The sequence below is a fragment of the Anas acuta genome, chromosome 6 (assembly GCF_963932015.1).
Source record: "Anas acuta chromosome 6, bAnaAcu1.1, whole genome shotgun sequence".
Classification (NCBI taxonomy): domain Eukaryota; kingdom Metazoa; phylum Chordata; class Aves; order Anseriformes; family Anatidae; genus Anas; species Anas acuta.
The window spans coordinates 7,666,266-7,925,408 of record NC_088984.1 but is presented as its reverse complement, the minus strand read 5'-3'; the positions used below and the strand labels follow the sequence as shown (position 1 = coordinate 7,925,408).

Here is a 259,143-nt window from a genome sequence, read left to right as displayed (position 1 = left end):
GTTTAATTCAATGCACATGCTTCTTGGGAATTGGGGCATGGATTGGGGTGATGAACTCCATGGCCTCATGAGAGACCTGTGATGCTCAGGATATATTCCTTAGGAAAGCAGATTTCTCAGCATGTCACCTTTCAACTTAGGTGTCTCCTACTTTCTTGTGGGCAAGCTGGACTTCAGACTTAGACTAAAAAGCTGAAGGAAATAGAAAATGGCAAAGAAGGGTGAAAATAAAGGCACAAATTAGCTTGTCGTGTGCTAACTACATACTATCTCTTCTCACTTCAAAGGAATAGAAAACAAGTTTCTGCCAACTATGTAATTGCAAGAAACTGTCCAGAATGCAGGTTAGACATCTGTGGAGTTTCTCTAACTACAAACAACAGCTTAAATATTTATACACTGCATTTTTTTCTCCTGCAAATCCTGAGGAAAGCAGTTGATCTTTTAAGAGACCCACTAAGTCTTGAGCATGCTTCTTAACACAGCCATGACAAAAACTTTTTCACAGTTGACAGTCAAAGCATTCACAGTTTACAACTCCCATATAAAATCAATGATAGATGATGTTTAGGAACTGTCAAGCATCAGCTAAACTTTGATGCCTAATAAAGTTAAAGTGTTCAGAAACAATGGTGAGTGACTGGAGTTGATCTGTTTTTCTTACAGGAGTATCTCCTCCAGAATCTCCTCCAGAGTTTCATGGTCATCCCAATGGAAATAAGTCACGCTTCTCCATTCTCCACTGGTAGATGCCAGCCCTTCAAATAAATGAACTTCCTTTCTAGGTAAGTGATCCTCCTTTCTGTGCTTTAAGGCTTTTATGGGCCAGGCTTCAGTGTACACAGAAGCTAAGAAAAAGCTTTACGTTAATCTAAATTGTTCCTAAAGTCCCAAGGGACTATTTAAACTGCCAGTAATGCACAGATCTCTGTCCATGCTTCCTCTCAGGATACTTCATAACATGAGGATGACTTTCCTACTCGAGGTGATAATCTGAGGAAATCCAATGTGTCTAAGAACGTGAAATTTGGCTAGATATTTAGAAGCCTTAGATTTGCATACAGGAGGCCCCTTAGGCATTCTGGTTGATTACAGAACACTTTCAGAAATGGAAAATAAACTATAAGAATTATAACCTCCAGTTGATGGGTATTCACAGTTCAGTGCTGATTCAGTGCTTTGTGAAAAGGACTGAGAGATTACAGAAAATAAATTGAAAGAAAAAGGATTCATAAGAGGAATGAAGTAATAGAAGTGCTTTTGGTGTAACATTACTTAGAGCACTGGAATAATTTTGACATTTTTTTTTATCTAGATTATCATTTTTAATGGATTCAACTAGAGCACAAATTTTGGAGTGTATTTTTACATATAAAAGGTGTGTGTATGGTTGGCTGTAACAGACTGCTCATACCTGTTAATAAATGCTCAGATGCTTAATAGGGTCATTTTTGAGGATGAGCTAGCAGGATTCAATCACAATAGTGTGAAATGTCAACATTCATCATCAGTGCCATTTACAACAGCATGTGCACAAATGTCAGCCATAAGGCTATGCTTTTAAACATTATGGAAAATTCTTCATTGAGGCATCTTTTAATGCACTTTCTTATCCTGATATTAAAGATGCAAATAACTTTTGATGGAAATGTATCATTCTATTCTAGATTAATTACAAGAATGTTCAGATTGTGTTCAGTACTTCACATACAGACAAAGATTGCAAATTAAGATCAGTTAATATGCTTTATACATCCATATTCCCATATATTCTCATCATGGGTCACTTTATTTGGGGAATCAAAGGACTGCATTCTTACTGATTTAAGTGGTAATTTAAGTGTGTGTAAATTGATGTGCAGAACATGACAAGTTTATTTCCATCCGCAACAAACAAAATTGCTGCTTCTAACCTTGTTTGGAAAGGATTACTTGGCTAAATGACGATGCATCTGTTTTACCAATTAAGATATTATCCATCTTGACTCAAAAAGCCTGTCTTATTAGCAAGGTTAATAAACACTCACTCATGCTTTAGCTCCTCTCCTTTTATTATATAAACAACGAGCATTAACATCTAAATCAAATAAAAGGTGGATTTTAAAAATTAAAAAAAAAGTAATGATTTTATATGGAAATGATCTGTGAGCTTGAGTGCTCAGTAATTGGGTATCAATCTCACTGTTCCATGATGAGAGAAAACCCATCAAGGCCTTTAAAATGTAGATTAATTATATTTTATAAAATGGCTGGGAGAAAAACAGCAGTGTCTGTGTCTGGGTGAAATCATATTTTCAGTGCACAGGAACAGTTTCATAAACCTCAAACTACAGAAACCTTGTTACCTCTGGATTTGTAACACAAGGTTCAGTTATTCTAAGCTCCAGTTAAAGTTTTTCTTGTGGTTTGGGCATTTGTTTGGTCTTTCTCCCGCTCAGGGTTTCTTGTGTCTAATAAAAGTGACGCTCACAGGACAGCCTTTGCCTTATGGAGATACTTTAAAGGCTTCTCTCCAGCTGTATAACCACTGAGGATTTTAGTTCTCTAAGAGCTCCCTTGCTCCTTCTGTTTAGTTGGAAAGAGCCAGCAGGTTTAGAAGTCATCAGGTAAGATGTACACAGTCATTTCCTCAGAAAGTCAGACAAATGCAGAAAACCAGGACTTTTCTTTGTACTAGTGTGGGTAAATTTCTTTGTAAACGTTGTAATTGTGAAGTGCTGCCCTGCAGTTAGTAAGTGTGTAACTTGCACAGTTCTTGTAGGGACCTCAAACAGCTCACATTCTGAGGGCTCCTGTTACCTCTGAAAATCGGAGCTGTTGCTGATACACCTTGGCTCTTTGTAGAGATGATTTTAAGGCAGAATTGTTGTAAAAGTTGTTTTGTACTCCTATTCCCTGCTTCTCCTGCTGTCAGCCTCTGTGCTAGTTACCCACACTTGTTGCTCAAATGAGTCTTATTCTTCAGGCTAGCAGAATACAGTGATAAGAAAGCCCTCTCAAAAAGCCAGACACATCTGATAGGGCTATTTTGTGCCACTAGCACTTGCAGCAGCTAATTGTTTGTGAGGGACTCTCCAGATTTTGTCTGTGTGACCACAGCAGGGACTCGAAAATTAAATCAAGCAGCTCCTGAAAAACTCCAGGTGATTTCAGAACACCTGCAGGAAGTATTTTTCCAAAGCAATGGTACATCAAAAAAACATCTTCTGATGAGCTGCTCTCCTTGTGCCAGACAGTGTTTAGTTCCAGCACAATCATTTTTCCCATCCAAAGGTTAAGCTGTGTCTGAGTGAGGGCTCTCCGGGGTGAAGAGCCATAGCACTTCATTCTGTCTTTAAAGAAAACTTCCAGGACCCAACCCTACTGTTAGTTGAGCATATTTCTTAGATGCGTTTTTTTTTTTTTTTTCCTGCTGTTTAAGGCCTTTCCTACTACATCAGTCAGGTTTTATGAGTTTTTAATTGCACAAGGGACTGAGTTAACTGTGCTTTATTTTTAATCGGCTGATTTTATCTGGCTTCAGAATTGTGAAGCAAATTATCCCTTTCTCACCAGCTAATTACTGGTTTATAATCATTTCACAGTGTGGAGTCTCCAGTAATCCAATATGCGTTGCCTATAAATCAACAATGCACTTTGTCACCTCAGGGATACTGCTTGTATGTGTTGTTGGCTGAGTTTCAGAGCAGCAGATGAAGAAATGAAGGCTTATTTCCCTTGAGTTTGGATTTGCATGATTAGTTCTGTGTGTTACCCTGAAATGGACATCAAGTATCAAGAGAAAATTGCTTTCTTTTTTTTTTTTTTTCTTTGCTTCCCTGCCTCTGAAGCACCCTTCCCTGCAAATAGCATCCTGTTTCAGCAAACTTGCTGCTACGAATAACGCAGCAGGCACAGATGGCCCCATGCAGGTACCGTCGGCAACCCCAGGCAGTCACTTTATGCATTTGAGCAGGAAGGCCAGCTGCAGCTCAGGATGCTGAAAAGTGTTGATGAACACACAATGCCCACCACCAGGGGTAGTAGCCCAAAAGTTTCTGAGTTCCCTTGTAGCTAACAGACCAGGGACTCTCAAATTCGTGAAGTTTAGTTCCTTCTGCTAATAACCCCTCATGTCAGCACAAGGAATACTTCCATCCAGTGCTGAAACACAGTGCAATTTGTATTAGCTGTCTGGAAGCACTGTGGAACAGCTGGAAAGGAACACAGCAGCTACGAGTGCAAGAACAGTAACATCCACCTTAGTCACTCATTTATCCCTTCTGCAGTCAGCTCTCCAACTGTTTGTATATACTTTCTCAATGTGTCCTTCCACCTGGGAAGCACTGAAGACCCTGTTGATAAGTCCTCCTTCAAACCTGCCTTCCAGAAACACAGAGCTTGGGTCCCAGTCCAGCAAGGCTCTGCTTCCACATCTCTCCCTGCTGATCTGCACCACTGGAAATACCAGCATAGGGAGCCAGGGGCATTTTGGTGCTGGTTCCAGCACATCGCCCATCATTTTGCAGTCACTTGCTTACACATTCTTGCCTTTCCAAAAGCAGGTTGTGTAGAAGCTGTAGACTTGTATTCATGCTGCATTTATGCACACTCTTGCTGAGAAGCATGATTCAAGTTTAGTTAAAATTCTGCAGAAAAGGCAGGTTTCAGTTCAGACTCGTCACCGATGTCTGTGTTGAAGGTGGGCTCACAGTGTCCACATCCAAATTGACCTTGATTAAGACAGGCATGCACAGCTTTTTTTGTGTTGCAGACCTCCTGCCTTTGCAGAGACATGCGTAAGGACTCATGCATTTTAGAACTTTATTTATGCAAAGCAGAATTATCAGTGAATAAAAATGACAATTATATGTAATGAGTGTTCCTGATTACCTAATTAACCAGCAGAAAAAAACAAACAAACGACAGAATAGAGATCTGAAAGGGCACCCCTAGGTATCAGGGTGAAACTTCAGCTGATGTAAACTGATCCAGCCCTTTCTTGAACATGCACAGAATTTTAAACGTCTTGTTAGTAGTCTGCATTTAGGAACTGAGAGAAGAGCTTCATATGACTTCAGTGTTACAAACGAGTGCCAGAAGGCAAGACTGCTGGCCAGATATTCAGCCAGTGTGCTCAGTAATGCCAAATGCAGACATTTAAAGCTCATGAGCCAGATCTCCAGAATGTCTGAAATGTTTTAAAATCAATTTGCTATTCTTCCTCTTTTGTTTCTGGTTTCTGAGCTGCAGTTTATGCTCAGAGTACACGTTCAAGCTTTTTCTGAAATTATGAAAGCTTGAAACAATTTAAAATAAATTAAGAACTGTCACTTAATCATCAGCAAAAGGGTCATCTGTAACAGTGCTGGACGCTGTGAGACTCAGAAATGTTTGCGGGTGTCTTAAATCTTTCCTGGTATCAGTAAAGATCAACCAGCTTTGACATTATTTGATTTCTTCTGCCTTTCGGTGTAGTCTGAAGTTGCTGGCTGCCATCCTTGGTGCTTTGTGGTCTGAAGAAGTTGTAATAAGAGTAGCAGGTCTCAAAAAAACTTCAACAGTGTATCTATAAGAACGAAACTGTAAACAGCAGAGTCTGTGTTATCATTAAACTACTTTTATTGTATTTCCTTTGAAGATTCAAACACTGTTGGTCAGAAGAAATTCAGGCTCACAGCTAAACTGAGTGTACAGATTGTGGCTATGTCTAGACCTGTTGTTGGGTTCAGTATCTTGATGTATTTATTCAGACTCTTTTTATACCAGTAGGCAGATAAAAAGAAAGTTACTTTTGCAGAAATGGCATGCTGAATTTTCTTCAGAGGTTTGGAATTTTAGCTCTGATTTGCCTTGGCTGAAAACAACAGGCATTTTGTCACTGAAATCAGTATTAGCCCTTTTAGGCTAATCATTTCCATGCTACATTCAACATTTGCTCCAAAGACATGTATATTTAAGGTGATAGATAATTTGGAACTTGGTGCCTGGGAGGGCGCTTGATCCTCCTAGCCTGGGATTGCACAGGAGGAGCCTGACTGTAGCCTGCTTTCCTTGAAGAGCCTTTACTTTGGTCAGCTGTTAAATGCTGTTAAATGTTCTCTGTTAAATGCCGTTCATAATGGCATCAGATGCTGCTGGGAATCACTGAGGGACCAAATGGCAAGACATTCAAGTACCTACCTCCCTCTGGTGCCACGGGCAGTGAAGCATCCAAATATCTTCATAGATTTGAGCCAGAGAGCTTTGCCAGAATGCAAACAAAGGGATCTTTAACCTCAGACATTGCAGCAACTCGCTGATTGTGGACAGTCCTCTTTTCAGTCTTCCAGGCCCCACAGGTTGTTTATGCTTGTTGCTCTGGAGTGTGTTAGACTGCCAAAGGGAGAGAGTGACATTATTAATTTATAATGATCACTCTAAAAATAACCAAAAAGCTCTGGAAAAAATATCTGGGAGGAGGCAATGGAAAAGCACAACTGTTCTATCTGTTCTCTTAACCTCACAAACATGCCAGATCACAATGAAAATCTCCTCTTTAATGAAACAGGGCGACATGTCTTTCATTGCACTTACAAAATTATTGAAATTTCCCACCCTTTATAGTGATGACATCTCACACAGAAATAGAGCAATTCCTGTACCTTGGGGAAAGATGTGATGAATTATTACTGTGATTATGGCTGTAATTTAAGTAAGTGTTTAGAACACTTCTGGACACTCTTCCAGAAATTGGAAATTGATATACAATTGAATGTGACTGCTCAGGTGGATTGTATATATTAAAATAAATAAAATATTCAGGTAGAAGGAATAGATAAGGGAAGAAAGCACTTCCCAAAAGGATGAACTGAAACTAGATGGATCTGTCTTATAGAATCTAGTTGAAAAATATTTTCCAAAATGGGCTCTGCATCAAATCGGAACAATCCAACTCTCATAAAGTGTTGATAAAGAAAACCAAAGGGTGCACCTGTGATAGAATGTGCCTGTGTTTGGCTGCAGCCTTTTTTGGCTTTAAACAGAAGTTACTGGTTGAAACTGAACACATTGACCCTGTGAGAGGCCATGATAGTCTCTTATCGTTCAGACAAGTGAATATACCATTCTGTCTCTGTTAAAGTTTAAAAATGTGAGGAAGTGATGTTCACAGCTTGATTTCAGGACACTGAAAATAAAGAAATCCAGACAGTATAAAATGGTGTCAAATATTTTGACACAATATTTGTCTCAAAAAAATAACTATTTACAACAAATTATTTTTTTAACCTTCAGGGAGAATGAGACCAGTTTGAAGTCATTTATATACAGTTTAACACTGAAAAGTCTTACTTGTGTATGGACTCTTATTTGTTTTTCGTAATTTCTACGTTTGGCTGTCTTTATCTTGATACCATTTAGTAACTGTTGTACTGATATGTTTAACAGAAGCAGTGTCTGTAAACACCCAACAGAAGTCTAACAGCACAAAGCTTTCCACTGACAGCAATGGGATAACACCTTGTTGTGGAGCAGTTTTGGAAGGTCTGTTTACAGGTAATGTACCTGAGGCAAATTCTGAGACTAGATGTGAGTGGAGAAGACCCTGATAATGTTTTAACTTTATCACTCAATTTAATATTGGTGTTACTAGTTCTTTGTCTTCACTCATGGTAGCCAGATCTCAGAGACGTACTTGGCTCTGATGGACTTCCCTTCAGCTGGAAGGATCCTTGTGCCTTCGTAACATTTAAACCTCTGAATATGTTAAGGAGTGCTGGCTTTTACAAATACTCCCCTAACAAGTCTTTTTCAAATACATTCTTTCTGTGACTGACATATAACATGACAGTTTTGCATTTTCTTATCTTGTAGTAGATACTGCCAGGAGGATGTTTTGTTTCTTATAAATTTGTTTCTTTCTTTTCTCTTTCCTTAAAGATATGATTACACTTCTGGTTTTCTTCAGGAAGAAAGGCATGACCATTTCTCAGGCCCATTCTGTCAAGATAACGTGTTTCCAACTGCTTATTTGGAAGCTTTTTAGTATCTTTTCTTTGAGATTATCACCAACAGCTCAACTCTAAATGCATTGCTAGTCATTAGTAATATAAGTACCTGGGTCATCACCTTACTCACATTTCCAGGTAAGGCAGAAAACCAGATACTAATTTATTTAAAAAGTCTGCAGCTGTATAGTTGTCCTAATGGATGTAGTGTAGCTGATGTCTTAATGGGTGCTAGCACTGGCTATTTGGCCAATGGCTATTCTAATTTAGATCCTGGTTCTGATTTTAGACCAGCTGCTGAGAGAATTCCTACAGAACTGTGCTAGTTTCTACCTCCTGATAGCTGCATTGTTTATAGGCAAGATTTTCAGAAAAGCTACAGATGTTTTGTTTGACACTATGAGAAGGACATGAACTTACAGATTCCGTGCAATTGCAAGGTGTCTCCAGCCAAGCACCCAGAATTTCTAGTCAATTTTAGAATTATGGCTTATTTCATTAAAAGGCAGTAAGTTGTATCATAAAACTAATTTATTAAAAACTTACTATTTTTGAGTTATGTACCTTAAGCATTTTGAAATCTTTTGACTTAATGTATTTTTCTGCAGCTACTTGAGTAACGTAAGAGGGAACAGCTTGTTTCCTTTGGAAGGGAGATACTATTTGTGAAATAGCCTTTCAAGGAGTGAGTCACTGGTGAAAGGAGGAAGTTCATTAAATATACACTCATGAAAACTGTGAGGAGAAATTGAGTTTACAGTTTGTCAGAAAGAAAACTGGGCATTTTAAAAATCTGGTAATATTAAATATGGGATCTTCAGCTGTAATGTGAAATAAATTCCTTCATTTTGCTATGATATAGGTGGCATTCAATCCAAAAGATATCTAGATTGTCTGAAGTTCAGCATCTCAAACTGCTCAGCCAAACTCAGTCCCTGCTAGAAATAAGTGTAGTATGAAGTATTTGATCAAGTGGCATGTAATTAACTCCAGGGCAGAGCCATCTCCGCAGTGGTAGGGGACCTGGCAGTAGAGTGTGCACAGATTGCAAGTGCAGGCAGTGGGACATCAGGTGCACACCCAGAACCATCCCTTCCTGCGTGTGCCCAGGGTCTGGTCTGGCTGTGAGGCTGAGGTGGAGCCAGACGCCACCTCTCCTTGTGCACATCAAATATGCCTCTGGACTGCAGCCACAGGAAGGGCCCTCTGTGAGGTACCTCTCACTCCAGGGAGCTCAGAGCATGAGTCCTGCGTGCCCATGCTGGAAGGCAGTGCTGCAGTGAGAACACACAAATCCTGTGGGCCAAGTTCAGGCCTGGATCTCAGCGCCTCTGAATTCAGCTGGTGATTGTCAGAGCAGCTGAAAGTCCTCTGGAGGTTTGCTGACTTCAACTAACAATGTCACAACTTTAATTAGAGCCAAGCTCAGAGATTCATTTAGGACTCTTATTAGACGTGAACAGTGAGAACCTCTATTTCTGGACGTTGTGTCTGAAACACAGGACTACTCATTCAGAAAAAAAACCTGCTCTTAACTAATGAGTCTTGAATGACTCATGACAGCTTCCATGCAGCAGACCATAACATTTTAATCTTTCCTTCAAGGCATTTTCAGCATCTTCTGCCAGATTCAGGCCTGCCCTCCAGTGGATGCATTTTTCTACACTTTGATCTGACTTTAGTTTGCTATGAGAAGGAAAAGCATTACTTAAACAAAACAAACAAACAGGAAATAATTAATTCTTGTGAGCCTTTACTTTGCTCCCCTGAACAAAGGATTTTGTGGTAACAAACATTAGAATCAAATGCAGCAGCTGGAAAGGAGAGGTTTTTCACCTATAAGCTAATTTTCAGGAATAAAACAAACGGAAGAGAGTTTGGACAGACAGAATAGACAGAGTTACTACTGTGTTTCCAGCTTGAGATCTGCATGACTTTATTGAACTTGGAGCTCAGAAGAGGAACACTTTCTCAGTAGACAGAACTGTTGGCTTTTTCACACTCAGTAATGAATGAGGCATCCCATCTCACCAGATTTTGTTGGTAAATGAGGTAAATAGATAGCTTAGATAACTTTAGCCAATCTAGATATCTTTTTTTTTCTTTATAATATGTGAACCCCAAATTTTGTAGGAACTCCTTTGAGAGGAAGAGGAGGTAGGATTTTTGTTTTGTTTTCTCACAGAATAAAATAATCAACCTTTCTCTTGTTTGTATCAGTAGGCTTTTCTGTAAGCAACTACTGGAATCAAGAAGCCATAAAAGATTGGGAACTGATAGAAAGGTAAGGAAAAGAACATGGAGCAATTGTATCTCAAACAGAATTCCTGCAGTGGAAGACCGCCAACTCCCACAGAGTACCAAACGGAAGAATATCAGTTTATAAGGACAGGGTAATTTAAGATTCTTCCAGCAGCAGAGAGTTTATGCTCTCTAGTATTGGGAGAGTATGAAGAAAAACCTGATAAGCTGGAAAGCTGAATTGACACAAAGTCAGGGAGAACACTAGGAAAGCAGTCCTATTTTTCTGATGGTTGGAAAATAGCGGGCATATGCTTTTTGCAATCTTTTTGGCAAGATCTCTTAGCTGAAGTGCTGAGTAATCAAAATGATATTTTCTATTTCCTTGGGCGCACTTCTGTTCACACCTTTGTCATAAAACTGCTGTTCTTGGAAGAGCAGATTGCTCCCAGCTATGCACACTCCCAGTCAGTGCCTTCTTTTATGGTATTCCTACAGCACCATGTAAAGCTGAAGGTTTTATAGGCCTGATTTTCCATCCTTTATCTTTACCAATAATGCTTTTCCTGTTTATTCCTAGCTTACATTGCCATCTTGCACATACAGTCCACCAGTGGTACAAGCCTCCACGGCTTGTTTGTCCACTTCACTGAGCAGTGTCTTAGAGTTGGAGCCTTAGGGTGTTCTGAGTCCTCTCTCCTGCTGAAATGGGGAAATGAGCCTGGTGAAAAAATGGCATCTTATTCGTTGTGCCAAAAAAATAAAGGGGGGGAGGTGAACAAAGCTAGCTCCAAGCCACAGAACTGAGGACACCAAGACCAAGGGACACAAAGTGCCTTCCCCCAATTGTTCCACCCTTACACAGTGTACTGTGACACAGAGATACAAATTGTCACTTCCCAGACAGCAGGTAGGTGACTTCTTCACTTTTTTTTTCCCTTTTTCAAGCCCTTCTAGAGTCTACTAAAATTCACAAAAGGATTGCACTGTGCAAAAAGTAAAAAGTGCAAAAATTAGTACAGCCCTCCTACTACTAATGTTCCCTAATATTCCCTTAACATCTGGTTGAAGGAAACTGTTTCAGCCTGTGACACTGCCCCTCTTTCCTTCCTCACTTATGCCTTCTCCTTGCAGGGGGATAATTTAATCTCTCACTGACAAATACTTCCTCAGAAAAAAAAAAAAAAAACAAAAAAAAACATGTTTTATTCCTTAAATTTCATGTGTGTTAAATTTAACCTACCTGGTAAAGAATGGTTATAATGAATATCATGAGTCTGAAGTTTTAGAAACAGAGTGGCAGAAGCTAGCAGTTGATGTGATGTAATTTTCCAGACAAAAGGTTTCTCTAGTGCAAGTACACAGTGAAAACCCATGAATTTGATTTCCGGGCCTCCAAGTGGTCACATTCAAATGCTGCTCCCTAAACACCCATTTGTTTGCGTTTCATGTGCAGCAACTGAATGCACTCTGAGAATGAACAGTGTTGGCCATCTGAAATCAAACTCATAACAGAACAAGATTACATCAACAGCTACCTCTTCCTAAAGCAGAAAATACTGCTTTTATTTGACAGTGTAATTTTTTGTTGTTTTTTTGTTTGTTTAACATTTGAAGCGTAGGCACCAGAGCAGGAAACGATAATTCCAGTTAGTGCAACCCCAGAGGTAGTGCTAGCTTCCCTGATTGAATAACACTCTCTCCTGCTGCCTGAATAAGACTGAGACCACAAACACACTGCAAACATTGTCTTGGAAACCAGAGACCAGCTAGGATTCCTCATTGTATTAGTGAGCCAGTCGTTTAACTTCTCTACCCTAGTTTCCGCTCTTGGAAATGGGCTTTAATAGCATTAGTGCTGTGTATCTTGAACTGCAGGTCAGACAATCAACTCCTCCGTATTAATTTGTCTCCACTAAATGCAATGGAGCCAAAATAATTTGCAACAGCTGATGAACTTACTCTGATATCCCTCAGTGCTAAGCATTTACTTACTTTTCTATTTACTTCTCTTCTTATGCATAACAGGGGACATCTACCCAGGAGTACTGATCTCGATATACCCCTTATGCCCATTACACACCTTAAGAAGTAATACTTATGGAAGGTTTGGGTGATGAAAATTGTCTTTGGGAAGAGTTTTATCTAGGACATAGCTTAGCAGCCTCCAACAAGGATACAAGCACCTACTTGCAATGGTCTGGTAGAAAAGACTCGGAGAACCTGAGCTATTTTGCAAGGCTCCTGCTATTCTATTGCTGTCAGTGACTGACATGAGCCACACGCTTAGCATGAGGTGGGGTGCTTGCAGATCGATGCAGAGCTGTAGTGGTGTCTCTGCTGTTGTAACCAGTAACCTACCTACGTAACTCTTGGCTGGGTGCAGGACTGCTGACATTTAACCAGTTGCCAGTCTCTCGGTCCTGGCCAGCAGAGGCCACTAAATGATTATAGGAAGAGCTGTTGTAAAACACCCTGGAGGCCTCACTCAGCATGCCACCTTGCTGGAGAAATAGCATCTGGGCTGGGGGTTTTGCTAAAAAGAAAGAATCTTGCAGAGACTGTCGAACTTTCCAAGATCTTGAAAGTAATCTTGAGATGAATATTCCTTTTGCCATGGGTCTGTGCTCTGAGTGGGCTGGTACTTGCAAGCAGTGAGCTGGAGCAGATGCACAGGGAAATCTATTTATAAAATGAGATCCGGGATACCCTTCTCTGTATGCACAGTGCTAGGGAGGGCTTTATAACTACAGCATGCAGTTCAGTACAGTTGGATGAAGACAGCCTGTCAGCATGCTTATGTCAGGGTTTCAGGGTAAAGAGGAGATGTCACCTACCATCCCTTTTGGATGGACAGTAATAAAAGCCCAGATGTAGCCCACAGCACTCAGCTGTCCGTGCCACAGGGATGAGGTGAAGTGGTTGAGGTGGGCTTCGTATCTGCTAAGCTCACAGCAATCTGGAGTCCTTTTGGTAAGGATTTTGTGTTTGTGAGCTGCAGTGTAAGCTTACTCCAAAGTTATCTTTCCTCAAATTTTTCTCAGTCCCTTTGCATTTATAAAACACACTAAATGCCATCACGTGCCTTTCCTGAGTCCAAACAAATAATCATTCTGTGCCTAAGCTCTTTCAGGTTTAGGGTACGTGTTGCTGCACACAGAGACATGCTGGGTAAAGAGATTTTCCCTAGTAGGCAACTCCTTTAAGTCTCAAGTTTGTGTGCTGCACATACTTGTGATGAGCTAAGAAAATTCATCTGAAGATTCACCCAGTGCATGTCCTGAAGTCCAAAACCCTAGCACAGAATAGAACTGCCTGCATGAGGAGGTTTCAGGACCCTATTGGATTCAGCACTGGTTCTGCTATGCACAAGCTTTTCACTGACCTTTCTAGAGCTTTGAAGGCAGCACCTCCCAAAATCCAGACCTTCATCTTAGAGCATCGTCTCTTTCCTGAAAGTACACCCTGAAAACAGGTGGTAGGAGCTCTTCAGAGGGAGGCAGGCAGGCTGTGCACATTTCCCTTCCTCAGAAAAGGCTAAACACGCTAAGCAGAAACGCAGCAGGAGCTGGGAGGCAAGATGTTGTCGTTGCTCCTCGGCAATAACTTGGCTCTAGGAAAGTGGCTTCTGAGCAACTGAGTTCCCAGCACTGCGCCAGCCTGGCTGTGCCGCTGCAAACTGTGCCTGTGCCAGCTTTGGCAGCCACGCTCCAAGTGGGAGACGACGGGCAGGTGCTCCTGTGTCAGGATCCATTACGATGAAGGGATGGCTGGGCAGGCAAAAATGCAAACGGCGTTCCTCGTGGTTTCACATGTGTTGCTCCTGTTGTTGCTCTGCAGGCCCCAATCTGATCAGTGTCCTGTGCTGTCAAATGCAGACCAAAGGCATGAATAGTGCTCTGGGAGATCTTCACTTTAAATGGATTTGTGGAAAGTGTCAGCTGTACAAAAAAGCCCTCCAAGAAACTTAATCAAGAAGTTTCTCTTCCCTGGCTTTACCATTGACGGGGAGGTACCACCTGGGACAGCAGTTCTGGGGTTTGTACATTTGCTTCCTCTGCTGCTTGATGCTTTTAATGTGTTTTGCAAAGGTTGAGCACTAATTCCTTAAAGAAGAGGTTTCTGTGAGCTCAGTCAAGGTCTTTAAGCATTTAAAATATAGCAAAACGTAAGCTGTAGAGATTACAGGCTAAACTATAAATTATTAATAAGGTTGTTCTGTAACTTTGTCATGCACTTGAAAGGCAATTTTTACAGTGTCAGTAGCCTGTGCTAGTGTGTTCTTTCACACAGCAAATTAGAAAAGGATTTAAGGATGTGGAGACATATTTTTCCCAGGGGTATTTTGCTTGCTTTTCACCAACTGACATAACAAAATCTATAAAATATTTTATCCTCCAAGAAATGTGTCAAACTATTTTTAGTCTGTAGACATTGTATCTTGTGCTCACGGATCCTATTGCAGATACAATTGTTCAAACAACAACAACAAAAAAAAAAAGGAATAAATCTAAGATATGACAAGAGAAAACATGAAAAGAAACAATATATTTAACTGACTGTGCTGAGATTAAAGTGTATAGTGCAATACTAGAAGTCGTACTTCTGTGAAGACTTTTAAAAATAAACTGAAGCTCCCCTGGCTTATTTCAGCTCTCTGCTGATTCCGTTATATGTGAAACACAGTCAAATTTCAGCAAGATTTGACTTTTCAGATGATAAATTATTTTTATCCAATTCAGATTGTAAATTACCTGCCAAATTGGGTTTGTATACTAACATTAATGATGGGATGCAAAGCTACCTTGTGATAACATCCAGGGATAAGTCATAGGCAGAGAGGTCATAACTACTTTCAAATAATTTCTGCTCTAGCTCTATTTGTTGTAACCTTTCTTCCTGACGTAAAAGTTTTTCTGTTCAGCAGGTGGCAGCAACTGCTTATGGGTCAGTGCAGGCTCCAAGATGACACAGAAGTGTTTTGATGTCACTTGTGAGGAAATCTGAGTCATCACCAGAGCCAGGAAAGTGACAGCTCCAACTCACAGGACATCTCTGGAAGCAGTGGAAAATGCTCTCTTTGCTTTAAGGGAAATCTGTTTTTTTGTTCCAACCCTACAGTTGTAGATTGTGGTTTATATTCTTTCACTTTCTTGTGCCATATCTGCTGTTATATAATTTGTGTATAAAGGATGTAGCTTTTCTCAGCATTCTGCTAACCCAGACTGCAAATCCCAGTGTCAGAGCAGTGTGGGATCTGCTGGCAGGAGGACTGAGGCTGGACAAAGGATGCTGTGCCACGCCACTTTTTTCCTCCTGGGGTACGTACTCTGCATCCCACTGCACTGCCCTCACACTAGTGGCCCCTCTGTAGCAACAGCAAGTGGATGTGTGAAATAAATTGTTCTTACTGCTTTCACTACTATATTGCCAAAAGTACCAGCAGATCAGTGCCTCTCTGTACTGCCCCTTATACAGAAGCAGAGAGAGAAGCCATGAGCCAGGCAGACACAAAGCACGGTATGGGGGAGGCAGCACAGTGAAGCAGTCTTTAAAAATAAGCATCATTTAATCCCAGCACCACTTTTCACATATTCCCAAATAATGATGTCTTCCAGCCTTCTGCATGTGATTATTTCCCCCATGAGAAGTCCCTGTCTCCAGCCAGAATAACATACTTGACCAAACAGTGTAGCACAGGTTCATTTGAGTTGTATAGCTCAGATTTTATTTCTGAACAGAACCTAACATAATGGAGAAGCCACAGCTTTCCCTGGGAAGATATTCTCAGATGTTTGCTCAAGAGTGGACAGGAGTAGCAGCCGCAAGGGTTTTGCCCTGTGAGGGGTAGAGTCCAGGTATGGCTTTGCTTGACAGGATGAACAGTGCCTGGACAGAGTATGAAGCCAGGGGAAACTAAACAATAAGGGAGTAACTGCTTTAATCAGGTCTTGGTACAGATGTCATTCTGTTAATGCAAGGAATAAGTTTTTATCCTTACATAAGTGTTTTCTGTTTTGCTGCGGATACATAGAGAAAAGACATAGTGCACCTTTAGTATTCAGTTGCATTAATGTGGGACTTTCCACACTGGTCACAAGCCTTGCAGCTACAAGAAAGTTAAAAAGTTAGAAAGTCATCATCAGTAAACCCTCTGATATCAAACCAGTATGCAGTATGGATTTTTCAGATTAATTCCTTTGCATATTCTCTCTAGTTAAAAGAAAAAGCGTTGGCAGTGGTTTTTCATAACTCCCCACCTTTAAAATGGGTTGCCTTAGTTACCATGGCCAGCTTGAGAGACAGCAAATTTAGTACTAATACATTTTTAAAGCCTTGCAATTTTCTGTAAAAGCCCTGTGTCATAATCAGCTACAACGTATGCATCTATCATAGTGCTAATAAACTATGATGGTGATAGCTAGTCAGATTAAATCAGAGGTCAAGCTGGACAAGCTTGGGTGACAACCTTAATGACTGTCCTGCATACATGGGGAGAAATATTGTGAAATTTCCTTGTATTAGAGAATAAGACTAGCTTCAAGTGGCTCAGAAATCTGGTGCTTGAAAGCAGTCTGCTCACAGTCAAGATCATACTTTCCCCAACAGGAAAGGTCTTAAGTTGTCCTCTTGATTGGTGATTCAGTATTTCCTTTGACATTTAATAAAACAGCAGGAAACGATTATTCTTTAAAAGGTAACTACTATCCATCATATACAGAGTTAACAGAGGTCTCAGAGTATTGATTTATCTCATTCTCATGAGCACAGTAGTTAGTCTGAGCTTTCTGTGAAACCTGTTTTGATAAAAGCAATTTTTCATCTCTTACTCCTCTTTCTCTTTTGTTCAGTTAAAATTTTTAGTAGTATGAGCTTAAAGAAGTATTGTTTTTTTGTGTGTGTGTGTAATTTTTGTTAAAGTTCCTAGAACCTCTTTAGATATAGAAAGGAATTGTCTCTTCACAAGGTAAGAGGCAGCAGCAAAGGAACACACAGTGCCCACTAAAGCGTGGTTATTTCTGGGCTTGGGGTCCTGGGGGACAGCACATGATGGAACATGGAGTTCTGCCTCTGTAGAAGCATCTCCTTCACTAAACAGCAGCTGCTGGATGTCTTGCAGGACTGAAAGTGCTCTTTTCATTTCTACAGAGAGCTCTCTTATTCTGCTTTAACTAGAACCTATTTTTTTTTGTGATCAGCTGAGTGAAGAATAAGAAAAACAACAAAGAAGTAATTTATTCATGAAATTAGCCACTATGTATTTCACTGCGGCCCCACTGTTTTAGTACTCAAAAAGCTGCCACCTGTCGGTGCTTCTAAACTGCATGTAGTTCTGAGTTTGAGCTAAATATCTCGAACTCTACAAGAGTAGTAACTTGAAGGAGGAAAACAATGGATTTACCTTTTATTACAGCTTCTCCTGGTAGCAAAAGCAACTTTTAAGTCTTCAAAGCCCCCATTTAATTTAGATGATTCTATTTTTCTGAAAGGTCAGACTTCAGGGCTCGGGGTTAACTGTGAGAAGGCTCACTCCATGACTGAAATGTCACACTGAAAATGTTTTACAATGCTCTAAATGGCAGTGGGGAAAAGTAAATGACAAGTCAGCCCCAGTTTTTGGTCAGGGGTAGAACAAAAACAGGTGTATTTTTGCATGTGAACATACCTCCTGATAGATGTAATTGTGCAAACTCAGCACTGCATGTTTCTTAATGTATGATATCAGAGAAGGCAGATACTCCTTCAGCTGTTAGACCTGTTGGTTTTTGGTGTCTCCTCTGTTTTATGAAGAGAAATGCCCTCTGTGGTCAGACCACTGGTCTGCTTGCTCTCGGTGGCAATAGAAATTGCTGTTTTGGGAGAGAGTACGAGCCTGGTCGTTTTCAGAAGTCCTTTTCCTTCAAGCCTCCCCCACATCCACAGCTGTGGGGAGTACATTTGTTGGCTTTGTTGTTTGAGAATTTGTCTAATCCTATTTTGAACCTGCTGATACTGTCTGCCTTGCAGCCTCCAGCTTCTGGAGAGTTACTGCCCACTACACAAAATCCATATCCATGCTCTAGGCTGATTTATCTTTGCAACACCCCCAGGAAGATGAACATAGTCATCCTCCTTTTGCAGAAGGGGAAGATTCGGGGCTTGTTTCCCAAAGTACCTGTTAATAGATGTCTCACGCATGAGTTTGCCTAATGTGAGGCATTTGAGTCCCAATGTTTTCAGATGCCTGAACTGATTTCTATCTGAGATCAGTCATGTGTGATGAGTAACGTACAAACGAGGATCACTTGCAGAACTGTTTGATTTTTTTGACTGACCCATTATTAAACACCAATTCCATGGCAAAATTGGGGTCCAAACCCTGTTATCCAGCAACAGGGCCTCTTTTTCTTGGAGCCTGGCCCACCATTTGCTATGAAAAGGGGCTGTGGTGAAAAGCTGGCACCATTCACAGATGTTCTCGACTCATCCACCACACAAAGCGTAGCCTCTGCCCGATGCAGGGGAAATTGCAGAGGAAAGCAAAGCGTTGGACCAGTCTGTAGGATCGCAGCGTGTCTCCTAAGGCATATGTAGAGTGGTATGGGATTCATCTGCTGAGAGGATCTCATCTCTAAGCGCGCCTCATGATTCCCAAATATCTCTGCACCCCCTAACGCATAATTCCCCATCTTCCAAAGGGTGAACACCCCGGGTGCCCCCCTCAAACCGAGAGGAACCGGGACCGAGGAGCACCCCGACTCGGGAGCAGCAGCAGGCGCCCCGCACCGACAGGCGGCTCCTGCCGCCCATCCCTCCCCCGCAGCGGGCTCCAGGCTGCCCGCAGCCGGCTCCCTGAGCACCGAGCTGCGGGGCGGGGACGGAGGGGTTCCCTCCCTTCTCTTCTCTTCCCTTTTTTTCCCTTCCCCTCCTCTCGCCGCCGGCTGGAGGCAGCGCACTCTGCCGGGGCGACCCCTGGCAGCCGGGGCGCGCCATGGAGCCCGCCTCAGCTCCCTCAGCCGCCTCAGCGCCCTCAGCCGCCGCCTCCCCGCCGCGGGCGCTGCTGTCGGCCGCCGGCCGGGCGCTGCTGTGGCTCGGTCCCGTCTACCTGGCCGGGTACCTGGGGCTGAGCGGCAGCTGGGTGCTGCTGGGGCTGGCCCTTTGCTTCTGCTGGGGCCACAACCGGCGGGGGAAGCGCCAGCGGCTGGAGGCAGCCGCGGCGCTGCTGGAGGATGAGAGGCAGGCGGTGTGCAGGGGGCTGGCGGCCAGGCACCTGCCGGCATGGGTGAGTGGGGGTCGTGGGGGTGCCTCTGGGGGTTCTTGTGGGGGATGTGGTGGTTCTTGTGGTGGTTTTGGGGGTGGTGGTGGGTGCCGGGGGCTGTCCGGGGTGCCCCGTGAGGGGAGTAGCTGAGGGGAGCGCCTGGGACCCTGCAGCATCCTCCCGTGTTTTCGGGTCTTGGCTGGCAGAGCAGGGACCAAAATCAAAGTTAGTTTTGGTCAGGAAAGCTGTGTGTGGTTCTGAGAGCGTCTGTAGAATGGGCTGCTGTGCCTCAGAGAAACCTATCGAATGCGTGCTGCTGCTTTGTGGCTGTTCTCATCTGGGGAGATGCTTATTCGAGACCTCATCCGAAAAGTTTCCTCCTCCTCTCCCTGCCGTCATTTAAAATAAATAATAATAAACGCATCTATAGCATGATGCACTCTGCTTGCTAAAACGATAATAGTAATAAATCTATAACATAATTCTGTGATTCTGTGATAACATAATATACTCTGCTCACTAAAAGCCACAGGTGCTTACCTTCGAAGAGACATCTCTTGGTGGTGCGGACAGCCACCCTCCACTTGTTTGCATTTATTCCTAGCCATCCCTGGCTTTAAAGCGAGGAAACTTGTAAATCCAGCTGTGCTGCTGCTTCTGGATCCGGGGCTATTTGCTCCATGCCCTCAGTTGGCTAATGGGGAAGGATTAGTGGCTTGGGTTTGTTTCTAACCATCGTATGCTTAGCATTAAAAAACGTGCCAGGAACTGGACGGGAAGTGCTTTTCCTGGCAGGGAGAGACCATCAAAGAGCTCTGTTTGCGAGGCAGCGATGGACAGGCAGCGTTGTTCTCTGCAGCCCTTGGTGCTCCTTGGTACAGTGTGAAAGGCAGGCAGCGCTCCCAGCAGCTCCCGGCAGAGCTCACACAGCTCCCCGCTCCTCTTCCCCCTGCCAAACGCAGAAGTTTTTCTGCTTGTTTGTTTTCACAGCATGTTTAATACCCCTCAGAGCAGCAAGGAGCAGCGTGGTGCTGTCGGCTCTCGGGCAGGTGCTGCGGGAGCCGTGCTGTGACATCCTCCAGCACCCTGGGTGTTGGGAGCAAGAAACTGGATCCCTTACTTGTCACCGAAAAACCAGGGTCAGCCCCAACACACAAACACAATCTCAAGCCTTTAGTTGTGGTTGGAAATGCCCATACCCGTGCGTGTGCTTTTAGTTCTGACCTTTATCAGTACTGCCACATCTCCTCTCCTATGCTGATAACTTCTGTTCAGCATCAGCTGGCATTTGCTTACACAGTATACTTGACGTTTTGTTTTGTGGTTTGTTTTTTTTTTTTAACTTCCTTTCTAATTTTCTTTCTATTCCCTTCATCAGCTTGATCTTCTGCTTCTTTTTCCCCTGTGCCAGTCCTCGAGGCTGCTTCTCACCTGCTGCCTGTTCGGTTTATTGTCTCCGGTGTCATCTTTTTTTATCTTTCTTTTTTGACTCCCAGTGTTCACGAGCCTTCAATTGAAACAGCTCTAAAAAAGTCCCTTCTGTTCTTCTCTCCTGACGTGCAGGGGTGGGAGTAGGAATAAAATTCAGGTGGGAGCATGGGTTGGAGCTGCAGTGCAACGCTAGGAAAGGCGCTGGAGGTGTGGAGCGATAGCTTTGTCTTAGGGGCTCGGTAAATTGTTGTCTCCTCAGGTGCCCTGGAGTGAAATGAGGAGGATCCCTTCAGCGAAGAGTTAAGGCCAGTGGCTGATTGCACTGCTTGGTTAAACGCTGTGCCCGTAGGAGCAGCAGGACAGGGGCTCCTTCAGCTGTGGCTCAGGCTCTGCACAGTCCTGGTACCAGATCTGAGAAGATGCATTTGTGTCGCTGCGTTTCCTTCAGTGGGGACACCAGGAGGGTTTCCCTTGTCTACCCGTCCAGCTGCTTTAGGGAATCTGCAGGGCAGTGCTCCAGCAGCAGCCTCTTGGCCAAAACCTGCCAGTGAGTTTGGAGGAGAGGCATTCCTGTGCCATCTTAGGTGGCTGGAAATCCGCTGGGGTCAGGCAGAGTCAGATCTATGTCTTGGAGAGGTGAGGCTGTCTGACTTCAGCCCAGGCAGCATTTACCTTGGGTTTTGTAAAAACCACTCGGTGCCTGGAGCAGAGGCAGCACTGCTTCCACCTCCGTTCTGGCTCCGTGGTGGTGGTGGCAGCGGCTTCTCTGTGCTGCTTCTGCAGCTGCAGCAGCTTGCAGGTGAGAACATCGCGGTGTGCTGGGTTTCTTCCTGCTGCCAAATGCCTCATGCCAGGAGAATTTGGTATTGGAGGTACAGAGCAGGCCTTTTAAAACTTGGGGTGCCAGTTTCTTGCTCAGGCTTCTTTAGACTTCAGACACACTTTTTTGTCCCTGCACAGGGAGCTAAGAAACCCATCTCCTTTTTTTTTTAAAAAAAAACAACAAAACAAACAGTGATGCTGAAGGATACATTCCTATGTTGTATTTGAATGGATTGGCGCTGTCGTGTCTCACATGGTTTTTGCTGTTGCTGGGATCATTGGTGTGGCCTCCTCCGGGGCAGGGTGGAGCCTTGCAGAAACTTACACTTCTTTACTTGCTAGTAATTGCCCCTTACCTGGGGTTTTTGATCTTCAAAGCTCTTTTCAGATGCTAAGTAATTTCTGCAGCATTCCTGAAATATTGGCAAGACGTATGCCTGCTTCTGTAGATGATTTTTGATAGTGAGATTTGCCCAAGGGCACGGACTATGCCTTATTTTGGGACAGTGCAAACTTTGGCAGCTCTTGGTGGCTGGTTCTGGGCTTAGTAGGAAATATTTTGTGCTTCTCCTGTCTGTGCTGTACTGATGGCAAGCTTGGGAACAAAACCCTGCTACCAGGGCTCCTACCAGCAACAGGGGTGAGCATTGGGTCTGAACTCCCAATGGAACTGGAGATGGTTTGGGTTATGTTTTTGTCTTTTGTGCTTTTTCCAAAAAAATATTAGTACATTTAGGTTCCTTGAGTAAGCAACTGGGTCAGGAGGAGAGCTTGGTGATGCCACCGAGCTGACCTAGTGCAGAACTCGTCTTCTGGTAGACCCTAGCAGGACGTGCACGTTGTTGTAACACCCTATGGACAGGCTGTGCTCAGAGCTCCTGTCTGGGTAACCTGAGGTGTGCCACAGCGATCTGTGATTCACTGTGGTTGCTTTGGGGGTTGCCCTCGGCAGCCCTGTTGGGCATCTGTGGCTCAAGCAGTGGGTTTTGTTTCACTTTTTGTTATGGTGGGTCTGGCTGCCACCTCCATCTCAGGGGTTTTGCCTGTTTCCTCATGCTCCAGCTCCTATCCACTGGTTTTGCTTCTTGGATACTTCTTGTGGCTACATCTCCAGCAGCTGTGGCCCTAGTGAACAATCCTGGCAAAGTTCAGGGGTTTATATGGTGCTACACTTCTCTTTTTAATGTTGGTGGGTCTCACAAATGGGCTGTGAGTTTGTTTTTGGGATCCAGTGCCCTGAGTGGTGCCCTGGGTCCCGGTCTGTCCTCCTGGGCCACATCCTGTACCTCTGCACCTCTCCTTCACTGAACCACTTCCATCCCTGCTCTGCCCTGCCTGGGACTGATGCAGAACCATCCTGCGGGCACTGTGGAGTGCTGCGGGGCTCGCCAGTCACATTGGAGCTGGGGAGCAGCTGCCCCCAGGGCACCCAGGACTTATGCACGCTGGCACAGGGCCCTCTGGGGAAAGATGAAAGGCTGGCAGGTGAATTGGAGGTCCCCCGATTCACATAACCCTCCTTCATGTGAGATGTCAGCTGTGTTTTGGCAGTGCTGATCATCCCTTCTGGTGCTGTGTTCCCGCTCTATCATGCGGATAGAGCCAGGTAGGAAGGCATTTCAGGGAACCTGCATCTTCCCGTTCAATGGAAAAGCTGCTAGTTAAAGTATCAAAAGAAAATGCTTATAAAAAATGTGGTAACATCATTTTGGTTTTTAATGTAGTAATTGGAGATCATTTGAAGCATTGTTTGAGCAAGGGGAATGGGCTCTGAAATCATACGTCAGGCTAGAGGAAAAAAACAAGCTACTGTCGGATTATCCGAATGTCTCTGAGCACCTCTCCGAATGCTGCTAAATAAAGCAGCAAACCTCTGCCTGAAGGGTGCAATTCACAGCTCTCACGTACAGAGGTAGTGCATTGTCCTACCCCGTTCCTGCATCAGGCTAGATGCTGGGATAAGGAGTCCCTGTGCATCCGAGTGCTTTTGGAGAGCTGAGCAGTGCCTGTCTCGAGAAGCTCGAAAAGTCCTTCCTTGTGCAATACCTTCTGCCAGCCTGGAGCACCGGCTGAAAATACCACGCCCAGAAGACTTTAATGGGGGATTGCAGTCAGAAGACCGTGGCTCTTTGCTCAGCAGCCCCTTGGTTGGGGCGAGCCAGCACATGGGGTGAGCCAGCACAGGAAACAGGTCCTGTATACCTCGTGGTCTTGAAGGGAAGCAGGTTCTTCCCACTGCATGACCAAGAGGGATTAGGAATCTAACGCTGCTGTTCAGCAGGAGCAGGATGTGACTCTTGCTTTAATCACATAAATGTGCCCAGAGGCAGGCTGCTGCATCAGCACACCTCTCTTCTTTTACCTTTTATTATTTTCGCAGTTTTTCAAGGCCGCAATAAATTATAAACGATGTGTGTATGAGGGCAGAGAGATCTCAGCTTCCTCTAAATCCTGTTCTGTGCTCTGTGGTATCTTTTGCATACGATGCAGTATACTGAAACGGATTGCATGTGGCACTCACTTTATTTTTCTCCACCTCCAGGTCCATTTCCCTGACGTTGAGCGAGTGGAGTGGCTGAACAAGGTGAGGAGCTCTGAACTCCAGTTTCTGAGGCCCTCTGCTCTGAGCTGAATCCCAGCACAAACTCCACTGGCCAAGCCTGACAAAATTATCACATCACCACAAGAAGTTACAACCATATCAGTGTCTGTGTTCAAGTCTTGGAGCAGGCAGAGTTGTCACAGGCTTTGGTGAAAGCCAAGTGGGTGCCTGGCTGATGTAGGTTTGATAAATTTAACCACAGCACTTGTGAGATTTAAAAACAAAACAAAATTGCATGTGTGTACGTATGCATATCTATGTGAATATATTATTACTTTAGCAAAAGTAGTGGTATTTCCTCTTCCTAGAGAGGTTCCCGGAAAGCTCTGTGCTAGGTGCTCCTATTAGGAGTAATCAAACTCACTTCAACTGACTCTGGACTTAAAAGCAAGACAACTGAACATGTAACTCAGTATCTAGTAACAATCCTGTTTTTCTTTAGCAAACTTTCTTGTGGATGTGAAAGCTCACCTCTTTCCTCTCTAAATAAACCTAACTGCAGGGAACTCTGTGACACTTCCGAGTAATTAGAGACTACTGCGCTTCAGAAACTTTAACCCTGGGCTTTGCTGGCTCAGCCACTGTGGTTAGAAGCAGTCAACAAGCGCCGTGCTGTTGAAAACTCACCCTTCAGTTCCTAAAACATATTCCTTTTCTGAGGAACTGAGATGAATCTTTCCCTAACGATGACTTAAGAGCACAAACGTTACTTGGTATTTTAAAAGGGCAGACATTGGTAGCCAGGTGTTCTTTCTTTGCCTGTTTCTCAACTAAGAGTATCTTACACAAAGAATCTTCAGTGTGTTTTTGCTTTTGCTGTACTTTAGGTCCTCATACAGGCCTGGCCGTACTTTGGGACAATCATGGAAAAAACGTTTAAAGAAGTTCTTGAACCCAAAATCAGAGCAAAGAGCGTACATCTGAAAACATGCACCTTTACCAAGATCCACTTCGGCGAGAAGGTAGTGTGACTGCTTTGCAACACTGTAGGACTCTCCTCTTAGACTTAAGAGGTATTAACCATGCCCTGTCGTGTCTGTCTTTATTTCAGTGCCCTAGAATCAATGGAATAAAAGCCTACACCAAAGAAATTGATAGAAGACAAATTGTCCTAGACCTGCAGATATGGTAACATTCCGTCCTTGCCTATGTCAGTGGTTCTTAATTCACTGCCTACCTGCGCGTGAGTTGTCATGCTGGACTGGACACATGGTCCGCTAAGGTCAGCATGAGATGGAGCTGCTTATCTTGTATCAGCCCAGAGTGATATGAGATAATCTGTCCCCCAGCTGGATGTCCCCATGTGGTTCCTCTTCAGTCCAACATCTATAGTTCTTCTGGAACTACTTGCACTATTTTTTTTAAAATTCCTTAAGATTAATCCTCTTATTTTACTCGCTATGTGTTCCTTGTGCCACCCAGCATTTTATTTTATTTTTTATTACAGCTGTTCTTTTAGCAGAAAACTGCCTCTAGCTCTATTAACAATAACAACAACAAAACCAGATAAAACATTTGATACATTCCAGGCTGTTTTGAATGAACTTTTGTGTTTTGTTAACACTGAAGCCACCATAGAGCTAAACTTTCTTCTGGTTTTGCCTGGAGAATGGAATTACTGGGGGATTTACCACTTGCGTGCTGCTGTAGTTCTGCAGTGGGATTTTGGGCCACCTAGTTGAAATGGTTTTGCTTCATGGTAGTGCCAGGAAAAAGCAGTGTGAAACTATGGGCTGTCTTGGCAACAGCACAGAGCTGCTCAGGACCGTGCCTGCTGCTTCATGTGGCAGCATCCCCAGCCCTGGCAGGGCACTGGTGCTCCCTGCAAGACAATGTGCTCGGTTTTCAACAATGTTGTGCTTCAGCACAGTCAGTGAAATGCTCTTTGTAATAGCCAGACCAGTTTTAGGGCCTGTGGCAAATCATTTGTGTTTTCCACATTGAGATCGAGGGTTTCGATACCTTTAAGGCTCTGTGGGAGGTTGCTGCTGTTCTCTGTTAAACTACTTCTGCAGGCTGCTTCTCCCACATACTCATTTTCACTGTCTTTTAACAACGGTAATCTGCAGAGGGATTCCCCCACCTCCTCATCCCTGTCCTTTTGGCAGACCCAGCAGCATCTCCAAACTGGCCACTCACTTCTTTTCCTCCTCCTGACAATAACTTAACCTGATTTATTATCAGATAACCCAAGTGTTTTCTGTATTCACATAGGAGTCTTCAGCCTACCTTGTCTCTCTGATAGGGAAAGCTTCTGGGCTGTGTTAAAGGCCCAGCTTCTCTTACATTAACAAATTAACATCGGTTTCTGCAAGTGTGCATTGTACAGTTGCTGCAGAAGGTCGTGTACTACTTGCAGGAATGGTGAGAAGCAAATCTGTGAGCAGTGGTGGTTATTGACCTGCTTTTTTCCAGGTTGCCAAAGGAACTTTTTTCCCCCCTATTTCTTTAATCAAAGAAATTGGCAACCTCTACTTTTCTGGAGCCAGGCAATCTCCTATCACAAAGCAGTTGCCCTTAGCTACATGAATGGTTGTGAGTGTCTGCGTTAACGCAGCTGGTGTTGGGAGAAGAGCTGGTTAGGGGAGATGGACTTGAGCTGCCCCAACGGGAGGCTGCAGCCCTTTGCACCACCTCTGTCATCACGTGCCAGTGAGTCAGGTTTGGGCGGCTGCTCACCAATGTGAGTCCTCTGTTTTTTTCCCACTTAGCAGAGAGGGAAGATGAGCCTTTCAGTCAGACCTGTGCTGATGATGCTGAGAGGGACTGGCTCCATCTGGCTCTTCTGGAGCCAGAATCTCAGCCAAGCTCGAGCTTGTTCTGCTGCCTGAGTGCAGGATGTGACCCTCTGCCTGACCAACTCACTGGATTTGTTGCACATCAGCTGCCTCATTTTTATGTACAGAGTCCTTCTGAGCAGTACAAATGGCAGAGCTTTCTACTCTCACCTGGCCCCTCATCCTTCCTCGTGTTCCCTCTAAGGACAAAGGTGAGATTTAAATGGCTGGGCTCATCCAGAGAGCTGAGCCCCAGCGTACCAGCTCTGGAGGCTGGAGTAACGTGCTGTGGGTGCCAGTGTAGCACTCTTGGCAATGCTGAGGGCACGTGGACTGACTTCCCTCTTGGGTTAGGTTTTGGAGAAATGGAGCTGTGGCGCAGTGGACATTAAAGAGCTGACACGTCTGCATGTTATTAACGTGACTCCGTGGTGCTTGCAGGCATAATTTGGTGGGAGTTTCCCCTCTGCTGAGCCCACGTGAGCTTGGCCTGTTGGCTGGATCATCGCTGCGTGCAGCCCCGCTCAAAAACTCCTCCTGTGCTGTTGCTGCAGCGGGGAAGGCTGAGCTGCTGTGTCACATGGAGGTTGTTATCCAAGCTCCTGCTCTGCCCCGCTCCAGCACTGAGTAACCCTCTGCGTTAGGCAGCATCCTGCCTCCAGAGATCTCATCACACTCAGTAAACGCAGCAGAACAGGAGGAGGTCCCTGATTTGTATGGGCAAGACCCGTCAGCAGGGCCAGTGATGCAGTACATCACATGGAGTTACCAAAAGGAACTCGAGAAGCTGCTTTAATTAAATCTGTTAATAACAGCTTACGTATCTCTGGCATCAGAGCACTGGGAATGATTTTGTCATTACAGTCTTGGCTGCCCCAGATGAGAAGACTGCACCTGAGTTTTTGACAGGCAAACCAAGGCTCAGTGGTGAGTGCGTGTGAGCAGCACAGAAGGAGCACTTAAGCTGTCTTGCAAAATCTTTCGCTTGCTCTCTGAAATAATGATCCCAATTGGTGTAAATTAAGTGGTTTACATTTTGTCATGGCTCATGGGACCGAGCGGAAATGTTGAGATAATTGCTGCTTACTCTGGGATCTTCTGTACAGATAAAATTTGTCATTTATCTGTCTGAAAGTCCTGGTGTCTGTCTGTTCTGTCTGTGTATCCACTTGCTGCACAAACAGAGCTGATCTACAGCTCTCACATGGCACGTCAGGGATCTTGCAGTGGTTAAATGCAGTATAAGATCCAGACAAACTGGGATCTGAAATCCTAGGTAGAAAAAAACTTTCCTGTGCTCTTGGTTCTCCAAATAATTTGCCCTAGATCGAAGTCATGAATCTGTCTCCTGAGCATGGGGAGCTGACAGTTGTGTTCTCCAGATGAATCAGTGTCAAAGCTTTCCAGAAATCCTCTCCAGAAGTGCCTTGTTCAAAATAGGGACTTCTCAAGTGCAGCCACTTGACCTCCCGCAATCATTTTTCTTCCCACTAATCCTGCAATTCCCCGAGCTACTGTGAACCCATGTAATTGTTTGGCTCTAGTCATCAGAGATTTGAAGTATCTGAAGGCACCATTAGCTCCTGGAAGAGTGTCTTGCAATCCAACTGCTATGTGTTTTGTTACTCTGATTTACTACTCTTATAATAACTTTTATTGCAGATGTTTTGAGCTTTCATTTCCTTGCTCTTCCATGGCTTTTACAGTGCGTGAGATGTGATAGAAAAATGACTATTTATTTATAAAATAAATACAAATATGCCTTGAAGCTTACTCTTCAAAAAGAGTATCTGAATTTCGTAACTGGCAAGTTTGCAACTCTATCCAGATGGTCTCTGTCATCTGGTGCAGGACTGGATAAAGTAGTCAAAAGAAGCACGCAACAACGCTTGGAGCTTTGGTGGGGTTTGGGCTAACTGAGCTTGTGGGATTTTTCGAGAAACAAAGCATTTTGGAAACCTCTCAGTTTTGAGCAGAAAAGGAACGGTTGCTGTCAGGAGCCTGACTTCAAAGACAGAAGGGGAAAGGCAGACACGGGCTGTTTTTTCTCATATCTTGTGGTACTTGGTCACACTTTCTTGTCTCTTATTTGCCCATTACTGCTTCGTTGTTGTCCTAGGTCCACAAACTCGTCAGTATGTGCTCCTGTAGCATCCCTGCCTTCAGCCGAGGGCTGTCCTCGTATCACAAACACCATGGGCCCAGCTTATCCAGCTGGGCACAGAAGAGATGCAGATAAGGGCACTTCTGCAAGCTTCCCCGCTCCTCATCCGTGGCGTAGGTGTGCTTATCTACATCTCCGTGCGCAATGCAGGACTTAGGAGAGAAACAGGTTCATCTTCCAACCCCCAACAGGCAGGCAAAGCGTGCTCCTGGGGATACCAGCACAAGGGCTCAGCCCTACACGCCTGAGTGCCGAGGCTTGAAGCCCAGCAGGACTTGGGCTGCTCTGTCTGGGGGAGCCCAGCGAGGTTATGCCAAGCAGAGGGGACAAAGGAAAGCAGGAGCAACGTGGACTGGAAATAAGGAGTAAAAGTGAAGAGCAGAAGGCATCCTTCCAGGCACCCCATTTTGGGAGTGGTGCTGGTATGAAGCAGACTTAAGGGTGATTAAAGGCTCAGGCTCTGATAAAAGGGGTGAAGGCTGCTCTGACATCCAGGCTTGCAAACCTGATTGCATGCATTGATGTGTTACTAGGGAAGGAAGATGTCTAGGGCTGGGTGGGAAGAGTTTTTGGCTGTGGAGAAGCATAGAAATTGTAAATTGAAACACCACACGCATTATTTGTTGCGTTGGACACTGGCAATTAATCCTCTTCACTTAATTAATGCAAATTGAGGGACTCGTTTTGGCTTCTCATTTAGATGTTTTATTGTGACAAAGCTCTATTAGCGCTCAGCGTAATGAACTGTAAGATAATATCAAAATGGTGTAAATGTTAAAATAAGTGTGTTTAATTATCTGACTAGCTTATAAGGAAGATTGTGTTAAAGTTGGCATAGCCTGTGAGGTTGGCTACTGGGAAAAAAAATGAGAACGCTCCAACATTAAAGGCTTTAATTTGAGCATTTTGAACTTCTTAGGTTCTGCTAAGTGGCTCTCTAAACAGAAATTCAGGAACTTTGCTTGCAGAAATGGAGACAAATTTACAGAGCTGCACGTTCTTGGCAAGGGTTTTTTTTTGGTGGTGGGGAATCTGTCTGTGCAAATTACCGTGTGAATTAGCAGCAACTACTGCACTATTTGCCCATATACCTGTGGTCAGAGCAGAAAAAAAAAAAAAGGCCTTTTCCTTTGATTGTGGGGTGAAAGTATGCACCCAGGCAGCAAGCACAGCACATTCATTGTGCTGTGGTATTTTCACCTCTCTTTACCTGCGGGGTGTTTGTGTTTGCACCCAAAAAGAGCTATTTCTCTGAGGACTGGAAGGGAACTTGGTAGCTCCCTTCAATTGTTTTCTGCCAGAGGCATCAACAAATCTGCTGGGTTCTGCTCCTAGGGGAGTGGCTATTGTTTTGTTTTTTTTCTTGCATAAGATGATGTTTGCACTTTTGTTAAAGTCTAAGGTGGTTTCCAAATTGCTACAGTGCCACACTTGGCATTCATTTTATTTAAGGTCTGATGTTCTCCATGGCAACTGACCAAGATCTCATCTTAAACCATTGTCTTTTAATTCAGCTTCAAGGAAACCAGGTTATTTTTAGCGATGTGTTTGTCCTTCAGATGGGCTTTTTGGCTGTGGCAGGGGTGAGCTATAATGTACAGGGCCCCGTCTGTGATGACAGCGTGGTTCTGCATCAGCTCAGGAGTTGGGTCACCAGGTTGTAACCCAGCTGGGATCGGGCCTTTGGCAGAAAGGGGAGCAAGAGGGCAATTGCCCTGACTCTGAATTTCCAATGAGCCAGTTGTTCCCCTCCTAGGGAGCAAGAGCAACCTTGCCCCAGCCAACTGCCAGTCTTCAGAATGGGAAGGTAACCTAGAAAAATGTTGCTTTGACATTTTGCGGATAATCAATGTCCCAGCTGACTGCAGGGTTTCTGTTGTGAAGATCTTACTCTTGTTCAACATGCTCAACTTTCCCTTTTCAGATGCTTAAAAATTAATCCCTGCCTGTGATGTCAAGTTGCCAATCATGTAACTCATTTCCTTTACACTCTGTACAGCCCAAATTTGCTCATCGAACTACTGCAAACTGTGGAGTAACGTGATAACTTTCTTTCAGTTATGCAGGAGACTGTGAGATTCACATGGACATATCGAAATTTAATCTTGGAGTGAAAGGCGTACAGGTGCGTGCCGTGCTGATGCTCGTTTCAAGGCCACGTGCAGCAGGAGGTGGCGTGTCCCGGTGGGCAGGACTCTTGACTGGAAAACCAAAGACTAGTAGACATGGGATGAAAAGCTTTTTCTGTTTTGGCTGGGGAAATGGTGTCTTGGAAAACACCTTAAAAATAATATTTAGGTTCTTAGTGTGACTCTTAAACAGGTTCATTGCTAGAGCATTGAAATCACAAGGGCCAGTTTCTGCCATGGGAGTTCAAGGAAATTGCATGTTGGTAGAGAACTTCAAAAGAAACAATTCTGTTAGGGTGTTCATAACCTGTTTTAGATTAGACCAACAACCTGGCCTTGCAATACTGAAAGCTATGTATCAGTATCAATCAGTAGCAATGGTTTGAGAGAGAAGGAGGTTATTGTTAGTAAATTCCAAGTAAAATGATTTCAAGCAGGGTTTTTAAAATTATTTCCATCACTGAAAAGCTCAGTTTTGAAACTGTATTCTGAGAATATCTTCAAACTTGATTCTCCTTGATCTATTGTATTTGCAGCTGTACGGGACACTGCGAGTGATACTGGAACCTCTTCTAACCGATGCCCCTTTTATTGGAGCAGTGACCTTGTTTTTTATGCAGAAACCGGTGAGTCACTAGTGAACTGTACTCTGCAGCCTCCTTGATTCAAGGGCTGTCTTAGTGCATAGTTTGGTCTTCAGTGAGCGACACAAATTGTCCATCGCTAGCAAGCCAAACTGCATACCTGTGAATACCCAGCAGCGTGGGTACTTGAACAGCAGATTCCTGGTTGCTAAATGCTCGTCTTAGACCCCTAGAGGATGGGAATGAATTTGCCCTACTCTCTTGCAGTAGTGCCTATAGAATTATTTCTATTCTTTGGTCTAAGAAGGGGAGGAATTTCTGATGTTGACAGCACAGCAGCCATTTCATAGACCTTTGCTGGAAGGATCCTGGCAGATGAAATTAAAGTCTTCCCAGACATGGATTTTAAATGAAGCCATCTTGGGAACCATTTGGTCATGGCCATGCTTTGAAAGCTTGCCTATTTAAGGTCACAAGTGCTTTGTAGTTGAATTGTGGTTAAATAAAATATGATAAACCTTCTAGCCTTGCTTAAAATAATAATAATAATAATAAAAAAAAAAACAGTTATGGCACACAACTCTGCTTGATTCTGGGTTATGCTCTGCTTGAGTTCCTGGCTGTCATCTGCTTTTGATATTGAATGAGGTAGTTTTGAGTTTGTATGTTGCAGCATTATGTAAACAGATGAAAAACTCCTTTGTTTATTATGCGGACAGAAATACAGATTCCAGTGGTGTTTGTAAATTTCCCTGCCTCAGGGCACAGGCCAACCTCTAAGTGAAAGGTGAGGAAACAACTTCACAGTCTAGGTAAAGCTGCCGGATTTACTGCGCATGACCCTGGGGCATCTGCCAACAGGCATTGCTAGGGGCTGAGTGCTGTGTTTTCCCGTGCTTGCAGGATAAGTCCCAGTGATACCTTAATTTCAGGTATGGCAGGCAAAATAGATAAGGGAATTGCTATCAGCTGCTGATTTTAATATATAAATATAGTCATTTGCTGGCGCAGGTTTGGCTTTCTTTAAACAGCCAGATTTGTTTCAGAAGCATTTGCTTCTGCTTTAAATTCATTTGTCCTGAGATAAATTTTAATGGTCCTGTATCATTTCTCTCCCTGTCCTTGTTGTAGCACTTGGAAATCAACTGGGCAGGCATGAGCAACCTCCTGGATGTCCCAGGAATTAAGTAAGTGTCTGTTTTGTTTCACTTTATTCCTTTTTAAAAAATCTTTAGGAACTGGGAAGGCTTTCTCCAGTAATCTTCAAAGTTATTCTCGAGAGTGATGTGTGGAAGGAGTTGTGCTGATACTCATGCCATTACATCTGTCTGTGGAGTTCGCAAACACTTGAGTAAGGTGCTCATACACTATGTCAAAATTCCTTTTTCACTTCACTGCATTTGGGATTTAGGGTGGAATTAGACCACTGTAGTTTTGGGGATTTACTATAAACTGAAAAACAAGCCCTTCTGTTTCTCATGTGCTGGTTACTTATAAAGGTAGTTGAGCAGATCTAGGTAATTGGCAGTCTGTGCTTATGTTTACTTACCTTGAAGTGAAAAGAAAGGTTAAGTATTACAGGGTTGCAGTCCTCCGATGAACTGAAATCCAATCCGTGATAAAGAAAACTGCAACATATTCAAAAGGAGAAATGTTCCTCCCATTCTAAGTAATCTGCTCATCCATTAGGTTCTTCAGAAAACCTAGCTGCTCCCCAGGGCCTCTTAGGTTGATCTTGTACATAAACTTGCACAGCAAGGATGAAAATCTCATGGGTTTTCACTGCTGTAAGTTTCAATCTGCTCCTCCAGGCTGGAGATTGACGTTTTCCTTTTTTTCTCGGTATAATGAGAAAATTCTGTCACACAAGAACAAAATATACATTGGTTACTCAGCCACTGCCTTTCTCCTTTAGAAGTGAACACAGACACCAATGCTCCCCTCCCTTCCACTGCAGCTCTTGCTTTGCAGATACATAGGAAATGGCTGGCTACTTTAGGTGTCAGTTTATGCAGTAAAGGGCCTCTGAAGACCTTTGATGTCAAGCGAGAGGAAGCTTTCTTTTTTTTTGGTTTTGTTTTTTACTTAATTCAAGACCTGAAGTTTGCCCTGAGAGCTCCAGTTTTTATCAGGCAAATTAATCTGTTCTTTTCTGATGCAGCTTTCCTTAATCCTCGCAGGGAGAAGGTATGTAGGTGTTCCAGCCTACAGCCTCTCATATAATTAAGTGCAAATTTGGTGCCCTAAATGTTCACTCTCTGGTTCTCTCACAGGGATTTGAGCATAGAAACCTTTGCTTGTTCATCAACACAGCACATGAAAGCCATGAGCAAATCATGTGTGCTGTGAACAGGCTGAAATACAGGTTGAGTAAGAGCTCTCCTTTTCTTTATTCACCTACTTAAGAGTAAAGATACTGGATGCAGATATCTGTCCTCATGTGCAAGCTGCGTGTAGCTGAGTACATCATAAGACTGAAGAGAAGGGACAGTTTGTGATATTCCTGCAGAGGAATTTGTCAGGAAAGCCAATAGTTTGAACGAGGGTTTTCAGACTCCTGGTTTGACAGTGGGAGTAGGAGATTCACAAAAATTCCTCCTTTGTGAATCGGTCTTCATCCATGAACTGGGACAATTTCATTGCATGGCCTTCCCTGAGAAATGCCTTACAAGCACTAGATCTACCAAGAGGATGAAAAAAAATCTGATGTTTGATGTGCTCAGGTCTCCCTCTTAATATTGTCTGCTGCTCATTCTGAATTGTAGTAGCATGTTGAATTCCTCTCATTAATCACCCAGAGAATATTGGAGGTCTGTGGTAGCCATACACTTCTTGCACGGGAAGAACAGATCAAATTAGTTTTCCCTGCCAAACAAATATGGCAATTCCAAATAAAAGATTTAAAACTAGAAAGCTAAAAATGAGTAAGTATTAGATCGGACTGGAAAGTCCATGCTCATCTTCTCCTCTGCAGCAGCTCTGTTGAACTGGAATTATTGTTAGGAGATGGCCAAGCTTTCCACAGTGATGCGTATCGATCCTTGGTGATCAATTCTGGTGCTAAACTGCTGTCTCCCATCCTTTTGGTCTAAGCTAAACATCACAAACCTGAGTTTCTTCCCCTACTCTTTGGGGGAAGGTGGTCTGTATTGCTCATTTTGCAGTGCCTCCTGTTTCTTGTGCTGTGCCATGTTCTTTCATTCTAACTGAAATGGTGATTTGATTGTAGAGATCAAATCAATTTAGGTTGTTTGTTTGTTTTCCTCACCTGCAGTGTAATGTCAGACACGCTGATTCAAGATTACATTGCTTCACGGCTGGTTCTACCAAACAGGATCACGGTGCCTCTGAAGAAGAACATGAACATTGCCCAACTGAGGTTCCCTATCCCACGTGTGAGGGTTTTTTGGTTTTGTTTCTTCTTCAGTGAGATTGATAATCTACCTGAGTGTGCATTTGCTGCAATGCAGATGCATGCAAACTTAGAGTGTTGTGTTCCTGCACATCCATTTCTCATCAGCTGTTTCAGCCTGGACTGTAGGCTTTCTGTAGGCAATATTTCAGGAATACAAAAGCAAATATTGGGTAGTTCTTAATTTGGTGGGGGTTCAGGGAGGCACTTAGCTCCCTGTATATGGCATAAGAAGTCCGTTAAGACACAGATATTTACCAGTTTAAGCTGTTAGTCTCATTTGAGAATACCACAGGTCTTCAATTAGAGAAAGTAAATGCATGAGCACTAAATGTCAGGCTACTTAATGTCTTTACTAATGCAGTGAAGGGGTGTAAATGGGAAGCTCAGAGTATGACATCTCTTCATGAAAGAAAAAAAAAGTTCTGAATGACAAACAAATCCAAACAAGCCCCAACCTCCTAAATGTTTGATGCATCCAGATCTCTGGTCTCCTTCTGTCAAATACCTAATGTATTCATGAATGAGAGTAATGATAAATGAATGATGAAGGGCTGCTTCCTATTGAAGACTTCCATCACTGAACTGAAATTGAATGGCCCCTCTGCAATAAAATATGAATCTGGCAATGAATACTTGGTTCCTTCTTCAGTCAGTATGAATTGCTCTTGACTTTACACTCAATTTAACTGCAGTGTATGATCCTGAGTGTATATGTATGTTTCTGGTTTCAAAATAAGTTGAAGGCTATTTCCTACCCAACTGTCTAGATTGAATTGTGTATCTGTTTAAGGTTTTTTCTAGGTAAATGATGAGAAAAGTGATTGTTTTATCACAGCTGTCATTTGGAATGTCTCAAAATACATGTCTTTGAAAACCTGTCATGCTGACTACCCTTGTTGCCTGAAATAACTAGCTTTAGGAGGTAGCATATTATAATTATCCAAAGATCACATTTTCACAACCAATTTAATCTCTTTTTTTTTTTTTTTTTTTTTTTTTAATCCAGGGAGTAATAAGAGTTCATCTGCTAGAAGCTGAAAACCTTGTCCAGAAAGACAATTTTCTTGGTGCCATCAGGGGGAAATCTGACCCGTATGCTCTTCTTCGAGTTGGCGTGCTGCAGTATCGAAGCAAGACAGTTTCCCGAGATCTTAATCCCGTTTGGAATGAGACATTTGAGGTACTGAATCTTTTGTTGTTTCCATCTATAGGATGCACAGCTGTTTACATCCTTGTGTTTGGAGGACCTACTCTTAGCTGACTGCACTGGAGCAAGTGGAATTCCTTGTTACTTGATTGATGAGGCATTTCTGTCTCTTAAACAAATCAAATCTAAATTGCAAACCTGAAATGGAATTCAGGTTGATCTGATTTACATATGTGGGTTTTTGGAGGACATGCAAAGCATTTCTTTAAATATCAATCAGTGCAGCAGTCTGATTGTGCAACTGAATTCTGCTCTAGCGTTGGTATTCTTCGTGTATAGGATGTCTTTAGCTCTTTTTGTTTTTGTGAACAGTGCTTATTAGGGATATCAGTTTGACAGGTTTAAGTTTTAATTCAAAGCCAAGAAAACTGTTTTTAAAATATTTTTGTCTATAACGAGTTGTATTTGTAACAAGATCAGCCACAAAACAGCAGGGAATGTCCTTAATGTATTATACAGCTGTAAAGTGTCATGTTCTTGTCAACAGCCTGAGTAGTGAACCCATGTGAGTGCTTTTTATTTTTAATAAATACATCTTTCTCCTCCAGTTTGTTGTTCATGAATTGCCTGGTCAGGACTTAGAAGTTGAATTATATGATGAAGATCCAGATAAAGATGACTTCATGGGCAGGTAAATCAATGAAACTTCCTTTTTGTTGCTCTTCAAAAGGATCTAGTGTTCTGAAAAGTCTGCTCAATAGATTTGAGAAAACAATTCTGGAGGTTATATCCTTTCTCTTTCATATCTTTAGCCATAATCAAGTGCAGTCTAATTGGAATAAGGTATTGCTGCTGTTTTGTCATGGAGAAATATCCTTATAGTGACATTTGGCATCCATTTTTAATGCAGAAAATGCAAACGACCTGAAATGACTGGTGGCCAGAAAACAGCACTCTTCATATCAGATGACAGATAAGAGAAGGGCATTTATGAATAAGCTGTGGATTTCTCAAGTGGGACATTTCTGATGTTCTCAGTAACAGCACTTGGGAAAGGCAGAGATGGTCATGATCACCTCCAGAGAGAGTATGTCAGGTCTTGCTTCTTAGGACGAGTTATCTTCTTACTTGTTTGATTTAAAATAAATAAAAACCCAAAGAGAGAAACAAAACAATCCAGTCCTTGCTCAGATCCAGTGATCTCTGAAACGGAACACCAAGATTGTTTATACAGGAAGTTTGAAGTTGAAGGAAGCTATTCCCTTTGTCCAAGTATTGTCATCAAGTTATTAGTTCCTAGTGCAACTAGCTTTGAATGAGTTAGAGAATGGGCCCTGACTCTTGCAGGGAATCTTAACCACCATTAGAGGTGGTGGTCACTACATGACTTAAGATTTATTTAGAATATATTTCAGTTTTGGAAGCATTTCAAGAGGGAGAAGGTACTGTGTGTGGAATTATGTGCTCCACCACACATGCACACAGGTAATATCTAGAAGTTGCTATTTGGAACATCATGTGAGCTTTTTTTCTCAGTAGCCATGGTTTCTGTTTTGTTTTTTTTTCCTCTTCCCTTTGTCCACTAATCAGCAACACACCGTCTGTGTAAACATATGCTGAAATGTTTGCTTTGTGTCTTCCAGCTTGCTTATAAGCCTTGTGGATATAATGAATGACAGAACTGTTGATGAGGTAAAGATTGCAGTTTATTTTTAAATGTGGTTGTGGTGTATGCTTATATGTACTCATTCATGGTCTCCATATGCTACTACATTGTTTCTGTGTGCTTGAAGCTTCCTTGCATACTCGCACTGTGGTATTTTCTTTTTGTGACGCTTTCTTTGCTCAGAAAAATTGAAGTAGCCATCACAATGATTTTAACAATCAGGCTGGCAACCTCAGATAGCCCTGAGGTTATGCTGAGCCAGCAGTGGGTTGATATCATGTATCCTGTGTGTACCAAATATTTCTGTGAGGCTACAGATAAAGTTTGGTGAAGCAGTCTGATTGTTGAGGGAAGAAATAATCAGATTGTATCATGGTTCATCCTACAACCCAACACTGCAAACTATGCCAGAGTGCCTGTCTGATGCTGCTGCTGGTTGCAGATACCCATTTGCACTGCGTGTGTGTGTGTATCTTACTTTCAGTGTATCTGGGTTGTGTTCCCAAGTAGATGGCCATGCTGCAATCTAAGTCTCAAAAATTGAAGTTAAGAAGCTCAAGGTACAATTTGTATTGTCTACTGTACTTAAGTCCCAGAGTCTGCAACATGTACAAATTATTCTGCCTCACAGTTCTGAAGTTATGCTTTGTTGTCTCCGTTTAGTGGTTTCCCTTGAGCAAGACAACAAGTGGGCACTTGCATTTAAAGCTGGAGTGGCTTTCACTAGTAAATGACCAAGAAAAGCTACATGAGGTGAGTATATTTGCCTAAAGGATTCAGATGCTTTGATCCCTGGCCAGTGATCAATAAAGGAGCATGTAAAATTAGGATCCACGGGCAAACTCACAGGAGTTTATTTTTGTTTGACAAAGTTGATGTATTTTTTTTCCTGTTTCTCCTGGAGAAGAAGGGTGTTTGTTTGCCCCACATGCCTTGGTAACACAGGAGCCACTAAAATCTGGCAGATCTTTTTACTTAAACCAGCAAAACTTTGTTTGGCCAACTGCAAAGTGGCCTCTCATTCCCTTCTTTGATCCTTTTTCCCTTTCCTCTTCATCTAGGATCTGTGCAGGACTCACAGCATCTGTATACCTGTACTAGTCGTAGGCAAATAGCCAGCACCTGGGAATCTGACCAGTTCTGCACTAAATAAATTGAAGGGCATTAAAGTGAGCAAATAGCAGAGACTTGTGCCTTTTCTTACTGGTCTGCTTGAAACCATCATGCTGTAGGGTATTGGCTCCTCTAAATTGCAAGTTTAAGGAGAAAGGTGAAGAGCTGCTTAGCTTAGGGAAACTTTGAATTTGTCTTGTGCTGTATGTTGTCCTTGATGAGTGATCATGCCTACCTTGTTTTTGTTTTGTTTTATTTTCCTGGCCTTCACAGGATAAGAAGGGTCTGTCTACAGCAATTCTGATAGTCTACTTGGACAGTGCTTTCAACCTTCCAGTAAGTACGAACAACACGCAGACAGCCTTCACTCTTAACCCTTTTTTTTTCTGAAGTCCACAAATTAATTGGTTTTAAACTCTCTTTTTCTAATTCAGAAAAACCACTTTGAGTATTCGAATGGTGAATGTGGAGCAAAGAAGATCAAAAATAACAAGTACCTCAAGGTAAAAATTCATATTCTTCCCCCATGCCTGCAAAAACACCTTCTGGTTTATGCTGTATCATAGCAACTGAAAATAGCTGTTGTTAAAAAGAAATATTTTCTCCGCTGTCAAAAATCTGTGACCGCTGGTTCAAGATAGTTATTGAAAGCTCCTGCCCCCAGTGCAAGTCTAGGAGGACCAAGGAGGGATGCAGCACAGGAATATTTGATTGTGTGTGTGGGTTGTCTTTTTTTTATGCTTTGGAGAGTAAGAGGCTCCAAACATCAGAGCAAGTCATGCTGTCCTTCCTGCTGCTGCAGGGCTCTTCCAGATGGGAGAGGAGGGAGCAGAGGGCTGTGCTCGTTCGTGGTACCCTTCCTGCCCATTGGAGACCTGACCCACCAGATTCTTTCCCCCTGATTTTTAATTCAGAAGCAACTCTGTCATTCATGCTTCCTCTCCCTTTGCTCATGGTTACGTTTTACACCTCAAATACTGGATTTTACTGCCATGATGCAAATTGTGAATGTAGGAAAGAACGTCTTTCACCCTGTTCTCTTGAACAGGCTACACACAGTCATGGCTCTGAGCAGTGGGTAAAGCTTGCCTGTCTTCAATGAGTAGCTCCCCTCCTAAATGTGATCTTTACAATTCAGATGAGTTACCAGCACTGTTACGCCACACACATGGCATTCAATAATCCTTAATTCTGGACTTCAATGTATGCACTTGTTTTCTCAAGACTAACTCCTCAGTGTTAACATCTGTAACGTTAGTGCAAAGGAGCACAGTACGAGGGGTTCCGTATTACTACTTCTGAAAAGGAGTTGTTACTTGGTACCAAAGGTTCACTTGTAGCTGCTTTGCAGCATGTTCTGAGCCTAGGAAACCAATTCTGAGAGTCCTGTTTCACCAGGGAATGATGAAGAGTCCCCCACGGTGTCTTCAACACCTTTCTCTATCTGTTTTCTCACAGCTTCTGACAAATATTTACCTATTGAGACCTAAACATGTAGAGCTTTAGCTTAAGTGTGATCTCTCGATGCTAGACGGTAAGGCTGTGTTGTGTTACGGCTGGAGTCTGCCCTGCATGCTGCACTCTTCAGATGTCTCTCATCTGAAAACTATTGCCAGCCTTCCAGCAATGTATTTCAAGTAAGAGTAGTGGTTTGATTTTGCTTCCTGCGAACTATAAATCGTCTTTTTTTTTCCTTGTATTATACGACAGAAGACAGAAAGAGAACCTTCCTCCTTTGTCCTGCTCACAGTAGGAAGCAAGACTCATAAAAGCAAGGTGAGGTTGTTTGGCTCTTCTGCTTGCTTTAAATACCACCTATTTCATGGGTGACCACCTCCAAGTAGCCCCTAGAAGGGGACAGGACCACTGTAGCTCTGTGAACAGCTGAGGTTGTGGTGATGACTGCAGAGGCCAGGAGGCAGGAAACAACCCACAAGTGGAAGCACACGCTTCAGCTTTCCTTTTCCCTTGCTGCCAGTACCTGTCACCTGGCAGAAGAAGGAACTGTTTCATGGAGCAGCCTCAGCCGGAGCCCCCTGGGTGGTTTCTGTGCTCTTTCATCCTTTAAGTGGATGGCACTGAAGCTGTTCCCTCCCACTCTTCCCACAAGCTCTGCACCCCTCAAACTGCCCCTCTAGCTTTCTTACCCTTCCCTGCCAGCTTGCTGCAGTTTTGGGAGCTGGCTCTGGGTGTCTGCGGGCTGGAAGCTGACTCTCTGGGCGGAGAAGTGGGAGGAAGGGAGCAGTGCCTTGCTGCAGGTGGGGCAGGCTGCTGGTCCAGGCAACACCGGTTGGGGCCAACTGCAGCTCGCCTGACTCGTTCGTCAGCGTTTCCACACCTCACAGAGCTTGTTCTGGTTTTGCCAGAGACTTGGCTTCTGCACACTTCTGACCTGGAAATTTCACTCTCTTTTTACAGCTCGGGTATAGCATCACTGAATAAAACAAGGAGGTCACTGTGCCCCTCTCTGGTGATCAGTGTGACAGTATTCTTTGCTGCTTACAGAATAAGCTAATACAAATGCCACAATCTTCTTGTTGCAGACCTGCAATTTCAGCAAAGATCCCACGTGGGGCCAGGCTTTCACCTTCTTTGTCCACAGTGCTGATTCCCAGTCACTGCATGTTGAGGTAAGAGAAAAGCCTTTCCTTTGGAAACCCAGTGTACATTCACAGGGAGACACCTCCTTCAGAGTGGATGTGATCTCACTGCAGGTTGTTTCTGTCTGCACATACCGGCGTCCTCCTACTTAAAAATTGGAAGGAGCAGCTGGTTTTGCACAGGCAATTCCATTGGGTGATGCTGTTATCTACCTTTACTCTAGGATCAGATAATATTTAATATCTTGGTACAAAATATGAGACATTTGTGGCTGAAAATTGCAAAGGAGGTTTTAGACAGATCTGCATGCAGCAAGGCCGTGAATATTTTGCTGTCAGAAATCAGAGTGCTCATAATTCTCAGCCAGAGTGTATCTCTGCACCTAGGCATTTAGGCTCCTTATGAAGTCCTGTATCTCACTGCCTTACATTCAAGTCACAGCCAGTTCTGTGGCTGTTCTCTGGGCTGCAGAAGTGGATTTAAACTTAGAAGGCATATTGAGGCTAGAAAGGCTGAACTATTACTATCAGAAAAACGACTTGTGAGGGTGTAGACCAGTTGTCATCCTAGCTGCCTAGAACATTTTCTTCAGGGCAAGTAAGGAAAGTCAAGTAAATTCTATGGCCTATGTTTTCTGCTAGGGGAGTGTCTTCTCTGTGTAGTTAGAGGTGGAATTTTTACTTCAAACGTAGTAATTTGTTATACTTCTGAAATATTGGCGTCACCTATTCAGAAGTAACTACTCTTGATAATACGTCCTGAAGTAAATGAGCTTATTTTGGTCTGTCTGAAATACCTTCTTTGCTGTTCCCAGCTTTCCAGCTTGTCTTCTAATAAAAACAACTTTTTTTTTTTTTTTTTCCCTAGGTAAAAGACAAAGATCGGGATAGTGCCCTGGGAACTTCAGTGGTATGTCTCTCCCACTTGCTTAAGGACCCAAACATGACTCTGGATCAGAGATTTCAGCTGGATCATTCCAGCTCAGACAGCTTCATTAAGATGAAACTTGTGTTGCGGGTAAGTTGTTCTTTCCTGTATTCACCTGACTTCCCCAGCGGAAGTCTTCAATTCTAACCAGGCAAAAGAGATAAAACGTGGGAGAGGAGAAATGCAGCCTTGCTTCACAGATGGGTAGAAGTGTGACAAGATCCTTAACTGCAGTTAAAAGTGCAGGTTGGAACTGAGAGCTCTCCCCTGAGGCTTCCTAAAACTTAGTGCAGTGGCATTGCCACAAGCCTTTTCATGATGTTAAGGAGTGGAACTGAGAAAATCTAAGCTGGGAAATCAAACCAGCAAAGTAGTGAGAAGCACTAATGCTTAGGAACTGTTTTCTCACGGTGTTCTGGTTCAGTGTTCAGACACTTAAATATATACACAGGAGCAAAAAGGAACACAGTGTCATAGCCAGTCCTGTAGGCCTTCTTCATCTCTACTGGCATTTCCTGCTTTCTAACACCAGTAATGTTGTGGTGAAATTTCATCCTAGCTGGTAATGCTGGTGTGAACACCAGTGTTTTGGGAGCAGTGCTCATTTCTCTCCCTCATGATTTTTAGGCCTTGAATGTTGAGGAACCCGATCCACAGAGCATCAAGGCTGGTGGCAATGCCTCGAAGCAAGGTCCGGTGCATGTCACGGAGAAGGGTGGAAACCAGCAGAAGTTTGTCTCCCCACCGAAACCAGAAGTCTCAAAAGTACCTCCTGTGAGCAAAGACACTGCCGTGCTTGAATCCCCGCCAAAAAAAGACAGCAGTGAAGACCTGGACACAAATGACAGTTCAGCAGTGCCTGTAGCAAGTGAAACTATTGCTGGCCTTAATGAGACGGAGAGCGAGCAAAAGCCTGAGCATCACCTGTCATCAGCACTGCATACCAGAGCTGTGGTAGTGCCTACCTTGCCGATTGTAGAGGAACTGAGGCTTGCACCCAGCGTTACTTCCCTGGGTTCTCTGCCTTCTTCTTGCTTTGAACTAAGTAGCAGCAATCTGGACCTTCATAAGTAGGTGGTTCTCCCAGCTGAACTGTTCTCTTGAGAAGGTTTCGTTTTTATAGGTTGCTGTTGCATAAGTTGAGTTCAAGTCATTTGGAGTCTTGAGTCTCACATCACTTTACAAAGAACTGGCCTAAGTCAACAGCAAACAATTACAGGGGTGCTGTCAGATCGAGTGTGAAGTGAATGTGTGTCCTCCTCTGGCTGTCCTAAGGGGTGCTGCATGTGTTGGTTTTGTTTTGTTTAAGAGGCTGTCATACAGAATATCGTAGATCCCATAACACTCATGAGTTTAGTACCGAAGGTGTCTTTCAACAGGAGATTGGAAGTCTGCATTGTCCCACTGCTGCACAAACACAAACTTGTGATAAGCATATCTGGCTGCTTCAAGTTTTGGATGCTTAAAGTTTTGAGACTCACAATGCTGTGAACAAACTTTTCCTAGGTAGATTTGCTTGTGTGCACCCTTCCTGTAGTGTTAGGTATCAGGCTGCAGGTATTCTGCTCTGCAGAGGGGGTTGGAGAGCTTGGTCTGTCCCTCCAAGGGTGCAGACTGGAGCTAGTAGAATTCTTAATGAATGGAAGCAGCAAGGAAGGTCTGTCTCGTTTAGGAGAGCATCAGAGCAGTTATCAGCTTGAACATCAAACCCAGCTACAGCTGTTCAATTTAATCCTTATATACTGGCATGTAAGTGAGGTCCTGTTCAGAGCTAGAGAATAAGCCATTGTTAAAACATTTTTAAACAATGTCTTGGATTTGAAACCACTTTGGTAACATGCAGATTGAGATATAAAAAGGGTCCATTTTACATAAACAAGCATCCTTGAAGGAGTTGTGTACAAAAACATGCAAAACGTGCTCATCTGTACTTTATTTCTCCATCTACAACAGGCCAATTAGCTGTTTTTTTGGCTATATGGTCTTAGGGCAGGTACCTGTGCAGAAGTAGGGCTGGGCAATGCTGGCACTAACAAGAGTGTTGTTTCTGGGGTCCAGCTGCTTTCTGGAAAGTAAACCATAAGTTACCAGAAAGAGGAACAGTGCCCTGAAAGCTGCTTCTAGTGGAAAATGCATCACCAGCTTCTGGAGCTCAAGTGCTGTTTCGTGCTGCTAGGTCTGTGCATGTGGCCTGTTAAATAGCTGTGTTTAAAAGCTTTTCCTGTGCAACTGTCTTACAGCGGGACTGAAATGCCTCTGGGAGAGATTCAGCTGACGGTGCGCTATGCTTCAATACGGCAGAGTCTCGTTGTGCTGGTGAATGGCTGCAGGTAATGCCAGCAATTGCTCACCTCTATCTGTAAAGGGAAGGGGAAGGGCTCCCTGAGCTTGCATCAGGCATTCAGCGAAGCTGAACACTGTATTTCTTTTAACAGAAACTTAGTACCCAATTCCAATCGTGGGGTAGATCCGTATGTCCGAATATACCTGCTTCCAGATAGAAGATGGACGAGCAGGAAGAAGACTTCCGTTAAGAAAAAAACTCTGAACCCCCAATATGATGAAAAGTAAGAAAATGTTAATTATGATTGTGGCTGAAATAGTTACTATCTCTGTATAAAAAGGAAGGGCTCACATACGGTACGCACCTGCTGCACCTGAATGATTTTCTCATGAATATTTTCAGGTCTTCTGAAAAAAATGGCATTTTAACTGTGATTTGCAAGTCCTTAGGGCTGGCTTTGCTCCACATACAGTATTGTCACATCCTCCCACCCCCTTCCCTGATCCTAGCGGATGCAGGCTGCTCTTGCTTCTGTGCTCACAGACATTCCCCTAACCATGCCCTCTCACTGCAGAGACAGTTCTGAGTGCTGGTGGAAGCAACTTAAAACGTTGCCACCTCTTTGCCAGTTGCCACATCCATATCTCTGCCCTGGTAAAGGAATGTGTTTTGTACAAAGCCAGTCACAGTAGAGCTGGTCTGAGAAGCGGTGCTCGTCCAGTATTTAAAGGTACAAATACTTCATGCAAATACATAAATATTGGGTGATCCTGGATAATTAACTTCTTGTTTCATTGTTAGGTCCTTTCTATGCATGTCTGTAGGTCAGAAATGGAGAAAAAAACTTTTAAATATTTCCTATTAGCACTGCAAACGCCAGTCTCTCCAGTTGTGGGGTTTGCTTCAGCCTATCCTCATGAGCTCCCCTGGCAGGTACTCCACTTAGTGCCAGCGCAGCTGTTGGGAGCAGCATCCTTCTCATCCCCGTTGGCATGTCCTGCACATCCTCAATTACCTATAACAGGTTGAGCAATACTTAGCTCCAAAACACATTACCTGTTTTACAACTCTGACTTGAGGAAAAACTATTCGGGTGGGCAGAACCTAAACGATTTAGCATGGACAAAACTGACCTGGCATTTGATGGTGTGTGCCAGAGCCGTGAGTCAGCCCCATTAAGAATTTAATTGCCACAGGTTTCTTTCTTTGTCTTCTCTTAATGTGGTATAAACCTACTTTGTAAACTTGGGGGGGTGGCTCAGCTATTTCCTCTGAGTAATAAAGGTTGCATGGAAAATATGCTGATCTTCCATGAAGGGGAAAACCGATTGGACATGGCATTTCATTATGGATGCACATTTTCCTTCATCCCACTGGCACGGTGAACAGTCTGACCAGCACAGTGTCATAGTCTTTTGTAAGGCTTGGAAGAAATATATATATATGTGTGTGTGTGTGTGTGTGTGTGTGTGTGTGTGTGTGTATTTTTTTTTAAATATTGATAAAACTAACTATAGAATTACCTTTTCTGTTCCATGGAGAGTAACCTGTGTTCACACGTGGATTGTAGTCAGCCCTCCAAAATTGTGTTCAAATATGCAGTGGTTGGGCAACAATGTTCTCAAGGCTTACAATGAGCTGTAATGCCTTCTCAAACTTTGGGAGTGATTCGCTTCCTGTAAAGGTCATTGTCTGAAGCTACAGTCCTTCTCCGTTGGAATTGTATTTTGGCCACTGATGCTTACAGGATTTCAAGTTTTGACTTAAAACATTCCTTTCCAATTTTTTTCTTTTAGGTTTGAATTTTTTGAATCTTTGGAAGATGTCAAGAAAAGGACACTAGACGTTGCAGTGAAAAACAGCAGGCCATTCATTTCACAAGAAAAAAAGGAGCTGGGGAAGGTGAGATTAAACCAGCAGCATGACTTGTTTACGAGATCAAGAGTTTGAGACATTCCTGTAATCTTGAACTGCAGTTCTGGTGACTTACTATGAATAACAGAGCTAGCAACCTGGAAACAACTTCCTGCCAAATTTTTCTCTGATATCAGGCCATATCCCTTTGGAAGCTGACGTGGTTTCATGTGATTGATCTGCCACCCTGCTTCCTTTGGGAGTGTTCCTGAAATACGTTTCCTGGGATCCCCTGCTGCCTGCTGGGGAATAGCTCCAGGAGTTCAAACATGAAGCTGAGAAAGATGAGATTAAAACAGAGAAGTTGCCAACAGCACTTGAAGTTCTCTGTGAACAGCTTTGCTTCTGTGAACAGTAAACATGAATCCTTTCTTCAGTGATAGATACGTTTCCAAAAAATGCTATTAGGAAACTGAGCTTTAGAGGTGAGGCTGGCTGATGCCTGTCTTGGGAATGCAGGAAGCTCGTCTCCCTTGAGCCTGGGCTGCAGCCCTAGACCTTAACAGTGGAACTGAGTTGGAGTGCTAGATTAGCTATCCAACTTGTATTAAATATATATATATAAAATTTTTAAAAAATAAATATTTTTTAAAGGTGCGGATTGACTTGTCACAGGAGGACTTAATCAAAGGGTTTGCACAATGGTAAGTTTGTTCAACTTCACACTTTACACCCTTGCTAATGGCTTTGCTCAGAGTTGGTGTGGTGGTGGAAGGGCTGCGTGTTTTGGTGAGCAACAATTATAGCTTACCTGCAAACGCAGGACTAACTTGAACTAATCTGATAGTTTTATCTAAAGTTTATGTTAATCTGGTTAGCAGTGTGATCCCTACCCTGTGAAACGGTTTTAATAAGAGGTCTGTATGTCAATTATTCTCAGAGTCTTCAGCATATTTTAAATTACATAAAAGCCACCGGGACACATAAGAATTATGTTTATTAAAGTAAACCTGCACCAAATAACTTGGATAAAGATCTTAACTAAATTAACACTCTGATCAGCAATATGTATGTATGATAAAACGTTAATTACAAAGCGCTTATATAAGCTGTTTTAATAAGCCACTTGCAGTTCTGCTTATATGGTCATTGTGGTTCAGACGTCAACCTTAAGTATTGGTCTGAGGCAAAGATTGAGAACCAGTGCTTCTTCCTTCTAAGTCTCTAGTTAGTACCAGTCACATTTCCTCCTCTGTCCGTCAGTGAAAGAGACCAAGGAATGCGGTGTGTGTAGTCTAGTAGCCTGCCACTAGTGTGGGCAGCAGAATAGGAAAACCAAGTTCCCCATGCCCAGCTTGTGTGCATCTTACAGAAGCATATGGTAATAAGAGAAAACTGACTCATCCAACCTTCCCAGTAAAGAGCTGAAGTTTGAGGCCATCTCTGAAGCCTCCTTCACCATGCCGCCTATGAAGTGCAAGCAATAAAGCAGCCACATTCTCTCACTGCCACTTAAAATAGCAAGCAGTTTAAGGCTTTGACTTTTTTTGTCTGTTTTGCAGGTATGAGCTGACAAGAAGTAGACGCAAGAAAAATTGATTTCTTCTCATGTATATAAGTTACTAATTTTTAAAATTTATATAGACTGTATATATATATTTTGTAATTAAAGTGTTTTAAAACAGTCACTGCAAACTTGAAGCCAGCTGCTGTTTAAGACATGTAAATTTAATGATCCTACTCAGACTAGTTCTTAGTGATGTTAAAAAAAAAAAAAAAAAGAGTTGTGGAAATAACTTCTCTCTAAATAACAAATTATTTATTTTTGCTGTTTCTGGTGTATCCCCCTAAAGAACTGGTAAATATGAATATGCTCTTAAGGAAACACTGTACCTAGAGCAGATTGCCAGCTATCTGTGATTACTTTGTTCACAGCTTCATTTCCACAAGAGCCTATTCATGTTTTTTAACAATATCTGAAATCATTATACTTTTAGAAGAATAATTTTTTAAACAGCATCCTTCATCTGACCCCTTCAAATAAATTGTTTAAGACTACTGAGAAGTTGTTTTTGAGAAACTAAAAAATTGATGTTCCACTTCTGAAAAGTATCTTATGCAAAACCACAGCCACAACCTGCTATGAGCTTCCAAAAGCAGGGCGATTAGGTTACCAAAATATCATTAAGGTTTTAGTTTGTGATGCCTTAACATGTTTTGTTCTTTGTTATCTCTCTCTTACATTTCAACATCTCATAAGCCTTGATAGTAAAGCATTCTGCCTGCGGAACAGCAGAGTTTTGTAAAACTAGGCTTTATTAATATTGGAGCAAAATATACCAAAATATTTTTGGAAGCTTGGTGTATTTGTTTGTTTACAATAAACTTTGAAATGTCTTGCTTAAGGAAATTTAACTATGCCCTTCTATAGAATATGAACATGGTAACTTCAATTGCATGCTAGGCAAAAAAAAAACAACGTAAGTCAGCACCTGAAGTAGGTTTAAAATATTTTCAGTGTAGATTACATGAATTCAGCCTTAATCCATAACCAGAAACAACACTCACTGAACAGCGGTTTGCAACACAGTGCAGGAAACCTGAACTCATGGAAGTACTTCAAAAGAGGATAGTCATTACCTCTTCAGATAGGTTTGGGATTTGAGTTAAGCAGTATTTTAAAATAAGCTTTCCAGCCAACCAAGGTAATGATGGAAGTGTCACTGCTAAGACAGTTAGAGCACCTGTACCTCATATTTACCCTTTTGATTGCAGCTGGTGTAGTTAGTGATTTTGTTTGTTTTCTGGTTTTGTGCTGTGTTCAGTTTCCTAGATCAATAGTGTCTGTTGGTTCTCCCTCTGGGACCGCGCAGACCAGTTGTTTGTTGTTATTTAAATTTCTCTTAAATTGACCATGAAACAAGAATTCAGAGAAATGAAGGAATGCAGTAGCAAAGCCAAGTTTTTATTTATGTCAAAAAGCGTGAAACTTTATTAGGATAACAGAGATTAGAGGTAGCTGTAATGGTATTTGTCAACAGGCTGCTTCACAGGTTACATAAGTCTTCCTAGAATAGACCAGACTAACTCAACTAGCTGCCAATTTCAAGTTTTGTACAGTAGGTAAAATATCATCCAGGTTACTGATCTCTGGAACAGAATGAAAAAGCAAAATGGTAAGACACGTACACAGAACACCTTCAAGTTCAGCCAAAATTTTAGCTTAAATGTTAGATATACAGCTAGTGAGCAAAAAGAATAAGCTCCTCAAACCTTTTAATGTTTTTAGGAAAAAAAAAATAGTTTGTGAGTAATGCAATTGAATGTAAATCAACCCCATTTTCAATGAAAACAAACATGTTGGCCACTTTCTCAGGAAAGAGTGAGAGTGAGGCAAAAGTTAGCACCTTTTGTCATACTTTGTGTTTTGCTGCACACCAGGAGCAAACAAAATAGGTGTTAGCTATTTAAAGTCTTAAGAGGAAGCTTTGGCATGAAGATAATTACAGCTGCTACAAATATTACTCACCTAGAAGACGGAGCAAATCTTGAATGAGAGCTTGAAAGGGTGGAAAGAAGCACTCATGTTCTTCTAGCTTATTAATTATACTGAAATTTGTAAATAAAAATATCAGATCAAAGATGTAAGACCATTTTAAGCTCACTCTGTTGGCTGTCTTGCCACACTGTGTCATTGCTTTCTGCAAACACTGCTGCTTTGTAGGATATAAATGCATCTACACCAAAATCGCATTCTCAAGTTCTGAAAACTGCAGGCAGCAACTGTTAATTGTCAAAAGATTCTCTCTAATTTCACTATTTCTGCCCTATATACATCCTTCCTTTCCTCCTTACATAGCACCATGTAATTTTTGGATGGGAACAGTAGCCCCTGTATGCTAAATATACTGCTTGGGGGTGGCTGATGTAACTGCTTCAGAGGTGGAGGCAAGGAATATTTTACAAGCAGCTCATATCTAGTCAGAATTGTGAGAAGCATAGAGAGGTTGAGGGAGTTAGTACTGTCACATTAGTAACTGTGTCAAATTTACTGCTGCAATTAATCTTTTTGAACATTTGTATAGCATGTTCTCAGTGCAAGCTCTCACAATTTGCTACCACGTGTATGTTCTCAGCTGTTGACGGTGAGAGTAAGATTTGTCCAGTTCCCAAAATACACATGTAGGAAGTTTGAGGCATACATTCTCTCAGCAACTAATACATGTCAGTATTACACCTGAAGCCTTGAAACACTTTCAGCTCCCCACCAACATGCAGTAGTTGCTGTGTCTCCTCCTGAAACAGTTCCATGTAGGATAGTAGTGAGTCCTGAACTGTCACAGCTCACTGATTTTGAAGCAAGTGATTCAAGTCACTTGCAGTATCAGACTTAGACAGGTCTCTCAATTAGCAAGTTTGAGGTTTGAAGAATTGTTGCAGATGGAACAGCCCTAAATACCTGTGAATGTCTTGGGTCCCCAGAAGCTGCTGTACCTGCTCATTCACATTCTCGTTAATGATGTCACACAGTTTCCCAACAGTATCCACTACCACAGTGGGTGGAACTGAACTATCTGGAAAACAAACATTCATGTTTCTGGTAACAGTAAAAACAGGAAAATAAGCCATAATTCAACTCTTAAAAGTACCCAGAGTTTATTCAGCTTTCACACATCTTGGCCTATGAGTTTCATCATTAACAGAAAGCAAAGTGCCTACGTTCAGAAATAAACTGATGTTACTGGGATGAGGGAATCTCTCATTAATCCTTTAGTAGCTAAACCCTTGTCAGAGCCGTACATTCTCACAATTTAAATAGTCCTAAAGTCGTCCCTACACTGTCAGTGGAAAGCAGCCAACTGAAATTATATATAACGAGGTTATTCATTAGGTTCCTGTAACATGACAGAAGTGCACTGTAGGGGGCTAGGCCAACAAGGAACCTGCTCATCCACACTTTGTGAATAGCCAGAACTTGCTTGGGTGTTGTTTTTAACCTGCCTTGACTACTGTGATGAAAGGTAAGGGGCTCTTTTTCCTTCTATCACTCAGTTTCAGAACTATTTGCGGAGGAGATTTCTGCTGAGCTCCATTGCTTTGTGACTTTTAGGGAGATGAGAAGCCTCCTCAGTTCTGTGCTGGTGGCAGGCAGGAAGCTCGCTGCTCTCTTTGACTGAAGCTCTGAAGACCTTAGTCCAGGAGCCTTGCCCTCTGGTTGTACACCCTGCAGCACAGCCAAGCCTTTAAACCCATGAGCTCACGGAAAATTAACAGCTGCTGCTCTTCAGAAGTACAAAACCAGAAAAGAATGGGCACCTGGAGGTAACTACTGCAGGCTTCTGAGTACTGGCACTTAGGTCTCAACATTCAATACCACAAGGGTTTTTTTTTTGTTTGTTTTTTAAACAAACAAACAAACAAAAAAACTTTAGGAGCATTAGAGGTAAGTTCCCGATGACTGGACATACTTACCCTTGAATGAGTTACTGAGGAGAAATACATAGCAAAGGTTATATAGATAACAGCTGTTCCAAAAGTATTGAAAAAAACAACACACCATTCTTAACTTATTTTTCAAGTAGAGAGTGAAAGATGATGAAGGAGAATTACTAAGTGAGTGCAAATGAAACAAAACTACAGCAAAAAAAATAAAATAAATAAGACATCTCATGTTGTTCCTTTATCCTTCCTCTCTGGTATTTCTCAGTAGCTCCTAAAGGCTTACAGGTTTTTTCCAACTCCCAATAACTGACAGCCTGTTTTTATGTTTCAGTAAAGAATATACCTAGTGTTCTCATTACTCAGCAGCTCAACATATCCTCTGTACGGAGCTGGCCTTTCACGTATCATCTTTTTCCTTTGGAAATAGTCTGAAGGAAAGCCAGGCAGTAAGCCTTTACCTAGTTCCAGGAGCTCGTGGAGATTTCTCATAGCGTTGGTCAGTTCCCCCAGTTTTGTGTAAACCTCATTCATTCGTGGATAAATGCCGTTCAGAGAATTCACATCAAACAGCTTCTGGAAGTGCGAGATTATTGCATACAGTGTCGGTAAGGATGGTGTCTGGCTGTTCTGTAGTAAGCAGAAAGAGTAAATTGGCAGTGCTGTTGCTTAGCAAGGATTCGTCTAAACCACGAAACATTCTTAAAAGTAGTCTGTGAAGAAAACCAGGTGTTAACTTCCCTTATTAAACCAAGGCATTTCAAATATTCTTAAAGCCGAAGAGGTATTTTGAAGAGGGTTTTCAGACAGATATCCAGCAAACCAAAAATATTCTTTAAAAATACTCTTTTGAAAGTTTTCTGTTGCTTATTATGTCTGTTTATATATTCTCAATGCTGACAGAGAGAAACAGACATAACAGGATAATACCCAAGACTACAGGGCAATGCAAATTCATCATTGGCCAAATGACTTTGATTAAAGCAGTCTTCCCCAGGGTGAATTTATCCATTATGTTAAAATAGTCTCTGACTATTGAACATCTTCACACACCTATTTCTTAAACTCCACAGGGCTTTCAGATGCACAGGTCTAATCAACATGCAGAGAACACATTTTAGTACGTAACTTTTGTTTATAGGACTCTGGTAAGAATTACCTTTTCCTTGTTTTCAATTTCTTCCAAAACTGTATCTACAATGAACTGAAGGTCTTGAACTCGTATGGATTCTCTGTTTTCCTGTGGATCTGTGGTGTGCCAGGGCACCAGTTCCAGAGTCAGTTTTCTCAATGACCTGTGTAAATCCTTTTAAAAGAGAGGGAGATAGGGAGGGAGGACAGCTTATTATAGTAACTGCCTAGAGTTGCTTTTACTACAGAGATAGACTGATCCTCTGTTTCTCATACGCAGAAGTATTTCAGTTTTAGAAACAGCAAGGTCTTAGTTTTCATGGAATTTAAGCATTTCCTTGTTTACATTCTCTGAATTCAAACAAACACTGATATTCTGAAAGTGAAAAATACTTCATATATTACTGCCTCAGTGAAATAAGAAGTGTTGGTCACAGAAAGCTTGGTTTTAAACAAGATTACTTCAATTGTATTTAAATCAAAAAGTTACTGTTCTGGTAAGGCAAAAGGGAGAGAGAATGTGTCAGCATTTACGTGCTGAATACAAAAACTCCAAAGCCTACACGTGGTCCTAAGGACTCAGCCAGTGAACAAAAACATTTATGTAATATACACAGAAGAATACATCTGGCCTGCATGTTTTTCACTTTACTATGCTTTACAGTGGTATGAACATTTTAAAAATTTTCTGCTGTCCGTTTAATACCAAGTCAGACAACAACAAAGGTTACACACACACAAAAAAAAAAAAAAAAAGAGGAAAGAGCTACATACAGGGAAGCACTGAGGGGTTGTCAGCAGATGAAAGGAAGACTATAAAGCCAAGCGTGATGGTTCCTTACCTTTAGGGCCATTAGCTGATCTGCCCACATTTCTATAGTGAGTGGAAGGTGCTCAAATCCACATTCCTGTCCGTTCTCTTTGACATAATTTTGCACTGGCCCTTTACTGCGCCTATATATTAATGGAGGAGCTCTTGGACTTCGTATAATAGAATCAATATTGGACAACACCTTCAATAAAAAAAAAAAGTTATTGCTCAAATACAACATTTTATAATAAAATCTCTCATCATTAGAATAGTGATCATCTAAACATTAAATCATAAACATCTCCAAAAAGTTACTATCGATGAATTTTATAGATGCATTCAATATATAACAAAGGTTTTAAAATGTGGTAGCTAAAAGATATGTGAAAATAATGCAAATAAGATTTCCCACTGAGAGATACTTGATGTTCATCTTCTTGCAACATTGTTACTTCCACTTTACATTTTGCTAAGTTTTACTAGATTTGCTCTTTCTTTACTCAAGGAGAAATAAAGGCTACCATCTCCTCAGTCATTTTTAGAACCATAACATCAGGATGTGATTTACACAGGATCTTGATCAGATACCCTCTCCTAAAAGGACTTGGGACTAAATCATCGATTTGGTGTTTACCAAGCTAGTCTCTGCTTTTTTGGTGTATTTTCAGGTAGTTTACACTAAGCCCACATAAACTGCCATATGCAGAACATTCCACATGTTATGGACAGGGCTTTATGTAAACTCTTCGATTCGAAATAGCAAAATTCAGTTTACATAGCTAAACAAAACTAATTTATTATATTTCATTATGAAAGTGCTAGATACACACAGTACAACGAAGTTTGCATACCTGTAAGTACTGCTGGCTCACTGCCTGCAGCTGGTCTGCTCCTGCAGTACTCTCAGGCTCTTTCTTTTCTTCTGTTCCTTCTCTGATACCGCTCCCTGAAGACCTGCATGCCAAATGCATACAGTAGGTTACACAAATAGCCTTAGCAGAGATACAATATTCAAATGGATTAAAGAACCAGGAATGAAGCACAAACTTACACCTACAAAGTGAAGTCTCCATTTTATAATGCCTGCCAATACCATTCATTCAAACTGAGCTAGCTTAAGAATGTAATAGCTAATGTAAACATCAGAAATTTATCTAAAGTCTCCAGGCTGATGTTATTCCAGACTGCATGCTAATGTAGAGGGGACAATACTAGATGTGCAGTTATTACTAGAAGTTCTACAGTGGCTTTAGAGGTGAAACCCAGAAATTTACTCAAAATAGTCAAATTCTATGCACAGTCTTTATCTACTTCTGCATGAATATCTTTCCTGCCTTACTATATGTAACTCACTACCCTTCTTGTCAATTCTAAGGTGACTTTCAGTCTAAAACTACCGTCTAAATCACACCCAACGCATGAGAGAAATGATCATTTAGACATACACAATGTAAATTGAAGAACCAAACATTTTTAAAGTAGCATCTTCTTCAGGTTACGTACGGTGCTACAAAATATGTAGCATTTAGTATGCATGTGCACGAATGCTTAAGTGAAATTCCAGATCAAGACACTTTGTCAACACTAGATGTCTAATACCTTTAATGTACTTTCTTGAAACGTTCAAGAAAAAGAGAAAAAATTCTAAGGGCAATATGGACATAACCTCACATAGCTGCAACCGTTTGCCAACTCTCATAATACTCCCTCATTCACAACACACAACACAACCAGTAACTTGCTTTGGAGCTCACAGAGGCAGCAAACCACTGTTTGGTCCTGCCCATACTGCCTATGGGCGTGTTCAAATCCCAAAAGACAAAATGAAATTACAAGGACACACTGCTGTGCCCCCACCTGGGCACCATGCCATCACTTCCTGAATCCACAGGGTGTCTTCAGAGATGCACAAGTGTTTGTTGCCCATAAACCTGGCTCTAGGGAATGGTGATAAGGTACATGCTTTACAAAGTATTTTCAACATTACAGATAGCAGAGTATCTTTGCCTTTAGAAATTCAGAGGATTCATGGAAGTTACTGAAGAAAAACACTTACTGGATAGTTTTCTTTAAAATTTTCTCTAGTTTCTTCACTCGCTGCTTGTAAAGTTTTAATTCCTGTGCAGTAGGTCTGTTGGAAAGAAATAGGTCCGTATTATTTGTGTGTCTTGCACTTGAAGGCATCCATAAAACTCAGCCAAGTGAAGAAGTAAGAAAGCTCTGCCAGTGCCTTATCATTCTGGAAAGGAAATTCTGCATTTCTGTGTGGCAGTAACTGTAATGCAGATAGAGTACACCACCAAAAAACACTTTTGCTGGCTTAGGCTTTCTTAATAAAGGAGTCTGCATCTCTATGTTGACCAGCAGGTTTTAAAGTGGAAATCAGGCTTAGCAGTAATGCTATTAGTGGAAAGACTATGCTTTTGTGAATGTTCTGGGTCAGCCAGCTCACCAACCCGGGCTGTACTCGTGCACATTTTTACTGCTTTTGCTAAATAAAGTGCAAATATTGATGCAATTGTCCAACACAATGCACTGCACAATAACAACTGATACTATTATTAGCGTAAGGAGGGCAGGTTGATTGTTGCTGGCCTACTAGAATATGACTTCTTTTACAAACCGCTTTTAAAGGCGGATTTCACACTACGCTTTTACAATTGCTGGTGCGTTCAATTTCTGTCTTTGTAAAGCAAAGTCTACTGAAGTGCCTTTACAAAGGATGATATTTATCCTTTCTCACCTTGTTTCCAAATCTTTCTTGAGATTTGCATTTTCAAGCACAAGCTGTTCATTCCTGACTTTTGCTTCAAGAAGCTGATTCTGGAAAGACTGCAACACAGACTGCATTATTTCTTTTATTTCACTCGTTCCATAATAACAAGCTCGAGCACTTTAAAGTATGTATGTGTTAAGAGAGGTTCCCATTTGTCTTAAATAGCAAGGCAGCACAGATGAGGAAATAGCCAACTAAGATCAAGAGCTTGCTGGAGGAGACCACAGGTGGAGAACCTGTGATTAAAGAGGTCTTTGCAGTGCTCAGCAAAGACTCACAATATAGCACTGAATCTTTGCATAAATAGACAGTGAACCCTGCCCAGAGAGTTTACAAACTATGAAGACAAGAACAAGCAGATAGAAATCAAAGACACATGTATTTCTGTGTGGATCTTCAGGGGTTACCATTTAGAGATCTGCATGGACTTATTCTTAGCAGTTCCATACCGTCAGCAGTGCTCTATAATTAGGAGTAGCATCCAGATTTAAAAACTCTTCCTTGCTTTTTACTTCTCTCTGTACATGATCTTCATCTTTTTTATATTGCCTATTAGGAAGAATAAACTCTCACAGTTTATTGCAATTCAATTACCTCAAAGCTCTAAGTTGGTTTAGTTAGCAGTTATGTATGATAATGTTTCCATAAATTGAAAAATAATCAGAATAGAAATTTTGCCCTAAGAGCCACTGCTCTCCTCCTCTCTTACTCTGTGAAGCTGTTTCATCTACTAATTGAGTACACGTATTCCTCCAGAGAAATTCCAGTACAAGCAAATCCCATTTCAGCTTTCAAGATAATAATCTCAAATTACAGCAACGTCTCTCAGGTATCTGCTGGTTGCTCTGTATCACGTAGGCACCATGATGGAGCTAAGAAGCTGGAACTTTTTTTTTTTTTCCCAGTTGAGGGAGCACAGCGAATGCAGTAGTTCTTCCTGTAAACCACTGCAAGAAGGGAAGAGGAAAACCAACCAAAGGCTTGTAGCTCAAGTGGCTAAATACACCTGCGTTCCTAGCTGCACTGGCCTCCTGACCTAGCAGCTGCTTAGACTAACTGACAGTTATTCCCGGGATGAATCCAAACTTCCAAGACCATTAGAGTCCCTTGCTGTTTCTTACATGCTAGCGACATCTGGAACACAGAACGTTTACCTATACAAGTTTTCAGAGCAGTAAGCAGAAAGAAAAAACTTTGAGCAGTTGGACCACGAGGCATTATGTGAGACCTACCTTAGCTCCTTTTTCATTTGATTAATTTGAGATTCATAGTAATCAATCAGACAAAGAAACCTGAAAAAAAAAAAGGAAAAAATGCTATCATAATTTTCAGATCTTTTAAAAATAATCGCGTCCTAAAGATACTATAACCAGCTCATTGGAAGAGGACATCTTGCACAACTGCACTGTTTCAGAAGTGACTGCATCAAACAGTAGGTTCTCCCTCATATCGAAAAAAGAAATGCAGAGACATTAACCCTATATTAGACTCAAAGTGTTAAAATTACTCAAGACAAGACAAAAGCTAAATCCTTCTGATAGCTTCCTTGCCTTCTGCCTGTTTTCCCAGCACACTTATCAGCATGGCACACTCAGTTCTAGGGCTACAGTGACCAGAATGAAGGGTCCCACATAGCCTGAGAACAGGGATCTCCAAAAAACTGCAAGTGCTTTCCAAGAAGTGGTTGCAAGAAAATAAAGCCACAGAAAACTGGACAGCTGAGAAACTGCCTTTCCTCTTGAGCCACTCTGTGATTTTCTGTTTAGATACAGGTGAGAAGACCCAGGGAACCAAATTCAGTGATCCTTTTTCTCATTTAGTGAGGGCAGAGCAAGAAACTGTCAGAAGCACACAGACAAACCCTTTGAAATTCTTCCTAGTTAACGTTACTAGTCAGACTTGGATGACCCAGCCACACCAGCACAACTAAGTGACAGGTACACGAGGCCCAAAAACTGTCTAATCTCTGATTATAGTAGACATGTAGAAGTTTTATTCCATGAAACATATGCTTAGAATATTTTTATAACTTGCACAAAAGTACCTGGGAAAACTTACAGCATGCCTACAGTTAGCAGGTGCAAAGACTGCTTTCCCAGACTGTTTCTTAAATTTACATTTTAAAACGTTAAATCCCAGAATGAAATCACCCTAGCAGATGCTGAATGTCCACAGTGAATCATTCTTCTCTCTTTGCTGACACCTAGTGTATGCAGTGGCTGAGAAGTTTTACTTTTTGCCATGGATTTATCCAGCTCACATTTATCACGCAACAACAAATTATTGCATTAATGTACCTTTACAAGGCTTCATATTTCAGCTTGCACTCCTAAGGTATCCAACTTTCTTTGTATTAAGTATCAAGAACAATTATTCTAAAATCTGTTTCTTCGTTTAATGCTACAGATCATTTGCCAATACAAGAAAATTTCTTACTGCTGGTCCAGAAGCGACTTGGGAGCTCTTTTGCAAAACCGGCAAAACATTTTGGTTTGAGTGGCAACACGCTGCTGCTCCTCCATCCCAGCTTTGCACAGCTCCTTCTGCAAACGGGCAATAATTTCTTCCTGTTCTTGCAGCTTTTCCTGTTGCTGTTGATATTTTGACTGTGAAGAGATTATAGGAGCATTCTGAAATTATTCTAATTTGCACACAGGAGACAGTGCTCTACTAGCCCAAGTAGCACTTAGTCCTAAGGAAGCTTAGCACTTGCTTTTTAGACATACTGAAGAGGCAGTGGAAGAAGGGTTCATGTTTTTTCCAATTTATTATAAGAAAATGCTTCAAAAAATGTAAAATCTTACCAATGAATAATGTACTAACTCTGACACAAGACTCGTGTTTATCTTGACCTATGTAAATATTTCTAGTGCTTTCGAAAGAAGTCAAAAGTTTGAGTCCTCAGACAGCACTGTGTGAATTACCTGTGAGACCTGCTGATCTTTTTGAAGTTCTTTGACTTGATTCTGTTGCTGGCAAACTTTAGCTATCGTCTCATCTTCCAGCTGACAAATTTTTGATTTAATGTTTTTCACCACGTTTTCCAACTCATTAGCCCGTTGTTCTTGTCGAGATGCCCGACCTCGTTCCTGTCGTATCTCATCTCTAAAAAGATAAATCCTTGATTCAAATTAAACTCATTTCACTAAATACAGTGAAGGATGCGCAGGCCCGACAAACATTATCTGATAACACCCAGTAATAGCCTACGGCAGCAGATATAGTAAATATGCTGCTGTGAGACAAAGCAGCAGATTAATTAAGACAAAAGCTCAAGCAGATCTAGGCCAGCATTGCTGCATGCTGGACAAAAATCTCAGGGAAAAGGTCTCAGGCCTCGGGTGTGACAAGCTCCACCCGGCAGAGCTTTTGCTCTGCATTAGCAAGTAAATTCCTTCTGCCACATCTCACCTCAGATTACGATTAGCCTCCATGAGGCCTTGCATCATCCGCTGGTGGCGGTCAGTGTCTTCCACCAATGTTGTTAATGCAAGCCTTATTCCCAGAGAAGACTGAGTATCTATGACGATCATATCTGGAAAAATACAGAATAAGCAAATTCTTAGCAAAAGGCTTTTAATAACTGAAGAAGACTGATCACCGCTACCAAATGGAAGTGATGGCTTTAGAAATACCTTATGAATTCTGGCTTAGTATGCAAGAACTTGTAAAATTGGCTTGTCCTTACCTGATACATTTCTGCTGTTTTGGGGGGCAGCAAGACTCACTGGTCTCAACCCATGCCGCATTAACAGCTTGTTTAAGTTTTCCCATTCAGCTTTCTCCTGCTACAGTGGGGAGAAGAGGCAGAAACATGAATCCTGAAGACAAGCTGGTGGCCTCCTATTCCTCTAGTTGTGCATACAGTGGAAGACACCCAATGCCCCCAAATAAAAACCCAAACCAACACAACGAGAAAAGCACAAGAAGTAACGGACACACAGTCACACCTAGCCACAAAATCCACAGTCGCTCCAGGTGGACTTGTAATATCCGTAAAAAATATTGGGGAAATAAAAACACTAAACTTAACACACAGACCATCCAGGTTATTTTGATCACTGTTATAAGAGAAAAATTCAAGATCAGGCCCCAAGCTCGGGCTCTCCCCTGGCGGCAGCGCCTCAGGGCCAGCCCTGCCTCACCCCCTACCTCCCGGCCGGGCACAGCTTCTCGGCGGCCGTGCACCCGTTTTGCTCCGTGTTTTATTTTTATTTTTTATTTGGTTTTCACCGCCCGGCAGCCGGGCCAGCCCGCGCTCACCCCGGTACCTCAGCCATGGCGAGGAGCGGCCGCTCCTTGTGCGGGGAGCGGGGCGACGGCGGAGAAAAAGGGAAGAGAAGGAAGGGATCGAGCAGCTGGGAGGGATGGCGGCGAGATGGAGGGCGGGCTCCGGAGGCTCCTGAGGCGATGGGGCCGGGGCTGGGGCTGGGGATGAGGCCGGGGATAACGTCCCGCCCGTTCTCCCGCCCGGTGGTTGTGAGGGGAGGGCAGGGGGGCGGGCGGCCGCCATTTTGAGGCGCGGGGCGGAGCAGGGAGCCGAGCCCCGCTGAGGTAGGAGCGGGGCCGGGCCGGGCACGGGCACGGGCACTGGTTCTGGTCCTGGTCCTGGTTCTGGTCCTGGTCCTGGTTCTGGTCCGGGTCCGCTTTTCTCTCCCTCAGGCACCGCCGTGGAGGGGGTGGGCAACAGCCGGGGGTGGGGTAGGGCGGCTGCGGAGCCCGGGCTGCTGCCGTGTTGCGTTATCCGGCTGCCAGGAGGCGGCACCGCGGGTTTAAGTGCAAAAGAATGATGTTTTGTGATAAATTCTTGTTTTTGTCCTTCTGCACGGCACGTTACAGGACGAGGCAGGCTCTCGGGATGGTGTGGGAGGTGCTGCGAGAGGATTTGTGTCTGTGTGTGTGGCTGGTGGGGGAGCCCTGTGCCCTGGGCTCAGTACCTCCTGCTGTACCCACACACCTCACAGCAGCAGTTTGGGTGGGTTCCTCGCAGAGACCCTATTTCTGCTTTATTTATAAATAATAAACAAGCCCCTGCCTGTACAGGACTGCATCCCGTGGGGGGCTGCTCACCTGGGCAACGGGAAATGCCGTGCAATGATGCAGCCTTTGCTTAGGGCACTTTCATCTCATCAGAGACAATAAATGATCTCTGAAACAATCTATTTTTTTTTCCGTTTTCAAACAGAAACATTTGTCACTACTGCCAAAAACACAAACAGTCCTGCAGCAGTGTTACGCACTTTTTAAAATAGATGCTTCAGTCAGACTGAAGGAGATTTAATTTTAAGTGCATGCTTACCATTGTGCTGAAAAGAGACCCTAAAGCTTACAACCTTAATTCATTTTTTCACTAGAAAGTACAGTTATCAAAAAATCAGTTGTCACTTTAATTATAGCTGTTGGTAACTAATAACTCCATTGGGTTAGAGCGAAAGAGCTTGCTTTAGAAGTGCCTTACGGTATTCTTCTGACAACCCATGGGAGTTTCGTTATGGCTTGTGTAATTAGCAGCATAGCTGAGTCCTTTCCTTAACACGGATAGCTCTAGCACAAACTGATTTGGTTAGTCAAAGCAACGTATTAGAAGTAAGCCAGCAGTGTTGTAAAACCACAGTCATTGTCAAAACAAAACCCTTAAGCGAGAAGCAAGTGATTTATTTGTGATGAACGTAGCTGTTACCATAGAATTGCCAGGTTGGATTGCTACCAATGATTGTTGAAAACTTCGGCAATGATTTAGAAAAAACAGCAGGTGGAAGTTGTTCTCCTCTGCTATTTCACGTCCCAAGGTGGCAGTAGCCTCTGGTTACCGTTTGTGACTGAGGTGTGGAGGCCTGGCTTTAGTTCCTGCTTTGGTCAAGCTGTTTCCTTCCAAGCTTTTGTCAGGCAAACCATTTTTCCATCAGAGAAGTGACAAAATTGTGATGTGCTACCAAAGGCAGAGTTAATTGCACATACTGATTTTGTAAATTAATACTTTTATCTGCCTTTTAGTCCAAAAGTGTATTACCGCTTATATTTCTGGTAGTGCATGACAGTTCTTGACACTTTAAAAAATAACCATGACCTTACCTGGAGAAACAAGGAAAATGTAGCTGTCAGCACTTTCCTGCTGCTATTCTGCTTTTCTTTTTTTCTTGCTGCTAGTTGGATTAAAAGCCGTTTTGGTTACTATGGCATCCCGCGAGGAGATTACTGTCTATGAAGATGAAGTAAGGTAAAATACCAGAACTGAGTATGAACAGCTTTTGGAAAGATATCCACCATTCCAGCAGTCGCTTATGACAGTATCTAAACTCTAAAATTATTTAAATGGAAGGATATCTTTCCCAATCTTCTCCCCTGTGTGTGTTTGCGTGTGCAGAGTTGTATCTATGAATGATGTAGGTAAAACTTATGAGAGATTACAGACAAATTCGTTAAAACAGAGTAAATTATAATAGCTAAACCGGTCATCCCAACTATTTTTCAAGCTTAGAAGCTAAAACAGTTTCTCAGAGACCAAATAAAATACTGCGTTTTAGTGCCTGCCAAGAAATAATTGTCAAGGAACATCTGAGCTCTGAGTACAACTTTTTAGCTATGCTGTCACCTGAAATGGATGTTTTAGAGGTTAGACGGATATATGTCTTTGTACGGCGTTTGTCAAAGTGAGTTTATTTACCAGTATTTTGTGATATTTTTGTAAAACATGAAATTGTAAGTAATTGTGTAAGCTTCGTCTTTCAAGTCTCATTTCACAGCTGTAAAAGGCGACTTGCCTGAAGCAGTGAAGCTTTGAACTGTAGTCATCAGAACTCTTTCAGTGACAACTAATTTACTTTGTTGTGTTTCCGTAGGTCTCGGTACAGCCACTTGGAGAAGATGACAGACCTGGTGGCTGTTTGGGAAGTAGCTTTAAGCGATGGTGTCCACAAGATTGAATTCGAACACGGGACCACTTCAGGAAAACGTGTCGTCTATGTTGATGGCAAGGTGAGCTTGCTCTGTGCTCAAAATTCGCTGAGATACAGATCATATAAGTGCACTTCCATTCAAAAGCCATCAGAACAAACAAAAAAAGACTAATACATGCAAGTGAGGTATATTCAGTTGGCTAACTGCGCCTAATTTAATGAACTACATCATTTCAGTTAGTGTTAGGGTGTGAGTACTGAGCTATTTCCTCAGTTCTAGTTCGTTTTGTGTTAATACTAAAACATGTTTCCAGGTTTGTCCATGAATACCCATGGTCTTTATTTTCTTTTCCCCAGGAGGAAATACGAAAAGAATGGATGTTTAAATTAGTGGGTAAAGAAACATTTACTGTCGGAGTAGCCAAAACCAAAGCTACTATTAACATTGATGCAGTTGGTGGTTTTGCATATGAATATACTTTGGAGATCAATGGAAAAAGCCTCAAGAAATATATGGAGAACAGGTCAAAAACAACAAATACTTGGTTACTGAGCTTGGGTGGTACAGACTATAGGATTGTTCTAGGTAAGTAAATACTGAATAACTTCATGTTGCTGCCTTCCAATAAACTTGTGTGCACTAAATAACTGAAAATTAAGAGAACGCATAGTTCAGTGGCTGACACTATTAGAGAGAAAAATCCTGGGTGGTCTGGAACTTCAGAATTAGATGCCAATGACAGTCAAAAATAGCAGTCTTGTTAGGTCTGAGGGAGCCTGCTGTTAGTTTTCTGTTCTGCAGCACCGTTGTTAACTAGGTAACCAGTAAACAATGCTTTCCTTTCAGAAACCATAAGCCAAAGTCAAGGAGTCTTTAACTGAAGGAGTATGAAGGTGTTACCCTTCATTTTTTGATAAATTAATTGGCTTGGTATTTTCTGCAGCACTTTTTAAATGCAAATTCAATCTAGAATTTCCAGATAATGGTTTTTCACTTTCTCAGCAGCAGGGCAATACATCTGTTTTCCTCCACCCCCCTTTCCAAAATACATTATAAGAAGATGTGTGGGAGGGAATCCACTGAGGAATTTGTCCATGGCATCTATCAGGAGAACTTCCTCTTGGGTATTGCTGTATGGTTAAACCTGGATGCAAGAGATACTGGGCTCTGATTTCTTCCTAAGCCTAAGGACAGAATGAACTGCCCCAAGGTGACGATGTTGAGGGGGAGAAAGGCAGTTTTAATGACAGAGATAACCTGGTCTCCTCAAAGACTTTTTAATTTCCCTGTACTTACTTAAAAGGCAAGCAATATTCAACTCTCTGTTGACGGTCTGTGAACAACAGTGTCAGTAATGTAATTTAGGAGGTTCTAGAGCAACGTAATTTAGGAGGTTCTGCTGGGAAAAGTAAAAATGTACTGTTTCAAATGAAAATAAGAATCATATTTAAAGTGATACTTCGGTTTTCAAAGGGATTTTAAGAATACAAACAGTACAAATAGATGTTAAATAATGCTGCTTTTGAATTAAGCCTATCTGGAAAAAAATGTTAGCTTCATCAAATAAGCAGTACTCAAATAATTAGCACAAATGGCTTCATTTTTGTTTTCAAATTTTTCTGTTTAAGAATGTCAGAACATCACTTACAATATTGAGAGCAATGCAGTGTTAACCGCCAGGGCTAGGGAAAGGTAAAAATGTGTATTCACAGCAAAAATAGTTTGCCCATTGATGGCAGAGCCTCCCATCTTTTAGAACAAACTTGTAGCTCAGGTACTGCGGTTAATTAGGAACTTTTCTGAGGAATTAAAAGTAACGTACAGTAAATTTTAAAAATTCTCAGATCTCACTGTCTGCAGGGGGAGGAGAGAGAGTCTTGTTCTTTTTACTTTTTGTTCTCCTTTCCTTCACAGAAAAGGACACAATGGACGTGTGGTGCAACGGTAAAAAAATGGAAACAGCGGTACGTGATCATTCCCAAAGGCTTTTCCTAGGCTATGGCTGTGTGACCAAAGCTGACCAAAATCAGCCACAGCACGTACCTGTAACGGGCTAGCTAAGCCCCAGCGAGGAGCACGGCACTTCAGCAGGGAGTATGAGCATACATTGAGATAGGCAGTGTGCTATTGCCTGTCCTGAACTTCCTTCGCTGTATTTTATAACCAAGAACATTTTATATCCTGACTTAACTGTTAAGATGCCAAAAGTCTAGCCCTATAAGGATAAACAATGCTTTACACTTTTTAGACAAATCTTCTGGGCCAGTTGTCCAAGGTTTTTAGGGAGAACACTTAGAGGGGAGTGGGAGGGACTCAAGTTTGTCACAGACTCTAGAACCACCTCATCCAGACCCGCTCACGGTAGCGGTGACTGGGAGCTGAACACCTGTATTCTTTTATGGGTGCTGATTTTGGTCAATCTAGAGATGGTCCCTAACACTTTGGGCTTAGGTAATTTTGTTGGAACAAATAAAATCTTCTTGCCACACCAGCATTAATGTGTAGAGCAGATGGGCTGTTAAAAGGCTTCACATATTTGGTGCCTTTATTTTCTGATGGTTCTATGTAGACTTCCCCATCCTCAAAGGATGTGCTTTCTCACCAGAGCTCACAAACTCAAACATTGCCATTTCTGCTTACGTGAAATCTTGATTGTCATTTTCACAAATCTTTAACTGGCAAAGCTGCATCTGCAATTCTGCAGCGTTCTTCAGCAACCACCCACGGCTACTCTAATTACAGGAGCTACAAGTGGTCGTGACCTTGGTAACAGTCTGATGCACTGAGCTTTTATTCTTACCGAAATACCGCGTCTGTTTTTATTCTTGTCTCCTTTCTCCCAGGGTGAATTTGTAGAAGATGGGACTGAAACGCACTTCAGTGTTGGTGACCACAGCTGTTACATTAAGGCTGTCAGTAGTGGAAAACGAAAGGAAGGAATTATTCATACTCTTATTGTGGATGACAGAGAAATCCCAGAGGCTTTGGAGTAGCCTCTGCTTAACCGCTGGCTGTAGGACTAAGATCAGAAATTTCCAATTACTGTGGTAATTATTTGAATAAGAGGCATTTGGATAATGCCCTCTCTAATATGCTTTACTTTTTGATTAGCCCTGAAGTGGTCAGGCAGTTGGACTTGCTGATCGTTGTAGGTCCCTTCCAACTGAACTGTTCTGTGCATAGTACTTGGCACACCTAGTTGGTGCTGAGTTTAGTTTCTAGGTTCTGTACCTGAAATTAATCTTTTTGAGGACCAGAGGAACACAACTGTATACAAGCTCTTATATTACCATTTTTTTTAAAAAGCTATATAAAGAAAATATGTGACACTAAGTGCAGAGAGGGCAGGTAAAGTTATGCAAATATACATACTAGGAAAAAAAACCTTGCTATAATAAATTGCTATAATAAAAAGCAAGCTTAATATTCAGTAAGATGCAATCCTTTAAACACGTGTATTTGGAGGGAGAAAGCACATACTGAACATCAGAATGAGCTGTTAAAGTTCTCTCAGTAATTACTTTTTTTCCTGTTAAACTGACTTCAAGTGTTTTCCGGATGCTGTTAGGAAAATAGTTACATAAATCAATAAAAAGGTTATTAAAGGTTGGTACGAGTTCTTGCGTAACTGTATTCAAGTTGTATTGTGCTATGAAAACTGTTGTTTATCTAGAGCAAGAGGAAAGATGATACATTATGAAAAAAAAAAACCCTAGTTTTTTTTTTTTAAAACTGATGCTTGTTAAGAAATTTTTGCAGTAGTTCAGAAGCTCTGCCCTGAGCTTCTCAAAAAAAACAAAACAAAACACACCACCACCAACAACAAAAAAAAACAAAACACAAAAACCCAATAGCAATAAAATTTCTCCCATGAAACATTTTAAAACTGAAACCTCTTGAAGGAAGCTGAAATAAGAGTCTATTCTGCGCTGTCTAATCTTAAATCTACAGTGCTCTATTTTTCTGGCAGTAAGGTGTGACTAAGGAAACATAAGGAACATGTCTCCAACTGCAGCAGCCTTAAGAGTTCAGAATTAGGTTTTTAGAACTTATTTTGTTTGGGGCTTTTCACCTGTTCCTAGCATTGGAAATACGTTGGGAATTCCAGGTACAGATAGGAAATCATTAAAGCATTTGAAAATAATTGTTAAACACCGATTACATTTGTATTTAGGGTTCAGCCTACTCAGTGAGCACAGTGCTTCACAGGCAGATGAAACACTTTTTGTATGATAATTTCCCTGTTTTTTTTTTTGGTTTGGTTCGGTTTTTTAATAGTTTTGTGCAAGCCCTTCTCCCCAGGTAATTACAGTTTTTAACCACAGGTAACTCCTCAGTCTAAAAGCAGACCTGACATTGACAGCTGAGCTCTTATTTATGTATTGCATCACTGTTACAACCTGTTAAAATGTTCAATTGTGGATGTAAATGGTGGTTCTAAATGCTTTGGATTGTACAAACCTGCTAGTAGCTTTTACTTTTGGATAATGGATTTGTCTGATATCAGGATGGTTTAAAACAATTTCAGGCTTTACTACAGAAGGTTTTAGAGTACCTGAGAGCTGGACAAAATCCGTTTTTAAATTGAAATGAGTCTCATAGTTCTTAGGTTTTACCACTTACTGTCTTCAGGTCCCTGCAGCAGCAGTATGGACATGGCTAGCTACAATGTTGACGCTGTAATCTCTAAAAGATATCGGTAAAGGCAGATTATTAAAGAGCAATTCCAACTGTAATTTGAACCAGTTCTCTACTTTCATTGTAGCCTTGCAAAGAGATTGAATGCCACTGAGAAATCTGTACCATAAGGAAAAAAAAGTATTAGCTGATAGTATCATTCAGAATTTTTATTTTGAATACAAGAATCTACAATGATTGGAATTTTTATTTTGAATACAAGAATCTACAATGATTGGAATTTCTTAACCAAAACTGTAATAGCAACTACTGTTAGAAATCCTGAAGCGTTGCTTCATGTTTGTCGTGTGTATGTAACAGCACAGCCCGAGGTGGATAACAGCATTCACCTGATACATTGTCCATTTCAGTCAAAAGAAGATTTAAGAATCAAATCAACCTCAGTGTTTTGGGTTTCACTATTACATGAAATATCTCAGATTAATAAAGTACAGTAGAAAAAAAGACAACTTATGCAAACATGTCATGTGTAGTCACGTGCTAAGAATATTAAGATAAATGTTGAACTATTTTATGATGCTTTCCATTCTATTTTCATACACAGATGAACTCAGATTGTTCTGATCTCCTTAAGGTACCAGCTTACTTGTCCTCATAGATAGTTCAGAGCTGTCAAGAGGTTCTTTGGTCACAAGGCATTACTAGGAAGGGCACCCTCTTGAGGTCTAAGTAGCAGACTTTGTTCTAAGGGGTACTTCACCATAGCTAGCATTCTGCCTAATGCTTACTCAGGATGCTGCTGGTTTCTGCGGGGGTCCACATGCCTCTACTTCATTTGGGAGCAAGTCAACAAGTAATGTGGAAGGGCCTGAACACTGTTGCAAATGACAAAAATGCCAGGATTGCTTTCATCATCTACTAAGCTGTCATACATCTTAGTGGCATCTCCCTCCACTGCTGGTGGGATAATGTAAGACTGCCTGCCTCCAGTGTATAAGCCTGTTAACACATCAGCCTCAAACACATACATTTTTGCGTCGTTTTCCCAATCCCCTCCATCCTCAATTAGGCTTTTTGGGTTCCTTTTAAAGTAAATGCCAGCTCCGTATCTTTGATCTGGAAAAGAAAAATATTTTGAGAAAAAGGTCATTAACAATAGGTTCTTTTGGGGCAGTAGTGCTAAAAGACTGCTTTTTTATTCAATATTACATTTAATGTTTTTGCTCAGTATGTCAGCCTCTTGGAAGTAAATTTATGTTAAGTGACTTTTGAGGCTAGCACTGAATTCCCATTGAAATTACAAGCAATGACAGCTGGTGGCCATTCTGATTTACTATTACTCCAGTGATGACTATTCTGATTTAACTGGTAAGCCGGTAATAGAAACATGAAGGGATAATGTATTTGTATCAAAACTTATGTCACCATGTAGTGGGATTCAGATATGCACCAAAGAAGGTAAGACTTTAATAATGTAAGCTGCAAAAAAGCTTTGGGATTTATATGGGGAGTACTGCATAAAAATGCTACTATGTTGTTGTGAAAAAATGCAGAGAAATAAATGAGACCTTCATATTTATTACTTCGAAACTGTGACTATGTGCTATTTTTGTTGCATAGACAGGGAAAAGCAAATACACATTTATTTAGTTAGTTTATTGCCTGAAATTCCAGTTCTGCATTTGACAAGCAACATATCACGTGCTACTGCCCTCCATCTATTGCAGGGCGAGGCACTAAAAGCTTACTCTTTCTGTTTCTGAAGTCATCTTGAACACCATCTATTAGACCATTTCATACAAACTGTGACAACGAGCTTTCTGGTTGAGTGTTTTTACCTACTTTCTTCCTAAGTGTCCTCTGCTCTAGTTTGCCTGGTACTCCACTCAGTCACTGCTTCCTCCGATCGCACCTGCCTTGGGCAGGGCATCAGACGAGGCCTTCAGCAGTACCTCCCAGCCTCAATTCTGTGATACTTTTGAATGGGTTTTAAAGCATCGAACTGGTAACTGCCTGTTTGCAGCAAGTCAACATGGACTTGGACCTTTACAGAGTGATACAACAAAACAAAACTTGGACATGGTGTTACATGTAAATTAACAATTCTGTCAGCAGCAGCTGGGCTAGACAAGAATCCAGGTTTATCCTCCCAGAGCTTTACTGACTACAGTATCAGGAAGGGAAAACACTAAAATCTTGGTTGTGTGTATAAAAAAATAATCTCATAAGACCCTGGTAAGAAGCACTTCTTGTGTAAGACAGCACCATTCTTTCTGATTTCAATCCAAATTCAACAGCAAGTCACTGTTCATTTTGATCAAAGGTACAAGTTACATTACCTGTTGGTGGCGAATACATTCTATGAAATCCTGTCTGGCATACCGAGGTACAGAACTCCACAGGAACACGTTGGTACAACTTGTGGGATACGTTGGAGGAACCTCCTTTTTCTTCTATATTTTTTTTCATTTGTTGGAAGGCAGCAGACAGGAGAGGATTGCGGATTTTTTCAATCTGTAACATAAGTCTAGCGTAAGCAAACAGAGCGGTATCAATGACATGCACAAGAGCTCTTGTTCAGGCTACGTTCTTCAATGTAAGAACTTTAGATTTAAGTTACATGCATTGACCACGTAGGAGCCATGCTGTTATCCAATGCCTCTCACTGAAATCAGCAGGAACGTATCTTACTGTACCGATTTCCTGCAGTTACATTGTGCTGAGCAGACTGAGTATCAACCATACGTGAGAATAAGCTTTGTGGGTGCTTACAGCCTAATCTTGTAGGCAACTGGAAGTGTCCTGGCAGACACAGAGAACCTCAGCTCTCAGTGATCAGAACTTTACAGCTAATGTACATTGGACTCTCAGGGCAAGAGGTCCATTGATAAGACAGCCTTTCTGTTAGCTCGTGTCTTGAATGCACAGCTGCATGCATGCAGCATGAGGAGCACCACAAAGAACTCCAGGAAGGTTGCTATGATTTCAATGCTGAATATTTTCCTCATGTGAAAGGCAGTTAGGCTTGTGGCAGTCTGCTTTCCAGTTACCTGCTGTTATCATTAGATATCTCTTCACAAATTTACCTATTTCCCTGTGTTGCACAACCTCATGCTCCTTCCATTAAGTAAAGCAGTGATAACCAAGCAAGATCCCAATTTCAGCAAACTACTCACTGAATCATAACTCTGACAAATTCAATTGATGATTTTGGAGGTCAAGATCACAGGAAGAAAACAGAGATAGTGCATTAAGGTGTCCTGGAATACTGTACTTATGTAACATTCCAATCTCATATTTCTCTACAGTCCTTTTGAGGAACATCTGAAGCATGAAAGATGAGACAGAACATACAGAACAGCTAAAAGGACTTCTCAGAACTTAACCATGCCTTTTTTCAGTGATTATTTGCAGTATGTTCAAAAATCTTTTTATAGGGAATAAAACTACATCTATTTTAAGGATTAGGACAAGCTGATCTTAATTTTAAAGGCAATATATTGAAATAGTTCAAGTTTTTAAAGCACATATTAAAGAAGTTACTTCAAATATATCAGTTGAGATTTAATTTTGCCATGAATACCCTCTTTACCTTATGAACGTGAAGCCCAGCCTTTTCAAATTGTTTCTGTCTGTCCCTAAACTCCTGAAGGTGCGATTCTACTTGTGAAATCTGGAAGCATTTAGCATCATTTGTCTTGTGAAGGGGTCCTTCTGAAAGCTTATCTGCTTTTGGTTGGCCTGGAAACAAATAAGGAAGTAAAATTTGTATATATCGTAATATCTGAAGCAAAGGAAAGGAAGAAGGATCCAATGCATTATTTTGGTAGTTTAGTTAAGAACAAAGAATGTTGGATAGTCTCCAAAGTAATGCCAGAGGCTTATCGAGAGGAAATTATATATATATTCATATTACTGCTGTGTTTATTAGAAAAAAAGAAACAGAAAAAGAGAATCAAAATAAAATAATGTATCTTTTCCATTACATCTCTCTACAGCCAAACTTTCATACAGTGGTGTCTCTATTAAATTACCATACAAACACAAGGAACAATGGATCACTCGGTAGCATTTTGTAATTCCACTAATTCTGTCGACTGTTAATGGAAGTCAAGGATGCAGCCCAGTGGTACAGCTGTAGCTAGCAAAGAGCTCAGCAAAAAGTACGTGTTAATTAAGTGTGAATTTTGTAAGTCTCCCGTGGTCAGGCTTTAAAGTTAAGCTGTTCTGAAGGAAGCCAGCTTGACGGCTGGCTGTGCAGCAATGGCCAGCCCCTGGATAAACGGTGCCCTGCTGGGAACACTGCCAAGCAAGTGACTGAAGGCAGTAAGCTAACAAATGGTCTTTCAAGGGCTTGTACGATAGCAGGACAGAAATACCAGTAATTAAAGCAATGCTCAGTCTATGTGTGCACTGAATGCACATCTCAGCAATACCCAGGTGCTTCATACTTGACCCTATTTATGTGCTTATTTACTTAATCACTAATTTACTTTACGCACCTATTAGCTGCAGTAGCTCCTCTTGTTTGGCTGTAGTCTTATCTTGCACACGAAGCAGCAATTTCTCAGCTGTAAGCACTGCATCAATGACAGCATCAGGGGGGCCGTGAAATTCCAGGCTTGCTTTCCCACCTCTCACTTTTTCTAATACACGTACACCAGAATGCTGCTCTCGAGATAGTTCTGCAAACTCCTCTTTACCAAGGCTAAAGATGAAGTTGTTTTCAATACAAGCACAGGAACTTTCCTGAGCTTTTATTATGCGTTGGACCCACGATTCTGCCGCTTTCAGTGCAATGTGTGTGCTCCCCTTAAGTTCAATAGCCAGTTTGTTATTGGGAGTCTTCGTCATGCTTTGACTGTCTGACTCTGAACCTGGAACACAAATTGTTTATGTAAGTGCATTGGAAGAGTGAGGAACTTTCAAGTACTGTTACACAATTCCCATACATAATCCAAGACATTCAGTGCAAAAAACATTCTACTACTCTGATACACTTCAAAAAAAATATTAGATACCAGAGGTTCTACTGGAAGAAAAAAAAAAAAAAAGTAGATTTATTGTGTCTTCCTCTAAAGGATTTCCAGTAAGTTTAGCACTGGCTGTCATTTTTCGTTGTCTGCACATTTTCTACGGGCGCATCTAGTTTCGTTCCTATCAATGTCAAAATGGCAAATCTTGTAAGTGAAACGGCCAAGTAATGTCAAAAGTAACAACGACAACATATCCTTCTGAAATTTTGCTCTGGAAAACAAAGTTACCTGGTACGTTTTAGATTTTTTTTCTAAGCAGGAAGTAAATCAGTGCCATTATATATTTTATTCATGCATATCCTACATGGTTACGTTGCAAGTGACAGCATGTTTTCAAACTTTTCAAACTTTTCCTACAGTGGGTATAATCACTTTAGTTATTATTCAAGGCTTCTCTGCATAGGCTTGGCACATTGGTGACTTGTACCCTGAACATATATAACTATTCCCAAGCCTAAGGGAACAACTCCACTCCCCTGAACTGAAAATATAGCCATAAGCTCCATCATGTGTAATCCTCAACTCCCCTGCCTTCCCAGCAAGGTCCCAGCCAAAAGTTAAACTACGATGGAACCCAGCAGCAGTAACACAAAGGACGAGCTTCTTGGCACTAAATCTTATCACATTTGCTTAATGCAATGAAGTTGTGAAATGCAGTTATACGTGCAACCTAAAATGTAGTCAACAAGGGCCAGCCTAAATTTTATTGCATTTCTTTTTAAATTTAGCCAGAAGTAAATATCTGGAAAAAAAAAATCTGGAAAATAATCTATAGAAACAAACGGTTTCCAATGCTAAAACCCCAAAAGAAGGAGACAGGTAAAAAGGCATAGAAAACCTTCCATTTAGAGCTGTCTTAGCAATACCATTTTGGCTATGTTTGCTCTCAAAATAACTAAAAAAAAAAAAAGAGTATGTGTAACAAACAGATCCCAAGCAAATCCATGAAACGCAGTCAGACTCAGCAGACCTGACAATCACTACTTTGAGGTATCCACATCAGATACTTTCACATCCTCTACATGAATCCCTGCAAACACGGAGAGGAGACACTGAATGGAGCCTGCCCACAGGTATCTGAAAGCATCTGTCAGAGCAGGAAGGAGCGGCAGTCATCGCTTAGAGATGCAGCTTGAGGAGCAGGCTGATGGAAGCAATCTACAAATTTGTGTCTAGCTTGGTAAATGAATTTGAAACAATCCTCCTTCAATTTTTATGATACACACTGGTTCCTGGCATGGTGGAAATTGTGATGAAAAATGACTACTTTGAAGAAAATATGTAACTATCACAGATAGGTTCTTCAAATTTAAGGAAACTTCAAATCTAAGGAAACATTATTTTGGACATAATTATCTCCCATCTTGAATCTAACCTCAGAAGACAAAACACTGCAGTTTGAGGAGTTTACAAAGGAACTACAAGTTCCAAGTTTAGTAACCTAATAATAGTAAAAAGCAGACTAAATTATTAATCTAGTAAGTCTTCACATAACTTTTACAAAATACAGTTTCAGAGTAAATGTAACCTTCTCCCTTGATCATTACACCCCTTTTAGTGTTTACCAAACACTAGAACTATCAACATGCAAAGTTCTCCTGCATTTTTGCCTTTGCCCATGACACATACACAAAGTGAAGTTTAAAGAAATGTGATTTCAGATCCTCAAACCAGGACCGCTCATTCTCTCGCAACACCCCTTCTGTTCATGACTTACTTGGATGACTGCTTCCATAGTTATACTGCTTTTCTTGCTTTTTTCTTGCTACCGAATTAAGTTTTCTCTGGAAAGCCTTGAAAGAGAAAAGTTTAGCTCTTAAGCTCTGTTACCGAACATGCAATTAGTCTCTTCAAAACTTTGCTTGGTAAGCAGTTTACAGTTCTAATTACACAACAAATTCTGATAGCATGTTAACAGTTCGTATTTATCAGCTTTTGCCAAAATTTTATTCCTGGCTATCAAATGCATTTCTGCTCTTCTAAGTCTTCTAAGGTAAGACACCTTGCACATCGAATGGCACCTTTCCCAATATCACATGTGCCATAGCCACAAGGAATTCAGCAGATGAAGGTGTCCACTACTTGCAATTTAATGTTGATGAATCTTTACTAAGTTTTAAAACTATCTCCCTACCTTTACCCTTCCTGATCTTACTTGGAAAGCCCCAGAAGCACTGCTCTGCTAGGCAGTGGATTTGGCATCTGGTAAATTGCTATCAGATCACAGGGTGAAGACTTTTGGATTAGTGAAGAAAAAAATAAAGATTTGTAAAGATTAATACCTGTTGATGAACGACAAATAGTTTGATAGGGAAACTGCCACTCACGAATACTGTAAGTAGTATGGAATTCAAATTATTTTAACTTGTAGTCATCTATTGAAGTATTTTTTACAGTTGTTTTGGGGTCACCAAATTTAACAGTTGGGCAGTTAACAAATGTATTACCTGATAGGAAGCACTGTCATCTGGGCAAAGGACAAACTGCACATCTAACATATCGGGGAATTTCCTGGCAAAATTTGAAACCTCTTCAATCATGATCTCCGCCACTGTTTCCTCCGATAGCATTGCTGACCAAATCCCCTTTGCCGGAAAAGAAACTGAGGGGGATTTCAGATTCTGAATGCAACACAAGCATTTGGTAACTGCTTCTTTTAATTGCTGCAGGAAAAAGAAGTGTTTTAGTCCTCGCATCACTCAACATGAAAATCTTCAATTAAAACCCAGTTTAACTGATCATCACCTCACACTGTAACACCACGTATTTGTATGGTTGCCACACAACGTGCAGTACATGCTTGCAGGGTAGGTTATACCCTTTTGTTATTATGAGCTCCTTGTAAGAAGTAGAATGCCTAAGCTGAGACATAATTTCCTCTTGAAGAGCTGGACCCGCTTTTTGCATCATTGGCAATGAAAATGGAGAGTAAAGCATGCCGTCTGAAGACACGGAGCTAACAATGGCTCCAGTCTGCAAGAAAAGAGTTCAAAGTTTCAGTATACCTTGAGTTTTATACTTGCAAGTTTTGCTACAACAGTGAGCATTCTTTCCAGGAACAGTTCCTTTAAGAAATCCCAGCTGCAGCAGATCAGCTTTTTGATAGTTTCTCTCACTACTGCTAAGCACAGTGCTGGAATACATCAAAGGATACACCTACTAGTGGCAGTAAAGGTATATATTTTTATTCAGAAGTTTTAATGATTTTAATCATTTAATTGATCAATTAATCATTTAATGATGCACCATTGAAAGGTAAGGTTCACGCCAACTGTTTAAGTTATTTTCAGCTGACAGCTATGACAACATAAATTATAGGAAAAAAAGACAAGGCAAAGCGTAGACTTCTAGAGAATGCATGATAAAATGTGAACTCCTATGATATTACAATAGAAAGAGAAAACATATGGATATATTATTATTTATTACTTATTATATTATCATCCAATATTTAGCTACTTACTATTATCCCACAGTAGCATGTATACAAAAAAAAAAAAAAAAAAGCTTTCTAACCCATTTAAAAATCTAGCTCCTTGCAGATATAGCTTATTTATCTTTCATAAATTTTCATCAAGATGAGATGGCAATTTCATGGACCAGTAAAACGTGTTCCGTACTCTTGGCCCCCAAAGCCCGTAGGGACTCGGAGGCAACCTCACATTTAATATATTGCAGGATGGACTTACCTCTTGCTCTTCAATGTGTCCTTTTAAGACATGCAAGCGACATTTTCCAACTATGACAGATACAGGATCGCTTGGTGAAGCTGGAGCAGTTTCCTGAAGCGAATTGCTATCGCCCAGAAACTTTTCACAGGCCTTTTTCATTTCTGCTACTGTTTTGTCACAAATGTTCACCAGACGGACTTCCTTGAGACTTCCTGGTGGGTTCCTCTCAAAAAATCCCTTTATAGCCATTACAATCACTTGAGCACACAAATTGAGTGGGAAGCCAAAAATACCTGAACTCACTGCTGGGATAGCCACAGACTTTATACCATTTTCTGGGGCATTAGCGTATTTCAGGACATTCACAATAGCTTCCTCAAGCAGGACACAACATTCTCTCTTTTGATGCATGTACCACCTTGGGCCAACTGCATGAATAATTTTCTTACATGGAAGCTTCCCTCCACCTGTCACTGCTATATTGCCAGTTGCGAGTTTTCCGTATTTATTAATATAAATACTGCTTTCCTCTTTTATTTCTGGCCCTCCAGCACTTGCAAGAGCAAAAGCAAGGCCTCCTTCATGTGCTAGGTGTTCATTGGCTGCATTCACCAAAGCATCGGCTTTGTGTTTTGTAAGATCATCTTTACAAACCAATATCTGAATTCCCTGCTTTAGTATTGTTCTGTACACTTCAGCAGTGGATTTTACACTTCCAAAGGTGAATGTACAAGCAAACTTTTTGTCAATGAGATTACTTAGACGCTGCTCTCTTTTCTTAAGAACTTCATAAGCATCTTTGTTGATTGGGATGATCAAGCTGTCCTTGTCCATTCTTGGCTCTAGGATACAGAATAATATAAAGTGAAATCCAAGAAACCACTGAAAAAACTTTTATATACACACACACACACACACATATATATAATACATATTATATATATAATATATACACATATATATAATGTGTGTGTTTGTTTTAGAGCTCTGAATTTCATTTTAGTCTCACTGCTTACTAATATTTTTGTTATAGTCTGATCTTTTCTCTCCCTTTTTCAGAGGCTGAGTAAGCACAACTAAGCAAAGAAATCAAGGCTTTGTGTGAAAATTGTCTTACGGGAGGGACTGCATTAATATGCTATGGAGAAAACTATTATGTAAACTCCAGTTGGGCACTAACTCCTTTCCTTTCCTGGGAGTAGTTTTGCTTTTTTGTTCAGCCCCCTGAGTCCTCTCAGTGGAGGGATTACCAGTAATGGTAACGCCTGCACAAGCAGGAAACACTTCTCCCCTCTGAGCTTGTTTTGAAGGCTGGCCCTTCTCTGCCATCTTCAGGGCGTTCGTGGCATTTTGTTAGTGATTTCCAATAATGTCCAAGGGTCTGTACAGCACCTCAGGCCCTTGCAGAGTCTGACCCACAGCCACGCTGCCAGAGGAAGGCTTGTCAGCCCATTCATTCTGTCATCAAGCGGTCTGCACTTACATCCTGAGAGCGAGTTCTTTCTTTGGAAGGAGCTTAGGAATTCAGAAGGGCTTTTAAAACCACTTTTTTTTAGGAAACAAATTAATGTAACAGAGTAGGTGTTTATGTTGTTCCTAGGGCTATATAGTCTCCTGATTGCAGGTGTCAACAGAACTAAGTTCAGTAGCAATTTTAATTAATGTAAATCAATTTGTATGAGTTTAATTAAACTTTCATTGGAGTATGCTACTTATAAAAAGAGTCTAACAGCATGCACACCAATTCATCAAGGCACTTCTGAGCTCTGCTTGATAAAAGAGATGCAAGCAAATCCTGCTGAAGTAACGAAGAGTAACGTTGACTCACAGCTACGACCTACTTATACGTTTAGGGTTGTTTTTAGCTGTCCCATGCCAAAGTTTTCCAGCTTGCTGGTTGTAGCTGCAGTTTGCAAACGAAATGCAGGAATTTGCTTTCCAGACAGCGAAGCGCAAGGCTTACCTGAGCTCCGAGAGTCTTCTGGGGTCGGCAATTGATGACTTTATCAGGAAAACAGGAAAGAGAAAGCACACGTTACTATTGAATGCACTGGGTTCTTGCAGAAACAGTTCTGTTTCAAGCCAAACCAGCACCCCCAGCTTTATAAAAAATACGTAGGAAGCCTCCTAACACCTAAAACACCACTCAGAGAGGAACTTACAAGGGATGAACTTACAACGAGCGGCCCGCTGCAGCTGAAGCATCCACACCTTCGCCTAGCACTAACCGAGAGCAGTGGGCGATGAAAGGCCAACTCCAGCTCATCCCGAGCCCAGAGGACAGCGGCACTCGCCCAGCACTCACTTGGTGACCCCGGGTGACAAACGGGGCTGGGGCTGCTGCCGGCCACCCTTTAGACCCGGGATGGGAGAAGGCGGCCAGAAGGCGGCTGCTGCCCCAAGTTTTTACCTCACGCCACCGCTGTGCTGGCTGTGCTCCAGAGCCTTTCCCTCAGCTCCAGTCCCGGCCTCACGGGCGGCGGCTCCTCAGCACCTCAGAGCTGGGGGAAGGACGGCCCCGAGCGGCGGAGCGGGAAGCGAAAGCGAAAGCCAGCGGCGGGCACCATGGCGGCGCCGCTGCTGGTGAAGCTGAGCCCAGCGCCTGATGACGGCGAGAAGGCGAAGCTGAAGCTCCAGAGCTACTTCCAGTCAGGGAAGCGCTCAGGGGGAGGCGAGTGTGAGCTGCAGGCGGGCCCCGAGCCCGGCACCTACCTGGTGTACTTCCACCAGGAGCAAGGTAGGGGTGGGGGGCGTGAAATGGCCGCCCCCGGGCACCATCTTGTGCCCGCTGTGGTGGGGCGGGTGGGTGAGGGGTGGCTGTGGCTGCATGGGGTTCATGGCCCAAATGTCCCTCTGCCCGCAGATAAGAAGAATGTGGAGTCCCGCACTGACCATGTCTTGGAAATGGGTGCCAAGTGCCTGAAGGTCAGCATCCAGCCCGAGAAAGGGGGCTTGAGTGGGGACCAGTCGACGTCGCAAGCCGCCGCCAGCTGCTCCCAGCCATACCACATCTCCCCACTGCCTCGGGGGTCCAGGGAAAAGCAGGCTGCTGAAGGACAGCGAGACACCGCAGCTGAAACCGTGACCAAAAAGGTAGGCTAGGAAGAGGGGTATAAAGCAGCATCACAGCCTGCCCTGCTTGTGGTCCCGTGAGTCCTTTGGGAAAGGCCAAACAGCGCTGCTTCCTGTCACACTGCAGTGTTTCATACCACACAGATGTTAATCCTGCTGCCTTAGTCAATAAAACTGGGGTAGGGAACAGCTTTTGATGGTTTTGGCACTGCTGCTCCATAAGCGGTGCCCTGGTGAGTTTCAGGGGGTAGCATGCACCAAGGACCGTTGCCAAAAGGTGGAAGAATTGCATGAGGTTTGGATCTCTTCCTGGTACACAGACCTCCAACACTACTTCAGCATGGTTTGCTTCCCTCAAACAGCTCTAATTACTTCCATCCCATACCTCAGTCTTACAAAAATTTGCTCTGATGAGGCATAGCATAACGAATGTTTCTAACATTTGAACTAAAAGTCATATGGAAAAGGTCAACCGTGTTTTAGGGCCATGGTGTAAACTGTAGGGCCAGTCTATAACTTACATGATGCCTTAACCCTGAGTTACTGAATCACTGAGTCATTTCTTCTGTTTTTTTTTTTTTGTTTTTTTTTAAGGAGTGAAAATGACTGGGAAGTCTAATGTAATAAAAAAGAACAATGTAATGTAATGTCTGTGCTGTTGAAATGTGTAGCCTATCACGCTAAGTAGCAAAGTTCCTTGTTCTTTGTTCCCGTAAAACTGATGACATTAACAAACTTCAGTTTTGCTGCTGATTTAGAAGCAGATTGCTTTACTCTGATGTAGTGTCTGTATACATGGCATAAAAGAAACACTGTGCAAATTTCTCTATGTTAATCTGGCCCTACAGAATTGTGTCAAGGTTTTCATTACTCAAACTATAGAAGCACCAAGTTGAGAACCTTAGGGAAAAAAAAAATTAATGTCTTCTTGTCTTTAGATTTTTCTTACAGTATCTGCGATATTGAACACCAGTATGTTCACTAAACAGCAAAGGGAGAAAGTTGCTCTTATATGTCCAAACCTAAAAAGAGAAGGAAATCCTGATGTTGACGGCTATGAGAAATTAACAGGAGACTATACAGATATTGAAAAAGCTTATCATTACTTTAAAGATGTCCTTGCGGGCTACGACCAACACCATGATTTTTCACATACTGGGAGTAAGAATGGTTTAGAAGATGGGAATGGTCTGAAAAATGAAGAAAGCGATGAGCTTACAGTTCCATCAGCTCTCTATGAATATTTCTGTCATACCTGCAAAGATCAAATTAAGGAACTGAATGAATGTTTTGGGGTGCATTTAAGAAATAAAGATTGTAACAATGGGTACACATCAGTATGCTTCAATTCTAATAAAAGTTCTAAAAGTTCTGCATCAATGCAAAAAGCTAAGGATTTTTTTACCAGTGCTTTTCAGAAAAATATCAAAGATGTGCAACAGGAAAAAATTTCCCTAACGAACGGTTACCAGTTAAATGAGACAATAATGAAATTAAATAATAGGTTCAGTAATCTTCTTGCCAAACAGGAAGAGAATCAACTACTCCTCCGTGGTCCAAAAAAAGAAATTTCGAATGCCAAAAAATTTCTAGCAGAGGAAATGCAGAACAGCCAAACTGAAAAGAATGTGGATATACCATGTGAATTGTATACTTACAGGAACGAAATTGCAGTTGATGCTTCTGTGTTCAATCTGTTGGAAACAGCATTACAAAAAGAAATTGAGGACATTAAAGAAAATTTTGATACTGTAATGGAAAAGAAACACAGTTCAGACAGCCAGAAGATGCTCATAATATTTAAGCCAAGGTCCAAAATTTCTGATAGGTTTTCCCATGCTATTGAAGCTTTCATCAATGCATTTCAGAATGCCTTTGCAATGTTAAGAGAAAAACTTATCAGCTGTAAACTTTCAGAGTATCAGGAACAACGATTAAATATGCTTGATGGAAAACAATTGGAAGACCTGCACGTAAAATTTAAGAAGAAGGAAGACAAAATAATTTTATATGGTTTACCAAACCATCTCGACGCTGCTGAAAAGCACATCATGAAACTTCTTAATGCTGGAGGCTCTGCAGAAACTAAAACCAGGACACCACTTGGCAACAAAGAAGCTACAGGAGTGTCTGAGAAGAAATACGGTGACAGGCAAAAGAGTAGTTTTTGTTCCAAAGAGGAGGCTAAGGCAAAGACAGAAGAAGACACCGATAGCACATGTCCTATTTGCATGGAGGGAATGAATGATAAAGTAATACTGACAAAGTGCAAGCATGCGTTTTGCAGAGTTTGCATCACAAAGGCCATGACTTACAAGAAAACTTGTCCTGTTTGTAATACCGTCTATGGGCCCATGCAAGGAAATCAACCCGAGGGCGAAATGTCATTTCAATTTACTCCTGCATGTCTTCCTGGATATCCCAACTGTGGTACTATTGTGATTTGCTATGATATGAAAGGCGGGATTCAAACTGTAAGTATATTTAAAGGTCCATACAATACACTGTCCCCCCAGCAAAGCCAATGTTGAGTGTAAAATTCTGTAGTTCTCCATCTTTTCTATTTATTCGCTACAAATCTATGGAGTGGTAACATGTAAGTAGAATCTGGTATGTTTAATGAGGCTTTTCTGAGACATTCTCTTAGCAAATGACAACAATTGACAAAACTGAAGAGCAGGTTGGCTTCTAAATTTTCCAGCTGAGAAACCAGCTTATGTTCCATGTTTGGAGTCATGACTAGGAATGAAAATGGGGTGAATGAAGAAGTCAGGGGTGGGTGACGAGTATTTGGGAAATCAAAGAGGAGAAAAATAACAACAATAGCAATAGGATGGATGTATGAGTGACGAAAAGAAAATGTGAATGAAATGTATATAAAAGAAGTTGTATAGTGAGAAAAAAACATTTAAAATCAGTCATGCTGTGTCCTTCTGAATGGATCAAAGAGAGATAAAATGTACTGCGAAAGCTGGGATGTGTGATTTCTACACTTCGAAAGAATTTATGGTAACACGATGCATTTTTGTTCTGTTTTTCTACAAAACAGAAAGACCATCCAAACCCAGGGGCACCTTATCAAGCGGTTTTTCGGACAGCGTATTTACCTAATAATAAGGAAGGGCAAGAAATTCTGCAGCTCCTCAAAAGAGCCTTTCAACAAAAATTGATTTTCACAGTGGGGCAATCACGCACTACCGGCTTACAAGGTGTTATCACATGGAACGATATTCACCACAAAACCTCCATATATGGTGGACCTACAAAGTAAGTAGTCTTTCAGTAATTATAATGCTAGTCAGATGCGGCGGGATGGCTACCCTGTACGCTTTCCACATTAGAGCTTTCAGATTTTTCATTGTGCTGCAAGCCACGGGCAAATCTGATGTATCTGACCTGGCTTGTTGCTAAAAAAAAGTGATAGTGGAAGGTTCTGTGAATTCAGACTTGAACCACCTTTGTGGCCTTTGAGTGCTGCTAGTGCAACTGGTGATAGGAAAAGCACAGGCAGCACTGCGTGCAGCAACAATAAGCATCACAGAGACAATTTTGACAGTTGGAACAAGGATGAGTTTAGTTTTCTGTTGCCCCTTAGGCCACTCATTCACCAGTCAGTTGTGTGAGGTACTTAATCAGCTAATGCCTGCCTGATTAGAAACTATCTGTGGTACAGGACAGGATGGCACTCTGTTGAGAGCAGCTAAGGCCTGGCTCCTGATCTCAGCCTCTTCTACTACCAGCTGTTACCAGGAGGTGCTGGTCCAGTACGACAGCAGAAAGAAAGGCACTCAGACTCTGTAAAGGATCATATGAAATTCTACTTGGAATTAAAGGTGTAAAGAAAGAGCCAGTAGTATCGATAAGGTCATGCCCCTCTAAATACTTGAAACCCTGAGATGTGCAGCATCGAGGAGGCTTTTGATCAGGGCACAGCACACCACGCGGGCTGTCTCTAGAAAGGGTTTCCCCATTTTAGCCATTTGAGCTATAATGGGGTTTTCTTAGAGGAAAACAACTCTCTTCAGCATTTCTTGAGAACGTCTTGCTGCGCTGCTGGATAAAAGCAAGGCCACGCAGGTGGTGTAATCGCTGGCTCTGCGTGGGAGCTGCCCTCAGGCTCCTCTGTTATGGTTTGCTGGCTGAGGTTATCCTGTGGCCGAGGGATGTGCATGACACAACAGAAACTGAAGGCTGTGCTGTACGTGCAGCACTGGTACATGGATCACTAATTCCTCAATCTGTAACGGCCTTCTGGTCAGGATCACGACCTTCCACCCCTTGAGGCACATACAGTTGTCCCTTCTTAAAGATGTGCCTAATTAGAGATTATATCAGGAAGCTGTTTGGTGCTACTTGGAAAACTGTTAGTTTTCAAAATATTTATAGGCAGTTGCTGTAAATAACACTACGAGAAAGATGACAAGTAAAACAAATACTGACTGCAAGAATAAGTGGAGGGTAGCAGTGATGGGAGGGCTGGGACCGACCAAGAAGTTTTGCCATCAGGCCGTACCCCTCATTCCATGTCCACTTTAACAATTGTGATGCAAATTTCACCAAATTTCACAACTCTGAGTTGTGCAGCACTGACTGGGCCTCTAGTCAGGGCACGGCATGCCACGCAGACCCCATCCAGCGATGGGATGGCATTTTGATCTTTTAAGCCATTGCAGGATTTTCTTACAAGAAGGCAACTCTGTTGAGCGCTTCTGCTTTAAAATAGAAAGAATGTTCACATGAAATCTTGCTGCACTTCTAGATAAAGGCAAGGACACGCAGGTGGTGTAGCTGCTGGTAACAAGGGGGAGTTGCCTGCAGGCTCCTCTGTTAAATTAGCTGGCTAAGTTAATTCTGTGGCCAAGGTTTGTGCACAGCACTGCCTGGTCAGGGTTGCTGTACCTACAAATCAGCCTCCAATGCATTCTCAGTCATGCAGGCAGTTACAGCCCCCCAGGGTGTTCTCTTGTGTTCCCAGGAAATTTTGAATCTTCCCAAGAGAATCACTCTGTAAATAAAAATATGATGCTTCCGGGTTATTTTAATGCTGTTGCCTATGAAAACAGACATTGGAGCACAGCTGTCTGTTGAATGTGGCAGTTGTCGTGGTGAGTAATATGAAAGCCCAGGATTGAATTGTCTCTAGAATGAAATAAAGTAGATTAAACAATCCTGCACCCCTCATGCATGTCTCAGGAAGAACCCATTTTTTGATGACACTTTCTGCCTTTAAGTCCTCCTGTCTTTAACCTTTTCTTGGTGACCAATGTTGAAGGAATCAGTCATCAGTGAGAGGCTTTGGTGTTTTGAATATGTGTACAGGGGCACCTTGATTAGAAAACTAGCAACTGAAGCAAAATGCTTCTAACTAGATAAACAAAAATAATGTTGTCAAAGCTCAGAATATAGAATTGGATGCTGGGTTTATTTTTTTTATTTTTTTTTTCTGTTCTGAACACGCACAGCTTATGTGTACAATAGTAAACATCTTGGTTAAATACTGGTTAATTCTGTAGTAACATGCAAACTTGCTTGACAAAGCTCTAATCATGTTGTAATACAGATAACAAAAGTATTTTGCTTTCACTTCTCAGGCTCTATCTGAGAGTTTAGAAGGAAGCTGGGAACACTCATTTTAAGCTTGTTGAAGCCTCTCAGGGTCAGGCGTCTTCTAACAAGCTCTAAAGATCTGTGCCTAGAGTTACGTACTCCCTCCTGGACTAGGATCATAAAAGAGCAAAAATTATTAATTTTGGTTTATCCTCCACTTTGCTGAATGCCCCCTTCTTATCACTTGCTGTGTATATCCTTTCAGTGACATGCTACTTGAAATTCAGAGGTGCTGTTATATTTGTGTTTTGAATGCTCACTTGGAGACACTTCTGGTCTGTTTTTTATAAAGATACATATCTCAGTGCCCTATAATTTGCAAGGCCTGCCTTCTCAGTAGGGTGAGAAGTGTGTGCATTAAATTTGTAAAGTATTTTAAGAGAGTTTGATGTGAAGGTTCTGTAAAACTGTCAAGTGCTTCTTTGCACAAGTATCCCAAACAAGTCTTTTCTTCTTCTAGTTTTGGCTACCCTGATCCTAATTATCTGAAGCGGGTTCGATCAGAATTGAAAGCAAGAGGAATTGAATAGAGAAACATACCAGCTGGCATCTTTTAAGTGGAGTAACTGAACATGCAGCAGTTAATTCACCAGTCAGGTTCTAAGAAGAAAGTTAATTTGTTCAACTGCTATACGTAAATCGCTTGTATTTCACAGTCAGCTAAGAAAAGTAATCTTTTCTGATCAAAAGATAGATGTTGTTTTCATGCAGTATTTGCTTCTATGAACAATGCTTCCCTATATGCTTCCCTCTTTGCAGAATTTGGATCTCTTGAGTGCAGCATCTGTACTAGCATTTGTCAAATAGCAGTTTGTGTATCTTACTCTCATTTTACCAATAAATCTTGTCTGTACTTGTTCCTACAAGTCTTCAGTCTGACCTCCAAAGTGGCAAATCCATTACTAGCTTTTCTTTGACCAAATACTTCTGCTTCATGTTTTTATACCAGTCGTCATGGATAGCATCATGTAATCTGTGCTGGAGGATTTGTATGCAGCTGTTACATTATCAGCTGTATATGGCCATGATCTTTTGTTTCTTTTCCTTTTCAAGGTAGATACAGCATTAATGGTTTGGGTTTTAAACGTGAAATTGGCATGGATAATGTTGTGTGATAAGTTTTGTGGATGCTGCTATTTTTTCACCTGTGTCCAGAAATGCTGAATGCTGAAAGTCTGGCTGGGACAAACAGAAACTGTTTGTGGTCATCTCTGGTAATGAGTTCCTGGCTCCACGCCTTTCATTGTATTTAAACTTAAATACTGCTTTTAAGTCAGTTTTGCATGCAACACTATACTTCCCATTGCTTCCAATGTGATTTAAATATTAGCATGAAGATAATTTTGTCACACTTCTTTGAGCTGTCCAAATAGCTGGCCAATTACCTCTGTGGTGGTAGAAAACAAATAGGTTTCACTTGATGTACCCTAATTTTAATGAGTTAAACTATTTGTGTAAGACATTACATATAATAAATAAAATATATAGTTATCACCTGATCAGTTTTGCATTCTTCTGTACAAGTTTTTCTTCCTGTTTTAGAGACATACAGTTCTGTATTTTTTTTTTTTTTTGAGTTGGGAGTTTCTCAGCAACTTCTCCAAAGTGATTTGGACCCCACACATCCTCTTTTTAAAAGTAAGTAAATTCCTTCCGTGGTTAATAGGCAGCACTACCTTACCACAATGAATTTCAGATTTCCTAACAGTGGGGACAGTTTGGTTCCCATGTGAGCTGAGATGACTTTCCCACTGTGTTTTGTTTTACTGTATTTAGTTTCACATTTAATGCTGTTGCAAGCTTTCTCCATTTTCTATGCCCTAAGATACCAATATACCAGTTGCTTCTAAATGACCATGTTTGCATGTGGATCTGCACACTGAAACCAGCTGTGAAGTTCAAATCTCCTTGGTTTTGTCGTTAGGACAGTCTTTTCACTTTTGAGCCCAATAAGCCATTTCATCAGCGTTAGACCCATGTCTGAAAATTCACCTGCCTCCATTTTATCTATGGCAAAGTGTTACGGGCTGAGAGCCAACAGAGGAGTAAGAGCCCTGCCAGCTGTCAGGGAAAGTTGCCAAGCCTTTATCCTGTAATTAGAGCTGCACAAGACCTTTATCTTTGAATCATACCTGTGCAGCTGAGGAATAAATGTGTCTGATTTAGTCAAATATTTTGTCTGGGCTCTGGCAAGGGAGGAGAGCATGTACCCAGGCTACCTGTTGAGAGACCAGCATGATAGGAAACAAAAGATTATTCGCCCACCGAGAGACAAGGGAATTCCCATGGGGTCCGCTCGGCGGTGTGTCTCACAATACCTGTATGTATCTGACATCCATCTGTGTTTGTCATATTTAAGGACATTTTGTTTTTTAGCCACTTCCTAGATGTGCCCTCACTGATGTTAGGGGAACGTGTTTCCATTCCCTACCCGCTGTTTCAGTGCCTCATATTTGGGCACAACAGTAAAATACACAGCGAGAAGCTTCCTTTAACTGTATGCTCTGTGACTGGGTGCCGCAGCTTGAGTGCTGTGTTCAGTTTTGGGCCCCTTAATACAAGAAGGACATCGAGGCTTTGGAGTGTGTCCAGAGAAGGGCTACGGAGCTGGGGAAGGGCCTGGAGCACAAGTCCTCTGAGGGGCAGCTGAGGGAGCTGGGGGTGTTTGGTCTGGAGAAGAGGAGGCTCTGGGCAGACTTTATTTCTTCCTACAGCTGCCTGAAAGGAAAGCGTGGGGAGCTGGGGTCAGCCTCTTCTCACAAGTAACTAGTGGTAGGACTAGAGGAAATGGCCCCAAATTGTGCCAGGGGAGGTTCAGTCTGGAAACAAGGAGACATTTCCTCTCAGAAAGTGCAGCCAGGCATTGGGATGGGTTGCCCAGGGAGGTGGTGGTGTCACTATCCCTCAGGGTGTTCAAGGAGAGGTTGGACGTGGTGCTTAGGGACATGGTTCAGTGGGTGGCATTGGTGGTAGGGGGGTGGCTCCTGGAGGTCTCCTCCAACCCTAATGGTTCCCTGAATCTGTGGGTGTCGTGTGTGGGTCAGGAGAAGGAGAGGCTGCTGCCTAGCATGGGGTTAGCAGGGGATTTTACTTCACAGGAGGAGGAAGAGCTGCGGTACCCCATGGCCACTACAAGCTCAGCCACCGATCGCAGCGGCTCTGGAGCTCCCCGCACCCCTCCGCGCGGCGAGGAAGGGCCGGGAGCCGCCTTTCTCCTCAGGGCCGCCCCGTCCCGTCCCTTCGCCCCGGTGGCGGGGCGGAGCCGTGCTCGGTGGCGTTTTCCTCGCCGGGGAAATGAAAGCGAAAGCGGCGGGGCTGAGGGACGGGACGGGGCTGCGGGGCGGCCATGGCGGGGCCGCGGGCGGCCGCCTTCCCGCTGCTGGTGCGCGGCGACTGGGGAGCGGGCGAGCCGCCGGCCGCCCTGCGCAAGAAGCTGCTCCTCTATTTCCAGAGCCACAAACGCTCGGGAGGCGGCGAGTGCGAGCTGCAGGGGGGGCCCGGCCACCTCCTGGTCTGCTTCGCCCACCCCGACGGTGAGGGTTTGCTCTGAGGGGCGGTGGGGACGCGATGGCGGCTGCCCCCCCCCCCCCCTCACCCTCACTGTGTGCTGTGTGTTGGCAGTGAGGCAGCGGGTGCTCGACCGGCCGGGCCATGAGCTGGACCTCGGGGCTCGGGGGAGGCTGTCGCTGCTCGTCACCGAGCCCCCGGTGGACGGGGACCTGCAGCAGGTGAGGAGGGACCGAGGGGGACACACACGGGGGGCTGCAGCCGCTGCCTCCCCCCCTTAACCTCTCGTTCCGCCTGCAGGAGCCCGGCCCGGCTGAGGAGCCAGCGAGGAGGGCTGCGGGAGGAGGTAAGAGCCCCCCCGTGCTTTGTGTGGCGTTTGGAAGGGATTTTCGGTTACAAAGCGCTGCCACGAACCAGGAACTCCCCATCAGGCATAGCTGGAAGGAGCTGGTGAGGTTCTGGCAAAGATCAGCTCCTCCAGGATGGAGTTTATTCGGCTACACACCCATCTCTGGGACATGCTCCTCTGTGGGGCAATGCGCAGGGCGGGGGTGAGGGTCTGATGTCTGTTGCCATCTCTGTCTTCTCCTTTGGCTGCATCCCTTGCTGTTTTAAAGCAAACAGCAGGCAGGGAGCTCACCAGGAAAACCTTACCGAAGCGCCTGGGTTTTCAAGGCGCTTCCCTCCAGAGGAGGGAGGTCTTGCAGGCCCCACGTTCAGCAGCACCGTAGCCGAGTGTTGTCATTTATCTCTGTTTATCTCTAGTTAATGAGCCCTGCACTTCTCTTCCCACTGGCAAGAATGAAAATGCTTCTGTGCGCCTTCATCAGGAGAAAACAGGTAAGGATGCCACCTATCAAAAGACCAGCGTGTTCTTACCTCAGGGGTTTTCATCGACCTTTACGCCGCAGCACTGCCTCGGTCACCTCAATGGCTTCTGGTGTTTGTCTAATCTAGTGTAGAAATCATTATCTTAGGCTAAAAGATAAAGATACATAGATCTTCTTCTCCCAAGGTGATGACTTCCTAAAGGGACTCACACAAATCAAAAAAAAAAAAAAAATATATACATATACTCAAGTCTCTTTAAGAAACTCTCCTACTTCACTGAGTGTCTCAGAAAGTTCAGCTCCTCGGGAAGCACGCAGTGGATGCTGACCCTTTCAGGGTAAGGATGTTGCTGCCCAGGGAGGGGAAGCCGTTTCTCCTTCTATGTTGGTAGGAAAACTCACAGTACTGATACGCTGGGTTTGTTTGGGCTTTAAAGGATGTTGTGTAACAAAACTGAATTACTGGTTATTTGTTCTCTTAATTTTTGCCTAAAGGCATCAGGGTGTGATCTTTCATTTTAGAAACACGTGAGAATCTGGAAGCAGAAACAGACTCCAGGAATTCTGTCATAGTAGTAACCACTGCCCTTGGGGAAGAAATAGAAGATGAAGTTGTGGAAATGTACTTTGAAAATAAAAAGAAGTCTGGTGGGGGGGCCATCAAGTCCTTGGTCAGAAAGGATCGGCTAATTTTCATCACTTTTCATGATAAAGAAGGTATTATTGTATCTTATGGCTGTTATATTAATAATGCTCCCTTTTAAAAACAGACCTCTGCTGGTGGTGGATTTCTTTGTGGGCATTGCTATGATAGAAATTTCATGTTATTCTGGAGAGTGACAGGATGTAAAAGCAGTAGGTGTACCTGCCTGTCCAATTTAGATATGGTTTCTGGCAGTGTTTGTAATGGTTATTACAAGGAAAGAAGTGGTTCTCTAGACCTGTCCCAAATGCTTGATGAAGGCTGACAGAGAATAATACAGGAAAGCTCATGTCAGGAGCACTGCAGAACAAGTCAGCTTTAGTTCTTGCTCAGGAGACAGGATAAAGCATAGTGCATAAGTTAACTGCAGATCGTAAGAAAGAGAAGAAAAAGTATTTACTTATTAATTTCAGTTGCCAGGGTTTGGGAGACTGAAGAAAAGAGGCAGTAAATTCCAGGTATTTGTAAGACAGAGGTGAATGCTCACCTCTGTTTTTAAAAGTAAAAAAATAAAAAAAAAAATTAAAGTAGCCTCAGTTTATTTGTATTTTTCCTGTGTTTTGCTCCAGGCTAAAGTAGTGTTGACTACTTGTTAGCAAGTGAAGGACGTGTACAAAAAGATGAAACTGTTTCTGCAGAAACAATAGTCATATCTGTTAAATGCACAGATGAGCAGGATGAAAACCCCTTTCTTTATTTGCTATTATATCTAAAACAGATATCTAGAAAACAGTTTTTTTGCACTTGAGGACAGTAGTAGAAAGGAGGTAGTGCTCAAAAATTATCCCCCCCCCCTTTCTTTTTTTTTTTTTTTTTGGCCTTATATCTGTTTCTTCCTTTTTTATTTTCTTCATATGAGGAAAATATGGCTGGCCACACTTGAGAGTATAGCTTTACAGTATTATCTGCTCTCGGGAGAAAGGAGGGAGATGAAAATCACATCTTTCTTGTTTGTTTCCATGTGGAACTAGATGCCCAAGAAGTCTTGCAAAGGGAACATCACTCAGTGAAGAAGATCAATCTGTTCGTGAAGCCTTGGCAAGTGGAGACTACCCAGGAGCCGTTCCAAGTGGGAAACTCTGAAGCACCCCTGCATTCCCCCTTAGTTGTGCTTGAAAATGTGCAGGAGACAACAAAAGATTATATGTTAATTATGCTGGTAGAGAACATCAGTGGCTTGTCAGAGGAAGATGGGCACTTCAGTGTGGAAATGATACCTGAAATAAAGGCTGCTGTAGTTGCTTTTACTGGAAGTACAGGTAAGGAGAAGTCTGGGTTGCAGATTTCTCTCACGAGCTACTTTTCTGTTTGTGGGAGGGAGACTAAGTGGGAAATGAAGAATATTTTGTCACTGGCTTGAGAAAAAATCTGAATCTGCGTCATTTTAAATGAGTAGTGGCTCTAGGAATGTCAATGATACCCTTTATCTGTAAGGTATAAAGGCCTGTGTAAATGAGGAGAGTGAACAGAAAGGGTAGGGCTAAAAATAAACTATATGAAAGCAACAGAAGGATATGGTGTGTCGTAAAATAGATCAATGGTAAAGGTTCTGCTTGTCAAAAGGTGCTACGTGTAATAAGTTTGCATGGGTTTAAGGGCAAACCAAACAACTGCTTAGAAGAGATCCTTTTGTGGTAATTAAATAGACTGCATCATGCTTGGGAAATTTCTGTGCTAAGAAATAGTTGGAGGTTGGTCGAGGATTAAGGAAGCAGCAGCATCTTACAGCTGTTGAGATACCTGCTGTGGCTGTTGCAGGAGACAGGATACTGGGCTGCATGGACTGGTCCCTGCCAAGATTTCTGGGTGACACCGTTAACAAATCCCATCCCAGGACAGGGGCAACAGCAAGGGATGTAAGCCAGTGCCATAACTGATGTTCAGAAAACAAAGCTTCGTTTCCTGGGGAAATTAATTAAACGGACAGCAGGAAACTGGCTGCAGCCTTCTGTCAGTGCTGCTGTGCTTCAGCACACTTAAGCGCATGTGAAATCACCTTGTCCCTGAGTTTGGCTGAGGAGAGGGGACAGGAAAGAAGAGAGAACTGTTTCTTCTGTGGAGGAAAAGCTGGAAGTCTCTTTAGAAGGCAGAACATGATGAAAAGAAGTTACATGCCAGTTTAAATCAAGCTCGTGGGAGCGGTTGTAGTACTGGTAATACATAAGAATGAAGTTGCTCAGAAATCTTAAAGTTGTGAAGGGATTAGTCAATGGTGTAACTAAACCAAATAAGCTTTTAAGTTTTGACAAGGCATGGAGTTTTCTACTGTAGAAGTTGGATAGAATTCACCTCTCGTTGTGGTCTGGTCTCAGATTTCTGGTGTAGCCTGGAGGGAATAAGTAGATCATTAAAATACAGGTCTGTCAGGCAAACACACACCTAAAAGTGACTTGTTTGTCTCTTACCATGGTGATATCAGGGTGGAGAAGGGCCAAAATAATAGGATGTATTTATCGTAAAAGTTTAAATTTGGATTCTTTCAGTTTTGACTTCTGTCTGATTCATTGTGTATAAATGAACCTGATCTTATTTTCTTTTGGGGTTAAAGAGACCAAGTGCTACTCACTAGGAGAACTAATGATGAATTCTGTCTGCAATCATTGTACCTCAGTTGTGATCAACCTTCTGGTGAGGAATAGGTGACAGAAGCTGAGTGTGTGCAAGCAAGTTAGCTTTGTGGGCACCACCATTTTGACAGATGCTTCATTATTCAGTGCTCTGGCCAGTGCATACAGTGATAGTCTGCTCACATCAGAGCAGAGAATGAGCTACGGGTTTGAACTTGTTTCTTTCCTCTCTTCTCTTTCCAGATACAGAGGAAATTGTTAAGAAGCTAAACCAAAACCAAAGAGTAAAGAAACAAAATATTACTGCACGTTGCCTTGAGTTAACAAAAAGTGTTAGGGCAGAAAATATACCCCCTAACACACCCAGTGACTACATAAGTATCTACTTTGAAAGCAAAAAGAGTGGAGGTGCACAAGTGGTGGATGTTCAGCAACTGCACGACGAAGGAGCAGCTGTCATTACGTTCAGCGATCATACAGGTAATGCAGAAATGCAAAAAAACCTTATTTCTTGTAGTCCTCTCACTTAGCAATCAAAATGCGGATTTGCTGAAGAAATAGCGACTTTGCCCTCATAAAACGGCAGATCTGCTGCTTTGTAAGCAGATCTCTGCCAACCAGAAGTGCTGACTAAAGTTTTGGACCAGCTGGGCGTGATGTATAGAACTCTTCTTATGCAGTTTGTTTTTCACCCAGATCTCTCCCCTTACAGAGTTTAGGTTACATTTTAAATTCATTTGGGGAAAGCACAGCCCACACAGTGCAGAGCCTTCATCACTAGCTGCCCAATGGCAGTCTGCCTCATCTGAGGACAATGTATTGGACATTTTTTTGGCTAGACAACAAGTTACAAGCTTCTTTGAAAGGTGGAGAAAGGGATAGGTGGAGGAGCGGCAGAGAAGAGGAGAACTAAGGGAAGTGGAAAAAAAGAAGATAGCTTCTCCATATTTCCCCCCCAAAAACTATCTGTGATTTGATACTGCTGAGTAATAGCCCAGAAAACTGTTGAGTTAGCCACTTTGAGTAGAGCATAACAGAGATGGGGACAAAAACAGCCCTGTGCTGTATTTGTTTCCTCCTGGAGATGGACAGTGTTGGTTCTTAACTGGCTCTCCCTAGTTTAGTTTTTGGCATTTAACACTAGTAACTCTTCAATAATTTGGAATTATTTTTATCTGGGAAGGTAGGAAAACTCATGTAAGACTCTTCTTATGCATAAACATTAATACATATTAAACTTTTTTTTATCTGTTTCTTTACTATTTTTCAAAGATCCTTGGTTTTAGGTACCAATGTTATTTTTTTGTCTGTTTTGCTTGTTTTAGATGTAAACAATGTCTTGGAAAAGCAGCATTTACTCGACAAAACACCCATCTCTGTCTATCCTTACTACGTGTCACTGGGAACAGCTCTATATGGAAAGGAAGGGCCACCAATAAAGATGCCAGATCCAATTTCAGTGCCACTGGATCCCTACATCTGTCAGTTCTTATGGAGAAAAAAGGGCCTAACTGAGGCGATAAGTTCCAAACTGGCAAATTATAACTGTGAGATAACATGGCCTAAACCCAGTTGTGCAGAACCAGAAGTTATCTTGAAGTTGTCTTCAGCTGCTTTGTCTGAACCAAAGAGATCAGTGGCTCGACTGATCAGGACATGGAATGAAACGGTTTCCACAGCGTTTTCACATAGCATATCAAAGTATGTAGCCATTAAATACCAAGTAAGTGCAGAGGTGTGGGAAGCCATTAAAAAAAGCTTTGTCCACGATGAACTTTTGTTAATCCCATGTGTTTCCAAGGATATCCTTGTCCTAGTAGGTGACAAAGATGTTCTAAAGGATGTTGAACAGGAACTGAAGTTTCTCATAGAAAAAAACACCAGAGAAATCGAACGACAAAAGCAAAGAACTGAAGACATAGTGGTGATAAATCCAGGGGATTTTGCAATTTTACAGAGTACTGGTCTTGAAGAAAAAATTCACACGGAATTCCCAGCTCTGCAGGTAACTTACGATAGTATGCAGAAGATAATTAACCTGTGTGGAATGCCCGAGGAAGTTTATAAAGTCAAAGGGGAAATACTGGTTAACATGCACAACATAGCAAAGAAAACCATTAGTATCCATCCTTACATTTTCCAGTTTTTACAAAGTGTTGATAATGAAATCCTGTCACAGAGCCTGTTCATGTCAAAACAAATTAGTGCCTTTTATGAGCTTGGCACAGATGCTGTCATCTTGAAAGGGAATGGTGCTGAAACTCTCTTAAAAGCAGAGGAAGAAATGAAAAAGGAACTGGACTATAAAAGCATTGCTTTGGAGGATGAGTCAGTCCTTGAGAAGAAGGAATGGAAAATGCTCACCCAGCAGAACTACTCCAATGAAGCTGTAGTGGTCACTCAGATAGGGAGTGAGATCATTGTTGCTGGTTGTTCTCAAGCAGTAGGAAAAGCCTTTGAGGAACTCTTTGACTTCATAGATGAAAACACACAAATAGAAAAGGTCATCGGAGGGAAGCCCACCGTAGTCATAATGTACTTTGAGAAAGAGAAGACCTCTGTTCGGGATGACTTAAAGAATAAAGGTGTGAAAGTGGACTTTGGCACGCAGGGAAAACGCAGAGTTATATCCTTGAGTGGGTCAAGAAGGGAAGTGCAGAAGGGAGCAACTGTAGTTGAGCAAATCCTGTCCAGCCTACATTATAAGCGTGTGGTAATTAACGAGCCAGGAGCCAAGTCATGCTTCAGAGAAAGAGAACACTTCTTTGTTGCCTGTTCGAAGCAAGATTTTAACTGTCTAATCAAGCTGGAAGAAGAGCCAGAAGAACAGCTGGAAGAACAACAAGGACACAGTAACGTAGGCAAGCCCCTTATGCAGGTGACCATGCGTGGAGTTTCAATAGGGGTTTATCAAGCTAACCTGTGCACTCATCATGTTGATGTTGTGGTGAACGCATCAAACGAGGACCTGAAACACATTGGTGGCCTTGCTGAGGCGCTGTTAAAAGCGGCTGGTCCAGAGCTGCAAATGAGGTGTGATGAGCTGGTGAAGAATTACGGCCGACCGCAGCCCGGCTCTGCGGTTATCACAGGTGCTGGGAAACTCCCCTGCAAAAACATCATTCATGCTGTTGGGCCCCGGTGGAAAGGGGATGAAGCAGGAAAGTGCGTGTTTTTGTTGAAAGAGGCAGTTAAAAAGAGCCTACAACTAGCTGAAACGTACAACCATCGTTCTATAGCGTTCCCTTCTGTAAGCGGAGGGATCTTCGGCTTCCCGCTGCAGAAGTGTGCAGAGACAATCGTGTCATCCATCAAGGAAACCTTGGAAGAATTCAGGGGGGAAAACAGCTTGAAGGAGATTCATCTTGTGGATGTCACAGCGGATAAGGTTCAGGCTTTCACCGAGGCACTGAAAAAAGTGTTTTTGTATTCTGAACCTTCTTCCAGATCATTCCGTGAGACCAAGGTAGTTCGTCAGCCCACCAAAAGGAAAGCTCAGACCAACACGAGCTTCTCATCGGTAACAACTGAGGAGGGGCTTAACATCAAGCTGGAAAAAGGAAGCATTGAAGATGCTACAGTAAGTATTTTAAGTAGTAGGCTGTTTGTCCAGCTTGAAGTAAAGCACTTTTTAAAATATGGGAGGGAGGGGAGAATAAAACAGAAACAAACAAACGAAAAAAATTGCAGTAAAAAGATGGTGCTCGCACAGAAACAAAACGGGGTGCTCAATGCTGGTTAACACAAATGCCCTGCCAAGTGGCTTGGCTGCTCTCAGATCCATCGGATCCATCGTGTCCCCGAGGCAGCGCAGCCAGGCACATCTCATCCTGTGCCTGTACTGAGCCCTCTGCCCAGAGCCAGCCAGGCTTGCCCGGTGTCTGTAGGATATTGATCTGGGGAACTGCTGCCCACTATGTCACTGGTGAAGGCTGGTATGCTGTGTGGCTGCTTTTTCCCCGTGAAGAACCAGCTTTGCTATTCATTCATGTTACTTTCAGCATTGATGTGCTGTTAAGTGGCCTGGGAGCTACTCTACTGCCATCAAAATACAGATACAGAATCCTCTCTGCAGCGGTCAGCTGATCCTTTCAGGAGCAGATGCGTCCCACAGCTTGTGCATACAGCTCCTCCAGTTGTCCAGAGCAGAATAAATATTTTAAAATGCATAGAGAGGTCTTTTCCAGAAGAGCTGAATACAGTGCTTGACACGATGCCTTTTCTATTTCTCTCCCTTCTAAATGAGTGCTTTTCTCACTTCTCTTTCTCCTTACATTTCCTCCAGTCTAGTTCTTTCTCAGCTTCTCCTTCTTTGCACTGACCAGGCATGTCAGCTGTGCTCCAGGCTCAGCAGACACAGGGGCTGAGCTGGAGCTTTGTCCTGCATTACCTCTGTGATGCTGGGAGGAGGGCAACTTGAATGTAGTCTTCTGGTCTGTGAGTCTCTTAGGGACTAAACCTGCATGAATGTCTTTCGAATGGAGGTAGAGTTCTGCATTCCTGGTCTACTGATTCTAATTTTTCCTTGTCCAGTTGAAACAAATTTCACTGTTAACTCATCTGTTATGCTGTTCCAGGCACGCTCATGGGATCAGAACTGAGCACAACTCTTCTGTTTTATTCCAAAGCTTTGTTCATTCCAATTGCTGCCCCAAAACTTTTCCTTGTAAATCAGCAGGCAGGCTGTGTTTAATTAATCAACGTACAACTTTTTAACTTGACTCTTAAGAGCTGGAGATTTTGCTTGTGTGTCTTTCAGACGGATGCTGTCGTCGTTACTGTTGCCAAAGATCTACAGCTTAATAACGGGCCACTTGGCAAAGCTTTGCTAAGCAAGGCAGGGACAGTGCTTCAGGAGCGCTTACATGAAGAGGGCCTACAAAAAACAGCTGATGATGGATCTGTGTTCACAACAAAAGGTTACAATCTAGATTGCAAATTCGTGTTTCACGCTGTCGCACCTGGATGGTCACAGAAAACTGTATCTCCAAAGAAGGTATAAGAGTCTTTATTTGCCGAAACTCTTAATTGACTGGGCTTTGTAGTGGATTTAATGCAACCTCTCCTTTGAAATGAGGGAGATAAGTGAGTTTGGGTTATACTTTTTTTCTAGCTGTGTAGCTTATCCCTTGTTGTCTCATACATTCCTTTTGATGTATATAATCACTGCAGTTTAATACCAAGAGGTAGCAAAAAGGTAAAGTGCTAAATTGCATATTCTGGAAAAAATGTCTTTAAGTAACTGAAAAAACTAATTGTGCTTTGCAGGTTTTGGGCAACATCATCACAGAATGCCTGCAGACTGCTGAGGAACTGTATTTAAAGTCAATTACTTTCCCAGCAATTGGGACAGGGAACTTGGGATTCCCAAGGTCTGTTGTTGCTAAATTGCTGTTTGACAAAGTGTTTGAATTCAGTAATAGAAAAAAAGTAAATTCTCTTAAGGAGGTTCACTTTCTGTTGCATCCAAAAGACAAAGAAAATATTCAGGTGAGTTACCATGTTTTTCTCTCTCTATTACATGATGTTTTATTTGGGTCTATCTCACGACACGTGGCTATCTGATGTTCTCCAAAGAATCTTCAGGCTGCTTGTTCTCATACTCACAGAATAAAGAAGAGCACAGTTTGCTGACGGTCTCTCTACCCTACAGTGAAAGTTCTCCTCATGGTGCTTCTCCTGATAGTCACCTGCTTGTCCTGAACAGCCCTGCTTGTTTGCTGTCCTTTTCCATTCCTTGGCAGTAATACAGATGAAAGAGTAATTACTCTTTATCTTGTGAAGTCACATAGGGCTCACCTAGAGGCAAATTTGCTGCAGCTTCTGCATAGATGTCTTCACTCTGGGGGGAAAAAGGAGTGATTTCTGTGGGTTTAACTAATGTCTTTCAGGAAGAATAATTATGCTAGGACTGTATGCAGGTAAACTTCTCTGGTAGAAAACATAAGAGTGTTCTGCATCCCTCTTTCTCCAGTATCACGTTAGTATAGATTTTTGATGTCTGTGCTCAGGTTGCCCATTTAACACATCAGTCTTTCAGAAGAGAGCAGTCACACTGTGAGGTAACATCCAAGTAAATGTTTTGGTATCTGATGAGTTCTGCCACTTAGTGCAGTATCTAACGCTTTTTCAAAGGCTGAACTTCAAGGCTACTGTGCCAAAGCCTGAGCTATTGTGCACAGAGAAGAATGGAATTAGCTGCAGGACTTGAGTTAGAGTGTAAATTAGTCCCTCAATGTAAGGATGATATTTGGAGTTAGAGTGTAAATTAGTCCCTCAATGTAAGGATGATATTTGTTGATGTATTGCTTTGACTTAGTTGTCTATCAATTCTGTCTGTTGCTCATGCAGAATAACCGTGCTCTCTGAGAGCAACAGTGTGTCCAGACTTGCCATTAGCATTGTGGCAGATGATATGAAGTAATTTGCATTAAGTTCTTTCTACGTGTCTCTTTAACTTTACTTTTCAAGCCCTTGTTTCTACTGTGTAACTTAAACTTCTACAGCAGTTGATCGTAATTTCCTTCTCTAGGAATTTTCAAACGAATTTGAGAACCGATACGGGAATGGTGTAGACAAGACTGCTCCAGATGAGACTAGTCAAGGCACAGGTAATGTTTGTTTGTTTGTTTTTGTTTGTTTGTTTGTTTTTAAAGAAATTGTGTCCATGGTGGCTTGTTTCATTTATTTATTTTGCTCTTGAATATTCCAGAGAGCCAAACTGTGGTCTGTAGGGATTGTACCCATGAACAAGTCCCTATCGCTTACCTTGTTGCTCCCTTCTGCTCAGTGTCTGTGTCTCTTTCTCTTTTCTGCAGCTTTCTTTGGTCCCATTTCAACCCCAGCACAGGATGTATATGAAATGACAATTGGCTCCATCACGTTCCAGGTGGCTGCTGGTGATATTACCAAGGAAAAGGGAGACGTCATTGTAAACATAACAAACCAAAATTTCAGCCTCAAAGCAGGTATCACACGTGGAAACAGTACTTGTGGTTGGAAGGGCTGAATAAGGAGAGCAGGGAGCGTGGTTTCTTTTTATTTATTTATTTTGTCAATGTTTCAAAACCTCTTGTTTCACAGTGTGGTTTCAGTTTTGCTTCTTAGGGTCCAAAAGTCCTATTAGGAAGTGTCTGAAACTTTGTTGTCCTGTGCTACAGGATAACATAATAAAGACTTGCAGGAAATTGAAACTAATAACATTAGAATTTCAATAGAATCTTTTTATGGAATATCTCTTGCACTAAGGAAGACTAACCTCACTGAGGTTTTGATCACAGTGAAGCTTTTTGGTGCTCTAGACATTTTGAATTGAAAAGCATAAGCCTAACTTTTAGACAAAAATGCTTCTCAGTTATAACCTGTACTGTTACCAGAAATGAGAGAGTAAGTGGTACCCAGTTCTGCCTTAGATAGGGCTTTAACAGGAGTAACAGAAGAATCACGTGCCTCTTCTCATTTAAGGTGTTTCTAAAGCAATTCTGGAAGGTGCTGGGAAAACGGTTGAAGACGAATGTGCTCAACTAGGTATGGTGCAATGTTTCTGACCTTTCTGGAGGGGTTCAAGCATGGCAGGGAGTTTGTTGGAAAGCATTAGTAAAGAACTAGATCTATTGTCACATCCTCTTATTCCAGTAAAGCTTTGAGTGACGTAGGCAAATCTAGCCTACAGAGAGCAGAGCCATGAGCAGGGGATGATGCTGGCAGAATTGCTGATAGAGGGAGTCATACCTCACTGGGAGCAACTCTCTACCTGCAGCTTCTTTCCTCTTCCCTGAGTGAGAAAATAAATGTTTACTGTTGTCTTCACTAGCAACCCACTGCCATATCCTCTGTGTGACCAAGAGGGAAAAATAGTGAATTAGGATTCTTGCCTCAGAAGGGGCATTTATTTGTAGACCAAATTCAGCTAGTGAATGGCGAACCCGGTGAATGGGGAGTAAGGATGAAAAATTATGTGGTTTGAAAGCCTGGTTTGAGATGGGAGTTAAATCCCTGTTGTGCAGACAATTCAGGCTAGGCAGCCTGAAGGTAGGTGGCATGCTCCTTTGTGTAAATACTGAGTATAATACCTAGTCTGTGTGAATACCTTCGCATCTGCAGAGCAAGTTTGACAAATAAAGGCACACGAAACTTATTTGCCTAACAAGGCAAGCGTTTCTTAAATATAAAGTGAATCCTAGAAAGTAGAAATAAAGAGAGGGGGCTTGATCGTGTGTGGAAGGAGACTTGAAGCTTATCCTGGGTCTTTGTCATCATTTATTTTCTCCTAATGAGGATTGGTACACATCTACATTGTAGATAATTGTTGATTGTTTCCTTTCACCTCCTTGTTTCAGCCTTGCAACCTAACAATGGTTATATAACCACCCAAGCAGGAGGCCTGCCATGCAAAAAAATTATTCATGTTGTTAGCCAAGATAACATCAAGGTGTCAGTCTCCAAAGTGCTTCGGGAGTGTGAACTCCAGCAGTATGCCTCTGTCACCTTCCCAGCGATTGGAACAGGTTTGTGTCTCCCTTTTAGAACAGGTTCAGTGCGTGCGATTCTGTTGATCTCATGACTCAAGCGATGAGTTTGATTTTTCTGGAAGGGTTGTTGTTTGTTTTTAAAAACAAAAAGCCAAGAACGAGAGCATTCAGACATTAAAACTGTCACTGGAATGTTATGAACTCTTAAAGCTTCACTCTGCAGTCTGCTCATACATGAAAACTAGAGCTGATGCTTCCTTAGCTGATCCCTTGCTAACAGGGGTTCAAAGGTACGTCCATCCTTTTATGGAGAGCCATAAATATTTGTCACAGCAGCCTGATATGTGTGGGCAGCTCATCAGAGAACATCCAGGGAACTAATTCTCCATTGGTGAAACCCATAGACGATAGAATTCCTTCTAGCTGATACAAAAGTGGGACTGATACAGATGGAATGTGAACCTATCAAAAAAGGCAGATTGTCCTTTTTTGTTTCGTGTTGTTTTCAGTTAGTTCAGTAAAAATCCCCATTCTGCATTCTTTTACTGTAGGGACTCATGCATGAGTGGACCTCCTGCATGAATGAAAATAGACCTGTTCTTGGAGCAAAGAGTTGCCAGCTGGCCCTCTGGCCTTTCAGTTAGCCAAGCCACATAATCTGCATCATAACCTTATCAGTTGCCATGTCAATAGTAGTAAAATTCCATTTTTTCCCTTGCTGGAAAGATGGTCTTGAACTTCCTCTTCCTGATAGACTGAAACCTTTTTTAAATTGCCAGCCCAAAGTTACTTGTGAGTCATTTGTGACATAAATGATTGTGGGTATGAACATAACTCTTCTTTCAAAGATCTTTTAGTCTGCTGTAAGTTATTGTTTTTAAAGGGAAAATATTTATATCTTGTTCCAGGTCAGGCAGGCTGTATTCCAGATGTAGCAGCTGATCAGATGATGAATGCAATAATTGACTTTGCAAAGAGTAACACCACTCCATCTGTGAAAACTATTAAAGTTGTCATCTTTCAGCCACACCTGCTGAGTGTGTTCCATACAAGCATGAAGAAAAGAGGAAGTCCTGGTAAAACTAAATCCAAATCGTTGCTTTCCAAGTTAACATGTAAGTAGATGTCGCTCCTAAATAGAGGTTATAGATCAATCTTTAATGTTTACCATTCCCAGCTGGTACTAATTACAGTATTTGTGTATTTCATTGTAGCACTCCTGAGCTCTGAGAAAGAGTCCCCAAACGGAAAACCCAAAGCAGTTTTGGAAAAGAAAATTGATCAGGCTGTTGTTCAGATTTGTGGTGAAAACAAAAAACAGGTGGAAGAAACAGAAGCCTGGTTGAAAAGTGCAATTTTAAAGGAACAGTTTCACAGAGAAATCAAAAATGACTCTATCTTGGATTTTGGTGAAGCAGAGTATAAGGAACTGTGTGAGCTACAGGAAAGCCTAAATATTGCTCTTTTATTGACAAACAACATCATTAAAATTTCAGGAGTTAGTACAGACGTCTGGTTTGCTTATTCAAGTATCCAAAACATGATCCACAGGGTAGAAGCTGCTAAATCTGAAGAGGTCAAAGCAGAACTTTTAAAAAACTTAATTGAGTGGAAATACTTAGAAAAAGATTCCTATGTGCCATTTGACAGGCTGACAAATATGCACTTGGAAAATGCTTTGGAAGCAAAGAAGAAACAGATTTCAGTCACGATTCAAAACAAAAAATACATAGTGAACATAGCTGATAAATATGCTATTGATGACCAAGGACAACGTAAATCCATTATACGTATTGATAAATCTGAAGGTAAGTAAAAGCAGATTGACAGGTTGATACTCAAACATGAAACCAGGTTGCGTCTAGCCTAGTAAGAAATAAGAATATGTGAAATACTGCTAGGAGCTTTGTGCGGGTCAATTTCTGGAGAATGTAGATAGGAAATAGTGGGAAACAAAAATAAAAGAATCATGCAGATATTTAAAACTGTTAAAAATACAGTTAATATCTTCAGAGGTTCATCCTGCTGTCACTCAGTTTTCCAGGGGCACATTTTTATTCTTGACAGGAACAATTTATTTTCCATTCAACACTGGAAAATGAAAGTTGACAGGTTTAAGTAGCCATCCAATTCCCAGTGCCTTAATAATTCAGCCTGCATGTTCTTTCAAATATCTATTTATTTTTGTTTTATTACCAAAAAATGTCACTCTTGAAAGGATAAAGCCCTCTTCATTTGATGGAACCTAATGTGCAGGATGTTCTTAGCGTATGCATCAACGTTAGTGTTTGACAACAGAGCTCAGTACCAGGCCTCTCATGAAATGAGAGAGGGGAAGAATTCTGCCTTACAGACAGTATTTTCTTGGAGTTTTTAAACTTAAAATCTCCCTTGTTCAGATGCTTTGTTCCTAGTTGAGAATTAACAGTACCAGTTTCCTTCCTAATGTGGGCAGAAAGCAACTAAAGAATGGATTGATGTGTTGTGCCCATTCCCAAACCCTTTAAGTACTCCGTATTTTTGAATTTGATCCATGTCCTTGAAAACTTGTTTTGCATGGAAGGCTACTGACAAAAGGTGTACTGCAAATGGTTCCTCTTCAGTTGTGAAGGAGAACAGGTTCATCTAGGAGCTCCCTGTTTGGGCACATCAACTGCCAATGCAATGACAGCCTGGGAACTGAAACGTCCCACTCCTTTGGTTGGTTTTAAAAGAAATATTCTTGGGTGACAAAAGCCAACAGGCACTAGTGATAAGCTAGGTGTACAAGTTTTCAGAAGGGGTTGTAGCAGAGCATATTTCTCATTAAGTAGGGGATTTGGGTAATTGATTGTGTTTCTCCTGCAGATCAAGAAACCACAGTGCTCCCTGAAACGTGGGATGATATGCAAAACCTGCAAGTCAGGGTAGTGGAACTAAAACCAGAAACAAAGGAATACAAAGAGGTGGCAGAAAGGTTTATGAAGACCAGTCAGCATCTAAAAATTGAAAAGGTAAAAGCATGTCATAATTTCTAAGCATAAATACTTTGATAACAACTCATGAATAGTGACTAGTAAACAGTGGAAAAATAAATTCTGTTAGGACTTGTGGGACGAAATTCTATGGAAAAAGAAACAGGCACAGTTTCATCTGCTTTCCTAATTGACTTAAAATATGTTTTTAATTAATTGTCTGAAGAGAATGCACAAAAAAAGTACCTGCACAGGTATTGAATATGATGTTTATGACCTTCAAGCCTGTTGCAAAGTATCTCCACTCTCGAGAAGCTGCTGCTTCTGACACCAAGACTTATGGTGCTTGAAAACATGTCAGGTAGGGTGATTTTAATGGAAGTGTGTATGGTCTTTGGTCATGTAGCTACTATGCATTTCACTCTTCTGCTTATTCAAGTGTCAAAACTCAGCAAGCAGAGGGGATTCCCTCTCCAGAAACAAGTGAAAAGCAATTTGTTAATGAAAGCTGTTACTGCTTAGGTCTACACGAATACTCTTCCTAAAATCTTCCTGTTTCAGCACTACTGACTGTTTGCTTCTGGTAGCATAGGAGCATGCGCCAGACTGGTTGCCAGTGTGTTAATCCTCAAGAGGGTAACCCTGACTTGAGCTGGCTTGATTATATGAAGCCAGTTTTGACATTATGTTGGTAGCCAGTGAATTTTCTGCAGTCAAACTGTTAGCTTCAAGCATTAGCTACTCCTAATTACATACATCTGTATATAAGTGTCACTTACATACATCTGTATATGTGTCACTTACATAGGCATCTACTACTCAGCAGTAAAGTTGCACAAGAGGTTATTCGGGACATTTCCCTGAAGAATAAGAAATTAGTGGCAATAATACAATTTGTTTTACCAACTTTAATCAGCATCAATTTGATGTTGCATCAAGTTAAAGTATTTGGAGAGAGTCTTAAGCAATTGCTTCTAAAGTTTCATTAGATCACTTTTGCTATAGTAGAGCAGAGCATTTTCTGCCTTGACCCATATGTGCTTGGCAGGTAGGTGTGTTGCAAGTTTCTGGGTCATACACAAAACTATCCCATATTATTTCCCTGTTGCATTTTGGGTTGGGTTCTGCTGTCTGTTGTGCTGAAATCTGGAGTGATGTGCCTAAATTATTTTATAACGTAGCTTACATGTGTTGTAGCTAGGAGTAGAATCTTGGAACACTGAATCGTTGATACATTGATGCTTTTTATGATGACAAGCTAAAAAAAATAAATGTCTTATTTTCAAAACGTCTTATTTTCAAACTTTGCAGATTGAAAGGATACAGAACCGATATTTGTGGAAGACCTACCAAGTGAAAAAGCGTCAAATGGCTGACAAAAATATCAATGGAGATAATGAGAAGCTTTTGTTTCATGGGACAAGTAAGGAGTCGTTACCCTTAATTAACAGAACTGGATTTAATCGGAGCTATGCTGGAATGCACGGTAATGTGAATTTCAAAACTGCTTATTTCCCTGAATAGGGCTAGGAATAACTCGTGTAGTCCTGCCTTGCATGCAAAGTGTTTTGTTTTGTTAAATCTCCCTATTGCCATCATTAGAACCTGTGAATCTCTTGGCGGATAAGTGTTATTAATGAAATACAATTTATTTTTCCGACTATAGCTGCAAACTATGGAAATGGAACTTACTTTGCTGTTCATGCCAGCTATTCTGCCCACGACGCCTATTCTAGACCAGATGTGGATGGAAAGAAGTACATGTACGTGGCCCGAGTACTTGTTGGAGAATATTCTCAAGGGTACAAAGGATCAGTTACTCCAGCAGCAAAAAGTGCTGGCAACTCTGTGGAACTGTATGATAGTTCAACTGATAACGTAAACAACCCATCCATGTTTATCATATTTAATGACATTCAGGCTTACCCAGAATACCTTATCACTTTCACTAGATGAGCAGTTTGATAGCAGCAAAGTTTGTATGTCTCTTCATTTTATAAATCTGTCCTGCACATTAAATACATATATATAGATCAGTGAAAACAAATAGTTTTATCAAACTAATTTCTTAAAGCTTGTTTATATTTAAGCAACCTTTGGCAATTTTTGATAGCACTGCCATAGACTACTTTTTTCCACTTGGAGCCATTTAACCTATCTAACAGGAGTTCAATTTGACATGTAACCTAACTGTAGTTTTCAGTAGAAATCCTACACCTGTCCACCCCCTTCATGCTATCTTGGCCTTTCCATGCAGCCTTCTGGCCATCCTAGTTGCAATAACGAGTGGGCAGTGCTGCTGGGGGATTGAAAGAGACATTCTCTCAACCACTGGCTGCATGGTGTTGCATTTCTGGTAGCTTCTCATACTCTATCAGAAATTATAATGCTGACTGTCATTTACTGTGGATTTCAATAAAGGAACTAATTGTAGTTAATGGCTTGTGTTTGCCTAAAACAATCTCTCGAGATATTTAGCGTTGTTTTTCAAAAGTTCACTTTCAGGCAGCTACTTGGGGATTGAATTCTCTAATACGGTGTTGCTTGATTTTAATATGATAGCCCTCCTGGGCACATCAGTAAGAGGTTCTGTAAACCTCACCCAACCTCTTCAGAAATTGGTTAATACCCTAATTAATTAGGTATAGCCTAAAAGAGCCATGAAAATAAACATAAGGAGGGTGTTCCTGCTCTTGTACACTGCCTGTAGTGCCCTTCCTGTGATCTTAAGGAGAAAAGAACAGGGCAAAGAAAGTCAAGGGGTGTGTGGGTTGGAAGAGGGGAGGTTTGTTTGTGTGTTTGTTTGTTTGGTTTAAGGCCTTTTTGATAAGGCTTGAGGAAATAGGTTATTTCAAAGAGGTAATCATTAACCAAGCCAAAGTTCAGAGTTTCACTGGGGGCAGGGATGAATCAGAGCAATATAATCTCTGTAGCGTGGTGATAGAATGAAAACATACTTCTAACAGCATCGGGTGGTGTGAGATCTACTGAGAAAGCGGTGTGCTGCAGCACCTCCAACTTTTTAACAGTTCTTGGCTCTGCTGAATTTATCAGGTAACCTGCACAGGACAGACTGAGAGCCCCACCGAGCCCCTGAGGAGCACCCCTTTGTGTCCCTTTGGGGGCCGCAGGCAGCTCTTGGGGGGAGAAGGCAGCAGGATGCTGTGCTGGCAGCATTTAGGGTGTTGGGATTGGGGTGCAGGCAGGCAGTGCTGACCCTGTGGCTGCAGGAGTAGCAGGGGACGCTGGAGCAGGACAGGCAGACCCCACTGCGTGTGACTGGAAGGATGGGGACATGCTGGACGTGCTCCTGGAGAACATGGGCAGCCACAGCCCAGAGCACCTCGCCCTCTGAGGGTCTGCACTGGGGAGGAAGGAGCCCAGACTCACAGCATTTTGCATTAATCCCCCAACACAACCCAAACAGCTTCCCTCACACACACACGCAGGGTTCAAGGCACCTCTTTATTGACAACGCAGGCAGAAGAGGTAGTTACTAACGCCATGATGCAGCTGAGGTCCAGCGGCGTTTAGGAGAGGGAAGGCTAAAGCACAGCCTCGAGGGGGCCTGCAGGCACGAGGGCTCAGGACCCCATCCATCCTCCGGCCACAGGCAGCAGCTGCAAGGTAGCCATGAAGAGCAGCAGGCCGGGTCCAGGTCCCAAAAAAGCCCTGGCAATGCGCACCAACCCAGCCCGGCCTCCCTGCTGTAGCGTCCTCCCTTGAGCAACACTCACACCCACTCCTGCTGTAGCTGCTGCAGCGTGATGTGCACCTCGGTCCCTTCCCAGCGCTGCTCCCTGGCTCTCCCGCAGTGCTCGGCTGTGTTTCCACTGCCTTGGTCCTTGGAAGATGGCCCCAGGCTTACGTGTGGGCAGCCCGGGCCCGCCGGTGGGTTTGCAGGCAGGCGGTGGAACAGAAGGAGAAGTCGAGGTAGTGGAAGGGAATCCGGCCCAGCAGGGACTCCCCGCAGTGCCAGCAGCGACTGTAGGAAACAGAGAGGTGGCCCTGAGCGAAGGGGATGCTTGCAAGAACAGCAGGGGGACAGACGAGGGACATTTAGGGGCTGAGCTAGGGACTGGGAGGTGAAGAAGCAGTCCCACAGCACCAGTGTGCTCAGGCGCGGGGTTCACCTAGCACAAGGCACCTCGAGGCAGGCTGAACACGGTGGATTTGGGCCCCTTATGGGGTTGTTAAACCCCCTCCAAGATCAGCACATGCAAAGGGAAGGGACTTTGCAGTGGGGTGAGAGAGGGGCAGAAGGGAGGCTGGGGGCCTGGCTGCAAGTAGAGCCAGCTGTCTCCCGTAAAATATTTTAGGGGGGCAGGGGACAGCAACCACCCTCCTCTTGACATCCAAGCTGCCTGGGCTGGTACCTGATGTTGGAAATTGTTGTGGCCCCGTCCTGCTTCTGTTCAGCCAGCCTCCGCTCAGCAGCCAGGGCCCTCTGGGGAGCAGAAGATAGGTCAGCACCCCAAGAGCCGCTGTGCTGGATCCCACAGCATCAGCACTGCCCCAGCCAGGCTGGATCCCGTTCCCTGTGCCAGGCATCACCTTCTCCCTGTCGGACAGGGCTGCGAAGCGCTGCTTCTCCCCTTCCTCCTGCTCCCAGCGCTGCCGCTCCTCCCGCTGTGCCTGCTCCCTCTGCTTCCGCTGGGCTTTCTGCGCCCGCTTTTTCTCCAGCTTTTTGGCCTCCATCTCCAGGGTCAGGGGCCCCGGCACCTGAGGGCAGCACGGGTTGGGGCTAGGCAGCAGCTCCCAGGAGCAAAAGGACGAGTGGGTAAGGAACAGGACGCTTTGCTCTGGGTCCCCCAGAGGGCGAGGGCAGGCACGCACCTTAGCCCGACCGTAGTCGTACTTGTCCGGATGGTCCACCATGAATTTGCGGAAGGTGTTGCGGGTGGGTTTGTCAGCAGAGACGCAGTAGGGGGTCCTCTCCTGGCGGTCTCTGTGCAAAAGCAGGGGGAGCAGCTCAGCCCTGCCATCTCCTTGCCTCGTGGCCCACCGGGCTGTGAGCACAGAGACCCCCTGAAGGTGTCCAATGGGTACAGCGGGCTGGCGGAGGGGAAAGGCTGCAAATCCCCACCCCGCTGTGCCCTGCAGCCTTACCTGAGCGCAGGGTCAGCCCCAGCTTCCAGCAGCAGGCGCACAGCCTCAGCCTTTCCAGCACGTGCAGCCACGTGAAGCAGGGTGAAACCATCCTCGTCCAAGGGCTGGTTGAGCAGGGAGCGGGGCAGATCCAGGTGCTGTGCGTCCTCCCCGTCCTCGCTGTCCTCCAGGGGCCCCCTGCCCTCCGGCACGCCCAGGAGGTGCTGCAGTGTCCCCACGTCCCCCGTCTTGCAGGCTGTGAACAGGGTATCACGGAGCTGGGTCCGAGGGTCTCCTGTGAGGGAGGAACAGCAGAAGAATCTGATGCTACAGGGCCGTTTGGCTGCCAGGGCAGAGCAGTGCTCGGGGCTGAGCAGAAAACCAACACGGTGCTGTTTAAGGCATCATCCTGACGGCTGGATTTGGGCCCTGCAGGACCTCCACACCTTCAGCATCCGTGACAGGGCACCATGGCAGGGCTGAGAGCAGCCACGCTCTCTGCTGAGATGAAACCCACCCCGACCCCATGCCCATGCCTTAGCCAGGTGCTGCCTGCCTCACAAAGCAGGAGCCAAGGGAACGGACCTGGTGTCCCTGGGTACTTTCACTCGAAGGCACGTGGCTGCACTGCAGCCTCTCTGGCACCCAGAGTTACAACTTTTTCCTCCTGCTGCCACAAAGACCCCAGCACACAGTGCCCAGCTCCAGACCCCGCTCACCTCCAGCCCAGGGAAGGGGCTCAGCCCCAGCCTCTTCCTGCAGCTCTGCCACCAGCTCCGGGCCTGGCTGCCCACCCTGGCTATCGGAGCATCCCGTCTCTTCGGCGTGGAGCCCTGCACAGGGAGAGAGGGGTGAGGGAAAGGGCCACAGCCCAGCCTGCACCCCAGGCACAGTTCTCCCCCCTCACCATTCTCCACTTTCTTGTTCCTCTTCTTCCTCCGCTTGCGGTTTCGCTTGGGCATCACTTCGAACTCCCGGAGGTCTAAGGTCCCCAGAGTCACTTCCACAGTCTCCAGTTCCCCTGTGGGGCTCTCTTCCTCCTCCTCTTCCTCATCCTCTGGGGCTGAGGGAGGTGAAAGGACACGGGCTGAAGCCCCACACAGAGCATGAATCCTTTGGGGCTCCCAGCCAGGCACACCTCCCCCTTCTGCCCAGCACGAGGCCACTCTCCACAGAGGACCCGTTGCAGGGATGCAAACCTGCTGGCCCTAACACCAGCCTCCTCCTCTTGCTCAGAGCCACACCACCCTTCGCAGCTCAACTCACCACTTGTGTCCTTTTGCAGGGGATCCGCTCCAGCTGCCCGCTGCTGCTTCTGCCACCCTTTCCGGGGGGACCCGAGGATGTCCTCCAGTGGCTTTGTCCTTCCCTAGGCAGTACGGGTGCTCCTGTCATTGCCCGGGGACAGGGAGCACCCCGTGTCCCCGGGGATGGATGGATGGAGGGCAGGAGAGCTGGCACCTCCACCCCGTAACGCACACGGGGTCACGAGAGGGACCGTGGCACCCCAGCTGCTCTGAGCACCAGGGCTGGGCCGACTCACCGTACACCTGCAGGGTGGCCAGCGCGGCGTGAACCCGCAGCACCTCCCGCAGCGTGGCCCTGCGGGTGCTGAGGGGGATGTGGCAGATGCGGGGGTCGCCCCGGCTGAGCGGGGGGCTCCTGCCGCCAAAGAGCAGCGCCCGGTTGTGACGGGGGGCCCGGAGAAAGATGCGCTGAGCCTCCTCCAGGTGCTGCGCCCAGGCTGTCAGCAGGTCCTGAATGTCCTGTGTAGGAAGGGGAGGCACAGGCAGCTCTGGAACAGGCACAGACCCAGGACGGAGCTCCCTTGTGGAGCTCACAGCCCGCACACGACCTCTGGCAGCAGCACAGCACCCTCACAAAGTGCTGGCCACGAGCACCTCTCCCTGCCAAAAGCTCAGGGCTGCAGTCCTTCCTCACCTTGAGCAGCGCAGCCTCGTTGTAACGCCGCAGGGAGGCTCCAGCAGACCTGGGTGCTGACCCTGGGGTCTGGGCGTCCCGGAGGCTCTGGGCTGTGCCCCGCCGGGCTCGCACCGTGTAGCGGTGGAAGGTCTTGTGTTCCTGCACCTGGGGGCTGCGGAGAGGGGCAGAGGTAAGCAATGGGAGCTGTGCACAGAGAGGAGGTGAGCCGATGCTCCCTGGGACCCCAAAGGTTAACATTTCTCCCGCAGTGCAAGTGGGGTTAGCCAGCCCTCCAGAGAAGAGGAGCTGCTGGTGCCCAGGCTGCGGTAAGCACTGCGATGGAGGAGGAAGGAGGTGCTGGCCTTCAGGGAGAGAAGAAGAGCTCCTTCAACACCTGGACCCACTTGTCTCTGCCCAGAGGGGCAACCCCAGCCCCGTTCCCCCGTACTCACCCCCGGAACACAGCTCCTGCGAAGTGCCCGCCACCCATCATCAGCACAACCCAGCAGGTGTTTGTGCTGAGGCTCTGCAGTGACGCTGTCAGCTCCTCCGGCTCCTCGCTGCCACCCTGAGACAGACACCGCTGCTAGCACCTACGGGATCCCCTTGCTGTCCCCCAGGACAGAGCACACCCCCCTGCTGGCACATGCATCACCCCAGTCACACTCCTGGGAGCGTCTCATCGCCTGGGGCTCTGACCTGGTGAGCACAACCCACCCTTCCCATAAAGGGCCACCAGGGATTTTCGGGCAGGTGAAAGCTACACCCCAGTGCTTCCCCTTTTCTCTGCGTCCCCTCTCCCAGCCCGCAGGGCCGTGACTTGCCTTCCCCGTGCTCAGCACGCAGCGGTAGGCGGAGAGGAGCTGCCCGCTGGCGTTGCGCAGCAGCACCTTGTGGGAACGGGGCAGCTGTGGGGGCCCGGGGCTGCTGCTGGCTGGGGGCTGTGGTTCGGACTCGCTGCTTGCATCCGAGCTCTCCGAATCAGACCCCGAGATGCTGGAAATATCACCTGCAGGGAAGACGAGATAGGACAGCGGGGCAGGACAAAGATCAACAAACAGCCTCCCCAAAAGTTTGGCCCTACGGACCTGCCCACAGCCCTAATATGTCTTGTGCAATACCCTACGTATCACAAGGAGGCTGTGGGCAGGGGAGATACGGGGTCTGGGGCTCTGCACCCCCAGCTATGCACCAGCAGGGGCTCAGGCAGACCATGACAGGCCAGCAGGGCTCAGGAGCAGCGATGAGGCCTCCAGAAGCCCTCAGCAGAGCTGTGAACCAGCCCAGGCAGCTGAAAGCTGAAAAAACAACCCCAGAGAGGCCCCTGATGGGCTCTGGGCCCTGCTGAGGCATCCCCATTCCTCACCTGCGCTGGTTTTCTCCTCAAACACCTCCATGGGCAGCGTCCGGCGCCCCAGGAGCCGCTGCTTCAGGTTGAAGCGGTGCCAGTCGAGGCGGTAGTGCTCGACCTGTGGGGATAAGAGGGGTCAGCCGGCGGGGTCCCGGAGCCCCACAGCACCCACCCCAAGAGACCCCACACGGCCCAGCAGCCCTGCGGGGCGCTCGGACCCCTCCTCACCTGCTCCTCCCGGCTGTTGAAACGCTGGGCGCAGGCTGAGCACCACAGCCCCTCGGGGACCTCGGGGACATCAGGGACATGGGGGACATCGGGGACATGGGGGACATCGGGGACATGGGGCACCTCGGGGACCCCGCCGCCCTTCTCCTGGCCGGGGCTGGCAGCAGCTTGCCCTGAAAGAAGCACAAAGCAGCTGTGTAGGGGGGGCTCGGGGACCCTTTATGGGGCTTGCCAGGCAGCAGCAAGCCCCCCAGGGGGTCCCCACTCACCGTCCCCTGCCAAGGCGAAGCGGGTGACAAGGGACAGCCCGTGCAGCAGCGCGGCGTCCTGGGCGGCGAGGAACACCGAGAGGCTGCGGGGCGCCGCCATCCCCCCCCGGGACCCCCACGGGGACCCTCCAGGGACCCCCCCCGGGGCTCTTTGGGGTCCCCCCCGGCGGTGATGGCAGCCCTAAGCCCCGTCCCCCGCTCCGCCCCGCTCCGTCACATCCTTCTCCTCCCCTACCGGCCGCCGCCATCCACTGGTCGGAGCTGTGGGGCGGCCCCCGAAGGGGGGGGACACCGCTGGTGGTGGTGGTGGTGGTGGCCGGGGGGGGGGGTGTCCTCGGGGGTCCCGGCCATGGCTCATCTGGAGACGCAGTACCAGAGGCTGGAGAGCTCCTCCACGGAGTCCCCACCCGGCGGTGGAGACCTCCTGGTGCACGTCCCCGAGGGAGCCAAGTGTGAGCCGGGGGGAATGGGGGCACCGGGGGGAATGGGGGGGAACGGAAAAAAGGGGCTGGTGTAGGGCCCGAGGGAACGGGGGTGGGGGGTTGGGGTCATGGGGAGCATGGGTGGGCGGCTGTGGGGTCAAGGGGACTGCAATGGGAGGCTGGGGGGCTGCAGGGGGAGCAGGGGTAGGGGGTTGGGGTCGGGGGGCACAGGGGGTGTGGGGTTGTGGGGCTGGGGGCAGCGGGGTGGTGTTGGTTTGCTTGTTCACCCTGTCTCTCTCCCTTCAGCTCCGTGGCACCATATAGAGAACCTGGACCTCTTCTTCTCTCGGATATCCTTTCCTAGCTGGGCATGGCTTGGAGCTGGGGTGGGGGCTGCCCCCATCCCCCATAGCTCCAGAGGGGCTGTGGGGTGGCAGACCCTCTGTCTGTGGTTGTCCCACACCTGAGAGCTTTCCTCAGTTTGTGCCCTGTGCTGGGACATAACCCGTCTCTGAGGGCTGGGTGGGGGAAGAATGGGGTTGGAGGGAAGGGGTCTCCAGATTCTTCTCCTTGACTGTAGCGTTCACGTCTATAACCTGCACCAGAAGAATGGCTTCACCTGCATGCTCATCGGGGAGATCTTTGAGCTCATGTAAGTGCGGGCTGCCCCTCCGCTGGGACCGTGACAGCTGCTGGGGAATGGTTACTGCACTTGGGTGGGCAGGAGGATGCCCTTTACAGTCATCTTGTCCACCCCTCGATAGAGTTACCCGTGCCGAAACCTTCGGTTCATTTTGGGGAACTGTTGCCGTGGCAGTGCGTGACCCTGCGTCTTCGTGACGTGTCACCCTGTGTCCTGCCTGCGTCACGTTTTGCGGGGGCAGAAGCGTGATTCCCTCACGGCTTCTCCCTTTCTTCACAGGCAGTTCATCTTCGTGGTGGCCTTCACCACCTTTCTTATCAGCTGCGTGGATTATGACATCCTCTTCGCCAACAAGGCAGTAAATCACAGCCAGCATCCCACGGAGCCCATTAAGGTGACTCTACCTGATGCCTTCCTGCCTCCAAATGTCTGCAGTGCGAGGTAGGCACTACCAGGGGCACGTGAGCCACTGCTCTTGCTTCTTCGGGTGCTAAGATCTCCTTCCCTGAGCTCGATTCCCACTCTGTGCCCTTCCTGCTTGCAGAATCCAGGCAAACAGCTTCCTCATCTGCATCCTGGTGATAGCTGGAGTTTTCTGGATCCACCGGCTTGTCAAATTTATTTACAATATCTGCTGCTACTGGGAGATCCACTCTTTCTACATCAACGCCCTCCGCATCCCCATGGTGAGTAGCTGGGCCGAGGGCTGCACGTGGTGCTGCTGAGGGAAGCGGGAGGCGTGTGGTGAGAAGCAGCTCACCTCCACTCCTCTCCGTGCTCAGCTTCTCCGGGAGGCTCGTGCTGAGCTCGTGTCCCCCTGCTTCAGCTCATCCCAGCCTGTGTGAGTGCATGGCAATCCCTCCAGCAGCCAACGCACTGCCTGTGAACCCCTCTGCCCAGCTCTCTGTGTTGGCACGAGCTTCTGCCATCTGCCACCCAGAATGTTTATTCTCCTGCGATGGCCTTTTCTGCGGTGCCTTTCAGCAGCAGGGACATCAGTGAGGGCATTCTCAGGCCTCCCTGGGAAGCAGAGAGCTGCAGCTTCCTCGTTTACTGGAACTGTGATGGGGAAACTGGGGCGTGGAGCTACCTAGCTGCTGAAGGCAGGCTGATCAGTGTGTCAGAGCTGGGCTTTGAGGCTTGCACGTACATCCTCGTCCAGAGTCCTTGCTCTGACAGACAACGCTGAGGGGTGTGTGCGTGTTTTGAGGAGAGATTGTGTCTTGAGAAAGATGGGGTGGAGCCACGAGGCCTGGGTTGTCCCCAGTTTTTTCACAGGCTCCCTCTGGGGTGCTGGTTGAGTCCCTTCCCCTGTCTGTGCCTTGCTGCTGACTCCAAACACAGGACTGTGAGCTCTGGGAGGATCCACATGAGGCTGGGCCTGTGCTCCTGCCTCCCCGGCAGCTGGAAAACAGCCACCGCCATAAAGTGAGGGGGAAAGGGCACTGGGGCAAGGCGTGGGGTTTGCGCGCTGCTGCAGGCTGAGGCAGTGCAGGAAGAGGTGCCTGATGGCAGGATTTTGGCTCATCCATGCCCTGAGGGGTGCACTGGGACCCACTGTTTGGGTGGGCCCAGCCTGCCCCTAATCTCGCTGCTTTCCCCTACAGTCCAACCTGCCCTACTACACCTGGCAGGAGGTGCAGGCCCGCATCGTGCAGATCCAGAAGGAGCACCAGATCTGCATCCACAAGAAGGAGCTGACAGAGCTGGACATCTACCACCGCATCCTCCGCTTCAAGAACTACATGGTGGCCATGGTGAACAAGTCGCTGCTGCCCATCCGCTTCCGCCTGCCCCTGCTGGGGGACACCGTCTTCTACACGCGGGGGCTCAAGTACAACTTCGAGCTCATCTTCTTCTGGGGGCCTGGCTCCCTCTTCGAGAACGAGTGGAGCCTGAAGGCCGAGTACAAGCGGGCTGGGAACCGCCTGGAGCTGGCCGAGAAGCTCAGCACTCGCATCCTCTGGATTGGCATCGCCAACTTCCTCCTCTGCCCTCTCATCCTCATCTGGCAGATCCTCTACGCCTTCTTCAGCTACACGGAGATCCTGAAGCGGGAGCCGGGCAGCCTGGGGGCCCGCTGCTGGTCTCTCTATGGCCGCTGTTACCTGCGTCACTTCAACGAGCTGGACCACGAACTGCACTCGCGCCTCAGCAAAGGCTACAAGCCAGCTTCCAAGTACATGAACTGCTTCATCTCCCCGCTCCTCACCATCGTGGCCAAGAACGTGGCCTTCTTTGCTGGCTCCATCCTGGCGGTGCTCATCGCTCTCACCATCTACGACGAAGACGTGCTGGCTGTCGAGCACGTCCTGACCACGGTCACCCTGCTGGGGGTGGGCATCACGGTGTGCAGGTGAGCTGGGTCCGGGCTGCCCTGGTGCTGAGGGACTCCTAGGTTACAGGTGGACGCGAACCTGTGTGAGTGAAGGGCACGGCCTGGGGGCTCAGAGTGGGGCAGGCAGGAGAAGGGGGAGCTTGGACGCTGTGGAGATGCCTTCAGGGATGATGTGATGGTGTGGGGGTGTTGCTGGAGCTGGACAGTGACATCCCGGGGCTGGGCAGGCAGGAAGGGTTGGGTTGGAGTGAAGGCCACAGGTGAAGCTACGATGTGGGCCAGTCGCCCTGCCACCCCAGGACGAGGTCTTCCAGGAACGCTGACGTTTTCCTGCCCTGCAGGTCCTTCATCCCCGACCAGCACCTGGTGTTTTGCCCAGAGCAGCTGCTGCGAGTCATCCTGGCGCACATCCACTACATGCCTGACCACTGGCAGGGCAATGCCCACCGCTACGAGACCAGGGACGAGTTTGCCCAGCTCTTCCAGTACAAAGCGGTGAGCCTGGCATGCAAGGGGCTGGGATGGAAACTCTCTCCCATCCCTGGGCTGGCAGGGGATTGAGGCAGCTTTCTCAGAGACCCCCAGCCCCAGAAAATGGGCTGGAGCTGGCTTTGGGGGCTGGCAGGTTTCTTGACCTCCTCAACCTCGCGCTGAGCCTGCCGTCTTTGTGCTCAGGTCTTCATCCTGGAGGAGCTCCTGAGCCCCATCATTACCCCCCTGATCCTCATCGTCTGCCTGCGGCCCAAGTCCTTGGACATCGTTGACTTCTTCCGCAACTTCACGGTGGAGGTGGTGGGTGTGGGCGACACCTGCTCCTTCGCCCAGATGGATGTGCGCCAGCACGGCCACCCGGCGGTAGGTCCTGCAGGAGGGCAGCGTGGGCCCCACACATCGTATCTGCTCCTTCAGGCACAGAAAAGGCTGTAAAGCACCGCTCCTGGCAGCTGGGCTGCTTTTGCCCGGGAGACAAGGAGCCTAGGGGAGATGGGAGATCCTTTCCCTTCGGATAAAACCTGGAGTGACAGAGGATCGGTCTGTGTGCTATGCCTGGGAATGCAGGTTGCTCATCGGGAAGGACTCCCTAGTGAAAGGGACAGGAGCTAGGGAGGGGTGGTCTCGCTGTGGCAGCTTTTAAGAAGTTATTTGTTGGCTGTAGCTGCTCTTGCTGCGGGTTTCAGCTCCGTTCTTTGTGACCGGCCCTCATCTCTCTAGTTCCCTTGGATATTTTGGGATGGAGGTGGAAGGCGGGCTGCAAGGGCTGTACTAATACAGGGCTTTTGGCACAGCGCTCGCCTTCTGCGCGGAGCCGTGGCCCAGCTTGTGCTGGTTGCTTTCCCCAAACCAGCTGTGGGATTCCTGGGCTCAGCAGAGGCATAAAGCACATCCTGACCCTCTTCATCTCTCTGTGCTCCGCAGTGGATGTCAGCAGGAAAGACGGAGGCCTCCATTTACCAGCAGGCGGAGGATGGCAAGACGGAGCTGTCCCTCATGCACTTCGCCATCACCAACCCCAAGTGGCAGCCGCCCCGCGAGAGCACGGCCTTCATCGGCTTCCTCAAGGAGCGGGTGCACCGCGACAGCAGCGTGGCGCTGGCCCAGCAGGCTGTGCTCCCCGAAAATGCCCTCTTCAGCTCCATCCAGTCCCTGCAGTCGGAGTCGGAGGTGCCTGGGAATGGGGGGGGGACGTGGGGTGTTCCTAGGGTGCCAACAAGCTGTAATAATCAGAGCTTCTGGGCAAATTTTGCCCTTGTCTGTGCTGGGATGTGAAACGTGGTGGATCAGCACTCGTTGGGACTGCTTCTGGCTCTCTAGGGAAGGGCCTCCAGGTCTGCGCAGGGCAGTGATTCTCTCTCCGTTTTGACTCTGCAGCCTCACAGCCTGATTGCCAATGTGATAGCGGGCTCCTCAGCGCTGGGCTTCCACGTGGGCCGTGATGGGCAGGCTTCTCGCCACCTCTCCGAAGTGGCCTCGGCCCTGCGCTCCTTTTCCCCTCTCCAGTCTGCCCAGCAGCCCCCCAGTGGCTTCCAGACGACAGGAAGGGTCGGAGAGGGCACCCAGCCTCGGGGTGCCAGTGCCATGACGGCTTCTGGGTAAGGGCATGCAGCAGCCTTGGCCGCCAGCTGCTGGAGATGCTGCAGAGCTCCTGTTCCTACCCAGCATGGGAGTCTGTGAGCCTGGTGTTAGAGCAGAGAGGGGTCTGGAGGGGTGATGGGGGCCCCCTGGGCAGCAAACCTCACTCGTGTTTCCCGTGGCAGTGCCGATGCGAGGACGGTGAGCTCAGGGAGCAGTGCCTGGGAGGGTCAGCTGCAGAGCATGATTCTCTCAGAGTATGCCTCCACCGAGATGAGTCTCCACGCGCTCTACATGCACGAGGTGAGCAGCCTAAAGCTGGGCTAAAGCCAGAGGGGTGGCAGGACCAGGGTGTCCTTCCTTGGGGGTTGGAGTGAGCTGCGGAGGGGGCCCATGGGGGAATTTGGGCTCTCCCCACATGGTTGACCTGCTCGTGTCTTGGCCCCACAGCTGCACAAGCAGCACGCGCAGCTGGAGCCCGAGCGGCACACTTGGCACCGGCGGGAGAGCGACGAGAGCGGGGAGAGCGCCCACGAGGAGCTGGACGCTCAGCGGGGTGCCCCCGTCCCCATCCCTCGCTCTGCCAGCTACCCCTTCTCCTCGCCGCGGCAGCCTGCCGAGGAGACGGCCACGCTGCAGACTGGCTTCCAGCGGCGCTACGGTGGCATCACAGGTACGAGAGCCAGAGCAGGGGACAGAGCTCCAGGCCCAAATCCCACAACCGATGCCCTGTGCGGGTTGGCACGAGCGACCTGATTGCCCCAGAAGACTGACGGCCCCCCCCTCAGCTAACTAATCTCCCTCCTCGCCTCTCCTGCAGATCCCGGCACAGTGCACAGAGCCCCGTCGCACTTCTCCCGCCTCCCCTTGGGAGGCTGGGCTGAGGACGGGCAGGCAGCGAGACACCCAGAGCCCGTGCCAGAGGAGAGCTCGGAGGATGAGCTTCCACCGCAGATCCACAAGGTAGGGGTGAAGGCTGCTGGCTCCGGATACGGGGTGAGGGTGCCGGTGCCAGGAAGGGCCACATCCCTTCTCTGTCTTGCAGGTATAGCCTTGCAGACTGGGGATCTCTTGGGGGACGCAGACTGGGGGTCGCCTGGGCAGCAGGATGCGGCGTCAGCCTGGTTCTTCTCCCATCCCGAGGGGACCGGGTGGTCGCGGGCTCCGTTTTCTTGCCATCCTTTTGCCGGAGAGAGACAAAGCTGCCGGGCCGGCGGCTCTGCGGCGGCGGCGCCTTGTGTTCAGCCAGCGCCACTCTGACTCTCGTGGGGTGGACGCGTGTGTGAGTACATAACCTGTGTCTGTGTTCACGTCTGTGTCGTCTGTGCCGGAGGATCGCTGCGGAGCCTGGGACAGCGGACGGGACGGGACTGGCAGCGACGGGCGAGGAGGTGGCGGCTGCTGGTGGCAGAGACGGGGAGAAGGCACCAGCTCCAGCCGGCCACGGGGAGCTGGGAGCTGCCTCCCAAATGAAGGCAGGGAGCTGGAGCCCCCTGGGGCTGTCGAAGAGGGCACTGCCTGCAGCCCTGGGGGTGCCCAGCACCGCGTTCCCCCTCCCAGAGAGGACCAATGTTGCGCCCCTCTGACTGGAGCAGGACAGCAGTGGGGCAGTCGCCCACCCGTTTGCCCCAGCGCCCTGCAGCAGGATGCCCCCAGCTGCTGCTCTGCGTGTCGGGCTGGGACCTAGAGCTGCTGGCAACAGCTCCGGGCTGCGGGGATGCTGCAGCTCCTCCCCGGCTCCCATGACGGCTGCCCTGGTGCAGGCACACAAGGAGGGAACCTTGGGGTGGCAGTCCTGGCTCTCTGCTGTCCTTCCCTGCCCTGTCCTGGGGCTGAGGTGGCACTTTCTGCCCTGCACGGTGCCCGTGGGGTATGCTCGCAGTGCCAAGGAGCCCCTGGCGTGGTGCAGCCCGGTGTTAGCCGGGAGTGCACGCAGCCTGCTCGGAGCCCACGGTGGAGGTCTTGTGCTGTGTGTATCGATTCCCTGCCCCCTGTGCCCAGTCTGTGATGGGTCTGTTTTCCTCTCGTGGCCATTTCTGTGGTATCCGGCCTTCCCTCCTGCCCAGACAAAGGCTTCAGTGTGTCTCGCATCTTCCCCCCATGGGCTCCTGGCTCCGTCCTTCCTTCCCGAGGCCATCCTTCTGCTTGCAGCGTGGCTTCAGCCGCTGTGGAGGCCACATGCAAAGCAGCTGGCTGGAGCCTCGCGTGGGAAGAAGGGGTGCCCTGAACCAAAAAGGGAGAGGCAAACCCCTTGGGGGGGGATGGAGGAAGGCATCAGGATCCTGGCTGTGCAGCGTGACCTTGGCCAAGGCCTTCCCGAGATCATTCTGCTTTCCCTCTGCTCTCTCCCAGTGGCATCCTTTGAGGCTCTGCATTTTGGCTCCCCAATGCCAGGCTTTGCTTCCACCTCCCTCCCCTGGCCTCCGGCAGGGATGCCTTGCTTTTGCCGTGCCCAGCAGCGCTCTGGGCCCTCCTCTCCCATTCCTGGAGCGCAGAGGGTGCCCTTGCTTCCCCTGCCAGGTTATTGCCCCCTGCCCTTTGAACCCGGGCCAGGCGCAGGGTGCTGAGCCAGCTGCTGCTCCTGCGGCACCGGGGCACCGAGGACAGGGTGGAGGCGGCGAGCAGGGCTCCTTCTCCAACCCTGGGCTTCCCTGCACCCCTGGCACCTGCGAGTGGTGGCGATCTCCACCGAGCTAGGGAGCAAAGAGGGAGGAAAAGCTTCCCAGCCTGTGCCACCCGGGCTCCCTCTGGGCAGGGAGGTGACCGAGGTGACGCTCCCTGCCCCGGCAGGGATTGCACAGGCTGAGCACGGATGGCCTTGAAGGCAAGCTCAGCCCCATGGGCTATGGGATGCTGTGTCTGGGCATCCTGGCATCGCTGCTGCCGCTTCCCAAGCCGGGCAGCTGGAGGCTGGTTGTGTTTTTGGGGCTGGGGGGGGAAAGCCCTATGCCTTTCCCTGGGCTGGAGGGAGGGAGAGGCCGGCCAGGAGCCCCTCGCCGCATGTCGTGCTTGTGTGGTCGGTGTCCCGTGTGCATGGCGAGCCGCGTTTCCTCGGCCCCGTGGGCATGGGGGTGCCCGGGGAGCCCTCACGACGAATAAAAGCCGGGGTGTTATCAGCCGTGTCCGTGTGTCTGTCCGCACCGGGGGGGATGCTGCGGTGCCAGCAGCACCAGGGCTTGTGCTGCCCAGGGACCTGGGGGGGGGGGGGGGGATGCTGCTTTTGGGGTGCTTTTGGGGTGCCGGGGGGGGCGCACAGGGAGCCTGGAGGTGCGCAGGGCCTGCCATGGTTGCCAAGAGCGGCTGGAAGGAGCTAAATATAAATTCATTTATTTATATCCCGCCCCATCTGTGCCAGGGAGGGGAGGGAGGGGGGCGCACCCCGTCCTGCCCGACCTCTCCCCGGGGGCTATCAGCAGCCCCAGGGCCCGGCTGCCCCAGGAGATAAGAGGGTGGAAAGGGGGGGGAGGAACGGGAACGGGGCGAGGGGAGGGGAAGAAGGGAGGGAAGGAGAGGGGAGGGCCGGGCCCGGCGGGGCGGGGAGCGGCGGAGAGGCGGTGCCAGGGCCTGGAGGAGGCAGCGAGCCCGGGAGGGACACCGGGAGGCGGCGGGGCCGGGGGCAGGTGAACGGGGACGGGACGGGAGGGGACGGGAGGGGACAGGGAGCGGCTGCCCGGGGGGTTGGGGAGGGGTCTTGGGGTTGGGGAGGGCGCACGGCGTGGGCGCACCCCGGGGTTCGTCCCCTAAGGGCACCCCAACATCGCCCCCGTGTCACCCCCACCCACCCACGGGTCCCTGGTGGCACCCACCCCACACACTGAGCCCCCTTTTCCTCCCCAATTTCTCTCCCCGCAGCCCCCCGCCCGGTGAGGATGGCGCTGCTTTGGGGCTACTGCGAGGGCAATGGCTCGGTGGCGCAGGCGTGGGTGCAGGGGGGCTTCCAGCCCTGCTTCTTCTTCACCCTGGTGCCCACCGTGCTGCTCAGCGTCTGCCTGCTGCTGGGCGCCCTGCAGTACGCCTGCTACCTCCGTTTCGGCCGCGCCATGGAGCCCAAATACATCCCTCGCTCGCCCCTCTACCGTGCCCAAGTCCTGCTGTCCCTGCTGCTGGCCCTGCAGCCCTTCGGGGGGCTGCTGTGGCAAGTAGCGGGGGGCAGGAGGCTGTACGGGTACATGGTGCTGCACGCCTGCCTCTGGGCTCTCAGCTGGGGCTGCGCCGTGGCCCTCCTGCAGCTGGAGCGCAGGCGGGTGCTGGCGCACGACCGCACGCGGGGCCACGGCACCGTCCTCCTCCTCTTCTGGGCGCTGGCCTTCGCCGCCGAGAACCTGGCGCTGGTGTGCTGGAGGAGCCCGCTGTGGTGGTGGGCGCTGGGGGACACCAACCAGAAGGTAAGAGGGCAGGGAAGGGGGTCGCTGGGTGCCCGCCCACCCCCCTGGGCCAAACCTCTCCCGTCTCGTGCCTGTCTCGAACCCTTCTCCCCCCAGGTGCAGTTTGGCTTCTGGCTGCTGCGGTACGGCTGCACCTTCCTGCTCTTCGTCCTGGGCATGAAGGCGCCGGGGCTGCCCCACAAGCCCTACATGCTGCTGGTCAACGAGGAGGAGCGGGACGTGGAGAACAGCCAGGTGAGTCCCGGGACCCCGGGATATCGGGGCTGGTTTTCTTGCTTGACCCCTCTTTGCGCTCCCCCAGCCGCTGCTGCAGGACGCGGGCAGGAGTGGCTCCACCTGGAAGGATTTTCGGAGGAAGCTGCGGCTGCTGGCGCAGTACATGTGGCCGAAAGGCAACCGCCTGCTGCAGGGGCTGGTGCTCTTCTGCATGGCTCTCATGGGGCTGGAGCGGGCCATCAACGTCTTCGTCCCCATCTACTACAAGAACATCGGTGAGGTGCCCGGGGATGGTTGTCCTGGCTCTGGGACACCCTGTCCCCGCTGTCAGGAGGCTTGGGGGAGTCCCCAATTCAGCCATCACAGAGCAAATCTGGCACACCCCAAGGGATGCTGCATTTTGGGGTGGCTGCCCTGTGCTTCACCAAATGCTGGGGGGGGACACGAGTGACCCGGGAGGGTGCTGGGACCTGGCAGGAGCTGGGTGCTGGGGCTGGAGCTGGGTGCTGGGGCTGGTTCCCATGGGGCACCCAGCGGTGCTCCCTGCCCCGACACGTGCCAAATTGTCCCCAGTGAATGAGCTGACTGAGGGTGCCCCCTGGCACACCCTGGCCTGGACCGTCTGCATCTACGTGGGGCTGAAGTTCCTGCAGGGCGGCGGCGCCGGTAAGAACCGGAGAGACAGCACGGGGACAGCGCGGGTTGGGGACCCCATCCTCACCAATTGCCCCGGTGTCCCCCCCCGCAGGCTCCACCGGCTTCGTGAGCAACCTGCGCACCTTCCTGTGGGTGTGGGTGCAGCAGTTCACCAACCGGCAGGTGCAGGTGCAGCTCTTCGCCCACCTCCACGGCTTGTCCCTGCGCTGGCACCTGGGTCGCCGCACCGGCGAGGTGCTGCGCAGCGTGGACCGGGGCACCAGCAGCATCAACAGCCTGCTCAGGTCAGAGCCAGCCCGTAACGGTGGCCGGGCTCACCCCTCCGATCGGCCTCGCCTGATGTCCCCTCTGTGTCCCCCCCCGCAGCTACATCGTCTTCAGCATCGTCCCCACCGTCGCCGACATCGTCATCGGCATCGTTTATTTCACCTCCGTCTTCAGCGCCTGGTTCGGCCTCATCATCTTCGTGTGCATGAGCCTCTACCTGAGTGAGTGCGATGGGGAAAATTGGGGGGTGCCAGGATGCTGCCGGGGCTGCGGGCACCCCCCAGCAACACGGCCCCTTCCCACCGCAGCTCTGACCATCTTCATCACCGAGTGGAGGACCAAGTACCGGCGGGACATGAACACGCGGGACAACGAGGCCAAGTCCCGGGCCGTGGATTCGCTGCTCAACTTCGAGACGGTGACAACGGAGGGGCGAGGGTGGGTGCTGAGCATCACCCCCTGGCGCTGGGGAGGGTGCTGAGCCCTGCATCCCGCAGGTGAAGTATTACAACGCCGAGAGCTACGAGGTGAACCGCTTCAACGAGGCCATCGTCAAGTACCAGGTATGGGGTGGAGGGGAAGGAGCTGGGATTTTTGGGCGGTGACGGGGCTTTGCCGTGGTTCGGGGGGGCTCACGGAGCACCTCGCCTCTTGCAGCTCTCCGAGTGGAAGGTGAGCGCCTCGCTGGGCCTCCTCAACCAGACCCAGAACCTGGTCATCGGCATGGGGCTGCTGGCGGGGTCGCTGCTCTGCGCCTACTTCGTCACCGAGAACAAGCTGCAGGTGAGGCCGGGGCCAGCCCTGCCCTGGGGAGGGGGTCCTGCCGCCGGGGGTGACGGCCACGTCTCCTCCCGGCCCTTCCAGGTGGGGGATTTTGTCCTCTTCGGCACCTACATCATCCAGCTCTACACACCGCTCAACTGGTTCGGGACGTACTACAGGTAGTGCTACCCCCTCCCCGGGAGCGCACGGCGCACGGCGAGCTCCCCAAACCTCCCCTCCGCTCTTTGCCCCTTTTCCAGGATGATCCAGAACTCCTTCGTGGACATGGAGAACATGTTCGAGCTCTTCCACGAGGAGCAGGAGGTGAGGGGGCTGCATCCCGAACCCGCTCCCCGGCACGGCCCCGGGGCATGGGGCTGGTGCTGAGGCCGGGGGGCTCTGCCCGGCAGGTGAAGGACGCGGTGAACGCCGGAGACCTGCGGCTGGAGGCCGGGCGCATCGAGTTTGAGAACGTGCACTTCAGCTACGTGGACGGGTACGGGGCGCTGGGCAGGGCGGGGGTGAAGCCAGCAATGGGATCTGGCACGGGGACAGGGGGGACGGGAGGTGGCCCTGAGCTCTGCTCCCTCTCCCAGGAAGGAAATCCTGCAGGACGTCTCCTTCTCCGTGATGCCTGGGCAGACCCTGGCCCTGGTGAGAGCAGGGCCGTGGGATTTGGGGCGAGGAGGTGGCGGGGACAGGGGGGTGAAGGACTGGCCCTAAAGCGGGACAGTCCTTCCTCGCTCAGCCCCCTGCATCCAGCAAATGGGGGGGGGGGTCCTCTGGTGTCCCCCAAATCCTTTGAGCGCAGGTGGGACCCTCGGGCTCGGGGAAGAGCACCATCATCCGCCTGCTCTTCCGCTTCTACGACGTGCGGGGCGGCTGCATCCGCATCGACGGGCAGGACATCTCCCAGGTGAGCTCTGCAGGGTGGGAAGGGGGCGGCGGGGCACCGGGAATAGGGTCTGAACGAGCCCTCCCCTCCCACCCCACAACCTCCCCAGGTGAAGCAGGCGTCGCTGCGCACCCACATCGGGGTGGTGCCCCAGGACACGGTGCTCTTCAACGACACCATCGCCAACAACATCCGCTACGGCCGCGTCCTGGCCACCGACGAGGAGGTGCAGGAGGCAGCCCGCGCCGCCGACATCCACGACCGCATCCTTTCCTTCCCCGACGGTGAGACCCCGCGGCCCCCCTTCCCCGCCCTCGTGGCTCGCGGGGTGGGCGCTGCTGGCCGTGCTCTGCCTCTCCCTGTAATCCTTTTGGGTCCTGCCCCCGTCTCGGAGGAGCAGCACGGTTTATTTTTGCCCTTGTGCCCGCAGGGTACAGCACCCAGGTGGGGGAGCGGGGGCTGAAGCTGAGCGGGGGGGAGAAGCAGCGCGTGGCCATCGCGCGCACCATCCTGAAGGGCCCCCGCATCATCCTGCTGGACGAGGTAAGGGCAAAGCCTCCCTCCCCCCCCACTCCTTTTTTTTTTGTCCCAGCCGTGCCCTGCAGCAGCCCCCTTTTTGGCAAGCTGCCTCCCGTGGCCACGTCCCTCTCCCCCAGGCCACCTCCGCGCTGGACACGGAGACGGAGAGGAACATCCAGGCCTCCCTGGCCAAGGTGTGCGCCCACCGCACCAGCATCGTCGTGGCGCACAGGTAGGGATGGGGGGAAGGGGCTGATCCAGCTCACAAAGCCCTCCTGCAGCGGGGTGGCAGGATTTCGGAGGGCATGGGGAAGGGCAAGCCCCACAGATGTGCCAAAACATCCTCCGGAGCAGCGCATCCTGGCGCTCAGACACCTTTCCTGGCCAGCTTGGGGCATCACCAAGGGTTCCTTGGGCTGGCTGAGGAGGAGCAGGGATTTTCCTCGCCCCCCTCCTCCCTGGGACAGCAGCTCCTGGCGCTGTGCAAGCCCCTTTTTACCCCCCCGCAGGCTCTCCACCGTGGTGGGTGCAGACCAGATCCTGGTGCTCAAGGACGGGCGCATTGCAGAGCGTGGGAGGTGAGCGAGGGAGCCAGGGGGGCCTTGGTGCTGCCTACCCACGGGGACCCCAGCTCTGGGGCTGGCTCAGGAGCCTGCAGCCCCCCCCGTTGTCCCTGCAGGCACGAGGAGCTGCTGCAGAAGGGCGGCGTGTACGCCAGCATGTGGCTGCAGCAGCAGCAGGCTGGAGACGAGGGCGAGAGCAAGGAGCGGCGCACCGAGAAGCCCCCCGGTAGCAAGAAGGGGCCGTGAGCAGGGCCAGGGGCTCCGCTGTGACTCCAAAGCAAGGCTCGGGGTCCCCATGGTGCCAGGGGACCCCCGCCGGCGGCTGCGGCTCCGTGTGTGCGCCAGGAGCGGCAGGGACTGGCTTGGACACTCCGCTGCGTTTGTACCCGTTTGGTTTGCTGGTGTGCAGCTCCTTAAAATCTGGTCCCTCCCAGCTCCGTGCCTGCGTGCTCTGGGCAAGGTGCCTGCAAGGCTCCCCGGGGCTGGGGGCTGCGCTGTGGGCAGGGATGGGGACAAGGGGGGGGCACCACATGTGCCAGGGGGTCCCCGCCAGCACCGAGGGCTGCAGGGAGCAGGGAGCAGTGCAGCCGGTGCCCGCTTTGTGTCCCCGTGCTGCCACCCCCACCGTTGTGCCCCCATCCGCCCCCCTCCAGCTCGCAGCTCTGAGCCTGCTGCTCCCGCACAGCCACTCTGCGCCTCGTGCTATGCCTTTTATTTTCTCCCGAGCAGCACTTGGAAGCCTTTTCAGCGCTCCTGCAGCACCGGGCACAGCCCCACGGGCAGGAGCAGGTCCAGCAGGGAAAGCTGGCGAGGAAGCAGCACCGGGCGGCACCGACCTCCCCCAGGGGGCTGCCAGGACGCGACCCCAACCCGGGGATCAGCTCCTGCCTGCGGGGCCAGAGGGTGCTGCTGCTCCCGAGGGGATGCCCTGCAGCACGGCTGGGGCTAGAGGAGGGGATGAAGCCCCCCCAAGGCCAGCCCTGCCCTCTCCCCACCTCCCCAGCGGTGCCAGGGCACCAGCTGCGGGCTCAGCACCCTCCGTGCGCCGCCGCTCGCTTCGGCCAGCGTGCGCCTGGGCTCTCCCCAAGCCTGCCCCTCCAGGGGGTTTGCTGCACCCCCTGCACGCGGGGCTGAGCTGTCCGTGTGCGTTTGGGGAGAGGAGATGGTGCCGGGCTCCGGTCAGCATCCAGGGTGTCCTCACGGCGTCCCCGTGGGAGGCCACGGCTGCCCCCGGTGCCACCACCTCCGCGGGCGCACCTCCTACGACATGCTGCAGTTGGAGGGCTTCGAGCCGTGCGCCTGCGAGGGGAAGGAGCACGGGTGAGGAAGGCAGGACCGGAGTCTTCCTCCAGCCTGCAAGGGGCACGGGCAGAGCTCGAGCCCCCCGCCCTGGAGCAGAACCTGGAGGGTTTGAGGAAGGGGGGGGGATCCCAGGATGAACCCCGCTCACCTGCCGCTGCAGCTGCTGGTACTCGGCTTCGCTTGCCGACAGCGCCTGTGCCAGCGCCAGGTCCTCCTCCTCCTGCGTGCTGGGGGGGCAGAGGCGCAGCGTGGGCCTCGTGCCCCCCCCCCGGGGCAGCAGCAGGCGGCGTGCCCCAGCACTCGCCGTGCTCATCGCCGACCGGCAGTCACGAGCGCGTCCCCCCCCCCCAGCACCCGTGGCACAGAGCTCAGCTCAGCGACAGCTCTGGACTCGTCCCTGTGTCCCCCCCCAGGCCACGCAGGGCCATTGTCACCCCCCAGCCCCATTGTCACCCCCCCAGCCCCGTGACTCGGGCCCAGCACCGCGTGTCCCCGGCCGTACCTGGGTGGCTGCGCCGTGCCCCGCGCTGACTCCGCCAGGGACAGCTCCAGAGCGCGCTGCAGCGCTTCCTCCTCGCTCTGAAACAAAACCCAGTCCATCAGCAGGAACCTCCCCCCGAAAAAAAAACACCCCAAAACACCCCAAAAACCCAGCCAGCCCACTCACCAGGCCATTCTGCAGCACGGCAGCCGGCGGGGAGGTGCTGGGGGCCTGGGACGTGGCCGCTCTGCCCCTGTAGATGGGGGAGAAGCTGGGTCAGCGCCGGCACGAGCGGGTACAGGGAGCGGGGAGCTGGCACCGAGCGGGGTTGCCACCAAACCTACCTGGCCGAGGGGCTGTCTGCGGGCCGGGCAGCTCCACTGCTCGCTGTGCTCGCTGCTTTGGAGGAGGATGCCTGAGCCCTAGCGAGCGCGGCGTGCCTAGGACAGACGGCGGGTCCGTGAGCGAGCGCCCCGGCACCGCGGGGCACCCCTGCGTGCTGAGCGCCCAGGGCGAGGATGCCGGGTGGGTGATACCCCCTCCCCGGCATCCCCTTCCTCCCAGCCACCCCTGGAGGGGATTTTTTAGCTCCGGGACGTGCAGCAGTCCCAGAGAAGGGCCCAGGGGCAGGAGGACCTTGGTTTCTCCCCCGTCACCCCGCCGTCCCCGCGCCCTCACCCAGCTTTGGAGAGCGAGTGGCCGGCCCCGCTGCAGTCGTGGTCCAGGGGGTGCCGGTGCTTCAGGCAGTAGTTCTTGTGGCACTGCTCGCAGATCACCTTCATCATCTCCTTCTGCTTGCAGCCGGGCTTCAAGCACTTGTTGGTGAAGATCTGCGAGCGGCGGTGGCGGCGCTGAGGGGGGCTGCCCCTCGGTGCCGCTTTTTGGGGTCTGTGGGGCCCGTCTCCCGCTAGGAGCTTTCCTCAGAGGCTTTTTTAGGGTGCACCAACGCTTCGGTCCTCAAGGACAAGGCTTGCACCAGGGCTGCTCCCACACCCACCCTGCCCTTCCTCCGGCCCCGCGTTGCCCCCTAAGAGCTCCCCCAGCCCCGAATTCACCCCACGAAGCCCTCGGGGTGGGGATTCTCCTGCCCTGGCGCTCCCACCTTGCGCTGGCGCTGCGCGGGGTCGGCCTTGCAGTGGCGGTCGATGTGCTCGCCCACCAGCACGTCGGGCATCTCCCCGCGCCTCACGGGCACCGGCGTGTTGCAGAGCGGGCACACGGGGACCTGAACATCCTGCGGGCGGGGCGAGAAAGGCGTCGGGGGCACGAAGCTTTGGGCGGGCGGGTGGCCACGTCCCAGGAGGGTGCCGGGCACGGCCCCACGCAACCCTCTCCGGGTGTCCCTCTGGTTGTTTTTGGGGGGGGGGGTCAGGGAATGAAGGTCGCCCCCTCCTTTTTGCGCTCACCTTCTTGTAGGCGGAGGTGCAGGCGTGCTGGGCGTAGGCGACGTGGTCGGTGCAGAAGATTTGCTGGCAGGCGTCGCACTTGAGGGGCAGGAAATCTGGGGCGGGGGGCGAGGGACGGGGACGCTCAGCTGGCACCGCGCCCCCCCCCCCCCCCCACCGCGGCTCCGCTGCGCGCCCCCCCACCCCCAGCCCCGTGTCCCCCCCCTTTTCCCACCCCCTCCATCCTTTCCCATCCCCTCCATCCTCACCCAGGCGCTGGCAGGGGGGCCACGAGCAGTGCTCCCCCAGCTCCGGGAACTCCATGGCGGCCCCGAGTCGTTTCCGTGCCGGCGTCACTCGGGGCGGGGACGCGCCCGGCACCACCCCCGCGCGGTCACGGGGCGGCCCCACGGGGTCCCTGCCTCCTGCCAGCGGTCACCCTACACCCACCCCACCGGGATGCCGCAGGGGGCACCCCCCTACAACCTCCTGTACCCCCCCAGACCCCGCCGGGGGGGTCCTGCCCAGGCTGGGGGGCGCGGTGCCGGGTATCCCCAACCCATCCCCAACCCGCAGCCGGAGGGGGTTTGCGCCACGGGGAGGGCTTCTTCTTGCTTTAAATATTGTGGGGTTCCCCCTTTTCCCCTTCTCATCCCCCTCCCCTGTCTCTGCACCCCTCCAAATCATCCCACCCAGCTCCCGGCTCTCTTCGAGGCGCTTCTGAGCCTGCAGGTGCGGTGCCGAGGTGGCCGAGGAAGAGTTGGGGAGGGAAAAGAGGAGCTTGGGCAGCCCGCAGGGCCGGGGGTCTGGGCCAGGGGGGACGCACGAGAAGAGGGACGGCGGCTGGAAGAAACTGCAGCACGGAACGGGGCCAGGAGCGAATTTCATTGATTGCCAAAAAAAAAGAAGAAAAAAAACAACCAACCAAACTCCACAGCCACCCACCCGGTAACACAACTCCGATCCGACGGGGAAAAACAGCGATCGCCCGACGCCGTGCTCCAGCAGCGATGTGAAAGGTGCCAGCGGGGTGCAGGAGGGGGTTTCTGCTTCACAGCGCCCAGCTGCTTCTGGCCCCTGGCCCCCGAGAGCCGTGTCCGACGGTGCTCCCCCTCCCTACCTCCCTCCCCCCCCCAAAACTGAACCAACGGGAGTTAAAATTATTTACACTTTCAGCCATTTAAAAACCCAATAAAATAAAAGATTGCATATGTCCTACGGGGGAATCTGGGTGTTAGCAGCAGCTACAGCTAGCTCGGTACTCTGCGTGCAAAAACGAAAAGACAAAACAGAAGACAGACCAAAATACTGCACCATTACTAGGAAGCGTTGGCTGGGGTTGGTGTTTCCATCGTGGCGTAAGGCTTCTAGGAGCCGGCTCCCCCCCTGGCAGCGGGGCAGGGGCGGCTCCCGCTCAGCCAGCGCAGAGGCCGGGCTCTAGAAGGATGGGAAGGATTCGTTATTCCAGACACAGCACATTAACACTGACGCGTTTCCAGCCCGGTCAACACAAAACACCGAAAACCCGCTGCGCGTTGGCCACGTGAGCTCTTCCTTCTTTCCAGTGACGACGGAGATAAAGGGGACGCGTGAAGGAGACCTAAGACGTAGACGCTGCTGGCATCGCTGCCTCCTCCTCGTCTCCTTGCTTTGGCAGCTCAGCGGGTGCGGGAGAGGGGGAAGCCGGAGCCGGAGCAGCAGGAGACTCTTCAGCTTCCTGCTCCTCCCCAAGCCCCAGCTCCACATCCATTTGCTCCAGCTCCCTCTGATCCAGCAGCTCAAAGTCTTCCGCTTCCTCCTCCTCCTCCGGTGAAGCTGCGGTCTCTGTCTCCACCGCTTCGCTCTCCGACAGCTGCGCTTGGAAGCTCAGTTTCTCTTCGGGCTCAGTGGGGAGGAACTCAGAGAGGGAGGGCCCCTCGCTGGCCTCCGAGGAGCGCAGCAGGGCGGAGAGGGTGTTCTGCACCGCCGTGGTAATGGCAGTGGTGACGATCTCCTCGCTCAGCGTGTCGATGCAGATGCCCAGGCCCGGCGCAGGGACAGTCTCGGGCTCCCCGTCGCCTCCTGCCACTTGCCCGCTCCCGTTGAAGTGCGTATTTACAAAATGGAGAGGAGACGCGAGGCGAAGGATGGAGAGGTCAGAGTCCGCAGCCTCCTTCTCTGCCGAGTCCAGCTCACGGGCAGCGTGGGCAAGCTCGGGACCCAGAGGCACACCGAATGCATCTTCATCGCTCTGTGGTCCCAGATCTCTGGAATGATATTCTTCCACGGAGGGAAACTCTGCCAGGTCCTTGGAAAACGACTCCTCTGGCTCGCTGTGCAGACTCTGCTGATCCAGGTCTGGAAGGCAGCGGCATTAAGATCAGCATTAAGGCACGGGTCACCTTGCCTTGACCCAGAGCACTGACATTGCCCAGCTACCTTCTCCCTGCTGACACGCCAGGGCTTGCTTTTGAGCCTTCTCCCAGCTCTGGGAGCGCAGCAGGAAGGCGCCTGCAGTTATTCCCTGCTCCTAGTGGCACAACTCACCTGCAGCCTTCTCTTTTTTTTCCATCTATGTGCTCTGTGCCCAGAGAAGACCAGCTTCCCCAGCTCACGCTCTGCACCCAGAGCACTCCACTAAAACCCGTGGGCTCAGGGAAATCCCCCTGCAAACAGCTGGGTTCTCTCCCTGTCCTCCCATTCAGAGCAGTTGTTGTGGGACAGGACACCCAGGGGAAGGGAGGCAGCAAAATGTCCCATCATATACCTTCGGAAACATCCGTCAGCTGTGGGGTGGTAGCCCTTGAGACAGAAAAGCCCCCGCTCTCCAGGATGGAAGCCTCCTCATCAGAGAGCTCAGAATCTGTGATCGACAGTGCCAGGGCAGTTTTCTTCACATCCACCTGCATGGGATGAAAGAGGAAGAAGTTCCTGGATGTCTGACTCCACACAGAGCTTCCAGGGAGGTTTTTTTTTTTGGCTTTTGCTGGAGAGAGACTGTGCAGGGACAGGATGATAGCAGGAGGGATCTGGGCAAAGTGCTCACTGCATTGCCAGCAAAGGTTAGCCTTAAATCACCGGCTTTCCTGCAATAATTCATTGCCTGAAGCTTTGCTGGCTCTCAGTGAAGAGCCTGAAAGAGCCAGAGCAAGATGGGATCACCCTGCAGGAGTATCAGAAGGCTCGAATCCTTCTCATGCCAATGCCAAAGAGCAAAATCCCCCTTCCCTCTTACTTTCACACTAGACCCAAAGAAATCTTCCACATGTAGCAGTGGCTCAAGTATCTGCATCATTTTGGAAGCCAGTTTCCCACCTCACAGCCCCAGCTCCAAGCCCAGAACTCCTGCAAAGGCAGACACTGGGCCCATCGCTGTGGTGCACGCATAGAAGGGTCTCCCTTGGGATTCTTCAAGGTGATTTCTTGCTCTGCTCTTTAGCAGTGTGGCTGCAGTCACACCACACCCTGGTCCTCAAGCTACGACAGCCCTGAGAGGAGGGGCTGGTTCCCGCATAGCTCTGCTGTGCTCTTACCACTGGGGAGAAGCCTGAGAGCTCTGCCTCACTCTCGCTCTCCGTCTCTGCCGTTGGCTCATCACCTGCTGCAGGCTCACTCTTCCCTTGGCGCTCTACGAGGAAAAGAAGAAAGGCTTGCCAGGAGACTGAAAGAATTTTCTGTACATCACTCATCCACTACTCCTCTGTAAAACCACGCAGGTTTCCCAGAATCTAAGAGTTCCCAGAAACAATTACGATCTGCTGCTCTACTCTGCTGTTCCCAGGACAACAGGCACTTACCCGCCCAGCTACTCTCCCCCAGACCCTCAGGTTTCAGCCTGTTTTCCCCTGCTCTGTCGCAGCCTTTTGACACAAACTGTAGTCAAACACACTCGCCCCTTGGCCCTCTGCTCAGGCTCCACCCCGGGAGCACAGGGCCAGCAGGAGTTGAGGGAAGGTGAGTCCTTACTCTTCTTCTCGTGCTTGTGGTGCAGCGTCTCTGCCTTCATACTGTAGTCCAGTTTCATCAGGACAGGCTCCAATCGCGTGTACATCCTCTGGATCAGCTCGTGATAGACCACCAACGGCCAGAGAAGAATGCTGAGCACTGCAAACACAGGAGGCAGGGAGTGGGAAACAGACCGAGCGCAACGCAGCAAATTCACAGGGCGCCAGCAACTCTGCATCGAGGGACGGGCAGTCGAAAGGGATCTGCTCTCCATCTGACTGCCTAAAATCCTCACCCTTGGCTGTTCTTACTCATTCCAAAGCAGCTTAATTAGACAGGTTTTCTTAACCAATCAATTTTGTTGAGGTGAAGCACAAGCCCTGGACTTCAGCCACTGTGTTGCAGCCCAAACGTGCAACAAAGGCCCAGAAATTGGGCGTTTACAACTAAAAATCACCGAAACCTTTAGAAGGGGAGCAGCACAGAGCTCAAATCTAGATGCGCTAGCAGCAGAGCACCTGAGCCATCTTCACAGTTAGCAGGGAATGATAATGCAGGTTAAAAAGCCCTAATTGCTAACAATGCAGTTTCTTTAATCACTCAATCTGGATTTGCCCACTCTAGGAAATGAGAGACTGCAGCTCTCTGCTCCTCTGGGACCTCAGCAGCACAGCCCCATGGATAGAAGAGGAAAGCAATGTTTTAATGGTGCTCCCTCTCCTGCCTTTGCAGCTGTACTGCACGCACACACCTACAGGGAGACTTCCCAGAGCTCCCTGCTCGTATTGATTTGTCATCTAGCGCAGATGCCCCCAGGAAAACCACATGAGTGTTTCTACCGGTGAATCAACAGCACGGCTGGGTCACGTTTCAGCTTAAGTCACAAGGGAGAGCTGCTTATACTCACAAATGATGTAGGAGATCATGATGCCTGGAACATAGTGTCCAACGACAGCCAGAATCAGGCAGCCCGAACAGACGCTCATGCAGAACTGAAGGAAGAGAGGAACAAAGAGAAGTGACAAGAGGCAGAGATACATCCAGGCAACCAGCGCAGGAAACCCAGCTGGAGCAAAGAGAGGGATGCTCCTCACAAAGCAATAAGGAGGTTTGTTTATAACGGAGCGGCCCTACAAAAGCTAGGGCCCTCTAAGGGCTTTGCTCCCTATGGTCGTAGTCCCCTGCCAGCTGTTGCAGGGACGGCGTTTTAACAACAGAGCAATCAGCAGAGACAAAAACCCACTCCTGGCGCACCGGACCCCAGTAAGCTCGACATAATCCTCATGGCTCATCCGTCCTATTTCTGTGCTAAGGTAACTCGTCTACAAACCTGTTCCAAACAACACGTCACAGCCACCAGAGCTCATGACGAGTTTCCATGCACTCAGGAGCAGTGCTGCACGTGGGCTTGGCTAGCTACAACCTGCCAAATAGGTAGGAGCAGCCTAAAGGGTCGAGTGGAGCCTACGAGAGAGGCAGAGCCTGGAGAAGGAGCCCCTTTCTTCTTCCTACTCCCAATCTAAGAGCTTTCTCTGCACGCTAAGGAATAAAAACACCTATAGTTAGCCATTCACAGAAGGCACCGAGTTCTGCTCCAGTTTACAAACACTGGGAGCCAATTACTCAGTATTTAAGCTTCCCGTGACACAGAGTCTGAAAGGAAGGAACAGCAAACGTTAAGCGGGGATAGCAACGGTAAAAACATTGATCTGACATTCCTCCACCTCCTAGGCAATGGAAAGAATAGCCCCTGCACAGAAGAGTAGGTATCTCCAGCTTACCTTGGCAGGATTTTGCCTCTTGTACTGTAGCAGTTCCTGCAGGTACAGCCTGAAGGTGACCCAGCTCTCTGCCAGGCAGTGGCACAGCTCAGGGACACTGAGCAGGTGAGGCTGTGCCCCTGAAGTCACCCCCTCGCTAGAGACAGACAAGAGCAAGAAGACAACCTTTGAACACGGTCTGCTTGGTTCGGGGGTACAGCTGCACGGGGAAGTGGAGATCCCTGCCCCAGGCTTGGCCACACTGACTGCATCTGCAGCTGAACTCTGGAGGACGCTGGATTTGTAGACGTGTTTTGCTTTTTAACCAGGAAGGGAGCCAAGGGGCAGCTGAGCCAAGCAGCAGACACCGTGCCACAGCATTGCCATGCCACAGGCCCAAGATGCACGGCAGGTTTTGCTCTGAGCCACACAGACAGAAGCGCTGGAGGTGGCACCGGTTACGTGGCTTTCTCTGGCACCACTTGGAGGGGAGGGAAGTGCAGTGCTCAGACCTGTAACCACGGCCAAGCATGGGCTGCAAGCTCCGCTGCCACAGGCAGCGCTTAAAGCCTGCAAAAGTCAGCCTCAGGGATCTCCTCCGCTCTGGAGGATTCTTAAAATAGCCCAGGATAGATCCAGGAAAGAAACCCGAGAGGTCCTAACATCAGCAGCACCTGAGTTTTATTGCTGCTTCAACAGCATTAACTTTCCCCTGAGTCTCCAACTGTGGCTCCGGAGCTGCTGAACAGTTTAGGAGAAACCACTACCAGGGTTTCACAGGAGCCATGCAGTCTCCTGACAAGAGCAAAGAGGGCAGGTGAGATCACCATGCTGAGTTAAGGCATCTCCACTCTCCCCTTTCACCAAGGGAGCACGTTGCTGAGCTTACCTGTCCCCTCCTGGCTCCTCCGATGGCTGTGCTGTAGGGAGAACAGAGATCGGTCAGCCAAGTGAGAAATAAAACCTGACATTTTTACCACTCGAGCAGAGCACAGCTGGAAACACATCGCCTTCAGCCAGGGTCGCACCCTGGGGACCTTCTCCGTACTCTCAAGCAAGCAGGAATCGCTGGCTTGGAGTCTGCACCGCCCAGGCTTCGCTCAAGTCTGAAGCCCCACACGTTTGGGCGTCCCCTTGGGATGCGGAGCCATCCCTGAAGACAATTGCAGCTGCCCAGCCCCTGTTATTCCCCCAGGACTGCCGGCACCGTCCCTGAGCTGGGCAGCGTGTCAGCTCCCTCCCCGGAGCTCCATGTGGAGCTGCGTTCCCCTCTGCCCAGCCCACAGTCCCTGGCAGGATGCTGCGTACAAATGCCAGAGATCTCCCTGCTGCCTCTGCCCTTTCCCGTGGAATTAAGCGCCGAATAGCAGCCTCATGCATAATTAGCTAATTTTAGGGCTCTTTTGTCTCCTGACAGCCCTCCGTGCCAGCAAGGCACGGATATAACTACCCTGCTAAGCCTGGATAAGAAAGCTTCTCCCATTTCCCTCTGCACCCAACCCAGCGATGATCAAGCAGAGCTGAAGGGAGGAGCGGTGCTTTAGTGGCACGGGCCACACGCAATCATGCTCTGCTTTTAGATGTACAGGGGGAAAAAAATATCCCAAATATTTCTATGACAGCTGGGACTCCCAGCCTGGCTGCCCACAGATGCGGGTGTCCTGCTGAGTGGTGCCTGAGGATGTACAGGGCCCGGAGTTCTTCCAGCAGCAGAATCTTTGTGAGGATGCCCACAGCAAGGCCTCGGTGATGTCGTCAAGGCTTCTCAAGGTCTACACAACAAGGGCTTAAAAACGCCACATGAGTAAAAAGGGGTTTGGAGCCTCCCTGGAGCCATCAGAGGGTGAGAACAGCAGCGACTTCCCCAAGGAAAGCGGCCCCGTCACCATTTTCCCAAGGCAGGGGACGCCGGGCCAAGTATGTCAGCCTCCTCCGAGCGCCGCAGGCTCTGCACCAGAGCAGTGGAGCGGGAGGCCATCCGCAGAGGGGAGGAGGCAGTTCTTTGAGAGCGTGACCCAGATTTCCAGTAATCGGGCCTGACAAGAGGAGCCAAGCGCTCCCAGCCGCTCCCCTGCCCACTGGGCTCATCAGGACCTCAGGCTCACGCGAGAAAAGGGCGTCAGGGATGCAGCTGCACCCCCCTGGGGCACTCAGTTCCCTCTCACAACCGCCGCTGTTGTGGGAATCTAAAGCTGCTTACTGGCAGCGCGCAGCAATCCGGCCGTATCTCAAAGCCTCGTCTTTTAGATGTGATAAAGCACCAAAGAAATCACTTTTGGCCTCGGCCCAGCTGGGGCTGCTGGCCACGCTGGTTGTACCAGCTCCCCGCTGGAGAGGCAGGGTGCCACAGAGCTCCTCTCCTCTCCTCCGCCTGCCTGCTTTAGTCCGAGCCATCCAAAATATGCCAGCAGAGGGAGCGAAACGGTTCTCGACCGCTTCCGAGAGACTTTTGGGAGCTGCAGAGCGTTTCAGCGGGCCGCAGTGCTCACGTGATTCCACCTCCCTGGCAAAACGCAGCCTGTCATTAAAGCCAGCAGCATCCTCCTTCCTGCAAGAGCATGACCTGCCCGGCTCAGCGCACCGGGGCCTTGCACCAGCTGGAGGAACGCTCCAACCACCGTAAAGCCAGAGCCGAAACCTCGCTGGCAGCGCTTCGCACCGGGCTGTGGATTAATGCAAACCGCTTGACACACTCCAGACCCTGCTGGGAGAGAGCAGCCAGCCACGCAGGAGTCGCAGCCACACGGTGGTACTGACAAATCCTCGCTGATGGATGGATTCCTTGGCCCTTACAGGTTTCCAACGCTTCCCCAGGCAGCATTCTTCATGTGTACGCTTCAGCGAGAAGGCAGGGGCCCTTTTTAAGGAGTGCCAGCGTTCAGCTGCAACGCGGCCATCGCCGGAGCTTTCCTGCACTAAACTCTCCCTGAACCACGGCTGCTGAACAAGGCTGTGAGAGCCAGCCCTGCTTGGTAGCTATCCCAGGAGAAAACAGGAGGTGCTTCCCAAGTCCCTGAACAGTATTTAGGAAATCTTGTGACTACGTACGGAGAAAACACCCTGCATTCAAGCTGGAAACACGCAGTCCTGTCCGGCAGGACCTGTAAAGGTTGTGCCTCTCAGTGCCATTAGCGTGCCCCCGCTCACAAAGCGTGAGTAAGTGCCAAATAAATGCTGAGGTTTTAGCATTCCTTCAGGAGCGATGCTATAAGCAGTCACCCGAGACACGCAGACCTGCCACAAGCTGAGGTTTGTGTATATACGTGCCAGTTCTCCAAGGTGTGGTGCTGACCTACTTCCAAAATGCTCCTGGAAAGGCTTTCAGGAAGCACCGAGGAGGAAAGCCACAACGCTACAGCCCTGCTGCAGCGGGCGGCGCACAAAAACCCCTAAGTATTTAGCGGGGTCAGTTCCTGAGGCCCCTCAGGAACGCAGAGCACTGCTCCTTCCTTGTGGAGGCTGGGGAAACGGGCTCAAATCTGGGGACTGTCAAATCTGGGGCTGTGAGCTCACCAGGTACACCAGAAAATGTCCCCGGTCTTTGCTTCCAGCAGCTGGGAAGCAGCAAGGAGCCAGAAGGGAGTGAAACGCAGGGAAGAGCACCGAGTGCGTTCAGCAGGATGTGCGCTGCCTTCTTACAGAGCCGGTGTCACAGGAACTGCTGGTGGAACCCCCGGCTTTGTGCGTTGCTTTTGTTTTTGTGCCTTTGATGTTTTTGTTTTGTTGTTGTTTCCACTCCTCGCTGCTCTGTATCACACAAACGGATTTCAGTGCGGATTTCCTATTCCCTCTGTGACAGCACAACTTTCACAGGCCTGGTGCTTTCTGGAGTGCTTCTACCCCTTACCTGCCTCAATAACACCATTCTCTACCGGACACCAAGCCTTTGCATTTCTGGCCACGTTTCAAGCGAGATGTTTTGGGTTGGCTTTAAACTATTCCCTTAAAAAAACAATGTGAATAAGCAGGAAATTAAATTGGCCATTCCAGTTTGGCTGCCTGGTTACCTCAACCGCACAAAGCAAACAGTATTGAGACGACAGCTGAAACGTATCTAATCTTATCAGGGCTTCTGTGAAAGCACCCTTTAAGTCAGTACCCCTCTAGGTCAAATAAAGGGCACCTTACAAACACGCGTATAGAGGGGCTTTCATTCAGAAACCCTCCCCAGAGCAGAGGGCTGAGGATGGAGGGCCCCAAGCTGCCTTTGAACAGCAGCAGTAGGCAGGTCTGAGTCCAGTTGTTGAAAAAGAAACTCCGGGGAAGGAGGCACTCGAAGCAGACAGCGGCCTGCCATGCCTGTCATCGCTGTGAGACCGCTCCTCTCGTTGCTTTTGTGCCCGATGTTGGCAAAGAGCCTTGGATAAAAGGGGGAGATAAGCCCGAGAGGGGCTGCCCTGACCTCACCGCCCGCTCTGCTACCTGCCGCCAGGGCTCTCAGCTGCTCTGCCTCTTTCAGGGCGCGAGCCCACGCTGCACTCAGCCAGCACCGGCGTAATTCAACCCCCCGTTTCCTTCCCCCAGCTCAGGGCTGAAACGCTCGCGCTCCGTGCCACCTGCGGGAGAGGAAGGATGCAGCAGAAACACCGCATCATCCCTGCCAGCAGCCTGGGCACCCTTAGTCACGCTCACCAGGAACTGCGAGCAATTTTCTCCATCCTCAAGGACTCGGCACGCTGCTTCCCACAGGCAAAGACTTGCCCAGGGGGTGCCTGCTGGGACTTCGACACAAACAGGCAAGAGGCAGCAGTGCCAAAGCCTGCGGGTGCAGCAGGATCGGGGCTCTAGGAGAGGCGGCTGTGGCCACGAGCACCGTGTCGCTAGCTCCAGCGCTACCCACCTGAGAAGTCAAACAGGAACCTGGGCTTCCACCTCTCCAGCAAGAGGACGCCGAGGAGCGACATGCTGAGGAGAAAGAGGGGTCTCAGGGAGGTGGAGGAAAACAACCTGGAAATCAAAGGAGAAATGGTTAGCGGGGAGGGGGAAGCGAGCAGATCCGGCAGAGCAGACGCATGCGACGGCCACGGAGCGACGCAGCAAGCGCTGCAGGCACCCCCCCGCCCCCGGGCGCTGTCAAATGGCGCCTTTGCCCACGAGCAGACAGCCGCCTGCCTGCCTGCCAGCCCCCAGCGCTCTCCTCCCCTGCTGCCGAGCTCCTCCTCCGGTTGTAAAACACGGCCGAGGCTCCGTAGTACGAGTGCCTCCCAAATCCTCAAGGTGGAGGCTGCAGATAACAGCAGCACGAAGCGTCGGGGCAGGCCCCGAGGCTGAGAATCGGCCTCTCCTCTGCAAATTCGTGGCCTGCTTCTCCTCGCCAGGCCCAGCACCACCCAAACAGCACCCAAACAGCACCCAAACAGCCCCTGCACCTGCTCTTTCCTCACGAGCCTCTCGCTGTTTATTCGGAGCCCAGCACTTAGCAGGCTTAGCCGCTCACTTGACTCTATCATAAAACCTCTCATGGCCCTCAGCAACACGTTGGCTCGAGCCAAGCGCACAGAGCACTCGCACAGCCGCACGATCCCATCACCCAGGAGCTAATCTCCCCAATTTATGATATGTCCAGGACATCTAACTTCATAAACTCAGCGGTGGAGGTCCCAGGTGGCCGTCAGCATTCCCCCTTTTCTCCAAGGGGAACGCCTTCGCCCTCTGCCCAGCGCCAAGAGCCCCTCTTTGGGAAGGAAGGGCAGCTCCACTGCTTCACCTTCCCCCTCTCCAACCAGCACACGTCCGAAAACAACACCACAAACACCCAGAACTGGAGAGCACGGGGGTGCAGGGCTGTGCTCCACAAGGCACAGCCAGCTGCAGGGGGCTCCGGGCCACCGAGGACACCCACACGCCGTGACCCAAACGACAAAGGTTTCATCCTTTCTCATGGGACAGCAGCTCCGGGAGAATTTCCTCCTGGTTCCTCTGTTTATGGGTTTCAGATGAAGGATACTGGCCGAATCCTCCGTGGGACTGAAAATAATTCCTCCCCAGCCACGATTTTCAAACCTCTGTCCTCCGACAATTATTCTGGGCGCTCTGAATTTCTCTCCCAAACCCTTTAGCCACCGCTGTTCGCATCATCTCCCCCTCCTGACAACTTCAAAGCCTCCGCTCCCTTCCAGCCTCCTGGTTCAGCACCAGAAAATCGCAGGGAGGAGGGGGCAGAGCAGAAGCAGCCCCTTCCTCACAGCCCTCCAGCTCCTTCCCGGGCCCATTTCCACGGGGGGGTCCCCGTCCTCCCCCCTCCGCAGCCTCCATCCGACAGGGTGGACGGACAACACCGACCAAAGCCCCGTTTGGGGGCGAAACGAAGCTAAAAGCAAGGATTCATTTTTAAAAATAAAGAGTGAATTGAAGCAGAAACAGGCCCCTGGGGGTATCCAGTGATGCTTTGGGGGTACCAGGGGTGCACCGTGGGTGGCGAGGGGAGTCCTGGGGGTAACTGGGGGGGGTCTCGGGGGGTCCTGGAGATATCTGGGGGTTCCCCAGGGGTATTGGGGGAGTCCTAGGGGGTCCTGGGGGTATCCAGGGCTCCCCCGGGGGGTATTGGGGGGGTCCTGGAGATATCTGGGGGTGCCCCAGAGGTATTGGGTGTGGGTCCCAGGGGGTCCTGGGGATATCTGGGGGTTCCCCAGGGGTATTGGGGTGGGTCCTAGGCTGTCCTGGGGGGGATCTCGGGGGGGGGTTTGGAGATATCCGGGGTGCCCCGAGGGGGGGTCCTGGAGATATCTGGGGGCTCCCTGGGGGTATTGGGGGGAATCTCAGGGGGTCCTGGGGGTGTCCTGGAGATGCCCCGGGGGGCACTGGGGGGGTCCTGGGGATATCCGGGGGCTCCCCAGGGATATTGGGGGGGGCCTCAGGGGGTCTTGGGGATATCCAGGGGTATCGGGGGGGGGGTCCCGGGGGTATCCGGGGGGTGCCTTGGGGCTACCTGGGGGTGTCTGGGGGCGACCTGGGGGGGGGTCCCGGCGGTAACCATGGGAGCCCCGGGGGTGCCCTGAGGATTCCCGGGGGTGTCGCGGTGCCCCCCCCATCTCACCAGAGGCCCCCTCCGAGCGCGGCGGCGCTGAGCAGGCTGTGCAGGGGCCTCTCCCACACCAGCAGCCGCTGCGCCGCCGCCAGCGCCGCCTCCCAGCCCCGCAGCCGCTGCCGCAGCGCCGCCGCCAAGCGCTCCACGGCCGCTTCCTCCTCCTCCTCTTCCTCCTCCTCTTCCTCTTCTTCCTCCTCAGCCACCGCCGCTGCCGCTGCCGCCGCCGCCTCCTGCCCTTCGTCAGCCCGGGCGCTCGCCATGGCGGCGGGCGGCGGGAGCGGGCGGCGCCGCCTCAGCGGGACCGGCGGCCGCGGGCGCCGCGCGCATGCGCAGCCCCCGCTGAGGCGCTGAGGCGGGCGGTGGGGGGGGGGGGGGGTGTGCGCATGCGCAGTGAGGGCGGCGCCGCTGAGGCGTTTGCGCAGGCGCAGTGAGGGGGGGGGCGGAAGGGGAAGGGAGGAGGAGGAGGAGGAGGAGGAGGAGGAGGAGGAGGAAGGTGGCGGCGCTGGGATGGAGCTGGGCGGGCTGCTGCTGGATGAGGAGGGCGCCTTCTCGCTCAGCGGCTTCCAGGAGTTCACGGTGAGGGCTGGCGGTGAGGGATTGGGGCTCAGCGGGGGTCTCGCGGGGGTGGGGGCGGCCCCACGGCGGTGTAGGCCTCATGGGGGGGGGGGGGGCTGGGCCTCAGGGGGTGCTCGCCTCACGCCTCTCCCCTACCCCCCCCTTGTCCCCCTTGTTTCTCTTCTCGAGGCTTTCCTCATCGTTCTCATCTCTTATTTATTTATTTATTTATTTATTTATTTATTTCCAGTTCCTGCCCCGGCACCAGCAGCTGAGCGAGAGGGTGCGCAAGCGGCTCTACTATGGCTGGGAGAAGGACTGCAGCCTGGACAACCTCTCCAGCCCCGTGGCGGGTGAGCGCCAGGCACCCGCTGCCTCCCCCCCCTGTGCCAAATCCCCTCCCCCCCCTCCCCCGGCTGCAGGCAGCACAGCAGGAAGGGTGCCAGGGCCTCACGGCCCTCGTTCTCTGTTTTATTGCTCTGTCTGGCCCGCTGCTGCGTGTTTGGCAGCTCGCTGGTGTGCAGAGTCCTTCGGGTCGCTTGGCAATGAAGGCTGTGTCCCTGCCCCTAATCCCTGTCCCTTCAACAAGTGCTCGTGCTCCCAAAATATTGGGGCAGCAGAGGGATGAGGGGCGCTTGCTGCGTGGTTGGCTTTTCTCCTGTTGCTCCGGCAGTGCTTGAGGGAGTGGAAGGAGGCTGCTGGGTTGAGGCTCAGGTGATGGGGGAGAGGGGCCACCAAGGGGTGTTGCTGTTTCTGTCAGCTGCCTGGGCACTGCTGGGAGGCACAGTGGCTGACACAGGCGCTGTCACAAGGGCACGAGGCCTTCCCCCGGGGCTGACTTCATGCCCCGGTGCAGGACGGGACCGCTCCAGGGACGCTGCCGGTGTTGGGAGTTCAAAGGGCACATTCCCGGCAGGCTGTGTTAAGGGCTGTTAGCTCTCAAGATTGCCTCTAGCCCAGGAAATGCCTCAGCTGCAGCAGCTGGGGGGTGGGGAAGGCGTGCAGGGAACATCAATATGGGCTTTCAGGCATCATCTGCTAGCTGCTGTCAAAAAATAGGATGTAGGGGTACCAGGTCTGCTGTGCTGCTGCTGCATGGGGAGTTTAGGGCACAGCTCAATCTCCCTCAGCATGCTATGGCTGTGGGATGGGGCAGCGATCAGCTGCTCTCTGTGGCGTGATGCTTCAAAGGCAGGAAGCTGCTGATGTTGGGGTCAGAGCTGTGTCTGCTCGGTGGTGGCTGCCAGCAATTGTGGGGCTTGACTGCCCCGGGAAGGCCCCTTTCAGCCCCGTGCTTTTGTGCTCGGTGATCACTGCGGGCCTGCAGCCATCCCCTCAACTGCCGGAGCGATGCAGAAAGGAGAGGTGCGGTGCGGTGCTTCCCTTAGGAGCTGGAAACGCCGGGCTGCTGGAAGGAGCTCTGTTCCCAGCAGCAAAACGGAGCTGGAGCTGCCTGTCAGGAGCGCTCCCTGCCAAGCAGCAGCCCCGTGGTGCTGTTGGGGCTGCTCCCAGCTGGTCCTGTCGCAGCGGGAAGCCAGACAGGAGTTGCTGACGCCGTCTGCCAGCAGCTGTCAATCTCCAGCCTGTTCGGTGCCGGAGTGCTGAGGCGCATCCACAGGCAGTGCAAAAACAGGCTGAGAGGAGGAGCTGCGGCGAGGGGAGTCCCTTTTGTGGAGAACACGATGGGTTGAGGCACAAAAATGTGCCTCAAAACCTACCCTCCGTGGTTCCTTGTCACAGAGGGGAGCCAGCTCCTGCAGCAGCCTGTTTGCCGTCACGGGCTTGACTGATTGGTACCTGGGAAGCCGCACGGGAAATGAGGTGTGCCCAAACCACGCCGTCCTGCCTGGAGCGAGCTCTGACGTGGCAAAAGGAGGCAGCGAGGTGTGCAGGCACCCCACATCCCTGCCTCCGTGCCCTGGGAGTCCCGTTGCACTCACGGATAAATTGTTCCTCATAGAGGGAAGCACTGAGACACGATGGGCGTGTGGGGGAAACGGGGAGGGGTGCGGGTGGGCTGAGCCACGCGGGGCTAACCCTCTGTGCTCTTCCTCCGTCCTAGATATCGCGGTGGAGCTGCTGCAGAAAGTGGCTCCCAGCCCTATCCGCAGACTCCAGAAGAAATACGTGTCCCACGTGTCTCGGTAAGAAGCAGAACCTGGCCCTTGCTGTCCCGTGGCAGCTTTGGTTTCACCGCGACTTGCTTCTGTCCCCTGGGCTGGCGCTGGCTCTGTGCTTACACCCTCTTGCTGCAGCTGAGGACAGCTGGCATGGAGCAGGCAAGGCTGGGACGTGCCGCAGCCACGTGGGCTTAACTGTGTGTTTGGTGTAGCTCCGTGGGGAGGGAGCAGTCAGGTTGTGCCGCGGTGGCTGGGACCTTTGCAGCCTGGAAATAACTTTGGGGATGGGGCCTGCCTTGTCCCCGCAGGGAAGCTTGCATCTCGCCCTGCTCCATGATGCTGGCCCTGGTTTATATCGAGAGACTCCGGCACCGGAACCCCGAATACCTCCAGCAGATCTCGTCTTCAGACCTCTTCCTGATCTCCATGGTGAGCAGCGTGGGCCGGGGTGTCGGTGGGTTGGGGGGGGGCCTGCGGGAGTGCAGGGGAGGCTAAAATCCTCTCTGTTTTTAGATGGTTGCCAGCAAGTACCTGTACGACGAGGGGGAGGAGGAGGAGGTGTTCAACGACGAGTGGGGAGCAGCGGGGAAGGTGGACGTCCAGACCATGAACACGCTGGAGATGAACTTCCTGAGCGCCATCGTAAGTGGGGCCGTCACTGCGTCCCCTCGGTGTCGCGGGGAGGGGGCAGGATTTCTGCTTCTCCCTCAGCCCCGCGAGGGGCTGGAGAAGGCTGCGGCTGGGTGCTGACCGTGCTGACCTGTCGCTGCTGTCCCCGCAGGACTGGAGCCTCTACACAGACCCCCGGGAGCTGTTTGAAGTGCTGAGCTGGCTGGAAGGACGGTAGGTGTAGCCCTGAGCCCCTGGCTGCGTGGAGCTATCCCTGCTGCAGCAAAATAAGAAGAGCTCAGGGTGCCCACGAGCCTGCGCTGGGCTCTGCAGCCTCCCACAGCTGTGCTGCCTCGAGCGGGGTTTTCTCCAAGCCCAGCTCCTTCAGGAAGGGAGCTCCGTGCCGCATCCAGCGTTCCCTTTTTCCCTGCAGCGTGGCGGAGAAGCAGGGCACGTGGCGCGGCTGGTTCACCTACACGGATCTCTGCGTCCTCATGGAGCAGTCGGCGTGGCAGCAAGCCTTGGGCCAGTTCTACCAGCAAGTGCTGAAGGTAATAGGGGCGTAGGGCCCAGGAAGCACTGGGTTCGGGGCAGGACTCTCTTTTTTCAACTTTTTAGTTTGGTTTTAGCCTGCTGGGGGGCTGCGGGGCTAACCCTGGGCCTCTCTGCAGCTGGCCTGCCTGCTGGGCGTGCTGTACCTCACCGGCTTCGCCTCCCTCTTCGCCTCCGTCGCCATCGTGCACCGCGCTGTCTGCACCAGGAGCTCCAGCCCTGCAGCCCTCCGCCCTGCACCGTTCCCCGTGGGGGCTGGCTGCCAGCTGGGCGCTCGGCCGGCCCCAAACCCCGAACGGGAGCAGCTCCAGCTGCCCGCCGACGTCCCCCCGGGTGGCGGTGGCAGCAGCAGCCGCTGCTTGGGGGACAACGAGACGGCTGAGGAGCAGTGGCGCCGCGGCGGCGTCACGGCCACCGCTCTCTACCTGTGGGGCAGCGTGATGACGGCTCTGTCCTACCCCAAAGCCCCCGACCTCGCCCCGCAGCGGAGCCCTCCGCACGCCCCTCTTCGGAAAGTGCCCAACGCCTGCGAGAGATCCAACCGGACCGCCCCCGCCGCTGCCCCCCGCCAGCACGACCCCTTCGGACTCAACGTGCTGCCAGCCCCTCCGGCCCTACACTGCCGCTCCTGCTCTGGCCCCGCGGGCCCTGCGTGGGCCAAATCCCCCAACCGTGAGGACTGGCTGGACCCCCTGGGGCTGAGGCAGTGCTCCTTGCACACAGCCCTGGATCTCGGCAGAATCAAGAGCTTTATTTTTCCCAGCTAGGAGCGCGGGGCGGCCCCGTTCCCCTCCCCTCCTAGCGTGGCACAACTCTCACTTTCTTGCACTTCTGGGATCCCCGATCCCCGGGGGCTGTGCGGGGCTCGCTGTCCCTGCGTTAATTCCAAACCAGCAATTCGTGTGTCCCCCCCCTCCCGTCCAGGGCAGGGGGCGTCCTTCACTTGGGGTGCTGCGGAGCTTTGGGGTTGTTGGGATGGGATGGAGCAGAGTTGGGGTGCTGGAGGGTAGGAGCGGGGTGCCCTGGGGCTGGGATGTGGTTATAGGGGCGCCGGACCTCTTCCTATAGCAGGGGGGCGGCCCTCGGTGGTGGCACGGGGCAGAGGTTGGTGTGTGGCATGTAGGATGCTGGGGCTGTGTGTGTGGGGTGGAGGGGTCGGGGTGGGGACCCCGGTGAGGGCTCTGGGAGGAGGTGAGGGGAGAGGAGGCAGGAAGAGGGGGAGCTGAGCAGCCCTACAGCTGCTTGGGGCTGCCAGGCAAATTCTCAGGGGTCCCAGTGAGAGGCAGCCCCCAAAAAGCTGAGCCCCAGGTTTAGGATGTGCCCCGCTGGGCTCGGAGCTGTGGGGCTGGGCTTTGTCCTGTCCCAGGGGCCGCTTGGAAAGCGGGGTGCGCCGCGACCCCATCCCAAATCCCAGCTGGCTGCGAGCAGCAGTGCCTGACCGCTCCTCGGGGCGGGGAGACGGCGCCCGCTCGCTGAGCAGCCCCTTCTTTTTACTGGGGGTTTTACACCTGTTTTTCACTCTTTTTGTAGGTGCGAATCTCTTCCAATAAAAGTAGTTCTTGCTGTGCACCGGTCGCGTCCCAAACCCCTCTGCCTCCTTCTGTGTCGCACCAGGCGGGTCTGAACTGCTTGGAGAGCCGAGCCCTGTCCTGCGGGGCCCCACAGGGCCTGGGTTTTTGTGAGGGAGGCCAGGAGGGATCTTGGGGAGGTGGCAGAGGAGGTTCCCTGTCCGTGGGAGCGCATGGGCTGCGCTGCTCTTTGCTCTCCGCCAGCCCTGCGGTTAATGAGTGAGCCACGAGCAGCGAGGGCTTCGTGTTTTGTCACTGCCGTGGTCGCTGCCCTGTGACAAAACACGGGCATCCCTGGGGAGCCCTCTCGTCCCCGCGATTCGGTGCCCTCCTGGGAGCTCCTGCCAGCACGGGACACGTGCTGGACGCGCTTCGGAGCTTTCCTGGGGCCCCACAGAGGGGAATGGTGGAAGCTGGGGGTGCCCGTGAGGATTTTAACAGCCCCCCAGGGCGTGATGGCAAGGAAAGGGCAGAGCAGGAGGGCTGGGAACGCTGTGCTGGGAGGGACAGCGCAGGCTGGAGCTGGAGGATGGTTTTGGGGATGCTGCGAGCAGGGATGGATGTAGAGGGGCAGTGTCCGGTGTGGCTGTCACCTGGTCCCATCCCAGTGTGACACTCGCATTCCTGGCCACCAGGGCAGGTTACTCACCAACTCAGGTTAATGGCTAAGCCCGGGGCAGCTCCCGCAGGAGGTGGAAGTTCAGCCCCGTACGGGCTGCGTGGAGTCCTCAGGGGGGTGGGCCCCTGCCCCACAAGGTGGGGGAGGCAGCAGGGGGGTGGCAGCAGCATGAATGGGGGCGGCCAGCGAGCGCCTGGGGCCGGCAGCCCCGCTCTCCCGGCGTGCTCCCCGCTGAAGATGTGCTCCTGGGTGCTGAGCTGCTGCCTGGCCCTGCAGGTGAGGGGGCTGCAGCGAGGAGACGGGGCGAGGGGAGAGGGTTGGGGGCAGGATGAGGATCCAAGATCGCTTGGGGGATCTGGTCCTGATGTCCTGGGTGGAAAAAGGGACGGCGGGGTGGGCTGTGCACCCGCACGGTGCTGTGGCACGGGGTGGCACGGCCGCCCATCCTCTTCCCCATGCAGCACCTCGCCGTGCAGGCCTCCCTGCTCTGCACCTTCCACCTGCTCCTGCTGCCTGCCCTGCCCGAGGGGCAGCCCCACAGCCCGGCTGCTGGCGAGCTGCTGGCACGCAGCCTCTTCGCCTGCGGCGTCTCCGCGCTGCTGCAGACCTCCCTGGGGAGCCGGTGAGAAAATGGGGTGATGGGGACGCAGCCCTCAATGCCAGGGTGGGGCACGGAGATCCTCCAGCACCCAGAGTTTGGGGAGACCCCGAAGTCCCCCTTCCCTCCCTGACGTGTCCTTGCTGTCCCCCTCCCCAGCCTGCCGCTGGTTCAAATCCCATCGTTCGAGTACCTGGTCCCGGCCGTGGTGCTGAGCTCCCACCTGTCCCGCACGGATGGGGACGGGAACGGTGAGTGCAGCCCCGGGGCCTTCTCCCCGCACCATGCAGGGCCCTGGGCCGTGTCCGTGCCACCAGCCGGGCAAGCACCCTGGGCTACTCCCCCCTAATCACATCCACAACCTGTTTGGGGCCAGAAATGCAAGATTAGGGGCCTGGAGACACCCTCCCGGGGTATGGGCTTGCAGGGATGGGGATGCTGTGCTGCAATCCCCATCCTGCCGTGCTGCGTGCTCTGCAGGCTTCGTGCCAGGCGTGCTCCCAGTACCCACACACCTCGCAACCATCCCAAATTCCCTTCCAGGCACGGCTGCGGCCTCGCTGCGAGAGGTGGGTGCTGCTGGGAACCCATCCCGCTCCCCCTGCACCCCAATTCCCCCCTGTCCAACCCCTGCCACGGGGTTGCTGCGAATAGCGAGGCAAATCCACCCCATCCCGGGTCTCATCCTTTTCCCCCTGCAGGTCTCCGGAGCCGTGGTGGTGTCGGGGCTGATCCAGGTGGCTCTGGGGATGTCGGGCGTGTGCGGCTGGGCGGCGCGGCGCTGCGGGCCCATGGTGCTGGCCCCCAGCCTCTCCATCATCGGGCTGAGCGCCTACAAGGACGCCGCCTCCCTCTGCTCCGCCAGCTGGGGGGTAGCCCTGCTGTAGGTCACCCCGGGGGCGCATCCTTTCTCCGTGGGAATGGTGCAAAGGCACGAATTTGGGGCCCTGTCTCTGTGGCACCGCTCTTCTTCTCCTCCTCCTAGGCTCATGCTCCTCACCATCACCTTCTCGCAGCACCTGGGGTCCTGCCGCCTGCCCTTCTGCGCCTGGCCCCGTGCCCCGGGGGGCTCCGTGGAGCCGCCCGTCCCCACCCTGCGCACGCTCTCGGTATGGCTGCCTGGAGCCCTGCTTCTCTCTCTGGCCGCAGGCTCCTTTCTGATCAGCTTCTCCTTGCTGCCTCCAGGTCCTGCTCCCCTTCGCTGCCGTCTGCATCATCTGTGCCATCCTCCAGCACCTCCGCGTCCCCTGGGACTCGCCGGACCCGGCCGCAGCACGCTTCCCCTGGGCCAACAGCACCTTCCAGCCCCCTTGGCTCCAGCTGCCCTATTCAGGTGGGGTGGAGGCCGGGCCAGGCGAGGCTGTTTCACCTTGGCAATGTCACCTGTCCCCTCTCCTCCGCCGCAGGCGAGTGGCCGCTGCTCACCCCCCGGGCGCTGGCGGTGGGCATCGCCATGGCCGTGGGCTGCAGCGTGAACTCGGCGGGCTGCTACGTGCTCTGCGGGAGGCTGCTGCGGGCTCCCCGGCCGCCCCGGGACGCCTGCAACCGGGGGCTGTGCGCCGAGGGGCTGGGCAGCCTCCTGGCCGGGCTGCTGGGTGCCGCGGGGGGCACGGCCTCCAGCGTCGCCAACACCTGCGCCGGCGGCCTCACGCAGGTAGAGGGGCCGGGGGGGGACAGAGAAGGGGATGGAGGGGGTTCAGTCACTGCTGCACCCCCCAGGATGGACGGGGAGGTGTAGGGCAGGGTGTGCTCCCCATCCTCACCCTTTTTCCTTGGTGCCAGGACGGCTCTCGGCTCTCGGTGCGGGTCAGCGCGCTGGCGTGCGTGGCGCTGGGCACGTCCCCGAGGCTGGCGGCGCTCCTCACCCGCATCCCGCTGGCGGTGCACGGTGCGTGTCCCCTCCTCCTGCCGCCCTACAGAGCGGAACCGGGGTGTTCCCGCATCCCCATCCCTCCTGACCCCTGCCCCCGCGCAGGTGGGGTGCTCTGCGTCACCTACGCAGTGGCCGTGGGCACGGGGATCTCCTACTTCCAGTACGCCGACATCGACTCCGGGAGGAACATCTTCATCGTCGGCTTTGCCATGTTCATGGCGCTGCTGGTGCCGCGGTGGCTCGGCGCGGCTCCGGCACACTTGGCCACAGGTATCGGGGGCGTTCCCCAGGGATGGCAAAGCCTCAGCCCCCCGGGGATGGCAGCCACGCGTTCCCAGTGTGCGTTGAGCCCCTGACCTCTCCTGTCCCTTCCCCGCTGGCTGTGTCCCTGCAGGCTGGGTGCCCCTGGACCTCCTCTTCCTCTCCCTGCTCATGGTTCCCGTCTTTTTAACCGGCTTCTTGTCCTTCTTCCTGGAGAACACGGTCTCAGGTGAGGGGGTGCTCTGGGTGCCCCTGCCTCTGACGAGGATGGGCAGGGAGGGCGCAGCGGGGAAGGGCTCCCATGGCCCTGCTTGCAGGAACCCCGGAGGAGCGAGGGCTGCTGCAGAAAACCGGGGCTGGCGACGGAGAGAGGGGCAAAGCCAGCTCCGTCTACGGGCTGCCCGCTGGGCTGAGGAGGCTGCTGCCCTCCTGCAAAGCCTTCCCCTGCTGCTTCCTCTGCCCGGAGCGTGAGGAGGAGGAAGAGGAGAAGGAGGAGGAAGATGAAGAGGATGGCTGCCGTGCGGCCGAGGAGGGGACTGCTGCCGCAGGGGAAGGGACACGGCTGCTCCTGAAGCCCGGCAGCGGGGAGGCGCAGGACAGGCAGCCAGGCCAGGAGGAGATGCTTGCATGGCACACGGGGGCCTGATTTGTGGGGGGGGGGCAACACACCTCGTGGGGGGACCCCTGGAGGGTTGTCCCTCCAAGGCAGCTCGAAAACCTCTCCGCTCGATTTCGGAAGCCTCAGGAGAGCCCTGCACTTTCACACTCCCGTCACGGACCTCATTTCCCTGCTTCAGAGGGGAGCTATAAAAAAAAAAACACCTTCAACCAGCTTTGCCCTGGGGCTTTCCTTTCCAGCCAGGGATCCGTCCTCACCCCGTGGATGCTGTCACCCTCCGGACGCTGCTGGGGAAGGGCTCGGTGCTTTGGGCAGCCCCAAAAGGCCACGGGTCCCAGCCTCTGCCTTCCTGCTGGCACCCCGTAAGGCAGGGAGAAACACCCAGGGCGAGGCATTGCCCCTCCAAAACCCGTGCCAGGGTGCTGGGATCTGGCGTGGGGCGGGCACAGGGTTTTGCTACTCATCCCCCACACCCCCCAGCCTGCTCCCAAATTTGGCCACTCAGCCAGGAGCACCGTGTCCACCCCACGAGGGATGGAGCTCCCCGTGCACCCCCCAAGTCCTTCCTTAATAGCAGCAGAGCAAGCCAAAGCGGGGCAGGGCTGCTCCCCACATGTTTTTTGGGCAGCTTTAGAGCTGCCGAGCTGCCACAGGCCCCTCTCCTGCCCCATGGCCACGCATCCAGGCCCTGACCGTCCCGGGGAGCCGTTCCCATTTCCCCGTGCCGGTGAGCAGCGTGGCGCTGTGCGTCCTGGCGTGCCCTGGCCGCTCTCGGCGCGGAAGAGAGCAGCCTGCTGGGAGCTGTAGTCTGCCCCTTGCCTCCGGCACGGCCTCGCTCAGCTCTGCAAAGCTGTCTCCCCACGGCTCCGGGCTGCCCGCTCCTCTTCTCCTCGGGTAACGGCACCCGCGGAGCCCCAGTGCCCAAAAACCCCTCCGGGGAACCTGCTCCCCCCAGGCAGAGCAGGGTGCTGCGGGCTGCAGGGGGGCTTGTGCTGAGCTGGGCTGGGAGCTGCCTGCACCCTGCTCCCCGAAACGCCTGTCCCAGCAGAGCTGCGTGGCCCCGGGCTGCGGGGAGGGGGGATGGCATGACAAAGGGGGCAGTGGGGACCCTGTGAGGCCACCCCACAGAGGGGGCGGGGGGTGAGGCAGAGACCTGTTTGATCTCTTGCAGATGGAGGGCTCCGAGGAGCTGGAGAGCAGGCTCCTGACCCAGCCCTGGGCTTCTGTTTGCTTTGGCGAGTCCGCTTTGATTGCCAAAGCTTGCTTCGGGGACACTGGCTACGTCCTGCTGCTCTCCGACCTCAGCAGTGTCTGGTACGAGAGTGCCGACGCGGAGGCCGTGGGGCAAAGGTCCAAGGTGAGTGTCTGGGATGTACAGGGACCTCTTTTCCTCCTCACACCAGCTGGCGGCCCGGCTCAAACTGCTTGCTGGCGCAGCAACCCTCGGGTCCTGTCGGATTGGGGTGCGCACACCCCTCACGGGCAGGCCCCGTGTGGCTGCGCCCCAGCACCGTCCCCCTGTGCCCTCCTCCTTGCAGCACGGCCGGGCTGTTGTGCGTGCCCTGCAGGCTCGTTTCAGTTGTGGGCTGGATGGGAAGCAGCTTTCCCAGCTCCAGCAGGAGGTCACAACAAAGCTGCCTCAGCTCCCAGCTCACCATGTGGCATGTGGTGGGGAGCTGTGCCAGCGGGGACCTCCACACCCTGCCCACCACCCAGACCTCAGGGTTTTCCAGGGTTCAGCTCTCCAGGGCCCCACTAAATGCCTCGCTTTGCCTTTCCCCAGGAGCTGAACAAGCGGCTGACGGCCCACGTCTCCTCCTTCCTGCACCGCTTGGCCAACCTCATGTCCCCCTTGCTGGCCGGGCAGCCCGACCCCGCCACCTCCTTCTCCTGCCAGCGCACCGCCGGCGGGCTCAGCCTGAGGTTGAAGAGCGAGCTCTCGGGCCTGCCCTTCTACTGGGACTTCCACTGCTGCCCTGCGCCCGTGGAGATGGTGAGATGAGGGCACGTTCCCCTGCGGGGGCTTGGGGAAGGTGCCCGGTGCCAGCTCCGCTCGCTGGTGCCCCAGCAGGAGAGCCGCCCCCCAAAGGAGCACCCCTAGGAGCACCCCACCGGGCTGCAGCCCAGGGTGGCCAGGACCGAGCCTGCAGACCCGGGGCCCATCCCCGGGAGGGCTCCCGGCCCCCCGAGACCCTCCCCGTGAGGGCTCCGGGCCCCCCGGGGCCGTGCGCCCTGCGCGCACCAGAGGGCGCCCGGCACCCGCCGTAACGCGCCGGGCCCCGGCCCCGCAGCCAAAACCAGGGCTCCGCGGGGCTCCCGGGCCGGGGGGAGTGGGCAGGGGGCGGCTGTAGGGCTGTGGGGTCTGGGAGGAGGTGGGCTGCAATGGAGGGCTGCAGCTTGCCTGAGCCCTAGCGGGGGACCCCCTTCTGCTTTTGGTTTCACCTCCTTGGGAGGGTTTCTCCTCTCCCTCCAGCTGCAGTGGGGCGTCTCGGGTCCTGGTTTTTCCCCCGGCCTTGCCTGTTCCCTGTGTGGGAACGTGGCTTGGGGTGCACAGAGCCGTGGGGAGGATTTTGGGGACGTATAGAGGGGCTTTCTGCCTCCTGCTGCATCCCAAGGGGTCTGTGGGGCATTGCCACCGCACCCTGTCCCTGCTGGGCTCTTCCCCTTTTGCTTTGAAGCTGGGGACAGAGGGATGTGTCCCGCAGCCTCCTGCCTCCCTCCTCACACTTTTGGACCCCCCCTAGGTGTCCCGCCACCTCGTGCGGCCCCTGATTCGGATGAGCCTGGCGCTGCAGCACCAGGTGCAGGAGCTGAGCTCCCTGCTGCTCCAGAAGGATGCTGAGATCGAGGACTACCGGGAGAGCGGGGCCGCTCTGAGCAGAGGTGAGGAAGGACGCCCGGGCCAAGCGCGGAGCGAGCAGCGAGCTGGCATGCGCTGCTCCCCCTGGCTATCACCCAGCCGGGCTTGTGTTTCATCTCCAGCTGCTCCGGTAGCCAGGAGGCTGGGGAGCAGCCCCTGGGGGGAGAGCACGGGGAGGAGCGGCCCTTGACCGGTAGCCGGAGGATTTGGGGAGTCGCCAAGGGGCTCTCCGCTTTGCTGAGAGCACCTGGCTGCTCCCCAGGAGCCTGCGCCGATGCCAGCGGGGGCTGGCCCTGGAGCCGAGTCAGGCTCCTTCCCGCAGGCAGCAGCTCCTGGAGAGCAACCAGAGGCTCCCGGCTCCGCGCTGCGGGAAGCACAGCTGTGTGCGCGGGCCCCCGGCCAGCACACAGCCCCGTGCTGCCAGCAGGGATGGGCAGGCAGAAGCCCCCGTGCTGTAGGACGTGGGTCAGGTCCTGCCGTCCCCCAGGTGCCCCCCGTCCCCAAGGGTGGCCAGAGGCACTGGAGCTGCCCCAGTGATGCCAGTGGGCAGGTGGCCTCTCGCGTTTCTCTCATCCCTTTGCTGGCCAGGTGCTTCTCCAGACAGCATCTTTGCAGTGACGGGGTCAAAGTGATGCTCTGAATGAGGCAGAGCGAGGGGTAGCAGCGGTTGGGCCTTGTCCTGCTCCAGAAGCTGGGAGAAGGCACCAAAATATGATCACCACCCTCTGCCAGGGCAGAAACCAGGCTCTGGGGACGCAGGGCTGCGCTGGAGGAGCAGCTTGAAGGGAGTCCCCGTGGGCTGGGGAAGGTGAAGGTGGGCTGGGGGGTCTGGCCAGCCCTGCCCGGGCTGATCCCCGCTCTCCCTTGCAGACCGCCTGAGGACAGAGCCCTTCCAGGAGGAGTTGTTTCTGCAGAGCTTCATGGCCAGGGTAAGGAGAGCCGGCACCAGTAGCCCCAGTGCGTGCCGTGCCGGGCTGGATGGGGAGCACTGGGGGGTGGCTGGAGAGGGGCAATGCTCAGTGGTCGTGCACAGCCAGCTGCCTGCAGGGCTTCTGCAAACCAGAGATGGTCCCACTCTTCCAGGAGAGGCATCCAGCACAGGCAGCTTTCGCTCCCCCCTTGGTTATGATGGATAGAGATGAATTCATTGCTGGGCTGAAACTGGGAGGTTGCCTAGGGACCGATGATCACGACCAGATTACATTCACCCTGGGCAAAGAAAGGACATTCCTAAACAGTAATTTATATCCTCCGTGCTTTGAAAGGGCTAATTTCCCAAAGCAGGGGGAAATTATGAGTGAAATCAGCTCGGAGGAAACGTTTAGATAGAAAAATGTGAATGAAAATTGTGAGCTCTTTGAGAAGAATCTCAGAAGCCACAAAAAGCCACAATTCCACAATCAAGAAAGAGGGCAGCGCTGGCCGAAAGCCCGTTCTGGTTCAGCGGCGAAGTGAAGGTAGCAATTAGAAATAAAAGAGCAGTTTATAACAAATGGGAGAGCGGGAGCAGATAGCAATCAATATAAATTAGAAATTATGAAGTGTAGAAAATGGATAACAGAAGCTAAAGGCGTCGGGGAAACATCACGGCGAAGGCCGGGAGGAAAGGGTTTCATCTGGTGCGTTAGGAGAAAACCCCAAAGCGCGGGGAAGGGCTAAGCCTATTAGCAGCTGGGGGTGGTGAGAGGATGGATACTGAGGGTGGCTCATCCTGGGGAACGTGGAGCTCCCGTGGAAGATTTGATGAGATGATCTGATTAGCTCTCCAAACGGGCAGGTGTTTTGGGGCCGCTGGGAAGGCTGCCACCCCCTCCTGTGCCTGGGTCCTCAAAAAGACGCCGGGCAACGAGCGCGGAGTCGCAGGAATGAGCTGAAAGCCCGGCAGCGGGGAGGGCTTGGAAGGGAAGAGCTGCGTCTGGCTTATCAGAAAACCGAGAGGCGCCCCGCTTGCGGTGCGTGAGGGGCTGTGCGAGGAGAAAACACGAAGAGGGGAGCGAAGGGCTGCCTTTCATCTGGCGGAGAGCGGCAGGAGGCGAGCCAGGCGCTGCGAGCCGGAGCCAGGCAATTTCCAGCGAGGTCGCAGGCACATGGTTCTGCTTCCGAGGGCGATTAGCGACTGGGACGCGCTCCCAAGGGCAGCGGTTTTGCCTCTCCATCCCTTGATGTCTCCGAAAGCGGGCCGGGAGCCCGCTGGGAAGAGAACCAAGATATTGGGGTGCGTGTGGTTAGACAGCCGTGGCCGGGAGGTCAGAGGAGAGCTCGGCTCGTCCTCCCAGCCCTTCCCTCCTCGCCATGCAAGCTGCAGATGTTTGATGACAGGAGCAGCGAGCACGAGGCTGGCAGGATGCAGGATCGGGCTCTGCTGCTTCGCTCCCAGCTCGGGAAGGCTCCGCTTCCCAAACCGAGCTCTCATCCCCCTGTGGAGAGAGGAAAGGCCGTGCGCCGTGCGCCCTCCCGCTCGCCTTCCACATGCCCTTTTGCAGGGCCTGCCGTCGCTCTCCCGTCCAGGGAGTTTTAACTAATCGCGGGGAGTTTTCCAGCAAAGCCCTGGGAATATTTATATGTTTAGGAAACGGCGCTTTCACACACGCCGTTTTTTTGGCAAGGCTTCACTTCTGAGCAGCTGCCTGGGCTCGGGCAGCGCTGGAGGGAGAGCGGCGGCCGCGCGCGAGGCGAGGCGAAGCCGGCAGCTTTTATTGGCAAGCCCGGGGGCTCGTGCGGGAGGGGAAGAGCAGGCAGCCAGAGAGGGCTCAATGCCTCCCAGCACCTCCAGGCCAATTTGTCCCTGGATATCCCTGTGAGCTGTGACCCTCGGGGCAGTGCAGGGTGCCCAGGAGCAGCACAGGTTCCCCAGCACCTCTCCAGGCTCCAGGATTTAGCAGGGGAATTTTCCTCCCGTAGGAGTTTTGGGACCCAGGCGATGCCTGCCCGTGGTCCAGCTCTGAGAGGGGTCAGGGCAGAGGGTCTGCCACCACCAGCGAGGTGGCACATGGGGGACTGTGCCCGTGGTGACGAGGGTTGTGTCGGCCGCTTTGGCCCGGCCGTGCGGCAATCGAAACCTCTGGGATAAACTCGCAGATACGATCGGTTCAAATATAGCCCCCTCGCCCCAGGATGCTTCACCCCGTGTATTTTTATCTCCCGTGGCCTGTGCGCGCTGGGGTGGATGCTCCCCGCACCTCCGGCCGCCCCGTGCACTTGGCTTGCAGCGCGGGGCCCCGGCAAACAGGACGTGGAAGGTTCACGGGTCGGCCTGGCCCGGCGAGGAGGAGGATGTGCCATCAAAACAAGCCACGCTGGAGAGGAAGACAAACAAACACCGGCTTCCAGCACGCCCGAGGGCGAGCAAGGAGCCCCGGGGTTGGGGCTGGCGGGGCGGCGGGGCTGACGTCAGGGAGCGGGGGGTCAGCGCCCCCGGCTCATTGTTCCCTCCCGGAGCTGGGGTGAGCCGGGCGCCCGTCCCCATCCCGCAGGGGACAGGGGCGCAGGTGGGTGCCCAAAGGGGCCGCCGGCTCCCTCCTGCCCGGTGCTGCTGGGTGCAGCCGGGCACCTGCCTGCGCTCTGCCTGCCCGCACCGCGCTGCCTCTCCCTTTTAACGGGAGCTAAAAATAAGCCCGGGGAGAGGAGCAGCCGCCGTCTGCCCGCGGGTGACGGCAGCGGTGGGCCGCGCGCGGTGGGCAGGGCGGGGACGGCATCCATCCCGCAAACCCACGCCAGCCCCGTGCGGTGGGGCGGCGGCGGGGGAAGCGGCCTTTTGGCTCCTTCCAGCCAGGGATGGTTTTAATTAGCGCAAGGTAGCTGCGGCTCCGCAGCTGCCACCGGGCGAGAGCAAAGCTGGCGGCACGGGCGCGATGTGGGGCGCGGGGACGGGGCTCGCGCATGTGGTGCAGGGCATGGGGTGCTGTGTGGGGCTGGGAAGGGGCTGGTGGTGGCCACGGCTCTGCAAAAGCCGGGCAGGCTGGGCTGGGAGCAGAGCTGGGAACACGGGGCTGGCTCTTGGGATGATGCTTGGAAGCCCACGGGTGCAGCCAAACCTCGGCACCGCGCTCGTCATCGTGCAAAAACCGGCACCGAGGGGTGCACGGGGACAGAGCGCAGCATCCCACTGCCCAGGCGGTGGGCAGGGCAGCTTTTTGGGGTGATTGCGGGCACCCAGTGCCACCTGGGGGCCGGCCGCTGTGTGGGCACCGGGCCCTCCCCACGTGTTTGCCGCGGAGGCACGTGGCGGGCGGCGGTGTGGCTTTATTTATTTCTTTGCTTAGGCACAAGCAGGTGAGGGGGGCTGCGGCCAGGGCGCGCTTTCTGGGCTGCCGCCGGCAACCACAGCCCGCTTACACAAGCAGTGAGTCAGTGGAGCTGCACGCTGCTAAAACCAGCCTGGCAACGGGCGCCCCGGGGCAGCGGGCTGCCCGAAATAGCGCCCAGACCGTGGGCAAGGAACAAACCCCCCCCCTGCAGCGGGGCCGATTGCTCCATCTGCCCGTCCTGCCCCCTCCTTGGCGTGATGGGGGCTTCCTCATCTGCTCTGCGCCGTGTTATGGCACGCTGTGACGTGCCGTACGATGCTCCGCCGTGCGGTGCCGTGCCTCACCATGCCACGCAGTGCCACCGCGTGCCATCGTGCCGTGCCGTGTGTCACCGCAACCAGGCGGAGGGGCCCAAAAGCCCCTCCGGTGCGGCAGCGGCCCCAGCCCGTGCGTGGGCACCGAGCGCGCGGGGGATGATTGATCTCGTGTCAGACAGCGGTGGTTTGAGCCCGTGCCAGGCCCCAGCTCAAACGGCGGCATTGAAGGGGGAGAGCCCCTTCCCCCTCCGGAAAGCGGAGCGACTGCAGCGCCTTGTGAGGGGCGAGCCCCCCGCCCCGGCGGCCCCCGGCCCCGCTGCCACGTGCTGGGGCTCTCGGCCCCGTGGTTGCTCCTGGCCCCGCATCCCGACCGAGCTCACCACAGCCGAATTAAGGGCAGATTTGGGGAAAGAAGGGGGCTGCTGGTGGGGGGATGCTGCGTGGGCATCGCCTGCCCTGGAGCTCAGTCGTGGCAGCTCCGTTCCCAGCCCCGCAGCTCAGGAGGTGGCAGCGGCACCAAGGAGCAAAGGACCATCTGGGGAGGAGAACAAGGTGGACTTTCATTTTGGCATTTGGGGAGCTGCTCCTTGCCTATCCCATGCCCCTGTGCTCTGTGCCAGTGGTGCCAGCGGCACCTGGGGCCGTTGTGCACCTAGGGGCACATCCTGCCCCCAAGGGCGCACGCCCCGGCAAAGCCAGAGCATTCCTGAGGCTGCCTGCTCCCTCTCAGCTCGGACCTTTGTGTACTATTTATCTGCGTGAGGAAACAGGGCCATTCATGTATTTCTCTGCCTATTTATACCTCTCCCTTTCCGTATTTAGTGTGTGCGCAGGCAGAGGGGGCAGCGTGCGCCGGGGCGACTGATGTTCTTGGCTCCAGCGCCGGCTGGAATTTCGTCCTGGAATGTCTCCTGAACCGCTCTGAAAACACGAATAAATCTCTGTGTGTTGTGTGTGTGTGTGTGTGTACACAAATATATAGACAACTTATAGACACCGGGCCCTGTGGGGCGTTTGTGAGCTTTGCTATTTAAAGGCACGAGGAGTTATAGGGCTCTCGGCGAGCCCAACACCTCTGTATCAAAGGGCTGCGGGGCGTTTTGCTAGCGGCCAGGTATTTGGGAGATATATGGCCCTTGCCCTGCCCTCTCCGGGGAGCTGGAGCTGCCCTGCTGGCAGCACACCCATTGCTCTGATCGCAGCCCGGGGCTGTTTCCTGGAGGTTTCCATCCCATGATTTCCCAGTGACAGCCCCAGGGGGTTGGTTCCAGTTCCCCCAGTACCCCAGTGGGGTGCCCGGGGTGCAGCCGGGTGAGTTAGGGCACGGATTTGGGCTCTTTGGAAGCACTGCGTGGTCCAGGGCTCCTGGAGGGGCCGGGGTTGCCCCCTGAGCATCACCTGGTGCTCATGGTGCTCTGGGAAAGATGAGGATGAGCAAAGGGGACAATAGGCAGCGGGTTTTTGGGGTGCTCATCCGGGCATCTCCTTGGGAAGCGCTGGAGCAGCTGGTGCTCGAGATGAGGAGAAGCAGGAAAGGAGAAAATAGCAGCCGGGTGCCAAAACTGGGTACCAAACAGGACGCACGCAGCCCGGGAGGGCATCTCCTTGGAAAGCACCGGGGATGCTGGATGAGGCCCTGGCCAAAAGTCAGAACCCGGAGGGCTTCCCACCCTGGGGGTGACAACGGGAAGGGCGCAGAGGCTGGCGCGGGCTGGTGGGGCAGGATCAGGCCCCGTGTGGCACGGCAAAGCCCGGCAGTGCCGGGGGCGGCAGGGAGCAGGAGCGCTGTTTGGCCCTGCTCAGGCTAACGCCAGCTCCTTGCGTCCTGGGTGCTGAAAAAAAGGGCTATTTTTGGGCTCAGAATGCCCACGTTTGGTCTCCGGCCAAAGGAGATGTGTTTGTGGGTGGGGGAAATTTGAGCAAATTCCTGCCGTGAGCTCTGCACGTGTGCGCGCGCGTGCGGGTGTGCGTAGAGGGGAAATAGAGTTTTCCTTTTTAAAAAAGCACCACTTATTTTTATACAGAACTCCAGAAGGGCTGAACGTGGAAACTTGGCCTGTCAGCAGCTGTCACAGGGGAGCGGGTCCCTGCCTGAGTTTGGGGGGAAACCACAGCTGGGTGTTAATGGGACTGTTAATGAATTAATGTTGGCTGCCGTGTGCGGGGAGGGGGGAGCGCGGAGCCCTTCCCGGCACACGTGCTCCAGCTCGGTGCAGCTCCGCGCTCGGCACGGCTGCGCTTTGCCAGAAAGAGCCCCGGCTCTGGGAGCCATGTGCTCGGGCAGGTGGGACTCTCCCCGTGTGTCTTGGCTCTTCCAGTGCTCCGGATCGTGGAGAAATTTGGGGACGTGGCCCCGTGGGGCGGAGAGGACCCCAAAGCGCGCAGCCGGTGTGGCTCTGTTATGGTTCGGCTGCCGGGCTCGGCTGTGCTTGGTGGTGTTGGCAATGCCTCGACTGAATCTTTAAGTCAATCTGAAGGAAAAGAAGGGGAAAGTGGAATTGCAGCTGGTTTATTTCTGGGCTGGGCAGCGGGTGCTGCGCCATCGGCACGGTGCCTGCAGCGATGCCGGCCGCTGCCCGGCGCTGCTCTCCGCAGCCCTCCGGGGGTTGTTCCTCTTGCTAATCTCCCCCAAAATATGGAGGAGCACCCATGGGGAGGTGAGAGCCCAGCTGTGGGGCTCAAAGCTGTGTTTGCACAGCTTGCACACCTGGTCTGACCCCGTTAAGTAGAGGTGCCCATGCCCGGGTAGAGTCGACGACACCCAAGGGGCAGTGGGGTGCACAGGACCACCAGCTGAGGATGCTGCTATGGATGGAGGCTCGGATTAATTAATTAAGATCGAGGCTGTGTGTGCTGGGAGGAAGGCTGGAAGAGCCCGAGCTCTTGGGGACTCTGCTTGCTGCAACATCTACAGCCCGCTGCTAGACCCAGCCCATGGGCTGGGGACCTGGGCTCCGCTGGGACCGGCCCCCTGGGCACGTAAAGGGCCCCCAAAGGTGCCCAGAGCCCAACCTGGAGGGGCTCTGAGGCTCCCCTGTGCCTGGCCACGGGCTCCCAGGGCCCAGCTCAACCTCTGCCTTCCCAGCCCCATCCCAGACAGACGGATATCCCAAAACCCACTGGCCGCAGAGCCTGCCCCAGGGGCCCCCGCTTTCGGTCCCTCTGTCTGAATGGGGTGGTGTGCGTGTGCCCAGACTGTCCCCTTCTGTGACTGTAGGGTACACATGGCTAAATATACGTCTGTGCAGATACAGGAACTCAGAGGGGCTGAGGGATGCTCCCTTTCTATACCTCTTTTCATGGGGAGAGCTAATGAGATTCATGTCATTAAAGGGGCTGATGTTTTGTGGGATGGGAGCCTTTTAAACGGGATGTGTCCTGGCTTAGTCATGGCAAATATTTACCAAAAAGAAAAAAAAAAAGGGAAAGAAAAAAAAAAAAAAAAGGGACTTGCCATATAAAATTAGAGTTCTGAAAATAGTATTCAGAGCAAGTGAGAGAGAGGAACCTAAAACAGAAAATACAGCCCAGTCTGTTCAGGAGTCAGGGGAAAAAGAGAGAGAGAAGGGAAAAAAAAAAAAAAAAAAAAAGCCAGAGATAAAACGAGAGAAACCTCGGCAGTAAAAACAGCATCTTGGTAAATAGACTATTAAAAAAAGTTCTGACCTGCTTTATGGCTTTCTTGGCCGCCGTTCAGCTGTGCTGCCCTGGCCGGCACGGAGGGAAGGTAGCGGGAGCCGGCGTCTGTGTGGATGCTCAGAGCCCTGGGACGCGGGGCGTTAAATTTAGCCACATAATGATGGCCCTGAGGAGGCAGCCTTTTGTAGCCACGCTGTAATTACCGCCTGGCTTATAAATTTTATTTTGCTTATTATGTTTCCTCCTCCTCCGCTGGGGAAGGGGTGTGTGGGGGGGCTCCCACAGCCCCATGGAGCTGTCTGGGGAGCGAGGGGGACGGAGAGGGTCCCCGTGCCCTGTCCTGCTCCTGGTTCTGGTAACGGGCTCGCCCTGCATTTGGGATTTTGGGGAGATAACCCCATGCTGGTAGGGTCCCCCGTGGCCATCCCGGCCTCCCCGAGCCTCAGTGCGGGCAGTGGGAAAGGTGGAAAGGGCGAAGATTGGCCCCGGCCCCCTCCTCCTCCGGCCACCGCGCTGGGATGGGAGCCGGTGCAAGTGGGGGGCAGCTTCAGGCCGGGCAAGAACGTGCCAGAGAAGGTCTGGCCCCCCTCTTGTTTTCCCAAAACAAAGGAAGCAGCCTTGCATTGCTGGAAGTCGCGTGCTCGGGCTGTGCTGCCTTGTTATCATCCGATAACCCGGCGACCCAGGGGCTGCCCTGCTCCTCACCCGCCGGGCTCGCGCTACGGGATGCGAACAGCTTCCGCACGAGCTGCCCTTCGCCGGGGGGACGTTTTCCTCTCTCCGGGTGGGGAGGCAGCAGGGGGGGTGCCGTGATGGCCCCGGCTGCCCCGGGCTTGCCCTGCGATAGCCCCGGCCCCATGCACCGCCGTCGGTGCAGGTGAAGGCGGAGGGCGGCAGAAGAAACCCAAGGGTGGCAGGTGCCTTGGTGTGCACGGTGGGTGCCACCCCATAGGAGATGTGGGGCTCTGCTGCCTCCTGCTTCGCCCCGTGGAGCTTCCCCGCTGTCCCTGTCAACCCCACAGGGTTGGGATCAGGCTCCATCCCATCTCCCTGGGGATTTTGGGGCGGCTGGTGTCGTGAGGAGGGGGCTGGCTGGAGGCACTCCGAGCCCCGTGGCCGAGCCGTGCTGCTGGGCAGGGTGTGGGGCTGGGGTCCCTGAGGAACCCGTGATGCTTCTGGGGAGGGGAGCCTCGCAAACCACCAAAGAGCCGGGAGCAGTGCCTGCTTTCCCTGCCAGCTCTGCCTTTTCTCCCAAACTCACGCCCTGGGGCCAAGGCACCGTGGGGAGCTTGGTGCTTGGGGTGCCCAGCGGAGCCGCCTCATCCCAAAGCAGCCCCGTTCTCCTTCCCCGTCCTATAAGGGCTCTGTTCAGCGCCAGGGTGACCCCAGGCAACCTCCATCCCTGGCTCAAGCGCCCGTTTCAGGGCAGGTGGAACAATACTAAATCAGCTCCTTTGAAGCCTCCCGGCCCGCAGCCCCACGGGCGTGCTGCTCCCCGTCCCTCCCTCGGCAGCTGTGGGCACGCCGGGGGCTTGGCGCCGGGCGCCAGGGCTTCAGCACCGAGGTGGTCGCGGGGGTGGCTTGGGAGCCCGGGTGGGGAGACAAAGCGCCCTTTGAGCCTTGGGAAGAGGTGTGCGTGTGGAGGTTAGTGCCCTCGGCCCCGGGGGGAAAAGAGGAGAGCAGAGGCGAGTGGGGCTGGCAGCATCCATCCCCGCCGAGCAGCGGTGCGCAGGAGGCTCCCGCCTTTCCGTCCCGGGGTGTCTGCGTACGTCACGCGTGCGTCTTACTCATCAGGGTGTTTTTCTTTCCTTCTTCTTGGGTCTTTCCCCCTCCGCCGCCCCCGTGATGGATCTATAATGCTTACGGCTTTTTTTTTCTTTTTTTTGCTTTTTTTTTTTTTTCAATCGCCAATTTTGGATGTCGCAGGCTCCCTCGGAAAATAAGCTGTATTTTTAGTGCCTGCCCGCCAGGCCGCCGAGCCCGCCTGCCCCTGCTCATCGCTTACTCACTATTTGTTTAAACTTTGCTGCTTCTCCCCCGCTGCCGCGTCCACTGCGCCCTGCCACTGCCAGCGGGCCCCGGGGGCGGCCGGCGGCGCGCAAGGAGCTGAGCGGCACGGGCGGGAGCGCACCGAGCTTGAAAAGGGGCAAAAAGGCAGCTCCAATCTGGCCTTTATTGAGGTCTGGGCTCGGGGAGCGCTGGAGCAGCCTGCCCTGTAATCAGCCAGCCACCAGAGCTGGCCAGCCTTGTAATAAAGCAGCTCTATATTTATTTGTTCTGTTTATACCCTGCTCTGTAATAAGTTGGGAGCCCTCCCCAGCCCCCTTTTTTTTATTTTATTTTATTTTTTTTTTTCCTTCGGGAAGCTCCTCTGGGTCTCCAAAGGGATCAGCCACCCCGCTCGCAGAGGATGCTCCAACCCCGTGCCCACCACCCCGTCCTGTCCCCAGCATCCCAGCCCCGTCCCCTCATCCCCCCTCTCTCCCCGTGCCTCTTCCAGAGCCCCGCGTCCCCCCCCCATCCCCGCAGCCCCCCTGCCCACCTCCCCCCGCCGCTATTTCAACCCTGGGCCTTTTAAAAATGCGTCCATTAAAGGCAGCTCAGTCGCCCTTTTGCCGGCGAGGCTGGAACACTGACAGCCTGTTCGCCCGCGTGTCTGTAATTAAGCTCAATCTCGGGGTGAATACAACAATGTGACTGCACAGAATAATTCCTGGAGATCCTGACGCCGAGGAGGAGTGTGGCCTGTGAGCGGCCCATTCACGCCTGGATTTCTATAAATACTTTACTATGTGGCACTAAGAAAAACTTCAAGCCCTCCCCCTACCCCCCCCTTCTTCTTTTTTTTTTAATTTTTTTTTTATTTTTATTAGTGCTACATAATATAGGAATTGTGTGACTAGAAGGTTCCCCCTGTGCCTGCCCGGGGTTCACAGGCCTGGGTGTGACCTCGCGCTGCACCGGCTGGGTGCAGGAGCCGTGCCCAGGGACCGCTGCGTCGTGGCCACAGTGGCCACCGACCTCACCAGGGGGCCACAAGTGGCCCGGGGCACCCCCAGCTTGGAGCTGGGGGCTTGGAGCCCAAAGGAGGCAGGCTGGTGGCATTCGTGTCCTCATCACGCTGCTGGGAAGCGGGCGCCTGGGTGCCAGCGAGCTGCGGGGAGGTGGCTGATGGTAAATCCACCCATGCTGCATGTCCCCTGTGCGATGCAGCCGGGCTCAGCCTGGTCCCCTCCGGGTTCTGCCGCTGGCTCTGGGGACGCAGGGTGCACGGCGTGTGACAGGGACGCGGCAGATGGCGCCCTGCCATCGCCTAGCACGAGGCTGGTGGCCTGCAGAGCTGCTTGCGTGGGGCTGCAGCGTGGCTTCTGGGCTGCATCTGCATCCCCGTGCTGCATTTACATCCCCGTGCTGCATTTGCATCCCTGTGTTGCCCCTTGGCATCCGTGCGCTGCGTCTCCGCATCCGTGCGCCGCGTCTCCGCATCCATGTGCTGCGCCTGCATGCACATGCTGCATTTCTGCACCTGTGCGCTGCATCCCTGCATCCCAGGCACTGCAGCCCTGCTGCCCCTGCCCCTGCTTCGCCCCAGCTGCAGCCTCCGTGGCGGGGATGCTCCCGAGCAGCAGGGCAGATGCCAGCGCCGTGCCGTGCGGAGGTGCTTTGTGCCCATCAGCAGCGCAGCCAGAGGCACGTTGCAGCTGTCACGCAGTAGGGGTGTGGGGTGAAAGGGGAGCTTTCCCCCATTGCTGAGCATCAGCCCTTGTCCCCTGAGACGCTGCCTGTCCCCTGCTGGTGTGGGTTTGGAGCAGGGACGTGCCTGGGGCAAGGGACGAAGGAGCAGAGCCAGCGCGGTGCTGCCCGGTGCTGCGCAGGGAGCAAACATCAGCGGTGACAGCAACCTGCCACGGCTCAGCTGCTCCCGTGATTTATTGCTTAATCCCTGGCAAGGCTCGCTGGTTGCCTATTTATTTATCATCTTGCTGCGAAGCCTGTTGATATTTGGTGTTTTTGTATCCCCACCGCGGAGCCCGTTGTGCATCTCCCCTCTCCAGCCTGCCCCGCACCCTTCAGCGAGGCTCTGGGGTGCTGGGGAGTCCTGGCGAGGGGCTGTGTCCCCGCAGCGAGGTCCCCGTGTCCCGGTGGCACCCCGAGGTGCAGGTGGCCGTGCCCCACGGAGCTGTGCCCCAGCCGGAGCCGTGGGACCCTTCCCCTGGCTCCGGGCAGCGCCGGCCCGTCTGCAGGCTCCTGGGGGCTGCTGCCCTCTCTGCCTCTCACCGGGGCGTGTTTACGGCTCGCAGGGAGCCGGCCTGCCCCGATTCCCCCCCCCCGTGCCCCTCATTTCATACATCCACATATATCCATACAGCATTTGATACCGGTTTTTATGGGCATTTCCATACGTTTTACAGACACAGCCATTACAGAGCCCGGTTTCACCCGAGAAACCTCAGGGGAGCAGCGCACTGAATCGCCTTAGTCTTGGCCCCAGAACAAGGCTCTCTTCTCTCCCTCACCGGGGCTGCCGCTATCAGCGCGGGGAAGTGTGGCAGCGCCGGGCCCTGCTTTTGGTTCCCCGAGCCCCCCAGCTTCACGCTGTGCCGAGGAATTTTCCACCAGCTGGGTGAAGCCCTCTTCGCTCTCCCTGCCTGGTGCTGCGGGGACCTGTCCTCGCCGCGCGCCCGTCCTCGGCACAGCCGTGGCATCGTCCTGCCCGGCTCTGCCCGCGAGCAGCGCCCTGCCTCTCCTATTAATAGCAGCTCCCCTCGCCCCTTCCCAAATCTGCCGGGAGCCCGGGGTCCGTCCCACTCTGTTTTCCTCAGCAGGTCCCGAAAGCAGGAACCATTTGTGGCTTCCCCGGCCGGCGCGTCTCAGCTTGGCCTCCAGCGGGTGTTATTTTCTCTGCTGTTTACTGTTCTTCTGTGGGCTGTCAGGTTTCCGCACCGGGGGAAGGCTTGTAAATGGGGTTGGGGGGGCGGCGAGTCCGCACGGAGGGGCTACGGGCATGGGGGGGGGGCCCGAGGAGCACAGACATGGCCTTTATCGCAGCCTAGGGGCTGTGTGGCTCATAAATCCGCCCCAGGCAGATAGGGGATAAATCATCCCCGCTCGGGCATCGGTGGTTACCCATGGTTAGAAATTAACTTTGTGTTGGATGGGTCCCAGGCTGTGGGATGGGAAGGGGAGGCTGCTCCGGGCACTGTGCCTCCTGCCCGGCCCCCGGGGCCAGGCTGCAGCCACGGGGGGCAATTAGAGCCCCAGCTGATGAAGCCAGAGGATGCTGCGGCCGAACCTGTGCTGCAGGCACCCACGCCGAGTGGCACCAAAGCCCCCAGACCCTATTTCCCATCCCCTCTCCAGCTCCCTGTTCTCCCATCCTGGTGGCTCCACGAGCATCCCCAAATCTCCCCGCGGCACCAGGACGTCCCGGGGGGCTCCGGCGAGCGCGCCCACCTCTGGTCCTTCTGCTCAGCCCCCTGGGGTCCTGCTGTGCCCACCGAGGGGGACGAGGGGCAGGGCTGCGCGTGGGGACAGCCCTCCCACTCCAGGAGCAGCCAGCTCGGCTGGGCTCGCCCCTGGCCCGCTCCCTAATAGCTCCCCAGCTTTCCTTTCTAACGAGGCTCTAATTGGAAGCCGCTTGCGCTTCCCTTCCCCTCTCCTCAGAGCTCTCCAGTCCCAGCGCTGCAGGGCGATTAGGCTGAGGTTTGGGTTTTTTGTGTGTGTTTTTTTTTTTTTTTTTTTAATATGGCAGAATTATTTTGGAAGGGCCAGGATCGTTACATGACGGGCTTCTTGAAAAACCCCAGGCTTCGCCTTTCAGACGGGGCCTTTTCAAGTGGTTTTGCACAGTACACGTCTCTGGGCAGCGACCGTCTCGAACAGTTACTGTTAATTATAGATGCCTCTTTCCCGCTCGCCCATTACTCAAAGGATTTTTGTGTGTTTTAACAGTGTTTTACATCAGCCTGAATAAGACTCTATTCACTGTTTCCGAGAGCTGGAGCTCGGGCATCCCCTGCTGCATGTGCCGGGCTCTCCCCTCCCTCTCGTCCTGCCCCCCTCATTTCTCAGCTCCCCGGCTTCCTTCCCAGGGGCTCAAAACCCAACTCTGCTTCCCAGGGGCAGCTCTGCTCCAGCGCCCCGCTGGCCCCATAGCTGTGGGGCCACCGAGCTGGCTCCCTTGGGCACCTCGATACCTGGTGCCAACGTCACCGTGGCAGGGAGGGCTCTGCCACCCGGCACAGCGCACTGGGAGAGGGGGCAGCACCCGGGCAGAGCCCCCAAATGGGGGGGGGACACACGGTCTGGGTACCTCGGCAGCCCTCGTCTCCTCCAGCTCGGCATATAGGGCGCTGTGGTCAGGCCCATTTATAAAGCTGGTAAATATATCGGCAGAGTTTGTGTCCCCTCCAAAGGTCAATATTTGTGCAGAGTTTAATTTTAACTTAACAAGCAGTTGTTTGCAGAGGCTGCCCTGTTTGTGTGTGCGTGTGTGTGTGTGCGTGTGTGTGTGTTTTCCTTGTGTGCTTCCCCGCGGATCGATGCTTGGCGGGGAGGCGTGCAAGGGGCGTGCGTGCACCCGCGCACGGTGCACGGGGAGGCTCCGGGCTGGGGGAGAGCAGCTCACGGGCACTCTGTGGGGACAGGGGCTGTGGCCAGGGCTATAAATGCAACCCACAGACCTCTGCTGGAGGTGGCGGCGGGCAAAAATGTGCCCCGTGTGGCTCTCGGCACGGCAGCAGATGGGGACGGTGGCTTCCCAGCCCGTCCTGCCCGGTGCCGCAGGCTCGGTGCAGCTGGGCAGCCGCACGGCCCCTGGCCTTCCCCTCGCCGTCCCCTCGTGAGCCCCTGTGGCTTTTGTGGCTCTCGCCCATTTTTCTGGCAGCCCTGAGCTGAGCGCCTTGGTCAGGCCGGCACTGGCTTCGCGCAGGGCTCGGGGTCCCAGCACTGCTCCCATGCTCCAAAAAAAAAAGGCAGGGAGCTTGTGTTCCTGCCCTTCTAGCCAAAATCTGGTGCCACGAAGCTGTCTGCGTGTCCCCAGCTGGGACCAGCAGGGCTTGGGGAAAGGCTGTGCGTCTCCCCGTCTCGCCTCTCAGCCCCTCGGCACCCACGATTTTGGGGCAGGAAAGGGGGGGACATGGCCAGGAGAGGCAGCAGGGCCGGGAGGGAGCTGCTGGGGCTCCGTGTTTTGCAGCCCGCCTTGTGGGCGCTGAGGTTTGGTTTCCTCCTTTCTGCTCTTTTCCTCTTCCTCGCCAGGCCCCGGGGCTGCCAACCTCGAAGGGAGAGCGGGCTGCGAGGGACAGGGCAGGGGTAAACACGGGGCTGGGGCCGGCCAGGCGGTGGGTGACGGAGGTGAGCTCATGCCCTGACGTCAGCCCTGTGGCTTTGGGGACAGCCGTGGTTAGGCTGCCCAAGGAGGGGCGGCTGTTTTCCTGCAGCTCCGCCGCGCGCTCCCGGTGCCCGTCCCTAACTTATAAACCTTAATGGCCGGTTTAAGAGGTTCCTGCCATGGGCACCTTGTTGCCACTTTTAGGTTGTTAATTTGGAAACTTTCCCTTCTGTGGTCGGGGGAGGAAGGACTCGGGTCCTCTTTGGGGCCGGTCGTCAGGACTCGCGGGTGCCGAGGAGACGGTCCGGGAGGGCTCTGTTCCTGGCACCGGTGCCGGGTGCTGGGATGAGCACCGGGGTGGGCTGCTGGACCCCCGTGTCCCCGTGCAAGCTGCTGTGGCCGTGCCGCGGGCCCCCGGCTGCGTCCCAGGTGCAGCAGGGTGAGCCCTCCTGAGAGCATCCTAGCTCCTAGGTGGCACTTTGCAGGCCTTGCGGTGGCTCCTGGGAGCCGCAAGGCAGAGAGGACAGCTGGCTTGGCAGAATTTGCACCCCGGGGATTGAACTCCCCCGGGGTGGGCACCCGGAGCGCTATAAATAACGCACGGAGCCGGAGGAGCAGGGCCGGAGGAGCAGAGGAGTGGCCCTGGTTTACCAGGGCGTTCATAGCAGGGCTTTCAAGTGGTTCCCATGCATCTTCCCCGCCAGCCATTTGCACATCTGCTCTCCTGGGGGGGCCGCAGGGCGTGCCGGCGGGGAGGTGGGCAGCACTCAGCCCGCGGGCAGCCCCCGGTGCGGTGCCACGTGCGCGCCGGCATCGTGCCGCTCGCCAGCCCCAAAGCAGCCCTGCCTCTGCCAGCCCTGTAATTGATTCCTGCTCTCCTGCTCGGGCTGGGGCCGTGGATGTGCAGGCATCCGCTTTTGGAGCCGTGTTTTGAGTTTCGAGGCGTTCGGAGAGGTTCTTCTCCCAGCCTTGGCTCATGGGATCTGGGGGGGACCTTTGCCTTGCCCAGCTGGCAAAGATCAGGGCCATGGGGAAGGTGGGGTTTGGAGCTGTGGAGGAGGACTTCCTAGCCTGGCACTTGGTAGGAGATAGTGAATGCCGTGGCACGTTAAGGATAAGGTTAAAGATAAACCAGTTATTAGGCTGGAAGGTGGGGATGGCGGGGAGAGGCACCCAAGCACGGGGAGCTGCGAGCAGGCGCCCTGGATGCTCCCCACGGCCCTGTTCTGCAGCGCTGCTGCTGACAAATAACGCTGCACGGAATGAAAATCAGGGGAGAAAACCAACTGAAAATGGCAAGGCTTTTAAAAAATAGAGATATTTGGGCAACCAGCACGGTTTTGCTGTCCGGAGATGGTGGGGGCAAGGCAATGCGGAGCGCAGAGAGCGCAGAGCGGGCAGGGGCCGGAGGGCAGGGATGGGAATGGGGTCGAGAACAGAAAGCACGGAGCCTCGGCAGCCCCGGGCACCGGGACGAGCCGGGAGAGAGGAGCAGGGAGGAAACGTCCGCGCGGCAGGAGGAAGAAAGGCTGGCAGCGCTCCAGGCCTGATGCCGGGGTGGGTGTGATTTCCTCCGCGCTCCTTTCATGCGTCGCGAGCATTGCGCAGCAGAAGGATGCTGCTGGCCCGGGGCTGAAAGTCTGGGTCCCCTGGTCGCTAAGAGGAGTGGGGACACGCTCGGGGACCCAGCTCACATCTCCCCAAACCCCATTGTGCCCCTCGACAGCCCCGCCGGGTCCCCATCCCTCTCCCGGAGGGCGAAGGTGCCCTGACAGGCTGTTTTATTAGCAGCAGGTGCCTGAAACCCAAGCCGCGGCCCCGCGCTCCCTCCTCTCACCTGGGGATGAACCCGGGCGGGGGGCACGGCTGCACGGGGCCAGCTCCCCCCGGCCGGGAAGGGTTCCCCCCAGGAAGCAGAGCGGTGCCGGCAGCCTGACGGGCTGCTCCTGCCGCGGGCGACAGGCGCGTAATGCGTGATTTCACAGCAGCACCGTGCCGGGCTCGCCTGGGGCCACGATCTCCCCCGCTCCCGGCTCTGTCAGCTGGGATTAGGGGCACGATTTAGGCTGAGAGCCCTTTGCTGCCGGCTGGAGCGATGCCGGGGATGGGAAAGCCCAGCCCAGCACCTGCGGCGCGCGGCAGGACCAGCACAGCCCCGTCCTCTCCCAGCGTCGCTTCCTGCTCGTCTCCCTGGACCCTGGCTCTCTTGGCTGGGCTCCTGCAGCTTTGCCTGAGTTTACGGCGGGCTGGAATGCAGGGCTGCTGCTGGCCTCCCTCCAGCCTAAACATCCCCACCCCGTTGTGCGACACGAGCTGATAAGGGCGAGCGCTGCGAGCGGGCAGGTATCTCGTGCCCAGCCCGCGACCTTACAGCCACCCGGCCTTGGAGGCTGGCATTTATCTCCCGCGTGCGCGCCGTCTCCTGGCCCCAAGAAATGTTCTCAGCATCCCCAGAGCTTTCGCTCCGGGCCAAACCCACACACACGTTGCCCGAGCCCGACTCCGAACAGGCTCCTTTGATGAGCGGGGCTTAAATATATATTTGGCATTCCAGCGGCAGCGTGCCGAGCGCGGCCCAGGGTGTGAAAGTGTTTGCTTGACAAACTCCGGGGGCTCTCGCCTCTCTGCTGGCCCCGGGGACTCGCCGGAGAGAAATGTCAAGGAATTTTTCACCTCGCTGCTTCGTTTGGTGTTTTTATTTTGTTTTCCTGCCGGGAGTGCATTTTTAGCTCCGGCGAGCGGTGCCTGATTGGCAGCCCCGGAGCCTGAGCCCCTCCTTCACCCGGACAGGTACAGAGGGGGGCAAACAGCACCCCTTGGTCCTGCTGGGGACAGGGGACGGCCCCACAAGCCTGCTGCTGACCGGGGGCTGCTGTCACCTCCCTGCTGGCCCTGGCACATCCACGGGCACCGTGCTGGACGTGGGCACCGGCAGGAGGTGCCCCACAGCCTTCTCCAAGGTCCACGGTGCTGGAGGAGGGGGCTGAGATGTCCCACATGGGGAGGAGGAGGAGGAGGAGGAGGAAGGCAGAGCCTCCCCTGCCCATCCGGGGCCCTGCAGCTCTGGGAAATGGGGAGGGGGCTGGCAGCAGATTCGGTTTCAGAGCCCGTGGCTGCGGTGCCCACCGCAGCGGGTCGGGATCCTGGGTGGCTCTCGGGGAGTCTGTGTCTGTGTGTTCCCAGCTGTCCCTGGCGTAATCCCTCCCGAAAGAGAATCCCCTGCCCTGCTGCATCCCCCTGGTCTGCCAGCAGCGCTGCCTGGCCCTAAATCACCCGCTGCTCCCAGCCTGAGGGATGCTCCCGCCAGGGAAATGGGGGTGCTGTCCCCCAGGACAGAGCAGAGGGAGGGTCTGGCCTCTGTGGGGCAGGGCTCGGGGCCCCCAGGGACTGTGTGTGAGAGATTGGGATGCCAGGAGGCTATGGGGTGAGTTTTGGTGCTCTGGGGACTGCAGAACAGGGATCGGTACCCAGAGGGATTTGGGAGCAGGGCTTGGGATGCTGGGGTCTGTGGGGCTGAGATTTGGGTACGGGGGGACTGCAGAGCCCCCGAGGGCTGTGGGGCAGGGGGCAGGCTCTGTCCCTGGGGGAAAATCGGGCTTCGCTCGGGCTCCCCGAGGTTTCCTTCCCGGCCCAGTGAAGAATTGCTGGCTTGTCTGGAGGAGCGCGGGCCCGTGGATTTCCTGGGCAGCGAGTCCCTTTCATGTGGCCGCTCGCAAACTCTCATGACATCACCGGGGGCTGCTCCTCCCGGAGACAAACCCCGTGCTTTTTAGGGGTTTGCCGCCCCCTCTACCCACCCCCCTGGCCCCGGCCTGTGTGTTTTGGCCAGGGGGGGACCCGGGGAACCGCGTCCAAGAACGGCCGCTCTGGCACGGAGACGGCACGCGGGGCCGGCGGGCAGGGGGAGGGCAGCGCGTCCCCCTCGCTGAATAAACATGGGCTGGCCGGGGCTGGAGGGGGCTTTTCCAGGCTGGACCACACCCCGGGGGGCTATTTTTTGCCATGAATGAAGGGGCTGTGTGCTGGCCGGGCAGCCTGGCCTCCTGCCGCTGCGCCGAGAGCGAGCCCGACACTCAATCCTGCTGCCTGGCCGGGGACCAACATCTGCGCTGAGCAGCTGGGCACCGCGGGGACACCTGGGCACCACGGGGACACCTGGGCACCACGGGGACACCTGGGCACCTGCACGGCTCAGCGCTGCCCCTGGGGACACACGGGCACTGTCCCCACCTGTAGGGGCATCGCCTTCCAGCCCCAGGTGGTCACCATGCAGAAGGGGCACCTTCCTCACCAGGGCACTGTCTGGAGGGGACACCTGTCCCCTTGTCCCACCCCGGGTCCCGTGGTGCCGTGCCGGGCACGCTGCTGGCTGCACAGAAGGGAAATTGAGGCTGCCACCAGGCAGGGGGAGGTGGCAGTGACTCAGTGGCGGTGCCAGCGGCGGTGCCAGGGCTGCCGGGGCGCGCCAGACCCAGTCCTGCCGGCCCTGTGTGCCCGGTGAGCCGCCTGAGTCAGCCCGGGGGATTTGCCCTGCTGCTTCCCCTGCGTTTCCTGCTGCGGTTTCGGGTGAGGACGGGGCAGCGTCCCCAGGGGGTGCCCCTCCGGCCGGGTGCGCCCGCACCTGGGAGGAACTGCGAAGCCACCGGGGCAGGGCGGCCCCTGCCTGCAGCTCAGCCCGGTCCCGAACGCGCCCAGATTCCCCCCAAAGCCCCTAATCTCGCTTGGCTCAGCCCCAGGCTGCTTCCTCTCCGAGCCCTGCTATCACACCTAATCCCCTGCGTGCCGAGTTCGGGGCCACGCTGGGTGCAAGGTCCCCTTGGGTCCCCCTCGCCACCCCCAGGTTTGGCTTTCCAAGGGGTCCGGGGGCTGCTGTGCCCGTCCCCCTGCTGCTAGCACCGAGCTGTGGCTGTGCTCCCCCTGCCCCGTGCTCGCAGCTCCTTGGCCAGCCTCGCAGCCCCCGGGGGAGCGGTGAGTGTTTGTTGCCTGTCTTTGCCGGGTGGAGCTGGGGTGCAGGATCCCACCCGTGGCCGTCCCTTATCGCCGTGTGGCACCCATGTGATTCATCAGGTGTGGCTCCGTTTCCATCACCCCACTTTGCAGGAAGTTTCCTGGCCGGCCCCCCCATGCGCCCTGAGCAACAACAAGGCAGGATGAGCTGGCCAGCCTTCCTGAGAAACCCTACAATAACAAACCAGCGCAGTGTGTCCAGCTTTCCTGGACAGACAATAATAAACCGGCGTGAGCTGGCATGCTTCGCCGAGGAACCCTACCATAATAAGCCCGGCTGATGTGTCCAAATTTGTTGAGCAACCCTCCGGCAACAAGCTGGTGCGAGCCACCCGGCTCCCTCGCAGAGAGGGGTCCCTGAGCTGTCCCCTGGGAAAATCTGGGGGTGCCCGGCCAGCAGCTCTCCGTGCGTCCTGCATCGAGTCCTCCCAAGTCCTCCTGCCTCGCCAGGACCTGATTTAGGCACCTCCTTGCCAACAAGCACCCAACTCACGGGCTGGGTGCCCCTGGTGCACACTGTGGCTCCTCTCCGAGCGGAGCGCAGCATGGTGCCGCTTGGGGAGGAGCTGCAGCAGTGCCTATACCCTACTCCTGCGCTGCCACCAACCCTCCTTTTCTCCCAAATTTGTCCCTGGGAGCTGGAAGAGCAGCGGGAGGGCAGGGCAGGGGCAGGACCCCCGGCATCCCCGCGGCCTCCCCAGCGCAGCGGTGGCGGCGGCACAATGCGGAGCCCCCTGCGCGCGGGGTCTGCGAGAAAGGCTGTAACCCAAGCCGTGAAAGCAGCACGAGAGGGGGAAAGAAAAGGGTATTGAGCGGCGGGCTGCTGCGGTCGCCGGCCAGCATAGACCGCCGGTTGTTAAGCGGGTGCCTCGCTTGCAAAGGCTGCCTTGATGAAGTGTGAGCCGGCACTTACGGAGGGACGCGGGCAGGCATCCTCGCTCCATCTTCCGCTCACAGTGCCGCTCTTTATGCGCCTGACATTTGCTCGCTGGAAAGGCCCCGAAAATCGGGGGAAAGGAAAACATCACCCGCAGCAGGGCCCGAGCAGCTCCGGGAGGAGCGCCGGGGCCGTGCCGGGCTGTGCCGGGGCCGTGCCGTGCCGTGCTGCCGGGCTGCCCCGGCTTCGCCGCCTTGCTCTTCCCCGGGGTGACCCCGTCACCTCTCGGCAGCTCCGGGCTGCCTTCCCCAGCCGGCACAGCCGCTTCCTGCCAGGTGTGCGAGGTGCTGGCTCCGTGCCTGGGAAGCCCTGGCCATCCTGCCCCTGCCTGCGCTGCGGGAGGACGCGCTGCTGGCTGCTGCGCCGCGTCCCCGTGGCACGAGGTGCTGGGGGCTGCGGGGACAACCCTTGGGCACGTCCCTCAGATGTCCCCCGCCGGGTTGTGCGGTGCCCGGGGCGTGCTGCAGGTGGCTCTGAGGTGGGGAGGAGGGCTCGAGGTGGAAAGGGGTATCAGCACCCAGCCCCCCGCCCTCCAGCTGTGTCCTCCCGCAGGTGGGATCCCTCGGTGTTGGCACAGGCTGGGCAAGCGGCTGGCACAGCTCGCTGCTCATCTCTCTGCATCCCAGCGTGGATCCCAGGGTGGATCCCTCCCTGCCTGGTCTGCAGGACAATGAGAGGATCACGGGCGGCGATGCCCAGCGCGCCACGGGAGCGCGCAAAGCCTGCGACAGGGGAAGGTGACAGCAGCGTGGCCACCAGGCACAGCGACACCCCAGCTCTGGAGCCAACCCCTTGCCCTCTGGGGGCTGCTGCAGCATCACCAGCCCCTGCATATGTGCCAGCAGGGCAGCAGTGGCCGTGCCCATCAGTGGAGAGCCAGCGTGCTGCTCCCAACCCACTGCTCCACGGCACCGCCAGCCCGGGGAAGCCGTGCCCCCCCCCCCCAGGCCCACACCCCTTGGCTCCCGGCCCCGGCAGGAATTATTAAGTGTGCCCCTGTGGAGCATGTGCTGAGGCTGGCCACGGGAATGTGGGCAGATCTGACATACAAGCCACAGCAGCCAGGCTGTAATTTCCAAACGGGCCCCGTTCGCTCTGTTTTCCAGTTAAAAATATATTAAAAAATAGGAATGTGGGGTTGGGAGCAAAGAATGTTGGTAACCGCTTGGAACGTCTGGTGTGATAATGAAAGGGTCAGGCCCCGGCTTTGAGCACGACCGATTTAGACTCTGCTGCTTGGCACCGGCGCGGGGGGGGCCCAGCCAGCCTGCAGCCCCGTGCCAGGGGACGGCGCTGCTCCTGCACCGGGGGCACGGCGCGGGGCTGGGGGCCATGAGCCCCTCGGCCATGCTATCGGGGGCGCATCCAAAGCCCCAGCTCCCTGGAGAAGGGGGTCAGGGCAGGGTGGGCGAAGCAGGACGGCTGGGGATGGGTTTGGCACCCTGCCTGCTGCTTCCACCTCGCCCCAGCACCTCCCCGGAGCAGAGCCTTGTGCTGGGGGCACCACACGAGGCTGGGTTCATCTCCCCACGAGCGCAGCCCGATGCACATCCCATTCCCAGCTCGGGGCAGCCCCCCCGGCTCGGCTAATCACGGTTCAGCCTGTGCTGCCGAGCCTCCCGTGCCGGTGTCGCAGCCTTGAGTGGCTCCTGATAGCGGGCACGGCGCTCGGCCTTGCGGCCACGCAGTCATAACACCCCCAGAGGTCGAGCTGCTGCTGTGCCCCCCACCGTCTCCGCCGGGGGAAACCCTGCAGGCACCCCGCTCCTGCCTCTTCCCTGCCTCGGGCGTTGTGTTTATCCTGCAGAGAAGGGATGGGAGGAAAACAAGGCGCCGGCAGCCGGGGCTGAAGTCGCAGCGGGGACGAGTTGCTGCAGCAGGGTTTGCTCCAGGGATGCTCTGGGGCTGTGGGGTAAAAAAGGAAGGCACGTCCCCATCCCCGGGGCTTGTCCCCTTGCTTTGGGGACACCTCCTTGTCCCTCTCAGCCTCCGGGGCCATCAGGCGGCCGGTGGCTGGCACAGCACGCTCTGCTCCCTGCCGAGTCAGGGCTTTGCAGGGAAGCTCTTCCAGCCCCGCTCACAAACCCTTTTTTTTCCCTTGGGGTCTGCGCCGCGCGGGCGAGCTCCAGCAGCCTGATGGCTCGGAGGTGGCCAGTGACTCCCAAATTCCACCCTGGGCTTGTGGTAGCCACATTTAGAGCCAAGCCCTTCCCGGAGGCATGGGCAGGGGGTGCCCTGCACCTGCGGCCCCGTTTCCCACCCGGGGACCCCTCGGCGGTGGGGACACGCCGCGGGCAGTGGTGCCCGGGGGCACTGACCCGCACGGTGCTATCTGGGACGCTTTGCTCGCTCCGCCGCCGGTCCCGGCTTTTCCTGGGAGCTGCTGTTTGCTTTTCTCTGAATTATGACTCCTGCCTTTGATCTGGGCTGTGTCGGCCACCCGATGCCAGCCCCTCTGCTGCCTTTGAAGTGCAGTCGCCTTCCCAGCACCGGGCGCCTGCTTTTGCACCCTTGGGTGCAGGTTTGGCACCGTGGGGCTGAGCCATCAGGGCTGGCGCATCCCAGGGGTGTCCGAGGTGCTCGGCATCCCTCCTCCTGCCCGGCACCTTGTGCTGCTCGCAGCTCGGAGGCCGGGCAGGGCTGAATCAGGAGGTTTGCCCTCTGGCTGGCAATCCCAGGGATGCTGGCAGGGCGCTCGCACCAGAGCATCGCTCCCTCCTGTGGCAGCGGGCAGGGCCACAGGAGGTCCATGCGGAGAGGTTGGCCAAAAAAGCAGACCCCAGCGGCATTTGTGGCCTGATGCTGAGCGTTTTTTGTGCCTCTGCTCCCAGCAGCAGGGCTGAGACCTGCAGGGAAGGTGCCTTTCTGGCCACCAGCACTGGCATCAGCTCCCTGCCCGGCGGGGAGCAGCGGGGGGGTCTCAGCCTGCCCTTTCTGCCCTTGGGAAGCCGGGCGCACGCTTTGGACTCTGGCCTTGAGTGGGTCTGAGCGTCCCCATCCCCTCCCCGCTCCCCTGGCCGGGAGAGGAACCGGCCTTATCTGTTACACTTTGTTCTCCTGCTGTCTGGGTGTGGAGCCCAGCAGAGATTAGTGCCAGACCTTTGACACGCACAAACACGCACAAACACACACCGGTAACCACGCTCGCCAGGGAGCCCGGCTGCACACGCATCCCTGTGCACACTCGCTCGCTCCCTTGCACAGCTGCCCGTGCACATCCCTTCCCCGAGCCCTCCCTGCGGTGCGCACAGGCTCTTCCCCGGCCCCGTTGGTGCACTTGTGCTTGTGCTGCACGTGTAGGGGATGGCTGCGGTGAGGCAGGACCTCCTGCTCACCACCACGTGCCCGGGGTCCTGCTCGTGCCCGAGGCTTGTGGTCCTTATCGGCTTATCCCTTCTGGGGAAGCCACAGCCCTTCCCCGTGCGATCTTATCTCCGGCGCTTCATGAATGGCTTGCAGGCAGTGGCTGTGCTGGCCTCCTCCTAACGGGAAAGCTGCAGGTGTGTGCGTGGGTCGTTTCCCAGCCCGGCGCTGGCAGCTGGTGACGATGTCCCCCTTGCTTTGTCCCCGCAGAGCCTGCCCCAGATCTGCAGTGAGGGGGACGGGCAGGCGTTCGCCTTGGCCCTGCGGCAGCTCTACGCGACGGTGACGCTGCAGGAGGCCAAGCAGGCTCGGAAACGGCACCACTCAGGTGAGGAGCTCCTGGATGCGAGGCGGGGGCGCGTGGGGCACCCTTTGGGCGAGCCCCTGTCCCCGGAGAACGGGAGCAGGGAGCTGGGTTGGGGGCAGCCTGCCCCTTGCACGTGTCCCCCTTTGCTTTGGGCTGAGCTCCCCGAGCTCTGGGTATGGGTTTGGGCGCAGCCACGTGCTCCCTCGTCTCAACCCCAAATTGCATCTCTTTGCTCCTGGCACCAGAGGACGCCGAGGGCCCGGCGCCCACTGCAGAAACCTCAGGGCACCCCGACCCGCCACCGCAGTCCCCGGAGGATGAAACAGCGTCTGCGAGTGAGGGAACCACGGTGAGCACGGTGCTGGGAACAGCCTGGCCGTGCCAGGGGCCTCCAGGTTGGCACGGAAAAAGCCACACTGTGCGCTCCTGCTGGCCTCAACACCCAATTTTCGCCCCCCACACTGTGCATCCCAGCCCCGTGCCCATCCAGGGCAGGCTGGGGGGCTCAGCTCGCTTCCTACCACGTCCTCCCCCCTGCACCCTGGTTGCGCACACGTGCGTGATGGTGCACAGCCACCACATGGGGGTGGGGGGGTGTCACTGACGCTGCCTCCCCTCTGCCCCCAGCTGACCTCCTCCCCGGCGCAGAAGCCCCGGCTGCCCGCGGCCAAGGCCAAGCCGAAGAAAGCGAAGGGGCTCTTCGGCTGAGAGGTCGCTGCCGCCACGTGAGAACACCTGAGAGAGGCAGAGCAGGGCACGGCGCATCCTCCGCCTCGTCCGCACCTCCCCGGGGACGCTGCCGGGGCCGTTCCCCGCTCCCGAGCTGCCTCCAGATGGGGACGTGGGCACCTCGTCCCCACGATGATGGCTCAGGACAACTTTTTGGTGCCTCTCCCTGGGTGCAGCTCCCAGGCTGCCCACGCTGGACGTGAGGGGAGCGGGAGGGTGCCGCTGCGGGGGTGCCAGCAGGGCAAGGAGACGCCGCAGCCTGCTCCCGTGCTGTTTGCATTAAAGGGCTGTGTCTGGGTGACGTGTCCTCCCCTTCTGCTCTGTCCTCCCTCAGCCAGCAGTATCCAGATGGGGGTGCTCGTGAAGGAGATCGCTGAGTCCTGCCCCTCCGTACCCCATCCATCCATCCACCCACCCATCCATCCATCCATCCATCCATCCATCCATCCATCCATCCATCCATCCAACCCTTGCTATCCTCCTCCAGCCCTTGTGTCCACACACATCCTTCAGAGCCGGGATGCCACTCCTGTGCCCAACCAGGTCCCAAAATAGCCAGCCAAAAATGGGCAGCGCCGCGCACCGCAGGGACCCCTGCCCCTGCCTGCCCCCAACTCCCCGGGGCTGGGCTGGCCGCAGCCTCGCTGCCTGCTCTCGCGGGCGGCGAGGGGGAAACAAAAACATCCGGAGCAGCCCCCGTGTCTGTGGCAGGGGAATGAAAGGGCCTTTGCAGGGCCGCAGCCGGCCAGTCCCAGGGCGAGAGGTTTTTATATTTCCTCTCCGAGGGAGCAGCGTGCGGGGCAGGGTGGGTGGTGGGAAGGGGAAGCTGCGGGACGGGGAGCTTGTGCTGACAGCCGTAACCAGCTTGTGTCATCTGCCAGCATCTTACGTGGGCAAAAAAGCACCCAGGAGCTGCCCCCCCCTTGGACAACCCTTGGTTTGGGGCTTGGGGCAAGGACCTGCTGCAGGGACTGATCCTGCCCCGCTCCCCCAGGGGAGGGACGGGCTGCAGGAGCGGGGATGAGGGTGGGGAAAGCAGGAGATTGGAGCTGTCAGCGGGGAAAAAAAGCTCTGCTGATGCCCCCCAGCCCCCAGCCAGGGCAGGGCAAGGACCCCAGCCCCCGTGGCTCCAGCACGGAGCCCACCGGTGCCTGCCTGGCCCAGGTTGTGCCGCCGGCCCCGGGGAGTGTCACCGCTCATTGTCCCATCCCGTCCCGCTGGGGTCTCCTGCCCTGTCCCCACCCCTCCTCCTCCCTGGAGCCGGCTGGATTTGAGCTCCCGACACACATTAAAGGCCACAAGTTCGGCCTCGGCCTCCATAAATTTGATTCCATAAATATTAGTTTTCGCAGGGTTTAATGAAGCCGTTATGCCGGGCACGGCCCAGCACCCCGACCCGTGCCCTTAATAAGGGCTCTGTGGCCTCGATTAAAGGGACCTTTCAATCGCTGTCAAGTATTTTTAGAAAAGGAAAAGAAAAAAAAAAAAAAGAGAGAGAGAGAGAGAGAGAGGGGAGAAGAAGACGACCAAGGCAGCGAATAGGGAGAGGAAAATCCCAAAGTCGTTTGGTGCAAAAATAGAGAAATAGCACCACCTAGACTGCCTGCGGCACCCCGCTCCGCGCTGCGCCCGGCTCCGGGCAGCCCTGCGGGGCCTTGGCCAGCCTGAGGGGTGCGGGGATGGGGCTTTGTGGGGCGGGGGGAGAAGGGTTTGGGGATGGGGACCCTTGTGGGTCAGGGAGAGAAGGGCTTGGGCAAGGCGAGGACGCAGCCGGGAGCGGTGCGTGGGGACCGGGTGTCCTGGTGGCGGCTGAGAGTGGCCGAGGGATGCTGGAGGTGCTGGGGGTTACAGGGATGGAGCCCGCATCCCTCCCAGCTCTGCTGGAGGGTGATTCCTCCCCGTGCCCCAGTGCCAAACCCCTGCCAGGACCAGAGGGGCTGCTCTTCATCACCAACAGGGGTCAATGGGCAGGAGTGATTTCGGGTGTCCCCATGCGGGAGCCCTGCAGTCCCTGCTGCACGGGGACACAGCGGGCTCTGCGTCCAGGGGACTGTCACTGCTCACCACGGCCAGATGCAGGATGCTGCCCTGCATGGGCAGCAGCCGTGGTTGCAAGCCAAGTCAGCTCCCCGTCCGAATTTGGCTGTGGCAGGTCTGGAAGAAGCAGCCCTGAGTCCCTGTGGGGAGAGGGTACCCGTGAGGGTGAGCACGGCGGGGAGCTGGGCTCGTTTCTCACCTCATGGGCGAGCAAAGCAGCCCGGGGACCTTGCAGACTTAACCCAGGCTCTGGTTTTCCCGTGCCTGTGATGCACGGAGAGCTGTGCCCTTGCTGCAGCCCCAGGGAAGGCAGAGGCGGGGATGGGGAGTGGTGCCGGGACAGGTCTCCGCTCTGCCTCTTGGCTGCCTGAGGATGCTCTGCTGGAGGAGCCAGCCGAGGAGATGTGCAAGTGTTGGATGTGCAAGTGTTGGGGCTGCTGGCAAGCCCCTCCTGCTCCATCACCTGCGTGTGCAGCAGCAGGACGTGCGAGGTGGCCGGGCTTCACAGAGCTCTGGGCACAGCTTTTGACTGCGTGGCTACCGAGCACAAAACCCAGATGGAGAAACCTCCGGCCAGCTTTGCTCCTCCACAAGGGAATTGGGCCTTTGGGGCTGCTGGGCTGCAGCATCCCAAGCACACGGGTGCTCTCGGTGCCGATGAGGCCAGCGCAGACCTGAAGGCAGAGCCGGGCTGGGCTGCTCCAACCTGGCCTTCCCGGGTACCCCTTGGAGCACCCCGCGCCCCGTGCCCACCAAAGGGCACGGTGGTGAGGGGGCATCCCCGCGAGGGCTGCGTGTGCAGGGGTGTCCCGAGGTCACCGCCTCACCTGGGGACGTCCTGGGGAACCAGCAGGGTGCCCGCAGAGCCCTGCCGGACCCCTCCCCAGCGCACAGCTGGGGGAGAACCGGGGGGGCCCCGCGAAGCCTCGCTCCTGAAATCAGGGTGTTGTATTTACTTTCCCCTTTTGGCAGCTAGAAGGGGAAGCCCATCCCAGCCCCTCATTGTTGTCTCAGCGAGTTAATCAGATGCCATAATCCTGTTGTGGAAATATCGGGCCTCCCTGGAAACAATGGGGAGCGAGAATATTGTGGTTAAATTTCAACCAGCTGCCTCCCTGCTCTGTTTGATCCCCGCCCGCAGGCCCGGGCCCCTGGCGAGCAGGCGGCGCGGCGGGGGCCGGAGCCCCGGGGGTGCCACCCCGTGCCCACGCCGCGCTGGGGGAGCCCCCGGGGGGGCCGCCGAGTTAAAAAAAAAAAAAAAAAAGAAAAAAAAAGGGTGCAGGGGGGGGGAGCTTGGACGTCCGGGCGCGTCCCGGGGCGGCCCCGGGGGGCAGGTGGCCCGGCGGGGTGGGCTGCGGGCCCCGGGGCTCGGCCGGGGGGAGGAGGCTGCGGGCGGCCCGGGGCAGGTTCCGCGGGGAGGAGGCGAGGGAGGGAGGGCGCAGGGAGGCTGGGACACGGGCAGGGTGCGGTCCTGGCGGTTCCCGGTCCCGGATCTCTTCAATTTCCCCTCTCACTCCTGCCCGGGGAGCGGAGGCAGCGGCGGCTCCGGTCTCCGGCTCCAGCCCCGCCGCGCTGACCGCCAGGGCGCAAACCGCGGGGGGCTCCGGGCAGCGCCGAGCCCCGCGCCCCGCAAGCGGCCGCTCTCCTGCCAAAACAAACGGCCCTTCGCTATTTATTGCCGCCGCCCGCCGGGGCACGGCAGCTCAGAGCGGGCCGACACCGACACCGGGCAGCCGGAGCGCACCCGCGCCGGGCACCCGCTCCTCGCCACCGGCACCTCCGGCGGCACCGCCGCCGCCACCGCCACCGCCACCGGCACCTGCCCGCCGGCTGCGCCCCGCATGGGGAGCCCCGGGGCGGGCGGAGGGAGCGGCGGGCGAGCCTAACGGGGCCCCCGGAGCCCCCGGAGCCGCCGGTCCCCCGGGCCGCCCCGGGGCCGCCGGGCGCGCCATGAAGCCGGCGCGGCTGCTGCTGCTGCTGAGCGGGTGCGCGCTGCTCCTGGCGCCGGCCGTGCGCTCCTGCGGGCCGGGCAGGGTGGTGGGCAGCCGCCGCCGGCCGCCCCGCAAGCTGATCCCCCTCGCCTACAAGCAGTTCAGCCCCAACGTGCCCGAGAAGACGCTGGGGGCCAGCGGCCGCTACGAGGGCAAGATCGCGCGCAACTCGGAGCGCTTCAAGGAGCTCACGCCCAACTACAACCCCGACATCATCTTCAAGGACGAGGAGAACACCGGCGCCGACCGGCTCATGACCCAGGTACGGCCCCGCCGCCGCTCCCTTTCTCCCCCCTTTCCCCTGCGCCGGGCACCTGCGGCCACCGGTGCCCGGCCGGGTGCCCCGGTGCGGCACGGACGGGACGGGGAGCGCCGGAGCAGCGCCCCGCCTGGGCTCGCCGAGCACCGGGACCGTCCCCCGAGGTGGCAGCGCCCTGTCCCGCTGTCCCCAGCCCGTGTCCCGCTGTCCCCGCGGTCGCAGCGCGCTGCCACTCCGTGCCTCCAGCCGGCGGCGCCGGGACGCGGCGCTCCCCGGAGGGGCAGCACCCTGCCCCGCTGCGCCCTGCCTGCCCTTGCCTTTCTGCTCCGAGTAGCGGAGGGCAGAGCTGAGCCCGCAGGAGGCGAGGGGCACGCAGAGGAGCTCCAGGAGCACCTTGCCGGCCTCGTCCCGCGCTGCTGCCGAGCCCCCCTGGGCGCTGGTGCCCCCGCTTCCCCCGTGCCCCCCGGGTGGGATGGTGCGGGGAGCCTGGCAAGGGGAAGCCCTCGGCTTGAAGAGTCTGGGGAAGGGGAGAAGCCGGCGGTGCAAACGCCCTGCTGAACCCAGCCTGCAAGTGTCCTGGGCCAGGGGAAGGAGGGGCACGGGGGACAGAGGACGGCGGCGGGTGGCGGGGGTGATGCTGGACGAAGGTTACTCTGTGTTTTAATATTGCCAGGAGAATGCCTGAGGGTTTCAGGAATGCAGATAAGGAGCCGCACGGCCTTGCTAAGAAACCCGGCCACCAGCTTCAGCACTGGGTTACAGCCCGACTGAGCTCCTGGGGGAGGCAGGGGGGAGCCGGGGCTGCCCGCTGCCCACTGCACCCCCTGGTCGGGGGCTGGCGGGCGGCTGGGTGAGCTCCTGGGGGCAGGAGCCGAGCAGGGCTCTGGCCGTGGACTCTGCCCGAGGTGTTGGTACTGAGGAGAGAAGTGGCTCGGGTGCTGGCTTGGCAGCTCTGTCACCCCGTGCGCCCCAAAGGGCAGCTCCCCGGGGGCAGAGGCTGTGGCACGGGGCGGTTTTCAGGCCGGGGGCTGCAGCAGAGGGGCTGAATCCAGCCCCCCGTGAGCTGCACGAGCCGTGACCGCTGCTCACTGCAGCCTGCATCCCCTGGTGCAGAACAGCTCCTGGGATGCTGAGCTCTGTCACTCCTGTCACTCATCCGAGTGACATCGCATGGCTTGGATTAGAGGCAGGAGCACACCTCTGACTGTGTTTGCCCGTGAGACTGCTCCCACCGCCTGCCCTGACCCAGGCAGTGCCCCTGCCCCCCCCAGGACCATGTCCCAGGCTCCGTGTCCCACCTGCCAGCTCCCTCCTGCCTGCTGCCTTGCTGGCAGGGCACCTGGAAGCTCCCTGGCTCTTCTCGAAGGTTACGTGTGCTGCCCAAGTGAGGGCTCTCAGCCCTGCACGGTCCCTGCCACTGCACATCCGCGCACGGATGGGCACCCTGGTGCCTTGGGGCAGCCGGGCAGAGGACTGTCCCCACTGCCTGGCACGGCTCCTGGCAGCTCGCTTTCATCCCACAGCCCTCCGGGCTCATCCCTTGGCCCCTGGCTGTGGGAGATGCCCCCAGGCGTGGGAGCTTTGGCACCGTGCCCCCGCGTAGCTCTGGGCTGGGAAAGGCCATTGACCCAGCTCCTTGTCCCTTCCCCCAGTGCCTTGGCTTTTACTGCTGTTGACTCACTCCAAACCTGTTTTCTTTCCCCAAGTCCAAGGGTCTGGGTGTCCCAGGCAGCCTGACGATGCCGCCTGCTTGGGGGGGTGGGTAGCGCTGCTCTCTGCCCGCCTTCCCTTTATCGTTTCATCTTCCTCAAGAATTCCAGTGTGTTTGCTCTCGCTGGTCCCACTCGGAGGTGCTGAGATAAGGCTGGAGGCAGAGCCTGCCTCACCTCTCCGCGGCAGCCTGGCCCAGGAATGTCCCAGGCCCCCTGCCCCCACGGTGTCCCCACCCCAGCCATCACCCCTTGCAGACCCTGCTGTGGCGACCACCCTCGCGGCGGTGACAAACTGGGGACATCAGGAGAGGACCTTGGCTCCCTCTGGGAGAAACTCCACCTGGGGACAGGTGTGGTGTGATTCTTCTTCTCCTGGCCAGATTTTGGGCAATTTTGCTGCGAGCAATCGCTCACACATCCCCCCCCCAGCCCCTGTGTGAGGCTGAGGTCCCCACCTGAGTGTCCCAGGGTCCCCGGTGGCCGTGTCCTCTTGGCGCTGTGCCCTTCCTCCAGCCCTGCTGCCTTCCCAAAAGGGTGACATCCCCTGCCGTGGGACAGCCCAGAGCCTAACCCCAACCCTAACCCTAAGCCCTACACGTGGCTTGGAGGTGTCCGGCCACCTGTGACACGACAGGGACGGGCTGTGCCCTCCCTCACACGCTGCCACCGCGCACCTTCCCCAAAAACCCTGCCACCTGCCTGTCCCTCGGGTTTCCAGCTGGGACATCCCAACCCCTCCCTGGTCCCCAGGGATGTTTCAGCCCCCCTGGGCTGCGCGCTGGGGACCGCAGCCTCCTGGATGAGCCCGGAGAGGAGACCTTGCGCCTCTCCCCATCGCCGCCCGCTCCCTGCGCATCGCCACCTGCCCGCCCTCGCCCACCGCTGCTTGTCACTGCCCATCCCCGCCCGGTCCCTGCCCTCCGTACCTGCTCGCTGCCGGTCCCTGCCCGTGCCCTGACACCTGCCGGCCGCCCAGGGCACAGGCACAGCCGGTGCTGGGTGCTGCGGGGACCCTGACAGCCCGGGGAACTGGGGGCCCCGCGGGGGTGGCACCTCTGGGGACAAGGGTGGCACAGGTGGCTCCCTCTAAGACAGGCTGGGCTGTCCCCAGGGGCTTTGTCCCCCACCAGGGGACAAAGGTTGGAGGGTCTCTGGGGGGGTGCAGGGGTTTTGCCCTGCAGGGAGCACCCGGCGGATGGAGGGGTCAGCGGAGAGGGCGCAAAGAGGGGACCGGAGCGGGGTGGTGAGGGGACACCTGGAGCCGGGACCGTGCAGGGGATGCAGTGGGGTGTGGGGGGCTCGCTGCCTGCCTCCGTAGGGTGGCCCCCAGCCCCAAGCCCCCTCTCTGCCAGCAGGGGCCTTGGGAGCTCCTTGTGCCGTGCGCAGAGTGGCACCACGGCGGTGTTTGGTGAGGACAAAAGTCGCTCCCCTCCCTCCTCCTCCTCCCCTCTCCTGGGCACTGTTTGTCCAACACCTTCCCAGCTTATCTCCCCACACCCAGGGAGCCACGAGACGAGGGCAGAGGCGCTCCCCCGCCCCATGTGGGGCAAAGACCTGCCTGGCACTGCCCTCCCTAGGGCCTGGACCATGCCAAGAGCAAGCGGGGTTCCCCAGGAGGAGCAGCACCCACCTCCCCCGGGGCAGGAGCTGGTGATGGGGACAGGCTGAGGGCCCACGTGCTGGGGGCAGCTCCCTGCAGGAGCGGTGCTGGGCCCTTTCTGAGCCAGGGCTTGGACCCAGCTCCAGGTTTTATAGCCCTGGTTCGTGCTCTCGGGGACAGTGTCTCATGACCTGCTTGTGTGGCTGCCAGCGTGACGTCCTGCGGCACCGAGTTCCAGCTCAGCAGTGACAGCACGAAAACATCCCCCACGGTGTCTGCTTCTAGCCTGCTGCCCGGCTCTTTCATTTAATGCTTCCCAGGACTTGCCCCGTATGGGACCTTAATGGCTCTGTCCCCCTCTCTGGCTTTACAGAGCTCTCCTGTACCTCCCCACCAGCTCTTCCTGGCCGGGCAGTCCTCGTCTGCTCACCCAGTGCTGTCAAGGAGCTCCTTGATGCCATAAACTTTGCTTTCTTTGCACCTTTTCTACCTGTCCTCCACCGCCTTTGCAGCCCAGGCAGGGGACAGTGGTCCAGGCTGTGCTTGTGAGTCAGGGGCACAAGGGGCTCGTGCAAGGCTGGAGCGGGTTTGGAGCTGCAGCTTGTGGGTGGAGATGCTGTGCTGGGGGAAGCAGTCAAAGGCACCCAGAAATCCAGGGCTGGCATCCCTGGGTTGTGCTTTGGGGTGAGAAACCCTGGCAGGGCAGGACGAGGCAGGGCTCAGCTCGCTCGTGTGACCTCTGTGGCAGCCCTGGCGCTTGGGGACCTGCTGTTGTCCCCCAGGGTTTCCTTGTCAGCTGCTTTTCCCCATCCCTTGGCTTCGTGGAAGCACACTGGGACGCAACCTGCGAACCAGGAGGGCAAATCCCCCATCCCCAAAATCCTTTGGCTGACTCTGCCCCTCTGCCCCGCAGCGCTGCAAGGACCGCCTGAACTCCCTGGCCATCTCCGTCATGAACCAGTGGCCGGGGGTGAAGCTGCGGGTGACGGAGGGCTGGGACGAGGACGGCCACCACTCGGAGGAGTCGCTGCATTACGAGGGCCGAGCCGTGGACATCACCACCTCGGACAGGGACCGCAACAAGTACGGCATGCTGGCTCGCCTGGCCGTGGAGGCCGGCTTCGACTGGGTCTACTACGAGTCCAAGGCGCACATCCACTGCTCCGTCAAGTCAGGTAAGGCTGGGGGGGGGCCCTCCTGTTGCAACGTGCCTGGGGAGCCTGGCTGCTGGCTGAGGAGGGGGTTTTGGGGAGGGTGCTGGGGGCAGCGGGAGCTGCGGGAAACCACTGCCGGGGCCGGGTGCTGCCTCTCGCTTCTCCTGTGCGCTGCTGAGAGGGGTTTCCGAGCTGTGATTTGATGGGGTGCAAGGACCCCCCCGTGCCGAGCGGGGTGGTGATGGGGAAGCTGTGCCCAAGCTCCCGGAGCGCCCCCCCGGGTCCCTTCTCGGCTGCGAGCCCGGTGCCGGCGGCGTGCGGCAGAGGGCAGCAGCGCAACGCGCACGGCGGGGACGTGCAGCCAGCCCCACGCCTCGGGGCCTCGGGGCAAAACGGCCGTGCCCACGCGTGGAAACAGCCTCGGCGGTGCCACGCCAGCCCTGCGTGCCCACGGTCACGGTGCGCACCCCCCAGCCGTGCGCGCACCCACGCCCGAGGAGGAGCCGCGGTGGCCGCTGCGGCGGTGCCGCTCGGTGCCCCTCGGTGCCGCTCGGTGCCCCTCGGTGCCACGCTTCGCCCGGGTGCTGGGAGGGGGTCCCCAGGCTCGGCTCCCACCGCACTGTGCCTGTCCTGCTGCCCTAGCCCGCAGCCAGCGGCCCGACACCCCCAGACGCCAGGCTGGCCCCCCGCGCTGACCCGCTCCCCCGTGCCGATGCCAGGACGGGCGCATCTCCGGCCCGCGATGGACGTGGGGCGACCGCGGCGCAGAGAGGGAGCGACGCAGCCCCGGAGAAGAGGGACAAAGCATGGCACAAGGATCGGGGCTCCCGGTGCCCGACGGGGCTGGCCGGAGAAACGGGGCCAGGCTCCGAAGCGAGGACCCTGACCCCAGTGCCTTGGGGCTGGCCGGAGGAGTGGGGCTGTGCCCCCGGAGAAGGACCAAGGCTCTTGAAGCCCAGGATGCTCCCCTGGACTGACCGAAGACAAACGCCACGGCCCAGGCAGCCGAGCGGGGCCCTGAGACCCTGGAGGGCTTCTGGAGGCTGGCCAGAGCCTTGTGGCTCACAGCGGCTCCCCGGGGCTCTGTGTCCCCCGGCTTTATCCCCAAAGCCATGGGGTGCGTGGTGGAGCCTGTGGGGTGCCCATCCTGGTCCCCTCCAGAGCTGTGTACAGAGGGCAGCCGGGCTGCCCCTGCCTCTTAGTAAATGGCTTTTATTTTTGTACGGATGGCCGCGTGGCCTGTTGTATGTATTGCGTCTCCTCGGGTCCCCCCCTGCACCCGCACACCCCTCCGTGCCCCGTGCCTGTGCCCCTGCTTCTGCCAGGTGCCCCCCTTGCCCTCCTGCCAGCCTCCCCCTCCCGTGGCTCTGCCGCCTGCCCGGGGACGTGGGGTGCAGGATTTGGGACCTGTCCCTTGCTGGGGAGCAGGCACGGGGCGGACGCTGCACCTCGTCTGAGTAATAAAAGGATTCTGTCCCAGAGATGGATGCCTCTCTTCATGGGCCTGGGGGCTGGGATCTGGCTCTGCCCGAGGCTGGGGAGGGATGGGGGGGCAGTGCGACCTGGGGGGAGGCTGTGGGGTTAGGTGGGGACCTGGGAGAGGGCCCCAGGGGCTGGGAGCTCGAGGTTGGGACCATCAAACAGACCCTAAGGCTGTGCCTTGGGGGAGCTGGGGCTGCTGAGGGGCTGGGTGGGGGTGCACGTCCCTGCAGCTGAGAGAGGGTTTTGGTGCAGGGAGCAGGGGCTGAGGGGGCGGGCAGGAGGAGGAGGAGGGGGCTGCAGCACGGAGTAGGGGCGAGCTGCGGTGCCAGGCGCTGCGCCCTGCTGCCATTCCTTGCTGCATCCTCCCGGGGGGGGCCGTGGGTGCTGCACTGCAGGGCACGGGCAGGCAGGGAGCGCCCTGGCACCCAGGGAGCTTGGACTCTGCTCCTCTGCCTGCCACCAGCACGGGGCTCTGCACTCCCTCTTCAAACTTCGGGTGCCCCACACCCAAGGGTGTTCACCCTGCGCTTTGCACTGGCTGCTCCCTGGGCCAGGAGGGTTTGGGGGCCCTGCTTTGCAGCGTGGTCACAGTGCCCTGGCCCTACATTGGGGAGCGGGCGCTGGCACACACAGCAACCCCAAAAACGGCACGGGGAGGGCCCCCAGGACTGTGCGCAGGGGAGCCGCGCAGGGTGGCGATGCAGGGCAGCACGGGGGGGTCTCTGCATGTCACAGGGGAGAAGCTGGGGGTCTCGCAGATGGGTAACCCTCCTCTCCTCTCCTCTCTCTCCCTGCGCAGAGCACTCGGCTGCTGCGAAGACGGGCGGCTGCTTCCCCGGCCGGGCGCTGGCGACGCTGGAGAATGGTGCCCGGACCCCGCTGTGGGCGCTGCGGCCGGGCCAGCGGGTGCTGGCGATGGATGGGGCCGGCCGCCCAACCTACAGTGACTTCTTGGCCTTCCTGGACAAGGAACCCCGCGCCCTCACTGCCTTCCACGTCATCGAGACGCGGGAGCCCCCCCGGCGCTTGGCCCTGACGCCCACCCACCTGCTTTTCGTGGCCGAGAACGCCTCGGCACCCGCCGCCCTCTTTCGCCCCACTTTTGCCAGCCGCGTGCGCCCCGGACACTTCGTGCTGGTGGCGGTGGGCTCGGGGGGCTGGCAGCCCGCCGAGGTGGTGGGGGTGAGGGGTCGGACGGACGTGGGGGCTTACGCCCCGCTGACGAGCCACGGGACGCTGGTGGTGGACGGTGTGGTGGCCTCGTGCTTCGCCCTGGTGCAGGAGCACCAGCTGGCCCAGCTGGCTTTTTGGCCTCTCCGGCTCTACCACAGCCTGCTGGGGTGGCCGGGGGCGCAGGGGGACGGCGTGCACTGGTACTCGGGGCTGCTCTACCGCCTGGGCAGGCTGCTGCTGCCCCCCGAAAGTTTCCACCCGCTGGGGGTGCCCCAGGCGGAGAGCTGAGGGTGCGCCGGCGGAGGAGGTGGCCGCAGGGCGGCTCTCAGGGGGGCGGCACGGGGATGTGCCCCCAGCAGAGGGGGGCAAAAAGGGGGCTGCCCCGCACGCCTCCTCCTCCTCCGTGCCCCCTCCTCGCCCCCGTGCTGGTGGGGGTGCCCCCGGCGGGATCCACATGCTGCTATGTGTGTGTGTGCGTGTGACGTGCGTGTGCGTGTGCAGGGTTAGCTCACGGCGGGGGTCTGGCAGAAAAGGGGGAGCAGGGCCCAAAAGGGCTGGAGGGAGCAGAGGAGGGAGCTCCCGGCAGCTACAGCCCGGCTGGACCCCATGGAGAGGCTTTGGGGGGGTGGGTCCCGGGGTGCTGGGGGGGGGTGCCATTCCCCCTGGGGCTGGCACGGGACCCAGGACTCGGTGGCACAGGTGCTGCCGGGGCAGAAGGCTGGGCAGCGTGACCCAAACTAGCCCAAATCCACGCCTTTTGCACCCCAAAACTCAGAAACCCCCCCAGGTGCTGGAGCACAGCCCTGCCTGGCCTGACCTCCCGCCCCCCCCCCCCCGGCACCCCAAACCCTCAGGGTATCTCATTGCTGCTCACCCGGGCTGGGGATCTGGCCAGCGCCCCCCAAAAAATCCCCCAAAATCCCCGTTAGAGCCTCGGCCTCCCCGGCAGTGGGGGTGATGAGGGGGCCGGGGGGCTGTGACCGGTGCCCCCCCTGCGGCATCACGCGCCTTTATTTATTTATCTGCTCTTTGTATGTACCATAGCCGGGAGGCATCGCGGGCGCGTGCAGGGGAAGGTGGGGACGGGAGGGGCGGGCAAGCTGTCTGGTGGGGGTGGGGGATTTCTTATTTTTTTTTATTATTATTATTATTATTTTAATGAAAAGCAGAAATTATTTAAAGATTATTTTAAAGCACAGTTTCTATGGTGATTGCTGTCCAGAGAGAGAGCACCGAGTCGGCAGGTGTTATTTTTGTCTCTTCACTGGATGTACCTTCCCCGCTCGGGGACACGGCCCAATAAATCTCTCATCTCCCAGGAGGCTGCTCCGAGCTCTGCTGTGGGGGGAGCCAAATTTGGGGGGGGGGGGCATCGCCTTCAACCTGTAGCCCCCAGCCCAGGGCAGAGCAAGCTGAGAGCCACCGCAGCACCCCTTACCCCAGTGCCGCCCTCCCTACGTGGCGCACGGGGGTCTCCACAGCAGCCTGGTGCTCACAACCTCCAGCCCTGTCCCCCCTCCAGCTCACCCCACAGCCCTGTGCCCCACACAGCCCCCCCGTGTACCCCTGCCCCATCCCCAAGCCTCCCCATAGCGGGGTGGGAGCTGGGGGTCTTTCCCCAGACCCCATGGCACAGCGAGCGCGGAGCAACCCGGCGGTGGGCTGTCAGCGAGGGCCCTCCTCACCACGGCTAATTTAAGGGCTCGGCGAGAACGACTGGGCTAATTTAATTAGGTTCTTATTACAGGGAAGGACAAATTGGTCCCCCGGGTGGGGGGGCGGCAGGGTCAGGCCTTGGAGAGCCGCTTTATGGAGTGAAATTTCCATCGGGATTTTGGCTCTGCTCCGGCCGTGCGCCCTCACAGCTCAGCACCAGCCTGGCTGATGGGGACAGGCACCCCCCTACAGCACCGGTGGTGCCTTTTGGGGATGTCCCGTGGTGTCGGGGGGGTTTCCAGACCCAGGGTTTTAGGGGATCTGTGGGCATGGGGGAAATGAGCTCTGCTCTGCTATGAGAGCATCCCACCGGGGCCCCCATCCCATCCCACCCCACCCCGAGGTGGTGATGGATAGGGCTGCCGGTGGGTGGCCGGCAGAAGGGCTGGGCACCACAATGGATGTCCCTCCATCAATTTGTCCCCATTACCATGTGAATGGGGGGCGGGAGGGAGAGGGAGGGCATGTGGCGGCGGGACAAGCCCCACACATGCTCCCATCTGGGGCAGCGCGCACGTCCCCCCTCCCTGCCTGAGCGCTTTAAACCCAAGCCAAGATTCCCCCCCCCGACCCCAAATCGGGGGAGGAGAGGTTCCCACCTCCCATTCAGCGCCTTGAAAAGGTTACAGGGCCCGGCCTTGTTAACAAGAGGGGACCCCAGCCCCGTCCCCGCCTCCCCCGTCTGTCCCTCGCCCCCCAGCCTTCTGCCGTCGCACAGCCCCGGCTATGGGGTGGCAGCGCCGGGGGGTGATGCTGGCGGTCCCCCCAGGCGGCAGGCAGCGATGTTATCCCATGCACGATCCCACAGCTGCTTGGGGGAGCTAGGGACCTGTAGGATATGTCCCTGGGAAGCCCTGCTAGCATCCCACAGCCACCTCCTGCCAGGGGGGGGTGCCCCGGGGCTGGGGTGTGCGGGTATGCGCGCAGGAGGGCCGAGGAAAGATCTCATCAGGACCCTTTTCCTTCATAAATCATCCCTCTGCATCCCTCCCCGCCCTCCCTCCTGCTCCAATAACTCCCGGCGGGGCCCCCCAGCCACAACAATGCGGCTACGGGGACGATTTATTTTCCTCATGGTGCTGCTGGGGAGACGGGGGGGGGGGGGTGGCAGCACGCTCCGGGGCAGGAGTTTCTAATTAGGGAATGAAATTTGCTGTAAGGCTGGAGGAAGATGGATTCGCCGCCTGACAAGGGGCCTTTCAGCTCATCAAAGCGCCCCGCCGGGGAGGGAAATTAAATTATTTCTAATTCTTCGCTAACCTCCAGGGAGTCGCCCTTCCGCCAGAGGAAGGTGGGACCGCTCCCGGACCCAGCAGGACCGAAGTGGAAGGGATCTGGGATTTGGGAGGGGAAGAGGCTGCCCAAAAAGGAGGGGGTGGGACAGGACAGGCTTCGCTGCCGGGATGGGGAGGGAAGGGGAGGTGGCAGAGGAAAGAGCTGCGAATGGCCAATAAAGCGCCAAATGGCTCATTTTGGGGCAAATCCACGGCTGTCATCCCAAAGGGACCTGAACCCTGGGGGGGGTCGGTAAAGAGCCTTGTTTCAGGGCTCCACTCAGGTCAAAGCCAACGCCAGCGCTGTTAAGGCACTAAAGCATTTTTGGGGCTGCACGGGGTTCTCCTAAACCCCACATTCTTGGAGTCGTGGTGCCACCCCGACTATTTTGGGCCACCCCCCCAAAAAAAAAGCCAGGAATACAGCTGGCAGCAGCACCCAGGAGCCAGGGGTTGCATTTCCTCCAAGACCTCCTCCCAGCACCCAGGGAAGGGGAATGGGGAGGGAAATGGGGGGAACAGAGGGAAATGGGGCTGGGGGGGCCGGGCTCTGCGGCAGACCCTCCCCGCGGCCGTGCCGGGCACAGGCGCAGAGCGATCGGCGCTGACCCAACGCTCCAGGAATTTAATTTGTTTAATATATTCCCTGGGAAAGAAGCAAATAAATAAGTGGCACCTCGCGTGCCCCCATGGCTCACTCCGGCGGCGGAGGTGTCAGCTTAACGAGCCGAAAGCCCTCAGCCTGATTAAGCAGCCGCTAATAGGGAGCCACCGCGCACCGTGATGGATGGCACCAGAGCCTGAGCCCCCCCGGAGGGGGTACCGTGCCCTAGAGCCCTGCTTGTCCTGCTTGTCCCCCCTCCTCCCGAGGCACCCCTGGGTGTCACTGCAGGGACGTCGCCAGCTCCTGCCACCCCATGCCATCGCCACCACCCCCCCTGCCTTGGGAAAGGGTTAATCAGCAGCCAGGGAGACAGGGCAATAAATGGCCGTTATCTCCTTAATGAGCTGACATTAATTAGAGCCCAAGGTCCTGGGAGGAGCAGCCCATTTACCCAGTCACCCAGGGAGCGGGGCTGGGAGCTGACTCCACGGAAAGCCCATTAGCAGGAGGTGAGGCTGTGCAGGGGGGGTCACCCTGCACCCAGGGCCCAGCCTCGCTTCCCAGCCCTTTTGGGGAGCAGCTCAGGACCCCGGGAAGCCAAAGGGGAGCTGGAGAGCCCAGAGCTGCTGGGATCCAACTGCTTGCTCTGGCTCATGGTGCTCCGAGCAGCCCTCCCTGCGCCCGTTTGCCGTCCCCCTGCTCCAGGAGGGGAGCTGCCAACACGTTTTTCTGCTCAGCCTTGCCACGTCCCGGCAGAGCCGGGGCTGCTTATTTGAGGAATCGCTTGGCTAAATAAACAGCAGCTCAGAAATCCCTGCAGGAGGCCTGTCGGGGAGGGACGGCGAGGTGTTTGCTCTGTTAACCCCTTCGCTTGGGGCAGGTACCTTGGCACCGTGGGGGGACCGTGGAGGCTGGGCGCGGTGGGCAGGGGGCTGCGGAGCTCCTCACCGAGCCAAGACGTGGGGATCTCTCTCTGTGTCCCTTAGGGCGCAGCCTGAGGCTGGCTCGGAGACCCCCGGGATGGGCAGACCCCAAGCAGAAGGGGGTGCAGGCAGGGATGGGGGCACACGACGTGGCACAGCCTGGGAGCAGGAGCGCACGTGGCTTTGGTGGCACGTCTGGCACTTGCTCCTTGCATCTCTGGGAGACACCTGAAGGGATTTGGGGAGCCCTGGGAGTGCTGGGCCATGCGGAAAGCTGCACCAGTGCTTTCTGCAGAGGGGACGGCCACCAAGCAGGCTGGGACAGGGGGCTGGCCGTGCCAGGCCTGACCCCGCAGAGCCCGGCTCCCACCGTTGTGGGGCTGATTAGGAGCCATTATCTCCCTGGGCCACCCGCAGGTGACTTGGGGGCTGTTCATTTTGCCACAAATCACCCCGGGGCTGGCAGTTTATTTACCTTCCCCACCAGCCTCCTGCGGCTTCCCAGAGCCCGGAGATAGGGGTGGCCTGCGAGGGGCAGGGCTGCAGCGCTGCAGGTGATGGTTAAGGCTCCAAAAACCTGGGGAAGTCACTTCCAAAGGCAGAAAGCCCTGGCTGGAGGAGCAGATAATCCTTAGCAAGCCTCCTGGGGACAGGGAAGCTCCTGCAAGACTTAGCAACTCAAACCTTGGTAGGAGCAAGAGGGTACAAACCCATGCCTGCCTCTGCCCAAACCCACCAGAATGGCTTGGTGTTAAAGCACAGTCTGTGAGCAGCCAAAATTACGGGTTAATTGGAAATTGAAACAGCCTCAGCATGGGCCTTGCCTTTGTCGGGTGCCTGGGATAAGGACTTGAGCCTGGGAAAGCGGGAGCCTGGTCCCAGTCGGCAGCTTTTTATCGGGGTGTGTGTTTTCCTCAGCACCCTGGGCTTTGATCTCGGGGCAGTCGGCGGTGCTGCGGGGTGTTACGTTGCTGCCCAAGGTGACGGCGAGGAAACGGCGGGGCTGTAAAACTGAACTGTGCTCCCAAACTCTACCTGTCCCCCTCCGCGGCTCAGTGCTGGCAGCTGGCTGGGGAAGGATGCGAGCCCGCAGGGCCCTCCCTGCATGGGGTCAGGCTGATATCCTGGGGGCTGTGGCCTTCAGATGATGCTCAGGGTTGTGTTTTCTCCTGTGTGCAGCCCCTTCTGCAACGGGCAGAGGTAAGGGAGCAGGCCCCAGCCACGCTCGCTTCTCGCAATCCCCAGATCTAGTTAGCAGCCAGGTGAGCTGTCACCGGAGGACCCTGATGGATGGGAAAGCAAGTTCCCTCCTTCCTGGGGCTGGAAATGAAGCTAATCAGACCTCGGCCACCTTAATCCAGCTCTGATCTGATTAATGACCCCGAAGACTGTGAACTCATCAGCACCCTGGCATCTATCACCGCCCGCATCCCGCCCCTTCTGCTGGCCACCTCCTGGGCTCTGCTCTCATCCCTGCCTGCCGGGTGCTCCTGCCCCGGGCGCATCTCTTGCAGGGCCCCAGCGTCTGGGTTTGACTCTCCTGGAGGAGGGAACTCCTTCTATTTTCCTCCTAGATTTCTCTTCTTATTGGGAAGTAAATGGCCCTGCTTGCTGTTGACCTGGGCTGGCCGTGGGGCTGATCCCTGCCCTCCCGGGGAGGCAGCTGGAGAAGGGCTGTCGGGTGTCCGTCCCCATCCAAAGATTTGGGGCTGCTCAACGGATGGAGTAAGCTCCAGGCGAAGGAAGGAGGAAATTATCCCCCTATAGGGGACCTTTGGACCCCGGAGCTGTGGGTGCAGGGAGCTCAGTGGGCTCCAGGCCAGGCTGGATGGGCTCGAGGAAGGGAAACCCCTGGGGCTGCCGGGCAGAGGAGGCTGGGGAAAGTCCCACGTGTGCTCCTGCCTTGCCCTTCCTTCCCCGTGTGTCTGCTCCGAGCCTCTGAGGGATGCGGGATACCGGGGAACGGGCTCTCGCTCTAAAATCTCAGGGAATCCAGCAAGGGTAGAAATGGTGAAGGGGAAGGAAACGCAGGGCTGGGAGCTCCCTTTAGCTCTGATCATCCTTAAGCAGGGCTGTGGTAGCGGCAAAGACCGGGCAAATGGGTAGAAACCTCCCTGCCTGCCCTGTTGGCATCCCGGATGGCCGTGGGTGATGCGGGGATGGGGACGCTGTGTGCACCCAGCTCAGCTCCACGGCTCGCCCTGTCCCACAGGGGTGCAATGGGAAGTAGCAGGGGGACACGGAGCACTTCTCCTGCCTTCCCAGCCCTGAGGAGCCCAGGGCAGAGCCCCGCAGGGCTGTGGGTTCATGCACTGAAGCCCCTCCGGTCTCACCCCATCCGAGCAAACCCGTGCCCTCCGGGGAAACCGAGCCCTGCAGCTTGGGGACCCCCTGGGCACGGAGCTTACGAGGCCGGGGGGGTGCAGAAGCCTCCGGATCGGCCCCCCCCGGGGTCCCACAGCGCAGTGCCGGAGGCTGAGGACACCGGAGGCTGGAGGGAGGCCGGGCCGGCGGGGCGGGGGGGGCAGCGCGGAGCCAATGGGGAGCTGGGGCAGGTGGAGGGGGGGTTCAAAAAGCCCCCCCGGTGGCCAGGGGAGAGCGAGTGCCCGGGAGGAGGAGGAGCGGAGAGGAGGGCTGCCCCCGAGGGCAGCCCCTCGGAGCGGAGCGGGGGCCCGGGGGTGGATGCCCGCCGGTGCCGGGGCTGGCCCGGGGCTGCCCGGCCGGGCGCTGCCCTGGCAGGCGAGCCGTGCCGTGCCCAGGGGGGGCCCGCCATGCACAAACCCATGGAGAAATCCCAAAACTTCAGCATCGAGGCGCTGCTGGCTGAAGAGCCGCCGAGGAGCGCGTCTCCACCGGGGCTCAGCCCCGCGGGGAGCCCCGGCCCCCCCGGGCGCACCGACACCCCCTCGCCAAGGGCTCCCCAGCTCTCTGCGCCCCTCGCCCCGGCCGGTTTCGTCCCCAAACCCGGCTTGCTGCATCTCCCCGGCCCCGGGCTCGGCGCCTTGCCGGCCCTTTATCCCCCCGCCGTGTACCCGCTGCCGGCCCTGGGGGGCCAGCACCCCGCTTTCGCCTACACCGGCTTCCCCCACCTGCCGCCGCCCGGCGCGGAGCACCTGAAGGCGGCCGTGGCCGGCTCCTTGCCGCTGGAGCACTGGATCCGAGCCGGGATGCTGGTGCCGAGGCTCTCCGACTTCCACGGTAAGGGATCCGGGACCGCCCCCCCCACCCCCCAAAAAAAAATAACCTCGGGGTTGGGGCTCACCAGTGTCGCCCCGTCGGAGGTCGGGAACCCACGGGGCCGGCCCTATTGAGGGGCTTTTTTGCTGTGCCCGGCCCCGCTCCCCATTGCGGGGAGCCCTTTGCGGGGTCGCACCCACAGCGCTGAGACCCCCGAGCGGGGTCCCGGGATGCGGAGAGGGGGGGGAATCTGGCCCCATTGCCAGCCCTGCCCCAGCTTGGGGCTGTAGGGCGGCACGGAGGGGGGATGCCGGCCCCGGGGCCGGTAGGGCAGAGCTGCCCCCGGGGGGGTCTCTGCTTGCGCCCCCCCAGCCGCCGGCACCGCACGGCTGCTGCGGGCTCGTTGCGCCCTGCTGCTGCGGGAAGGAAACGAAAAGAAAGAAACGGGGAGCGGGACCGGCACCGGGAAACGAAAAATAACAACCCCGGGCTGCTGGAAACGAATAATAATGCACAAGTGGGGAATGAGCGTAAATCAGCCCCTCCTGTGCTCCCTCGTTAAGTTACACGTGGGCAGGCTGAGGCACAAGGGGCTGTTCCCCTCCTGCTGTCGGCACAGGGCTCCTGGGCTGCCTGTGGTCCGTGTGTCCCTGTCACATCACCCAGCCCGGAGGGATGGACACACAGAGCTGCCTGGATGAAGTTTTCAGGGTGTGTGAGGACAAGTTTCTGTGCTGCTGGTGATGTTTTTCTGGGCACTGAGCAGACAGCTGGGAGAGACGCATCCGAAAGCCTCCCAGGGCTTGTTCTGGAGCACCCTACGGGGAGGTCACCTTTCTGATGTATTTATGGGAGATTCCTGAGCCAAATCATGAATTCCTGCTTTGGCTTTGAGGGTAGAGATGTTTTGCAGGGGATGCGTGGTCTGGTCTCTCGGGATGGTCAGGGTGGTGGTGGAAGGAGAGGGCCAGCCCCAAATGAAGCAGCAGGCTCTGCGGGGACGCACAGCGTGTGCTTGCTCTGCTCTCACCTCTGCTGCAATGCGGAGTGAGAGGGCAGGCGGGGAAGGTCCAAGGAGCAGGCATGTCCCCCCCGCAGCCACCCGGGTCCCTGTGCTGGGGGCTCGGACTCGCTGTGAGCAGCGGCTGCCCTCCTGAACTGCTCGGGGAGAGCGTTTGGCACCGGGGTGCTGCGCGCATCGGTATTTACGGGATTTATTGGTGGTGTGGAAATGCAGCAGGGGGCTGGGGGCTGAGAGCAGAGCAGACAGCTGGAGGAGCAGAGCGTGGCGATGCGCAGCTGCAGGGTGGGAGATGAGCCAGCGATGGAGGAAACCAGGGGGTGGAAGATTTCGGAAGGTCCCTTACCCACCCTGTCCCATGGAGAGCAGTGGGGGCTGCTGGCAGACCCCTGGCCCTGGGACCCCCTCTCCTCCTGCCAGCCCTGCCATCTGGAGGAGCACCTCCAGCTCATTTCCTCTCCTTTATCTGCTAGCCCACGAAGCCAAGCGAGCTGTAGCTAAACAAACCAAATTAAAACCAAGTGGGTTAATAGCAACCTCGGATTAGGCTCGTTATCAAGTAGACGGAACTGTATCAAATAAGCTAATAATTCTTTATAAGCTTTATCTAATTATCCGGGAGGCAGCTGTCCTGTACAGCTCCCGGCCACGGAGTCGGGGGCTTCCTCAGCTCCAGGCCAGCCGATATATTCATTGATTTTTGCAGCCAAACACCAGGCACCCATCAGAGGGTCCTGGCCATGCTGAAGGGACACCGAGATGAGCTGTGATCCCGCAGGAGATGTCCGGGCAGGTAGGAAACCCTTTGTCAAGCAAAGGCATGATGCTGAGGCAGGAGCTGGGTTAGGGGGAGAGCCTTCCCGACGGGTTGCTCTTTCTGTGGGGTGGAGGTGGTGATGGAGAAGTGCTCACGGCTCGGCTGGCAGGGGGCTGAGCGAGGTGAGCCCTGGGGGGCTGCTGCCCGTTCCACGGGGCAGGGGAAGGTTGCACCAGACACACGGTTAGGACGGGCATTTCCCCTCTGCACGGCAAACTGGAACACACCTCCTCTCCTCAGCATCCCCGTGCTGCTGGTGGTGGCTTTTGGTTTGGCCAGGATTGGGGCAGGATGGATTAGGGGATTCTAGGAAGTCACAGTCCGTGGTGGGCACCGTTGTGCCGAGCCCAAATGGGAGACACTGAGGTGGAAAACTCTGCTTTTGGGGTCAGGGCTCGTTTCTGTGCCTCCACTCTCCCCACATCTGGCCTTGCAGGAGGCAGCACAGGGAGCATTTTGGGGAGGTCTGGAGGATTTCTGTGCTCCCCAGAGCCAGGATCCGCTGCCCCAGGGCATGGGTGCAGGGGGTGAGCCCAAGACTCTCCACGTTGGGGTGGGAGAAGCCAGCTCCACGGCCCTTTCCTTGGCAGAAGGGGCCCTTCCTGGGTCTGTTCCATCCCGTGTCTCTGCTGAGGGTCTGCAGAGACCCATCCACAGCTGCAGAGCTGAGCTGCCTTCCCTCTAACACTTCTTAGAGGGAAATATTGCCCTGGGTGCATGTCAGCGCCATCGGCACAGCATCCCTCTGATCAGCCCCTTGTTTAAACAGCCAGAGGCTGCGAGCTGGATCTGGCACCGTGGGTCTGCGGGTGCAGGAGGGGGGTCGTGTCCACCCCCTGCTCATCACACAAGAAAGAAGTTTGCAGAGCCCCAGCCCGGCCCCACACCTGCCTGTTTGACCTGTCCCACCCAGCACCCAGGTACCCGGGATCCGACCTGGCTGGCGCTCAGTTAATGCCCCCTTCATAAATTCCTGCGCCGTGCGTCACCGCCGTGTTTGTGAAGGGCTCGGTGGACACCTCGGGAGATGGGCAGGTTGGGATCAAAGCTGGAATCTGAGGAGATAACGTGGCTGCTGCTGCCCCGTGCCCCACGAGGAGGGCAGTGACCCCCACCCGCTGCGCTCAGCCGGGTGCTGCTGGGCACCTGCTGAGGAAGCAGAGGCATTTTGGAGATGGATCCCCCTCTGACAGCCGTCCCAAACCCACGGCTGTCCCACATGTGTCCCTGTGCCCAGCCGGGCAGGAGTTTTCTGAGCTGATGCTGGGTTTCTGACGAGCTGGTGGAGGGAGAACGGGGGCTCTGCAGCAGTGCCGTGGGACGTGGCGAGGACCTTTCCCGTTAATGCCCCCCTGCACCGCTCCAAGCCTTTACTCCCAGCTGCAAACCTCTGGGTTTGATTGCCGCTGCGGTGCTGGGAGCAGCAGTAAAAGCCAAACCCTGGAGGGGGGGGACAATAAAGCGAGCGGAGAGGAGATAAGCAGGGATCAAACACGGCGCGGGAGCCACCCCACACCGGCCTCTCAAAGGCCCCTTTGTTCCCCAGCCTCCTGCTCGGGCCGAGGGCGAGCTATCAGCCCCGCACGGGGCGCACGGAGCCCTGCGCCGCAGCCCTCGGCGGTTGGGCAGACACCTGCGTGTCCCGGCAATAAAAGGAGCTTTAATTCCAGTCCCAGGGCTGATCCCAGTTGCACACCGAGGCCCGATAACGTATCTGGCTGGGCAATAAAGCCATTATTGGGGCGGGAGGCGATGGAAGAGGCGCTCGCCTTCCTCCTCCTCGCGCCGGGCTCGCCGAGGGGGTGTCCCCATCGCCGCTGCTCCCCTGACCCCTTTCCCGTCCCGTTGTCTGTCCCGCAGCCACCCCGCAGGCTGGTTTGATGGGGAAGTGCCGCCGGCCCCGCACGGCCTTCACCAGCCAGCAGCTCCTGGAGCTGGAGAACCAGTTCAAGCTCAACAAGTACCTCTCCAGGCCCAAGCGCTTCGAGGTGGCCACGTCGCTGATGCTCACCGAGACGCAGGTACCGTGGCCCTGGGGGGGGGGAATGGGGAACGGGTGGCTGCTGGGGACATGGGGGTGGGAATTTGGGGTGATGCCTACAAAAATGGGAGCTGGGGGGGTTCTGCGGTGCAGGGAAGGTGGGGAGGGGAGTGGGGATGGGATGGGGTGGGGGGGCACACAGGCCACACAGGGCTGTGCCCCCCGGTGACCTGGGTGCTCTCCTCGTGGGCAGGTGAAGATCTGGTTCCAGAACCGGCGGATGAAGTGGAAGCGGAGCCGCAAAGCCAAGGAGCAGGGGGCCACGGCGGAGGCCGAGAAGCCGCGGGGGCTCGGCAAAGCCTGCGAGAAGCTGCTGCCCGGAGAGCCCCAGGGACAGGCGGGCGAGGGCCCCGAGTTTGTGGGGTGCAGCCCCGGCTCGGGCTTCCTGCACCGCAGCGCCGCCGAGCTGGGCTACGGCCCCGACTCCTCCTGCTCGGGGGGAGAGGAGGATGAGGAAGAGGAGGAGGACGAGCTGGGCGCCGCCGAGAGGAAGATGGGCTCCGTGTTGTGAAGAGGGGCCGGGCTGAGGCGTCGGGGGCCTCTTCGCTGGCAGCCACAGACTGTGCCCGTGTGGGGCAGGGGGGCCGTGGGGAGCCTGCCCCCCGCTTTAACTTATGTGTGTTTGGATCCTATTTAACTCGTAATTATTCCTCTGTGTGTATCTGGGGGAGTCCCCACACCCCGCCCCTATAAAGCTGTTATCCCCATGCCTCTGCTCTTCCTTAGGGGACAGGGGCTCTGCCCTGCCAGTGCCCCCATACCTGGGGCACCAGGGGCGATAAAGGGGCGTGCTCAGGGTGTGTGCCCCCTCCCGCAGCTCTAGCATCCCGGGGGGGCTCAGATCAGCCCCTAGGAGTGGGGTCACAACAGCCACCCCCTGCCACCTGCCTCCCCATGAGCCCTAGGCTTAGGCTGTGACCCCAAAGTGAGCCAGCTCCCCTGGTCCTCAGGATGTTGGAGGGTCCCTGCAGACCCTATATATATGTATGTGTCCATATATACACAAATTTCCCAAGGTTTCTGCACCCTTTCTGGGCTTCCCTGGGGGCTGCTGTGCCCCCCCCATCACATTATGGGGCTGCACGAGCGGGGCGGGGTGGGCTGCCCCTACCCCATGTCCTGCTGCCACCCCTAAGCACCATGGGCTTGGGGACAAGGATGCATGTGGAGAGGCGCGGCTGGGACAGAGGGATGGGGAGGGATGGAGATGAAGGGAAAGAGGGATGTGGGATAAATCCTACACGGGGGGACAGTGACCCGCAGTGGCTGCTGGCAGCTCAGCAGCTTCCCCTGGGTGCATGGGATCCCCTGTCCCCAGGCAGCACAGCCCCGGGCACCGTGGGACCCTTTGGGGAGTGTCCGGACCCCAAAACTGCCCAGGGGAGCACGGAGGGATATGGGTGGAGGTGGGCACTGTGGGGAGGGGGCGAGCTGGGATGGCAGGGGCAGAGAGGGACAGGGAAGATGAGGGCGAGCCGGGAAGGAGGAGGGGAGCTGAGGGATGTCACAGACTTGGGACCGTTCACCTTGAGGGGCGCTGACAGGTTTAATTTCCAGAGTACGGCCATTAAAGTGATGGATGGCGGGCGTTCGTCGCGCGCAGGCCCTCGGCGGCCACAGGAGGGTTTGTTTGGTGGCTGAATAACATAAATAACAGATTTATGGGGCTGCTTCTGCGGGAGCCAGGCGCTCGGCCAGCTCTGGGGGAGGTGGAGGAGTTGGGGTGCTGATTTATGGCTGTGTGGCTCACGCCCTAAAGGCAGAGAAATGCCATAAAGCTGCGTCTCCTCCTGCCAGCCACGCTGCTGCTAACACCTGGGGGGCTGTCTGGGTGTCCCCATTGGGGACGCGAGGGTCTCCCGCACCTCGAGGGACATCCTGGGGGGATGTAGGGGTGACCCACGGGGGTGGTGCTGCCCCACGGGACTGGTACCCAGGATACCCCATGGGCTTGCGCCCCCCTGCCCCTTCACCACCCCCAGCCCCATCACTTTTGGCACCTGTTCTGTGGGTCACTGGTGCTCCAAGGCCGCATCGGGGGGGCTCCCCCATCCCTATACCAGTGCTCCCCAGCCTTCTGCACCCCGTGCCCCCACAGCACCCCACCTGTGAGCCCCGCAGCCGCCCCCTCCATCCCACCACCCCACAACTCTCCAGCACCCCTGCTGCCAGCACCACCACCGGGACCCATCCTCGCGTCCCCGTCCCCTGGGCACCCCCCTGCCCCAATATCTGTCCCCATAGCCCCCGGATCCCGTCCTCCTGCTGCCCCCTGGCGGCCCCCGCCGCCCCCCGGCACGGGCTGGCCCCGGGCGGCCGCCGTCGTTGCCACGGGAGCCGGGGACGCCGCGAGCGGTGCCCGCAGCAACGGCACCGGGAGCGCACCGGGAGCGCGGCGGGACGCGGCGGGGCGGGGAGCGGAGGTGGGACGGGACGGGATGGGATGGGATGGGAAGGGTGTGGGATTGGGGGGATGGGGTCGGGAACGGGGTTGGGGGAGGGATTGGGATTGCGATCAGGGGTAGGGGTCGGGATTGGGATCGGGATAGGGGTAGGGATCAGGATTGGAATTGGGATCGAGGTTGGAATAGGAATTGGGATTGGGGTCAGGATAGGGTTTGGGATCAGGATAGGGATTGCGATTGGGATAGGGGTTAGGATTGGGATTGGGATTGGGATAGGGGTCGTGGTTAGGATAGGGATTGGGATTGGGATTAGGATTGGGGCCAGGATAGGGACTAGGTTCAGGGTTGGGATTGGAATTGGGATCAGGATAGGGATTGCGATTGGGATAGGGATTAGGATTGGGATTAGGATTGGGATTGGAATTGGGATCAGGATTGAGATTTGGATTGGGATTAGTATTGGGATTAGGATTGGGATAGGGATTAGGATAAGGATTGGGATCAGGATTGGAATTGGAATCGGGATTGGGATCAGGATTGGGATTGGGGTCAGGACCGGGACTGGGTTCATGGTTGGGATTGGAATTGGGATCAGGATTGGGATTGGGATAAAGATCGGGATTGGAATTGGGATCAGGGTCAGGACTGAGATTAGGATTGGAATCAGAATCAGGATTGGGATTGGGATTGGGATCAGGATCATGATTGGGGTCAGGATCATAATTGGGATCAGGGTTGGGATTGGGGTTGGGATTGGGATCGGGATTGGGATCAGAGCTGGGATCTGAGTTGGGATTTGGATTGGGATTATGATCAGGGCTGGGATTGGAACTGGGATCAGGGCCAGGCTCCATGGACTGGGGCTGCACTACAGCAGAGGGAGCTGGGCAGCGCCCCGCTGCAGGGAGCATCCTGCAGGCACCTATAGGGGGCTGTTGGGGCCATACAGCAGGGCTGTAGGGCACGGCCTCATTGCCACGATGAGCAGGACCACCGTGGGCCGGGCAGGGCCGTTCTGTGAGAGCCCCAGGAGAGCTCTGCCCCACGGGGTGGGGGGCTGTGGTGGGTGCCGGGGGGCTGCAGCACAGCCTGTGCCCTTCAGGGAGCTGTGGCACCCTGAGAGCTCTCGGGTCTTGGCAGCAAAGGCTGCTCGGGTGCTGGAGCAGCACGTGCGGAGTTTTTTTCCCCCCTCGCCTTTCAGATGCTTGCTCAAGTGCATGGGGAGCCCCCAGGCTCGGGTTCGTTTCAGAAGCTGCGCTGTGGCTGCGTCAGGAAGGTGAGTGGTGGAGCAAAGGGTGCTGTGGTCACGGGTGGATTTACTGGTGGAGAAGGAAAGGGGAGAAAAACAACAAAAACATTTTTGCTTCCCTAGTTCATGCCAGCCTTTAGCACCCGTTGTTTGGGCTGTGGCCAGGAGGTGTCCCCTCTGGATTTACGGAGCAGACCTGGAGTCCCCGACGGGGCTTTGGGTGACTCCTGGAGCTTTTCCACAGGGTGGCTCTTCCCACCCGCCCTTTGCCAGAGGCAGAGATTTCTCCTCCCTCCTTCACAAAGTGCTCCCGTGCCTGTTGCAGCTCCCCAGGCTGTCTGCAAGGAAGGGAAGGAAGAAGAAGGGACTATTCTGGGGCATTGAAGTGGCAGAAACACTCAGGTGGCGCGGCTGGGAGCTTGGAAAAGAGACCATCAAACACCTGATCTTGAAAAACGTTCACGAGAAAACCCAGAAGCTGAGCTACAGGTGCGTGGCAAGTTTCCTTCTCCTTTTACTCCCCAGGCTCTCGCTGCATCTTCACCCCTCCTGCTCTAGCAGTCACTTTAGCAGCTTTTTTTAGCTCGGCTGCGTTTTCCCCTCTTCCCTTGGGCTATGTGCTGCAGGCAGCGCACGCACGCTGGCGTGGCCGGACAGAAAGATGCTCATTCAGATGCACAGCCCTCGTTCCTGGCAGGAGTATTTTAAATGAAATGCCTCTTTAAAATTCTGTTTTGCTGATACTTCTGTCTGTGAGGCATTTCCAGTCTAGTGAGATTTGAATTGTGGATGTGTGCCAGCCCGGCACCAGCGTGTCCCGACACCATCGCTCCCGGGAGTCCCGCTGGGTGTTGGGACTCCAGCACGCTCCCTGCTCTGAGCCTCAAATGTTCCTGCCCTCACCAAGTGTTTGGCTCGTGCTGCATGGCCTGGGAATGTCAGATATTGTTCGAGGAAGGGGTAGGTATTTAGAGGGAGTCATTTTCCAGGACACTTGGGCTCTGTTCCTACTCCTGCTGAGTTGCAAAGTGACCTTGGGGTCGGCTTTGTAAGTTCCTTCTGATGGTGGGGGTGGCACTGCTGGAGCCGTTTGATACTTTATTCTCTTTTCTGCTGAATTAGCATCCTCTGCATGGCACCAGGCAAAACCTCTTGTTGTGGTTGCATTATCCAGATGTCCTTCCACGCGCTTCTTCATCACCGTTTTCCCGCAGCCGATTGCTCTGAGCCCTGGCATGTCCTTAACTCTGCCCATCGTTTTCCGGCCCACTGAGAAGGTAAAGTGGCAAAACACCCAAACTCCTCTCGGTGCAGGGGACTTGCTTTCTCGGAGGGCTCACTGCACGTGCTGCAGTGCCCGAGGTCTCTCCTTACCTGGAAGAGTCGGGTGCTGGGTGTTTGCTGGAGGAGCTGCGGTACCTGCAGGGGGGACCCCATCCAACTGCTGTCTCCCCTTGCTCTCCTGCGCAGAGGGACTACGAAGACAGCATCTGCTTTAGGAAGGCCGAGGGCGAGTTCTCTGTCACCCTGCGTGCCACGCTCCCTCGCCCGTGTCTGTCCTTCCCGGCGACTGTCCGGCTGCCCGTCTGTGCTGTCCACAGCCTCACGGAGACGACGTTCACTGTGCGCAATGTTGGGTGAGCGGCGCGTGGCTGAGCAGGCCCCCTTTCCGTTTTGTCGGATATTTGGCTACCTTCCTGGGCTTTCGGCTAATCCCAGTTGTTATTAGACCTTCTGGCTGTCTCAGCGGTCGGCAGACCCCTGCCTCCTCTGAGATCAGAGCGCAAAAGGCAGCGGAGATGGGAGCACGGATCGGATCTCGCTGTGGGCACATCTTGGCATTTCTCATCTCTCTGATTCCAGCGTGCTCTGGGAACCGTTCACACGCAGGAAATAGTCAGTGACCAGCAAGTGTCCCACAGGGAACATCCCATGTCCACAGGAAGGGCCTGGGCTTCTGCTGAATCAAAGGCAGCGTGCCCACAAGAGCTGGGAGAGATGAAGAACCAGCTGGAAACATTTTAGTCTTGCTGTGACTTGGCCTCTGAGCAGTGGCAGGATTCTGTGGTTTGGAGTCATCCTTTAGGGGCAGAGATGCTCCCAGTTAGCAGGGACTGTCTTGTTTTAATTGCAGCAGTTTTATAAAGAGGAAAGCAGAGGAGAGGTCTGCAGGTAGGAAGGAGAGGTACTTCAAACCATTTGCAGGGAGTGACAGTGAGAGCAAAATACCTTTTATTAGCTGAAAAATTGCCTGTGCTCCCCAAAATATCTGGGATAGAGGATAGGGATGGTGAGCAGCACACTGCTCAGAAGCAGTAGAATAGAAAAGCCGAAGTTATACGGTCACGTTCTTTGCACAAATCAAACAAGCAGAGCGAGCTTGCTCCGGAGAAGAACTGGATGAGGTGTTAGGAAAAGAGCTCAGCCCTCTCCTCTCACCTGTGCATGTAACAGAGGAACAAATGCTCCTTGGGAATTAAGCAGCAGCCAATGTAGGTACAGGAGAAGCATGTGCTGCATTCCGGAGCTGATTTGTGTGCTGTCACATGGTGAGGCTGAGAGAATTTTTGGCCATTAATAAAGTCCTAGGATGTAACAGCAAAGATTAATTAAAGCGTAAACACAGCGTTTGCAGGCATTAGAGACAAATTCCTTCCCGGCATCACAAATCTGGCCAGATGCACGAGGGGTTCTGACGCTCAACATCGGTTGCTGAACATCCTAAGTGAGCAACCCCCTGGGAAAGGCACGATTGCACAGGCAGCAAAGGTTTCGTTCACCTCCAAACGTCTCTCTTTGCTAGTGATCTCATCACCGTGTTTGCCTGGGAGACGCCGAGCCCTTTCTACATGATCCCGGAGCACGGCATGCTGTCTGCGGGCGAGGAGTGCACCATCAAGGTGGTCTTCCAGCCCCAGGTGGCTGCGCTGTGTGACGTGGCAGCAACCTGCTGGTTTGGAGGCGAAGAGAAGCAAAAGAGGACTCTCCGGCTAAAAGCCCGGGGTGAGTCATTTGTGCAAGGGATGCTCCAAGTAACGAGTGTTATCCCTAACCACAAAACAGCTTTCCACGGGGATGCATTGGAGGCTTGAGCTCACCCACGGATGAGCAAACGAAGCCTGTGGTTTGAGAGTGAAATGCTCTGATATGCTGTTGTCAGCCTGGGAGTGTGCTCCGAAGAGACGACAGAGTCTAACGTGCCCTGTGGCATGCTTTGGCCAAACTGACGTTTCTGCTCCCTGCTTAAACCAGCAGATGGGAAGAAACGAGATGAGTTCGCTGGTGGGACAGAAAAACCTCCAGGAGCTCCTGCTCTTCCTGCACTCGGTTTCTCATGGCTGTCTTTGCCAGCTGGAGAGCTACAGCTGTTCTAAAGCTTTTGGGATGTGAGCAGGCTGTAATCTGGAATAACCACGATGGTTTCATTAACTAGCCTGTGCCCGAAGTGCCTTATATGGCCACTGACAACGAAAAGATGGGGCTCTGTTTGGTAAACTGGGGTCGGAAGGGAGCTCACTCGGTTTAAAGCAGGGCCAGCTTTGAAGGCAGATCCAACCTCAGAGTTATCTGAGGTTAATTAGAGGCTCGTCTAATTGAGAGTTGAGTGTCCAAGGGCGGAGATTCCACCACGCTCCCTTGCTGCAGTGTGTTATCTTCTTTAACAGCCAAATACCCCTACCTGCGGGTGAATGTGCCAGGGGAGCAGAATGAAGGCATAAAGCCTGGGAAGTTTCGGGACGTGCTGTGCTTTGGATCCGTGCCAGTGGGCACTACGGTGGAGAAGTGTGTGGAAATCTTCAACTTGTCTGTGGTATGTGGAGAGGGAGAATACTTCTTGTAAGAGGTTGCCCTGCTGGCGCGTTTCCCTGGGGGATGTGGGTTTGGGAATATCCCTTAATGTTGTGAAAATTGCCCGAGTGGGAGTCTGAACAAAGCAGAAATGAGGAACCTTTCTCTCAGAGGTGTTAACCTCTCTCTTCTCTGCTTGCAGGTTGATGCACCGTGTAGGATAGAAAGAGCAAAAGACCCTCTGCTCCAGGACCACGTCTTCTCCTGCGATGTGTCCCACAGCGTTGTGCCTGCCAAAGGGAAGCTGGTCTTGTGCATACGATTTCAGCCGCGGACAGTGGGAGAGCACAGCACCGATTATTTCACCGTCGTGTCGGCTGGGTGCCTCCAGCAGGCGGTCCTGAAGGTGGTTGGCTCATGTAAAGGTATCACAGTGAAATCCTTCCACGGTCCTCTCTGCCTTCCTCTCAGCCCTGTAGGGAAAGAGAGACCTGGAGAATATCCAGCTGTGTGCTAGGACTGGTGGGCTTGCTAATGAGATCCTTCGAGGTCCAGGATCTGTCTTGCGTGTTTTCATTCTAGGTCCTTTGGTGTCCTTGCACCAATCCTCTGTGGACTTCGACTGGATCAATCTTGGGGAAAGTTCGATGCAGATCCTGAAAATCAGCAACACCTCGGACGTCCCTGCGTGCTACCAGTTTGATATTGATGGCAGGGGGAGCGTCTTCTCCCTGGATCACCCCTGCGGAGTCCTGGAGGGCACAGCGACACGAGCACTGAAGGTGACCTTCCGACCTCCTCACCCCATCAGCTATCACCGCCGAGTGGTGTGCCTCGTCCACCACCAGGTACAAGAGGCAAAGGGTGCTATCGGTGCTCTGACAGCTCAGGGGGCTTCTCCGGTGTCACCCACCAGGGCTGGCCTCTCTCAATCAGCAGCCTTTCCAGTGTTTTTTTTTTTTTTCCAGGAGCCCTTGTATGTGGACTTCTTTGGTACCTGCCATTCGGACACAGCTAAGCCAGCCATCCTCCGGGCAAGACATCTCTCCTGGTTTCGGACCAATATGGTGAGGGGGTTGACCTTCTATCCCCCCGATATCCTGAGCGCGATGCTGAAGGACGGGATGCTGCAGATGGATGAAAACAGAGCCCTCATGCTGCCTCCTGAGGTACGAGTTGCCCTCCCTGGAGCCTAAGATGGACTCTAGTGCCTTGTCTCCCACGGGCACATTTACCCTGCTCTCACCGAGACCTTTCCATCCTGTAGATCCCTCCGGACAAGCCCCCTGAGGACTATGTTGAAGCCAGCTCCATGGCTGAGTATTTCTGTGATGGCACAAGCAGCGACCTGGCCCTGTTTCCCCCCCACGTTAGCGTCAGCCCCAGGGAGCACGATTTTGGTTGCTGTGTGCCGCTCCACCAGGTGGAACCTCTTCCTCTCTGCGTCACCAACCACACCAAGGGAAAGATCACTGTTGCCTGGACTCCGAGCCACGGCAGTGCCTTCCAGGTGGCACCCGAAATCTGTGACATCCCGCCTTTGAAGTCCTCAGCCTTCCGCGTCCTCTTCCAGCCCACTCAGCCCAACAGCCTTTATGCGGCAGAGCTGGAAGGCTTCGCCTTCTACAAGGTTAGTAGAAATTACTAGGACCAGTTAATCGAGAGGAATTAGGAATTAGCAAGAGGCTTTGCCTACTTGCACATGCTCTGTCTCTGCTGTGCCCGCAGGTTCAGAGGCAGTACAGCAACATCGAGGAGGATGCCACCATCTGTCCGCCCTGGTGCCTGACCGTCAGGCTGAGGGCGCACACGTTCGAAGCAGAACGGGAACACTTCATCCCACAGTACGTCCTCGACGTCCCCAAGGTGCGTGGCTGGTGGATGCACTCAGACCCCACTCAGGTGCCTCAGACACTCTATGTGCACTTACACAAGTGGAGAGCAGCTCGCACAACCCATGCGTTTGGAAGAGAAGTGGCTGGCAAGGTGGCGTGGAAGTTTTCCTGTCTCTTGTCGATGTACACTGTGCACCCTTGGGTGATTTGCTTCATTTCCTTGAAGAGAAGCAGTTACAGAATTCTCCAACAGGTTCAGGATGGTGCTTATCGAAACCTGGAATTCAATTAAAAACAAACAAACAAACAACTTTTTCTTTAAGCTGGCTTTATAAGCCTCATGCAAACAACCCTTTTTGCTTTTTTTCTCCTAGACTTTTCCTCCCGTGGCTTCTGACACTGACACCTACTGCAGCGTGCTGCTCTCCAACACGGGCACCTCGCTGATAACCTTCAGTGTGAACCACGCTGCTTGTCCCTCTGTTTTGGTCAAGCCCCACTCAGGGCACATCATTCCAGGAGGCCACCAGATTTTCTTTCTCTCCACTCACCCGGTTAGCACAACCCCGCAGCAGCACGTCCTGCCCTTGCAGCTGAACTCCTGTCCTGGATACACCAAGGTAGGGAGAGGGAAGTAGAAGCTGGTGAGAAAGGTTGCTTCTGTTACATCTAATGGCTAGTTTGGATTTTTCTCTTTGGAAATAGGAATGAAAGAACACTTTCAGCATTTAAGGTGGCAATCCACATTGCGTACAGAAGATGCTTGCCATGCCAGACATCCTGAACCCCTTGTTCCCTTGGGGCTCTGTCTCCTGTAATGCACTACGGTGCTCAGGAACCTCCTTGGCAGCCCAGTTCAGAGTCCTTCCTGTCCTCCTTCAGCCCCAGTTTGTTCTTGCTTCCTTCTTGGCAGGAGCAACATCTTTGCGAGGTCCATCCAGAAGTCAGCCGAGACTTCTGGTCTGATGCTTTCCTCTGACTTCCACAGGAGATTGCCATCAGGAGCTGTGCGGAGCCCCTTCTCTTGCTCTTAGAAGGTGATGGGAATCTCTACTTCAAGCCCATCTACGTAGGGACCTCCTCCACCCGAATGTACACCATAAAGAACTGCACGAGGCTGCCCGTGGCCTTCACATGGAAGATCCAGCAGTCCGACAGCAAGGTCCTCTCTGTCAGGCCAGCCACAGGCTTCCTCCAGCCCTGTGAAGCCATGGTGAGTTCAGGGTCCACCAAAACCTTATTTTGCCCTCTGCAATAGAGATGTGGAGTGTTTAGAGCAGAAATACGAGGGCTGCTGATCATTTGGTCATTAACGCCAAGCTGGGAGGGTATCCCCTTGTCAGTGTCTTGGGTTGCCAGCCAAAATCTGCAGTTGTGCAGGTCCCCATGATCTGGATTTGCCCAGACGTGATGGCATCCTCCTTGACTGCAAGACCAAATGAGTTTTAAGCAGGGCCTAGATAATGATAATGAGTTTGAAACAGGAGCTCTGCACTGAACTCAGCCACTGTTGTGTATAGGATTGGCTCTGGTCTGGAGCTCCTGTGAGCTCTCTCCTTCCCTCTTGTCATTCCAGGCTCAGGAATGGACTTTTACTCCTGACAAGGTGACCAAGTACCTCCTGCGAGCTGTGGTGTTTGTGAGCTGGAAAAGCCCAGCCCCTGCGTCTCCCCAAAGCGTGCATTATACCTTACGGATTGTTGGGGAGGGAGCACTGGGCACCATCAGGGTAAGGAACTGGGACCCACTGGGTAGCAGGAGGGGGACTGGGTTGGGGTAGTCCACAGATCTGTGCAGCTGCCTTAATTTTCAGGCAGGTTTCCTAAGGAACCAGAGCTAAATAAAATAAAGCTTTGTAAGTCACTTCCCAGTGACATCGGACAGTTGGATAGAAAGATCTTAGAGATTTTTAGTCACTGTAAATTACTGTCCTCACTGCATGTTGTGTGCCAAGGGATCAGCACGGTGGCGAGCTGAGCAGTGACTGCACATTTTCACTCCATGTAACACTCACCTTTGCATGCTGGGCTCGTGTTCCAGGCACAGCAGGAGCACCTGGACCTTGGAAATATTCTGGTTGGTGACCTGCACAGCTGCAGCATCGTGCTGCTGAATGATGGGGTCTGTTCTCTGAAGTTCATCCTCAGCGTGGAGCAGCTGCTCACCAGGCCTTGTGACGCTGAGGAAGTCCGCAGCGATCCACTGGGTACGGTGGGAGAATTAGCTTGGAACGGGGCCTTGGGGGCTTCTCCTCTTTTCTGCAAAATCACACCAGCATGAACGCAGAGGTCGGGCTGCTGTCCTGTTAACTTTGCAAACCCTTGATCAAAAATATCTGTGTTGGCTTCTTGCTCCAAATTAATTTTATCTGTGTGTGTGTGTGCATAATTCTGAGTCAAATCAAAGCAGCAGTGCTGGTTCTACATGTACTAGGGCCTGAAGAAAGTGTTTTTCATGGGCTATTACGTTTACCTCTTTTCTCCCACAGCTTTAGAGCTGGAGCCCTCCAGAGGGACGATCCCTGCGAGGTCAAAGGCTTTTGTGAGAGTATCGGTCAGGCCAGCCCGTCGGCTGCATTACACCTGGTCAATCAAATATCAGATTTGCTCCTCCACAGGTAAGAGATGGGGGTTTGGGGGAAATGGGAGAAATTCACTCCCTCCCAGCCAAGCAGGCTGTGCCACAACAGGCTGGTGTATCCTGAAATATATTCCGAGAGCTTCATGCAACCAGTCCTAGGTAGCAGAGGTCCTTTTTACAGGTCTGGATTGGTCCATATATGAGATGTGCTAGAACTAGAAAGGCATGGAGAGTGGCAGCAGGGGTGTTCAGAGGTGAGGAGTAGTATCTGTACAAGCAGAGAGTAGTTGGACAAGGAGTTTTCACCTTGGAGAATAAAAAATGGCAATGCTACATGGATGGTACAGAGAAAACAGGATTAAAAAAAAATAATAATAATAATAAAAAAAAAACATTATTTTTTATTTGTTTTCTTCCCAGTGTGCAAATAAGGGGCGCTTGGTAAAGTGATTGAGCTGTAGGCTTAAATCTAAAAAGTCTGGAGTTGCACAGAAATAAGCTGTGGAAGTACCCTGTCGACAAGGACCATATTCATAGCCTTTAGGTGATTGCTAAAAGCAGAATTTAAGTTATGGCTGGAAGTTGGTGGTTCAGAGGTTTTCAAAAGCTGCCAAAGAAAAGACTGTGTGCAAGTCCTGTGCTTTCTTTGGCTGGGGTTAGGGTGCCTATCCAGCCTGCTGCTGCGGACAGCTGCCCCTTAGTGGTGTTTCTCTCCCAAGCTCCGGATTTTGCAAGCACGAGGGAAGAGCCACAACCCCTGTGCCGCGTGGAAGCGGCAGGTGTCTACCCAGCCTTCTGCGTGGCAGATGCCTGTTCAGCAGGGAGTGCTAGTGGCATCAGCAGGCTGTACCTCTGGAGGCTTTTCTCCCTGGACAAATTGAATGGCTACTTGGAACGAGACCCAGTTCCCAGCGAGCTCACCTACAGAGTTCCTACAAGGCACAGGTGAGACGAGGAGGTGGCTCGGAGGAGCTCTGGGTTTGAGCTCTTGCTCAAAGCGGGGATCTCAATTTCATCTTTTCTTTCTCTCCCGGAACCAGCACGAGCTTGATCCCTCCGGTGTACACCCCTTTCGTGGTGGATTTCGACTTCGGGGCCGCCCCGATAGGCTCAGAGCCTAGCCTGGTGGTGCTGCTGCTGCTGAACAAGGGCGTGATGCCCGTGGAGTGGTAAGCGGTGCCTGCTGGAGCCCAGCCTCCTCTCCAGGCTCTCTCTGGGGACATGGAAATGCTCACAGGGGCGTTTCTGAATGTCAACGGGGTGGGTTTTTCTTGGTGGGGCTGGGTGGGGAAGCCTGACTGAACACATGGATCATGGCCCTGGGCGAGCTGTCCTTGTTGCTGACTGGATCCCTAGGGCCTTCCTCTTTCCTTCTGACCAGAAGATGGGGATGGAGCACTGGGCGGAGGGCGCTGAGCTCAGCCCCCGTGAGCTGCACCAGATGAGAATTCAGGATAACCAGCTCTTCACCGTTTCTCCAAAGTCAGGGAAGCTTCTTCCAGGACAAGAGGAATGTGTGCAGCTCTCACACAGGTGATGGCAGCTATCCGTACTTCAGGGCCTCATCCTGCATGACAGGACAGCAGAATCCCCTTTTTTCCATACCGGCTCCTTTCCCTCCACGTGCCACTTGCCCACTTTCACATGGTTTTGGCCTGGAAACTCAGGTTCCTAAACTGGTGCCTGACCAAAATCAACATTGCCTCACTTTTTCCCACCCAAGCACAACTCTCCCGCTCCCTCCCTCCACGGCCCTTACGCAACAGTGCCTCTTTAGCAGGGAAATGAGTTGTCTCTAATGTACTGTGTGACCCCGATTCCATCACCATGGACACAAGCTCAGTGGCTGATGGTTTTTCTCTTTCTCCTCGTGCTGCTAGACACGATTTCGTTGGCACCGATCACCTCCCAGTCCTGCTGAAGGCTTCCTATGGCCACGAGATCCTGGTAAGGCAGCAGGTAGCTCCTGCTTGTTTGCAGAGCAGCAGGTGGGGACCGAATGACACATTATTTTTTCCCTGAAGCTACGTGGCAGGAAGAAGGCTCCGGCCTTCCCCTGGAGCCTGCACTGACACGGGGCCGAGCAGAGACATAAAAACTGCACCCTGACAATGCTGTGGTTTCAGCACCGTGTGCTGGGGCAGTGCGTCGACAAAACGGCCCTTGGGTGTAGCATCTGCTGGTTTCCCCAGAGCACAGGTTGCAAGAGGATGTGTGGATGTGTATATATGTATACGTATATATAAATTATATACACATATATATTTTTTAATATCTTCTTAACCTGTATATTCTATCGGTGGTGTTCATACAGAACGGCTTCCTCCTCCAAACGAAGCCCAAAGCAGCCCTCCTGGGTCTTCCCATCCCCGTGTGTTTTCCACACTCAGGTGTATCTCCCGGATGGGATCTCTTAGTTTCTCGCCCTCATTTCATCTGCTGCACAGCGAGTTCTCCCATGCAGTGATCCCGGAGTTGAGCTGTGCAGCCCATCCTGCTTCTCTCCTATGCAGTTTTCCTGATGCTCTCCAGCTCTCTCCTCTCTTCACAACCCCTTGGGAGGTGCTTTTCTCCCCATGTACCACCTGCAGTGGCTGCTGGCTGGGCACACACACTGGCACAGGGCTGGCCGAGCATCCTGCAGCTCTGGAGGCATGGAGGCAGCTGCTCCCGCTGGCCCAGGAGGTGCTCCCCGCATCCCCGCGTGGTCCTCCCACTTCTGTCTCCTTGCCAATAGCCGAGGCGCTTCCTACTCATTCTTCCTGCTTCGCCGCTTGCTAAAGCATCCCCGAGCCGATCCGCTGTGTGTTTTCCCTGGGCATTTCCTCAGGCCTGGAACTAATTTGCCTCCCTCTCTCAAACTGTCAGTTAGAGTCAAAGTCACCTCGTGCGCTGCCGGGCACAGCTCATGCCCGGCTGAGCCTTGCTGCCTGTCTCTGAAGTTTCCTATGAGACCATTGTCTTTTATTTTTCTTTTCTTTCAGGACTGTTGTCAGCTGAAAATCCAACCCTTTGACCAAGCTGTTCAAACAGCGGCTTAACTGTGCCTTCTCTCAAAGCCCTTGGACGGGCTCTCTGTGCTCTGCCTGCCTGGCACAACCCTGAGAGTGGCAGCCAGCGTTTCACCAGCTGGCCAGGGAGGGATGAGGCTTTGGGGTACCAGAACCTATAGGGCACACACCTTCCCTGGCGTGCTTTCACCCCTTCCAGCCATGGCATGAAGAGGTGGTGGAGATCACCGTAACGGTGCTCACCTGCCCGGGCTGTACCAATCCTCACTTGGGAACTGAGCGAAACTTGCAGAATATGTGCTGATCCTAAGGGAAGTAAATGCTGTAATGACAGCCTAAAAAGTAAGTTGTCACATCTAAGGAAACTGATGATGGTTTTTCCTCAGCACTTTTGGTTTGGGGGAATCAAAGGCAGCCTTTTGACACAGGTAGTGCGAGTGGGTGTTTCACTCCCAGCAGATGGCTCAGGGGTGCTTTGGGGTGATCCTGCTGGAAATCACGCACCGTGACTCATCTCCAGCCCGTGTGCGGGCTTCTCAAAATACAGGCTCCCGTGTCTCTGCCTTTCCATGAAACAGCTCGTGCAAATCCCTCTGCTTGGCTTGATGGGGTGGCAGCTCTGCTAACAGCTTACTGTTAATCATTACTTGATCACCTGAAATTCAGCTGGCATCGTCTTGCAGCCTTTGGACCCTGTTACACACAGTCTTGGAGCAGCACGTTCTGCAGAGGGAGCACATCCAGATGGTCCCTTCCAAGAGGAGGTCCTTACTTAGCTAAAATTCTGGCTTAGGAGGCTCTCCATCTCCTTGCCCCCATACATTGTTGTGGTATTACCAAATTTCAAGCTGTAAATGTGTTGCTCTCATTTTGCCAAGTCCTTCCGAGCCCTTGCGGGGTTGTTAGCGACGGGGCCAAGGCTTTGTGAGAAAGTGACCGTGTTTCTCCCCGCTGCAGCTGAACTTCAGAGGCGTGACGGTGACGCAGGACCAGCGGTACGTTCATTTTGCATCCACTAAGCACCTCTTCACACCCATCGCGATTGGCACTTCCTACCCCCCGACACAGGTGAGCATCCTGGGGCCAAACCCAGCAGCGGGCAGAGGGAACGAGCCAGCAGGTTGCTGTGCCCAAAAGGAGCAGCAGGGGCTGAAGCATTTCCCAGGAAAAGGGTGGTCTCCACAGGGCAGCACCACAGCAAAACTCTGCACCTAGTCGTAGGCAGAGCCTGGAAATCGGTGTCAGGAGCTTGTAGGGAAAATACCTCTCGTCACCTCCAGCTCTATGGGATTTGGCATTGACTCTAGGCAGGATGCAGGTGAGGTGTGTTGGGCTCTTCCCCTGTTCTTGTATCTAGGTGAAGACTTGTCTAGCTGCTCCAGGCACTCTGGGAATGAATGCTAATTAGTTTCTTAGTAAATTAATTGAACTTCCTGAAACACTTATTCAGCAAGAAGAGGTAGCTTTGATTCCGTTCTGCCTAATTTACTTGGAAAATGAACAAGTCGGAACTGAATGAAGATCACTTTAACAAGGGTGTTTCTGCGTTTCAAGTAATCCACTTTACAGCGATCCCTTTAGCTAATTTGTATTAATTTTCCCCTAGCCTGAACTCACAGGGAGCCACATGGAGAGGCGCTGTAGTCATTCATGTACCTGCGTGGTGATAAACCTCTTAGAGCCTCGGGGATAACTCCTGACACTATGAGGTCTCCTCGTGCTTAGGGGACAAGCTGGCTAATTACTCGTGGTTATCAGAGTCCCCTGGGGAAGTGTTGACTACTTGAACTTGTGCCGGGTGTAAGGAGCTATGATTCCCTCCAGGTTTATGAACTCTATAACGGTGGCTCCATGCCAGTGCTGTTTGAGGTTCAGCTGGACAGCATCATGAGGATCCAGAGGGACAATTTTCAGCATCCCGTGTTCGTCTGCTTAACTCCCAGAGGAGAAATCCCCCCTGGCACAACCGGGCAGATTGAGTGGATCTTCTCACCGCTGGAAGCCAGAACATACTCGGTAAGGCCCTCCTCGTCACTGCCAGAAATGTTTTTTTTCTGCTATCCTGTGCCAAAATTTCTTTAGATCTTGTATTGATGGCTCCATTCCTCCAAGAAGCAGAATCTGAGAGCAAAGATGTGACTGCTCTGGTCAAGAAACAGAGCAGATCATAAAGAAGAGCATAAGTCTCTTCTTCCCAAAGGACACATTTCTTCCACAACCAGGCCCATCCCAGCACATATTTTTCAAGGATCTAATAGCATCCACGGGGGTACAAAAAGCTCTCTGGAATCAGCCTTTCCTAAGGCCATTGACCTAGGCTGCAGGAGGCAGGCATGGCCAGAGCTGGAGCACAGCTCCGCTAATGGTGGTTGCATGAGAGAAAAAGAAAAGAAGGAGAAAAAGAAATAAAACAGAAAACAAAGAAAAAATCCAGTTTTTGTTCTGAAAGGGACAAAATCTCACACAGGACTTGCTATCTGCCTGCCTGCCTGACCTTCCTGGGTTAGCAGGAGAGGCCGGCAGAGGGGTCAAAGCCTAAAAGCGCAAAGAAACACAGAGTTCTCTTCACCCATCTCTCCCAAATATGACTCTGGTCTTAATGTTTTCATTCTGTCCAAGGCAGGTTGAAGTTCCCATCCACATCCTGGGGGGCCGTTCAGCTCTGATCACCTTCCAGGGAGCAGGCTACGACCCGAATACCACAGGGGAGAGCTCCACGTTCAGCCAAGTCCTGGCTCCTTCTGTCCTCCTGGGCTCTGCCAAACTGACCGTGCCTGGGCAGGTAAGTCCAGGTACGGCGATAGGAGCAATATGATCGGCCCAGAAATGCCTGAAAAAGACTGAAATATGCAAGTGGCCCCATCTAGCAGCAGCCTGCATTGCAGAGGAGCCCACGGCAGCGTGATGGGGAAGGTATTCCCTTCCAGCAGGTCATCTAGAGCCTGGTCCACTAAAGCTGTTGTTGTGAAAGGTGCCTTTTTCCCAACTTTGGGCAGTTTGCATTGCTGGGAGAAGAGTCAAATTTTTAAGAATAAGAGTAAGCTTTTGTTTTTTTACCAGAGGAACGTAACACTCATTCCAGTTGTTATGCTAAAGGTCACCGGCTAATATATATATATTTTTTTTCATTATTTTTTTCCTGCACTTTGCTGAGGATGAAGGTGTGGCTGCCCTTCCCCGCATGCCATCTCCCTTCCCTGTTGCTCTCCCCGGTTTCACCCTCTTTCCTGCAGGCGGCCACCTTATCACACCACCAGATTTGTGTCGGAAATATCCCGGACCGCAGCAGAGCGTGCCGCCTCGTCTTTCTCAACAACACCTCCGAGAGCAAGGCTGCTGTGTTCGCCTGGAAGACGAGCACAATTAAAGAGAGTGGGGTGAGTGGTTCCTTCTCTCTCCTCTGTTCTGCCCAGGGGACAGGGGGTGGATCTCTGCTGTGCCACAAAAAGCCCTGCCTCTCCGTTTTCACCCAGACACCGGGGAAACATCCCGGAAACTGGATTTTGTACCAGCTGTTGAAAGGAAAGGGCAGAGAAAAGTGGAAGCAAGGGTAGGATAGGAGGAAAAAAGGCAGGGATTCAGAAAGGGCGTCTGAAGATTTCAGCGAGGGAAAGGGAACTTCAAACTAAAGGATGCGATGAGGCTCAGGGCTCCATCCACCAGCAAAGTCACTCCTTGAATACAGCAGCTGCATCCCCCTCATGCCACCAACATTTCGGAAGGGCACAGGGAGAGAAATCTCACCACCCTGTATTTCCTCCAAGGGCACGGGACAGAGAACCAAATTTTGTTTTCCCCAGGCGTTGCAGATTGCCCCGGAGCAGGGGGTGATGCAGCCCGGAGAGAGCATCCCCTGCTTCATCACGCTGCAGCCCTCAGGGATCGCCTCCTTGTGCAGCATGGATCTGGTGTGCGAGGTGAGAAACGGGGGGAACGTGTGCGTTCCCATCACATTCCTGCTCCCGCAGCCACGCTTTGCTCCGCAGGTACACAGCCAGGAGTCTCTCCATCAGCACGAGAGGGAGCTGAGAGAGTGGGAAAGGGAGAAGGAGCGGCAGGCGGTGGAGTTCACCATCACGGAGAAGGAGCTCAGGGCTGCCAAGAAGCCCAGGTCACCTGCAGGGGTGAGCGCCGCCAGAATTTTACGACAGCTTGGAAGCAGCAGCCAGGGGTCAGCAAGAAATTAAAATGATTTTTTCCTAATTACCTGACAACCTCGGAGTTTGCTACTGAAATTTGGAAGGGCGTGAGAGGCCTTAGGGAAAACAAAGCCAGTGGCTCTGGAAACTGCTGGTTGGGTTTAAAAACAGGGAGAAACACTGGAGTGAAGTGTGTAAGAATGGGCACAGTGAAAACTGGGAGGAGGAGATCGATCACTGGGTTTCAGCTAGGGCAAAGCAAACCCAAATCCTCAAGAAATCCTCGATCCTCTGCTCCAAATCTTTCCCTACATGGTGACTTCTCCACTTATTTATTTTTTTCTTTTTTTTTTTTTTTTTTAAGAGATCATCAGATTCTGCTGAGACAGAAAATGTCCCTGAGCCCCCAGCTGTGGTCAGGAAATACAAGGTAAGTATTTAAGTACTGCTTTAGGGAAGTAAGCACTGCGTTAGGAGAGAGGCAGGTGCTGGATCTCGCAGCGTGGGAGCCCGGGCAGAGAGCACGGCAGGGTTTGTAGCTTCAAGGCTTTGGGACACAGACTGTTTGGAGGAGCCAGGAGAATCAGACTGCCTGGCCGTGTCCTGTGGGCAGTAACTTTCCATCTGGGGTGCACGGGAAGGGAAATTGGAAGCACGCAGCCACGGCTGGAGAAAAGCAGAGAGGTTTCATGAGCAGCAAAGGTGCACGTGGGCAGGGGGGGTGGTTTCAGGGTTGGGTTTGGGTGCACAGGCTGTTTCTTTCTCTCCAACAGACGCTGCCCCCTATTAAAAACCACCCAGTGCCCAATCTCCCTGCGGGACACTTGGACAGGAGGCTGTTGCTGGACAAAGAAGCCAGCCGGGTGTGGGTCAAACCAGAGCCCCCCAAGCCCATCCTTTTACACCTCGCCGTGACAGCCAGGTCCCACTCCACCGAGGACTTCTTCAGGAACTTCCCCTCCGAGTTCCCCAAGTACTTCTTGCCCTGGTAATAGCCTGGTGTGGGCCAGGTCCTGTGAGCCTCCCCCAGCCCGCGGTGCTGGGGGGACAAATCCCTCTTTCCCCTCAGCCACCTACCCTTGGAGAGCAGCCCTGTGGACGGGAGTCAGGACAGCGACAGGATGGAGACGGACCCCAAATGGCTCTCCCTGGCTGCTGCCTCCAAGCAGGAGCTGCAGATAGTGACCGACGTGCTGGCGGGGGTCCTCAGGTGTGTGCCCCTTCACACCCACCCCATTCGGAGCCCCTGTCCCCCAGGTGTGTGCAGATACCTCATTTTCTGGGGCTCACCCCTTATTTTCTGCCTCCCAGTGGGCTCTTGGAGAACAGCCAGTTCCAAGACGCAGCGAAGAGCTGTTTGGATGAACCCATCCCGTATTTCTCCCAGTTCCATTGTAAGGAACCAGCAGAGGCACAGGACGGGGGACAGCGCACCACGGCCCCATCCAGGGGCTCTGCTTCCCCGGATTGTTACACTGAGGAGAACAGAGAGAGGGAAGAAATGAAGCAAGAATCCTCTCCCAGCAAGGAATTTCTGGAGTCCTGGCAGAGGCTGAGTGAGGTTTTTCACCACCAGCAGTTGAGGGAGCAGAAGGAGATGCTGAGCAGGTGAGGACGAACTCACACAGAACAGATTGAAGTTGCACTGCCTGGCCACAAACCCATTTCTCCATCTGCCCCGTAGCCTTTTGGGGTGTTCTGTGTGCCCTGCGGGGATGCCCATCCTCTCTGCCTGTCCTCTTGTCCCTCCAGGCATCCAGCCTTTGGGACGCTGGTGGAGCTGGTGCTGGAGAACACTCTGCAGAACATCCTGCTGGAAGCCAGCCGTGGGGAGGTGGTGCTGACAGCACGGCCCAGGGTCATCGCGCTGCCCCCCAGCCCTTTCCGAAGGTAGCAGAGCCTTTCTCTTCTCTGCTGGGGGCCAGGGACTGGATTTGGCCAGGCCTGGGGATAAGGACAGGGAGGGTTGTTGGATGGAGGTGTCACCTCCAGAGCTGCTCAAGTCTTGTCCAGGCGGAGAGTGGACGTTCCCTGTGATCCCTCGGGGAGGGATGGCTGTCTGGGGGGAGGCAGCAGCAGGCTGCACTCTCCCCACCCCAAAGGCAATCTCTTTTCCTTCAGGATCACCGATCCAACACCCCGAAACTCAAGAACTTAGCCGGGAGCTGAATCCTCCTCCCCTCCTTGCTCCCGTGGCTGCTCTGCGGGTCCCACATCCAGCAACCCAGCCCGTGCGTGCGGCTGCGGGGTTTCCAGCGTTTTTGGCAGCCCAATAAAAGAAGGTTGGCTTCTGGGGGCACAGATCCTGATGTGTAATATCACCTGGTCAGTGCCTCTGGGTTTGTGGTGCCCAGGATCGGCTCTCCCCTTGTTAAAAGGCTGGGGAAGGAGCGGCTTTGTCGCAGCCGGGAGGTGGCAGTGTGAGGTCTGGGAAAGCCCCAGTGCCAGTGCCAAGCTCAGGGCTGTGCCTCTGCTCCCAGCACAAGCTGCAGGCTGCAGGCTGCCCGTGCCCGGCACCGGGGGGGGCCCTGGGGCATCTCCCCCCTCCTGCAGCCTTGGCGAGCTCTGCTGTGCCCAGGCACCCTGATGGATGCCACGATGCTGCCGGCATCCATCCCTCTCCGAGCCCTCCTGCCCTGCCTTCCCAGGGCCATGTCTCCACGCTCTCCCCTTGCATCCTGCAATAAAGCCAGGCGCTGTGAGCTGCTTTTGCCCTGCTTGGCAGAGGGCAGGTGCCTGCTGCGCCCCGGGGTGCTGCTGCTTCGTGGTGCTCTGCTCGGCTCCCTGCGTGCGGAGCCGTTTCTGAGCCCCAGGGCTGAGCTGTTCCTCTTGCAGCAGGTACAGCAGAGGCACTGCCAGCTCCTGAGCTCAGCCCGGGGGGCTCCACGTGGCTCCTGGATGCTTCTCACCAGGCGTGCAGACCCTTTCCTCCCTTCCCAGCGCCACCTCCCTGCTCCCCAGCTCAAGCTTGCTCCACTCGGGGTGAATCTGCCTGGTCCTGGCTCCTCGCTGGGATTTTCTCAGCACAGATCCCACGACTGGCATCCCCAAACGGGTAACGCGGGCAGGGGCAGGAGCCTCGCCATCCTCCTAGATGCCCGCAGGAGCCCAGGGGCAGCCTGGAGCCGTGGAGACGAGGTGAATGAGTTTGCCCATCAGGCTGGCTGCGTGATGCTGCCCTCCTGTCTGCGCTGTTCCCTCCTCTGCCTTGCAGGAGCCTGTGGTGAGGCTCCTGTGCCTGCAGGAGGGTGGCTGAGGGCGAGCAGAGGGCTCCCCAAATCCTGGGATGGTTTTAGGAGTCTCAGCTATCATGCGGTTCATGCGGCACACAACAGGTCTTTTCTTCCTGCCTGTTGGTCCTGGCTCCCAGGGAGGGGTGAAATGGCCTTGGGGCAGGTGGGCAACAGAAGCTCTCCAGAATCCCATTAAAACATTTAACACCTGCTGAATCGTGCCATTGTCTGGGAGATAAAGGGAAGGGAACAAAGCTGCTCTCCATCTTCCCTGCCAGGGTGTCCGCGGGGCTCTGCTGTCCCACTGCAGGGGGGAGCCTGAATCCCCCACCAAGACCCACTCGGGGTGACCCTGTCTCCACCTGGGAATGGGAACAGTGCTGGGGGACAGCCCCCTGGTACCCGCTGGGCTTCAGCCCCTTCTCCTCCCATACGAAGCGTTAGGAAGAGCTGGTCCTGCCCCGAGCAGCATCTGCACGGCCAGGACAATGTCTGGAGAGCAAACCCATGAGGGTGAGCTTCTCCAGCCCCTTGGCAGAGCTGGGCAGAGACCCTTCACCTCCGCTCTGCCGTGCCCGAGGTGCTTGGCTGGCTCGGCCGTGGTGCTTTGGTACCTGGGAGCGGTGACTTTTTTGGGTCAGGATGCTGCAGGTGGCCTCGGATGGACCCGAGAGGTGCTCTGATGTGAGCGTCGTTCCTCACGGGGCAGCACAAACCCGTGGATGGTGTGAGAGGAGGCTGAGTGAGGCAGCAGCAGGCAGGAGGGCCGGAGCTCGCCTCTCAAAATCCCAACTCTGCCAGGATTGAGTCTCCAAGGAAGCAGAGCTGGGTGGCAGTGGCTGATAAGGATCTGCCCCTATCCCCTTACACGTGGGAATCCGTTCGCTGCGCCCCGCGAGCACGCTCCCAATCCAGGAGGGGTGAGGGCGGCCGGTTCGCATGCGCTCCCAGGGGCCGGGACACCTGCAGGTGCCTGCCGTGGGGGTTAAAGCAGTGTAACGCCCTTCCCCACCCGCAAACGCTCCCATCTGCACAAACAAACACACCAGTGCACTCGCACAAAGGAGCTTCTCCGGCCACCGCGGTTGCGCTTCATGCTCTGTTATCCAGGGAGCTGCGGGTGCCAGAGGCACCCAGGGAGATATCCCAGCTCCTGCTGAGGACTGGCAGGGCTGGGGAGTATTTCTAGCCTATTTCTGGCCCCCACGGGCTCTGTATGCTCCCCAGAGAGTCACCGTGGGGGTCTCAACCCAAATTTCCCTGCCCGGTGGCAGGAGCAGCCCGGGGCTGAGGTGACCCCCCGGCGAGGCGAGGCGCACGGAGAGGGACACGTCCTGTTCTCACAGCGAGCTGGCTGCCGGCCGATGGGGCTGCTCTGGGAACGCTCCCAGAGGGCGAGCACCCAGAGGGTGAGCACCCAGAGGGTGCTCCATCCAGCTCTGCTCTGCTGCCCAAATCGGGGGGCCGGGGGCTCCTGGGAGCGAAGCGAGCATCGCGCCGCCGTGCCCGAGGTGCCCTCAGCACAAGGAAGGGGCCCGGGGTGGGTGCCAGGGGGTCCTCGCCATCAGCCCTGCTGCTCGGGGGAGGCGGTGGCTTTGCTCTCCTGCCCCAGGAGCTCGCTGCTCCCTCACCTTTCGGCAGCCCAAAGTGCAGCAAGGAGCAGCTCCCAGGTGGGGCACCCCGCACCTGCCTCCCCCGGCCCCCCTGCTCCGCCGGCCTGCTCTCCCCTCACCCCTGGCTGCAAAGTGAGCCGGGCAGGTGGGTGGAAAAGTGACAGCTGGTGTTGTTCCAGTGCAGGTTAATGAATGTCTCCTCCTCTCCCCCCCCTCCACCTCCTCCTCCTCCTCCTCCCCGCCGCCCGCCCCAGCACCCAGGCTCCTGGCTCCTATCAGCCCATCAGGCTCCCATTAACAAAGGCAGCCCTGGAGAGTTTGCATAGAGACCTGCTCTGCCTCTAATCTAGGTGGGCTAATCGCCTCCCTTGCCCAGCCTGCCTTCCCTGGGTCAATATTTGCTCTGAGCAAACACAGAGCCGTGACAGGTGTGCTGGGGAGAAGGCTCGCGGCGCGCAGCCCAGCCCTCTCGCCTGTCTCTGCTCACTCACATCTCTCCGGCCCCCCGACCGCCGGCCAGCCAGCGCTATTTTTATCGGGGCTATAAAAGCCCCATCCAGCCGGCGTCACCCTCATTTTCTGCTCGGGAGCCGGAGGGGGAAGGCGAAGCCGCTCACCTGCCAGCTGCCAGCGTGTCACCGGAGCCAGGTGAGGTGCTGCAGCCCGGCACGCCTGGGCCTGGGTCCTGCCAGCAGGGAGCTGGGCACGGGGGTCCCGCTGGGGGCACCCCAGGGGCGAGCACTGGGAGCCCGGAGGAACCCCCCAGCGGGAAGGGGACGGGCTCGGGGGATGCCATCCCGGCTGCCCCCTTCCCTAAACTTTCCCTTTTTCTCTCACCTGCATTTTCTATTCCTTTCCGTTCCCCTCCTCCATTTACTTTCCCCCTTTCTTTCTTCCTTCCTTCTCTCCCTTTTTTTTTTTTTAATTATTTTTTTTTTTCCACGGTCCCTCCCCACCCCGCGGTGCCCGTTTAACCCGCCCCTGCTCTGTTTGGCTTTCCCAGGCAGCAGGTGTGGAGCATCCAACCGCCCGGACTTTACCCCGCCGGAGCTGGCTCGGGGCAGCGGCGAGGACATCGGCACCCGGACAGGGATGCGGGACGGGGACGGGGCTCCTGGCAGCACCCCCAGCCCACCCCATCCGAAACCGAAGCGACTTCTGCACTTGCCTGGCGTCGAGCCCCACGTGCAAGACCTGACCTGAACGTTTTGTTCGTTCGGCTCGCGTTAGGCAGGTCCAGCCCGTCTGCAAGCACCCGCGCCACGCCGGGGAGGCACGGCCCGTGCGCCACGCGGCTCGCAGCCCACCCCGAGCGTGCACACCCCTGTGGGATGCAGCACGCAGCCTTCACCCACACGCACGGGCGCAGGGTGGCACGGGTGTGAAGCTCTCAGCAGGCAGTGCCCGCAGAGGACACAGCGTGCGTGCAACACGCACGAGCACCACGGGATGGGCACGCAGGGACCCCCGTGCCGTTTGCACACGTGGCAGTGGTGACAGCCGGCAGTGCAGGCAGGGACAGGCGGGACACACACACTAGGTGTGCCCAGGGCAGGAGAGGAAAGGCACCCAGCCGTGGCACGCTAGGCACACGTGTCCCAGCTGCCGGCAGCAGCCTGGCCGTGCGCCCGCCGGCAGCAGGGCGCAGCTCCAGGTAGGTCTCAACGGTCTGCTGGCACCAAGGGAGACACCGGGGAGGGAGAGCAAGAGCAGGGCAGAGGACTGGAGAGGTGGCATCCTTTCCCTGCCTGTGTGCTAGGCTGCCCGGGCCAGGCACGAGGTCCTGCTGCTGTCCACGCTGCTATGGAAAGGGCTGGGGGGACCTGGCAAGCTGCGGGGGGCTCCTCCAGGACAGCCCCCTCAGTGCCCACCCCACGCTCAAAGCACGCTGTAGGGCTTGAGCTGGACTTGTGCTCCCCTTCCTGGCCAGCACAGAGCCCAGGGCTGCTCCTTGTCCTGCGGAGACAGCAGGGAGCCCTGGAGAGCTGGGACAGCGATGGAGCAGCCCAGGATGCGCACCGTGCCTCTGTGCTGGCCGTGCCTGGCTCTCTGCCTTTTTCCTGAGAGCCCTGAGCAGCTCCTGTCCTGCCCTCCGGGCGCAGCCCCCAGGCACTCCCCACAGGCACTCGTGCTTCTTTTTTTTTTTGGCATAGGATCCAGCTGTGCCCAGGGATGCTCCGAGCCTACCGGTGGGTCGTGAGCCCTGCCTGTAGCATCACCAAACACCACAAAAGCTGAGCCTTGTGCACTCGGGCTGATTCCTGCTGCTTTCCCCCATCCCCACCTGGTCCCTACTCTCTCCTGGGGTGCCTCTGCAAGGGATGGAGATCAGGCACGTCCCTGAGCAGACGCTTGGAACATCTCCAGCAGGTGTGGGGGGGGGAAAGCATCAAAAAGCACAGGGCGAGGAGCCCCCCCCCACATCTCCCAGTATCCAAACGCCCATCCCAGCCCGGGGACAGCCAGCACACGGCGTGCTGACACTGCCCAGAGGCTGCCCATCATGGCCCTGTGGCCGCGGGCTGCTCGGGGCCACGTCTCTGGGCTCTGTCTCCTGCCACCAGGCCTGGCAAAGTTGAAAAGCTGAGAAAGCACAACACACGCCCCGCCACGCACAACCCCCTGCAGCTGCCCCGGGATCAAACAGAGCACGATTAGCAGCACTGAGCAAAGCCAGACCCCGCTGCCCGCGCTGCTCCAGCTGCCGCACGTGCGTCCCCGCGGGGGCACAGCCCCGCACAGATCCTATCTGGTGCAGCGGGGCACGGGAGGTGCTGCCCTGCCGCCTCGCCTGCCCTCGCAGGCTCCGGGCTCTGTGGGGCTGCGTGGTGCCCTAGCACAGCCCGAGTCTGTTAGAGACCATGGGGTGCCCTAAAAAAAGCCTCTTTGGCTTTTCAGGGCATCCTGGCAGTGGCTGGAGCCAGACCCAGTGTCCCACAAATTGCCCCCAGCTCCCTTTCCTCACGCACCATCCCCAGCTCCTGTGCCACAGCCAAGGTGACAAGGCGCAGGGGATGCGGTGTCACCACGCTCTGTCCCCCACCCCACCAGCCCCAAAATGGCCATTTGCATCCCACGGGGCTCCCAGGGCCCCGAGCTGGGGATTTGCATGGTGCGGGAGGATTTGCATGGTGGGGAGAGCAGGGCGCAGGAGGAGCGCTGAGGGGGCACGTGTGCCCCAGCCTGCGTTTGCATAGAGCCGTGTTTGCGTGCAGCTGTGTGTGCGTGTGCTTGCACACGGCTGGGGGTGTGTGCACGGCTCCGTGCGTGTCTGTGCGCCCTCGTTGGGTGCTGGCCTCACGTGGAGCTGGCCGTGCCCGTGCCTTGCGCGCTGCCCCGCGTGCCGGTGCGTGTGCGTCGTGTGCAGGGCTGGGTGTGGGTGCGAGGAGAGGCGTGTGCTGCTCCTGGAGAGCTGCGTGTCCTGCCCAGCCCGGATGTTTCGTGCCATCCCAGGATGTGCTAAAGGCAGCCGGCTGCCCTCTGCACCCCGGTGCCACCCAGAGGGGACGGCCCGGGGACCTGCCGCTGCACCCAGAGCCACTGGGGATGTGTGGGGACAAGCACAATGGGAACAGGGGGCTGACCGGTGGTGCCAGCCTGGCATCCTCCCCCCTGCACCCCCAGGAAAGGGCTGTGAACCCCTATGAGCAAATTGGTTAAGGACTGAAGGTGCAGCCTGCCTGGGGACGAGGTGCTGAGCGGCGTGCTGGGGCTGTCCCCGCTCTTGTGCCGTGCCGGGGAGCCCCAGGGCAGGATGTTCTGTGCTCGGCCCCCGCCTGCGCTGCCTCCTGATAGCTGCTGGAGGAGGGGAGCTGCAGCTGCCAGGCTCTCGTCCTGCTGCCTGGATGAGCGTCAGCCCGGCTGGGGATAAAAAAAAAAGCTGACAGCTTTGCTGGTGCCCTGCCTCTGTCCTGCAGCTCTCCAGGGCACTCTCTGTTCGTTCAGGAGTGAGCCTCACCCGCTCCTGCCTGGCTATCCCCAGCCCGGCCAGCTCCGGAGGTGCTGCAAGGCTTTTGGGGTCACCCTGGCTGTCCCCAGACACCTGCAGCTCAGGGGAGAGGACGAGCACAACGTCAGGCAGGACCTTGGCTAGGCACGGACTGACCTGGCACCTCCTGGGTCCGAGGGAGATGGGAAGGGGGAAAACCCAAAGACAACTCAGAGAAACCCAAATCTTTGCAGCCAGCACCCCTACGGCAACCCCCTGGTGCTGTAGGGGAAGCTGGGACGTGGGATCCATGCTTAACCCATGGCACCCATGGGGACATTTGGGGTTATAGACAAGAGGCTGGCAGCAGCAGGCTCCATTTCAGGTCAGGATCAGCCCCTTTTGGGGCAGCACGGCCGGGTTTTGTCCCGCTGTCGGGGCCGGGCTGGCGCGGGGCCGCAGCACTTGCCAGCTGCTCGCAGGGAGGCTGTAATCCACAGGCAGGAGGTGAGCAGCTGGCGGAGCCTCCCTGACCTTCAGGTGGGATTAATCCCCATGGGAACAGCGGGGAGCAGGCAGGTGAGGCCACGGCTCCCTGCGGCAGCGTGGGGACCCGGCAAGGCTGCCGGGGCTGGGGGGCACCGAGCGTCCCCAAGGCGCTGGGGACAGCTTGCCAGCACGCTCAGGCAGGGCAGGTGATGGATGAGGGGCTGAGCGTGGCCCCCAGGAGCGCAGTGGAGGAACCCCAAGCTCCTTGGGGTGGCCGCTGGGGACAGTGGGTGGCCAGCTCTGGGGCGCAATGGGGACGGGTGCGGTGATGCCCGGGGGACCCCCGTGCCTCAGGGGTTTGTGGTGTGAGTGCTGCGTGTGGGAGCTCATCCCGGGCACATCTGCGGGGCTGTTTGCCACCCCAGGGAGTTTCCAGCTGTGGGGACGGGTGTGTAGGGAAGACGTGCGTGTGGGGTGTGCGCCAGGGCTCCTGCTGCACCAGGGCGCACGGCTGGCAGCCGCCTGGTGGGTGCCTGCACGCGTGTGCCCGCAGCCAGCACGGAGAGGGGGCAACAGGCAGCAGGGTGCAGCGAGCCTCGGCTGCAGGGTTTGGGTGCCTTTGGGTTTGTAGGGACCCCTCTGGGATTTACGCACCCTCCTGTGGCTGTTCAGAGCAGCCCCGCACGGGAGATGCCCGGGGAGGGTTGTGCGCGTCCCTGCCGAGGAGGATTTCCCCCAGCCTCGCTTCTCTGGGGGAAAAAAGGAAGAAAAAGGGAGCAGCGGGGCTGGGTGGGGGGAACTGTGCGCTGCCCCTGCTCTAATCAGCCAGCCCCTGCAAATAAAAGCCACCTGTTTCAGGCCTGGCAGCAGGAAGCCATCCCCAGAGCAAACAGAGCGCCAGGCAACTGGGAAAAAGGCAAACAGGGGCCGGCACCGGCTCCATCTGCTCCCTCCCGGCCCCAGCCCTGGGTCTCCAGCCCCTGGGGGTGACAGCGCAGCCCCGAGTGGGGTGACACCAGGGGTGGCCGTCCCGGTTGCCAGCCCAGATGCTCACAGGGACAGCGGGAAGGGCTGCCACGAGCCCCAGATGTGGTGGCAGCACCGGGATGCCCGGGCAGAGCCGCGTCCCCTCCTGTGGGGCCGTGCCCGCACGGCTGGGGACCGCAGCAGGGGAGCGACCCCATCCCCGGGGCTGGTGGAGAGAAACCCGATGGGGCTGGCGGAGGGAAACCCGATCTGTTTTGCTGCTGCAGGGAACAGGCTGAGCCGGGAGGGACGCGGGGACCTTATTAAATTAGCCTATGCAGCAGGCCCTGGGCGAGCACCTGCCCTCCTGCAGGCTCGCCGCCTGCGCCCCACAGCCCCTGTCCCCCTCCTGCTGGGGGTCCTGGGGGCTGTAGGGTGACCGAGCTGCCACCTGGGGATGCTGGGTGGGGACGGGGATCGCCCAGCCCCGCCGGGGGTGCTCAGTGGGGCGCAGGCTGTGTCAGCACCCTGGGGTGCAGAGGGGAAGGGCTCTGGGCACGGGGAGCCCCCCACCAGCTGCGCCCTTCTGGGGGTGCCGAGGGGGTGTGAGGCACATCCCAAAGTGTGGGACAGGGCAGAGAAGCAAGGATATGGGGCACAACCTGCAGCTGGAGGTGGCTTTCTCCTCTCTGCCCACCCCTTCCCCAGATGCTTTTGCTTAAAGGTTTGTATGGGGCTGCCCGTTAGGGCGCAGCACCGGTGCCCTACAGATCCTACAGCACCATATCCAGCATCCCACACAGCTCACACCCCACATATCCCACAAAACCCATTGCAGGGGCAGGGTCTCCATCACATACCTCACAGTGCCCCCCACCCCGTAACCTCAGGCTGTCCCCACACCCCATAACACCCCAGAACACCCCATAACACTGCCCCACGCCTCTGCTCTGCATCCTGACCCATCCTCCCCCAGGCGATGGGGCTGCCCAAATCCACCCCACAAGAGGATTTGTCCCCCACAAGGGGACAAATGGGGACGTGAACGGGGGCGGGGAGGTGGATGGAGAGGTGTGGGGGACCCAGATGGATGGACCCCAGCGGGATGGGGTTGGGGTTTGGGGTGGGGGATCGCTGCCATCCCCAATCCTTCCCCCACCCTCTGCTCCCCCCGCAGCTCCCATCCAAGGTGGCGCAAGCGGAGGGGGTGTCGTGTTTGTGTCCCCCCCCCGCCATCTCCTGTCCCTCTGCTGCAGCCAGCTCCAAGCGCTGCCAGGCTGCACCCTCTGCTGGGGACAGGAGGCAGCGGCAGGGGACAGCGGGGGGGGACACGGGGGCAAACAGCAAGGGAAAGAGGTGCTGCGGGTGCCTGGGGGGGACGGGGACACGAAGGTGACCGCGGGTCCTGCTCCCTGCTGTCACCTCTCGGTCCCCAGCCCTGGCTGAGCAGGGGACGGAGCCGCCAGGCGCAGCCGTGCGGGGACACCGAGAGAAGAGCTGCCACCAGGACCCCCGTTTGGTCCTCAGCCAGCCCTGGTGGGGCTGGGGATGTCCCCGTGGCACCTCTGTCCCAGCTCTGGTCCCCTCCTGCTGTGTGCCACCCCCTGCCTGGGTGGGAGGCGTGGGGACCCCTGGGCACGGGGACGCGCCCGGCGCATTGCAAGCGAGGAGCGGGCAGCAGGGCACGGGGCTGGGGGGGGATGGGGGGGCTGCACGGCTCCCCGAGCCCACACCGGCCAAACCCTGGCAGTGCCACGTCCTCATCCAGCTCCTGGGAAAGGCAGCAGCCCCTAATCCCCGTGCCGAGCGGGGGCATTGTGCGGGGGCAGAAAGGAAAGCGGTGCGTCAGGCCCTCGGCCCTTTGTGCCCCTGAGCCCCTGCGCAAACACAGCCCGGCACTTGCATTGTCAGCGCCGGGGAGGGGGGGGGGACAAAGGGGGGGGGAGCCGCTCTCGCCACGCTGCCTGAGTGGAATGGACAGCGGGTGGGCACCCCGGCACCCCCCCACCCCGCTGACACAGCGCCTGCCCCCCCTGCCACCCCCATTTCGCCTATATAGGGCCCGGGGAACAGCCGGCACCGGCACCGCCACCTTCGCCTCCGTGCCCTGCGACCGAGTAAGTACCAGGCTGTGAGCCCCCCCCCACGCACAGCCGCTGCCATGCCACCCTTGTGCACCCCCCCAGGAAGCCCCCAACCCTTGTGCACCCCGGGTGCGGGGTGCTGTGCTCCCTGCGTGGGTGCGGGGGGGGTCAGCCTGGCGAGAGGTGCTGTGATTTGGGGTCACGGCCACCCCCCAATGGGTTCGGTGAGCAGGGTGGCAGCACCCAGCTCAATCATCGTGGGGGGGGAGCAGAAAAGTGGTAGAAGCCCCCCGGGCACCGGGGGTATCATATGGAGAGATGGGGTGCTGCGAGTGCAGCGGGAGGGAAGGGGGCTGGTGGCACGGGTTGGGGACACCCTGCCCGGGTGACGCCGGGGCTCTGCCCGCAGCCGAGCTCCCCGCATGACCAGCGAAGCCATGGACACCCTGGGGCAGCACAAGATCACGGTGTGGGAGGAGGAGAGCTTCCAGGGCAAGCGCTGCGAGTTCCTCATGGAGTGCCCCAGCATCATGGAGCGCGGCTTCCGCAAGATCCGCTCCATCAAGGTGGAGTCGGGCCCGTAAGTGCCCCCCCAACCCCCCCCACACCTCCCCGGCACCTTCCCTGCCACCAGGCCACGTCCCTGAGCGCCACCCCCCCCCTCCCCATCTCCTCTCCCCTGCAGCTGGGTGGGCTTCGAGTACCCCGAGTACCAGGGCCAGCAGTTCATCCTGGAGAAGGGCGACTACCCCCGGTGGGAAGCCTGGAGCGGGAACAGCGGCTACCGCACCGAGCACCTCCTCTCCTTTCGGCCCGTCAAGTGCGCCGTGAGTGGCGGGGGTCTGGGCTGGGGACAGCGGGGACAGGGGGTGGGTGTGGGACGGACAGGGGGACGTGGGGATGTGGGATGGAGGGCTGGCTGTGCGCATTGGCTCCCTGCAAGCATCCTGAGACGAGCTTCAGGTCCAAAACGCAGCCCCAAACCATCCCAACTCCTGCCCCGCGCATTGGGGAGCCACCTCCCGGGATGGGGTCCCCATATCTCACCTCCCCCCCCCACAACCCTGGCTTTTTGGGGGGAGCAGAGAGGAGCTGAGGAGATGCTCGGGGTGCATCCTCCTCCCTCCCGGGGTGCCCGAGCAGGCGCAGCCTCTATCGCTCCATCTGCAGCGGTGCGGGTGCTTGCGATGCCGGCATGTCTGCGCCTCGGCGCGGGGCGCATCGTCGTCCCCCCCCCCCCCCCCAACTTTTAATAATCACCAGGCAGATATGCTCGGGCTTTAATAAAGGGGCCGAGATAAGATCGCTCCTTGCTGGCAGGGCTGCTCCGCGGTGCAGATGGATGCGCATGGGGGCTGGGAACATGGTGAGGGGGGGGGACAGGACGGGGAGGGGGGGACAGCGCGCATCGCTCAGTGTCCCAGCCGTTAACTCCTGGGTGCCCAGCACCTAGCCAAACCCTACAGAGCTTTGGGGGGGCTTTTTTGGCACCCTGCAGCCTCAGGGAGCGGGAGGATGCTGGGGGCAGGAGCCTGTGGGGGTGCAGGGGATGTGGCTGCTGTCACCAAAGCCTGGTCCCCCCCCGGAGCTGTGCTTGGGGACCACAGGGACATCCTCTGGGCAGCCTGGGGGTGTCCTGGCGAGGCTGAAGCACCCCCCCCCGTGGGCTCACAGCCTTGCAAAAAAGCCGGGCACGGCCCCGAGGTGCGCCCTGGCGTAAAAAACCCCAGTGCCACGTCCCCAGCCGCCCCGCTGAGCCCAGCCCCGCTCGCTCCCCAGAACCACAACGACAGCAAAGCCACCCTGTACGAGGCCGAGAACTTCCAGGGGCACAAGTTCGAGCTGAGCGACGACTACCCCTCGCTGCAGGCCATGGGCTGGGGCAACAAGGAGGTGGCATCCATCAAAGTCAACTCTGGAGCGTGAGTCCTGCTGCTGGGGAGGGGCGCAGAGGGAAGGGCGTCGGAGAGCACGGCCCCACGGATGGGGGACCCCAAAATGAGGGGCACTTTCCCGCTCCCTTCCCCTTGGAAATCCGCGCCCTGGGGGTGTTTCTGTGCTCCCACCGTGGGGACGGAGAGGATGGGAAGGGGGAAGGTGGCTCAGAGCGGGGCTCTGAGCCGGGGTTGTCCCCGCAGGTGGGTGGCGTACCAGTACCCGGGCTACCGGGGCTACCAGTACGTGCTGGAGCGGGACAGGCAGAGCGGCGAGTACAAGAAGTACAGCGAGTACAGCAGCCAGGCCCACACCAACCAGATCCAGTCCATCCGCCGCATCCAGCACTGAGCAGGGGCAGGGCGCGCCCCCCGCAGCCCCCCCCCTGGCTGCCGTGCCAGAGACCCGTACCTGGTAGCGAATAAAGGCATTTGTCCAAAAAAAAAAAAAACAACAACAAAAAACACACAAAAACAGGTGTTCCTGCCTCTGCTCTGCTCCTCGGGGGCTGTGGGACCCCCCCCATGGGGCAGGGTGCCCCCACCCTGGGCTCTCCGCACCCCACCTGGGTCCCCTGGTCCCCATAAACTGGGGGGCAGAGGGGCTACAAAACGGCTCCTACCCCTGGGATGGTCCAACTGGGGAGGTGGGGGCATGTTGGCCTTACTGGGGGGGGGATTTGGGGGGGTCGTGGTGCTCCCAGGGTGTGTGCTGGGGAAGGTGATGGCCACAGAGCCTTTGGGCACGAGGTCCCCAGGGTGGGAGAGGCCGGTTCCCCCGTGTGTCCCCCCCCCCCATCCCGGCCACGCCAGCACATCCGTGCCAGCATCCGGCTCCGGCTCCGCCTGGGCACACCGGGAGCCCCACCCAGCCTCCTCCTCCTGCACCCTTTCCCAGCCTCCTCATCCTCTCCCATCTCACCCCATCACCCCCCCAAGCTGTCCCGGGGGCGCACACCCCCCCTCGGCACCCCGAGGTGCCCCCCGCACCCGGGGCATGGCAGAATCACCGGGTGCCGGGGTGCCCGCACGGGTGGCCTTGGGGTGGCACCCAGGGGGACGTGGGGCTGGGGAGGGGCTGGGATGGGTTTGGGGGTCTCAGCCACCCCAATATCGATGTGCACACCCTGTACCCACACCCCCCAGCCTCGTGCTGCGTGCGTGAGCTTGCACACCAGCGTGCGCCCCCCGTGCGACCCGTGCAAAGGTGCCAGCGCCCCACACGTCCCCCCCAGGGCCACGCTGTGGGGCCGCGTGGCCGCCACCAAGCCTTTCCCAGCCCTCCCCTGTCCCCACCCCGCCACGGCCCCACGCAGCCCGGCCTCTCCCCCCTGCACAAACACATTCCTGCACACCGGCCGGGCTGCGGCCAGCCCAAGGCCACGTCAGCTCGGCGCTCTGCTCCACGCCGCCGGCACCGCGCAGGTGAAGCTGTCCCGGGCTCCGACCCCCAGGGCTGACACGGGGGAAGATTTGGGAGGGGGTCCCAGGGAAATGTGGGGGCTGCTCTGCCTTGTCCTCAGGGGGTCAGAGAGCTGGGCGGGGGGGAATCAGGGGGCAAACCGCCCGGGTGCAGCTGTGGGTACGGTCCCCAAATCCCCCTCTCCTTGATTTTCTTTCCCCATCCCATGGGTCCCCATCCTCCTTGCCCTTCAGCCCCCAGCCCCCAGCCCCATCACACCCCAGGTCTCCCGCAGCCCCCCACACCCAGGGGTCCCCATCTCATGCCCCCAGTCCCCCCCCATTTCCAGCTCCCCTGGCCCTAACACTACCCAGCACGTTCCCTCTGCCACGCAGGTTCCCTGGAGCGGGATCCTCGCCACCGGGGCCAGCTCCCGAGGCTGCCAGAGGGGACTTGTGGTGGCCGTGCCCCCCGTCCCCCCCCCACCCCGCCGTGTCCCGGGCTTGTTTTCCGTTGCCTGCGGTTTGTTGCAGTGACTCAGGCAGCGAAAGCAAGTCTGGGAGGCTGCGGAGAGGCTGCGCGGTGTCTGGGGGGGGGTTCGGGGGGCTGGAGATCACCCTAAAAGGCTGGGGGAAATTTGGGGAGGCGTACAGGGGGCTGCGCTCAGCTCTCCACACCAGCGTCTGCTCTCTGTCCCCGATGGGGATGGGAATTGGGGTGGAGGGAGGGGGCTGGCTGAGCACCCACAGAACCCCAGTTTCAGCCCGGTTCCCAAATAATAACCATGGGGCAGCATGAGCGCGTCCCAATTCCCATCGGATTCACGCCTCGCGAGGAACATTTTGGAGAAATCCTGCCGAGCCTGGAGCCAGAGCCTTAACAGACAGCAGCGAAACACCGCGGGAGGCTTCGTGGGCTGACCACTGGCTCAGTCCTGGCGTGGGGACGGAGGTGGCGCTCGGAGGTGGCCCCGGTGGCCACGGGTGTCTTTTGGGAGCCAGTGTGCCCCAACCCCTTTCTCCCCGAGTCACCCTCCTGTCCTTGCAGTGCTGTGGGCACCCGAAACACCTCTGTCCCCGCACCAAGCTGGCATCTCCCGGAGCCCACAAAACCTGATGGCAACGGGACCGTGCGGGTTCGTGACGGCGCGTGGAGCCACAGACCCTAACCAAGAGGGGCCAGAGGTCGGGACGGGGCGGGGACCCCAAGGATGCGCCAAGGGCGAGGGGCACGGGGGTGATGCTGGGGGGTGACACGGGGACGGGGGGGCCGTGGGGAGGTTGGGGGGAGGCCAGGGAGGGGAGGCTGGGCCACGGCGGTCTCCAGGCAGTGCGGGAGCCCCGCTCGCAGCCGGGATGGCAGCGCCGTGTTTGCCAAGAGTTAAGGAGGCGGAAGAGGCAGGAAGCGGCCCGAGCCGCTCTCCATAGAAACCCGCGGCCGTGATTAAAGTCTGATGCGGGCCCGATAGCGGGCTGGGGTAGGGGGGGGGGGGACAGCGCCCGCTTTAATTACAGCGGAGGAAATTGCTGGAGCCGGGGCCCCGAGCCCCTGCGAGTTGCTTGGAAACTCCCCCCCCCCCTCCCCACCTCCCGCCTTCCCCCCCCCGGCCCCTGCCCGTCCCCTGCCCGTCCCGCTGCCATTTATTCGCCATCAGCTGCTCCCTGATAAAGTGGAATAATAATAATAATAATAGGGGCAGGAATATTAAAACATGCAGCCCGCGGGCCGCCCCCACAGCTGCCATGAGACGCGGCGCCGGAGCGGTGCCACTGCTGCTCAACATGTACCTGCCAGGTACGGGCGGACCCCCCCCGCACCGCAGCGCACCCCTGCCCTCGCCCGCCCTGCCCCGCTGTGGCCCCGCAGCCCTTCCCCAGCCCCGGCCCCCTCCGGCGCCCACCCACCCACCCACTCATCTCTCCGTCCTTCTTTCTGTCACCTCCGTCTACCCAACGGCCCTTCCATCGCGCCCTTCCCGTTGCCTGCTCATCCTTCCCTCCATCCTTCCACCTCCATCCCTCCATCCACACGTCCTCCCCTCTCGCCCTCCGCCACCCAGCTCTCCTCCTTTCCACCCCACTTTTCTTTCCCTTTCCCCACCCGTGCGCTCCCCAGCGCCCTTCCCTCCGCACCCGTCCCCCCGTCTCCCCCGTCCAGCCGCCTCCTCCCCGCAGCTCTCTCCCTCTCTCCCTCCCGCCGCCCTACCCCAGCCCGCGGGATTTTCTATTCCTATTTAAAAGCTTCCCTGGCTCCGTCGGAAATCGGATTTCCTTTTTCCTGGACGCGTTTCCTGGCTTCGCCGCGGCGGCGGGGCAGGCGAGGGGGAGCGGCCGCCCGGGGGTGGGCGCCAGGGGGTCTCGGTCTCCCCCCACCCCTCCCCAGCACCCGCTCCCCTTTTTGTCCCGCAGATCCAGTCGGGGAAACTTTGTTCAAAGACGGCAAGAGCCAGGCGTGGGGGTCCCTCAACCCAGGCGTGCAGAAAGGTAAGAGCCCCCCTGCCCCTTCCCCACAGCAGCAGGGACCCCCTGGGCACACGGAGCCCCCCGCACCCCGTCTCCAAGCCACCTTCCTCTCCGTGTGCCCCATCCATCGGGGCTTTCAAAGCTCAGGCCGGGATGATTGGCATCCAAAACCAGATGGGGAAGGAGCCGAGCCCCCTGACAGCCATCCTGGTGCACCAGCGGTGCTGCCAAAGCCCAATGGGGCAGAGCACGGTGACCCCGGGTCCCCCCCTGGTGCTCCGGGAATATCTGATGGAGAGGGAGCTGCCGGCCAGCCCTGGAGCTGAGGGGGCTCCTCCGGGCTTGGGAGAGCTGGTTCGGGGAGCAGGAGAATGGGGGTGCAACTGGGGAGGGGGCTGCTGGGGCACGGGGTGGCTGGGAAGTGATGGATCCCCCAGGAGCTGGAGCCTTCCCCTGGGAAAAGCCATCCCGGGACACGAGGAGCAGCCTGGAGCCTCCTGGGGGGCGTGGGGTTATGTGGGGCCAGCACCCGTTCAGCTGCCTGGAGAGGGGATAGGGCTCGGGGCTTGCTCTGAGCTGAAAAAGGGGAGCCCTGGGTTCGGGGTGGGAGCAGGGCGAGGCTGGGGCTGGGCGGGAGCCCTTTTACCTCCGCATTGCGGACTCTGCCCAGCCATGCCGTGAGAGCAGAGCCTTGTAGGATCGCTGCAGGATCCCCTGGGGAGCCGCAGAGGCAGGACTGAACCTCGCCACCCCACCCCACCCCATCCCACCCCACCCAGCCGCACCCCCAGCACGGGGTGGGCGCACCGGAGAGGGGAGAAACACCGAGAGGTGCAGGGGGCGAAGGCGTGGGGTGGTTCCTGGTGAAGGCACAGCCTCGGGGAGTCCTGCAGCGGGGTGGCTGGGGGTGCGGTGACCCCAGAGGGGACAGTTCCCCTTGGAAACGAGGGACGTTGGTGCCCGATTCAGCCCCACAGAGGGTCCCGTCTCACCTGCACCTGCTGGGCAGCCAGGGCTTGGCTCGGGGCAGCATTGCTCTCTGGTGTCAGCTCCCCCGGGGGGATCCGTGCCCTTGGAGATGCCCTATGGCACCAGCCCATCTGTGGGGACACGGGATCAGGCCCCGCTGCGGCTTCTTTCGGCCTCCAGAGCCCCCGTGGGGTCCTCTCCTCCTGCCTTGGGGCGCAGGATGCCGCAGGGATGCTGCGGAGGAGACGCCAGGATGCCAACACCCGCGCCCCGAGCGCAGGAAAAACACACCCGGGGGTGGGAAGGGGGCGACGTGGCAGGGGGCGAAGGGGCACATCCCATTCCCGTGCCCTGACGGGGAGCTTTGACCTCTCCGGGGCAGGCAGCGGGCAGATCCAGCTGTGGCAATTCCTGCTGGAGCTGCTGTCGGACCGAGCCAACCTCAACTGCATCGCCTGGGAAGGCACCAACGGGGAGTTCAAGCTGATCGACCCCGACGAGGTGGCGCGGCGCTGGGGCGAGCGGAAGAGCAAGCCCAACATGAATTACGACAAGCTGAGCCGGGCGCTGCGCTACTACTACGACAAGAACATCATGACCAAGGTGCACGGCAAGCGCTACGCCTACAAGTTCGACTTCCACGGGCTGGCCCAGGTCTGCCAGCCCGCCGCCCCCGAGCACGCCCTCTACAAATTCCAGGGCAACCTGGCCCCACTGCCCTTCTCGGGCATCTCCAAACTCAACCTCATGACCTCCGGGGTGACTCCGGCTGGTTTTTCCTACTGGCCCGGCTCCAGCCCGTCCCTCTACCCCGGGCACAGCCTGCAGCCCTCCGCCCCCTTCAGCGCCGTGGCAGCCTCCCACCTCAACAACATGAACAACCATTACCATTAGGGGGCTCGGCCGCTCCGGGAGGTCCCCGTCCCCATCCCGGTGCCGTCCCCGGGCGCTGTGGGGCTTGGGGAGCTCGGCGGGGTTATTAGAGGGGTGCAGGGGGGTGGGATGCTGCGGCTCTGCTGGCGGTTTGGAGAGGGGCGCGGGGTGGCCGCGGGGCAGTAGGGTTTCTTCTCCCTGCTGTGGGTGGTTGGAGGGCAGAAGGCGTCTGGACTTTAGGGTGAGGGGGAGCCACAGTTGTGGGAACGCACGGGAATGCCTAAAGAGGGGTGCGAACGGGAGGGAAAAGCGTGGGTCCTTCCCCAACCACCCCCCAACCCACAGCCCCCGCTGGTGCTTAGCTCTGCCCCCAGCCCGTGCCCACCCTCCTCTCTCTCCTCACCTTGCCCGGGGGTGAGGGACCCTCCCTGCAGCCCCTTGGCCCCCCCAGCCCATCTCCAAGGGTGGAGATGGAGCAGGAGAAGGGACCCGAGCAGGGCTGGGAGCTCTGGGCACCAAGGGGTGGGCCTGGGGCTCTCCCCCCACCCCGTGTCCGAGGAGGTGCCCCCCTTCCAGAGCAGGACTTTGACCCAGTGGCTGGAGAAGAGCCGGGCTGTGCCAGGCAGGGAGGGATCTGGCTTCAATAAAACCGAGAGGTGCTGTCACCGTGTCTGCTCGTGTGCCCAGGGGGCTGGAGAGGGGGGGCGCAGCCCGGCACACCCCTCCTTGGCAGCCACAAGGTGTTCCCCGGCCCCAGGCAGGGCCACCAAACCCCAAAGTGCTCAGGGGGACAGCCCAGCCCTCAGCTGGGTCCTGGGGGAAGCCCCCAGCCCCTTGGGGAGGTGGCCAGCCCCCCCAGATCAGGGCAGCCCCATGGGTGGTGGCTCCGTGCTGACCCCTCTGCGTCCCTGCGGTGTCCGGTCACACTCGTAGCCCCGGTGGCATCTGCTCAGCATCATCCTCGCTGCCCTAATCAGCTTAAGGGAGGGGGATCTGATGGCAGCGTCTCCTCCGGGGAGGGCACCGGGGACTGGTGCTGCCGGCACGGAGCCCACGCGTGGGACGGGAGGGAAGGAAGATGCAGGGGGGGGCGGGGGTCCCTTCCTCTGGTGCCCCTGAGCCCTGCACAGGCTGGTCCCGAGGGCTGCGGGATGTGAAGAGGGGGGAAAGGAACCTGCTGCAGGGCTTAGGTAACAGCGTGACGCAGGGCAGGACGGGGATTAAGGGATGTGGGTCACTAGGAGCTGCCCCCCCTGCCACCATCCCGCTCCTGTCCCTCTGCCAGTGCCCACGCCGGGGAAGCCCAGGTGAGCCCCTAGCCCCAAAAGCTCCCCGCTGGATCAGATCTGGGGGCTCCACACCGCACCCCGAGGCAGCAGGCTGATGCCGAGGGCTCGTCCAGCTCTGCGCTGTCCCCAAAAGCAGGGTGGTCCCCCCGCCCTGTCCCCAAACGCACCCGGCGGTGACGGCAGCCGGCAGGAAGGTGGGGGCACCCACGCAGGACCCGGCGATGCTCTGCCCGAGGATGCAGCCAGCATCACCATGGCAACTCGGGATGCTCCCAGCGCACGCAGCCCCCTCCACATCACACTTTTTTTTGGGGGGGGGGGGGGGAGTGAGGAGCATCGCCCCCACCCCGGCGCCCTGGGCTGACCCTGCCCAGCAGCAGCGCTGCTCTCATCGCTCCCCCGAACCGTGGCTCGGAGCAGACTGCAGCAAAATCCTGCCAATGGGCGAGCGGGGCCGAGCCTGGCACAGCTCCGGTGGGCGGCAGGGACCGGCCCCGGGGTGCTTGGCCTGGGGGGGTGATGTGGGAGCATCGCCCTGCGCAGTGGGGGGCTCGTGGGGGGCACAGCCCAGGTGGCTCGGTGCGCCCACCAGACCTACCCGCTCCTCCCTGTGCCCAAATAGCACGGGGAGGGATCGGTGCCTCATGGAGGTGGCTGGGAGGATGGGGATGAGCTGGAAGGGGGGCACAGCGCTGCCCCCCAGCTCTGCTGCTCATCCAAAATGTGCCCCCAGCTTGCTGGAGGATGGTGCTGGGAGCCCTGCGTGGGGGAACGGGGTCCCAGAGGGCTCATCCTGCGCCGAGCTGGGAGCAGAGCACATGGCCTGGGAGTTTTTTGTACTGCTTTGTGATTAAAGGCAGGAGGAGGGGTTCTTTTTTCCTGCTTTAAATATATATTATATATATCTTTTTGTCTGGCTTCTCTTAGCCAGCAGGAGGGCAGGGCTGAGCCTCGCCTCGGTCTCAACACCTTGCCCAGGAGGCGCGGGGACCCCTGCGGTCCCCCCACATCCTCCCAGCCCCACTGTAAAGGATCGGAGCTGGGGGGTGGAGGAGCCCCTCTCCTATTTTAGCCGACGTGCATCATTCCCCATGACGTGCATCGAGCCCCTCTCCTATTTTAGCAGCTCCCCCATCACACGTATCCTTCCCCATGCTGCCCAGAGCCTTCGCAGCACCGCCAGGTCCCGTCTGCGCTAGGGAACCGTGGGCTGGCTGCGTCCCCACCCTCCTCCCCCCCCCCAGCTTTCCAAATTCCCACTCCTTTACCCTCATCCCCACCCCGCGCAGCACCCCCCGGCAGGCTGCTGACTCACATCCTCTCTCCAGACGCCACCTCCCCTCCGCCTGGCTCCCTGCGCACGCTTCGTGACTTAGCGGGGCTCTGCAGGAGCAGGCGCTGGGGCTCCAAAACCTCCAAAACCTCCAGGGAAGCAACCCTGGGCTTTCCCAAAGGGTGCTGCTCTCCCCCTGGCATGGGGTTGGGGTGCTGGGGTCTCCCCGAGGCAGCCCCTGGAGCTGAGGGGTGCTCGTGGGCACGGTCCCAGCGCCTCCTGTGCCGGGGCTGGGACCCCCCTGTCCTTCCCAAAGCACCACCTCGCTGTGGCTGCTCTCCCCCTCACCCCATTGCCCAGAAGGAAGGGAAGGAGGCCAGCCAGCACCCAGGTTTTTGGGCAGGGACCACTGGGGAGCTCCTCGGTGCTGCTCCTGCCCCGCTGTGGCGCTGAGACCTTGGGCTGGACTCCGCCGAGGGCACGGGCTGGGCTGCGGGGAGGACTGGATTAAGGCGCTAATGCCAGATTAAGCCGTAACGCAGGACTTCTGACGAGGGAGAGGCACCCGCTCCAGCCCTGCGCCCCTCCAGGGCTTCATCCGTGTGCTGCTCGCTGCCCCGCCAGGAGCTGGCTCCTCGGGGTGGCACGGGGCAGGGAGAGGGGCAGCGCACGGCCACCGCTCTGCTGCATGTCACAGCAGGGCTCCCCGGCTCTCCCCAAATTCTCTGGGGCCAAGCAGGCATCCGTGGGGCTCACCTGCACCCACAAACCCTCCCTGGTGCAGCAAAGCAGCAGCTCGAAGCCGTGATGCCCAGGCTGCTCCCACCCCATGGCTCATCCCCCCTTGGCCTGGGTGGCAGCAGGAGCTCCCCGCTCCCCCCGGCAGCGGCACGAGGTCCCCTGGGGGAAGGGAAAGGCAGACATCTCTCCCCCCAGCAAGGCTCCGATGCGTATTGAAATGCACGGGAGCACCCGAGCTCGTCTCTCATTCCTTGACATTTCCAGAGACTCCAAGCTGTCTTCAATTACCAGCCTGCAATTAGCTCTTCCTAAATCCCCCGGCGAGGGCCTGGCACTCTTAATCAATGAAACACAAGGGAGGAGGGGAAGGACGCGGCCTCTCTGCAGCTGGAAGCGTTTTAAAAGGCCGGGACTTGGGGCTGGAGGGACCCCGAGAAGGTCTCCAAGGGGATTTGTAGGGTGGGAAACCTCCGTGAGCGTTAGCGCTTGGTTCGGCTCCAGGGTAGAGGAAGGAAGGGGGATAACCAAATGTGGGGTGGGGAGGGGTGGGGGGTATATTTTAGCCCACGAGGTCACCAAAATGTGGAGATAAAGGAAAAAAAAGCACAGGGGATGGGGATGGGGAGGGTGGGAGCAGCGCAGGGTGCGCGCAGCACCCTGCCAGGTCAGGCGCCGTCACGGGGACATCTGTGCCGCCTTCCTGGCCGTGCAGCTTTGGCTGAATGAGCCAGATTGGGCCTAATTAGCAGCTCTGCTGATGCACACAAAGGTAGGGAATCCAGCTTACCCTCGGTGACCTGCAGAGCCAGCACAGCCCTTCCTGGATGAGGAGGGGGGGAGGGAACAACGCGAGCGCCTGGGGAGCACCGGGTGCCGACCCCAGCAGGGGAGCAGGGTGCTGGGGATCCTGCTAAAGAAACCCCAGAAAAATAGAAAAATCGGTACCTGGAATGGCAGCAAGCAGCTGGGAGGAGGAAAAAAAAATAAAATAATAAAAAAATATAAAAAAAATAAAAAAACCACCTTCCCTTTCTCCACCCCTTCTCCCCGGGGGGGTGCAGAAGCGCAGGGCTGGCAACTGGGCTGGCAACAGAGCTCGCCCGGCCCTGTGGAGCAGAAGCAGGAGGCGAGGGTGGGGTTGCTGGAGGCGAAGGGAAGGAGGTGACGTGGGCCGTGGGATCCGGGTTCAATTCGGCGCAGCAGGCAGCCACCAGGCGGTCCCATCAGGAGGCACGGAGAGCGCCCGGGGAGCCGGGGGGGCACCCCAGGAGCAGGGCTGGCCTCGGGCACGCCAAACAGCGGGGATGGTGTGTGTGTGTGTGACCCCACAGCTCGCTCCCCGCGCCCCCCCCCCGGGCAGGGGCCACCCCCCAGAAGCCCCCCTTGAACCCCAGCAAGTCCAGGGAGCCACCGCCAGGCCCATCCAGGCCGCCTCTTTATTCTCCAGTGAAGCAAAGCAAGAGGAGAGGGCCCCCCCCCTCCCCAACCCCAGCAGCCCCCCCCTCCCCAGCCCCCCTCTGGCACATACACCTTTCCCCGCAGCAAGCCGAGGTGGGGAGGGGAGGGGGGGCGAAGAGGGAACAAGGGAACACCGCTCACCCCGCAGGTGCCCTGGCTTTGGGGAGGGGGCTCAGCAGCAGGGGGGGGGCGAGGAGAAGGGATGCTGCAGCCCCCCCCTCAGCATCTCAAACAAAGGGGCGAGCGGGCTGCTCCCCCCAGCTGAAGGACCCACCGTGTGGGGGGGACCCCCCCACACCCCGCTGCCTTCCCCAAGCAGGGATGGAGGCAGCAGCAGGGACACAAAGCCCCGCGCCCCCCCCATGCCCCCCCCCTTTCCCCGCCGCCCTTTGTCTGCCCGGCTCCGCCGCGGCGGCTCCAGCACCGCGGACAGCTCCGGCGGGGGGGGCCCGGCGCTGCCGGGGGGGGGGGTCCTTGGGGTGCAGGGGTTACCAGGAGCACCCCCCAGCCCCCCCCCCCCTCCTTCCCCTCCCCACATATATATATATATATATTTTTTTTTTTTTCCCAAAGAAAACATATTCAGGAGCCTCCGCTCCTCGGCAGCCTGCCCCCCCACATCCCCACCCCATCGCCCCCCCCCCGTTGCCCCCCCTGCCTCCATCCCCATCTTCTCTGCCGTGTCGGTGTCCTGGAGAGCTGGGGTCAGCAGGGGATGGAGAGAGAGGAGGGGGGGGGAAAGCGGCCGGATCCGGAGCAGGGAGGGTCCGGGCAGCATCTCCACGGGGAGGATTTTTTTTTTTTTTTTGGGGGGGGGATCCATCAGTCCTTGTCCTCCCCCAGCTGGGGGCCCGGTACCTCCCTAGCGGTCCAGGCTGATCGTCCAGTGCTTGGCCCCGTCTCTGGCCTCGCCCTCGCTCTTGAGGTCCTGGAAGAGCTGCGTGAAGTAGTGGGGGTCCGCGTTGATGCGCAGCATCTTGGCGCTCAGGCGCTGGATGATGCCCAGGCAGCGCTCCCAGAAGCGGCCCTTGTCGCCCTCCACCAGGAAGGGCTTGAGCGGGTAGGAGATCTCGTTGCCCATGTAGGAGTAGGCGAGATAGAGGCAGGTGAGGAAGGCCGCCTGCAGCTCGGCCTGGCTGCCGATCTCCTCGCCGCGCAGCGCCTCGCGGCACAGCAGGTAGACGAACACCAGGTTGGCCGGGGTGATGAAACCCTGGTCCTGCCAGCCCTGCAGCAGCAGCGAGCGGTCCACGCTGCGGAACCAGGCGATGAGCTCGCCGGGGCTCAGCTCCTTCAGCCGGTAGCAGCGGCGGCACACGAAGTCCCCCAAGCAGCGCAGCAGCTCCCCGGTGGACGCTTGCACCACCACGCGACGTGGAGAGCCCGGAGCCCGGCTCCCGGCCGGCGGAGGCAGCGGTGGAGGTGGCGGAGGGGGGGGCGGCGGCTGCTTGGCCCCCCCGGAGCCCGGGTGCAGCTCCTGGGGCGCCGCCGAGGGCACGGTGGGCACGGGCACGGCCAGGGGGCCCTGCTTGGCTCCGTCCCCCAGCGACTTGCGCAAGTTCTCGCGGTTGCGCTGAGCCACCAGCGGGTCGGCTTGACCCCCAGGGACCCCCCCCGGGGCCCCACCGCCGGGTTTGGGCGTCACCTTCTTGGTGCTCTTCTTCTTCTTGGCCGAGGCGGCCACCAACCGCTTCCAGGTGAGCGCCGAGATCAGCACCCCGGGCCTCTTCAGCCGGCTCTCGCCCTTGCCCGGCACCCTTCCCGGCTGCGCCTTGTCGGCCAGCAGCCCCCCGCCGCCTCCGCCGCCCCCCTTGCCCGAGGAGGCGGCGGGGGACAGGGAGAGCACCGTGCCCATGCTAAGGCCGAGCGGGGCCCATAGGAGGCCGGCGGATGCGGGTTCGGGGTGGCGGGGGGGGGATGCCGGAGAGGCGGCCGGCACCGGAGGCGCGGTACCCGAGGATGCTCCGCTTCTGGGCTCCGTGCCCGCCGCTGCAGCCAGCCGCGGCCCCGCCGCTCCCCGCCTCCCCGCCGCCAGCCAATCCGTGCCGCACCGGGGCCCGGTGGGTTCCGCCTCCCCCCGCCGGTAGGAGGTGGAATTGGGGAGGGGGGGGACCGGGGGGAGCCGGCCCCGAGCGGCCGCCGCCCCGCCGTGACCTTCACGGGGCGCGCCCGGTCCTTGCGCACAGGGGGGACCCCGATGGTTAAGGGGGTACCCGGGGGGGTAGGTGCTCGGTGCCGCCCCCCCCCGCCCCACCCTGCCTTTTCAGCCCTTTTTTGGGGAGATTTCCCATCACCGGCATCAAGAAAAGTGGGGGATTTTGGAGAGAGGGGGGCAGGAGGGAGGGGACGCTGCGCTCCTGCGGCGCTGCAAAATGGTGCGTGGCGAAGCAGGGCTGCTTCTCCCCCCCCCCGGGTCTGAGCGTGGCACTGATGAATCCTGCCCCCTCTGCCTCCGTGCCCCTCGCAGGAAGGTCCTGCTGTGTTTTGGGTGAGCACGGATCCTGCAGCTCCCACTGCCAGGCAGCCCTTGGGAACAAAGCGCCCCGCTCGTGTGCAAAGTGCCCGAGAGCGGCTGGGGAAGGTTTTGGGGAGAATGTATCGATGATGGGCTTTGATACAGCGTTTTATCTGTGAAATGAACACGTGTCAGTGCCAGGATGTGTGGCGGCGGCTGGGTGGATCCAGGCTAACAGGCGGTAATGAATTATCAGCCAGGAGGAGCTAAAGGAGCCCCCCCCTTCCTCCCGCACTGCTGATGCTGGAGGTGTTTGAAATGGAAGCGCAGGCTCAGAGCTGGGGCTCGTCCTTCCAGCCGGGCCTCCTCGTGCCTGGGGCTGATGTGCCACGTCTGGGGCAAGGCAGAGGCTGTGCCCTTTGTGCCACAGCAGGGAAAAGGGCAAAACCCCATTCCCGTGTATCACCCGCTGCAGCCAGCCTCGTGCTGCTGCTCCCTTGCAAAAAGCCTCTGCAGAAGCACGCACGTGTGCACAGAGGCACCGACGTGAAGATTTGCTTTGGGAGAGGCCGGAATCAAAGAGGATCTGGGCCAGCATCACCAGGCCTGCTCAGGGTGGGCTGAAAAAAAAATCAAAATAGAAAAAATTAATAATAATTAATTAAAAAAAAAAAGAGGATTTGGTGTCAAAACAAGAATACAGGGTACAAATGAAAAGGAACAAAGTCAGGACAAGCTTCTTGATGAAGATTAAGGCAGCTTTTCCGGACGTACAAAGCCTAGCAAAGAAGATGGAGGAGCCCTAGTCCTCGGGAAGGGATCAGGAGCCCGTGGCTCTTCGCACGCATGAGGATGGGCTGATTTGCCGTGCACAAACACGGTCTCCCGAGAAACCCGCAGCTGAATTTTGCAGGTGAGGAAGCAGAGCCCTCCCTGCCTGCTGCCTGTTCCTGCTGGAGCCAAATTGCTCGCAGATCGCTTCATCTGAAGCGCATGAAACCGCCCCCGCCTTCCGCCAGCGCTCCCAAATTGGCTTCCCCGAACTCGTTAGGAAGGGCTATTTGTATTTGGCTCCGACCAGCCGGGCTCTGCAGCCTTTTCCACGGAGGAGCATGCAGAGAGCTCCCCTGCCTCCCCCAGCTGGGCTCCTGGTCGCCAGCCCCGAGCAGTTTCCCTGCGTGTGAGCCTCCTGCTGCTCCCAGGAGGGGAGATTTAGCTGAAGCCTGTATAAAAAACCCCAGCCTGGGGCCGTTGGGTGATGCAGCTCCAGGAGGCTTCAGCTGGGAGCAGCAGACGAGCTCCAGGACCTGCTCGTGTCCTGCTGCGGGGTCTGGTCCCCGAGGATCAGCTCTGGTCAGTGAGCACGTTGTCCCTCCCCGGGCTGGTGGCCCCAAGGTGGCCAGCAGTGGCAAGGGCTTCCTGCAAGCGCTGCGGAATTACCCAGGCCCTGTGAGAGCAGAGGGACGTTTCTTATGCAGGTAAGGAAGCAGCTTTGCAGCTTACCTGGGAGGCAGCTGCTCTTCCACGTGAAAGAGGAGGATCTTTTCTCCCCCCCCCTTCAGTTTTACTCTTCAGGCTCCAGCCCTGAGGCTGCCAGGGGATGATACAGCACCAGCTTGGCTCTTCCTTTGGCTTCTCCCTTCCCAGCAGCTTGGGGCAGCTGTGGAAGACACGGTGCAGGAGGAGAGGGCAGCACACGGCCCGTCTCAAAGCTGCTCTCAGCATCCTTCAGCCGTGGGGGTTTGGCTTTGCTGGGCCACCGTGGGCACACAGAGATCCCCTCCTCCTGGGGGTCACCCCAGCTAGCCCAGCATATACATCAACTATGGGCTAGTGCCAACAAAGGGATGGCTGCCTGTCCATCCTGGCACGTCCTCCTGCCTGCTCCAGGATGATGAATGAGCGCCCGCCTGCAGGCTGGCTGGCTGGGGCTGGTCTTTAATGGCTCGCTTGCTGTGCCGAGGTCTGTCTGCACTGGCAAAGCCAGCCGGGGACAAGGGCTGCGTCGCCCTGGCAGCGGCTGGGCTGCTGTACCCGTGGAGACACAGCTCGCAGCCTCAGCCCGTCTCTGGCAGGCGGCTCTGATGGCTCCACCGCTCCCCCCCCCGAGCCCGTGCAGCACGCAGACAACCTCTGGCAGAGCTCCTGGCTGAGCTGGCTGCCCCTTGGGGCTGGGGAGCCCCAGGGAGCCTGGCTGGCAGCTCGCCTGCAGCCCCCAGGGAGGAGAAATGTGCTCGTGCCGCACAGGAGGATGGAGATGGAGAGGTACCCCTGCACCTCTCCATCTCTGCTTCCCCCTCCAGCCCTCAGCCCTTGGCTGGTCCCCACGGGAAAAAGGCTGCAGCTGTGGCTCCCTAAATACTTCAGGAGCTTGGGATTCACCTCGTGTGGAGCTTGTGCAGTCCCTGCCCCGAGGTCAGCCCCGGGTTCAGGCAGCGGCACGGAGCGGAGCAGGGCAGCCCCAGGGGAGCAGCTATTTCTGGCCTGCCATTTGCCCAACAGCAGCGCTGGAAACAGCTCCGAGGCAGCGCAACGCAGCTCCCCTGGGTGGAAACTGTGAGACGGAGCCAGGCCTCGAATCGATGAGGCAACACCTCCCGATTCCTGGGCAGAGAGAGGGGCGCCGGGCAGCCGCTGTGCGCCCCGCCGCAGCCATGCCGGGTGCCGCAGCCCCGGGCCGCTGCTGCCCTCTGGTGGCACCCGGCCCCCTCCGAGGGTCCCGGGGGGGCCTCGTACCGTGATGGATGAAGGGGGGGTCCCCGTGGGAAGGGTGCTGCCGGGTGCTGTGTGCAGGGAGCATCCCGGAGCAAAGGGGTTTTGGGGTGCGCACCCGCAGGCAGGCGCTGCCCCGGCACCCCCAGGCGCAACGCAAGCCCCGGGGTGCGGCTGCTGTCCCCCCCCCCGCCCTGTTTGTCAGCGGGGACAGGGAAGGCAGAGCTGCAGGGTCCATCTCTCGGGGTCCCCCTGTCCCCTGGGGTGGTGGGCAGAGGGAGCCGGAGGCGCTGGGGGGCCTGGGGGGGTCTCGCTGCCCAGCAGGTGGAGCTGCGCCCCGCGCTTTGCTGCTGCTGCCGGGTGGCTCGGGGCCAGCTCCGGGCTCCTGCTGCTCGGCCCCGAGCTGCAAAGGAGGGATCCTGGCTTCCCTGTGGGTAAAAGGCTTCCATCCTGCACTAATGTGCTGACCCCACTATCTCCACCAGCTCAGCAGCACAGCCAAGGTGCTATTCCCCCCGGGGGGGGGTCCCCAAGGAGCTGCCAATTTAACCCCGGGGTTTGTCAGAGCCCCGTGAAGCTGGGGTTAGGAAGACCCCCGGCCAACAACCCAGCTCCTTCCCCAGCCCTGGGCAGGGTGGGAGCTGTATGGGGTCTGTCCTGTCCTCGCCCCCTGCCCGCTGGGATGCCGGCGGTGCGAGGGAGGCAGCTGTACAGGAAATAATCGCGGCTCGTTGGAGATTAAATCACCGGCGGGAGCGCACGAGGGGATAAAAGGAGCCGTCTGTCGTTAGAGGGAATATTAACCCAGCCAGGAGGGGGGAGAGTTTTGTCCCCTGTGCGCGCAGGGCTGGGCGCTGACAGCAGCTCTCAGCGGGACACGCGGCTCGGCCCGGCACGGGGGCGAGGGAGGGATGGGGATGGTGCTGCGGGCACGGAGGGCTTGTTGGGGAGGTGGGGAAACTGAGGCAGCACCCGGTGCCATCCTGCTGTGTGCCTGGCACTGCCCGGAGGCACCGAGCCCCCCGGACCCTCCTGCATCGCTCCTGCTCTGCCCCGGCTTCGTCGGGCTCTTGGGGATGAGCTGAGCGTGGCACAAAAGGTTCTTGTTTGGTCTGGCCCTTATCAGGGACCTGCCCCGGGGTCCTTCAGCGGGGAGCTGCAGCAGGTGGGGCCGGGCAGCCAGGGAGAGGGCAGGGAGAAAACAAGAGAGCAGCTGCAGAGGGGTGAGCCGGCGGGGAGATAAGATAGAGGGAGAAATGCAAAATATGACGGGTGGCGGGCGGGAGGGAACGTGGGAAACTGCGGGGCACCTTGGGGCAGAGGCGGTGCGGGGGTGCCAGCCGGCCGGCCGTGGTGACAGCTCCCAGCCCCTTGTCCTTGGGCTGGGACCTGCTTTGGGGTCCAAGACTCAGCCCCTGAGACCCCAGTGCTGCTCATCTGCTGCGGGGATGTAGGTGTGAGGGCAGGGACACCTGCCCCTGCGCACCTTCTGCTGGTGCCAATGTCCCCTCGCCCTCCCCACAGCCCCGTTCCCCTCCCCACAGCCCCATTGCCCTCCCTGCAGCCCCGTTCCCCTCCCTGCAGCCCGTCCCAGCCCCGCTGCAGCCAGGCAGAGCGGTTCTCCCCGGGCCAGCTGGGGGCTGTGCTTTATGGGCTCTCGTGCGCCAGGATAAACAGACCCGTGGGGTTTGCAGCGAGCGGTTCATGAAAGCCTGCAGCGTTTTGCTCAGGGTTTCCTTCCCTTTGATGGAGGAGCCCCGGTGGTTTCCCAAGCAAGATTCCCCCCTCCTTTCCCCTCGCCCCCTTTCTTTCTCCCCCTCCAGCTGAGGCTGGAATAGGATGATCAGCCATCCTTGGCTGCCTCCCCATTCCCAGCCTTGCGGTACCCCGCAGAGCCAAGCCCTCCCCTCTGCACAGGGCCGGATTTTGCCCCATTATCATCCTGCTGCTGCTCCGGGGAAGCCATCTGAGAAGGGGCAGCATTGGAAATAGCCCCGCACTGGGGCTGGATGGGGCTGGACGTGCCCCACAAGACACACTTGTTGCATCCTCGGTGTGCCAGTGGTTGCTTCTGGTGGCTGTCCTGGCCAGGCTGACCCCAGCACCGGCCCCAAAACTTCTTCCCCTCTTTCTCGGGGGTGGGTGGAAACCCTCCAGGCTCCAGCGGGGGCTCGTGCAGGCACCTGGGGAAGGGCTGGCCCCGCTGCACGCTGGCCCCAGGAGGCAGCCGTTGCCAGGACGCTGCGATTTCCAGGCTGACATCAAAAAGCAGCTGGGGATCGGCTCGGGAAGGCTCCCACACAGCACATCCTGCGCGTTTTACGGGCCGTGCTTTCCAAGGCGAAGCGCTGCTATATTCAGCCCTGCATCCAGCTGGAAAAGCAGGAGGCGGCGAGGCGAGCAGGGCTCCCTCTGCGCAGGCTGCTGCAGAATGGGGCTGATTCCCGGCCTTTTGGGCAATCTCCCGGTCGGCTGCGGGATTTCAGGGGCTTCGGGCAGGTTCTGAGCAAGGGCTGGGTGTTTGGGGCGGTGTTTGGGGAGGGGTGAGAAGGGGCTCCCTTCCCCAGGAGAGGGTGCTCGCCACCTGCAGCTGCGCCACCGCCCCGCAGGAGGGATGCTTTGGGCTAAACCAGCCTCTCTCCTCTTTTCCTTCAGTCTTTGGCAGGGTTTGCACAAATTGGATCTGCTTATCGGGACCCTGGCCCCCCAGCCCTTGTCTGTGGGGACGGATGCAGCGTGGCCGTGCCGTGCCCTCCCTGGGGATGGTGGGGGGCTCGCTCCCTGCCTCGCACCCCTTGGCGAGCCGGGACCCCTTGCGAGCGAGCGGCGGGGGTGATTTATGCTCCTGACATTTCTCTCCCGGTCGGGCAGGGCTTTTAATAAAGAGTGAGTGATTTATGGCTCCTTTTAAGTGGGAAGGAATGTTACCTAAGGCAGTCCGCCCCCCTGACACCCCCGCCTCGCTGTCTCGGTGAACCCCCCAGCATCTGGGCTGGCGGGAGATGAGCGGGGAGGGTCTGTGCTCCCACCACTGCCCTCCCCACAGCCCCAGCATCCTGCCCCATCCCTCCCTCGGGATGCCCCTTTTGGGGCCAGCACTGTGTCCCCCATGAGCCTGCCCCAGCAGCAGCGGTCTGGGGGCATGCAGCAGCGATCCAAGGAAAGCTGCTGCCCCCAAACCCCTCCGTGAGGACCCCTGTGGTGGCTGGCCTGGGGATGGGATGACATCTCCTGCCAGTTGTCATGGTTACTGGGTATGAACGGATGCGGGCATGAGCACTCCTCCGCGATGAGCAGCCCAGGAGGGATGGGCTGCCCCCTCCCAATGGGGGTCTTGGCCATGCAGGACCCTCCCCAGCCCCTCCAGCCCCTGAGCAAAGCCAGGAGTGCCACCAGCTTGCTGCTAAAGGGGCTTCTTGGGGTCTCCCAGAGCGGATCAGGGCAGGGAGCTGTCCCCTCTCCTCCCAGTCCCGCTGCCTGGAGAGGGCTGCAGGAGGCCACGGGGCTGGGGGACGTGGTGGCCAGCGGGAACAGGACTGGAACAGAGGCAGAGGATCCTGCCAGCCACCCCCTTTCCCCTCTCGAAAGGGCTAATGAGTGAGGACTGGGGATAAGAGCAGGGGCGGAGGAAGCAGCGCCCAGACAAAAGCCACCCGGAGAGGCTCCCAGCTGCTAATGAAGATAAAGCGCCCGGCTCCTTTTCTCCTCCGAGTGAAATCTGGTGGCTAAGGGGGAAAAAAATGCTTTCAAGTCTATTCATCTCTAACACGGCCTGGGAGGCAGGGATTCCAGCAGCCGGAGCAGCAGCCAGCTGGGACACGGATCTCACACACGTGCGCACACGCGTGTGCACGCACGGACACACACACACATGGAGGCGCGGCGTGCGTGAAATACCTGCAGAGCCCAGCACGCGCAGACATCAAACGCACGGGCTCCCTCTCTCTGGATCCAAACCACCGCGGCAGATGAAGGCATGTGTTGAGCAAAAACACGCCCAACCCACGCAGAGCACACGCGCCCGCGCCGGGGCTGCCGGCTGGCACACGTGCCCGGCCGTGCACATGGCACGCCAAGGACCTGGCACGGGTGCGTGCACGCACGCACGCACACAGGCGGGTTTTTCCCCATCCTCTGCCCAGTGGTTGTGCAAACGCAGCCGCTGTTGTGGCACCGTGGTGGCTGCTCCTCTGCCCAAAGTCCTGGAGCAGCTGTGTTGTCGCGGTGCCCATCGCCAAGCGCTCCGGGAAGGATGCTCTAGGCACAAAAGCTGTTCTATGCAATAAATGAAATAAGCCCGGGGTTGTTCTCTGCCCCAGAGGGCCTCTGCCACGGAGCTGCCCACCTCCAGGGTGTTAAACACATCCTGCAAATGGTGTGCCGAGCCCTGCCGGGACTGTCCCTAAGCCGGGTTAGTGCCCAAACCAGGAGCAAAAACTTGCCTGCATCAGCGGGAGCTGCCCCAAGCCAAAATCACGCCAGGGCAGTGCTACAAATTCCCATGTGGACAGTCACGCTGCCGTGCCTGGGAATGCCCTGGGACTGTTTGCTTTGCAAGTGCAGACGTAACCAGAGATTCCCCCTCTCCTTTCCTCCAGAGGCTTTGAATTAAGCGGCCCATTTTCAGAGCGGCCGCAAGGGAACAGAAGGCAAGGCGGGGAGGGGGGAGCGGCTCCTCCCCAGCACATTTGGCAGCTCGATGCACCCTGAGACCCCCCCGAGGCCCTGCAGGGAGCCAAGCACTTGCTTGCGACCCCCAGGTGAACAGGGGTGCTGCGGGGAGAGGCTGATCCGGCCCCATGGACACACCACTGCCCTGTGCCAGCATCGCTGTGGTTATTAATTAAGCTCCAGCTCCTGGTTATTAATTCATGTGGAAGTGTTTGGCTGGGGCTAGGAGAAATCAGAACTGGCTGGATAATTACACAGCTCCCCCTAATAATGGGGAGGGGGAAGAGGAGCCCGCGAGAAAATAAAAAGCCACGAGGTCTGGGAGCATCTGGGAAGCTCTTGGCACGGAAAAATGAGCTCAGAGCCAGGGGGCAAGGGACAGGGGGCAGAAAACAGCCCCCCAGTCAGGGCATAGCAATACCCCTGGAGGAGAGCGGGCGGCACAGAGGAAGGAGGCAGCTGTGGGGTGTGTGGGGTGGAGGGAGGCAGAACCAGAGCTTCCCGCAGCTCCCATGGGGGCTGAGCTGCCCGGGCTCCCTCAGCAGAGGGCAGTGGATGCTCACACACGTGCACACCTGCGCTGCACACCCGTGGCTGCGTGCGTGCAGGCGCACGGGGCCCTGGCACGACCTGGCACATGGGCCGCCAGCCGGACACCCTGCTCTGCCCTGCAGCCCCGGGGTGGGAAGGGGCTGCTCAGGTGGGACCCCAGTGCCCCCCAGGGGGCAGCAAGGGCAGGGGAGGGCAGGAGCAGGGGGTCCCCTCGCTGTCACCTGCACCTGCAGCGTGTGCCATCGCTGTGCCGGGTCAGCCAGGGACGCTGTGCTCTTGCTGGAGGCGATGCGTGCTGGTGGCAGGAGGAGGCTGGCACGCTTTTGGCACCTCTCCCTGTTGGGGACCGTGCCGCGGGCACGTGGCCACCCTGCGTGCCCCGCAGCAGGGCTC

The 259,143-nt window shown here is 54.4% G+C and overlaps 21 protein-coding genes across 33 annotated transcripts; 14 read left to right on the top strand and 7 right to left on the bottom strand.

Moving 5' to 3' along the window:
* The first annotated feature begins 19,088 nt into the window (after positions 1–19,088).
* On the top strand, positions 19,089–48,663 carry ESYT3 (extended synaptotagmin 3). The gene is made up of 23 exons (XM_068687254.1): positions 19,089–19,470; positions 24,242–24,283; positions 25,129–25,263; positions 25,353–25,429; positions 31,301–31,367; positions 31,908–31,997; positions 33,087–33,142; positions 35,230–35,350; positions 36,377–36,550; positions 37,126–37,208; positions 38,161–38,209; positions 38,847–38,936; positions 39,570–39,632; positions 39,731–39,799; positions 41,007–41,072; positions 41,840–41,926; positions 42,765–42,914; positions 43,452–43,894; positions 45,065–45,154; positions 45,260–45,391; positions 46,905–47,010; positions 47,617–47,666; positions 48,525–48,663. Exons 1-23 carry the CDS (start codon positions 19,180–19,182, stop codon positions 48,559–48,561), a joined length of 2,568 nt encoding a protein of 855 aa, XP_068543355.1. The 5' UTR covers positions 19,089–19,179; the 3' UTR covers positions 48,562–48,663.
* Positions 48,664–49,906: 1,243 nt separating this feature from the next.
* On the bottom strand, positions 49,907–61,679 carry CEP70 (centrosomal protein 70). 3 transcript variants are annotated; one of them, XM_068687262.1, is made up of 16 exons: positions 61,391–61,679; positions 60,808–60,907; positions 60,531–60,654; positions 60,044–60,224; positions 59,556–59,725; positions 58,352–58,411; positions 57,569–57,668; positions 57,087–57,175; positions 56,400–56,474; positions 55,195–55,297; positions 54,375–54,545; positions 53,561–53,707; positions 52,863–53,031; positions 51,422–51,536; positions 50,492–50,571; positions 49,907–50,112 (listed from the first exon to the last, which is right to left on the bottom strand). In XM_068687262.1, exons 1-16 carry the CDS (start codon positions 61,397–61,399, stop codon positions 50,051–50,053), a joined length of 1,755 nt encoding a protein of 584 aa, XP_068543363.1. In that variant the 5' UTR covers positions 61,400–61,679; the 3' UTR covers positions 49,907–50,050. The 3 variants fall into 3 exon arrangements, with proteins under 3 accessions (XP_068543363.1, XP_068543364.1, XP_068543365.1); XM_068687263.1 differs by having other exon boundaries at positions 61,383–61,614; XM_068687264.1 differs by lacking the exon at positions 60,808–60,907 and having other exon boundaries at positions 61,391–61,614.
* Positions 61,535–67,625, top strand: FAIM (Fas apoptotic inhibitory molecule). 2 transcript variants are annotated; one of them, XM_068687266.1, is made up of 5 exons: positions 61,535–61,673; positions 63,959–64,094; positions 64,373–64,601; positions 65,931–65,980; positions 66,860–67,625. In XM_068687266.1, exons 2-5 carry the CDS (start codon positions 63,984–63,986, stop codon positions 67,007–67,009), a joined length of 540 nt encoding a protein of 179 aa, XP_068543367.1. In that variant the 5' UTR covers positions 61,535–61,673; positions 63,959–63,983; the 3' UTR covers positions 67,010–67,625. The 2 variants fall into 2 exon arrangements, with proteins under 2 accessions (XP_068543367.1, XP_068543366.1); XM_068687265.1 differs by lacking the exon at positions 61,535–61,673 and adding an exon at positions 63,234–63,336.
* Positions 67,626–68,902: 1,277 nt separating this feature from the next.
* Positions 68,903–79,911, bottom strand: PARP9 (poly(ADP-ribose) polymerase family member 9). Of its 4 annotated transcripts, none has more exons than XM_068687256.1 (10): positions 79,772–79,911; positions 79,325–79,362; positions 77,380–78,203; positions 76,436–76,663; positions 76,138–76,353; positions 75,408–75,483; positions 73,157–73,531; positions 72,247–72,395; positions 70,994–71,168; positions 68,903–69,770 (listed from the first exon to the last, which is right to left on the bottom strand). In XM_068687256.1, the coding sequence occupies exons 3-10, from the start codon at positions 78,193–78,195 to the stop codon at positions 69,481–69,483; spliced, it is 2,325 nt and encodes a 774-aa protein (XP_068543357.1). In that variant the 5' UTR covers positions 78,196–78,203; positions 79,325–79,362; positions 79,772–79,911; the 3' UTR covers positions 68,903–69,480. The 4 variants fall into 4 exon arrangements, with proteins under 4 accessions (XP_068543357.1, XP_068543356.1, XP_068543358.1 ...); XM_068687255.1 differs by lacking the exon at positions 79,772–79,911 and adding an exon at positions 79,539–79,691; XM_068687257.1 differs by lacking the exon at positions 79,772–79,911 and adding an exon at positions 79,524–79,641.
* Positions 79,912–79,926: 15 nt separating this feature from the next.
* Positions 79,927–87,539, top strand: DTX3L (deltex E3 ubiquitin ligase 3L). Its single transcript, XM_068687261.1, has 5 exons — positions 79,927–80,098; positions 80,225–80,454; positions 81,372–82,907; positions 83,483–83,700; positions 86,501–87,539. The coding sequence occupies exons 1-5, from the start codon at positions 79,927–79,929 to the stop codon at positions 86,568–86,570; spliced, it is 2,226 nt and encodes a 741-aa protein (XP_068543362.1). The 3' UTR covers positions 86,571–87,539.
* A 1,787-nt stretch (positions 87,540–89,326) lies between these two features.
* LOC137858878 (protein mono-ADP-ribosyltransferase PARP14-like) lies at positions 89,327–107,510 on the top strand. Of its 2 annotated transcripts, XM_068687248.1 has the most exons (19): positions 89,327–89,573; positions 89,662–89,768; positions 89,848–89,893; positions 90,313–90,387; positions 90,900–91,094; positions 92,052–92,339; positions 93,891–94,127; positions 94,973–97,227; positions 98,407–98,643; positions 98,916–99,137; positions 100,180–100,258; positions 100,466–100,615; positions 101,112–101,174; positions 101,987–102,154; positions 103,027–103,233; positions 103,333–103,926; positions 104,966–105,111; positions 106,384–106,558; positions 106,739–107,510. In XM_068687248.1, the coding sequence occupies exons 1-19, from the start codon at positions 89,387–89,389 to the stop codon at positions 107,026–107,028; spliced, it is 5,721 nt and encodes a 1,906-aa protein (XP_068543349.1). In that variant the 5' UTR covers positions 89,327–89,386; the 3' UTR covers positions 107,029–107,510. The 2 variants fall into 2 exon arrangements, with proteins under 2 accessions (XP_068543349.1, XP_068543350.1); XM_068687249.1 differs by lacking the exon at positions 90,900–91,094.
* A 1,008-nt stretch (positions 107,511–108,518) lies between these two features.
* Positions 108,519–114,167, bottom strand: ANKZF1 (ankyrin repeat and zinc finger peptidyl tRNA hydrolase 1). Of its 2 annotated transcripts, none has more exons than XM_068687252.1 (15): positions 113,932–114,167; positions 113,663–113,835; positions 113,450–113,552; positions 112,908–113,092; positions 112,536–112,651; positions 112,102–112,255; positions 111,700–111,926; positions 111,427–111,524; positions 111,068–111,247; positions 110,880–110,993; positions 110,182–110,455; positions 109,909–110,020; positions 109,627–109,794; positions 109,449–109,519; positions 108,519–109,057 (listed from the first exon to the last, which is right to left on the bottom strand). In XM_068687252.1, exons 1-15 carry the CDS (start codon positions 114,029–114,031, stop codon positions 108,937–108,939), a joined length of 2,196 nt encoding a protein of 731 aa, XP_068543353.1. In that variant the 5' UTR covers positions 114,032–114,167; the 3' UTR covers positions 108,519–108,936. The 2 variants fall into 2 exon arrangements, with proteins under 2 accessions (XP_068543353.1, XP_068543354.1); XM_068687253.1 differs by having other exon boundaries at positions 111,068–111,223.
* Positions 114,168–114,237: 70 nt separating this feature from the next.
* On the top strand, positions 114,238–122,520 carry ATG9A (autophagy related 9A). Its single transcript, XM_068687251.1, has 14 exons — positions 114,238–114,383; positions 114,660–114,703; positions 114,941–115,005; positions 115,276–115,437; positions 115,541–115,682; positions 116,604–117,352; positions 117,676–117,829; positions 118,010–118,189; positions 118,751–118,996; positions 119,204–119,424; positions 119,590–119,707; positions 119,855–120,077; positions 120,225–120,367; positions 120,450–122,520. Exons 1-14 carry the CDS (start codon positions 114,281–114,283, stop codon positions 120,453–120,455), a joined length of 2,556 nt encoding a protein of 851 aa, XP_068543352.1. The 5' UTR covers positions 114,238–114,280; the 3' UTR covers positions 120,456–122,520.
* A 237-nt stretch (positions 122,521–122,757) lies between these two features.
* Positions 122,758–128,101, top strand: ABCB6 (ATP binding cassette subfamily B member 6 (LAN blood group)). 2 transcript variants are annotated; one of them, XM_068687239.1, is made up of 20 exons: positions 122,758–122,853; positions 123,257–123,789; positions 123,886–124,023; positions 124,091–124,280; positions 124,579–124,671; positions 124,754–124,946; positions 125,029–125,150; positions 125,238–125,347; positions 125,427–125,492; positions 125,587–125,712; positions 125,794–125,870; positions 125,952–126,015; positions 126,102–126,187; positions 126,288–126,345; positions 126,503–126,607; positions 126,696–126,870; positions 127,017–127,129; positions 127,243–127,337; positions 127,615–127,683; positions 127,785–128,101. In XM_068687239.1, exons 2-20 carry the CDS (start codon positions 123,274–123,276, stop codon positions 127,912–127,914), a joined length of 2,526 nt encoding a protein of 841 aa, XP_068543340.1. In that variant the 5' UTR covers positions 122,758–122,853; positions 123,257–123,273; the 3' UTR covers positions 127,915–128,101. The 2 variants fall into 2 exon arrangements, with proteins under 2 accessions (XP_068543340.1, XP_068543339.1); XM_068687238.1 differs by lacking the exon at positions 122,758–122,853 and adding an exon at positions 122,892–123,024.
* Positions 128,102–128,365: 264 nt separating this feature from the next.
* On the bottom strand, positions 128,366–131,469 carry ZFAND2B (zinc finger AN1-type containing 2B). Its single transcript, XM_068687247.1, has 9 exons — positions 131,106–131,469; positions 130,858–130,952; positions 130,554–130,685; positions 130,130–130,281; positions 129,796–129,891; positions 129,638–129,704; positions 129,473–129,549; positions 129,119–129,197; positions 128,366–128,967 (listed from the first exon to the last, which is right to left on the bottom strand). Exons 1-9 carry the CDS (start codon positions 131,158–131,160, stop codon positions 128,929–128,931), a joined length of 792 nt encoding a protein of 263 aa, XP_068543348.1. The 5' UTR covers positions 131,161–131,469; the 3' UTR covers positions 128,366–128,928.
* A 232-nt stretch (positions 131,470–131,701) lies between these two features.
* RETREG2 (reticulophagy regulator family member 2) lies at positions 131,702–143,875 on the bottom strand. The gene is made up of 9 exons (XM_068687243.1): positions 143,557–143,875; positions 141,361–141,467; positions 137,410–137,440; positions 136,542–136,677; positions 135,668–135,752; positions 134,782–134,919; positions 134,349–134,443; positions 133,583–133,718; positions 131,702–133,173 (listed from the first exon to the last, which is right to left on the bottom strand). The coding sequence occupies exons 1-9, from the start codon at positions 143,805–143,807 to the stop codon at positions 132,437–132,439; spliced, it is 1,716 nt and encodes a 571-aa protein (XP_068543344.1). The 5' UTR covers positions 143,808–143,875; the 3' UTR covers positions 131,702–132,436.
* Positions 143,876–143,977: 102 nt separating this feature from the next.
* CNPPD1 (cyclin Pas1/PHO80 domain containing 1) lies at positions 143,978–148,952 on the top strand. The gene is made up of 8 exons (XM_068687244.1): positions 143,978–144,123; positions 144,353–144,455; positions 146,165–146,246; positions 146,531–146,651; positions 146,736–146,864; positions 147,004–147,065; positions 147,265–147,382; positions 147,503–148,952. The coding sequence occupies exons 1-8, from the start codon at positions 144,055–144,057 to the stop codon at positions 148,148–148,150; spliced, it is 1,332 nt and encodes a 443-aa protein (XP_068543345.1). The 5' UTR covers positions 143,978–144,054; the 3' UTR covers positions 148,151–148,952.
* Positions 148,953–149,084: 132 nt separating this feature from the next.
* SLC23A3 (solute carrier family 23 member 3) lies at positions 149,085–153,536 on the top strand. 2 transcript variants are annotated; one of them, XM_068687241.1, is made up of 12 exons: positions 149,085–149,846; positions 150,032–150,192; positions 150,328–150,419; positions 150,712–150,737; positions 150,870–151,051; positions 151,154–151,277; positions 151,354–151,501; positions 151,575–151,822; positions 151,951–152,056; positions 152,144–152,311; positions 152,436–152,531; positions 152,620–153,536. In XM_068687241.1, exons 1-12 carry the CDS (start codon positions 149,613–149,615, stop codon positions 152,946–152,948), a joined length of 1,914 nt encoding a protein of 637 aa, XP_068543342.1. In that variant the 5' UTR covers positions 149,085–149,612; the 3' UTR covers positions 152,949–153,536. The 2 variants fall into 2 exon arrangements, with proteins under 2 accessions (XP_068543342.1, XP_068543341.1); XM_068687240.1 differs by having other exon boundaries at positions 150,649–150,737.
* A 147-nt stretch (positions 153,537–153,683) lies between these two features.
* On the top strand, positions 153,684–181,956 carry NHEJ1 (non-homologous end joining factor 1). Its single transcript, XM_068687246.1, has 8 exons — positions 153,684–153,815; positions 154,093–154,278; positions 154,705–154,914; positions 155,666–155,804; positions 156,652–156,710; positions 180,832–180,949; positions 181,174–181,277; positions 181,556–181,956. The coding sequence occupies exons 2-8, from the start codon at positions 154,093–154,095 to the stop codon at positions 181,634–181,636; spliced, it is 897 nt and encodes a 298-aa protein (XP_068543347.1). The 5' UTR covers positions 153,684–153,815; the 3' UTR covers positions 181,637–181,956.
* Positions 181,957–184,988: 3,032 nt separating this feature from the next.
* IHH (Indian hedgehog signaling molecule) lies at positions 184,989–194,384 on the top strand. Its single transcript, XM_068687245.1, has 3 exons — positions 184,989–185,947; positions 190,170–190,431; positions 192,692–194,384. The coding sequence occupies exons 1-3, from the start codon at positions 185,645–185,647 to the stop codon at positions 193,351–193,353; spliced, it is 1,227 nt and encodes a 408-aa protein (XP_068543346.1). The 5' UTR covers positions 184,989–185,644; the 3' UTR covers positions 193,354–194,384.
* Positions 194,385–200,154: 5,770 nt separating this feature from the next.
* LOC137858870 (motor neuron and pancreas homeobox protein 1-like) lies at positions 200,155–205,345 on the top strand. The gene is made up of 3 exons (XM_068687237.1): positions 200,155–200,780; positions 204,458–204,618; positions 204,832–205,345. The coding sequence occupies exons 1-3, from the start codon at positions 200,354–200,356 to the stop codon at positions 205,147–205,149; spliced, it is 906 nt and encodes a 301-aa protein (XP_068543338.1). The 5' UTR covers positions 200,155–200,353; the 3' UTR covers positions 205,150–205,345.
* Positions 205,346–207,153: 1,808 nt separating this feature from the next.
* On the bottom strand, positions 207,154–207,897 carry LOC137858660 (circumsporozoite protein-like). The gene has a single exon (XM_068686712.1). It carries the CDS (start codon positions 207,895–207,897, stop codon positions 207,154–207,156), a length of 744 nt encoding a protein of 247 aa, XP_068542813.1.
* Positions 207,898–208,023: 126 nt separating this feature from the next.
* CFAP65 (cilia and flagella associated protein 65) lies at positions 208,024–226,407 on the top strand. The gene is given in 30 exon segments (XM_068686711.1): positions 208,024–208,060; positions 208,325–208,781; positions 209,467–209,569; positions 209,763–209,929; positions 211,096–211,295; positions 211,958–212,103; positions 212,284–212,506; positions 212,664–213,250; positions 213,349–213,711; positions 213,810–213,947; positions 214,291–214,536; positions 214,905–215,129; positions 215,493–215,645; positions 215,957–216,122; positions 216,405–216,533; positions 217,216–217,441; positions 217,537–217,665; positions 217,853–218,029; positions 218,377–218,443; positions 220,465–220,575; positions 221,332–221,523; positions 222,131–222,289; positions 222,741–222,884; positions 223,308–223,424; positions 223,494–223,631; positions 224,011–224,076; positions 224,420–224,856; positions 224,958–225,254; positions 225,399–225,536; positions 225,768–226,407. Coding segments are annotated over 30 exon segments (5,775 nt in total). The 3' UTR covers positions 225,805–226,407.
* A 2,469-nt stretch (positions 226,408–228,876) lies between these two features.
* On the top strand, positions 228,877–238,699 carry CRYBA2 (crystallin beta A2). Of its 3 annotated transcripts, none has more exons than XM_068687236.1 (6): positions 228,877–232,927; positions 235,935–235,992; positions 236,369–236,539; positions 236,645–236,786; positions 237,739–237,881; positions 238,098–238,699. In XM_068687236.1, the coding sequence occupies exons 3-6, from the start codon at positions 236,382–236,384 to the stop codon at positions 238,243–238,245; spliced, it is 591 nt and encodes a 196-aa protein (XP_068543337.1). In that variant the 5' UTR covers positions 228,877–232,927; positions 235,935–235,992; positions 236,369–236,381; the 3' UTR covers positions 238,246–238,699. The 3 variants fall into 3 exon arrangements, with proteins under 3 accessions (XP_068543337.1, XP_068543336.1, XP_068543335.1); XM_068687235.1 differs by having other exon boundaries at positions 228,877–232,960; XM_068687234.1 differs by having other exon boundaries at positions 228,877–235,992.
* A 1,137-nt stretch (positions 238,700–239,836) lies between these two features.
* On the top strand, positions 239,837–244,264 carry FEV (FEV transcription factor, ETS family member). The gene is made up of 3 exons (XM_068687232.1): positions 239,837–241,089; positions 241,704–241,778; positions 243,109–244,264. Exons 1-3 carry the CDS (start codon positions 241,038–241,040, stop codon positions 243,618–243,620), a joined length of 639 nt encoding a protein of 212 aa, XP_068543333.1. The 5' UTR covers positions 239,837–241,037; the 3' UTR covers positions 243,621–244,264.
* A 4,722-nt stretch (positions 244,265–248,986) lies between these two features.
* CDK5R2 (cyclin dependent kinase 5 regulatory subunit 2) lies at positions 248,987–250,361 on the bottom strand. Its single transcript, XM_068687231.1, has one exon. It carries the CDS (start codon positions 250,213–250,215, stop codon positions 249,223–249,225), a length of 993 nt encoding a protein of 330 aa, XP_068543332.1. The 5' UTR covers positions 250,216–250,361; the 3' UTR covers positions 248,987–249,222.
* Between the last annotated feature and the right edge of the window lie 8,782 nt (positions 250,362–259,143).

Coding starts and splice junctions, on each gene's coding strand:
- ESYT3 (XM_068687254.1), top strand. CDS start 19,180: ATGGAGCCCGCCTCAGCTCCCTCAGCCGCCTCAGCGCCCTCAGCCGCC. Junction 31,998..33,086: donor TGTTTTTTATGCAGAAACCG/GTGAGTCACTAG, acceptor TCCTTGTTGTAG/CACTTGGAAATCAACTGGGC. Junction 41,927..42,764: donor CCCAGTCACTGCATGTTGAG/GTAAGAGAAAAG, acceptor TTTTTTCCCTAG/GTAAAAGACAAAGATCGGGA.
- CEP70 (XM_068687262.1), bottom strand. Junction 54,546..55,194: donor TGAGCCAGCAGTACTTACAG/GTATGCAAACTT, acceptor TTTTTATTGAAG/GTGTTGTCCAATATTGATTC. Junction 51,537..52,862: donor CCACGAGCTCCTGGAACTAG/GTAAAGGCTTAC, acceptor TTTGTTTTCCAG/ATAGTTCAGTTCCACCCACT.
- FAIM (XM_068687265.1), top strand. CDS start 63,293: ATGGCATCCCGCGAGGAGATTACTGTCTATGAAGATGAAGTAAG. Junction 63,337..63,958: donor GTCTATGAAGATGAAGTAAG/GTAAAATACCAG, acceptor GTGTTTCCGTAG/GTCTCGGTACAGCCACTTGG. Junction 65,981..66,859: donor GTAAAAAAATGGAAACAGCG/GTACGTGATCAT, acceptor CCTTTCTCCCAG/GGTGAATTTGTAGAAGATGG.
- PARP9 (XM_068687255.1), bottom strand. CDS start 79,627: ATGAGCTGGAGTTGGCCTTTCATCGCCCACTGCTCTCGGTTAGTGCTA. Junction 79,363..79,538: donor GCTGCAGCGGGCCGCTCGTT/GTAAGTTCATCC, acceptor TTCCTGATAAAG/TCATCAATTGCCGACCCCAG. Junction 71,169..72,246: donor CTGGGCTTCACGTTCATAAG/GTAAAGAGGGTA, acceptor CTTATGTTACAG/ATTGAAAAAATCCGCAATCC.
- DTX3L (XM_068687261.1), top strand. CDS start 79,927: ATGGCGGCGCCGCTGCTGGTGAAGCTGAGCCCAGCGCCTGATGACGGC. Junction 80,099..80,224: donor GTACTTCCACCAGGAGCAAG/GTAGGGGTGGGG, acceptor CTCTGCCCGCAG/ATAAGAAGAATGTGGAGTCC. Junction 83,701..86,500: donor ATATATGGTGGACCTACAAA/GTAAGTAGTCTT, acceptor TTCTTCTTCTAG/TTTTGGCTACCCTGATCCTA.
- LOC137858878 (XM_068687248.1), top strand. CDS start 89,387: ATGGCGGGGCCGCGGGCGGCCGCCTTCCCGCTGCTGGTGCGCGGCGAC. Junction 94,128..94,972: donor TACGTTCAGCGATCATACAG/GTAATGCAGAAA, acceptor TGCTTGTTTTAG/ATGTAAACAATGTCTTGGAA. Junction 105,112..106,383: donor AGCATCTAAAAATTGAAAAG/GTAAAAGCATGT, acceptor CAAACTTTGCAG/ATTGAAAGGATACAGAACCG.
- ANKZF1 (XM_068687252.1), bottom strand. CDS start 114,031: ATGGCGGCGCCCCGCAGCCTCTCGGTGTTCCTCGCCGCCCAGGACGCC. Junction 110,456..110,879: donor GCCCCTTCCCTGGGCTGGAG/GTGAGCGGGGTC, acceptor CCTCCCTCACAG/GAGACCCTCGGACCCAGCTC. Junction 109,795..109,908: donor ACGACTACGGTCGGGCTAAG/GTGCGTGCCTGC, acceptor TGCTGCCCTCAG/GTGCCGGGGCCCCTGACCCT.
- ATG9A (XM_068687251.1), top strand. CDS start 114,281: ATGGCTCATCTGGAGACGCAGTACCAGAGGCTGGAGAGCTCCTCCACG. Junction 115,006..115,275: donor GGGGAGATCTTTGAGCTCAT/GTAAGTGCGGGC, acceptor CTTTCTTCACAG/GCAGTTCATCTTCGTGGTGG. Junction 119,425..119,589: donor AGTGCCATGACGGCTTCTGG/GTAAGGGCATGC, acceptor TTCCCGTGGCAG/TGCCGATGCGAGGACGGTGA.
- ABCB6 (XM_068687239.1), top strand. CDS start 123,274: ATGGCGCTGCTTTGGGGCTACTGCGAGGGCAATGGCTCGGTGGCGCAG. Junction 125,871..125,951: donor TGGTTCGGGACGTACTACAG/GTAGTGCTACCC, acceptor CCCCTTTTCCAG/GATGATCCAGAACTCCTTCG. Junction 127,130..127,242: donor GCATCATCCTGCTGGACGAG/GTAAGGGCAAAG, acceptor CCTCTCCCCCAG/GCCACCTCCGCGCTGGACAC.
- ZFAND2B (XM_068687247.1), bottom strand. CDS start 131,160: ATGGAGTTCCCGGAGCTGGGGGAGCACTGCTCGTGGCCCCCCTGCCAG. Junction 130,686..130,857: donor GCACCTCCGCCTACAAGAAG/GTGAGCGCAAAA, acceptor CCCCGCCCGCAG/GATGTTCAGGTCCCCGTGTG. Junction 129,550..129,637: donor CCGTGCTGCAGAATGGCCTG/GTGAGTGGGCTG, acceptor GTTTTGTTTCAG/AGCGAGGAGGAAGCGCTGCA.
- RETREG2 (XM_068687243.1), bottom strand. CDS start 143,807: ATGGCGAGCGCCCGGGCTGACGAAGGGCAGGAGGCGGCGGCGGCAGCG. Junction 136,678..137,409: donor GAGGAGCCAGGAGGGGACAG/GTAAGCTCAGCA, acceptor GTCTGTCTCTAG/CGAGGGGGTGACTTCAGGGG. Junction 133,174..133,582: donor GCTGACGGATGTTTCCGAAG/GTATATGATGGG, acceptor GCTGCCTTCCAG/ACCTGGATCAGCAGAGTCTG.
- CNPPD1 (XM_068687244.1), top strand. CDS start 144,055: ATGGAGCTGGGCGGGCTGCTGCTGGATGAGGAGGGCGCCTTCTCGCTC. Junction 144,124..144,352: donor GCGGCTTCCAGGAGTTCACG/GTGAGGGCTGGC, acceptor ATTTATTTCCAG/TTCCTGCCCCGGCACCAGCA. Junction 147,383..147,502: donor TCTACCAGCAAGTGCTGAAG/GTAATAGGGGCG, acceptor GCCTCTCTGCAG/CTGGCCTGCCTGCTGGGCGT.
- SLC23A3 (XM_068687240.1), top strand. CDS start 149,613: ATGGCTAAGCCCGGGGCAGCTCCCGCAGGAGGTGGAAGTTCAGCCCCG. Junction 151,278..151,353: donor CCACCCTGCGCACGCTCTCG/GTATGGCTGCCT, acceptor TGCTGCCTCCAG/GTCCTGCTCCCCTTCGCTGC. Junction 152,312..152,435: donor TCCGGCACACTTGGCCACAG/GTATCGGGGGCG, acceptor GTGTCCCTGCAG/GCTGGGTGCCCCTGGACCTC.
- NHEJ1 (XM_068687246.1), top strand. CDS start 154,093: ATGGAGGGCTCCGAGGAGCTGGAGAGCAGGCTCCTGACCCAGCCCTGG. Junction 154,279..154,704: donor CCGTGGGGCAAAGGTCCAAG/GTGAGTGTCTGG, acceptor GCCTTTCCCCAG/GAGCTGAACAAGCGGCTGAC. Junction 156,711..180,831: donor TGCAGAGCTTCATGGCCAGG/GTAAGGAGAGCC, acceptor TTGTCCCCGCAG/AGCCTGCCCCAGATCTGCAG.
- IHH (XM_068687245.1), top strand. CDS start 185,645: ATGAAGCCGGCGCGGCTGCTGCTGCTGCTGAGCGGGTGCGCGCTGCTC. Junction 185,948..190,169: donor CCGACCGGCTCATGACCCAG/GTACGGCCCCGC, acceptor TCTGCCCCGCAG/CGCTGCAAGGACCGCCTGAA. Junction 190,432..192,691: donor CCACTGCTCCGTCAAGTCAG/GTAAGGCTGGGG, acceptor CTCCCTGCGCAG/AGCACTCGGCTGCTGCGAAG.
- LOC137858870 (XM_068687237.1), top strand. CDS start 200,354: ATGCACAAACCCATGGAGAAATCCCAAAACTTCAGCATCGAGGCGCTG. Junction 200,781..204,457: donor GAGGCTCTCCGACTTCCACG/GTAAGGGATCCG, acceptor TCTGTCCCGCAG/CCACCCCGCAGGCTGGTTTG. Junction 204,619..204,831: donor TGATGCTCACCGAGACGCAG/GTACCGTGGCCC, acceptor CCTCGTGGGCAG/GTGAAGATCTGGTTCCAGAA.
- LOC137858660 (XM_068686712.1), bottom strand. CDS start 207,897: ATGGAGCCTGGCCCTGATCCCAGTTCCAATCCCAGCCCTGATCATAAT.
- CRYBA2 (XM_068687236.1), top strand. CDS start 236,382: ATGACCAGCGAAGCCATGGACACCCTGGGGCAGCACAAGATCACGGTG. Junction 236,787..237,738: donor TTCGGCCCGTCAAGTGCGCC/GTGAGTGGCGGG, acceptor CTCGCTCCCCAG/AACCACAACGACAGCAAAGC. Junction 237,882..238,097: donor ATCAAAGTCAACTCTGGAGC/GTGAGTCCTGCT, acceptor TTGTCCCCGCAG/GTGGGTGGCGTACCAGTACC.
- FEV (XM_068687232.1), top strand. CDS start 241,038: ATGAGACGCGGCGCCGGAGCGGTGCCACTGCTGCTCAACATGTACCTG. Junction 241,090..241,703: donor GCTCAACATGTACCTGCCAG/GTACGGGCGGAC, acceptor TTTGTCCCGCAG/ATCCAGTCGGGGAAACTTTG. Junction 241,779..243,108: donor CAACCCAGGCGTGCAGAAAG/GTAAGAGCCCCC, acceptor TCTCCGGGGCAG/GCAGCGGGCAGATCCAGCTG.
- CDK5R2 (XM_068687231.1), bottom strand. CDS start 250,215: ATGGGCACGGTGCTCTCCCTGTCCCCCGCCGCCTCCTCGGGCAAGGGG.